The sequence below is a fragment of the Pelodiscus sinensis genome, chromosome 2, assembly GCF_049634645.1.
Source record: "Pelodiscus sinensis isolate JC-2024 chromosome 2, ASM4963464v1, whole genome shotgun sequence".
Taxonomy (NCBI): domain Eukaryota; kingdom Metazoa; phylum Chordata; order Testudines; family Trionychidae; genus Pelodiscus; species Pelodiscus sinensis.
In genome coordinates this window covers 122,968,246-123,256,603 of record NC_134712.1, presented here as the reverse complement: position 1 = coordinate 123,256,603, position 288,358 = coordinate 122,968,246, and the positions used below count along the sequence as shown (strand labels likewise).

Here is a 288,358-nt window from a genome sequence, read left to right as displayed (position 1 = left end):
GGGGTCCTGGGTCCCGGGCAGGCTGGCGGCAGGCTCCTGGCTCTCAGAGCCCTCCTCCTCCTCCTCCATCTCCAGGAGCGGGACCTCTGCCCCAGGGTCAATCACGTCCCGGGGGGGCAGGGACAGCATGAGCCCCCAGGAGGTGGTCCACGGCATGGAAGTGGGGGCAGGCCTCCAGGTCAGCCCCTGGCTGGCAGGCCCGGGAGTAGGACTGCCGCAAGTCCTTAATTTTGCACTGGACCTGCTCCCGGCTGCGCTGGTGGCCCCTGGCGGCCAGGCTGGTAGCCATGCGGCCGTAGACGGCCGCGTTCCTGTGGCTAGTGCGGAGATCGTGGACATTGGAGGCTTCCCCCCAAACCTCCATGAGGTCTATGATCTCCGCACTTGACCAAGCGGGCGCCCGCCTTTTGCGCCCCCGGGCAGGCTCCTGGGAGCCGCCAGGCTGGTCCTGGGGAGCAGTGGAGGGCTGGGTGTCGTCGGGTGGCTGGCTCATGTTGTGGCAGGTACAGGGTCTGCTGGCACGGGTGCTTGCAGCCTTGCAACTGGCACAAAGTGTGTAGCCAGCCCGTGGCCCTTTAAGGGCTCCGGGGCTGGGAGGGGGGCAATAGAGTTTCCCTGGTGTTGGTCAGAGTGGCCACCAGGGAAACCTGGGAAGCCTTAGCCTCCCACTAGTTCGAATTAAGGGTCTACACAGCCCTTAATTCGAACTAGCTAGTTCGAACTAGGCTTAATCCTCATAAAATGAGGTTTACCTAGTTCGAACTAAGTGCTCCATTAGTTCGAATTAAGTTCGAACTAACGGAGCGCTAGTGTAGCGCCTAGGAAAGTTAGTTCGAACTAACGTCCGTTAGTTCGAACTAACTTTGTAGTGTAGACATACCCCAAGAGACCTGTGTCTTAATGAAATCAAGCTATTTATTCATTTCCTGAAGTGAAAATGTCAGTCAATACCACCTGGGACAGAATGGAAGATGTACAAAACTTGCTGTCTAATGGAAAAATTTCAGAGGGGTAGCCGTTTTAGTCTATAACTGGACAAAATTTTAATAAAACAACAAATAGACTTGCAGCACCTTAGAGACTAACAAAACATGTAGATGATATCCATGAGCTTTCATGGGAACAACTGACTTCTTTAGATCAATAGAACTTAAGGGGTCCAGTTTTCAGATAAATAGCACAGAGAGGGGATGGGGAGAAGAGGAGGGAAAAAAAGGGAAAGAGTTTGTCAATTAGAACATCCATGATAAATGAAGCTGGTAAGAATACTTTAGTACCCACTTTAAGTACCTTTTGTCTGTTTGCTTTTATGTCATTAGGATGTGGAATGTACTGGGCCATCCAGCTAATGTCTTTGTTTAGAGTTCTATTGTAGGAATCAAAGTTGTAAATGAAATTAAGTTCTGTAGCTTCCCTGTCAAGTTGGCTTTTGAAATTGATTTGAAATAATAATATGGTGAGTTTGAGATCCACTAATGAGTGCCCAGGCAAGTTAAAATGTCCCCCATCAGGTTTGTGTGTGTTGCCTTTTGGATATCTGATTTGTGTCCATTAATTCTTTCTTATAGAGACTGTCCAGTTTGGCCAATATACATGGCAAAGGGGCATTGCTGGCACTTGAGGCCATAGATCCTGTTGGTGGATGTGCAGTTGTATGAGCCTTTGATGTGGTGGTTTACGTGGTTAAATCCTGTGATGATGTTGCCTGTACAGATGTGTAGACAGAGTTGGCATTGGGGCTGATTGCAGGGATGGGTTCCTGGATGAGAATAATGGAGATGTATTTAGTGGTTATTGGCAAGAATTTGTTTGAGATTAGGAGGTTGTCTGTAAGTGAGGATTGGTCTTTCCCCCACGGGTCTTTGCAACTCTGTAATCTTTGTAAAACTTTCTAACTTTTTGTAACTTTCATCTACTCTGCTTGTAACTTGCTCTAAACTGCATTCTCCCCTGAGATATGAATGTGTGAGTATGTGTAGGGTATTGTGTTTTTGGGATTAGAAACTGCAAGGCTGAGCACGTGGAGCCAGGTCATGAGTCATCAGACCAATCAAGGAGTCACTGCAGCTCTGCTAGATCAATGGAAGTCTGGGCATGCTCCCTGGTGACAAATGTTGACGAGACACAGGAGTTATATAGAGGCAATAAAAGGAGAGACCACATGGCAGACGCCTTCTTTCTGAGAAACTCCTCTTTCTGCAGCCAGAAGCTCTCTTTCTTTTCTGAACAGCTCCCTAGCCATAATCAACTGACAGACCCTCTGGAATCAACATGCCTTAGCTCCTTCTACAACCCATATGCCTGTGTAAGTGTGTGAATGTCTGATGACAGGAATGATTATGTCTGAATGAGTGAATGAATGAAGGTGTGTGTGTGTTATTTGTGTGTATGAGAAATAGTTGGTTCCCCTTTAGTTTAAACCTTTAGTGGCAGCTCTATCCTATTTAGTTTAACCATATAGTGCATATAGTAGAGTGTTAATTCCTCAATTAATAAATCCATACTAGTGTAACCCTGGGTGATCTCCATTGGAAATTTTCTGGGGTCACATTTGTATCTGCTACATTCTTAGAATTGGGAAATTTGGATCTCTTGTAAAAGACCCCACCCTTCAATTCTCAACTGGAGAAAATGAACTGTTACATTTAAGTTTAGGCCTGACAGTAATATTTTGATTATTAGTTCAAATCTAATCAAAGATTTTTTTTGCATAATTCAATGTCATGGCTATATGTGAAGTAAAAGGGGCAAGTGGCAGTTGTATCTGACATGAGGATTACCTTGAGAACAGTACCCAGAAAATGGCCTGAATGTACAGGTAAAAATGGGAAATGGAGCCCTAAATGTTTGTATTAGAAATTATACCAAAGTAACATCTTTATTGTGCAGCCCACACTATCTACTCTGCATGAATCGCATAACTTGAGCCAATCTTTCACCTGGACAATATACATTTTTGGAAGCCAGCAGCATATTGCTGCCTCACACTCAGGAATTAAAACAAAAAAGAGGGTCACTTACTCATCAGAAAGAACAGAGTCTGAAACAGTTTTCTGTCACATCCGCACAGAAGTATTTCCAGGAGTATAGAGGATGACATACTGGGTCACATCATTGTTCCACATGGTACTATCTCCTGAGTCACTCTTTGTAAAATTTTTCTACCTAAACTTTTTTGGCCAAAAATGCACATTCAGGTTGATCACAATATTCTATTACTTCCATGAAAATGTCACTTGTTTTTATTGAGGGAGGGGATACCATTTTAACACTTTTTAGCTTTTTTTTTTTTTTTTAATTCTTTCAGTTGGAATGACTGGCTTCAAAATGGTCTTCAATTCTATTTATGCATTTTTTAAAATCTAATCATTCTTAGATCAAATTAAACATTTAATTCAACTTAAAGCACTATTTCTTACTTTACTTTTTTTAAAAAAATATGCGAAGATTCATTTTCAGGTTGACCCAAAACAAAGATTTTATTTGGCTTACTAGCAATTAAAAAATTAAAAACATTAAAAATTAAATAAAGTTATTCACGCAGTTCTTATCCTGACTCTAGCAGTGGTTGACTCCAGACACTACAGCAGAAAGCAACCTTCTCTCTGAAGCACCAGTACATGACATCCAACCAATTGAGCAATGGTGCAAATATAAGAAAGGAATAAGGAAACTGTTCACTGACTGCTACAGGCAATCAGTGTATGTTCTGGAGAATAAGATTTAATTACTCTCATTCTTACCTGAATTTACATAACTGAATTTTATTCTTTTCTTACTGCTTAGCATTGTTCTTTTATGCTCATGTTGCTTCCCATCTGCCCTTCATTCAGCAGTTTTCTTTTAAGGGGAGCATTCACATACCCATTCTGTTTACTTCTTAACTCCCTCAATTCTTATTCACCTTAGACATTTTTATCTCTCTTCATCTTGTTTTCAGCCTCTTAATGCCAAAGCAATACCTCTGTTACTTGAGGGAAAAGCTTGAATTGTTACATTGTATAGCTGCAATAACTCAATGTGGACGATCCACAAGAAACTCTGGGTACTGAAGCCCTAAAGAGTGTGTTGTTTGATGTTTCACAGTCAGAGAAGTTGGCTACCAGGAGAAGTCTGAGTAGGACTTTTATACTAGTTTATTAGGCTATGTCTAGATTACATCCCTCTTTCGAAAAGAGAGATGTAAATTAGGCTGATTGAAAGTGCAAATGAAGCACGGATTTAAATATCCCACGCTTCATTTGCATATTTGCGTCCGATTGCCATTTCAAAAAAGGGTATTTCAAAAGTGAAACCACAGTCTAGATGCGGTTCTTTTGAAAAAAAAAAAAAAACCTTTTCAAAAGATCCTGTACTCATTTTTTCAGGAGTACGGGATCTTTCAAAAAAGGGTTTTTTTTTTCTGAAAGAATTGTGTCTAGACTACAGTTTCACTGTCAAAATACTCTTTTTCGAAAGACCCCTGGGACGCGATTATGCAAATGAAGCATGGGATATTTAAATCCCCACTACATTTGCACTTTCAAAGTGCTTCATTTACATCCCTCTTTCAAAAGAGGGATGTAGTCTAGACGAGCCCTTAGGTTCTGATGTACAAGAGGGTTGGGAGCAGGAGCACACATGTTCAGTACTTTGTCTAGGCTGTACTTTGTCTTTGCTGCTTTTCATGTTAAATCTCAGAAAGTTCGAGACCAAGAGTTATTTATTTTAAGGCTACAGCTGAGGCAGAATTAGTGTGGCAGGGGGGACTAGATATTGAGTTCGTTTAGGCCTACATGTCTATGATTTCCTTAGCATAAAAAAAATAGAGCCTCGTCTCAGTTCCATGCCAAATAGTCAGACCAGAAGTCCAAGATGAAGAGAGATCCTATTCAACTCTCCACCCAGTGCACATATCACTACTTAGCAACAGCTACTTACTCCAAAGATGATGAGGAAGGTTGCGTCCCACACAGATGCACACAAAGCCTCACAAGTCCTAGGCTTTGCAAGATGTGCTCTGTTAAAAAAAAAGATAACTAATAATTATTTAAAAGTATCATTGGTCAGCACATGGCATATAATATAAATAAAGATAGAGATATTTTAAAAATGTGTGTGTTGGTGGTGGTTAGGATAGTAGCCATGAGGAGGGATGAGGCCGATGCAGATTTAATTCCATTTATGCATGATTTGGTGAGTGATTTTGGACCTGTCTCTATGACTCCTTTCCCTATGTGTAAAATAGGGGAGGGCTATGTCCCTGGGATGTTATGAGGATAAATACATTAAGAGATGGTAAAGCACTTTGGAGAGCTATGGAAAAAAACCCTCCATATAAGAGCAAGATGTTGTCATTATGCTTTTAACAGGAGCATGGGCTGAACAACCACATTCTCATCAAAAAGGCCATTTAATTTGGTTTTGCGTAAGAAGGAGCAAACCTTTTCATTTGCATGGAGGAAGAGTACCTGCAAAAGTTATTGCAACAGGACCAACCCTCATTAGTAATGCTACAGCAACCATAATGATGTTTAGCTAATCATGCTTTAAAAAAAATACCCAAAAAACCAAAAACCTTGAACAAAAGGGAATGTGAAAAAAGAAATGGCAATTTCACTTTTAAGCATCTGCTTTGGATAATTATTTTGTATTCAAATGAACATAGCATTTACATTTTTGAATGCTTGCCTCAGGTGCATTGTGAGTCACAGAGCCAAAGACCTTGAGCTGAAATTGAATGCAAACGTCTTTTGTCAGGTTTTGTATTCAAATTAGGGACGAAAGCACCAGTATTCTTAATTAAAAGAACAACCAAAGTTTTCTATTGTATTTTTAAGGTGATTAGGCTTCCCATTTTTAAAGGCATAGTCCTCTGTTTAAGCTATCCTGCAGATGTCCCGACTATTTCTTTAAAACCGGCCAATTGTCATGTATTTTCTGTACTGATGGGTTCTGCTGCTGGCTGCATACCTGCTCACCAGCTGCCTTCCCACCTGCTGTGTGCAAGGGGGAGGGAAGATCTGGTGGCTGATAATGGGGGTGGCTGTACCAGGCTGCTGTCAAGAAAAAACTGCAGCACTCAGGGCCAGCCTGCTCTCCCTGCTAGTCCATCACCACAGCCTCCACCACATGCCAGATCTCTGCCAGCAGGTCCCACCCCCACATCCCATTTCCAGCCATCATTGCTGTATGCTGCAAACTGTGGTGGCTGGTGACAGCAGGCAGTCACCAGATGGTCAGTTACATGGTGCCTCTGAGACCACCTGTCAGCCCTTTATATGCTTCCCTTCTTGCTGTCCTTTCTCTGATATGCCCCTTCAGCCCCCAACCCTGCTGTTCCTTCATATTGCCCCCAAATGGGGCATATCCCACTCTGAGTGTGTGCGGAGAACCAGCCCTTTATCAGAGTGCTCATCTCACTAACAGCTTGGTCAGCAGGTTCTTTCCTGTCCCTTCTGTCCCTGGCTGGGCTCATGCCTAGTATTCTCTCTCTAAGCTGCACAGCAGCACAGATTCAAGGGTGATTAATCAGCCCCGCTAGTCAGTCAGCTCCATGCACGGAGCCCTGTGAAGCTTAGAGGGAATACTTCTGGTGCCCCAGGAAAGCCCAAGACCCTCTGGTCCAGGGTTCTCAACTCATCAACAGTCTGGCTGCCAGAATCCTTCCTTCCCCCCACTGCCTCTGGCTGGGCAAGTGCTTCAGGAGGAGCCAAGCCCCGCATACACCAAAGTGTCACACAGCGCTGGCATGGGGAAGCCTCTGTGCCCTTCAGCTAAGCTCTGGAATGGAGGGGGAAGCAATTTCGAGTCTGTTTGTGCCCCAAACATTCCGGTTCCACAGTAGACCCCCAAGCAGTGGCTTAGAACTCACTCTCTCTCCACCGCTCTCCAGGCAAATCCTAAAGTCTTCAAGATAAGAAGGTAAATCAAAAGAATCCAACTATGCAGTATTTCAGGAGACTTAATTTGAATGTTTGTACTGCCCTGTTCTGATCTATTGCCACTGAACTCACTTGAATGTGAATCATTTTACAGGTGTGTCATATTCAGTTTAGAAAAAAATATTGTCACCCTAACTTTCAAGGGCTTACTTTTTTGTATTAAATACATTTAGATAAGTTTATTTTTATTAACTTAGATCGGACTTTTGAGTGATTCCAGGAAGGCTCAATGGCTGAACATCTTTCAGAATCAAGCAGTTTCTTTGGGTGTGATCAATTTCCATAAACAAAAAGAGATTAATTCCATTGACTTTGAAGGATTTGAATTGGACCACTGAGCTGAGCCACTGCTCCTGTAATAGCGTATGCATGTGCCTAATGTGTTATAAACACTATGGAGTGCCTAAGTGCTGTAGGACCAATACAGTATTGGTTTTGGTTGGGTTTAACCTTGTTATGGGTCGAGTGTATATGCTACCTTATATTGAAGTAAATGTAAAGAAGCCATTTTAATCAGGTGGATTAAACAGTTAAGTGGTCTTGGCCCTAAACCAGGGATGGGGAATCTTATGCCCAGAGACCAGATGCAGTCCATGGCTGGTCTGGATTGGGTCTCTGGGGCTCAAGGCTCCTCTCCACCCCAGCACGGGGGAGCCTGTGCTGGCATTCCAGCCACTGATGCCCTCCACCCGACTGATTTTTCTGTGGGTCAGTGGCCTCCGACCCAAAAAAGGTTCCCCACCCCTGCTCTAAACACAGGCCGTGGCTCTTGCCCAAACAAAGGCACATCCAAAACAGCTCAGAAATATGAACTGTACTTGGGTACAAGAAAGGAGTGGGGGACTGAGAAGCAGCATTGAGAGACAGAAAGAAAGCCAAACAGCCTGCACCTGGTTATGTTGTTTGAGTCCCATCAACACTTTCCCTGCTGTACATCCCCTTATAGAAGTATACCCCAAATGTCCAATCCTAGGAGTTGCCTTAAACTCCCCTTCGAAAATATACATCTTGTATTTTAAGGGGCAACCTGAAATTTAAGGGCAAGCTTCTCTGCTGCACCAGAACTCTGCTGAGCACAGAAGAGACACAACTTGGTCAGGAAGCTGATTAAAGCTCCCTGACTGGGTGGGTGAACCCCAGTGTAACTTATCAATACTGCCAGGCAGGCAGCTCTAAATTACAGCATTGACATAGGAATTCAGTAGCCTCCCCAAGAATTGAAATGGGGGGGGGTGTTTGAATTTACAAGGGTGAGTGTCAGGGCCGATGAGGGGTGAGACCATGAGGGTGACGGTGGGCTGTATGGCACCATAGTTCACATAACGGGGGGGGGGGAGGTTGGGAAAATTCAGGGGGGGCATACACCCCCATGGGGAGGGTGTAGGGAAATCCCTGCATAGGATCCCTCCCGGTCCTTATATTAGGGAAGAAATTGCAAAACAGAGCTTAGAGGGTCTCATTCCCCAACACTGAGTCATGTGAAAGTGGCCCACAGAAGAGTTTTCCTGAGCCTAAAGAATTATTAGCTGCACATTTGTGGCCAAGCTTGCAGCCCCTTGACCTGAGTTTCATCAGGGCCTTACACTCAGAAGAGAATTTGGCCTACCATGTTTCCTCATATCCCAGCATATTTCAATAAAAACAACACAGAATTGAAGTGTGCAACCACGGACCTCAGTACTTTCCAGGATCAGCTTAAATCAGTGGAAGGACTCTGGGAAATATGAGATTATCTATTTAAATACAACTCAGTTACTTGTTCCTCCAGTGTCTCTGGGGATGCAAAAGAAAGGCCTTCTGGATATCAAGAGGGAATATGTAGACACAGAGTCTGAAACTCTGAGTCAAATGAATTGTCTAGAGGCTGAAATTGCAAGATTAAGGTGACTGTACTTGATTTTTAAACAGAGTTACTTTTTTTACACATCCTGTCTCTGAGGGAGTACTTTTAAGTAGTGTGTCTTTGTTGATTTTTGAATCCTTGCAAAAATGTCAAGGGATTTCCTGTCTATCAGTTTATATGTATATAAGGTCTTTTCTGCACATGGGAAATGCACATGCTAGAAGCTTGATCGGAAGTCAATAAAAGGTGTCTATGGAGTTTATTTCAGGTATTAGCTAACTACCAGTAAATCACAGAAAATGGCTATACACAAAGTGCTATCAAATGCACAAGATAGATAAGAGAAAGATATAGAGCAGCATTTTTCTTTGATGACTTCCAATCCCAAGTGTCCCTTGCAACTAGGATAGATGCAAAAACTTCAGACAGAAATATTTGTCACTGACAATGTCTTAGTAATATAAATAAAAGGTCCCACTCATTTCTGTGGGACTACTCTCAGGGCATGTCTGCACTAGAAAATGATTTCAAAATAATCATTTTGAAATAGCACATCCACACCACAAAGACAGCATCAAAATAGCTCAGAATTATTTCAAAATAGTGCATCCACACTGATTGCAGCCTGCATCAGATTTAAAATCTCTGGAAATACTCCGAGGAGGGCAGGCACTTCCTGTGGCTGCTTGCTGAGGGTAGCTGAGACGGGCTTTCAGGGACTCCTCTCAAAGGCTGCATCTCACACGCAACTCCTCCACTGCCAATCCCTTCATGAAATACCAAACTCACTCCATGTGCTCTGGTTGCCCTTGCAGACACCACAACACTCACATGATGTATCGGGAGCTGCTGCAAAGCACTGACAGACTCACAGACCTCAAGCTGCACCACAGGGCATAGTTCATCCAAACATGCTGCTCCAGCAGGATGATGGTCAGCCCTAACAAGAGGACCCCTGAGCCCTGGTTCTGGTGCTCCTGCTTCAGCAAATGATCCTCAATCCCCTGGATACTGTGGAATTCCACTTCTGGTGGAGGAAGATCAGTTTTGACTGGTGGGACCACATTGTCCTGCAGTAACGGGATGACCAGCAGAGGCTCCAGAACTTCCTCATGAGGAATGCCACCTTCCTTCAGCTCCGCAAGTGGCTCGCTGCTGCCCTCATGAAAGGACACCTGCATGAGACCCACCATCCCTGTACAAAAGGATATCATCATCACGATCTGGAAGCTTGCTATGTTGGGAACCACTTTGTCATGGGGAAATCCATGGTCAGGGCAATACTCCTTCAGGTAGTCAGGACCATCGACAACGTCTTGCTGTGGAGGTTTGTAACTCGGGGCAATGTTGACCCCATTGTGGGTGACTTTTCTGCCATGGCCTTCAACAACTGCAGGGAGGGGGACATCGACGGCACTCTCATACACATCTTCGCCCCCGACCACCATGTTTCAGAGTATATCAACAGGAAGGGGTACTTCTCTATGGTGCTACAGGCCCTGGTGGACCACAAGAGTGCTTCACAGATATTAACGTCAGCTGGTCAGGGAAGGAGCATGATGTTCCTACGTGTTCCAGAAGATGTATTTTTTTCCCCGACAGCACCATCAGGGTTGGGGACATGGATATGCTCATGCCCATGTGCATCCTCTTGCTCTCCTGGCTCATGAAGCCCTACATGAGCAGCCTGTACCTCACCAAGGAAAACTTCAATGCCAGGCTCAGCAGGTGCCGCATGGTTGTGGAGTGTGCCTTTGGCCTCCTAAAGGGGAGGTTCCGGAGTCTCCTCACCTGCCTGGACATGAGCAAGCTCAACATCCCCTACATGGTGGCAGCCTATTCTGCACCCCATAACCTATGTGAGACCAAGGGGGAGGCTTTCCTGTCAAGGTGGTGGGAAGGGGCAGGGCAGAGACTTATCAGCTGGCAGGTTGTTGACAGGAGAAATATGCAAATCATGGAATGTCCTCCACCCTCAGGTGTGTAGTCATATGAATGGACTTATTTCAGGTTTCTGGAACAGCAGGATATGTGCTGAGAAGAGTTCCCTATCTGATGTGCACAGTCTCAAAACTTAATGTGGTATCCAGTTCTCCTCTGTCTATGGATGTGGGGAAATGGGGTAGTGAATATGGTCCATGCTCTGATGTTTGGCTGGTTGGTTGGTCTGATATTCAGGTTTATTTAGTGCTTGTGATTAGTGATCAAGGACTGGGATTATCAGTGTTAATTAGTAGCACAGTCAACTCCTGTAGTAAATTTTGCCATCCATGTGTTAGACACATAATAGTGGTTACAAATGATCCACTGAGTACTGAACTGAAATCACTGACTCATTTCACAAGCCTTCTGAAGAGCTGTGAGATGAGGATGATTTTCAGTGCTTATTTTCCCAAATTGCATTTTTGATAGTGGCATGGAAGTGAAAGCTATTCATCCAATCAGGACCCCATTTGTTTGTTTGTTTTTAATTTCTGTTTGTGGTTATATAATACAAGAACAGTAAATCAATAGTCAATACCTTAAATTTGATTTTTGTAAAAAATCTCGATGAGTATTGTTACTAAATTGAGGAGTAGCCTAAGGACTTAACACTATTGCTGAAGATCTGATTCATGCTATTTTGTGTAGGGTGTAAAAGCAACATTATCTGCCTAAATTAATATTACTAGTTGGTTACTGTTGGTGCATCAAATTATGGTTATTACTGGAGTCAAAAGTAATAAAACAATCCTTTATGTTACCACAAAATAACATATGTGTACCCAGAGGACCTAAGGGGGAAAAACAAACAATAAAGTTGTTCAGTATACCTGTCAGTCATTAAAAAGCCAAATAACCCACAAACCACAGAGCAAGGAAACACCAAAACTGACAGTCACTCAGCTTCCATACAAATTGACTGTAGGTAAAAAAGTCTATATCCAGCTGTGTAGTTAGATATTTGCATCGCACTGCAGGAAGCCGTGGGCTCTTTTTTTTATTTTGGCTTCCAGAATAAATACATATTGACCACATTTTTATAGACATGGTACTCGGCTTTGACAAACAGATCAAAACAGCTGAAGCAAGTTGCTAGCTAAACAAAGTTAGCATCAGCAGTTGCTGGGCATGTCAGACCATGCTTTGTTTCTGTTCTGAGTGATGCTCTCATTGAATTTCAGAACTGACACCTGCTACCCGCAAAAAGAGAGATTGCTGTAAGCACAGATCATACTTCAGAAGGGAATGCAGGAGGAGCGCAAGCTCAAACACATAGGTGAAAAAAAGCCAAATATTTTCTATTTTCCCCAAATATGAGGTTTTGCAAATTTCCACTTCAAAAGTGTGGGAAGGGGGGCAATGGGAACAGCATGTCACTGTTTACATATTGGGCCAAATTTTTTGTTGGGATACGATTACCCTGAAGCATTATTTCGGTATACCGGAGGTATCCCAAAATAGCTATTCTGAGTTTTTTGAGCGCTCCCATTATTTCAAAATATAACACAATAGCTATTCCGACGTCCCTGTAAGCCTCATTCCACAAGGAGTAAGGGACATTTTGGAATAGCACTCTATTTCAAAATAAGTGCTGTTTAGGCAGTGCCAAATTTCAAAATCAGCTTTCTTGAAATTGACTCGAAATAAGCTATGCAATTTGCATAGCTCAAACTGTGTGGCTTATTTCAAGCACCAGGTGCAGTGTAAAATAAAAGTACTACCATCTGCACAGAATTTTTAAAATAATGGTTATTTCTGGGGTAAAAATGTGCCCTGTATAAGATTATACTCTATTTACTGCCTCTTGTTACGATGGACAGAGATACAAAAGAAGCAACATGAACCAATTTTGCTATAATGTAAGCCTTTAAAAGGAGCAGTGACCCCTTGAGAATCTTAGCTTACATTGTTAGATGCAGTAGGTCATTTACACTATCGGGTGTTCTTTGTATGTAGAGCAGTGGTTCCCAATCTTTTCCAGGTGGGGACTCATTTTGATAATTCAAGAAAACTTGGTGACCCATGGCAATTCAAAAATGGGGGAGGAAGGGGGAGGAGAGGAGAGAGGGCAGAGCTACCTGGGGAGACACTTGGTGACCCTTTTGAAATGTAATGGTGACCCATATTTGGGTCCCGACCCATAGGTTGGGAAACCCTGATGTAGAGTGAAGATAGGAATGGTTGGGAAGAATTTCCTATATATTTTTATCTTCTTTTTTGGACATTTTCTATGTGTGTGCTTCTTTAGGACTATGAAGGGAATAAGGTATTTTGTGTCTATTGTGTTGATTGGAGAAATAATCATTATTTCAAGGCTGGCTCTGATCTTTGTTGCCAAAGCTCTATTGATTTCTTTGGTGCTATGCCAGTTTCACCAGCTGAGCATCTGCTTCAAGATTCAGAAATGCAAATACAGTGATCACCTATAAAATAGTTCCAATTTTGCTTATGTGGGTATATAATATCACCATAGTTTTAACATTAGTTTAGAGATGATGAAGTGATATTATTTAGATATGTCCGAAATTTGAAAAATTAAGCATGATCAGTGGATGGAGAAGAGAGAATATGCGCAAACTGGATGCATAACTCACTCACAACATGGCTGTTTTGAACTGCACAAGATAAGGGCTTGCATCAAATGGTTGGTGAATAGGGCAGTGGACTTGGAATCAAATCATTTTTCCTCTCTGTGCCTGTTTCCCCTTACACTCCTTGTCTCTCTTGTCTATTTAGACTGATAAGATCACTGAAGCAAGGCCTGTTTTCCACCATCTCTATGTACAACATTGAATATGTTGAGGTCTCTAGGTGCTACTGTACCACGCAAAAGTAGTAACATTAATGTTTCCGAACTTTTCATGACTCCATGATTCTAAAGAGTAGCCCTATCTCACTTATTATGCAAACACATTCAAATTTAATCATGCCAGCTCATGGACCAGACTATGCAATAAGGGGCCCAGGAAGGGAAATCCTGGGAATCCTCCCATCCAGCTTGTGATTTGCTTGCAGCCTAGCATTTTGAAATGTGCTATTATATAGAAATATGAGATCCCATCAGTAGAGTTCATGAATATGGATAGACAAAGAGAAGCTGAAGGAAAAAAAAATCAGAATTCATATAAAAAAATCCCCAAAATGATCATAGGACATGCTTTTGACATATTTCATGGTGAACACAAACCATTAAGAAAAGGTGGTGCCAACTTTCACTTTGATTTTCAACTAAAGACTTTCAGGCCCCAAAAAAGTTTCTCGCCAAATTTGGTCAGATTTATTTCTATTTCTATGTTCAGCTCTGAAAATTACTGACGTTCATATGGCAGCAGATTTCATTAGGTTCCCATAGCTATGGATCCCACTCAATTTTTTTTCTGTTTACATAACAGCTCTGTTTGAGTTGTGACTCAAGGAGTGATTTGTAATGACATAGTTTTAAAGACTCTGCAAATATCATAAGGGGGAGGAAAAGCTGTGTTTTCTTCATGAAACACTGACACTTCTGAAAAGAATCAATTCTCACTGAGCCACATCAACATCAGACCACCTCCCCCCTGGAGCCTGCACACTTAAGGTGTGCAGAAAGCGATCTCGAAAGGTGTCACCAAATGCTACAGCCTGTAGGTGTATCATGTTTTAAATTGAATATCAAAAAAGTAGAAACAAATAAAAAAAACTTAACTCGACAGTTTTCAAGTAAATATTTCACACATGAAAAGCATTTTTTTCTTAAACACTGTTGATTCATAAACATCAGTGGCCCAAATCTGTTTTCATGCCATTTTCATTCCACAGTAACTCCATTGATTTCAATGGTCTTACACTGATTAAGTCAGAAACAAGACTCTAAAATTAAGCTCAAATAAAAATGTTTCTGTGGCTTATAATGATGGAGTACATACATATGATGGCAAATATGTAGTGATACTAAGAAAGATAGCCTTTTCTGTTTCTGCAATTTAAACTCAAGGTCTTTGGCTTTATGATTTGAAGTACACCGCAGGCAAACATATGTCTCTCTATGCCTTCATTCAGGGAGTGTGTACGCTGTCTCTGGACAGACCCATCAAGTCTTTATAATTCCATTATTTTCCGTAAAAGGTACTTAGTTGAAAACAGAAATCATTACTATGCCCCTCTGGCATACTTGTCGGTCTTAATGGTGCTAACATATATTCATTTATTCTCAAGGTTTTCTGCATCACTAGTTCTTCACAAAATGGGCACGGGTACCGGATCCCGAGTCTGTGTGCGAAGAGCGCTGAGTTTGAAAGGATACTGGGCATCTTCCTAATTCCTTGCAAACTTGTATGCAGAGCTAACCAGAACATATGTCCTGAAGGTAAGTATTAGAGAAATCAAAACACTATCAGGGGTTCTAGACAATTCAAAGACGTTATGGTAGATACTGGCTCCTTCTCTTTCTGCACCAGCTCGCATTCTGCAACCAACACTGGAGAGAGTGCAAACCACATCTCTGAAATGGAGATATGCAAAACACTTCTGAGTAAGTTCCCCTTAACTCCTTTGGAATCTTTCTCCATATAGGCAGAATAACTATAATCATGAACATGGTGTCCTTCAGTTCATACCTTAAATGGTTGTAACTTACAAAACACCAGTGCAACCCAGGTTCATTTCCCCTTTATTTTTGTTTTTAAACAATGTATTAAACTAAGATCTTGTCTATCTGAGGGAAAAGCTACATACATTGCTATATATTGAGAGCTATTCTGTTATAGCCATATCATATATATAGTAGCCCAATGTCTGTGACTCTGTAACACTGTAGCATTATGAGTTGCCTCTAGAGGGCACTGTTGCCTCCCGCCATGGCCCTCGGCTGACTTCTGCGCCGCTCAGCCAGGCCGCTGCGGGGGAGCAAGCGGCGCAAGCATCTGTTTGGGCCCGGCACTCCCCATGAAGAACAGGGGTGCTACATGGGGACCGAGAGTCCCAAATGGCCACTTGTGCCGCTTGCTCCCCTGTGGCAGCTTGGCTAAGCGGCGCAGAAGTCAGCCGAGCACCATGGCGGGAGGGAGAGGGGAGGGGAGGGGAGGTGGGGCAGTGACTTGTGGCATGACAGCGGCTCCAGGCCCTGCTCCTTGGCTGTGAATGTCACTGCCCCGCCCCCTTCACCTCCCACAGTGGCACTCTGCTGACTTCTGTGCTGCTCAGCTGGGCTGCCACGCAGGAGCAAGCAACGCAAGCAACTGATTGGGCTACATGCTCCCCATGTAGCTCCCCAAATGGCCGTTTGGGCTCCGTGGTCCCCCGACTGAGAGGCAGGAGGAGAAAGAGAAGAGAAAGAGAGAGAAGGAGAGAGAGGAAGGAGGCAGAGGAGAGCTGAGAGAAAGAGAGAGGGGGAGGCTATAGGAGGAGGAGAGAGAGAGAGACGTGGAGGAGAGACCCAAAAATACCATCTTATGACAGGCTATTAGCTAGTATCTAAATAGCTATGCTGGTATAACTCCCCCTCTGTGTTATACCAAGCTAAATTCAGAATAGCGACTTTTATGTACCACTTATTAAATATGTGATACCACTTATTATATATGTGACATAATAAATATGTCAAGAAATTTCCCCAGATATACAAACTTTTAATATTCTGTATAGACAAGAATGCTTTCGTTCATAATGCAATGGTAAAATCAAGTTATTCCAAAATAAAGTTATGCACTGTCTACACAAGAAGCCCATTATTTTGTGATAAATTTGAAATAACGGGCTTCTTAATCTGACTTCCTGTGAACCTTGTTGTATGAGGATTTCAATATAAGAGGATTTCAATTTCAAAATAAGTGCTGTGTAGACAGTGCCAAATTTTGAAATAAGGTATTTTGAAGTTAGCTACACAGTTTGCATAGCTCAAATTGCATAGCTTATTTTGAGGCATGTGCTACTTCTTAGACGTACCCTATAAGTCCTATGTATTTTCTTCAAAAATCCTCAAAGATTTTTTAAAGGTGCGGGTGAGGAGAGAAATGCTGAGAAAACTGTTCAATAGTAAATATCAAATTATTAGCTGCCTGGAAAATATGGGAAAGGATAATAACAAACCCAGGTATTTAATAAGCACAAAACTGGATTTTCATTCTTACAAAAATAAATATATTGTGGCTCAATTATTTGCATTATTAACTTCTGAGGAGTAGCTGAGTTAGTCTGTAATAGCAATAACTTAAAAAACAACAAACAACAAATATTCTAGTAGCACCTCAAAGACTAACAAAACATGGACTTCTTATACCAGGGGTGGCCAACCTGTTGGGATGTGTCTAGACTACATTGCTCTGTCGACGGAGCCATGTAAATTAGTTTATTCAGCATAGTCAAAGAAGCGGGTGTTTAAATAATCCCTGCTTCATTAACATAAACATGGCCGCTGTGCTGTGCCGACGATCAGCTGATCCGGCACAGTGTGGCAGTCTAAACATGGTACGGTTGACAAAGGAAGCCTAAGAGACCAAGAACCAAAATAGTGGTGGATAGAGCACGAAGAGCCACATACCGGGGTGGGGAGGTGCAGGAGAGTTGTTGAGATAAAAATAAATAACCCACACTGCCCCAGGAAAAAATAGGTGCCGATACACCGTCCTGGGACATGCCATCACAGAAAAAGCACTGGGAAGGGGTGAGAGGTAAAAGTTCTAGGAGGGAATTTGGGTGCAGGAGGAAGTACAGAAGAGGATGCTGACTCAGGGAGGAGGCTCCAGACAGGAGAGTGTTGGGATCAGGGGGAGGGTTGCAGTACTGAGCAAGCCACAGGCTTGTGGCTGTGAGGGTTCAGGAGTTTGGGTTGGGGTGTGTGAGGGGCTCAGGGCAGGGAGGCTGAGGGTGTGATGGGCTCAGGACAAAGATTTACCGTGTGTGGATGGTGCAGGAGTGTTGTGGCAGAAGACTGGAGATGTGGGGGTGCAGGAGCTTGGGGATGTGAGCAGCTCAGGACAAGGGGTTTTCATGCATGATAGGCTCAGGTTTGGGGTCTGGGGGGGTGAGATGTTATGATTCTGCTACCAGATGGGGGCTTGGCCCCAAATGGGGGCTTGTTAACCAGGCTTCATTTTTAAATAAAATATTATGTCAACACAAAATGTTTCAGCGTTGTCTTTATTTATGAGAGGGGCAGTGAACCTGTTTTGAGTGTCAGTCGGAGCCACACAAGTGAGATGCAAACCGCCCCCCCCAAGTGCTGGTGGAGACAAGGTGCTGGGGCAGGGTACTCGTCGGGGGGTGGGGGGGAGTCTGGCCAGCAGGAGGGGACAGAGACAGCTGGGGACAGAACCTGGGGATCCTGGGTCTCAGGAAGTATGCTGAGTATAATACAGGGGTAGCCAACCTGCAGCTTGCGAGAAGCATGAGGCTCGCTGCTCTTTCCCTCCCCTCCCCCAGGCACCCTCTGCTATAACCCAGTCCCCCTCCCCTTCTCCAGAGCTAGGCACACCCTCCCAACCCAATCCTCCTCCCCCTCCCCAGAGCTAGGAACAGCACTCCCCAACCCAATCCCGCTCCCCAACCTAATCCTCGGGTCGCAGAGCCACCACTACAGCCACATGCGTCTCCCTCCAGGGGCTGGGGCACATGCGCTGAGCGGCTGGCCTTGAGACATGGTGCCTGGGATGCCATGTGCACCCTGCCCCCCAACTCAATCCTCCTCCCTTCCCCCAGACTAGAGCCAGGCAAGCACACGCGCGCACATACACCCACACCCACACCCACACCCACTCTAAACTAACTACAGATGTGCGTCTCCCTTCAGGTGACATGTGTGCGCTGAGTGGCCGGCATGCCTTGTGCACCCCCCTCCCAACTTTATGCTTGGGTCCCGGAGCCAGAGCTGTGCCGCCACCACTGCTGCTACCGCCATGCGCATCCGGGACACCATGCACACCCCCCACCCGATGCCCCTTCTCTCCCCTCCCCTTCTCCAGAGCCAGGCATCTCCCCCTCACTCTAACTCAATTCTCCTCCCCCACTAAGCTTATGCCCAGGTCCCAGAGCCACCACTGCTGGCGCCGCCTCCGCATCTGGAGCCCCTGCTGCTGCCTGCGCTCAGTAACCAGCTGCTAGCACGTGCCCACTGGGATGCTCTGTGCGACCCGGCCTGCACATGCAGGATATGACATAGTTCACTGGGGGCTGTGAGCAGAACGGCGCAGGCTATCAGTACGCATGTGGCTCACAGTGGCTCAGCCATGAGAGTGGCTGACCTGAGCGGTTTTGGGTTCCAACCCAATTCCGTCAGGAGCCGCAATTTTTTTCTTCACGAGGCTCAGGCGTCTCGCGAGCTGCAGGTTGGCCACCCCTGTATTATACTCCAGTCGTCTGAAGAAGTGGGGTTTTCCCATGAAAGCTCACAATACTGTCTACATGTTAGTCTTTTAGGTGCTACTAGACTATTTTTTGTATTATTAAGTTCTTCTACCAGTATTGATACTCAAGGTCAAACCAGGTTTTATCTCTGTGTGTAATTAGCGGCTGCTTCTATCTGCTCTGTGGTGTCAAGATCAACGGTCCTGCCCTTATGCTAAGGGCTCTCCTTAAGGTTTTTCTTGGGTGCCTTCATTTTCTCACAGCAGTTGCTTTCCATTTGATAGATTAATGTAGAGCACTGAATCTTGGGATCAGTAGTAAATACCTCATATACATCCAAGGTTTCCTTCTAATTCTATTGGGACTTACTGATGGTTTGTAATTTATTGGATCACTTTGTAGGCACGCGGCTGCATTTAGTTTTCTACGTATAATATTTTGACATTGCTCCATCTCTCACAGTCTGGCCCAGCACTGAGATTATATTTGAACAGAAAATTCTCAGCTCTCTCTAATTTTTGCTTTGTTTTGTTTTATTTCAACTTTGATTTATGCATGTTGTTATGCTTGTTGAATGTTGTGGATACCTTCCAGCGGTGCCATTTGGGAGGTGAGTTTGTTTATAGTGCCTAACTTGCCGCTCAAAGTTGCCCCTCCCACCCAAAATCTGAAATGGCACCCCGATGCCTCTCTGGTCCTTTTTTCTTAAGGTCTCCATTGGCTAATATTGTGCTGCCCTGGTAAATGATCTGTTTGACTTTCTTGATATTTTTGCCTTCTATTATAATTATATTAGTGATATTACTGCTGAACATCTGTGTTTTAAGGATGTTTGCTCAGTATAACTTATTCTGAACTCTGTTTGATTGGCTCTTTATAGATAAAGAGGGTTTTGGGGGGTTTTTGGGTTTGTTTTTACTTGGCTTTTTCAGAGTGCTGCTCAATAGTGCAACATCAGCAAAGTCAAACACGCATTAAATAAAACCAAACCCCCAACCTATCACACCACACACAAACATAAAGTTGTTTAAAAAGAGGCAGCATAGAATGTGTAATTCAGAAAGTGAACTCAGGGAGACATTTTATAGATTAAATTCACTAGAGGCAAATTGCTATCCAGGGACATTAATACATCAAAAACTAATAGGGCGTGAATTCTTTAACAACACTGAAAATAACAAATTAAGATAACAGGCTATAAATAAGGTGTCTTATTAGGTGAGGTGTCTGTTGCCTGATTCTGTGAGAGAAGTTGTCAGTGCTGCTCATGGTTGGCCCAACATATCTGAACTATTGCAACCCACTGAATCCCAGCCAACTATGAGTCAAATAAATAAATAAATAAAATCCACATGTCCTTTTCTTTAAATATGTCCATGAGCTGTAACACAGGCTAGGTGCTCAGTGTCTGCTAGTGGCAGACACTATTACAAGAATATAGAGATTCAGAGATAGCCTTGTTAGACTGTTTTAACCAGAAGTTACCTGAAATAACAATTCCATGTCTTTAAATGTGCCCATTATTTTGAAATATATTTTGAAATAATGGGCACACTATTCTGGCATCCCTGTAATCCTCATTCCATGAAAGTTAAGGGATTTGTCAGAATAGCACTTTATTTAGAAATTTGGCCCTGTGTAGACAGTGCCAAATTTCAAAATAAGACATTTTGAAATTACTATGAAATAAGCTATGCAACTTGCATAGCTGTGTAGACGCATCCTAAAACCCAGTCTGATCCCATCAAGTTTGCATATGAATCCAAAATGTAGAGAGCTCATTAATTCATTGGTGAGCCATAAATCTCCAACATACTAAAACTATCTGTATCTATGTATGTGGGTAATGAGACCGTTATTCAGACAATTACTAGCTGCTTTAATCCTCTGAATTTAATCCCCAGTGGAAAAATCTTTCTGCCAAATTACACCTATATGCTGAAAACCACCTGACTAATACAATTCCCTCACTCTTCTGTGCTTCTAGGAATCCTCCTAATACTCTTAACCACTGTCATGTTCTTACTGATTCTTTTCCATACTAATACCACCTTTTTCTCTGATTCTTTCCCTCTCATGGTACTTCCTTTCCCTCTGGGGAAAAAAAAAGAAACATTATTGCTTCCTGTCAGCTGCCTTAAACAACATCTCTGAGTTTAGATGTCACAAGAATTCTCACATTATGCCCACCTTTTCTGCCACAAACAGATTGTATTCTCCATATGTGTTTCTGTAGTAATATATTACAAGCTTATTTTCAAAGTAACTGTTCTTTTTTTTTAAGATTTTTTTTTCTGTTCTGAATGATGATGGGACAGTAGTTCTTATGAATTTCTATTTTTATAAATGAATATAGCACTTCTGTTTCCATTCAAAAGCAAATGATTCCACTTTGGGTTGTTTTTAGTCAGATCACTCTCTTTATTTTATATAAAGATGATGAAATAGTACCAACAGAGTAGCTCCTCGGTGTTCCAAATATGCATATACCTCTGCTGAGATCATTGCAAAGGTTCTGTCACTTCTACTCCTAAATACAGCCAATTTCCAACCCCAAATAATATCCTTACTCCCCAGAACTGCAAATGATTAGAAAAAAAATGCATAGTAAAACCCATTGAATTAAAATGCATTATTTTTCAGAATCTGCAAAAGCATCAAAATATCAACAGCACAAAATAACTAAATGTAATAAAACAAAAGGAAAGGTAAAGGAAAGACATGTGGAACCTGATTAAACCCCAATACAAAACTCAGTGTATCTGCCTGAAATTTTCATCCTATAATCTGAGTTAAACCTGAATTTTCTGAGAAGTTTCAAAATATAGTTAATCATTTTGAATTGTAATGAATTAATAGTCCACAAAAATTTACGCTCTGATTTTACTTTTCTTTTTCCAAGTATGTACTGTAGAAAACTACAACTTGTTGTAAGAAAAAGAAAATGTTCACCAAGGGTGCATCTAGAGAGTGGCACTATTTCAGGATACTTTTGGTATCTCGAAATAGCTATGCTGCCTCTTTTAAACAAGCCCATTATTTCAAAATAGCTTTTGAAATAATGGTCTCACTATTCTGATGTCGCTGTAAACCTGTCAGCCGACGGTCAGGGCAGTGTGTGTGGGTATGTCTCCTAAGTCTTTAACTGCTAAGACACGAAGTCTCGTCGCAGCGGGCAGCCCAGAAGGCTGAAAGGAGCCCCGAGTGTTTAACGTCCGTGACTTTACTGCTAGGACTAAGGTCCCGTCGCAGAGGGTAGCCAAACAGGCTAACAGACGCCCCAGTGTGTAGGAAGAGCTTATTACACTTTAGATTTTAACTGCTAGAACACAAAAGTTCCTTCGCAGCGGGCAGCCTGGGAAAGGCTGGAAAGGTGCCCCAACGGATCTTGTCACCTGGGAGTGACACAGATCCAAACGCCCAAGCTCTCCCTATGTCTGTCTCTTTATGACCGGCTGAAGTTCTTTTAAATTGTGCTTGGTTCTATTACAGCAACTGAAGGAGTCAGGTTAAAAACTTAAACAGTTACAGGTTTATTAAAGGAACTTATAAATCATATGGTTACAATGGCTATTGCTCTATTTCTTAATTATTAGCAAAATATAGATCTTAAAATGGTTACAGGAAAAAGGTAAAGATAGAAAATAGAAAAATAATGGTACTAAGTGACAGCTTAATCTTTAAAGAGCTCTAACACTATGTATATATACTTAAACAAAGGACCACATCCAGGTACAATTTTTACCCCCTTCTGTGCCTCTCGACTCCAGCGTGTCAGGCCAGGGCCGGTCTCTCAATTCCTCGGAAAGACGAATACGAGGTGGGCGTCCCCTCTGGAACCTCGGGAGGTCAAACACCAAACCCGACCAGCAGATAGATGGTAGATTGACACACAAAGCAAATGTGCTGCTGGGCTCATCTTTATACCCCTGGGGGCCCGTATTCTCTTTCTTATCTTCAGAGGCCAAATTTTACTGGTCCATTTTGTGGTGCCAGTTCTTACAAGCAGGTTACAAGTTAATTTACACTTGTAAGAGAGGAAGATAACTAAATTAGGACTGCCGGATGTTCTTGTTGGGCGGGAGATTCCTTCCCCCGTGGACGGGTATGTGTTCGTATCAATATGGGTTTCAGTCAAGGGCACGATGTACAGCCTCTTGGTCAACAATTAGTTCGACCACCCTCCTATCTCTGCTTACAGTTGGTCACGGTCACTGAGCCAGCATATCTAAACCTCCTGCTCCAAGGTTTTCAAAGAATATGCTGTTTTCCAGCTCTTATGTGCCCTGCATGGTTTTAAGCAGACAAAGATGGATGTTAAAATGGGGCTTTATGTCTGGCTACAAAACCTCATTCCATGAGGAATAAGGGATGTATCAGAATACCACTCTATTTTGAAATTTGGCACTGTGTAGACAGTGCCAAATTTTGAAATAAGCTATTTCAAAATACACTCAAAATAAGCTACTCAATGTAGACACAACCATACTGAAAATATGAGTCACTTGTGGGTTTATGTAATTAATTTAACTATAAAAAAGGGGGAGGGAAAAAACTTAGGGTATGTCTACACTAGCCCCCCAGTTTGAACTAGGGAGGCTAATGTAGGCATTCGAAGTTGCAAATGAAACCCGGGATTTAAATATCCCGGGCTTCATTTGCATCTTCCCGGGCGCCGCCATTTTTAAAAGTCCCTTAGTCCGAACTCCGTGCCCGCAGCTACACGCGGCACGGAGTAGGTAGTTCGAATTAGGATCTCTACCGGTACATCTCTAATTCGAACTACCAGTACACCTTGTTCCATGAGGAGTAACGGTAGTTCGAATTAGAGATCCTAATTCGAACTACCTACTCCGTGCCGCGTGGAGCCGCAGGCACGGAGTTCGGACTACGGGACTTTTAAAAATGGCGGCGCCCGGGAAGATGCAAATGAAGCCCGGGATATTTAAATCCCGGGTTTCATTTTCAACTTCGAATGCCTATATTAGCCTCCCTAGTTCGAACTAGGGTGCTAGTGTAGACATACCCTCGCTTAGTAATTGTGTGCTTCCATGCCTTGGTTAGTCATTAGAGAACAAATTCTACATCAGGGACTTTCTGTGATGGAGTCTATAACCCCACAGAAGGGGTTCAGGAGCAGCTCTGGACTCAAGTAGTTCCACATCATTTAACCTGCAGGGCCTACTTCAACTAGAAGAGTACCTTAAAGGAGAGCAAGACAGCTCAGGAGGGGGCAGACAGGATGGGTATGTGTACACTACCCTCCTAGTTTGAACTAGGAGGGTAATATAGGCATACCGCTCTTGCAAATGAAGCTTGGGATTTGAATTTCCCGGGCTTAATTTGCATAAACTGGGCGCCGCCATTTTTAAATCCCTGCTCGTTCGAACCCCGTGCCGCGTGGCTAAACGGGGCATGAACTAGGTAGTTCGGACTAGGCTTCCTAGTCCGAACTACCGTTACTCGTCGCGGAGTAATGGCTTACAATGGCCATACTGGGTCAGACTAAAGGTCCATCTAGCCCAGTAGCCTGTCTGCCGACAGTGGCCAACTCTAGGGACCCTGGAAGGGATGGACCGAAGACAGTGACCAAGCCATTTGTCTCGTGCCATCCCTCTCCAGCCTTCCACAAACCTTGGGCAGGGACACCACTCCCACCCCCTGGCTAATACCACTCCATGGACCCAACCTCCATGACTTGATCTCACTTCTCTTTAAACTCTGTTCTAGTTCTAGCCTTCACAGTCTCCTGCAGCAAGGAGTTCCACAGGTTGACTCTTTTCTTTGGGAAGAACAACTTTCTGTTACTAGTTTGAAGCCTGCTACCCATTCCTTTCCTTTGGTGTCCTCTAGTCCTTCTCTTATGGGAACTAATGAAGAACTTTTCTTGATGCACCCTCTCCACCCCACTCATGCTTTTGTAGACCTCTATCCTGTCCCCCCTCAGTCTCCTCTTTTCTAAACTGAAAAGTCCCAGTCTCTTTAGCCTCTCTTCATATGGGACCTCTTCCAAACCCCTCATCATTTTAGTTGCCCTCCCCTCTCTCACCCTCTCACTTCCCCTCTCCCACCTCCTTTTCCCAGTCTCCCCCAGTTTTGTTCAATAAAGAGAGATTCTATTTTTGAACACACGTGTCCTTTATTTTGTACATCAGGAAGGGGGGCTAGGGAAGGGTAAGTGGAAGGAAGTGAGGGAGGAATGGGGTATGAGCCCCCGATGGGGAGGACTGGGCTGGCTCTGCAGGCTTCTGGGGGTGGAAGCTCTCCTGCAGCCTCCCAATTGCCTCCTCTCCCCAGATGGCAGCCTGCGGCAAGTGCAGCCAGTCTGATGGCCGAGTGCTTTGATGTGCCCAGTGTGGGTACTCCGGGCAATCCAAGCCAGGACTGCTTTGCAAGCGGGGCACCCCTGAGAATTATCTGTCCGGGGTGGGGGTCGAGTCCCTTTAAGCACAGCCCTCAGCTAGCCTGAGACAGCAGCTCCACGCTCTAAGTCCTCATCTGATGCCCTGCCGGCACTGCTTCCGGCCATCCTTAACCCCAGTTCAGGGTCCACTCTGTGTGGACATGCTAGTTCGAATTAGCAAAACGCTAATTCTAACTAGTTTTTTAGTCTGGATGCGTTAGTTTGAATTAGCTTAGTTCGAATTAATTAATTCGAACTAAGTTAGTTCGAATTAGCGCTGTAGTGTAGACGTACCCTTGGGGTCTCCTAAATGAGGCCCAGCTGGAATACTGAGTCCAGGGGCAGGGACTGCAAGCAGCACCTAACCTTGAAGGGACATTCTTCACGCCATCTTCTGGTGAATCATTTGCAAGGCTTTTGACCACAACTTTGACTGGGAGGGTAATTGGTATTATGTGGCTATGGAAGTAGCCTCATCAGCGTTAGTTATTTCTGCCTCTCATACTGCCCTGATTCAAAGTGTAGTGGAGAAAGAGAGCCTTGGTCTCCATACCAATATTCCTTCCCTAAATGGGGGAATTAAAAACCCTTTCCACTCTGGATCACAGGAGGACAGACACAAGGTAAGCTCTAAAGTAATGACACTTATCCCTCACTGGCCTGGACATGAGCTATGGGGACATTGGACATACATATGTTACTGGACTCTATTACCTTCCCATCTCTGGAAGTGAGCAGACTCAGGTGTTGACCCTGGCTGAGCCAATCCCTATCTACTGGAGAAGAGACCACTACAGCACTAGAGCAATCACTAGCAGGGGATGATGGAGAGAGGAGAGAATTGATTTGTAACTTCCTCTTATCCTAACTAAAAGCCAGGTCATGGTTTGGATGTGCCAAGGCAATGGGAAGTACCAGAAATGAGGCTATTTTTCATAACATGATAAGGGAGGGGGCAGACAGAGGAGGGAAAATGGAGGGGAACAGAGAGGAGTGGTGTGATACTAAGAGTGGCCACTGGGGGCAGTGAGGGCATGGGAGAGCTATATGTAGAGTCACCACTGAGGGCAGATACACTACCAAGAGGGTGGCCAGCAGAGCTAGGACTCTGTCATCTTGCCTGCTGTCATATCGGGTAAGTAGCATCCCTGTGCCAAACCCTTTCCTCCCCACAGCACTTGGCAGCAGCAATGGGGGTGGAGGGAGAAAGGGGAGAGAAGGTCCCTAGCAGTCAAAGGAGAACGGCTAAGGAGAAAGAAATTCCCTGGTGGTTGGGGTGGGGAGAGAAAAGACCCCACCTGATGGGACCTCCCATCCTGATGGGTCCTCACCTTCCAATCCTCACTCTCACATATCTCCACACTCCCAGCCTCCTGCCCTCACTCCCCAACTTGCCCAAGGCCATGCCCTGACTTCTACATCCCCCACACTACCAGCCCCCTGCTCTGAAGGACCCAGGTAATGTCAGGTAAGTTGTCTAGTAGTAAAATACGCAGCATAACATTTGTTCTGAACATGAAAACACACCTTTCTTTCTACTTAAATGTAAGGGTCTAGGGCATATTTTGATTTCAATTGAAATCGATCTCCCCTTAGTAAGTATTCTGAGGTCAACCAATGCCCAATAGTATCACAGGCAATTCATTGCACGGGCTCAGTGCTGCACAGCTAGATCTGTTAATTTAGTAGAGAGAATAAAAATCACATTTTATGCCCATATTCATTATTAGTGCCATAAATTCATTCAGTGATAGCATCTCAATACAAAACAAAACAAAACCAAAATTGCTTCTGATTCTTGGCCCATGGTGTATTCTGGACATGGTTTGATTTTTCTTCTTACTGTGGGAGACAGAAAGATAAGCAAAGAAAGAACAGCTATTAACATAGAATCTCTGCAGTATTATTATATATAAATAGGGAAGGCCAAGGTAGACCTATGTGAAACAAATTGAAATTTAAATATTCTGATGAAACTCTTGGCACCCCTTGGAAACATTCCTGCCATCTATTTCAAAGCCATCCCTTTGAAATAATCTTGTCCTTTTGCTAATTGACTCCGTTGTAGGATGAATCAACAGTTTCTTTCTTTCTTCAAACTGGTCAAAAAGCACTGAGTTAAGAAATGATTTAGTTGTGACAGTACATCATAAAGCACATTCTTTATTAGAAGTGAGTGCTTTAAGCATTCTTTAACAAAAGAGAAACTCTGAATTAACTCACTAGAGAGAAAAAAATCACCCTAGGGTCTGGTTGTGCTATACAGGGTTAAGCTTTAATAGAGATACTGCAAGACACATTGGATTATGTTAGTAAATTTATACCCATTAATGCTGCCCAAACAGCTTACCTAATAAAACTGCTGAACGACGGGTGTCAAGCATGAAAGAGTTCAAAGATCTCAAACGTGTACTGACATCAGAACCAGAGGTGCAGTTCATTGAGCGAGAAAGAGATCAAACTCTCCACAGTTTCTTCACAAGGAGAACTGGGAGCTGTATTATTACAAAGACACTGGATTGAATCACTGCCTGTAATGCTTGTATAAGAGCGATGGCAGCAAAGACAAGGAATCAAATAAGAGACAAAGGCCAGCCTTTTTATAGTACTTTATACATGGGTTGTCTTGACTCTCATGGGGGTGTCCCAAATGAAAGGCTCCCCCCAGTTAGCTGGTGTAAAACTACTGCTTCAATTTTAATTTTCCTTTGAACAAAATCCTCATACTTACAGCATGCTAAAGCCCCATAATGTTAATATCACTATTTTCTTCCTAAACAACAAACAAAACATGTCCTCATTCATCCACATGCCCACGATGTATCACTAGGTTATGAGATGAACTGAAAACAGAATCACCTAATGATTCCTAGGCAGGAATTCAAATGATGAGTAATGAATGGAGAAATCTACACTTCCCACCTTCATAATTCCAATGTAGAAAACAGTTCCAGGAGCATGCATGAAAGGTAGAAAATAGAGGTTCCCATGGTGATGGGAAAGAAAAATGTTGGTCAGTAGGTGGCAACTCAGCATTTCCCTGCTCTAAACTCATACTGCCTTTGGAGAGGAAAGGGATTTACTGTGGGACGACTCCATCACACAGACCTATTCCAACAGCTTTATTGCCACAGACAAACCCCCAAATAATTGAAAACACCAATCAAAGGAAGTATTAACTAATTCCAAGGTTTTAAGGGAACACTAACTTTATCATTAACATTCTCCATCCAACGCCCCCCACCTCAGGTGATCATTAAGACACCTCATTCTCTTTGAGCAATGATCTATTCTTACATGCAGGGTAGGATCATACGTAGCTCACACTCTGTTTTCTCACTGTTCCTCTCTTTCTTGAGCTTCAGGGGGTAGCTGAGTTAGTCTATTAGGGTATGTCTACACTACCCCACTAGTTCGAACTAGCGGGGGTAATGTAGTAATCTGCAATTGCAAATGAAGCCCGGGATTTGAATTTCCCGGGCTTCATTTGCATAAAGCCGGCTGGCGCCATTTTTAAATGCCTGCTAGTTCGAACCCCGTGCCGCGTGTAGCCGCGCGGCACGGGGTTCGAACTAGCCAGCATTTAAAAATGGAGCCGGCTGGCTTTATGCAAATGAAGCCCGGGAAATTCAAATCCCAGGCTTCATTTGCAATTGCGGATGACTACATTACCCCTGCTAGTTCGAACTAGCGGGGTAGTGTAGACATACCCTTACAGAAAAAAAAAACAGCAAGCAAATGGTCTGGTAGCACTTTATAGACTAACAAAACATGTAGATGGTATCATGAGCTTTCGTGGGCACAGCCCACTTCTTCAGATGACTGAAGTTATTATTAGAGGATAAGGAAACTCAAAATAAATACGGAAAGGGGGCGGGGAGAAAGATTTTCTGTCACCCACCCCCCTACCTCTACACATATTAGGAGAAAGGGTGCTAAAACTAACTAGATAAAGATGAAAGTCAGTGGATCAAGATCAAAGATCAAAGGAAGGAAGGATATCATTCAGAAAGTAGTTAGCAGCTTCATTGATATAGGTACCACCACCCCATATCTTGATTAAGTCCACAATTAATTGAATTGAATTTTCATATGTATTGTAATTCCAAGCTTTCCCTGTGGATTTGGCTTAAGGAACTGGCCTGTGACAAAACTGTCACCTTCAGATCTGTGAGATTATGGTTAGGTAAACAGAAATGTTCTGCCACTGGCTTCTGAGTATTTTCTTTACGTATTTCCAATTTGTGTCCATTGATTCTTTCATGTAAAGAATGTCCAGTTTGACCAATATATATAGTAGAGGGGAACTGTTGGCATTTGATGGTGTAGATCAAATTACTAGATAAACAATTAAATGACCCTTTGATTTTGTGGTTACTGTTGTTTGCTCCAATGATGAATTCGTCAGTGTAGATATGTGGGCAGAGTTGGCATTTTTTCTGGTTGCAGGGCTGGGTTCCTAGAGGCTTATTATGTGGTTGTGTGGCATGGTTATCAGAAAAAATACGTTACAGGTAAGGGGATTGTCTTTAAGCAAGGATACGTTTTTCTCTCAGGGCCTTTCTTGAGTTCAGTTTCTGCGTGGACCTCCTGTTTGCTCACAATAGCAACATTTAACGAGGCCATGTGTTTTCCCAAGGAGATGAACCAGAAGGGAAAATCACATTTTTAGCCAACAAAAGCTCTGGGAATTGGTAGATAGAGAGATTTTTTTTCTGTTCTTTTCTGCCCATGCTCTAAAGCCTTGGGGTTTTCAAACGTTTTTCTTATGACCCAATTGAAGAAAATTGTTGATCCCATCACCTAGCATAATTTTACTAGAGTGTGGGCTCCAGGGTGAGGATGAGGATGAAAGCTTTGGGGTGTAGGATTCCAGCTTTGGGGCAGGTGGGGGGCAGGGCTGGGGCTTACCTTGAGCAGCACTTACTCAGCAGTGCAGTGAGAACACTAAGGCCAACTTCCTGTCTCTCCTGGCTCTGCAGGCTATGCTGCACCCCAGAAGTGTCGGAGTGTGGAGCTCATGCTCAGGGCAGGAACAGTGCATGGATCCCTTCCCCCCCAACTATGAACCGGGCCTGCTGTGCAGTCTGCTGCAGAAGTCTCACTGATCACCAGACCCCCTGCAGCAATGAGACCTTATGCCTAACATCTCTGGGGGTAGGGGTTCCTTTGTCATATTGCAAATATGTGAAGTTGTGGGGGGGGTTCCATAGAACAAATACATATAGAAGGTAACTTAAAATGCTTTAATTGTAAAGAAGAGATGGAGAAACAGTATTTTTGTCATAAACAGCAATGTTGATGAAATAGTGAGGAGGCCCGAAGGACAGAGATGCACAATGTTGTTGTTAATAACAATACCAATTATGCCATACAATAAAAATAAAAATGGATTTGTTTGCACTGGTTAAATATGATCACTTGAACATAATGCACTTGTTTAATAATTTTTTTACAATGGGAGATGTTTGAAGACACCACCGTTTTCACTGACTTCATGGTATGTTAAAGCTATGTTAGAACTTAATCATATCCTAGGATAGTAATAACATCTAATGAACTCATAGCTCAGAATTCCTGTATTTTTCTAAAGCTTATGTATGTCAGCACAAGATATAGTCTCACATACTCAAAAACATATTGGTTTGCAGAGTGCTGAGTACACTTAGTAGCTGCTCAAACCAAACACAATCATTACAGGGTCACACTACACCCCATATTCTACTTAGAAATATTATTATATGATTTTAGCATAACTAAAATGTGTTTTATGCAAGATGGATCTGTGATGTTTCATTGAAAAGGGTATTATTTACTTAAAATGATTATCCTATTTGTGTGTATTTTTTTTCATTTTTGTATCTAGATTTAAGAATCTTCACTATATGTCTGTATTGAAAAAATGTTTGCCCCTTGGGAACAACACACCAGACAAAATGCAATTAGTCAGTCTAGCCAGCTGAGGACAAATTCAATGGACCATTAGAGAGAACAATAGGTCTTTGAAGATGCTAATCTTCCAAAGAAGCTTTCCTGAGGTGCTACCAATGAGTAGCTCATAGCTGACTCATAGCTGCTTTGACACAGCAGAATCATGGGTTTAAGTCACCCTGGTACTTGATTCCATGATGGAATAAGTATTTTTCCACTGAGGGAGTAGGGGGAATATCACTAGAAAACAAAGAAATATATTTAACGGATAGAGGGGAAATAATCAGAGTTCATTCTTCACTGAATCTCTGCCTAGGATGATTACTGAGAACATCTAAGGCCTTATTTACAATGGCATGTTTTGGTGGTGACAAAACAGAGAGAGCATTTACACTACAATTTGACCTTTGTTGGGAAAAAAAACCTAGGTTTGGCAACAAAAAAACTTCTACCCCTGCAAGAATTTTTTTTCTTTTCTCCTTCCTTTATTGTCAACAAAGCGCCAGTGTGACCCTGTTGTCTGTTTTGTCCAGAGAACTGCCTTCCACCAGTATTCCACAATGCCTGCCTTGATGGTTGTGCTCAGTATTTTGTGATTTCTGCTGCCCTGCAGACATGCATCTCTCCCCTTTCAGTGCTCTGGGACTCATCTGACATCTGTGTGAGCTGCTCCATTTGGGGGAATGCTTCTGTTCTGCTCTGCTAGAAAAAAAGCGGCAAGCAGACTGTGCTGCAGAGGAAAGGCTGGAGGAACTTCTGTGCTACTTGGACATTCCTCAGCACACAGAGCTCACTGAGCTACTCATGATTCTCTTCCCAGCAGTTGAGAATGCTGTGGGAGAACTCAGAGGGAATCCCAAGAAGCACAGGAATCAGCTCTGCCTTCCCAGAATACTGCCCTGTGGTATGCTTACCCACATTGCTTTGTTCTGTCTGTTGACAGAATGCTAACAATGTGGCCATGATAAGTTGACAATGCAAGGCACAAAACTGGTTTGACCATTTTTCCCTTTTGGCAACTTTTGCATGTTGACAGCACTTTTGTTGTTGCCAAAAATTCACAGTGTAGACTTAGGATGTATCTACTCAGCAGAGCTTAACTCGAAATAAGCTACACAAAATGGGCTACATCAATTGCGTTGCTTATTTTGAAATAGTTTATTTCGAAATTGGGAGCATCTATACAGCACTTATTTCAAAATAGAGCACACTTCCTACAACTTCCCCTACTCCCCGTACAATGAGGGTTACAGGAGTCAGACTAAGAAATCCTGCAGCATGATAGGATTATGACACTATTTTGAAATAACTGCCTGCTGTGTAGATGCGGACTAAGTTATTTCAAAATAATGTTGCTGTGTAGACATACCCCTAACCTCAGAAACAATGATAAAGGGGTGGAAGTGCAGGGGGGGAGGGAGGTTGAGTTCAGGCCAGTATTTGGCCTGTGAAAGAAATACCTGGCATTTTAAGTTACAAGTGAGAGCAGCTTCCTTTCAAGAAACTGCAATCTGCTAAACTTTTAGGTTAGGTCTACACTAGTAGTTTTCTCGGCAAAAAATATGCTAACACGGGACTCATTTGCATGAGTCATGATCTCATTTGCATATTTTCTGCAGATCCGTTTTTCTGCTAGGGTTTTTGCACAAAAACAAGCAGTGTGAACATTTTCTTTTTGCACAAAACCCCCTTTTTTCACAAGATTGGTATGCCTCCTTTTTTAGGGCATAAGGATCTTGCAGAAAAAAGGGTTTTTTTGGTGCAAAAACTTCTTGTTTTTGGGAAAAAACCCTAGTGCAAAAATGGATGGTCAGAAAATATGCAAATGAGATTGCAACCCATGCAAATGAGTCCCTCATTAGCATATTTTTGGCCCAGAAAACTTGTAGTATAGACGTAGCCTTAGGGTATGTCTAAACTACATCTCTCTGTTGAAAGAGGGATATAAATTAGGCAAATCGAAAGTGCAAATGAAGTGCAGGATTTAAATATCCTTTTCTTCATTTGCATAATCGTGTCACAACGGTCTTTCAAAAAAGGGTATTTCGAAAGTGAAAGTGCTATCCAGATGTGGTTCTTTTGAAAAAAAATCCTCTTTTTTGAAAGATCTCATACTCCTCAAAAAATGAGGGGTGGCCGCTCACTGACCCCAAGGGGGAAGAACCCCTCTCTGAGCTTGAGTGGGATGAGCTGAGTCCTGCCCCTTTAACTCCATGGAGGTCAAGGGGCAGTACAGGGAGCATAAAAGCCGAACCCAGGATCGCACTAGGGTCTCAGCCACCGGAGGAAGCAGAAGCCTGCCCTGAGCTGTCAAGCCAGCAGGGCCCTGAGGTTCTTAGAGAGGCTGAGGACTGGCCCAGACCACTGGGCCCTTGCTCCAAAGAGGAAACCTTCTATACCCTTCCCAAGGGTTCAGACTACCTTGACTCTGAGGACCAACAGCTAACATGGTACCAAATAGAATCTGAGTGGGAGTTAGGCAGTGGCCCAGGGGAAGCCAATGACCATCAGGCTGATCTCATGACATTCTAGAGTGTGTCAGCGTGTTGCGGACTGGATCCCTGCTGACCCAAGTGGCAGCCAGGGCCTGCGTTCCCCTGCCACCCGACATACCAGGTGGCCGTCTCCCTCTCCGCACTAGTGCCTGAAGAACTGTGTGTGTATTTGCTGACCTACCCTGGACCAGAGCCTGGGCCTTAATCACTGGAATTGTGTGTGTTTGCTGACCCACCCTGGACCAGGGCTGGGCCTTACTGACTGTAGAACTGTGTTTTCTTTGCTGATCTACCCTGAACTAGGGCCTGGGCCTTACTAACTGTGGGACTGTGTTTACTTTGCTGCCACATCCTGCACCAGAACCCATGGCCTTATTGACTGGGGGCACTGCATTTGCATTGCTTCCTGCCCTCAGGTCCCATGGTTTGAAAGGAGCCGCTGGACCATTACTTACAGGCCTGAGACAGCTCAAGGATCCCAGGACTTAGCCAGCAGGCTTACATGTCCATATTGCATTATTAGATATGAGACATAGCCCAACAGGAAACAAATAACTGTGAGCCTGAAGCAATTGTTAGACAACTCACAACAGTTTAAAAAGACTTCAAGAACAAATGGTTTGATCATTTTTGGGCTGTGAAAAAGACTCAATAAACTGTTGAAGACATGGATACGATCAGACATTTTACTTTACAGTAGAACAGGAAGATTGTTGAAAAGTCCATAAATACCAATTGGGATGTGTTTATGTTCAATTTATGTATTTGTTACAGTTCTTCAATTGTAAATTTACGACAAATAATTTTTTAAAAGAAAAGATTTATTAAACTTTGTCAGGAAATTAAAGTTTTTCACTTGTCCTCCAGGATACTCAGCAATGCTGCATATTCTACTGACTTTCATAAACTATTCCAGGCACTGGGAACTTGCTGTAGTAACGAAGACCCATAATTCAGCTGGACTAGACTACAACAGAAACAGTAGTAGTATTTGTTCTTAATAATTTATTTTATTTCTGACTGGGGAGGCTAAATCTGTCTTTTTTAAAATAATTTCCCATTTTGAACGTGTGTAACTGATTATTTCTTCCCAAGTGGAGTACTTTGCATTTGTCTCTGTTGATTTTCATCCTATTTACTTCAGACTATTTCTACTGATTGTCCTGATCATTTTGAATTATAATTCTGTCCTCCAAAGCACTTGCAACCTCTCCCAGCTTGGTATGATTTGTAAATGTTACAAGTGTACTCTCTGTGCCATTATCTTAATAACTGATATATTTAATGCAGATCTAGAACTGATCCCTGTGGAACCCCACTCATTATATCCTTTCAGCATGACTGTGAACCACTGATAACTACTCTTTTGGAATGGATATCTAACAGCTTATGCACCCACTTTATAGTAGCCCTATCTAGGTTTTATTTCCTTAATTTGATAATTGGAAAGTCATGTGAGAATATATCAGGATCCTGACTAAATTCAAGATATATCACATCCACTACTTCCCTGCTATCCATTAGGCCTGCCTGTTAAAGTAAGCTATCAGCTTGGTTTGACATGATTTTCTTAAGAAATCCATGCTATTACTTTTCACTTCAAGATGTTTGCAAATGGATTTCTTAATTATTTGCTCCATTATCTTGTCTGGTGTAGAGGTTAAGAAGACTAGTGTATAATTCTTTGGTGAGTATTAAACTTCTTTCCATTCTTATAAATATACTCTGTGTGTACCCTTCTCCAGTCTTCTGGAATCTCTCTTTTATTCCATTACTTTTCCAAGGTAATAGCTAATGGCTCAGACATTTTCTCGGTCAGCTTTTTGAATATTCTGTGGTGCATTTCATTAGGCCCCCGGTGACTTGACAACATCCAACATATCTTAGAAATTTTTAACATATTATTTCCCTATTAACTTCTGAATCTACCCTATTTTCACAGGCATTCACTACATTAAGCATCCAATTACCACTTACCTTCTGGGTGAAAATCTAGAGAAAGAAGTCATTAAGCACTTCTACAGTTTCCACATTTTCTGTTATTGTTTTTCCCTCTTCATTGAGTAATGGAGCTACGCTGTCCTTGGTCTTCCTCTTGCTTCTAATATATTTGTAAAATATTTTCTTTTTACCTTTTATGACTCTAGTGAGTTTGATATCATTTTATGACTTGGCCTTTCTAATTTTGCTCCTGCATACTCACGTTATTTGTTTATATTTGTACTTTGTAATTTCACGTAGTTTCCAGTTTTTGTAGGATTCCTTTTTTGTTTTCAGATCACTCAATATTACCTGGTTAATCCAGGGTGGTCTCTTGATATATTTCCTGTCTTTTCTATTCAGTGGATTAATTTGCTCCTCTGTCCTTAGTAATGTATCTTTGAAAAACTGTCTTCCATACTATTTCCTCTTTGATTTGCTTTCCATGAGATTTTACCTACCAACTCCCTGAGCTGGCTAACATCTTTCTTCTTGAAATCCCTTGTCTTTATTTTGCTATTGTCCCTCCTACCATTCCTTACAACTATGGATTGTGTTATTTCATGATCACTTTCACCTAAGCTACCATCCACTTTCAAATTCTCAAACCAGTTCCTCTCCCCATTTGTCAAAATCAATCTAGAGCAACTTTTCCCCTCAAAGCTTTCTCCATCTTCTGGAATAATAATAAAAAAACCCAGTATCTTTCAAGAACTTATGAATAATTAAGCTATATCACACGGCAGGAAATTTTAAAAAAGCGCATTCCAAGATGGTCACAGTGACATACTTAGAGCAACCCTTTAAATGAGTTCATGTTCACATGAATATTCATGAGCATTTTAGGAGCAAAGAAAATCACTCACATGAATGTTCATGGCAAATGCAAGCTTTTATTTGAGAGAATAGTCTCGGTGGGCTTTTTTGGAGTATTTGTCCAGGTCCACTAACTTCTGTGAACACAAACCACTTCATATTTCTGTAGGAAATCACTTTTATTATAGACATTTATTTCCTTTTTCTTAATCCTTATTATAAAGCATTTTTGCTGTGATATCTTTACAATAAAAGTAACTAATGTGTATTGGTCTAAAAGTCATATAAAATGGTGTGTACTAACTGTAACCTGCCCCCAGTCTTAAGTAGACCATATTTTCAATGGATTTGTTATAGCAATAATATGAGTAATCACAGGTCTGATATTTGCTTAGAATATGATTTTATGATATAAAGTATGTTTTAGAAATAGTGGCAACTGAAGGGGAGAAGCTAAATAGAAATTTAATAATTAAAGTGTGTATAAGAATTCACTCCCAGAAGGAAGATATGAATCATACTTTAGAATAACAGCAGTAAAATGCTGTCTAGCACACACAGATAAAAGACCCGTGTCAAAAAGCCTGCAGCAAAAGGCCACAACATTAGAGTAATTCATGATCAAGGGAACTTTTATTAACCAAGAGCATTAGCTTAACACTTTTTTTGTTGGAGAGAGGTCAATATTTGGTTTTGTATTTGTTCCAGCTGCTTTTCCTTATCTTGAGTGACAAAATACCATAGAGAAAGTTCTAGTGGCCATGAAGTTCATATAGAATTGGTTTACTTTTTGCCTCAGTGACCTAGAATATGATGTGGTATATTTTTGGTTTGCATGCTGTCCTGTGTGGGATAGCTTATATTTTGTAATCTTGTAATCACTTGATCAGTGTCAGCATACTATAGAAATCATAGTTTCGGATGCTTTTTATTATACACAAATTCGCATCTCATTCTATTAAGAATATCCCTGAAAAATGCTCATGCAGCATCAGCCAGGGGCTAAATTTTGACAGTGTGGATAATGTAACTTTGGCCAGGCAAAATCCTCCGTCATACTGACCCATCACGGGGAATTGAGTGTTATTAGAACTAATAATTCCAATCCTGCATTGGTCCCAACCTTACCTGGCTCGCTTAAATATGGAATTAGAATATCTCACTATGATTTCAGGTATCTTGTATGGATAGATAATGGGGCTCAAAAATGGCCAGAATTTTAGATTTCACTTGAGCACAACCGCTAAGACAGAATGGCATCTAACCATAAGTAACTCTTGACAGGGCTGTGGTGCTCCTTGCAATAAAGTGTTCATCCTTGGGAAAGGACTTGGCAAAGGAGAAGGGGAAACAGCCTCTCAGAGATGTACCAATCATCACTCACTTGATTTAGTGTAAAGATTTGCAGCAGGGAACTGGCTCTTTAAAAAGCCTGACCAGAAAGTCCCAGGGTATAGACTCAGTTAAGCATAAAACAGGAATACTGTTGTTATCAGCTGTAGTTATCAGAGCCCTGGTCTACACTAGGGAGTTATTATTTCAAAATAACTCCCCTTAGGTCGAATTGATAAGCAGTGCGTTCACATTATGAAACCCATTATTTCAAAGTAATGAGCTGGTTATTTCAAAATCTGTACTCTTGCTTTCCTCAGGGAATAATGCTAATTTTGAAATAGTTATTCTGAAATAGCATTAGTATGGACAGTTGAATTAGTGCTGCTAATTTGAAATAATTGGCTTCCAAAGGCCTCTTACAGCTGCATTTCTGACCACTCTGGCCATACCTGGCATCTCCACTACTCCCCTGGTCCTATGGAGCTTAAAACTCCAGATTGCAGGAGAAGGCGAGTTACGACAACTCCATGTGACAGAGTAGCAAGCAAGGGAGTCAGGACTGAATCCAATGCTCCAGCAGATCCTCCCATGGCTGCCAGTGCTCCTGCTGCTCCCTTGGTTGCCACGGGCCAGGGAGGCAGGAGAGTTCTGGCCTGCACTGGTGCAGAGATCCTGGACCTCATTGAGGTCTGTGGGGAGGAGTCCAACCTCCAAGATCTCTGCACCAGGAAAAGGAATGGAGAAGTCTATGGCCAGATCACCACCAGCCTGGCCACCAAAGGCCACACCAGACACTCAACCATGGTCCAGATAAAGATCAAAGTGCCATGGAACTTTGATGGCCTACCACAAGGCCATGGAACAGAGATAATGCTCCAGAATGGCACTGCACACCTGCTGCTACTTTAGGATGCTGGTTGCCATTCTGAGAGGAGAGTCAAACACCTCTTCCCTGTTGTCATCGAGTCCAGCCAGGACACGCCCAGTGTCAGTCTCCATGAGGGCAGGATTTTGTATGAGGAGGTGGCCATGCCCACCAATCAGGACCTGCTTCTCACTCTGGAGCCAGTACCCCCTCCCAGGATGTCTCCTAGGCTTTAGACAACCCCAGGAAGGCACTTCAGGTAAATTCTATAACTTGCCTTTTCTATATGCAGGGAAGGAGATGGGCTGAGAGGGGCTGAGTGCTCCTTGCTCAGCCTGTTGAGCCTAGGGCTCTCACAACAACTTGGACGTGTGGATGCACATGGAGCGCCAGTCTGGAGCACTCAGCTCCAGGACACTCTCACCAGGAACCTCTCAGTCCTTCTCCCCCACCTCTCATGCCATGTGCATGACTCCTCGGGATCCACAGGTGGAAAAGAACCTGCAAGGACCTGATGTGAGAGCAGATGGCCTCCCTACAGTCCCGCATCCAGGGGGCTCAAGGAGGAGCATCATGAGCAGGCCACTGACTAGGAGAAGCACTGGGCACGAGGAGCACTGGGAGCAGAGGAAGGCCACCAGGGACCAGCTGTTACACCCTCACAAGGCCATGTTCTCTTCCCTCACCTGGGTGAAGGAATACATGGTTTTGTGCATGGAGCGGGCCATTAGCCACCTCCCCCTGGCCCCATGGCTTCCTCACCTAGCTTCCCAAGGGGTGACTGGGGCCCCAGCACACAAGGTGATGGGACTTCTTGGGCAGCTGAAGCCTCCCAACCAACCAGAGGCAGGTGCCACTTCCATCCCAATTCTTGAGCTCCCTCCCCCATTCCAGTTTCTTTCCCCAGTCCCTCCCCTGTTGTATATCCCTCAAAAAACAGTCCTATTGTTTCAAAAAAGAAAGCTTTTTTATTTGCTCTGCAGGAGATGGGGGAAGGAGGGAAAAGAGGGCAGGGGAAGGGAGGCATGGTGGAGGAGAGGCATAGAGAGGGAATGCAGGGGCCCCTCTCTGCGAGGAATCTCACACCAGGCTTTGGATGAAACTCTCTCTCAGGTCTCTGATGAGCAGAGTCTCTTGATGTGCTTGCCTGATGGCATTGGTATCTGGTGCTTGAATGCCCTGGCCAGCTATTCAACACCCTGGCAGAAAAATCACCCCCTTGCTCTCACACAGGTTGTGGAGCACACAGCAGGCCACCACCATGAAGGGGATATTGTGCCCACTGAGGTGCAAGCAGCGAGGAGGTGAGGAGACTCCTGAACCTCCCCTTTAAATGGACAAATGCACATTCAACCACCTTGTGGCTCCTGCTGAGCCTAGCACTTGGTGGGGTCCAGGCTACCCCAGTAGGGCTTCTTGAGCCAGGGGAGCAAGGGATGGGTTGCTTCACCCAAGATCACAAAGGTCATGTCCACCTTCCTGACTCTGATGGTGTGGTTGGGAAAAATAGTGCCTGCATGAATCTTTCAGAACAGATGCATACTCCTCTGTAAGATGCAGGCATCATGCACCTTTCCCAATCATCCAACATTGATGTCAGTGAATCATCCCTTATCATCCATGAGGGCCTGCAGAACCATGGAGAAATATCCCTTCTTCTTCTTGTAGTCTGAGGCATGGTCATTGGGGGCCAGGATTGGGATGTGCATGCAGTCTATGCCCACCCACACACAGCTGGGAAAGCCCCTGGTGGCAAACTGGCAATGATGGGGTCCATGTTCCCCAGAGTGACAACCCTCCAGAGCTGCACCTGGTTCATGGCCTTCACTACCTGCAGGAGCACGGCCCTGACTGTGGATTTCCCCACACAGAACTGGTTCCCCATAGAGCGGTAGCTGTCTGGCATATCGAGCTTCCACGGGGTGTTTCTGCACGGGGATGGCAGGTCTCCTGTTTTGTGAGGGCAGGGGTGAGCTACTTTAATAGCTCCAGGAATGTGGTCTTCCATATGTAGAAGTTCTGCAGGCTCTGCTGATTTTCCCATAGCTGCAGGATGATGTGGTCCCACCAGTCCAAACTGGTCTCCCACCTCCAGAAGTGGCATTCCATAGTGTCCAGAGGATTGAGGGGCATGCATAGAACCAGGACCTGGGTGATCGGGGCCTAGAGCAGCCTGGAGACAGTCTGAATGAACTGCGCCATGAGGCACAGCAAGAGGCCTGTGAGCTTGGCACTGCTTTACAGCAGCTCCATGTTTTGAGTGCTATGGTATCTGGAAGGGCAACCAGAGCACAGTGCATCCCTTTTGTGTCCCACGAGAAGGAAGGCAGTGGAGAAGTGGCATCTGAGACACAGCCATAGAGAAGAGCCCCTGAAAGCACGCATTGCAGCTTGCCACAAGAAGCATCCACTCTCTTAGTACCCTTCCCAGAGTGCTTCCGGGGGCTCTAAGGCTATGTCTAGACTATACTGATCTATTGGAAAAAGGTACACAAATTGCACTCTGCATTTGCTTTTCTGAAGAAAAAAAAAAAAAAAAACAGTGGAAGAGCAGCCATGTTTCCTGGGCATGACAGAGTTTTTCTGGGATACTCCCGTAGTGTAGACATAGTCTAAATCTCAGGCAGGCGCCGATCAGTGTGGATGCACTAATTTAAAATAATTCTGACTAATTTCAGTGCTTCCTCATGATGGGGACACACTTTCCATTTTGTTATATTGGGAGTTATTATGTTGAATTTAGTTTCTGTGAAATAATTTCCTAGTGTAGACATGATCAAAGCAACCATGGGGCAGAACACTAATCTTCTTTATGAGGCTCACTTTGGGAGGTTCAGGAGGAGATAGAAGATTGCTGAAATCCCTTTGAGAAGCTGGCCTAACACAAAAGACACACTGGCTCCAAGCAACCATTCTTTACTCTCTGTGCATTACACATGGACTTCTCTAGGGCCCATGTGACTTTCATCCCTTAATAGCAATGTTCCCAGAAACTTCCTTCTCTTATTACAAGATCCAAACAAGACAATATTCATTAGATCGTCAAATGCTGTGGTCTGAGGCTGTCCGAGGTCCGATGAGGTTATGATCAGCTCCTACCTAAATGCAAGGTGGTGAGTTGAAGTGGGATTTTCTTCCTTCCTCCTTCCCTCTTCCTGAAGTCCCAGCTGTCATTGACTAAACGAAGCAGTTTTCTGTAAGATTTGAATTAGTACCTACATTTACTTTTTCTTCAGTTGCTTCTGTAGTCCGTTTCAAGGCTTCATCCTTGTTCCTGTATCCAGTTTGTTCACAGTTCTACTCCAGATTGCTCTGTCCAAGTATCTGTCACTGACTCAAAATTCTCACCCTTTGTGGGATATTATTTATAGGGAGACCTAGATCTCCTCTCCTTTCCCACACCATTACTGTTGGATGAGAGCAAGTCATAAATCTGGTACCAGGACAGTTGTAGATCTGCCCAGAATGCTAACCCTCATCAAATCAGACTACCAGCAGAGAGAGAAAGAGACTGGGGTATAGCCACACACTTGTTGCTGGAAAGTTAAGTGACACCAAACAACCATATTTAGTTTCTTATATTGCCCTCATATTACAGTAATACCCTCTGCCAATTTCCTTTATTTGAAAGTAATTACAAAATATGTCCCCAAATGATTGGGCCTGACACACCATTTCAGTAGTTTTAGAAACCTGCCATTATAACAGCATTCTGTGAATGAATGTTGTTGGGTGCTGCATGTAATTGAGTTTTAAAAAGTCTTTCGGAATTGGGCTAATAAAATATTATGTGGTCACTCTTGCCCCCCTGCAGAAGCTTGACAGCCCAAGAGCAAAGACAACCTCCTCATTTTTCTCCAAGATGCTATGCTGACGGTCATTCCTTTTAGCAGATTGCTAGGTGTGTTTGCTCTCAAAAACTGGTGATAGTTCTCAAAGCTTCCTCTTCTGGCACTGCTGAGGCATAGCACAAGTATATGTTAGCAAACAGTATATTCTATTCTTCATTCAGCTTTACTAAGAAATGGGCTATAATGCTGAGTGACAAAGAGAGTCTTTGTTGAAGACGAAGGTGTGGATGATGGTGTATGACCTCCTTGGCTACGTCTAGACTGGCATGAATTTCCGAAAATGCTTTTAACGGAAAAGTTTTCCATTAAAAGCATTTTCGGAAAAGTACGTCTAGATTGGCAGGATGCTTTTCCGCAAAAGCACTTTGTGCAGAAAAGCGTCCGTGGCCAATCTAGACGCGCTTTTCCGCACAAAAAGCCCCGATCGCCATTTTTGCGATCGGGGCTTTTTTGCGGAAAACAGTACTGTGCTGTCTACACTGGCCCTTTTGGGCAAAAATCTTTCGGAAAAAGACTTTTGCCGAAATGGGAGCAACATAGTATTTCCGGAAGATCACTGGCGATCCTACATGAGATCGTCAGTGCTTTTCTGGAAATTCAAATGGCCAGTGTAGACAGCTGGCAAGTTTTTCCACAAAATCATTTGATTTTGCGGAAAAACTTGCCAGTCTAGACACAGCCCTTGTGTGTCACTATGTTGGACTTTACCAGGGCCATGTCACAATTACCAGTTATTTTCCCTGTAAACTAGATTGTCCTAGATGTACTCCGTTTTCTCTGATAACTGGTAAGAGTGCTTTTTGCAGAGGGAGGTATTCAGACCTGGGATAGATCAGATAGAGTAGTTGAAGGTTTAGTATTTTTCATTTCCATATACAGTAAACTTCCGATAATCTGGCACCTTTAGGACCCAGGGGGTGCCGGATTATCAGATATGCCGGACTATCAGAAGGGGGGGCTCTGAGGGGTCTGGAGTGGGGTGGGAGGGGATGCCACCCCAGACCCCTCATAGCCCCCCCTTACGATAGTCTGGCTCTGCCCCAGGCGTCCCTGATTCAGCCGCTGCTGGTCAGTTTCAGCAGCAGCTGAATCGGGGATGCCTGCAATAGAGCAGCTGGGGTGCTGCTGGGTTGGTCCCGCAGTGCCGAGGGGCGGCGCTACGGCACCAACCCAGCAGCACTCCAGCTGCTCTTGGGGACGCCTGGGACAGAGCAGCTGGGGTACTGCCCGGTTGGTCCCGTAGTGCCAAAGGACGGCACTGCGGGACCAACCCAGGAGGACCCCAGCTGCTCTGCCCCAGGGGTCCCCGATTCAGCCGCTGCTGAAACAGATCAGCGACTGATTCCAGGAAGCCCGGGGCAGACCTGCTCTGCCCGGGGCTTCCTGGAATCAGCTGCTGATCTGTTTCAGCAGTGGCTGACTTGGGGACCCCTGGGGCAGAGCAGCTGGGGTCCTGCGGGGTTGGTCCCACAGCGCCGAGGGGCGGCGCTACAAGACCAACCCGGCAGCACCCCAGCTGCTCTGCTCCTGGCTTCCCCGATTCAGCTGCTGGTCAGTTTCAGCAGCAGCTGAATGGGGGAAGCCTGTCCGGCTGCCCCAGCACTTCCGGGTTTCTGATGGTGCCGGACCATCAGGAGTCCCGGAGCATTGGATGCCGGTCTAATGGAGTTTTACTGTAGAAGGAAATATTTTGTTCTCCTTCACATAAGATCACGTAAACTCTTTGCACCAATTGTTCCAATGTCAGCTCTCCTGTCTTTCCTTTTGTTTCACCTGAGAACCACAGTCATATGTGCAGTATTCAGGCAAGTGGCACTCAGGAACTACAGTATTAATACTTCTAAAGAGTATGAGTGGTAGTTACCAGAACAACAAACCTGGTGTATGCTCATTGGAACTCAGCCAAAACTTGGTAACAGAAATCTATTGCCTGGTTCCAAGTTTCTTTGTGAAAACTTTCACACAGCTCCAGTATTGAGTTAAAAGGAAATCCATGCACTCATATTCCACACAGGTGAATAGATACTGCTCAGAATTCCAATTCTTACTGTCCATTACCTTGTCTATTCATGGTGGAGGATACAAATCACCCTCCCCTAGTTCTGAAAAACCTATACATCATTATGTTTGATGATAGTATACTGAGGCTTACTAAATTAAATAAGTCCATCCTTAACACAAGCGTAAACAAATACATTCTGAATCAATTTTAATTAGACTAATAAAGACTAATTAGATCTTAACATTTAACTGGAGTCAGTTAAAGTAGATGCTATGAAGTTTAGCATGCATCTACAATATCCTTTCCTGTGCATATGGTTGTGAGCAAAGTAGCAGGATATTATTTAATTCCTTATTACAAAATTGAAAAGGTTCTGAAACTATTTACTTTCTCTTAAGGTGGATTTTTTAGTACAGCAGCATATTTCTCATGAATACAGATAAATCCAATGGCTCACATTTTGTTTGTAGTTAATAAAAATCCTTCATTGGGTACAACTTCCTTGTTTATACAACTCTGAGGACTAATACGCTAACGGCCTGAGGCTCAAAGGTGCCAAGCACCTGGAATTCCAAATAAGAAATGCCATACAATTAACCTTTTTTACAACAGCAGACAGTGCCAAATTCATCACATGAAATAAACAGAACAGGACAAATATCAAATGATCCATTTCCTGTCATCCACTCTAGCTTCTGACAATCAGAGGTTTATTGACAACCATATGGGGTTGCATCTCTGATTATCTTGGCTAATAGTCATTGATGGACCTATCCTTCATGTAGTTTCAAAGGGGTAGCTGTTAGTCTGTAAATTTAAAAACAATGTGACACCTAGTAAAGGTATAGGATCGTGAGCTTCCATGGGTAAAACCCACTTCAGCAGAGGAGTTGGAGTGGAAACTCAGAATTCAAGATATATATAACAGCAAAAAACAGTTGCCTGTCAATTGTAGGACCATTGTTAATGAAGCTAATTAAGTAGTCTGGATGTATCCCATTCATAGTTACTCATGTGAAATATGAATGTCAAAGGAATGGGTAATGATAGAAATGTTTCAGGTTGGGGGATTGTCTGTAGGTGAGAATTTGCCTGTCTCCCAAGGCCTGTGAGAGTGAGGGATCGTTTTCCAGGATAGGCTGTAGATTGGCAATGATGTGCTGGAGGGGTTTAAACTGAGGGTCTATAGGTGATGACCAGTGGTGTACTTTTATTTTCCTTTATGGGCCTGTCTTGAAGTAGGTGACTTTTGGTACTTATCTGGCTCTGTCAATCTGTTTTCTTGCTTCCCCAGTGAGTATTTAAGTTTTAAGAATACCTGATAATAATCTTGTAGGTGTTTGTGTCTGTGGGATTGGAGCAGATCTGGTTGTATCTTAAGGTTTGGCTGTTGACAGTTGATCATGAATTGATCCTTCATCAATTTATCTAATTCTTTTTTGAAGCAGTTATGGTTTGGCTTTACAAATGAGATACAGAGGTTACCTGTGTGTTTTGGAAAGTAATACTTAAAAAACATGTTTTAAACCTGCTGTTTAATAATTTCATTTGATACCACCAAGTTCCTGTGACGTGAAATAGTAAATAATACTTCTTCATTCATGTTCTCCACATCATTCATTATTTTATAGACTTGTATAATACCACACTTTGGTCATCTCTTTTCTTATGTGAATAGTCCCAGACTTTTAAATCTCTTCTTACGTGGAAATTGTTCCATACCCCTAATAATTTTTGTTGTCCTTCTCTACATCTCTGGCATATTTTTTTAGGCTGGTGATGTGACAGAGTCAACTCATTCTCACAGAACCTTCTGCTGGTCATTAGCTCTGACCGCCCTCCTCTAGCCAGTATCTCTCCTTATCACTCTTTGTTCTACGCGTTGTCTCCACTCTCTGTCTCTGAACCGGTGTTGTTCCCTGAATCTCACCATCCTCTTCAAGACACGGCCGTCTGGAAGAGCCTGATAGTCTGGTCTGGTCATGCTTCCTAGTGGCAAGGTGTGATGTAATGGGGATGTGAGGTACCCAGACCTGCCCACTACTCTGGGTCCTACTCTGCTAGCAGCCTTATCCTGCCCTCCCACACTCCCCCTTCACAGCTCTTACTTTTCTCTTGGCCACTTCCTTGTGACCCTTGCACCCTTCTGGACCTTGTATCAAGGCCTACAGCCTGGATGGTAACAGGATTGAGTCTACCCATATGTTCCTGGTTACCTATCACTGTTCATTTATGAATGAAGATAAAACACTATTGCATCTCTGTGAATTGGCTCCTAAGTCAGCCTTGATACAATCATATTCCCAAGCACATGGAGAAATCTCTATAGCTCTTTCAACTTAAAAGCCAATTTATGAGACTCCCTACACTGTTGTGCCAAGATGGAGAGAGTGCAGAAAGACTTGTGCACTTCCCTCTCCATTGCACTATTGTGCAGAGACTACCCAGATGCCTTTCTCAGAGACATTATAGTTCCAACACTGCTGCTGAGATTACCTTTTTGTCTTGTCATTCTCACCACTTCAACTTTCTTTGAGTTTTTTCCACTAGCTCTCCACTCACCTTCATATTAAATGCAGACTTGTTGGGTAAAATCCTGCCTTTGTTAAAGTCAATGGCTGTGTCTACACTGGCCACTTATTCTGGAAAATCAGCTGCTTTTCCGGAATAACTTGCCAGCTGTCTACACTGGCCACTTGAATTTCCAGAAAAGCACTGATGAGCTACTGTAAAATCATCAGTGCTTTTCTGGAAAAACTATGCTGCTCCCGTTCGGGCAAAAGTCCTTTTCCGGAAAACTGTTCCAGAAAAGGGCCAGTGTAGACAGCACTGATTTATTTTCCGCAAAAAAGCCCCGATTGCGAAAATGACGATCGGGGCTTTTTTGTGGAAAAGCGTGTCTCACTGGCACGGACGCTTTTCCGGAAAAAGTGCTTTTCCAGAAAAGCATCCTGCCAATGTAGGCGTGCTTTTCCAGAAATACTTTTAACGGAAAAACTGTTCCCTTTTAAGCATTTCCAGAAAAGGGTGCCAGTGTAGACGTAGCCATGGGAAAACCCCCATTAACTTTAACATAGCCAGGATTTCTCTCCTTGTCTTTACATTTTAGATGCTTCATGACTTCCCTATGCCCATCAAACTGTTCCCAGAGTTTAGCATATTCCAATCAGCTTTCAAGCACCCTCGCACTTTACCCATGCTGCCTCTTATGAATATAAAAATCCCTAAAGTCACTAACTTACAGCCACTAAATATCGCTCCTTAAGATTCTCCTCTGCTGTATTGCCTCTAAAGTAAGGTCTATTTCTCAGATGGCCATGTGATATTTGCTCATCTCACAGACACAATCAGTTCTTCATCTGTTTATTGCATACATTCATTTCATAGCTCTTTGGAGAGGGTGCAATCCCTTTTTATTTAGTGTCTGAGCATCACAATGGGACCCTGGGTAATAATTAGGTTTTCTAAACACTACAATAAAACAATGATAATCATTAATAGTTAATTGAGCCTGAGCTCATTTGATTTTCACCTTGATTCTCATAATGCAAAGGTTTGCTGCTAAATATTTAGATACTTATTGGAATTAAACTTGTGAATATTTGAAATTCAATAAAAATAATAATTAATTTCTTGTTAAAAGCAACAACAAATAAAGCAAAATGCCATCCCTCAACTCAAAACAAAATCTGTTTTGCCAGGTTGCAAAGCTCTTCTCTTGTAATTGAGAACAGTAATCCTAAACCCATACCCTAAAAATCAAATCACTTTGAATAATGTTTGTGTATTGATTACTTGACAGTGAGGATTAATGAGGTTTAAAACCATAATAGGAAGGAAATTGAATTTCTGTCCTAGTCCTCAGTCTTTAGCCCATAGAGCCTTGTTGTACATCAGTATTACAGGGGCCTCCAAACTATTGGGTGCAGTTGTAATACTCCATGGGATAAAGACTTTAAAAAAAGCAGTTTCCACTATAATGCCTCCAACTGCTGATACTTCCAGTTTGGGAGGGATGTGCCAAAAATGTACTTGCTCCTTTGGTCAGAGAAAATGATGTAAATCATGTATACTATGCCTTTACATTTAATTCTCCCACCCCACACCGGGATTAAATATGGACCTATTCACATAAATCTCTGCTCCTGCCTGTAATTATTCTAAAGTGCCAAGACGAACTATAGACATGATTTTGTGAGACAGAGCTATTGGTAACAGAATCTAAGCTTTCCCTAGATCTGTAAATTATACAAAACTACTAACTTCTACTGGAAGAACAGAGATGGGGTCTTCACAATATTTCTTTCTTGTGGATATTCTGATAATCCTTACTATAGAATGAGTTATAAAAGAAAGTCCTCCTGTGAAGTCAGGAGGAGCTATCTTAGGCCACGTCTAGACTGTACTCTAAAATCGAAATAAGATACACAATTTGTGCTGCGCGAATTGCTTATCTCATTTTGATTTTATTTCAAAATAGGCTATTTTGAAATTTGGTGCATCTACATGGAGCCAAATTTCCACATAAAGCACTATTTTGAGACATCCTTTATTCCTCATTAAATGAGGGTTACAGGGATGCCAAAATAGAGCATCCGTTATTTAGAAAATTACTTTGAAATAGCAGACGTGTCATGTGGACACGGGGTAGCTATTTTGGGATACCTCCAGTATCCCAAAATAGCCTTGCAATCTAAATGATGGCTTCAAGGACAAGATTAAACTCTGACTCACTAGGCTATTTACCCTGAAACAACAAGCCCCTCAAACCCACTTCTTAATCATCACCAGGCCCCATTCTGTGCACCTGAGCATGAAAGTGCCAAATATGGTTAAACCTTACACTAAGAAGTTAAAATAACAGGTTGTTAAGGGGTGCTGGTGCAATTCTCACTATTCCGCTAGAATTAACGAGGAACTTCCCTATGTTCTCAGGTGCAACCCAGCTGCCATGAGATTGAATCTGGTGCAGAATGGTGACTTCTCCATAAAATTCTATTATTATTACCATACCACCCAATTTGAACTTTTCACACTCCCAGACAGTATTTTACTCTAGCATTGCTTCTTCCCCTTTCTTTGCCCACCAAAATGTGTTTCATTGGGTTAAATTAATCACTGGAGTCAGTAGGACTTACAAGGACTGCATCTGGTTCACTGAGATTCAGGCATTTTATTCTCTCCTTCCCCACCCCAGTGAAAAAAATCTTGCATATATTTTTGAAGCAAAAGAACAGAGACCTTAAAAGTGACAGGAGAAAAGGACCCCCTGCTTACTACACTTCCATCGTTCAATCATTAGATCAAAGAGAAGGGCAATACGAACACTACATATATGGAATGCTAATAGCATTTCATTTTTTCTGCTGAAAGCCAGAGACCAAATTTCTTCCTGACTTATAGGCTTTGCAAAATACAGCTTTAGCTGTATATTTTAGGAAGCCACAGTTTGACTTGTTAAGGTTCTCAGAGGAAAACAAGATCAATAACTCGTCACAGCAAGAGATACTTTAGTGTCTGCAGGTTGCTGGAATACAGCACTGTGGTGGGGGGAGAAAACAATTCTCAGCTTGTCTTGTGCAATTGAGCAGCTTGCTATTAAGCAAGCTGATCAACTTTCTTTTCAGTAATTTAATACCCAGATCATTAGGCATGAGTGTCAGTTTGTAGTTACATTTTCATGTTTAAGGCTACTTTTTAAACCAGTTATGTAAAATCTGCCATGGGCTTTGATTTGTCTAAAGCAGTTCATTGGTGCATTGCATTATATATATATATAGGCAATTTGTTTATAATTTAAAATATGAAGAATCTGTTGTGACCCTAAATGGAAGGATAACAAAAACAGTAAGAACATGAAGTTTTTAGTATTGCATTTTTCAGTTTTCCATAACTGACTACAATCCTCACCTTCATTTTTTCCCCTTTTCAGATTTAATTGTGGGAAACTGATGAGTAATACTAGCAACATACTGACCCTGTTTTTGTATAATTTAATTAAGGGACTTGGCAATTAATTGTTTTCACTTTTTGTTTGGAAAATTACATTCAGATTACTAGACATGTCAAGTTTAATTGCACAGTCTGTTTAGATACATTGAAAGCAATTTTCCTCACATTCTTAATTTCATCACTTGTATCTCATGAGGTTTTTATTAGCTTATTTTTACTCAGCCACATTAACATTTGTCTGAAATATCATCAAAGATGAAGCACCAATTAGATTTTTATTCAGTGCAAGCATGTGTTCCTGTCTTACATCTTGAAAATATAATGGGAGTATTTACATTGTACTTCAAACATTCTAGCGCCAACCCTCAAACTTTATATAATCTACAGGAAGGAAATTGATTCCACCAAAAGAGAATGATAACCAGGAGAATATACAACATGTGGCAGGGAAAACGATGTTGAAAATGATGCTATTAGGTTCTGAAAATGATCATCATTCCAGGAAACCACTTTAAAGTAAACAAACATATCTTCCTGTAGTAGAATAGCAAGGAAGTATCAGTAGGTTAGTAAGAACAAGTAGAATAAATCTCAAAGATTCTAGAACTTCTTTGTTACTTTGTTTATTAATCAGGCTCACAGTCTGGGGGGAGGATCTAATTAATTCCTTATTAAATTACTCCAGAATGTACACATAATAGGTGATGATACAGCAATATTTACTCTCAGATGTGGACCTCTCTGCAGGCATCCAGGTTTTTATCACACTGAGATTAAACCACTGTATTAATGACATCTTCATTGAGCTACCCCAAAGAGGGTATGTCTACACTACAAAGTTAGTTCGAACTAACGGACGTTAGTTCGAACTAACTTTAATAGGTGCTACACTAGCGCTCCGCTAGTTCGAATTTGAATCGAACTAGCGGAGCGCTTAGTTCGAACTAGGTAAACCTCATTTTACGAGGACTAACGCCTAGTTCGAACTAGCTAGTTCGAACTAAGGGCTGTGTAGCCCTTTAGTTCGAACTAGTGGGAGGCTAGCCCTCCCCAGGTTTCCCTGGTGGCCACTCTGGCCAACACCAGGGAAACTCTATGCCCCCCTCCCGGCCCCGGATCCCTTAAAGGGGCACGGGCTGGCTACGGTGCCTGTGCCAGGTGCAAGCCTGCCAGCACCCAGCTAGCAGACCCTGCACCTGGCACGGCACAGAGCCACCCACCCGATGCCCCCCAGCCCACCCCCTCTTGCCGGGACCAGGCTGGCGGCTCCCGGGAGCTTGCCCTGGACCGCAAGAGGCGGGCACCTTCCTGGGCTAGTGCGGACATCGTGGACCTCGTCCACGATCTCCGCACTAGGCACAGGAAAGTGGCCGTCTAGGGCAGGAGAGCTGCCAGCCTGGCCACCCAGGACCAGGTGTGCATGAAAATCAAGGGGGTCCACTGAGACCCCCGACACTGAGCCCTGAGCTTACAATGGCCGTCCTGGGTCAGACCAAAGGTCCATCTAGCCCAGTAGCCTGTCTGCCGACAGCGGCCAACCCTAGGGACCCTGGAGGGGATGGACCGAAGACAGTGACCAAGCCATTTGTCTCGTGCCATCCCTCTCCAGCCTTCCACAAACTTTGGGCAGGGACACCACTCCTACCCTCTGGCTAATAGGACTCCATGGCCCCAACCTCCATGACTTTATCTCACTTCCCTTTAAACTCTGTTCTAGTTCTAGCCTTCACAGCCTCCTGCAGCAAGGAGTTCCACAGGTTAACTATTTGCTTTGTCAAGAACAACAACTTTCTCTTACTAGTTTCAAGCCTGCTACCCATTCCTTTCCTTTGGTGTCCTCTAGTCCTTCTTTATGGGAACTCAGGAAGAACTTTTCTGAATGCACCCTCTCCACCCAACCCCTGCTTTTAGAGACCTCTATCCTGTCCCCTCTCCGTCTCCTCTTTTCTAAGCTGAACAGTCCCAGTCTCTGTAGCCTTTCTTCATCTGGGACCTGTTCCCAACCCCTGATCATGTTAGTTGCCCTCCCCTCTCCCAGCCTCTCTCTTCCCCTCTCCCACCTCCTTTTCCCAGTCTCCCCCAGTTTTTTTCAATAAAGACAGAGTCAATGTTGGAAGAAACGTTATCTTTATTTTGTACATCAATAAGAAGGGGGGCTAGGGAAGGGTAAGTGGAAGGAGGTGAGGGAGGAATGGGGTACGAGCCCCCGATGGGGAGGACTGGGCTGGCTCTGCGGGCTTCTGGGGGTGGAAGCTCTCCTGCAGCCCCCCAATTACTCCCTCTCCCCAGATGGCAGCCTGCGGCAAGTGCAGCCGGGCTGATGGCCGAGTGGTGTGATGTGCCCAGTGTGGGCACTCCGGGCACTCCAAGCCAGAACTTCTTTGCAAGCGGGGCACCCCTTAGAACTGTGTGTCCGGGGTGGGGGTCGGGACCCTTTAAGCGCAGCCCTCGGCTAGCCTGAGACAGCATCTCCATGCTCTAAGTCCTCCTTTTATGCCCTGCCGGCACTGCTTCCGGCCATCCTTAAGCCCTGTTCAGAGTCCACTCAATGTGGACTTACTAGTTCGAACTAGCAAAACGCTAGTTCGAACTAGTTTTTAGTTCTAGATGCGTTAGTTCGAACTAGCTTAGTTCGAATTAACTAATTCGAACTAAGTTAGTTCGAACTAGCGCTGTAGTGTAGACGTACCCTGACTTATAAATAACTTCAATTTATCTAGAAAGCAGCTGGCTGCATGTTCAGTTGTGTTCCATACTGAAAGTACATATTGCCAGTCTTTTGAAACTTGCATAAGTGGTGGAGAAATTTCTGAGTGGAATTTATGTTGCTGTTGTTCATCTTTCTTTAAATCTCTGACCGGTTTGGGGATTGGCTTCCGGAGAGTCAGATGTAGTACTAAGGCCCCACTATTACTCTTTTGAAATATTAAGGGGACTTAATAGAACTGAAAATCCATCTCTGGTAGTACTATATACACAAGGGGATGTTCCAGCTAGTAGAGAGCTATTGTAAAGTTGACCTGAGCAGGAAACAGGGTTTTGTTGTTGTTATTGTTGCTCAAGAATTTTCAAGATTTTGATTTTTCCCCCATCAGAAAATGGGTTAAAATCAAACTAAAACATGTTTATGAATCAAAAATATGTCAGAAAAATCCAACCTGAGTCACTGGAAATATTTTGTAAGGATTTTGACTTTTAAAAATCCCATTGAGTTTAAATTAACCAAACTTACAAAGTAAAACAGTCATTTAGAATCAAATTAAAACTTATTTATTTTAAATGTCAGTGGGACTTTCTGACAATTTCAAACCTTTTGCTCTCTCTCTCTCTCTCTCTCTCTCTCTCTCTCTCTTTCAGAATTAGGAGATTCATTCCAATTGACACATTCTCATGAACAGTTTTGTGTTTTTTTCCCCACCTTTTTAAATAACTAGCCCACTCTAGTGTCAAGGCTCCGTTTCCATTCTGGTGCAGGATGTGAATTAAGAGTGGAAGAAGGTACATCAACAAGATATTGAACTAGCACTCCCCTTCCTTTCCCAGGGACCATAAGGAGTCATGGGAAGCAGAAAATAAATTAGAACCACCACGTAAGTTCTTGAAAGAGTAGTGGGTTGTCTTGAATTGAGGACCATAGCCAAAGTCATTGCTCCTTTTATTGTTTTGTGATGTATGTTATGCTGATTGGCTGTTGTCTACAAGAGATGGTTAATGCCAGCTCTTCAGAATTATACTTACCAATCAGGAACTTTTGAAAACCATGTGATCCTCAGGATACCTCTGAAACATCTAGCTTACAGCTATAAAGCATTTGGGTATTTTTTTAGCTGAAACTATGTCTGGGTATGTCTACACTACAGAGTTAGTTCGAACTAATGAAGGTTAGTTCGAACTAACTTTGATAGGTGCTACACTAGCGCTCCACTAGTTCGAACTTAATTTGAACTAGCGGAACGCTTAGTTCGAACTAGGTAAACCTCATTCCACGAGGATTAAGCCTAGTTCGAACTAGCTAGTTCGAATTAAGGGCTGTGTAGCCCCTTAATTCGAACTAGTGGGAGGCTAGCCCTCCCCAGGTTTCCCTGGTGGCCACTCTGGCCAACACCAGGAAAACTCGTCTGCCCCCCTCCCGGCCCCGGAGCCCTTAAAGGGGCACGGGCTGGCTACGGTGCCCGTGCCAGGTGCAAGCCTGCCAGCACCCAGCCAGCAGACCCTGCACCTGGCACGGATCGAGCCAGCCACCCGATGCCCCCCAGCCCTCCCCCTCTTCCCGGGACCAGGCTGGCGGCTCCCGGGAGCTTGCCCGGGACCGCAAGAGGCGGGCACCCGCCTGGGCTAGTGTGGACATCGTCGACCTCGTCCACGATCTCCGCACTAGGCACAGGAAAGTGGCCTGCTTGGGCAGGAGAGCTGCCAGCCTGGCCACCCAGGAGCAGGTGTGCATGAAAATCAAGGGGGTCCACTGAGACCCCCGACCCTGAGCCCTGAGCTTACAATGGCCGTCCTGGGTCAGACCAAAGGTCCATCTAGCCCAGTAGCCTGTCTGCCGACAGCGGCCAACCCTAGGGACCCTGGAGGGGATGGACCAAAGACAGTGACCAAGCCATTTGTCTCGTGCCATCCCTCTCCAGCCTTCCACAAACCTTGGGCAGGGACACCACTCCTACCCCCTGGCTAATACCACTCCATGGACCCAACCTCCATGACTTGATCTCACGTCCCTTTATACTCTGTTCTAGTTCTAGCCTTCACAGCATCCTGCAGCAAGGAGTTCCACAGGTTGACTCTTTGCTTTGTGAAGAACAACTTTCTGTTACTAGTTTGAAGCCTGCTACCCATTCCTTTCCTTTGGTGTCCTCTAGTCCTTCTTTATGGGAACTAATGAAGAACTTTTCTGTATGCACCCTCTCCACCCAACTCCTGCTTTTAGAGACCTCTATCCTGTCCCCCCTCCATCTCCTCTTTTCTAAGCTGAGAAGTCCCAGTCTCTTTAGCCTCTCTTCATATGGGACCTGTTCCCAACCCCTGATCATTTTAGTTGCCCTCCCCTCTCCCAGCCTCTCTCTTCCCCTCTCCCACCTCCTTTTCCCAGTCTCCCCCAGTTTTGTTCAATAAAGACAGATTCCATTTTTGACCACAATTGTCCTTTATTTTGTACATCAAAAAAAGGGGCTAGGGAAGGGTAAGTGGAAGGAGGTGAGGGAGGAATGGGGTACGAGCCCCCGATGGGGAGGACTGGGCTGGCTCTGCGGGCTTCTGGGGGTGGAAGCTCTCCTGCAGCTTCCCAATTGCTCCCTCTTCCCAGATGGCAGCCTGCGGCAAGTGCAGCCAGGCTGATGGCCGAGTGGTGTGATGTGCCCAGTGTGGGCACTCAGGGCACTCCAAGCCAGGACTGGTTTTCAAGCGGGGCACCCCTGAGAACTGTCTGTCCGGGGTGGGGGTCGGGTCCCTTTAAGCGCAGCCTTCGGCTAGCCTGAGACAGCATCTCCACGCTCTAAGTCCTCCTCTGATGCCCTGCCGGCACTGCTTCCGGCCAGCCTTAAGCCCTGTTCAGGGTCCACTTAATGTGGACTTGCTAGTTCGAATTAGCAAAACGCTAATTCGAACTAGTTTTTAGTTCTAGACGCATTAGTTCGAATTAGCTTAGTTCGAATTAACTAATTCGAACTAAGTTAGTTCGAACTAACTCTGTAGTGTAGACATACCCTCTCTGTGTGTGAGAGAGAAAATTCCTATGCACAACATGATCACATGACAGTGAGCTTCATAAAAACAAGCAGAGTAATATACAGTTCAATGAGAATGTAGTTTGCTCAACAAAAAACACCACTGACCCATGTACAGTGACCTTGCTTCTGTTCTAGTGAGTGTCAATGTCTGTCAATTTCTACAATGCTTTTGCCAGGAGCCCTGATTGAATTTAAGATTTATTTGTGCATAGATAGTATTCCGTGTATGTGTACTTAACAAGCACCTGGACAGAAAATAATTTGCTGGATGATTTCTTTCTGCTTAAGAGGGAACACAAGGGTGATACTGCAAAATCCTCAGATAGGATGAATAGAAACAAAATGAGAGTGAGTTCCTAAGCTGGTGCTAATAGTTACCTGTTGAACAGTGGCTTTGTATTTGGATAAATGAAAAAGAGAGAGAGGTCAAAGAGCTTCAGATTTGTCTGGGGTCGAGCCTATATACGAGTTACATTTAGGTGGCCTCAGTGAAATAAATAATGCTGTAGGAAAATCGACGGAGACACAAACTCGGTAGCAGAATGGTGTTAGGTACAATGGGGATGTGCACTGTTTAGATAGTTCATATGGAATATATGTGTTTAGTTACTAATGATATTAAGCAGACTGGGGCCCAATTGCACACATTTCAAACAGACTGCTAGTTCTAAATCAATCTACTGACTACATAAAATTCATGTTGGTAGTTTTAGGAAAAAACTCTGTGCATGGCAAAAAAGCTAAATATTATTTCACAGAGAAATGCCTGAGGCCTGGGTGTTGGTAACCTGCTAACGCTGTACACAATAACATAGGGTACATCTACACTATAGTGCTATTTTGAATTAACTTAATTCAAAATAGTTAATTCGAATTAAGCTAATTCGAAATAATGCATCTAGACAAAATCTAATTCGAAATAATGTTTTGTTATTTCGAAATAGAGTTTCCACACTGATCGGACACTGGATCGCATTTAAGGGCAGCTGAAACCGTTTCCAGCAGGGCATCAGGTCAGTAGTTGCTTTCTGTGGCTGCTGTCTGAGGCTATCTGAGGCTCGTGCTTAAAGGAACCCCTCTGGACAGCCAGTTCTCACCTTTCCCGCTTGCTTGCCTACCTCGCTGAGGCGTTTTCCTGTCTGTCTGCTTTGGCCGGTCTCATTTGGGACACCACAGCACTTGGCACCATGGAGCCAGAGCCGCCCCTGGGCACTCTTGTGCTCATGTTGAATGTCTTGCTGCAAGCCTGGCAGTAATTGCTGGAGGCTGCCTGGCACCTTCTGCTGCAGGCCAGCCCCCTGACCCTCCTCCTGACCACCCTGGGGGCCGTGGAGGAGCGGCGCTCAGATGCCAGCGTGCCCCGCCACATCTAGCATCTGGACACCGGCAGTGACTGGAGGGACCACATCGTCCTGGAGCGCTGGGGAGACCAACAGTGGACCCAGAACTTCAGGATGAAGAAGGACACCTTCCTTGAGCTCTGTGAGTGGCTTGCCCCTGCTCTGCGGCAATGGGACATGCACATGAGGCCCGCCATTCCCCTCCACTAGCGGGTGGCCATCGCCTTATGGAAGCTCTCCACGCTGGATAGCTACTGATCAGTCGGCAACCAGTTCGGCGTGGGGAGATCCACCGTCGGAGCGGTGCTCATGCAGGTACGGCATTCACTGGCCACTGGGCTTAGGAGGGGCGGCTGCAAAGAGGAGATGGGATGCCCCAGGGAAAATGGGGGGCTGGTGGTATAAGTGCCCTCCCCACAAAGGTTCAGTCTGTCCCAGCCGTGCTACAGACCGCCCTCAGTGGCTAGGATTGCAGCGGGGGTTGCTCCTGGGAGTGGGGCATGGGACAGTGGCGGGGAATGAACACTCCCAGCCACCCGAGCACCCCAGTGACCCTCGGTTTTGTGTGTCTCTCTGCATGTGGTCAAGGCCATCAACAGGGTGCTGCTTTGCAAAGTCATCCGCCTCACCGACCTGGACGCAGTCATCCAGGGGTTCAGCTCCATTGGCTTCCCCAACGGGGGGGGGGCAATCAATGGGATGCACATCCCCATCTGTGCCCCGGACCGCCACGCCTCCCTCTACATCAACAGGAAGGGGTACTCCGTGAACCTGCAGGCTGTGTCTGACCACTGGGTCCAGTTCACGGACATAACGCGTGGGTGTACCACAACTTCTCCATGTGCCAGAGGCTGCACGCCAGGATTTTCTTCCCCGACTGCCACATCAGGGTCGGGGACATAGACATGCCAGTGTGCCTGGTGGGGGATGTGGCCTACCCCCTACAGTCCTGGCTGATGAAGCCCTACATGGGACACCTCAACCCCTCCTGGCAGGCCTTCAATGCCAGGCTCAGAAGGGCCCACATTGTGGTCGAGGGGACCTTCAGCCGACTGAAAGTCTGATTTAGATGCCTCCTCACCCGCCTCGATCTCTCCCAGCATGTGGTGGCAGCGTGCTGTGTGCTCCATAATTTATGTGAGAGGAAGGGGGAGGCTTTCCTGCCAGCCTGGATGGCAGAGGCTGACCACCTGGATGGCCAGTATGCACAGCTCCGCATGGCTGCCAGCTGGGAGGCTCAACGGGGGCAGGGGTGGGGCCGGCTGTTTGCATCCAGGAAGCCCTGCGGGAGAGCTTCCAGGTGGACAAGGACTGAAGTCCCCCTGGCGTGCCCCACTGGGGTCTTGTGCCTTACATTCCACCTTCACCTCCTTCCCCTTTCCCCTCCCTAACCTCCCTTCCTGATGTACATTAAAAACACCTGTGTTGCCACAAAAAACTCTCTTTATTTAACATAACTGGAGTTGGGGGAGGAGGGGAACGAGAGTGGAAGAGGGGAGGGGAGGAACCTAGGAGGAGGGAGCTAGAAAGGGGAGGCAAGGGGAGGAAGGGGGAAGGGAAGCTTGCTGGACCTTCCATCTCACAGCACTGCGGGTGCGGGAGCCTCGGCATTCCCGGGGGAGTGGGTATGGAGGGACGGGGGCAGAAGAAGCGAGAGGGGAGCAGGGGTGGGAGGAGGAGCGATAGCTGGGACGGCAGCAGGGGCTGGAGCAGCAGGAGTCAGCAATCGGTCCACCAGGGCCTGCAAGTGCTCGCGGAGAGCACGGCCTTGCTCCTGCAAGCTCTCCCTCCGCAGCTGCAGGTCTTCTTGCACCCACTGCTCTTGCTGCTGCCTGGTTGCAGGTGCGCCTGCTGGCCTGGGTATGGGTGGACATTCCAGGCGGGGTGGCGCACCCTGCACTCGCAGCAGCTGCAGCTGTGGTGAAACAAGAGCAGTGGTCAGTTCTCCCTGGGGACACAGTGGGTGAAACCCATCCCGCCACTGCAAGGCGAGGACGGCAGGTCTCCACACTATCATGTCCTGCTATCCCTAGGAGTGTGAGCTGGCCCAGGACTGCACCCCAGCCCCCGTGCTGCCTATAAAGTGGTGTGTGTGTGTGGGGAAGGGGAGATGTGCCCTGCCTCTGTGTAGAGGGGGCGTCTGGAGGGAGGGCAGTGTGCAGTGTCTCTCCCCAGGGTCAGGAGCCTGTCATGTGCCTTCACGCGTAGACTTGTGTGGGGAAAATGCCAGGGTCCTGCATGGCACCCAGCTGGGACCGCATGTCCTGGCTGGCATGGCAGATGCACAGGTTGCCGCCTGCTCCATGGTCGGCAAGGCCCATGCGCATGGTCCCTGGGCTCCCCTTTCACCTCCCCCCCACTTCGTCCTGCATAAGGGGACCATGATGGCACTCATATGTGGAGGCTTCCCCGGCCTCAGATGAGGCTGCTGATGGGCTCTCTGGTACGGCTCGGGGGTCCTGGCTGCCATCCATGCAGGCTCCTGGCTGCCATCCTCCTCCTCCTCCTTCTCTTCCCCTCTGTTGGGGCAGCACCCTCTGTCTCGAGGTCAATGACGACCAGGGGGGCACGGACCATTTGACCCCCCAGGATGCGGTCCAGGGCCTCGTTCTGCAGGAAGGCCTCCAGGTCAGCCCCTGGTTGGGAGGCCCTGGCATAGGCCTGCCGCAGTTCTTTTATTTTGCTCCGCAGCTGCACATATGGCCTCTGGTGGCCAAGCTGGCAGCCATGTGGCTGTAGACAACCCCATTCCTGCGCCTAGTGCAGAGATCGTGGGCATTGGAGGCCTCCCCCCAAACCTCAATGAGATCCACGATCTCCATACTAGACCAGGAAGGTGCTCGCCTTTTGCGGCCCCTGGCAGGCTCCTGGGAGCCACCAGCCTGGTCCTGGGGAGCAGTGGAGGGCTGGGTGGCAGTGGGTTGCTGGCTCATGCTGTACCAGGTGAACGGTCTGCTGGTTGTGTGCTGGCAGGCTTGCAACTGGCACAGTTACTGTGGCCAGAGTCTGGCCCTTTAAGGGCTCTGGGGCTGGGGGGGAGCAGACGAGTTTTCCTGGTTGTGCCCAGAGTGGCCACCAGGGCTCCCTGGGAAGGGCTGGAGGCCCCCTAATTCGAAATAAGTGTCTACACAGAACTTATTTCAAATTAGCTATTTCAAATTTGATGTTATTTCTTGTAGAATGAGGTTTCCCAAATTCGAAATAAGTGCTCCATTATTTTGAATTTAAAAACGGCTGTTTTTTCAAATTACTTTTGTAGTGTAGACATACCCATACAGAAATCCAGATCACAAGGGAGCAGTATCAGGAAATAGGAAACCATATGATAGAGGCTAGGTATCAGTTCTAGTGAGTTAAGGGAAAAAATAATGCTAGCTGCTATGATGATGGATAAAAATAAAAGTGGAGTGTACAGAGTGTTGTTGGATTTTTTTTTACTTTTTTTTCTTTTTTTCTCATAGCAAGAGGCAATTAGCAATTGTACTGCATGTAGCCTCAAGTGGCTAAGAGAAAGTTATAAAGGAATTAGAGTTAGAGAGCCGAGGGTCTCTCTTTGATCAAGCAATGCTCAAACACATTCAGATTTCTCCTTTTGGTTCTAGTCCAAAGCAACATCTTGGGGGAATTTAGTCAGATACATCGTTTACCATATCTGAAGGGCAAGTCAGTAAATGATTAAATTGATCTGATGCTGTGTAGGGTTTCTTATGCATCATTGGATCAAACTGTCAAGATTGCTAGATTGTGATGGAGGGGGGAATCCAGTGGCATAAAGGCAGAAGGAGACACTGACATTTCAGTTTTTACTTTTTACTGATGCACAAACAGTTTTCATTTAGGCTAAACTACCAGGTTATTTCAAAATAAATTATTTTGAAATAGTAACTCCTAGACTAACTATTTCAAAATAAGTATATTCCTCTTTACAATCAAGAGTTGTTATTTCAAAATGGCAGGTTTGGTAGTGTGGACGCTCACCTTGTTATTTCAAAATAACTTCCCACTGTAGACATGCCCGGAGGCTACATCTTGACTGGCAAGATTTAGTGCAAATACTCTAAAAGCAAGAGTTTTTGCATTAGAGTATTTGTGCAAGAGAGCGTCTATACTGGCATGTGCCTTTGTGCAAAAGATTTACTTCTGCACAAAAGTATCCGTGCCAGTGTAGATGTTCTCTTGTGCAAGAAAGCTCCGATGGCCATTTCAGTCATCGGGCTTTCTTGCGCAAGAAATTGATGTTACCTGTCTACACTGGCCTCTTGCACAAGAACACTTGCGCAAGAGGACTTATCCCTGAGCGGTAGCGTCAGAGTATTTGCGCAAGAACCACTGATTTCATACAGTAGAACGTCAAAGTTCTTGCGCAAATACTCGCAGCCAGTGTAGACACAGCCTTAAAGTTTAAGATAAAGAGACTATAACTTGCTTATTTTCCTACTTGATCTCGTTTTACATAATGTTTCATACCAACAGAAATAATACAGCTCTAAATGCAATTCATTTATTTAAGAACATAGGAATGGCTAAACTGGGTCAGATCACAGGTTCATCCAGCTCCATGTCCTGTCTCCTGACAGTGGCCAGTGCTAGGTGCCTTAGAAGGAATGGTCAAAACATGTAATCATCAAGTGATTCTTCTCCTGTCGCCTTTTCCCAGTTTCTGACAAACAGAGGCTAGGAACAACATCTCTGCCCTAATAGCCATTGACAGACCTATCCTCCATGAATTTATCTAGCTCTTTTTGAACCCTATTATAGTTCTGAGCTTCACAATATCCTTTGGCAAGGAGTTCCACAGGTTGACTGTCCATTGTGTGAAGAAATACTTCCTTTTGTTTATTTTAAATCTGCTACCTATTAATTTCATTTGGTGACCCCTAGTTCTTGTGTTATGGGAGAAAATAAATATCTTTTTCTTACTTACTATCTCCACACTGGCCATGATTTTATAGACCTCTATCATATCCTCCCCTCAACTTTGGCTCCTCATATGGCAGCTCTTCTAACCAACTTATAACTTTTGTTGCTCTTTTCTGAACTTTTCTCCAATGCTAAGTTATCTTTTGTGGGAAGAGGTGACCACAGCTGCAAGCAGTATTCAAGATATGGGCATACCATGGATTTATACAGAAGTAATAAAATAGTGTTTGTCTTATTCTCTATCCCTTTTTGAAAAATTATTCCTACTATTCTGTTTTCTTTTTTGACTACTGCTGCACATTGACTGGATGATTTCAATGATGCCAAGATTTATCTTTTGAGTGGTAATAGCTAATTTAGTCCCCATTACTTTATACATATAGTTAGGATTATATTTGTATTCATTACTTTGCAGTTTTCAAAATTAAAATTAATTTGCCATTTTGTTGCCCAGTCACCTAGTTTAGTAAGATCCTTTTGAAGAGCTTCATATCTGCTTTGGACTTTACTATTTTGAGCAGTTTAGTACCATCTGCAAATTCTACCACTTCACTCTTTATCCCATTCTTCCGATCATTTTGTAACATGTTGAGTAGGACTGGTCCCTACAGACCCCTGATTGACTCCACTAGTTATCTCTATTTTTAAAATTGGACATTTATTTCTTCCCTTTGTTTCCTATCTTTTACCAGTTATCAAGCCGTGAAAGGACTTTTCCTCTTATCTCATGGCAACTTACGTTGCTTAAGAGCCTTTGAGAGAACTTGTCAAAGGTTTCTAGAAATCTAAGGACATTATATCCACTGGATGCCCCTTGTCTACATGCTTGTAGACCCCTTCAAAGAATTCTAGTATATTAGTGAGGAACATTTCCTTTTACAGAAACGATGTCGACTTTCTGCCAAAAAATTATGTTTTTGATATATCTGACAATTCTGTTCTTTACTATATTTTCAATCAGTTTGCCCAATACTGAAGTTAAATTTACCAGTCTGTAATTGCCAGGATCATCTCTAGGGCCCTTTTTGAAAATTGGTGTCACATTAGCTATCTTCCATTCATTAGGTACAGAAGCTGATTGAAAGAATAGGTTACAAACCAGTGTTAGTCATGCTGCAATTTCACATTTGAGTTCTTTGAGGACTCTTGAATGAATGCCATTTGGTCCTGGTGACTTGTTACTCTTTAGTTTATCAATCTCTTCCAAAACCTCCTCTAATGACACCTCAAACTGGAACAATTTCGTAGATTTGTCACCTAAAACAATGGCTCAGGTTTGGGAATCTCCCTAACATCCGCAGTCATGAAGACCAATTAATTTAGTTTCTCTGTAATTACCTCATTGTCTTTGAGTGCTCCTTTAGCAGCTTGATTTGACAATGGTGCCATTGGTTTTTTAGCAGGATTCCTGCATCTGTTGTCATTAAAAAATTGCTATTACTTTTTTGAACTTTAGTCTAGCTGCTCTTAAAATTCCTTTTTGGACTTCCTGATTATATTTTCACAATTCATTTGACAGAGTTCATGCTCCTTTTTTATTTTCCTCACTAGGATTTAACTGTACCTAGAATTTCATTGTACCTTATTATTACAGAACATAGTAAGAGAAATTATAGTCGAGTACCCTTGTGGCCTAATTCAGAGGTAATGTGTAAAGGTAGATAGTGTTATGTTTTTAAGTGGCATTGAAATCTAAGTCTTTGTCTATGCTGACTCACAGTTTAAACTGTGAATAGAGTGAGTACCAATATGCTACACTATATCTCTCCGGCAGTGTCTATATTGGCAAGATTTTGTGCAAAAGCAGCTGCTTTTGCACAAAATCTTGTCACCTGTCTAAACTGGCTGCGAGTATTTGTGCAAGAACACTGACTTTGTCATGTACAATATCAGTGGATCTTACGCAAATACTCTGACGCTACCACTCAGGGATAAGCCCTTTTGTGCAAATATTCTTGCACAAGAGGGCCAGTGTAGACAGCAACATTAATTTCTTGCGCAAGAAAGCCCGATGGTTAAAATGACCATCGGAGCTTTTTTGTGCAAGAAAGAGTCTACACTGACACGGATGCTTTGGCGCCAAAGCACATCTCTTGCGCAAAGGCACATGCCAGTGTAGATGCTCTTTTGTGGAAGAGTTTTTGCAGAAGAACTCTTCCGCAAAAGAGTTTTTGTGTAAGAATGCGCCAGTGTAGACATAAGCTGTGTCTAGACTGCAGGCTTCTTTCGAAAGAGCCTCTTTCGAAAGCATCTTTCGAAAGAGGCTCTTTCGAAAGAGCGCGTCTAGACTACAATGCGCGGATCGAAAGATCGATCCGCTATTTCAAAAAAGAGCGTCCAGACTGCCGGACGCTCTTTCGAAATTGAAAGCCACCCGGAACTGCTTCTGCCAGGGCATGGGGGCAGCATTTCCTTCCGGGTGCTGCCTGCCTGCCCTTTGCAGAGACGCGTGGCGAGAGGGACACTCCTGAACACCCGTTGCTCTGCTCCTGCAGCTGCCTTTGCTGTCCCTTGAGGAATTTTGCAAGGCATTGCAGTGCTGCTTTGGAGTGCTCAGCTTCCTGGGACACCCCAGCAGCTTTTTTCTTGTGAGGTTTTTCTGCTTGCAGACCCTTATTTTTGGCATGGAGCCAGAGCTGCCCCTGGGCAGGCGATGGCCCCACACCACCATACTGCAGCTGTTGCTGCATCTTCATGAGACAATCATGAGGCTCCTTCCCGAGCTGGACCCAGACCAGAGGGACAAGGGGTTCCTCCGTCCGGCAGCCACACTGCCCTTGCCTCCGAACTTTTTCATGGACAGGCGTGTTTGGAGGTTTGACACCAGCTCTGAATGGTGGGACCGGCTCGTGATGGAGATCTGGGATGACCAAGACTGGCTACGGAACTTCCGCATGAGAAAGACCACTTTCCAGGAGCTGTGTACCTGGCTCGCCCCTGCTCTGCAACGGCAAGACACCCACCTGCGGCCCGCCATCCCCCTGGAAAAGAGGGTCGCCATTGCCCTCTGGAAGCTGGCAACCCCCGACAGCTACCGCTCCGTGGGACACCAATTTGGCGTGGGGAGATCTACTGTCGGGGCCGTCTTGATGGAGGTAAGTCATTGTCTGGGGACAGTCACAGTTTGGGGTGGGGGGAAGGGAGACTGTCAGGAAGGGCCAAGTGGAGTGGGAGTGGGAGTGGGAGTGGGAGTGGGAGGGAGCTCCTCCACTCACCCTGAATTGTGTGGGGGGGGGGGTTCTGAGGAGGGGATTCCCGGGGTGGTTGAGAGGGAAGGTGGGCAGTGGGTTCTCCTCCTAAGAGATAAGGCACCCCTTCTAACACTTTGTTGTCTGTCTCGTTCTGCAGGTGGTGAGGGCCATCAATTCGGAGCTGCTCAACAGGCTCATCTGTCTACCGGATCTGGACAGCGTCATGGCCGGCTTTGCTGCCCTCGGCTTCCCCAATTGCGGAGGAGCGCTCGATGGGACACACATTGCCATCCGTGCACCGCCCCATCGAGCAGCCCAATTCATCAATCGAAAGGGCTACTTTTCTATGGTCCTCCAGGCCCTGGTCGACCATCGTGGACAGTTTTCGGACATTTGTGTTGGGTGGTCAGGGCGGGCACACGATGCCCGCATCTTCAGGAACTCGTACCTGTACCGGAGGCTTCAGGCAGGAACATTTTTCCCCCATCGCCAGTTTGCGGTTGGGGATGTGCACATGCCGGTGTGCATAGTGGCTGATGCCGCCTATCCCCTGATGCCGTGGCTGATGAAGCCCTACACCGGCCAGCTGGATGCGAGCAAGGAGCAGTTTAATGCTCGCCTTAACCGGGCTCGCAACCAGGTGGAATGTGCGTTTGGCCGTTTAAAGGGCAGATTCCGGTGCTTGCTCACACGCCTCGACATGGGGGAGACCAACATCCCCGAGGTGGTGGCCGCGTGTTGCGTCCTCCATAACCTCGTGGAGAGGAAAGGGGAGGCCTTCCTACCAGGGTGGGGGAGAGCTGCTGATGCCCAGGAGAGGCTCTTTGCCCAGCCCCGGACAGCTGCCATCCGCCAGGCTCACCGGTCTGCAGTTGGCATCCGGGAGGCCCTCCGGGAGCAATTCTCCAGTGGAGGCCACTGAGTGCACTGAGGGGCTTCTGCCTGGGGACTGGGCCCTGGCCCCCAACAGAAGCTTCCCTCCACAACCCATCTCCTGACCCAGTTTGGACACATCACTTACACCAGGGTGTGTTTCAAAATAAAATGTTCTCTTTACTTATTTATAATTTTGTACATATTATCAAACAATGTGGCAAAATAACAAAAAATTTTTTCATTTTTGTTGTTCCCAAACTATATACAATAAACAAACAGTTCCTTTAACCCTTTGTTTGTGCTTAATAAGTGGGGTGATGGGGGTGATTGAAACCTGGAGGGGGGAAGGGGACTGGAAACCTGGAGGGGGGAAGGGGACTGGAATCCTGGAGGGGGGAAGGGGATCAGGTTGAATGGGGCTTGGCAGATTTCCCTTTCCTGCCTGGGCCTCGTGTTTGGGGTGCTCCCCGGCTACGGGATCGGGTGATGCACCTGTCGGTTGGCTGGCTGCTGGGGGGCTCTTGGGACGTGGAAGCCTGGGGGAGAGGAGGGCCAGGGGGAGAGAGGGGCTGGGGAGCTGGGGGGGGCTGGGGGAGAGAGAGGTCCAAGGGGGGAAAGGGATGCTGTTGTGGAAGGGGGGTTTGGTGGGGTGGGGTCATGGGGTGCTGGAGGAGCAGGACCAGGCACAGCAGCAGGCAAGCCGCTGACCTCCCTCAGGGTGGCGTACAGCACCGTGCGCTGCAGGACCAGCTCATTCATGAGCCGATCACGCCACCGCTCCTCTCTCTCCGCCCTCTGTAGCAGGATGGTGTTCTGCTCCTGCACAGCCTCGACGTGCTGCCGGAGGATGTCGGCGTAGACACGCCTGTGTCTGCGGCTCCCATGTCTCCGAGGTGGAGATGGAGATGGAGGTGGGGCTGGGGTGCTGCGGCCCTCTTCCACGGCTGGTCCGGCTGTGGAGGAAAAGAAGAAGACACAATCAGTCCTATAAACTGGACTCTGTAGCACTTACAATACTAACAGGATGGTTTATTAGGGGATGAGCTTTCCTGGGCCAGACCCACTTCCTCAGATCAGAGTAACATGGCTACATTTCTATCACAATCAGTCATGTGTGCAACAGCTGTCCAAAAGGGCATGCCCTCTCCCTTGAGACAGGAGAAGCAGACATTGTGAAGGTCACACTGTGTGTGTGTGTGTGTGTGTGTGTGTGTGTGTGTGTGTGTGTGACCTGGGCATCAGCCTGAGCATGACAGGTTTCCCTTGTGCATCACCCACTGTGCACCCACCCACCTACCTCCCCCCCCCCCTCCGGGTGTGACACAAACTCACTGTACTCACCTGCTGCTTCCTCTCCCGCGCCAGATGACGCCTGGGAGGCCTCAGAGGTCTGGGTGACTGGCTCCACGGTGGTGAGGGTCGCCGTCTCCTCGCTGTCCTCCTCCTCCTCTGGGACCATGTCCCCATCTCCTGCTGTAGCTCCCGCTCTGGAGCGTCCACCACCGGGTCTGCCAGTCCGGACTGCACGAACCTCCGTGGTGTGCGTGCTTCTGCACTGCCACCCAGGATCTGGTCCAGCTCGGGGTTGTAGGGGCAGTAGTGGGGGGCTGCCCCAGACCGGGAGCTCTCCTCCCTGGCTTTGGCGTAGCCCTGCCGCAGCTCCTTTACCTTGGAGCGCACCTGGTCCTGGGTGCGGGGGTAGTGGCCCTTCTGGGCCAGGGCTTCAGCCATGCGGCCATAAATGTCGGCGTTTCGCCGCCGGCTTTTGAGGGCCTGTAAGGCCTCCTCCTCTCCCCACAGCTCCAGCAGGCTCTTGATCTCTGCGCCGGACCAGGATGGTGCCCGGCGCTTGGAGCCCTTGGCTGGGTCCCCAGAAGGCTCGGAGGAAGGGCCAGGATGCTCTTGGGGCTGTGACATGCTGCAGCAAGGTCGCCGTGTGCTCTGGCTCCTTGTCTGCAACAAGTGGCTGTGAGGGTGCCTGTCCCTTTAAGGAATGGCTGCAGCCAGGAAGCACAGACGTGCAACCCATGGCCCAGATTGTCCACCAGGGCTTGTTCCTGGAGGCCAATAATTTCGAAAGAAAGGGCTCCCCCCGTCCAGACTCACGTTCTTTCGACGGATCTCCCTCGAAAAAGGCGTTCTTCCTCGTGAAACGAGGTTTACCGCCGTCGAAAGAAAAGCCGCGTTCTTTCGATTTACTTTCGAAAGAACGCGGCTTGAGTGTGGACGCAGGGGAAGTTCTTTCGAAAAAAGGGTACTTTTTTCGAAAGAACCCCTGAGTGTGGACACGGCCCTAGTGTCCTTTGTGGACACTACAGGCACACACATAAAGCATAGACAAAGACTTAGTTTTCAATGTCACTTAAAAACATTTCCGCTGTGTAGGAAAGATAGAAAATATGGCGAAAGACCAGCTTGGCTTAACAAGGAGATCTTGCATGATCTCAAAATAAAAAAGGAGTCATATAAAAATGGAAACTAGGACAAATAAGAAAGGATGAATATAGGCAAGCAACACAGGAATGCAGGGGCAAGATTAGAAAGGCAAAGGCACAAAATGAGATCAAACTAGCTACAGGCATAAAGGGAAACAAGAAGACCTTTTATAAATACATTAAAAGCAAGAGGAAGACCAAGGACAGGGTAGGCCCACTGGTTAGTGAGGAGGGAGAAGCAGTAACAGGAAACTTGGAAATGGCGGAGATGCTCAATGACTTCTTTGTTTCAGTCTTCACCGAGAAGTCTGGAGGTGTGCCTAACGTAGTGAATACAAGCAGAGAGAGGGTAAGTTTAGAAGATAGGATACACAAAGAACAAGTTAAAAATCACTTAGGAAAGTTAGATGTCAGCAAGTCACCAGGTCCTGATGAAATGCATCCCAGGATACTCAAGGAGCTGATAGAGGAGGTATCTGAGCCTTTAGCTATGATCTTTGAAAAATCATGGCAGACAGGGGAGATTCCAGAAGACTGGAAAAGGGCAAATATTGTGCCCATCTATAAAAAGGGGAATAAGAACAACCCAGGAAACTATAGACCGGTCAGTTTAACATCTGTCCCAGGGAAGATAATGGAGCAGGTAATTAAGGAAATCATATGCAAACACTTGGAAGGTAATAAAGTGATAGGGAATAGCCAGCATGGGTTTGTGAAGAACAAGTCATGCCAAACTAATCTGATAGCTTTCTTTGATAGGATAACGAGCCTTGTGGATAAGGGAGAAGCGGTGGATGTCATATACCTAGACTTTAGTAAGGCATTTGATACGGTCTCGCATGATATTCTTATGGATAAACTAGGCAAATATAACTTAGATAGGGCCATGATAAGGGGGGGGTGCATAATTGGCTGGATAACCATAGTCAGAGAGTTGTTGTTAATGGTGCTAAATCCTGCTGGAAAGGGATAACAAGTGGAATTCCGCAAGGGTCTGTTTTGGGACCCGTACTGTTCAATATCTTCATCAATGATGTAGATATTGGGATAGAGAGTACGCTTATTAAGTTTACAGATGATACCAAACTGGGTGGGGTTGCAACTTCTTTGGAGGATAGGGACATAATTCAAAATGACCTTAGCAAGTTAGAGAAATGGTCAGAGGTAAACAGGATGAGGTTTAATAAAGAGAAATGCAAAGTGCTCCACTTAGGAAGGAACAATCAGTTCCATACATACAAGATGGGAAGCGACTGTCTAGGAAGGAGCATGGCGGAAAGGGATCTAGGGGTCATAGTGGACCACAAGTTGAATATGAGTCAACAGTGTGATACTGTTGCAAAAAAAGCAAATATGATTCTAGGTTGTATCAACAGGTGTGTTGTAAGCAAAACTCATGAAGTCATTCTGCCGCTCTACTCTGCACTAGTTAGGCCTCAGCTGGAGTACTGTGTCCAGTTCTGGGCACCACATTTCAAGAAAGATGTGGAGAAATTGGAAAGGGTACAGAGAAGAGCAACAAGAATGATTAAAGGTTTAGAGAACATGACCTATGAAGCCAGGCTTCATGAACTGGGCTTGTTTAGATTGGAAAAAAGAAGATTAAGGGGGAACATGATAGCGGTTTTCAAATATCTAAAAGGGTGTCACAAGGAGGAAGGAGAAAATTTGTTCCTCTTGGTTTCTGAGGACAGGACAAGGAGTAATGGGCTTAAAGTGCAGCAGGGGAGGTTTAGATTGGACATTAGGAAAAAATTTCTAACTGTCAGGGTGGTCAAATATTGAAATAAATTGCCAAGGGAGGTGGTGGAATCTCCTTCTCTGGAGATATTTAAGAACAGGTTAGATAGACATCTGTCAGGGATGGTGTAGACGGAGCTTGGTCCTGCCTTGAGGGCGGGGGGCTGGACTCGATGACCTCTCGAGGTCCCTTCCAGTCCTATGATTCTATGATTCTATGATAAAGGTTCCGAGTTGGCATTAATGTAAACCTGCTTTAATAGGACAATGTTAATGTGCAATATAAACATTTCTATATATGTCCACTAAGTCCACATAAAGGATTTACTGGGCAGTGCTTTGGTGTGCACAGCTATTCAAATCCCTGTAGAGAAAATGGCAGGGTAGACAAGCCATAAAGTGAGTCAAAAGGGCAAATACATTCAAAGAGGACTAAGGTCCTTTGCATATTTAGGAATGTTCTTAATATAGACAGGGCCTAAGTATGTCAAATAGAATTTAGGTGGTGTTTAAAATGCTATACTATGTAAGTTTGGGATGTGGGAAGGGTGCAAGAAGATGTAGGTTACACTAACCTGAGCGAAAAAAGAAAATGGTAAATATATTGCATTGCCATATTAATTATTTTCAACTCTAGATAAATCTGAGAAGTGAAAAGTTCTCAGAATCTTAGTTCATGTCCATAACTGTGGTATCTGAACAGGGGCAGACTGGCAATCACAATAGGCCTGGGAAATGGGTTGAGAACAGCCCACTTTTTCAGATCAAAGAATTTTTTAAAAATTTACTCTGACCCCCCATTAGCTACACCCCTGATCCCTGTTAACCACGCCTCTGACCCCCATTATCCAGGCCTCTGGAGGTAACACTCTAGGGGCAAGATGGACACATGACCAGAAGTAAAAGGTGTCATGTGACCCCTGCTTAAGGACTTTTCCCACCATCCTCCTACCAATAGGGATTAGTTTAGCCCCCACCAAACCCCCCTCATACAACTCTCCTGCAATTGCATTAACCCAATGGCTACGTCTACACTGGCCCCTTTTCCGAAAGGAGCATGCTAATTTTAAACTTTGTAATAGGGAAATCCGCGAGGGATTTAAATATCCCCCGCGGGATTTAAATAAAGATGTCCGCCGCTTTTTTCCGGCTTGTAGAAAATCTGGAAAAAAGCGTCTAGACTGGCCCAATCCTCCAGAATAAAGCCCTATTCCGGAGGATCTCGAGGTGTACCGGTAGTTCAGAATAGGAAACCTAGTCCAAACTACCTAGTTCGAGCCCCGTGTAGCCGCGCTGCACGGGGTTCGAACCAGCGGGGTTTTAAAAATGGCGGCTCCCCGCTTATGCAAATGAAATCCCGGGCTTCATTTGCAAGTGCGGTATGCCTACATTACCCTCCTAGTTCGAACTAGGAGGGTAGTGTAGACATACCCCAAGTTATTAATAAATATCTTATAAACCTCTACCTTTTCCCTGTGCTGCCATGTCTCCTCCCCTTACTCCATCAGCCCTCCTGAGACCTGCCCCCCTCCACCAGCCCTTCTCTCCCCCCTGTGCCCACTCCTCCAGTAGCTCCACTCTGATCATGTGAGCTACCCCTCCTCATCACCTCTTCTAATATCTCCCTCTACACACCTGCCCTGCCTCTCTCCTCTAGTGCTGGTCCCTCCCCTACAGGTATCTGCCCTTTTGCTTTATCCCCAGAATCCCCTGCCACGTGCACCTTCTCTTACCCTTGCACCCTCCTAGTGCCCAAGCCCACTTTGCCCTCTTTTTCCCTGATGCCCACCCCCTCACCACCCTCTGCCCCCGTTCCCCTCATGCCCCTGTGCCCTCACACATGACTTGCTCCATCCTGGCCTTCCTCATGCCCACCCCTTCTTTCAAGCCTTCTCCCATCACCTCTCCCTCCCCCCTCTAGCTCCAAATGCCCTTACCCTCTCCTTTCCCAACATAACCCTGTTCCCCCTCTCACTGATACCTCCCCTCCTGCCCTTTTTCTCATTGTCTCCACTTGGCCCCCTGGCATTTGTCTCTCCTCCACCCTGTCACTTGGTGCCTTCCCCTTTCTTCTCCTGACCTGCCCCCCTCCCCTCAGCACAAGCCCCTTTCTCTTTTACCTCTTCCCCTTATTTTTCCCTCTTCCCCTCCACTCCCCCACCTTCTGCCTTCCAGTTTGCGGCGCTGGAGTCTGTGATTGGGCCCCAGAAGTCCCTGCAGCTCTGGCCCCAGCTGCTTCCAGGGCTCCAGACCACTTGCTGGGCCTGGAGCTGGGTCGCACGGTGTAACTCTGAGCCGGGCAGTTTTAAAGTCCCAGGCCATGACGTCACGCCACGCCCGGGTGTCTCCCCTCTCAGCTGTTGCGCGGCGTTTGAGCACGCCGCACATGCACTCCCTCGGCCCCACCATGCCCTGTATGTGGCTGGCGCTGGGGAATTTAAAGTGCGGGGCTGTGGTGCCCTGTCACAATCCCCCTCCTCCTCCAGCTTCGGCCGGCCCTTCGGAGGACGGTCCACCGGGAAATTCCCAGTATCCTGCCGGGCCAGTCCACCCCTGTATCTGAATACCTTCCAGCAATTCAATAAGCAACATGACTAGTGTTTGTTATCTATGTATATATCTTGTTTCTCTTCCTTCACCCAGATCCAAAATTGCCAATATGTGAATGTGTGTCTGTTTTTTAAATGTGTGGTACTTTGTTTGTGTTAGCAAGGCTGAAGTCTAAGAGAGTCACCGTACACTTAGAAAAGAAAGTGATGAAGTTTCTGGGAGCTCTAAGAGCATGTCCAGGAAACTTAGTCTGAATTAACTAAATATGTGAACTTGATGAGAATTAGATAAACCACATTAAATCTCTGTGTGCATACTCTTATTCATATACATGTACTACTTAGATTTGAATTCTGAGGTTTTTTTTTCTTCTGGAAAGACTTGCTTGAAGAGACTGAGTTCTGTCTACTACCATTTCAAATTAGATTTCCTTCTCATAGATGCACTTTATTCTTGGGACTTTATTCTGCGATATTTGGTTCAGCCATTCTTAGTTTTCCAATATGGCTACCTCTAATCATCACCTGGGGGGATGCTTCTTTAAGGCATTGTATCCCAGCACAAGGTAATGTAGTTTTTACTCCCATCACTATTACATTTTGTTATAGAGTTGGATTAAATTAATGTATCCATGTAATCTCCAATTTAACAGCATTGCAGTGACATTGCCACAAGGTCCCCATAGTAATCTCCCAGAGTAATAGGATCTCTAGTGTGCACAATGGTATCATGTTTGTAACTCATACTAAAGGTACCATTCTACATTAAAATCTTCAAAATGAATGCCCATTGTTTTTGCAAGCCATATTGTAAGGGAGAGCCTGGCAAAAACCACATCTGGAAAAACTACAAAATAGTATTTGTTTTTTGGGAATTTTGTCTCTAAAATATAAAACCAGCAGACTCCTCTGAGTTACTAATATTTATTAAAAGAATCTTTAAATCTGGGCAGACGTTTTGTCTGCTATGAATGCGAGAGAACCTTAAGTTTGTGGTGCTCTAAATAAATAAAATAAAAGCAAGCACTTATGAATCACACTCTTCTGTAGTTTCTGAGCTCAGATAAACAGCTGCTCATGTCAGACTCATGTGAGTGAATGAAGTATTGAGCTTTTAGTATAAAGTGTTCTCCTAGTCAGACCTATATCTATATAGCTCATGATGCTCTAATTCAGATCAATTCCAACTAATCCACAATGGAATTTAAGAATGAGGCAGTCATTGGGTACATCTACACAGCAACATTATTTTGAAATAACTAGTCCATATCTACGCAGCAGGCAGTTATTTTGAAATAATATCCAAATACTGTCAAGCTGGAGGAATTTTTTTCTCTGACGCCTGTAACCCTTTTTGTATGAGGAATAAGGGAAGTCAGAGGAAGAGTTCTCTATTTCAAAATAAGTGTTGTGTAGACGCTCCCAATTTCAAAGTAAGCTCTTTTGAAAAAAGCTACACAATTGATGTAGCTCAATTTGCATAGCTTGTTTTGACTTAAGCCCTGTTGTGTATATGCACACTTATAGGGCAGAGGTCTTCAGTCTAAATAACTGATATTGATTCAGATATGTTTTAGTTCATTATGTCTACGTCTACACTGGCGTATTTTGCACACATACTTTTAATGCAAGAGTTTTTGCGTTAAAAGTATTTGCTCAAGAGAACGTCTATATTGGTCCAGGACTCATCGTAAGAACGATACGCTTTTGCACGTCTACATTGGCAGGACACTTTTGCGCAAAAGCAGAAGCCCGGAACCTTTTTGAAGAGGGCAAAAGGGCACCAGCCCTCTCTGTGGGCGGGGGCTGGAGCTCCTTTGAGACATGTGCTTAAAGGGATCTCCCCGGACAGTCGTTTCTCTCCTGCTGCGTGCTATAGCACCTCTTGCAGGGACTGACAGCCGTAGCAGTTCTATTTGTGGTTGCCCTCTGCCTTTTTGGACACCACTGCCTTGTACCTTTTAGTGCCTTTGGCTGATTTTTGTAGCTCGCCTTGTTTCTTGTGCCATGGAGCCAGGGGTGGCCTTGTGCCTGCTCTGGCCCCTTCCGTCCATTTTGGAGTGCCTGCAGCTGCTGCTTCAGGCTGCTGCACTCCTCGTCCATGACCTTGAGGAGCAGGTCTCTCTGGACTCCCTCACCAGGGAGGCCATGGCGTCCCTGTGCCATCCTCACCCCAGCGTGGAGAGGCTATTGTGGAGACTGGACACCAGTGCCGACTGGTGGGACTGGCTGGTCCTGGGGCAATGTGACGACCAGCAATGGCTCTGGAACTTTCACATGCGAAAGTGGACGTTCCTGGAGCTATGTGACTGGCTCGCCCCTGCGCTCCAGAGAGCCACCACCTGTCTGCGGGCTCCCATCCCAGTGGACAAGAGGGTCACCATCACAGTCTGGAAGCTGGCCACCCTGGACCAGCTATCGATTGGTGGCACACCAGTTCGGGGTGGGCAGATCAACCGTCCGTGCAGTCATCATGCAGAGGGAGTGTGGGGGGAGAGGAGGGAGGGTGCTGCACTACATGCCCAGGGGCAGGCAAGACTCCAGGCTGGGTCACCCAGGGGTTTGGGTCATCCCTCCCTTGCACAGGCCTGCTGGTAGGGGGGGCGCCGTGGGGCGAGGGGGCCCTGGTGCGTGTGTGTGTGTGTGTGAGGACAGAGGGCATCATGGGGGGGACCCCCCCAAGGGAGCATGCACTCACCCCTGCCTTATGTGATGTGTTCCTCTGTGTTTCTCTGCACACTTCTGCAGATCGTCCATGCCATCAATGACATCCTGCTCCCTAGAGTCATCCGCCTATGCGACATGGAGGCTATGGTGGCCGGCTTTTCTGCCCTCAGGTTCCCCAACTGTGGGGGAGCCCTGGATGCAACCCACATCCCCATCTATGCCCCAGAGCATCGCGTGGCCCATTTTATAAACAGAAAGGGGTACTTCTCAATTGTACTCCAGGCCCTCGTGGACCACTGTGGCTGCTTCCTGGATGTTTATGCGGGCTGGTCCAGCAGGGCACATGACACCCGCATCCTACACAACTCCAGCCTGTTTGGCAGGCTGGAGGCAGGCACTTACTTCCCCCAGTGGGAATTTACTGTCGGGGACGTGCCCATTCCCACATGTGTTGTGGGGGATGCGGCCTACCCTCTGCTGCCCTGGCTAATGCAGCCCTACATGGGGCGGCTGGACCACAACCGGGACCGGTTCAACGACCACGTCAACCAGGCCCACAACCAAGTGGAGTGCACCTTAGGGTGACTGAAAGCCCGATTCCGTTGTTTGCTCACCCATCTGGAGATGGGTGAGCAGAATGTCCTGAAGGTAGTGGCCGCGTGCTGTGTGCTCCACAATATCATGGAACGGAGTGGGGAGGCCTTCCTCTCGGTATGGATGGCAGGCGAGGTCCAGGCCTTCGAACAGCCCCACACAGCTGCCATCCGCCAGGTGCACCATGATGGGGTGCACATCCGGGAGGCCCTGATGGAGATGTTCTCCTAGGCCCCATAGTAGGGTCACCTCTGTCTCCCTTGACATCTCCCTCCCATCCTCAACCCTTCCCTCCTCCCCTCTCCTTACCTCCCAATAAACAACAACACAGTTATTTTTGAAACACAACATTTGAACTTTTTATTTACAATGGGGAGGGAGGAGATGTAGGGTGGCAGGGGGAGGATACCTTCCACTGGGAGGGGGAGGAGCTACTCCTGGGAGGGGTGGCCCCTGCGACTGCTTCTGCGGAGGTGAACCTGCACATGGGGGTGAGGCTGTGTCGGGGCAGGCAGCACGGGGAGGTGGGCAGGAGGGGTAGGAGCAGGAGGGGCCATTGTGGGAGCAGGAGGGGCAGGAACAGAAGGGGCAGGAGCAGGAGGGGTAATTGCGGGACCAGGAAGGGCAGGAGCAAGAGGGGGCATGGGCATTGCTATGGGAGGGATGGCGGGTGCATGGGGCAAGGCCATGCCATAATATATGGCATGGCCAATGTGCGTGGTGAGGGTGGAAATTACACTGGCCTGGAAGGCACCCGTTCGATGGCCTGCAAATGCCACTGAAGGAGCTGGTCCCACTGTCGGACCCGCCGCCTTGGTGGTTGGGCGGCTGGAAGGTCCCCTGCTTCTGCTTGGTCCCGCTGCAGGGAACAGAGGAAAGGATGGGTCTGTCAGGCAGCCTGGCCACTGTCCCCACACCTCATGCCCTCCACCCCTGAGCCCAGGTGACACCACAGTAGTGTGGCTTGGGCCCACTCGGTTACTGCCCTCCCCCAGTGTTGTATGTTTGCAAGGAGGACCGCCCCTGGAGTAGGGTCCTCTTCCATGTATTGTAACCACCGGTCTGTGTCCTGGCCTCTTGCAGGGTGGGAGGGTGCTTGTGTTGTGTTAACCTGTGGAATTCCCTGCTGGTGGAGGCCGTCAGGCTTTGGGATAATCACTGGTGTATGACAGGGAGCGAGATGAATCCCCACACAGTGCCTGGGAGCACATATGGCAGACATGGTCTGGGCTCAGGGGTGGAGGGCATGAGGTGGGGTGTCTCCTGGATGGGACCAGGAGAGTGACTGGGAAGTGTACCATCTTTGCACAAAACTCAAGTGGCCCTAGGGCCGGCCCGAGCGCTTCCTCCCTCCCCCTCCCGTTGGCCCTCACACACGTAGCCCAGGGACATGTGTGGCCGCAGTGGGGACTTCCCTCAGGAGGCCAGCCAAGGTACCGGGAGCAGGCGAGGGGTTCATTGGGAGTCACGTTCACAAGGCTGTGATGCTGCAGTTTTCCCAGGAGCAGCTGGCTGTGCCTCACTGCCAGGCATGGAACAGTGTGCTGTTCTGCGTGCTGCACCCTTGCAGAGATGTGGGCTCTGGCCTGAGCCCCTGGGGCCCTGGCTGGTTCCAGCCAGCATCCACCCTTCCCCCCTGGTCTCACCGGATGTGTGTGAGCAGCATGGTCCCAGGCGTGCCCTGCAGCTGCCTGCCACAGCCACATGCTGCTCGGTCACCAGGCTGCACGTGGTTGCATGTGCTGCATACTGCTAATGCTACACAGCATGCAGCTCACGTGGCCTGAGTGACACACTCTCCCCCGCCCCCCTCTGGGCGCCTGGCTCTCCCCCGCGCTTGTGAGTGCAAAGTGCAACACTCACCGGTGGATCCTTCCCTGCCTCCGCCTGGAGGGTTGCAGTGCTGCCATCATCCTCTGACCCGCTGGCTGGCTCATCTTCCTCTGACCCGCTGCTGGTAGTGGGGGCAGCTGTCGGCTCCTGCCCCCTGGCCCTCGCTGGCCCGGACATAGCCCAGGCGCAGCTCTTTCACCTTAGCCCAGACCAGCTTGAGGGGCCGGGCTGGATGTCCCTGGTGAGAGAGCGCCTGGGCCATGCGGTCGAAGATCTCCACATTGTGGCGATGGGAGTGGGTGTTGTGAAGGGCTTCCTCCTCCTCCCACAGGTCCAGTAGGGCCTCCAGCTCTCTCGCGGACCAGGATGGGGTCCTTCATTTTCGGCCCCTTGGGGCCTCCTACACTGGGGGTACAGGTTGCTGTTCCCCCCCTGGAGCTGCCATCCTGCTCTGGTGGCTCTTGGGGACAGCAGGAGCCGCATGGCAGAGCTCTGGGCAGAGGCAGCAAAAAAGACTTCTGTCTCATGGCCTCTGCAGGCTGCGTCTGCCTTTAAGGGGGCTCGGGTTACCAGAAAGTCCGGAGCTGCCTGCAGGTACGGAGCGTCCAAGTGGCCACTAGGGCTTTTTTCTGTTTAGACTGCTTTTGCACAAAATGTCTTGGCTGCCTGTCTACACTGGCCTCTTGCGCAAGAACACTTGTACAAGAGCACTTATTCCTGAGTGGGAGTGTCAGAGTATTTGCGCAAGAAACACTGATTTCTTACATTAGAACATCAGTGTTCTCGCGCAAAAACTCACGGCCAGTGTAGACACAGCCTGTAAGTATAATTGTATTGATTTCATAAAGTTGAAGAACAGAAAATACAAAACATCAAATAGTCTGATAGCACTTTGTAGACTAACAAAACAAGTAGGTGGTTTAAAGTGTATGCTGTTCAGATGATAAAATACAACTCTTAAGAATCAGCTATTTAAAAGAAAATTTAGGCAACTGCTAGACAATGTATGAAATTAGAATACACCAGGGTTACAGTAATTTGATGTTGATAGTTAAATATACTTGTTTAAGAATAACAGTGTTATTTCTGAACCCTAATCCATATATTTTAGTTTTTTTTAATCACCCTTGGATTTCCAGTTTACTTAAACTTTTATAACATGTTTTTTTCCCCCTATGGTGAAATCTATTATTCAACTTTGATGCTGCAACTAAAATTGGACACCATAATTTCCCACCATGTAATGAAGTGCTATCATACTATTAATAACATACTCTGAATGGTCCAGGTGTTGGTTCTTTATTTCTTCAAACACAAATAAATAAATAAATAAAATCTGGCAATAAAAGTTGAAGTTACTCTTGTGTTGATTGTAATCGCATGTTCTGTTTATATATATATATATATATATATATATATATATATATATATATATATAATTGACATTCATCTCTTATGGGCTGGTTCTAATTAGATTCCATGTTACTCAATAAAACTGTAAACTTAATTCAAATGAAATGAAAATCCTACTAGTTTTTGGATGTAAAACTTGTATGAACAGATGTGCGGAGTAGGTTTTTAATTTTTTTAAAGGCAAGCAAAACATCCATTATGAAACAAACTCATCTATATGATATAAAGCCACTATGGTTTATAGTTGATTTCACACAAATGAATACATTTATTCTTTTTGTTTGTTTGGGTTTTTTGTTCTAGTTTGCAAATGTTTCAGAACATGTACTTTCATTTTCAAACATTTAAGTGGTTATGCAAAGGAGAAATGTATGTTCAGTGTGTGGAGGGTTTCGTTGCTTTGCAAATGTATAATATTGTGACTTGTGAAATGAGTAGGAGCAAATTATTGTTTACAATCTAGAACATATAATAGAATTTGTGTCTAAACTGATTGGGAGAACTTCAGGGCAAACTTAGCATCCATCTGTCACAAACACCAGAACCAGATTGCCTACAAATAATTTAACACTAGGTTTCCTATGATCTTGCTGTGTGGTAGAATGAGGTTTTATCTCCTTTACATATACCAGTTGTGAACAGAACCAGCTCATTCCATACAAGTTAGTTTACTTATACCAATCTGAAAGACATGCAAATATCTCTAAGTCATTACATTTAGGGACAGATTGTAAATTAGATACACCTGGGAAAACCACAGATAGAAAATAAAATTAAATTTGTGTTTCTTCATTTTGTACCTAATATCATGACTGTTAGCACTTTTGAATACTTGCAAATTTTGATGTGTCCTATATCATACACATATGTGTGGGGCTTCTGTCACATGGGACATCAAATCCTGTGTAATATATGCATATTTATCACCAGGGCTCACCAGCCACGCTATCCAGCGTTCTGCGCATGCGCAGATTGCCGGAACCCAGCTCTTCTGGGTTGTAATCTACTTGCCACAGGTGAGTAGATTACAAAGATTGTCGAGCCCTGTTTATCACTAGATTTCTAGACCTAATTAGGGCTACGTCTAGACTGCAAGCCTCTTTTGAAAGATTCTTTCGAAAAATCCTCTTTTGAAAAAGAATGTCTAGAATACAACCAGTACTTTCAAAAAAGCAAGTCACTTTTTCAAAAGAGATCACCCATGAAGTCTGGATGCTCTCTTTCGAAAAAGCACGGTTTGCATAACATAGTGCCTTTTTTCGAAAGAGCACTTTTGAAAAAAGGCATTATTCCTTGTAAAATTAGGTTTTCCATGGTCGAAAAAACTGCTGTGTTCTTTCAATTTACTTTCGAAAGCACGCAGCAGCAGTCCAGATGCAAGGGAAGTTTTTTTTTTAAAAAAGGCTATTTAAAAAAAAAACAAAAAAAAACCCTGTAGTCTAGACACACTCTAGGAAACCTGTTTATTGGGTTGTCTATAACAAAGGCATACCCAAATTTGGGATGAAATTATTTATTCTTATTCACGGTGAATGTTTTTTTTTAAGAATCTAAGCATGAAACAACTATTTAAAAAAGTAGTAGTATGGGCCTGTCATGAGCTAGGAGAAATAGTTTAACTACTGTGTTCTTTTGTTTGAATTTTCTGTTTATCTTTTATCAGTGCCTTTTCTTGCTGCTGGTAGCTTCATCCATATTTTTTCAACAAGGTTAAATAGCTCTTGGTTTTCTTCTCATTTTTTTTTCTTCTACTTTTTTCATTTTCTTCTTTTCCACACAAAGTGGGACATCTTAGCTCCACTGCAACCAAAGGGATTTCTGCCATTTATGTCATTGGATCCAGGATTTCATCCAAAGAGCCAAACATGCAGTTTTTCTGGATAATGTCTATTTTAAGGGAATGTAACAGCAAAGAAAGAATAAATATTAAAACTGAGAATGTTTTAAGTTGCATGAGAGAGTTCAATACCTGATTCATAGAAGACAGTAAATGAAATTAGATAAGGAGGAGAGCTTTGGGTGCTTTAAAGGTCATCTGCAAAATGTATTTGTGGCCCTTTTTGTTTTCTTATATTTTACTAGAAGATTTACTCAGTGTTTCTCAGGTCCTTCACTCAAATAATTTTTGTTTTTCATTGTTTATTTAAATCATGTTTCTGGTGCGGGGTTCAGTATGTAGGCTGACCAGAATCCCATCTCTCTCACCACAGCAGCTTGGGGCTAGGTGACAAGCACATGTCCATGACTGCTGCAGCTCCAGTGGGCACAGCCAGAGGAGGAGTTTATGTTCCCCAGATGAGGGCAGATAGACAAACAGATAAACTTATTGAAATAAATAGTAGACAGCTGTCCCTTTCTCTATCCCTACAGCTGCTGGCCCAATGGAGTTATAGGTGTCCCCATCTCTGGCCCCTTGCTCTCCTTGTGGTCATTCTGAAGTATAACTCCCTCCTTCCAGATCTCTCCCTTTCCATTTTATGAAAAACAATTGAATTCCAGGCACATTCCATTATCCTGACCATGCTTTAAATTATGTTAAAAGGAAGCAGCATACCAAATTTGATGGTCCTAGCTCTTGCCATTTAGACAGAATTCTTGAACAAACAAACTCTTAAACAGGTAGTTAGACAGACAGACACACATTCCTAAAATATATTTATTAATGTGGAAAAAGACAACTTCAATAAATGTTTCTGTTTCCTTAGGAATGTCAAGAATACCAAGTATTGTTTTTCCCCTCCCCTGCATACAGCTTTGAAATCACTGCACACACTGCCATGATGCAGAGAGAACAAAGCTTGATTGTCACTCTGTAAGGCTTTAAATCTTCTATTTCTTCTGTTCTGTCCCTCCTGGCAGGCAAGCAGACAAATTTGTAACATTAAAGGTGAAACATACAGAAAATGAAATCCTAGTTATGCACACCTAGCTCTTAATCTTTCCTTGTCTGTCTCTAAAACTGTGACTGTTTGTAATGTGTATTGCTTTACTGTGTATAAATGGTACTGCTCATTATTTTATATTTTTTATGCATTTCCTTATTTATTGCCAATATTTAATAGGTCAACATCATTGTGACCAGTCATCATTACTATGATACATCTGTTACTTCTGAATGTTCTTATCAATGATGGAAAACATAAAATTATTATTTATTAATATTTAAGTGCAAATACAGATTCACAAATCATGGGTTAATTTTAGAGATTTTATTTATATGAATAGTAATTTTATCGACTTCACTGGGATTACTCCTGTAATAGGTTTGTTTGGTGGAACTCAAAACTTATTTCCTCTTCAAGTATGAAGATAACATTCAAGTCTAACACTAATGTTGTCATAAATATTATTTTTCCTTAAAATTAATAATAAAAGCACAGGTGAATTTCCCTTAAATTCTATTTCACTTTTTGCAATTAACATGGAACTAAATGTTTGCTGGTCTTACTAGAAAGTTTATATTTTACATTGATTTCATCTATATCTTGAAGTTATAGGACACGATTTACCAGTGCATGTGCTTGAATGGTTTGCTGAATAGGGATGGAGTCAAGTGTTGAAGATAAACCTCAATATTTATGCAACATTGGTTATTAAATTATTATTTAAAAATAGGTTTTACACATTTTCCTTTGCTTTATAGCAGTTTAAGAGACATTGAAAATAACTTTCATGCACGTGGGGTTTATAGGATAATAGCTTATATGCTGCTTTTGGTTCCTAATTTTACTATATGAAATATTGAATCTTATTAAACTCCAAGGAAATTTCTCTTTTTCAGTTATGAAAATCTTCAAAGATAATACCTTTTCCTTTTATATATGTTTTCACCACCTCATGTCCAATTTAACAGACACTGTAATGCAGCTTTCTAAATTGCTGTTTTAATATTCTATAATGTTTTATTGTATATTAGGTTACAAAGAGATGTCTATCTAACCAAGCCAAAAATGAGGCTGCAGCCTTCTTCCTTCTCACCTCAAAGGTATGAAGTTTGGATTCATGTATAAAGATGCCTAGTGCCTCCCACCAAGGAAACCCCTTCTAGTTCAGGGGACATAGAGTAAAATACGCTGCGCCATGCTCAATCTCATACAGAGGAGTGTCAAACAGAGCAGGAAATAAAATATCTATCACAGTTCTCAAGGTAATAAAGCAACATCCTGACATAAAGCTTTATTGGGTGTTAGGAGCTCAGGATAGGGACCAATGGGATAATAGATCAAAGTAATGAGACAAAATTAACAGTTCATACACTTTACTCCTCCAACATTTATAGCAATAACATACTATCTTCCCTATGTTCTGAAATGTGATTTGTCCTTTTCATATGTGTTCATTTTTTTTAATTGTATCCTTTGGTATATATGGTTGTGACTATTTTCTTCCACTATTTGATCTGAGGAAGTAGGTCTGGCCCACGAAAGCTCATCATCTAATAAACCATCTTGTTAGTCTTTTAAAGTGCTACATAGTCCTGTATTTTGTTTCAGCTACACCAGACTAACACGGCTACATTTCTATCACTATACTATCTTCCCCTCTTCTTGCACCTGCTTAGAAAAATATGAGTTTAGGCTCAGGATTTAGGTGAGCAGAATTGATCTGTGGCTATCTTAAAATACAATAGTACAATACAAACATGTTCTTATGAAGTATCTAGAACAGGATAAGATGATCCTTGTGGCTTTCTACTTTGGATTCAAATGTACTCTAAGATGATTTCTTTGTAATGTGATGTTACTCTCTTCTCAGGCTTCTGTGTTTCTGTATCTGCTAAGATAACACTGTTATATGTCCCAGAAATCTCTGATGGGCCCTTAGGTATGGATATGGACAGTAGAAAGGTCCTTCTTGAATGTGATGCTTCTCCCTCTCTCCTGCACTCCAAAATATAACCAAACCCTTGTCTGAGCTCTGGCTTGTTTTACCTCTGCCCTGGACTTTAGGCAACATGAGAAACAGAAGTCTGAACTACCATAGCTATTGCTTCTATAGTCCAGAGCGAGTGCCCTGGAGGTTCAGTCTGATGTTTCAGGAGCACTCTTTCTGAAGAAGTTGCATATAAATGTTGTGACTTGCACTTTGCATAAGTAACTAAAATAAAATGTTAAGGCTCTGACTGATCCAAAAATTTCCTGACACAACAATATAACTGTGATATTGAAGATTTACAAACCTGCTGCATGTGCATTGCTAGTATTTTCAGCTCATGACTATTTAATCTCTTAAAGCTATTCCATAAAGGTGATGCACAAACTGAAAAGATGTATGTGGCTAATATTTAGATCCTGCCATGCTTCTGAAATAATGTAATAATATAATTATTATAATAATTTCAATGATATTGTGCAAAGAGAAAAATAAAATCTCTCTGAAATGAGATACCAATTTAGCATTTTCACCTCATGACTACACTCTAATTTTTTTCAGCTTGTTCATCACAACTCATCAAAGCAAATTAACAGTAGCAAAAGACCCAGAAGAAAGACACCACAACAACGTGTCAAGAAGAAACAACTTTCAATTCCAGCATTGCTTTTGCAACATTTTGACAGTTGCAGGAACGCAGCATAATTGTTTAGATGTTTGAAAAAACATTGCAAAGTCATTAGATTTCAGCTGTTGTTGGGAAAATATGAACAGGATATTTAAATGCTATTGTGATTTAAGATATTACCAACTTCTATAAAATAGCAATTTGTTCAGACTGATATGCCTGCAGAGTAAACATGAGCTAATCTTAGTAAACCCAGAGAATGAATTGAATTAACTTTGAACATAAGAATCTTAGCTTTCATTACTTTGCCTGTCTAATGTCCACTCTCATAGACTCATAGACTTTAAGGTCAGAAGGGACCATTATGATCATCTAGTCTGACCCCCTGCACAGTGCAGGCCACAGAATCTCACCCACCCCTCTTAGAATAATCCTCTCACCTATATCTCAGATATTGAAACCTTCAAATACTTTGAAGGCCCCAAGATGCAGAGAATCCTCCAGCTGTGATCTGTGCCCCATGCTACAGAGGAAGGCGAAAAACCTCCAGGGCCTCTGCCAATCTACCCTGGAGGAAAATTCCTTCCTGACCCCAAATATGGCTATCAGCTAAACCCTGAGCATGTGGGCAAAACTCACCAGCCAGACACCCAGAAAGTTCCTTCTAAATGTTTGGTTAGTTTATAAGAAGTGTTCAACTGAAAAAATCTTGAATGCCTTCCTTCTTCAATTTTATAAGAATTAGTTAAGAAAACTTACCACTGCCCATTTGTTGTCTTCACAATACACCAAACAGCAGCACAAACACTCAATTCAAGTTCGAGCGACGAGGAGTCCTGTGGCACCTTATAGACTAACTGAAGTGTAGGAGCATAAGCTTTCGTGGGCAAAGACCCACTTCGTCAGATGCATGAGACATGCATCTGACGAAGTGGGTCTTTGCCCACGAAAGCTTATGCTCCTACACTTCAGTTAGTCTATAAGGTGCCACAGGACTCCTCGTCGCTTTTGCAGATTCAGACTAACACGGATACCCCTCTGATATTCAATTCAAGTTCTTTTACTCGTCTATAAATTGTTTTGTTATGATACATTTAGGGCAGGATTCCTGTGTGAAGCTCTTCTTGAGGATGATATTGTTCTACTTAGTTGCAGTGAAATTGAGCTACAGCCAAGTCTTTAAAGAAATTTACCTTGGATATACAAATAGTCACCAAATCTGATGAAACGCAATTCAAATATTAATATAATTTAGTCTAAATATAATTAACATACTAAAATATGTTCTGCTTTACCTAATTGAAATTGAAATGTACATTTTGTAGGAAACAGAGAGCTTAAAATTTGTTCAGAACAAAGACAAATACTTTCAAAATTTCCACCAAATGAAACACTTTTTTCTTTAGGAATATCTTCTGTGAAGTTTTTTTTATTTGTATAATTTGACAAATTTTACCTATTTTGTAACATTTTATGACACATCAGAAGGAATGCATAATATTCATCAATGTCAAAACAGTAATGGCTTAATGACCTTAAAATGAAGATAAAATATAAAATATTTAAATACTATTATGACATACCAGAAGCAATAATACATATTATGTAGAACTTCTGTAATGTCATGTAAAACATAAAACAACATCCCTGAAATAAATTTTTAAATTAATTTTCAGAATTCAGTAATACATTTTCCAAATTTCTGAAATGATTCTTTTAAAAATATTTTCCATAGGAATTTGTCAAACTGACACATTTTCTTCTTTTTATTTTGACAAAGGTTTTTTTCATAACTCCTCCCTGCCGCCACATACATACACACACATTTTGATTAAAATTTTTCAAACATCTTTTGGCTTTTTGCTTCACACAAATTCAAGATTAACCATCAGGATACATTTAAATGCTTTTCTGAGCTGAGTCCATAAAGCAAAAATATACATTGTTAGATAATAGGATCAAAATACCCGGTTAATAAAAATTAGAATATTACTGTATATTTCTGCTTGTACTTTACTTTCAAATGAAGTTATTCCAAAGTGATGCAAGTAAAAAGTCCACCCGTGCTTTGTCTAAAAGTGGCAACAATGGCTAAACTATCTTGTGCAGTATCACTTTAGCTAACCTGGATGTTTTTATTGATTATAGGTGAAAATCCATAAATCTGCCTGCTTTGATTATGTCTGCCTGTCTCCACTGACTGACAGACTATGGGGCTGAGAAAAATAAAAGGACCCTGAAACACTTTCAACTTTAGAGGAATTTTACTCCTGCTGAGCTATTGAATTTCCCTTGAAGCTTTGGATTCTGTTCATCAGCAATGCTACCCATGAGGTCTCTGTGGGTGTCCAAGGCTCAGCTCCTGTGGAGCCCAAGTGTGAATAAAGAGCTTAAAGTTTTGCCACACAACTCCTGTGTAACTTAGACTACAGCTGCTCCCTGGCCCTGACTTGAGGCTGAGGAAACGGTCATGTTCATAAGATCACCCATAGGGATAATATCTTTCTATCTTCACCAAGCATGCATTGAAAGAGTATTTTCATTAACAAGCACATATCAGGGGGCTATTATTACATGTCATTTCTGGTTCTCTGCTAATTAGCACAAATCTGCACATTTCAGGGAAACCTCTAATGAAATTGTTATCATGAATGTATTTTTACACATGGACTAATTAAATCTAAGAGATTAAACTGACTAAATCTGATTTTAACAACCATCTTTGCCCTCCATGAACAGGGAGATAAAATCCTTATCAGTCTTTAACTATGCCGTATTTATTCTGCTCTTGGCTAGCTGACTGTTAGTTAGGCCTATAAATGGTAGCGTTTAACTGAGAATATTCCCTGTAATCATTAGTTGATGTTTACCATAATAATAATTATAAGGTCTCATGATAGCTATTACATTGTGTGTGAACAATTGAGAGAATAATATTGTGAGATGTTTTGTACCAGGAATACATTAGGCAGTTATGATCCCATTCCTGCATTAATGACATTCTCTATCTTTATATTTATTTATGTATTTATTTATTGCTCTTGTTTTGGACAAATCTCTGTTAACCCATGACAAATCTCTGGTTAGAAAATAAATAGAATCATAGTGTGAATGAGGAAAATATTTTTGAGTAATTTTTATTTCTTTTCGTAAATTAACAGATAATGAAAATGTAAAAATAAAACCAAAGAAACTTAGCTACATCTTCTATATGTTTTCATATATCACAAGCTTCTCCAAAAGGGTCAAGGAACTTACACAATTTTACAACTTGTCAGAGCTACAAGACCAGACAATACAAAATCAGACAACACTACATAGACATAAAATCTTTAAATGGGAGTTCTAGAAGAAAAATCTGATGTGCTATTGAAACATTTCAAAATTAAATTTGCATTTAAATAAAGAATAATGGTACATGTCAATAGGAAATCTACATACTGTAGACTCTGATGTAAAATTTCTGCAACAGCCACCCTCTTGTGTGCCCTCATTTATGTTTAATGTAATAGTCTGACTTCTAGAAAATAACTTGAAATATAATAGTTATGGTGACAGACCTATGTTAATTTGTGAAATCATGAGAAATATAGAGATGAGTAAAGCTAAAAGGGAACATGTAAATTCTTTCTCCTTTAAGGCAGGCAAAGAATTGGATTCAGGTTGACAACATCAGCTAGGACAAAGATTAAGATGAAAAATCATGGTAATTAGTCTAGAACAAAGACCAGTGGACCAGGGAAAATGGTTGTTTATTTGAGAAAAAGGACACATTGAGCTAAAACAACTACTACTTCAGATTTGGAGACAAGTTATATCTTCAAGTCAGCGGCATAGCCATGGGCACCCACATGGCACCACAATATGCCAACGTCTTTATGGCTGACCTTGAACAATGTTTCTTCAGCTCTCGATCCCTAGGACTCTTACTCTACTTATGCTACATTGATGACATCTTCATCATATGAACCTACAGGAAAGAAACCCTTGAAGAATTTCACAGGGATTTCAACAACTTTCACCTCACCATCAACCACAGCCTGGATCAGTCCACACAAGACACTACAGTACAACTGACAAGACTGCAATTACATGATGGACACATTTCCATCACCTTATACCAGAAACCTACAGAACGTTACACTTACCTTCATGCCTCCAGCTTTCATCCCAGACACATTTCTCAATCTATTGTTTACAGCCAAGCCCTAAGATACAAATGGATTTGCTCCAATCCCACAGACAGAGACAAACACCTACAGGATCTAGAGCATTCTTAAAACTGAAATACCCACCCAGAGAAATTAAAAAAAACAGATTAACAAAGCCAAAAGAGAATCCAGACATGAACTACTTCAAGATAGGCCAAGAAGAGAAAACAATAGAATTCCACTTGTCATCACTTATAGCCCACAACTTAAACCCCTTCAACGAATTATCAACAATCTACAACCAACCTATCATAGAAAATGACCCCTCACTCTCACAGGCCTTAGGAGAAAGACCAATCCTCACCTACAGACAACCCCCTAATAAATTCTTTCCACTATCCACGCAGCACATGTCCATAATAATCATCCAGGAACGCACCTTTGCAATCAGCCCGAGTGCCAAGTCTGAACACACATCTACACAAGCGATTTCATCACTGGACCAAACCACATCAGCCACTACATCAGAGGATCATTTAACTGCACATCCACTAATGTGATCTATGACATCAAATGCCAGCAATGCCGCACTGCCATGTATATTGGCCAAACTGGACAGTCTCTATGGGAAAGAATTAATGGACACAAATCAGATATCCAAAAAGGCAACACACAGAAACATGTTGGAGAACACTTTAACCTGCCTGGACACTCACTAATAGATCTCAAAGTCACCATGTTGTTTCAGGCCAATTCCATGAGCCAAATACACAGGGAAGGGTTGGAACTTAATTTCAATTACAAGTTTGATTCCTATTAAAGAGGAATGAATAATGATATTGGCTGGCTCACACGCCATCTTCCACATCCTAATGATTTAACCAACCAACCAAATATGGCTACTTATAGAGGTGCAAATTGTTCTTATCAGCCTCATGTAACTCGAATAATCTAATTAGCTGTTTTTTCTCTTTTTTTTCCCCTTTCCACCCCCAGACCTCGCCTTCCCTTATTTATTCTTAGATCTAGACTTTTCATACTCCAGTCATCTGAAGAAGTGGGTAGTGCCCACGAAAGCTCATGATACCATCTACATGTTTTGTTAGTCTTTAAGGTGCTGCTAGACTATTAATTGTTTTTAAAGTTTTTCCAGTTAAAGACTAACTCATCTACCCTTCTGAAGCTTTAGAACAACTACTGTTTGTCTGCATCTTCATAGGAAATTATGAACAGAATGAAGGAACTATAAGCAGCTTATAACAGCAAGCAAGCAAACAAAAAAACAAAACCAGCACTGCATACAATCCTGAATGAAACTGGGAAACATTAAATAACAATTTCATGGAAGACTCTGATATTGATTTGAAGAGGGCTTCTATCTAAACATTTTTTATAGAATTTTTGGACTTCATTGAACATTTGTTAGTGTCACAAACTGTAGCTGGGATGGTGATATAAGACACTTGGAAGCAAGAAGGGAAATTATATCTCCCTTGAGAATTGAGATGTTTCTGATGACTAACTAGCCAAATGGTCATAAACATACAGTAATTCTCCAAAAGGGTGTCAGCCGACGGTCAGGGCAGTGAGTCCCTTATGACCGGCTGAAGTTCTTTTAAATTGTGCTTGGTTCTGTTACAGCAACTGAAGGAGTCAGGTTAAAGCTTAAACAGTTACTATTTATTGTTACAGGGTAAACTTAGTTGTTAAATGCTACTACTGTGTTACAGATAACACAGACACTACAAAGGACAGGACAGAAATTACACTAATAAGTCACTTACAGGTACCGTGAAACCCTTTTGGTTCTCTGAGCTCTTATTAAATGCATGCAAAATAGACACCTAGCAGGTACATATTCTCACCCCTGCGTTCCAGACTTGGCGTGGCCAGCGTCTTTCTCTCAATCCCTCGGGAAGAAGTAGGGCGAGGTTGGGCGTCCCACAGACCTCGGGAGACAATCAATACCTGCCAGCAGGTATAGATGATTGGAGCTCAAATGGGGTGGGCTGCTGAACCTCTTTTTATACCCCTTGGGTCATGTAGGCTTCTTCCTGGTCTCAAGTGGCCAATTAGGAAAAATGGCTTTGAATGCCAAGTTTCCCACGAAGGGTGCAAAGCATAATTTACACCTGGGAAAATGCAGACAATGGGCACCTCTGGTATGTGATGGGCGAAGATTCCTCTCCTGGGACAGTGCAGGCGTGTCAATTACTGGTACTAGCCATCAGGGCGACGGGAGGCCCCGGGTCGTCAGCTGGCCCATTTACTGTCTGGTTTCTGTTTATGGTAGAGTCAGGGACAGGCAGCACACCTGCGTTCCCAGGGCATCAAAGGCTGACTGCCTTTCTCTTGCTCTCTGGGGGGGCAGGGGGAACAAGATGGGGTTTGTGGAAAAACAAGATGGGGTTTGTGTCTGGCTAGAAAGGGCCATTTTTTAAAGTGAAGTGTATTCACCCTACATACACTCATATTGTATATCATTTGAATGCATAACTTTATTGGTTTTAGACAAGATATGATGTGAGGCTTTCAAGTAATACCATAAGTTTATTGGTGTGGTGAGTCAATGATACCTAAAATCGGAAATGTTCTGGAAAATAAATGTTTAGTTCAGTGATATTTTTGCATATGTCAATATTAGTGTTACACATACACAGGGCTTCATTTGGGGCTTCAGTCTAAGCTCTCATTGATAAAGATGGCAATTTTGATATTAACATGTAAATCTAATTTGTCACAAGTATGACAAAATGAAAAGTGGTCATGGTAGTAATGCTTCACAAATTTTATCCCTAGAGAGAAGTCATAGTATATGAAGGCATGGAGTCTGCAAGCCCCTTAAAGGTTACATTATAGAGAAAAAAGACTCTCCACAAGCCTCTATAGTGTCAGAAATATCAAAAGAATGCCAAACTGTCAAAAGCCACCAATACTGGACAGAATTCTGTGATGCTGTCAGGAATGATGAATTTGTGTTTTGTGGCTACTGGATGAGTTTCTTGATTAGGTGATCTGCTACCAATACTCAGGTGGTCCTTTGAGAAATACAAAGGCAAGTGGAATTTCACACATGTCAGATTTAGACTGAACCCAGGGAAGAAAACAGTCTCTGAATCTTATCAGACAGTCTCACGTTAACCTGATTCTATAACTACCAGAGCAAGCATGCCCTCCTGCAATTGGTCCCATTGCACTATTTGCTGTGAAAACACACAAAGAACAAACTTCATAAATGAAAAAATTTGAGAATGCAAATAGTCCAACGGAAACTGTACTTAAAACGGAGAGTATGATGTGTTCAGCAGAATATCTAAAGAAGACTCGATTGCTGAGGATATCGTTTTTCACTCAACATGCCTTTTGTCCTATTTGAGTAAAACAAATCTCAAAGCAAGACCATCCAAGTTACACTGACACAATACAATAATTTTATTACACTGTATTTTACCAGGTAATTGAAGAGTTGGAAAATTATCTTGCATACAACAAGAAGGCTCTTCTCCTGGTCAAACACTGCTAGAAAACTAAAAATCCCTATTTTCCTCAGATGTAGAATCTACAGGTTGCACCTTTCTAGTCCTGTACACTCAAGACCTGACTGCTGTTGAACCATAGAATTTGCTAGACCATGGGAGGTCAATACTATCTAGCAGCATTACCAACACTTCCACTGCTTACTGGGCCATTAGAAGACATTTAGGGGCAAATCTGAGCTACATAACAGCACAGAACTCTGAGAGCAAGGTGGCTGAAAACAAAATTTATGGGAGTGGTAAAATGGGCCACACCTATAAGTGGACACCCAGTTAACTAAAATCATGACAAACCACGGATGTTTCCAGACCAAAGAGTTGGCATTAGAGAGATTCAACCTGTATATGATATCCCAGTAGGAAATTTACAGGCAAGAGTAGCAAAAGACTACATTTGTTTGATTTCATTTTATGTGCAGTACAAGCAAGATTCTGAAAGAACCAAAATGAAAGCATCAGAATTATATCCAAATCCAATTTATTGTGGAGATGGACACACCTAGGCAGAAGAGGTAGATGAGGCTTTTTTTAAACAAATAACAAAATTATCAAACGTACAGGATTTAGAGGTTACGGGGGACTTCAGCTACCCAGACATCTGTTCGGAAACTCAGGGAGCTTCTACACTGTACCATTATTTTGAGATAATTAGCTTTATTTCAGAATAACAATGTGAGCGTCCACACAGCCATTCCATTATTATAGCATTATTTTGAAATAATGGATGGCTTATTCCAAAATCTGTAAACCTCATTCTATGAAGAATAGCACCTATTCCAAAATAGCTATTTTGAAATAAGGTGTGTGTAGATGCTCCACTGCTGCTATTTTGAAATAGCCCCTCACTGGGGCCATTCTAAGTTATTTGTCCCCAGTGTCTCCTGAGGCTCTAAATCAAGATAGCACATTTATATTAGGGAGCCTGCCTCAGACTAATTTTGAGTCTTCTCTGTAGTGTAGACATGCTATTTCAATATAAGCTATTCCAGAATAAGTATTCTGGAATAGCTTATTTCAAAATAAGCTTGTAGTGTAGAGGTACCCTAACACATCAGGACACAGATTACCCAATAAGTTCTTGGACTGCATTGGAGGAAATTTCAGAAGGTTGAGAAAGCCACCAGGGGGAAGCTGTTCTAGATTTGATTATAACAAATAGGGAGGAACTGGTTGAAAATTGGAAAGTGGATGGCAGCTTGGGTGAAAGTGAACATGAAATCATTTTCCACTTTTTTATACAACTCCTTTTTGATTTTTAGATCATGTAAGATATCCTGGTTAAGCCAAAGTGGTCTCTTACCATACTTTCTATCTTTCCTAGGAAGTGGAATACTTTGCTTTTAGGCCCTTAATAATGTCCCTTTAAAAAACTGCCAGCTCTCTTCAGTTGTTATTCCTCTGTCTTGCTTCCCATGGGACCTTACCTACCAGCTCTCTGAGTTTACTAACATCTTCCTTCCTGAAATCCATTATCTCTATTTGCTATTCTCCCTTCTACCATTCCTTAGAATCATGAACCCGGGGTACGTCTAGACTACATGCCTCTGGTAACAGAGGCATGTAGATTAGACTACCCGGCATAGGAAAATGAAGCGGCGATTTGAATAATCGCCGCTTCATTTAAATTTACATGGCTGCCGCGCTGAGCCGATCAGCTGTTTGTCGGCTCAGCGCGGTAGTCTGGACACTCCGCGGTCGACATCAAAGGCATTTGTCGACCTCCCAGGTATGCGTCATCCAAGGAGGCATACCTGGGAGGTCAACAAATGCCTTTGATGTCGACCGCGGAACGTCCAGACTACCGCGCTGAGCTGACAAACAGCTGACCGGCTCAGCGCGGCAGCCATGTAAATTTATTATTCAAATCGCCACTTCATTTTCCTATGCCGGGTAGTCTAATCTACATGCCTCTGTCACCAGAGGCATGTAGTCTAGACGTACCCCATGTTCATGATTCTAAGGAATGGTAGAAGGGAGAATAGCAAATAGAGATAATGGATTTCAGGAAGGAAGATTTTAGTAAACTCAGAGAGCTGGTAGGTAAGGTCCCATGGGAAGCAAGACAGAGGAATAACAACTGAAGAGAGCTGGCAGTTTTTTAAAGGGACATTATTAAGGGCCTAAAAGCAAAGTATTCCACTTCCTAGGAAAGATAGAAAGTATGGTAAGAGACCACTTTGGCTTAACCAGGATATCTTACATGATCTAAAAATCAAAAAGGAGTTGTATAAAAAAGTGGAAAATAGATCAAAGGATGAATATAAACAAACAATGCAAGTATGCAGGGGCAATAATAGAAAGGTGAAGGCACAACACAAACTCAATCTAGCTAGAGACAGAAAGGATAACAAGAAGGTATTCTACAAATATATTAGAAACAAGAGAAAGACCAAGGACAGGGTAGGCCCATTGCTCAGTGAAGGAGGAACAATAACAGGAAACATGGAAATGGCAGATGTATTAACAACTTCTTTGTTTTGGTTTTTGTCAAGAAGATTGATGGTGACAGGATGCCTAGCTTAGTGAATGCTAGTTCAATAGGGTAGGTTTAGAAGTTAAAATGAAAAAAAAAGAACAAGTTAAAAGTTACTTAGAAAAGTTAGATGTCTTCAAGTCACCAGGACCTGATGACATGCATTCTAGAATACTCAAGGAACTGATGGAGGTATCTGAGCCTTTAGCTATCATCTTTGAAAAGTCATGGAAGTTGGAGATACCAGAAGATTAGAAAAGGACACATATAGTGTCCATCTATAAAAAAGGAAATAAGAACAACCCAGGAAACTATAGACCAGTCAGTTTAACTTCTGTGCCAGGGAAGATAAAGGAGCAAAGAATTAAGGAATTCATCTGCAAACATCTGGAAGAAAATAAGATGACAGGTAACAGCCAGAATGGATTTGTAAAGAACAAATCATGTCAAACCAATCTGATACTTTTCATTGATAGGATAACAAGCCCTGTGAATAAGGGAGAAGTGGTGGGTGTGGTTAACCTAGAATTTAGTAAAGCATTCAATATGGTCTCACATGACCACCTTATAAATAAAGTAGAGAAATAAAACCTAGATGGTGCTACTATAAGATGGGAGCATAACTGGCTGGATAACCATTTTCAGGGTATGTCTACACTAGCCCCCTAGTTCGAACTAGGGAGTCTAAGGAGGGTGACCAAATTTGCAAATAAACCTCATTCCAGGAGGAATAACAGCTAATTCGAGTTAGGGCTTTACTTCAAACTCCAGTTTCACTGCCACGTGTAGACGTGAGCAATTCCGGGCTAGTCAATTTCCAAAATGGCGACCACCCGGGAACATGCTAATGAAGTGCAGGATATTTAAATCCCACGCTTCATTTGCAATTTCGGTCACCCTCATTAGTCTCCCTAGTTCGAACATACCCTCAGAGAGTAGTTATTAACAGTTCACAATCATGCTGGAAGAGCTTAACAATTGGGGTTCCGCAGGGGGTCTGTTTTGGGACCGGTTCTGTTCAATATCTTCATCAACTATTTAGATGATGGCATAGAAAGTTCACGTATTAAGTATGAAGATGATACCAAGTGGGGAGGGGTTGCAAGTACTTTGGAGGATAGGATCATAAAGCAAAATGATCTGATCAAACAAGAGAAATGGTCTGATGTAAATAGGATGTAGTTTAATAAGGACAAATGCAAAGTACTCCAGTTATTCAGGAACAATCAGTTTCACACATACTGAATGGGAAGTGATTGTCTGGGAAGGAGTACTGCAGAAGGGGATCTAGGGGCCGTAGTGGACCACAAGATAAACATGAGTCAACAGCATGACATTGTGGCAAAAAATACAGACATGATTCTGGGATGCATTAACAGGCCAGTTGGGTGCAAGACACGAGAAGTCATTCTTCCACTCTACTCTGTGCTGCTTATATCTCAGTTGAAGTATTGTGACCAGTTCTGGCACCACATATTAAGAAAGATGCAGAGATATTGGAGAAAGTCCAGAGAAGAGCAACAAAAATGATTAAAGGCCTAGAAAACATGAGCTATGGGGGAAGATTGAAAGAACTGGGCTTGTGTAGTTTAAAAAAAGAGAAGACTGAGAGGGGACAGGATAGCAGCTTTGAAGTATCTAAAAGGATGATACATGTAGGAGGGAGAAAAATATTTCTCCTCGGACTCTGATGACAAGACAAGAAGCAATGGGCTTAAATGGCAGCAAGGGAGGTTTAGGTTGGACAACTTTCTAACTGTCAGGGTGGTGAAACACTGGAATAAATTTCTATGGAAGTCGTGAAATCTCCATTACTGGAGATATTTAAGAGCAAGTTGAATAGACATCCATCAGAGATGATCTAGATCAACAGTTCCCATCCTTTTCCAGATGAGGACCCATTTTGACAATTCAGGAAGACTCAGGGACCCAGAGCAATTCAAAAAATGAGTGAATGGGTCCTTAAGAGCCAACTGGGGAGACACCTGGCGACTCTTTTGAAATATAATGGTGCCCCATATTTGGGTCCTGACCCATAGCCTGGGAAACCCTGATCTAGATGGTGCTTGGTCCTGCTGTGAGGGCAGGGGACAGGACTTGATGACCTTTTAAGGTCCCTTTCATTTCTAGTGTTCCATGATTCTATGATTGTGGATTACAGAGGTCAGCTTCTTTTTGTGTCCCTTTAAGTTCAAACGTTTTATCCTTTGGTTTCCTGGGATGATATAGAGGCAAGTAATTCATCATACGATGAGACATTAAAAAAGGCACTTCTCAATTGCAGAGTGCATAATATTTAACAGCTCCAGAATTATCACACCCACTGCACATAAGCCTTGCTGCACAGCTACACCAAGAGTTTGGCTCTCATAATTTAATTGATATACTGCATCTTTATGGATTCTGCATCAATTATAATGAGCTGAGGCAATTCATCATCAGTCCTGCAAAATGAGAAGTAGAACAGATCCAGGAAGGTGTGCACTTGCCAAATGGAATTTTACCACTTTATGCTAGTAGAAGATCTCATCCAAGAAGACGATAATATAGATGTCAACATACAGCTAATTCATTGGAAGAATACCTTCCATTCTATGGCTATAGTGGTATTTCAAGAACAGTCTGCAGATAGTCCAGCATCACAGGATATATCACTGAAGCCTGAGAAAGAAATATCACTTATTTTTTCCAGGCTTATTATTCTTATATAATGTGCAGCATTTGAAAAACCTAGAACACATCCAGAACCAAGTCACAATAAAAAAATACCTGAGAAAAAATACTTGTCAACTGACTGTAGTCAGTACAATCTTCCCTGAGCAAGATTAGGTACATGTCAGTGCAATGAAAACTGTGGTAGCTTACATACTCTTGACAAAGATTATAATGATGAACAAGATTGTGATGACTAGAAATGTCTCCAGAGCTCTTAACTTTCAATGATACCAATAAAAATATTTTATTAGATTGTTGTTGTGATTCTTTGTCTTGAAATAAAACTTACTCAGAAAACTGATAGCAATAAAAATAAACATTGCAAGGTTGTCATTATAATGTGTTGAAGTTGTCATTGTTTATCTCAGTTTCTATGGTAAGAGCACTACCTGACCGCTCCACAGCATATCTCATCTTAAAGTAGACATAATAAGCTTTCAAACTGCATTTATGTGTAGGTGTAAAGAAGGTCTATGAAACTGACCAAATAAGTCATGTCTGCTGCTTCCCTATCAGAGGAAAAATACTCAGGAAAGAATACAGAGCATGAAGGAAAGGTCTAGATCTCATGCCATGTAATGATATGAATGGCTTAGTTCTAGATCACCTTTGGTTTAATTTCAAACTAAATACACTATACAGGCTATATCTATTGTAATCTGATTGCTCTCACCATAGACTTAACTGTTTTTTAAAGGGAGAGTATTTGAATTTTTCATTGTTCCTTTGGAAGTAAAGTCATCGTGATACACTCTCAAAGTGCATCTACACAGCAGGGCTTAATACAAAATAAGCTATGCAAATTGAGATATGTCCACTGCGTAGCTTATTTCAAAATAGCTTATTTTGAGTTTTGGTGCTGTCTACATAACACTTATTTTGAAATTGAGCACTCTTCCCCCGACTTGACTTAAAATAAAATGAGAGTTACAGGACTTGGAGTAAGAAGTCCTCCAACTTAACAGTATTTCAACATTATCTTGAAATACCTGTTGGCTGTGTAGACATAGACTATGTTATTTCAAAATAATGTTGCTGTGTAGACATAGCATCAAAGAAAAAAACAGGCATCTGAACTCTTAGGAGAGGTATACAGGGAGAAAAATGATATTTGCCTGGAAGCATTTGACTAAAGCAGCATCCTGAGAAGGATTATAAAGTCCTTTGTTATGCTTAGTGAAGAGCTGGTTGAACATAAGGAATGGTAGGAGAGCTTACAGGCATTTATTTTGCTCTCCATTAGTATAGTGTGCCCATATGTGTATTGTGACGAAGTGGGGATTGGGTTCACTCTGTTTGCTTTGTTTTGTTGTGGGTGATTTCTACTGTCCTGGGGTGGCCCAGTGTGTGTGCCTCTCATTCTAGAGGGTGATGGAAATGGCAGGTGTGACTCAGTGAGAGAGAATGCAGGCCATCAGGCTGAGACTGAGATGAAGTGAGACTAGGTGACACCTTTCGCCTGGGAAGCCAGACAAAGAGGGAGGAAAGGATATCTGCAGACAGGGGACAGGCTGCTGAGACTGTGCGATTTTTTTCGTAGGGAGCTTTGAGCAGAATGGGGAAACAGGGCCCAGGGCCCCTTCTCCCCAAGATGGGTTGACTGACTGCTCCTGGTTCCTGTATCAACAACAAGTCTGTTCTATGCTGTGTCCCTGTGAACCAATAAACCTTTCATTCTACCTGCCAGCTAAGAGTCACATCTTGCTGCGGATAGGGGTGTATGGCCGAGTGACTTCCCACACCTCGGTGACATGTATTACTTTTTCATGTTAAGCTGCACATTTTACATTTAACTGTGCTTCTTTTCTTTAATTCTTCTTTTGGTCTGATTGATGCAAATCATAAGTGCACTATGCAGAACATCTCTTTGTGGCAAGCATGGGTGGTGTATGTCCCTGATTACTCAGGCACCTCCCCTGATCTCAGTGCAATGAGAACATGTGGATGGTGGAAAAAAGGAGCAGGTGCTGAAGAATCTTTGCTCATACTTTGTTTGACTCATGCTCATTTTAAAACAGAAATAGCAATGTGGACAAGGAAGTCTTTTACAGTGCATATGTGTATATCTTTCATTAGCTCTGTAAATATTTAGTCTTGAAGGATAAAGGAGCAGTGCTGAGAAGGAGGACGTTCCGGTGAAAGGCCCTCCACACTGGACACATTCGAGGCCGCACAGGAATTGATCGAATTGACCATGGACTTGCCCTCGCCTCAGGAGCTCCGGGACTGGCCTTGAGCCTGTGCCTCATCCACGGCATCGGACCCAAGTAGACCTGCATCATCCTCCACACCAGCCCCCCATCTGGTGCTGCACTCCGTGGGGCTGATGTCTATGCCAGTATTGGCGGGTCCTTCAGTATTGGTGGCCTCATTCTCTCAGGGGTCTAGAGAGAGCTTGGCATCCAGTGCTCTCATCCCGGCAGCCCAGTCCACAGAACCGAAGCACCTGATGCCACCGGTATGGCACAGGGGCAAGCTGACACCTATGGCTTGGCATGCAGAGAGGCACTGTTCCCCAGGCCCGACCTCAGCTCCACCTTGGTTGGAGTCTGACTATTCGTCGGAGTCTGATGTGGAGTTGGTGCTGTCTAGGACACCACTCTCCTGCTCCCACTCCCCTTCCGACACCGTTTGGACGCTTGGCACCAATCCAGATCTCGACGCAGTTCCAGGTCCAGGCGCCATTCTATGTTTCGGCACCAGTTCAGGTCCTGGTGCAGCTCTCACTCCCAGCACCACGAGTACCATGACACTGTCTTGGGCCTTTTCCGGAGTTGGCCTCTGCAGTGACAGGCCCAGGTGAGTGCTCCCTCCACAGCAGGTTCCTTGCACTTCGGTATCTGGTCCCCACCCTCAGCAATGTCACTGCATTGTGCCCTGGCACCACAAGCCGTGGCAGTGCGGAGCAAATCCTCCCAGCCCCCATTGGTTGGGGGAGGGGACCAAACGCTGTCAGGGCAGTCTGCCACCCAAGCCTGAGTGGAAAGCTGGGATGGCTGCTAAGTGCACTCGCATGGAGGAAGGAACAGACTCTGATGCATGAGCCCCAGAAAGTAATTCAAAATATCCAGCACAGAGGCCTCCATAGAGGGAACCCCTTGCAATCTGACCAGAGGATGAAATGTTTCCACTTTGCCAAGTAAAAGGACCAGGTGGAAGGATTTCAGCTCCCCAAGAACACTGCCTTGATCTGCTGAACACGGCATTTCAAAGGGGTAGCGCCGCACAGAACCCAGGGTCAGTTGGGGACTCCCTAGCTGACTCTGGGCTCCCTGCAGCATTTTTGCAGAAACTGGAGTCAGCTGGGGCATTTCCACACGGCATTTTCACTCCCAAGCTGATACCGGGCTCTGTTTGACATTTCAAAGTGCACAGAGCCTCGTTTCTGGATGAACTTCACATGGAACCTGGGATCAGCAGGGGGGGGGGTCCCCAGCTGATCCTGGGCTCCGGGGAAATGCTGCGCAGAGCCCCGGATCAGCTGGGGAGTTCCCGGCTCTGCATGACATTTCAAAGTGGCAGTGCCACATGGAGCCTGGAATCAGTGGGAGACTCTGAGTCCCACACTGACCCCAGGCTCCATGCGGGTGCTTCCACTTTGAAATTCACAAAAGTACCCGCTGGGGACTCTTGTAGATTTCAAAGCTGGCATTCCCGTGCAGCCTGGGACCAGTGAGAAGTCCTGCTGAGTCCGGACTCCACGTGTGTGCTTCCACTGTGAAATGCACAAGAGCCGTTAGGCTTTTGTGCATTTCAAAGAGGAAGTGCCCTCATGGAGCTTGGAGTCATCTGGACTTCCCGCTGGCCCCGGGTTGCAAATGGAGTTCCAATTTTGAAATGCACACTTGGGCCCTTGTAGATCTCAAAAGAGAAATGCGGAAGTTCCTATCAACTTGTTGAGCAGACAATGGAAATTTCATTGACTAGTAAATTAATCATTATCCTTAGCACATACAAGGCTGGAGGTAAAGCAAAGTTGCAGTGCATGAAGACAGCTGCTCCCCCATGCTGGTCCATGAGCACAACACCTGCTGCATGCCAGCTCTTGGAGTACGTCTAAACTACATGGCTCCGTCGATGGAGCCATGTAGATTTGTTGTTTTGGCAAAGGCAAATGAAGCCGCGATTTAAATGATCGCGGCTTCATTTAAATTTACATGGCTGCCGCGCTGAGCCGACAAACAGCTGCGACAAAGAGGAATAACGGGGCTGCCGACAAAGGGCTTTGATGTCGGCAGGGGAGCGTCCAGACTAACGCGCTGAGTGGACAAACAGCTGATCAGCTGTTTGTCAGCTCAGCGCGGCAGCCATGTAAATTTAAATGAAGCCACGATCATTTAAATCGCGGCTTCATTTGCCTTTGCCTATGTGTCTAATCTACATGCCTCTGTCGTCAGAGGCATGTAGTCTAGACACAGCCTTGGACAGCAGTATCCCATCTTCCATCCTGTTTCCAGGCAGCACTGGTTCCATGCTTTGAGCTCTGATGGCTGGTGAGTGTGTGGGCAGGTGCCAGGTGGTGGCCATTTATCTGTCACTTATGCTGCCCACCCATTGGCCCTTCATATGCTCCCCCTCCTTCCTCTCCTTGCTTTGCCCTTTCACCCCTCCACCCCTCTGTTCTTTCACATCTCAGCTCCAGCACCCCATTCCCAGAGCTGTGTGCAGAACAAGCCCCTGATTGTAATGCTTAGCTCATTAACAGCCTGGCTGGTAGCCCTATTCCTTTCCCCACTCCTTTGGGCTCCACCATCATCCTGGATTCTCCAGCTTGGGGCCCTGCCCAAAAGCAACTGAGCCCCACGGAATCCTCTCCACCCCTCAGTTAAGCTCTGGAGTACCAGGAAAAGTAATTTCCAACTGTTTGTGCCCCAGCCCTGCAGGGTCCACAGCACCTTCTTCACTCACCCACCCACTGCCCAACATGGGTCCTGCCTCCAGGGTGCACAAAGGTGCTCCATTCCCTACACACCCTCCTGCGCTGAGCCATATTCTGGCTGAGGCTGCTGAAGCCTCTGATGTCAGGTTTCCTGGGCCCTGGTGCATAATGAATCCTTGGGACTTAACCTCTTCCTGCCTGCACTGTTGCAGGGGGACAGGAGTTGGCTGGGTTATGTTGGTGGCCAGTAGCAACCTGGAGGCTTAAGCTGCCTTTTGACACTGTTTGGGCAGGAAGGAATGTGAGCTGCTTCTCTCCAATGACCTCTGCAAAAACACAGGCCAAGACATTCCTCCCCACCAACACACACACACACATCTCCTTCCCTATGACTGGAAGCAGGTCCCTTCCCTTCCCTCCCACACAGTATCAAAAGGCTGCTGTTGGCCACATTTGGATGTAAGCTCTGTTAGAAAGTCAGAGGAGCATGTGATGTGATCCTCTTTACCCCACCATGTGTTGCCTTGGGAAGAGGTGCCATCAGGTACCAGGAAAGTTGGGTTAGTCCCAGGGGACCAGCCAGGCTTGGAGGGCACATAGTGCTGAGCAGGAATGGTCAGATTGGTCTGTTTCCGCACCCCTCATGTGAGAGAGAGATATGGGATTGTGTCTGTGTGGGACCTCTCCCTGTGTATGGAGCGGGTAGCAGTGTGGACTTAAAGCTAAGTCAGGAAATAAAAAAAATACAACTGTTTCTTTTTAACAGGGTCTCGGTTAACTTGGTGCTAATTTAAACATTTGTGCTGTTTAGTTCTGATTGATTGCCATTGAACTCATTTCAATATGAATAATTTTACCAGGTATCCTGAATTTAGCATTAGGAAATACTTTAAAGTTAAGCATCCTCACACTTTATCTCTGAGTTTGGCTGCAGGAGTTAGTATTTGATGACACCAAGCCTTAAAATGTTAGTGTATGTGTTTACTTTTATTTATTTTAAGTTCCTATTATATCTTTGTATTCTTCCCACTCTTGACCTGAAGATTTCTAATGTTCTCCTGTCATTTTTCAAATTGGTACTATCTACGCAATTTTTACCTAGATACCTATTCTTTATGTTTCCAGTTAGATTCACATAACATCCTTTAAGAATTCAGAGCTGCTTCTTAATGGATTTTTTTTTTACTCAATAGTGAAAATTAATGTTTGAACATTCATTTCAGCCTTCAGTGGTCAGTAGCTGTGACTTCAACTATTATTATACATAAAGAGGGGCATAAAACATATTGCCGAATGCAAAGACAATATTTTGTACTCTTTTCCTTACTGGAAAGGCCATTAATTTGACATTGTATATGAAAAATGTATGCAAAATCTGCCAGAAAGGAGATAGAACATGAATACTTGCAATAGTGGAGAAAAGATTAATTACATGTAAGATAGCTGTAATGTTGTTCATTCATAAAACATGCAAACTGACAGAAGTTTTGCTCTCTGGAACATGAGCCAAAGTTAGTATAATCATAAAGGCAACAGCTATCGACAAAATACTTGACAACTTTTCCATTCTGCTCCTTAAATATACTTCCCAGGACCTAAATTAAAAGTACCATGTTGACAGTGAATTTATTTTCATGGATTTAGAAGCTCCAGTTGTCTTCCTTTGACAGTAAATATAGATGTTTCATCCAACTTACTGAATTCAAGCTTGTTTTTATGTCACTAATGACATTACTGTTTCAAGATGAAAGACAAATTGATTTTTTTGTATTAACCAAGACAGAGCATATCTAAGCTACTTAGTGAGAAAGATATTTAAAGTTAAAAAACATTAGAAATATCTTACTTAAAAAACTACAGTACAATGTATATGAATGCAATTTCTGTAGGCTTCATCTGAAACTAACAGGTGTCTAACTGCAAAAATTGCATTCAAAGTCTGAGTTAAGTATACAATGCAAAGACATTCAGAGTTTAGCTTGAGAAACCCAATCTTTGATTGAAATCTGATGAACTAGTAACCATTACATCAACATGAGGTAAATAAACTCAAACTCAAACTCAAAAATTCAGTGGTGTTAAATCAAGAGTAAATTTGTTCTTTGATTTTTTTTTAATAACTTGTGGTGGTCCCAAGTTTGGTCTAAAATCGGAGGGTATGTCTACACTACCCCACTAGTTCGAACTAGCGGGGTAATGTAGGCATACCGCACTTGCAAATGAAGCCCGGGATTTGAATTTCCCGGGCTTCATTTGCATGAAGCCGGCCGGCGCCATTTTTAAATGCCGTACTCCTCAGCTAGGAGTACTAGCTGTACTCCTCATTCCGTGAGGAGTACAGGTATTTCGGATTAGGAAGCATAATCCGAACTAGCTACTCTGTGCCGCGTGTAGCCGCGCGGACGGGGTTCAAACTAGCCGGGATTTAAAAATGGCGGCGCCCGGTTTATGCAAATGAAGCCCGGGAAATTCAAATCCCGAGCTTCATTTGCAAGTGCGGTATGCCTACATTACCCTCCTAGTTCGAATTAGGAGGGTAGTGTAGACATACCCAGAAAGATTATCATTGCAAGTGGTTTTAATAGAAAAATAATCTGATTAACCATGGCTTTTGGACAATTAACAGAAAGTTGGTGTGGGTGGGGGCTGGGGGCTGGGGACTGGGAGCTGGGGGCTGGGGTGGGGGTTTGAATAACTCACTATTCAGTTTTGTTCATTCTCTGGAGCAAATGTAATTTACAGCACACAATAAAGGATTTTAAGGAAGAGATGAGAAAAGGAAGTGGAAAGTCAACAGAATTTGTTGAAATTTGTTTTTATAGTTTGATTCCTATACATATAACATATGGAAAAACCCAACTGAGTGAGGATAAATCAATAGTGAAATTACACCACAATGATGAAATGGAGTAATGTAGTTTTAAGAGAAAGACAGTAATGACTGATAGAAAATATGTTTAATTTTGCAGTTTGTGTAGAAGTTTTCAGCAACTATTTCAAAATAAGTGCTGTGTAGATGCTTATTTCAAAATAGAGGGCTTTCAGTCCTTCCCAGGGTGCCCTGGTGGCTACTCTGGACACAACCAAGAAAACTCCTCTCCCCCCCCGGAGCGTTACAGGGGTAGACTCTGGCCACAGTGCCTGTGCCAGCTCCAAGCCTGGCATCCCAGAGCCAGCAGTCGCTACACTTGACCCAGTGGCCCCAGCATGAGCCAGGCAGCCAGAGCCAGCCAGCCCTTCACTGCTCCCCAGGAGCAGTCTGCCAGCTCCCAGGAGCCTGCCAGCAGCTGAAAAAGGTGGGCGCCTGACTGGTCCAGTGCAGAGATCAGGGACCTAATTCATGTTTGAGGTGATGCCTCCAACGTCCTTGATCTCCACACTAAATGGAGGAATGCAACCGTCTATGGTAGGATAGCTGCCAGCATGGCCACCAAAGGCCACATGCGAACCCAGGAGCAGGTTCGCATGAAAATAAAGGAGGTTTTGTTGCAATGAACATGTGTCTTTTATTGTACAAAAAGAAGGGGGGTTAGGGAGGGGTAAGTGGAAGGACATGAGGGAGGAATGAGGTACAAGCCCCCAGTGGGGCACACCAGGGAGACTGTTACTGCCTGCAGAACATGCTGCCAGGCTTGCAGCAACATGTCCAGGAGAAGCACCAGGGTGCCTAGGGGCGGCTTCAGCTCCATGCTGCAGAGTGCAGTAGTGTCCTGAGTGAGGGCAACCAGATCATGCAGAGAAAATATTGGTACATGTTATATTTAGCCACATAAAAGCAACCAAGCATAGAATTCTTATTTTTAAAATTGGAGAGACTCTGTTTGCCATGGTCATGCATGCCTGTAAGCCTAGGTATCTGGGAGGTTGATGTTGCAGATTGCTCAGGTATTCTGGGCTGCAATGCATTATGCCAATCAGTGTCCGATGTCACTGAGAGCCTGATCAATGGATGTCTGAAGGATTGGCTAGAACAATTCAAAAGGAGTGTTGCGATTGACACACTCTCTCTGAGGGCTGATAGGCCAATTGTTCAAGGTGGAAGGGCCCTTACCTGTTTTATTCTGTCAATTCTGTATCCTCCGTACCACAGCAATGCATCCACTTAAGGTGAAATCTTTCAGGATACATACAAATCCTTCATAGCAGTGAAACTTAAGGATGGCCCATGTTTATCATGATAATGCCTCAGGATCAGTCAAGAGTCCCAGTTTCCCACGGAGTGTACAAACAGAGTAACAGAGGCCATGTCTAGACTGAAAACCTCTTTCAAAAGAGGCTTTAGAAAAAGCCTCTTTCGAAAAAGAGTGTCTAGACTACAACCAGCACTGTCGAAAAAGCAAACTGCTTTTTCGAAAGCGACCACCCAAGCAGTCTGGATATTCTCTTTCAAAAAAGCACAGTTTGCATTACATAGCACCTTTTTTTGAAAGAGCACTTTCGAAAAAAGGCATTCTTCCTCCTAAAAAGAGGTTTTCTGTGGTCGAAAAAACTGCCACATTCTTTCGATTTACTTTCGAAAGAATGCAGCAGCAGTCTAGAAGCACGGGGAAGTTTTTTCAAAAAAAAGGACACTTTTTATTGAAAAAACTGTAGTCTAGATACACCCAGATAGTCCTTGGTTTGAATACCTTACAGTGTAAGAAGACTGACAGATACAGGAGGAGAGAAGGAAAACAGACCAAAAGAATGAACAATGAGATGGCAGTAAGTATGTCACTAACATTTTTTTAAATCTTAGCGTGGTGCTGCTGTGCTTAAATAGAACATATGGGATCTTTTTCAGGGGGATAAGGCAAAACGCTGCATGCATTGATAATGCAATATATATTCAACATATGCATCTATCTCACACACACATACACACACACACACACAGAGTTGATATTATAATGATCAGTCTGTTACTCACATGAACTTAGTGTCAAGTTAGGCTGAGTGGCTACGTCTACACTATGGCTACGTCTACACTGGCCCCTTTTCCGGAAGGGGCATGTAAATTTCACTAGTCGTCGTAGGGAAATCCGCGGGGGATTTAAATATCCCCCGCGGCATTTAAATAAAAATGTCCGCCGCTTTTTTCCGGCTTTTAAAAAAGCCGGAAAAGAGCGTCTAGACTGGCCCCGATCCTCCGGAAAAAGTGCCCTTTTCCGGAGGCTCTTATTCTTACTTTGAAGTAAGAAAAAGAGCCTCCGGAAAAGGGCACTTTTTCCGGAGGATCGGGGCCAGTCTAGACGCTCTTTTCCGGCTTTTTTAAAAGCCGGAAAAAAGCGACGGACATTTTTATTTAAATGCCGCGGGGGATATTTAAATCCCCCGCGGATTTCCCTACGACGACTAGTGAAATTTACATGCCCCTTCCGGAAAAGGGGCCAGTGTAGACGTAGCCTATGAGTTTTCTCGGCAAAACATATGCAAATGAGAGACTCATCTGCATGATTAGTAATCTCATTTGCATATTTTCTGCAGATCCATTTTTGTGCTGGGGTTTTTGTGCAAAATCAAGCAATGTGGCTGTTTTCTGTTTGCACAAAACACCCTTTTTACGCAAGATCCGTGGAGCATAAGGATTTGTGGAAAAAGGAGGTTTTGCGCAAAAAGAAATTGCAGAGAAAATTCATAGTGTAGACGTAGCCAAAATAAGCTAGACTCTGTTGGTCTGGACCGATGCTCCAGATTTTGGCAGGATGAAACCTGAAGAATTATGCAAGACATCCCATCCTTTATAAGACTTTCCTTCCATTCATATGCATTTCACACCATAATCAGTCATTTGTAACATACGCTTTTTTGAAGGTTGTTTTCATTGTTATTTTATATTAGCTGATACCTCTTTCCATGCATTGTCCTGTCTGGCTTCAGTGAAATTTACTATCTTCTTTTGTTGGGAGTGCTTGCTTTTAGCTCCAGGGTAATCCGTCTGCTTTGCACTGGTCTCCATATACAATGGGTCCATATGAAGGCTGGAGGGCCCCTATTTCAAAATAAGTGTCTACACAGCACTTATTTCTAAATAGCAATTTTGAAATTGGCATTATTCCTCGTGGAATGAGGTTTACCAATTTCAAAATAAGCCCTCCACTATTTCGATTTAATTTCAAAATAACAGAATGGCTCCATCAATGGAGCCATGTAGATTAGGCTGATTGGCAAGGGAAATTAAGCTGCGATTTAAATAATCGCGGCTTCATTTAAATTTAAATGGCTGCCGCGCTGAGCTCACAAACATCTGATCAGCTGATCAGCTGTTTGTTGGCTCAGTGTGCTAGTCTGGACGCTCCCGCGCCAACCTGAAAACCCTTTATCGACCTCCCCATTATGCCTCGTAGGATGAGGTTTACCGGGGAGGTTGATAAAGGGCTTTCATGTCGGCAGGGGAGCATCCAGACTAGCGCACTGAGCCAACAAACAGCTGATCAGCTGTTTGTCAGCTCAGCGCGGCAGCCATTTAAATTTAAATGAAGCTGCGATTATTTAAATCACAGCTTCATTTCCTTTTGCCGAACAAACAAATCTACATGGCTCCGTCGATGGAGCCATACAGTTTAGACATACCCTAGGATAGTTATTTCGAAATAATGGCTGCTATTCAAAAATAACTTTGCTGTGTAGACATACCCTAAGTAAATGGCACAGCCAAATATTAAATGTAAAGCCCCTTCTTTATTCTGTGTATGGAATAGACAGGGACTTTCTATTTCCTGCATCATTTCCATCTTTCTGCAGTGATAGGTATTTTTGATTTAATTTTAGCCAAAAGACAAGAGGAAGTAAAATTGTCAGTATCTTTGGAAAAAGAAAAGGTCTATACTTCCTGGAAGACATCCTGCCCCCATTGAAGTCTATGCCAGCTTTTCTTTTGACTTCAGGGAGACTAAAATATCATGCCCTTGCTAAATATAGCTCCAAGCTCTCTGCTGATCCACATTCAAAGGTGTTTTGGAGGTGAAGTTTTGGTACAAGCCCTTTTCAGAAATATATACAATGCATGTTACATTGGCTTATAAGCAGTTGAAATCAGTGGCTTAGCACCTCTGTATGCCAGTAATGAATCTGATACACAGTGTAGGAACGGAGAGTCCTGTGAGTTCAAATACATTCAAATGATTGATGTGAACTTTGTGACTCCGTACATTGCTAGAGGTCTCACAAAACATAACTGTAATTTCTGTGCTACAGAAAAACGCAGCGCAGTCTCATCTTCACAGCTCACTGCTGTAGACTAATAGACTGTAAGTAACAGAGTTCAGTCAAACCTAATGAATAAGGAAAAAAATCACAAAAGAAAAAATTGGTTTCACGGGTTCTTCTGGTTCATCAGTCCAATTGGAATTAAAGAAGATTGCTAGCATGTGTGGCACTGCTTGCCATTCTTATTACTGTCACTGGGGATCCAGAACACTTCCTGGGGAAAAACAGAATAGTGTGAATGAATGTCTAGTTAGTGACCTTAAAAAAAGCATTCATGGTACAGAACAGTACCTACACCCAGCATACAATTTGTCATTTTCACCAAATACAAGTTTCATAGAAAATGATTGCTTAAATTCTCCCAGGTACATGTTCAGTAGCATTCATGCGTTTCCATCCCAAATTATCTGCCAACCAGTAGTAGCAAAGGAAAGATAATTTGCTAATAATTCTGACCTTGGGTGAGGTTCTGGGATGGGAGTAATGGCTGATTTATTTTCAAGTAATATGTTGTACAAAAATATTTCCACTGAATTAATACACATGAACGTGAAAAATTTTCTCAGCTGAAACAATTTGGAGTGATTCCTGTTCCTACCTCGTATATTAAGAGCTTCCATCTAAAATACTCTTACACTAAATGAGCATAGTTTACATTGATTAACTTCTAATCAATCATCAGAACATATCAGATACTTACAAAATACCCTTTCTTATATTTCCAGAATAAATCACTATAATACATCCAGCATTTTTTTTTAAATTTTCTGAACACAAACATTTGGCATCTGCCTCATTTCCTTATGCAAATGAAGCTTTTGCATTCCCTTTTTTCATGTGAAAAAAATAAACATTTGTTTATATAGAAACTGAGATGTAAAAAACGTGTGGTAACATTTTTAGGTCCTGGGTTTATGCCTCTGCACATTTAGCTCTTAGAACCTAGTGATCCTTGTCATGAAAAGTCCTTACTACAGTAAAAGAATGGCAGCATACTGTGCAGTTATTTTTAGGTTTTTTTGTTGTTTTTTGCTATTTTCTACTTTCCTTTGATTGCTAAATTATGTTCCCATGGGGTTTTTTCTTTAATTTTGTACCACTAAAGTTGATGAAATTTTGATAGATGCAATTAAATGCAGTAATAACCATTTCTTCATCTCTTATTGTGTTATAGTGTAGCTTCATTAATTTTCATGTATCTGTAAATGTTGAAATGTTGACTAATCAAAGTTTTCTACCTCACCTTAATTTTCTGCAAAAATATTTATAGGATATTGCATTGTTGTTGCTTTGAAAATATATTGCACTACATTTTCCATTCCATTTTGTTTATTCTCTTCTTGTACAGAAGCTGCAATTTTTCTTTTCTGATATAATCATCACCACAGTTACTCATATCACCTCCAGAGTGGATTATTGCAATATACTTTACAGGACACTAAAACAAAGACTGCTTGCAAATTTAGCTGTGAGAGGGATACTACCCATGTAGTTATATATCCTGATTCTGCAACTATTACACAGAATCAGGATCTATAACTACATGGGTAGAATATTTATTCCCTTAAATCCTGGATCACTGAGTCTTCTCCCATGGGTAAGTAATATTCAACATGAGTAAGAATCGCAGAATTTAACTCTTAGTAGATTTCCATATGAAATATTCTAGACTTTGTATTTTGTTCTAGTTTCTTACATATTATAGTGCTTAAATCCACTGAAGTTCTTGAGCAAACAGTCCTCATGTACAAACCTCTGGAGATTGGAGGACAGACATTGCCAGTTATTGAACTTTCTTCCCATGTTGGCCTAAGTGTGATGGACCGGGCCGGGTCTGGGCACCACTAAGGGCATCTGCTCAGGGCGAATTGCTCAAATTCGAGGTTCTCTATAGACCCCAAACTGGAGACCCTCCCAAATAGGCCACACATCACTTCCACAGAGCGCTTCAGCTGCCTGCTCGGCCAGCCAGAAGCCTCACAAGCAAAGCCTCTCTGACACCCCAGTAATATCCATCCATGCCTCTGATGACCCCAAGCCTCATACACAGGTGAGAGGTTTTAGAGCTCAATCTCACCTTCCATGAACAAGTTCGGTCCGGTTCCAAGAAACCAGCCACAGATCCCAGGACAATATATACTCTGGATATTACCTACATATCACACTGAGCCAACCCTTTAGAATCTAAACTCTAAAGGTTTATTACTACAAGGAAGAAAAGCATGAGAGTAAGATTGTTAAAGTATCATACATTACCGGTACATGCATGGAATCTCCCAGTTCTCGATGCAGGCTTGCAGCAGTTGATATGATTGCTCCTAAACGCCCTCTTCAGACCAGTTGAGCCAAGTTTACTCCCTGGTTTTCTAGGGACCTGATGGCAGCAAAACAGTTTGTGCTGTCTGTACTGGCTGCTTGATTTTGCGCAAAAGCACTGACGTTCTACTGTCCGAAATCAGTGCTTCTTGCGCAAATGCTTTGACGTTCCCGTTCGGGAAAAAGCCCTTTTCCGGAAATGTTTTTGTGCAAGAGAGCCAGTGTAGACAGCTAAAAACTGTTTTGTGCAAAAAAGCCCCGATGGCGAAAATGGCTATCGGGGCTTTCTTGCGCAAAACCGCATCTAGATTGGCACGGATGCTTTTCCGCAAAAAGTGCTTTTGTGGAAAAGCGTCTGTGCCAATCTAGATGCTCTTTTCTGCAAATTCTTTTAATGGAAAAACTTTTCCATTAAAAGCATTTGCAGAAAATCATGCCAGTCTAGACGTAGCCTATATGTTTTTAGCTGGTTATGTCCCCCTGCAGTCTCATATTTTAAATTCTCATATTTTAAATTTTTATATATATTTGTATTTTTTTTTGTTCTTTAAGTTGCCTTGAATATTTTAAATAGAAAGATGGTGTAAAATTATTTAAATAAATAAAAAATAAAATAAATATTGTCCCAAGAGTCTTGCTAATTAACATGTCCATAGGCTGAGCCCATTGCTCAATCACTTACAGAGAAACTTCCAGTCTCCATACAGAGTACATATTCATAACTCCACACACAGACATTATACAGATATATGAAGAGCACATTCAGAATCAGTAGAAAATAAGCTTTTGTTTGACACCACACAGGACTCCTTTTGTACCACTTTTGGGGCCAACACCCTCCCCCCCTCCATGTGTGCAGCAGTGATATGGCTGCTCCCTTCAAAATCCAGTAACATGACACTAAGAAAAACTGAATTTGTAGGTTGTAAGCTTGTGTTACCAGGACAGTATGCTTACTTTGAATCTCTCTGAGGAAGCAAAAAGGATGGTGCTGTTGAGGTACTTTTTAGATGGATTACATTGAATCCCTTAAACTGATGGTGATATTTATTGCAGAACAGGTATGTCTTTCATGTGCCTTGAGATCAAGACTTGTATATTCTAAATAAACACATGACCATTTCCTAAATATGTATATATTGAAATAATATAAATAACTAAACACTTGTCCAAATAAATGAACAGAGTATGTCTTGTTTATGTAGTTTTCTTAATATTTGTTGCTTACTTATTTATAAAACATGATTACCTTGATGAATTTTCCAGTACTTACTGTAAGCTAAGAGGAGTCCAGTGTGCTTTATTTATCATACTGTGAATAAATTAACCTCAGTGTAAGCAAAACTATCTGTCCATACACCATTGTTATTTGTTTATGGTAATATTCACAGTGCACTGGGTCATTAGCTCACACTCTTCCCATTATTGCCTGTTCTATGGATTGTATATTAATTATATTAATTAATTCAGAATTCCCAACTAACACTTTGATCACAAGATCAGGTTCAGTATTAATTTAACCCTGACTTGAATGGTTGAAATACTCATACTTAGGAAAAAAATCTGTAATTGTGATAGCTTTATCAACACAGCAGAGTTGCAAACACTCCAAACCAAAGTGTCTAGAGATAACACAAAATGGGCATCCATACACTCTCAAACTACCTTAGGCTATGTCTAGATTACATCCCTTTTTCGGAAAAGGGATTCAAATTAGACATATCGCAATTGCTAATGAAGCGGGGATTTAAATCTCCCCCACTTCATTGGCATAAAAATGGCTGCTGCTTTTTTTCGGCATGGAGCTTTGCCGGAAAAAAGCACCAGTCTAGACGTGGATCTTTCGGAAAATAAAGCCTTTTCCGAAAGATCCCTTATCCCTTATTTTACTAGGGTGGCTAATGTTGGCATTCGAAGTTTCAAATGAAGCCCGGGATTTAAATATCCCGAGCTTCATTTGCATCTTGCCGGGCGCCGCCATTTTTAAATCCCCCTTAGTGCGGACTCCATGTCTGCGGCTACACGCAGCACAGAGTAGGTAGTTCAAGTTAGGCTCTCTAATTTGAAGTACCGGTACACCTCATTCCACGAGATTTAAAATCCACAGGGATTTAAAAATGGCGGCATCCGGCAAGATGTCAATGAAGCCCGGGATATTTAAATCCCGGGTTTCATTTGCAACTTCAAATGCCTACATTAGCCACCCTAGTTCGAACTAGGGTGGCAGTGTAGACATACCCTAGAGTATTCTATCTTTGATATCTCAAGATCTAGGGTTACTCTTGTTTTGCTGCTCGTGCTAATGCTTTAATTTCTTTAGCTAAACTATTGTTATACAATCTTTGAGGCTTGTAGGCTCATTGCATTACTATATTAACTAATACCTGTTTTTCATGTAGTAAATACCTATAGCTATATACTACACCAGCTCCATAATACCTGAAGCATGTTAAACTGGCAAATCTCATCTAAAATCAATGGAGGTGTATTTGCTTACTCCAGTAGTAAATTTGATCCACGGTACATGGGCTGATCCAAAGACCATTGTAAACAAAAAGAATCTTGTCTATGACATACACAGTCCGATGCACAGCAAATATACTGAGGAGAAAAAAAGTATCACAAAATCATTATAAACCTGTGAATTCTGAGGAAAATAATGTTGTTTTTATAAAAGAATATATTTATACAGATTGTCCTAAGAAATCTGTTTCAATACAATCACTTTCAAGAGAAAAAAAAGAATTATTGAATTCAGATGTTCACTGCTGAAATGTAACATGTCATATTGAATCAGACATGACATATAATGTGGAGTTACATGAAGAATATACCCATGGATATATGCAGGGTTTGACAATCTATGTAATCTACTCACCCGTGGCAAGTAGATTACATCCTGGAAGAGCCAGGTTCGGACATCTGCGTATGCGCAGAATGCCAGACAGCGCGGCTGGTGAGCGGGGCTCACCGCGGCTTGGCGAGCCCTGGATATATGAGAGAAGAATCTACCACATTCTGATACTAGTTATTCAGAACTTTTACAATTTGCACTATTTTAAGACACTTTATTGAAGCAATTTTTGATGTAGTCTAAAATAGTCTGCTAATGTTGAGATTTGATGTTTAAAAAAATGTTAAATCTTCATCTCTTTTTGTTGCATAGTTACAGCAGTCATTCTGTTTTTCTCTTAATTCAGGTTAGCAGAAAACCGTCTCCAGTCAGGCAATATTAGTTGGAAAAGTAGAAATTTTCATTTTTTTCATTTCAAGAAGGTATGAATTTCGGGCATTTGTAAAGCCTAATTAGGGCAGTTTGTAAATACTAACATTAAGCATGAGAAGGTTTTTTTTTCTCTTTAACATTTTTTCTATATTAATTCAGCATTAAAGTTGTAAACTTAAAATCAGTAATTGAACTGTGTTGCACAAATGCAATATATTTCATGCCTATTTTCTGATGGAATGCTTAACTACTATATATATTCCAAAATACACAAGTTATGCATGTAACAAGAAGTGCTATAGTGAGACAATACTGAGAGTACCAATTCAAGGCAAATTGCTTAGAGACTGGGCTGCCATAACCCCAGACTTGTGTTAGTTCACTACAAGGCACTCCAAATCAAACAAAAAGAGAAGTTATCTTCTGTTTACTACACTGGCTGACAAGAACTCATGCAAGCAATTCCCTCAGGTTATGTCTACATTACAGCGCTAATTCGAACTAACTTAGTTCGAATTAGTTAATTCGAACTAAGCTAATTCGAACTAGCGTGTCCACACTGATTGGATGCAGGGGCGCATTTAAGGGCACCTGAAACCGGTTCTGGCAGGGCATCAGGTCAGTAGTTGCTTTGTGTGGCTGCTGTCTGAGGCTATCTGAGGCTCGTGCTTAAAGGGACCCCCCTGGACAGCCAGTTCTCAGCTTTTCCTGCTTGCTTGCCTACCTCGCTGAGGGACAGCAAAGCGTTAGTCTCTGTGCCCGTCTGTGTCGGTGCTTCCCTTCAGGGATGCTGCCACAGGTGGCAACATGGAGCCAGAGCTCGCCCTGCACCTTCTGGTGCATTTTCTGGACTTGCTGCTGCAAGCCTGCCAGCAATGGCTCGAGGCTGCCTGGCACCATCTGGTGCACGTCAGCCCCCTGCCTCTCTGCCTGGCCACCCTGGGGGCTATGGAGGAGCCGCGGCAGCGCCCGGATGCCAGCATGCCCCACCGCATCTGGCGTCTGGACACCGGCAGCGACTGGTGGGACTACATCGTCCTGGAGTGCTGGGAAGACCAACAGTGGACCCAGAATTTCAGGATGAAGAGGGACACCTTCCTGGTTCGAATGCCGGCAGTTCGAACCCCGTGCCGCGCGGCTACACGCGGCACGGAGTAGCTAGTTCGGATTAGGCTTCCTAATCCGAACTAGCTGTACTCCTCATTCCATATTTTGGTTTATCAATTCTTGATCTGTGCATGTTGATATACAGTTGTGACTGCGGCAGCTGGAATCACATTGTATCTGAGCGCTGCCCATTTTGCTTAAGTCCCAGTGTTTTTCATCCTCTTCTACTTCTGGCAGTGCCTTATGTGCCCTTATGTCGATAAATGACCTGAATTTCAAGCTAATTGTGATCTGATTTTTTTCCACTCTGCTGAGTTCCACATTTCTTTGTGTATATCTTTGTTAGTGAATAATGTACATCTAAGAAATAAGCTGGACACATGCACAAACTCATGAGTCTCTCCTCATTTTGGTTGATATTTCTCAACCTATGCTTCCCTGTTGTTCTTTCTATTCCTGGGTTGTCACATCCTAAGTTAGCATTAAAGTTGTCCATCACAAAAAGTAAGTCATATTTAAGTATGCTAGCAAACACAATTGCAGGCAATTGCAAAAATCATCTTTATCTTCATTAATATGTTCATCTACTGAAGGACAATACTGTACAATTGACATCTTTAGGAATCTGGTTTGGAGTCAAAATACGTTTTTGTTGTCATTATGGCCTGAACGAATGAGTGTTTCTTCTCTTGCTTAAAGCACTTCTTATCTACATCTTCCAGGCATCTGAACTATATCCAGGATTTCAAGTCTAATGCTGTTCATCTTGCTCATGATGACCGTGATCTGGTCGTGGCAACAAACAAAAATGATAAGTGTAAATTTATTGCAATATTTGCTACCATTTCTGAAATCCAACAGAACCACTAGTGAAATTTGGAAATCTACACTTTCTTTAGTACTTCAGTGGTCGCACTGAATTCAATGAATATAAGGATTACGATTACTAATTTGAGAGAGGATATCACAGTCTCGTCCTAAATTTGGATGTAGTTGTTCGTTGTTTAAACAAGTTTTCTTTGTTCACCATGTTGTAGATTTGATCCAATTGACACTCCTTTAGCTAATTCGTGGGTACTAGATTATGTTATTCAAAAATTCTGGAATTGTATTACATGTGCCAAATTCTTTTCTGGTGTAAAATGGTAAAGCCACTGAGATTGTAATTTGCCAAGCACTATATCAACAACTATTTAAATTCTCCATTTGTTCTCATCATGCTGTTAGTGCTCTGTTACTGTTATTATACTATTTCCTTTGAGTTTACATAAGATACAGGGAGTCTCTCTCACTGTCTCTTTGATTTCAAACTAGCTCATTGCTTGGCAGGTAATTAACTTTTAAACAAGGTTAGTTTCTGTAAACTGTGCTCAAATTTCCTAATTTAATTTGCTTCTCTGCCATTTTTTACACACTTGTGTTGCTCCTTGAATTGTCTCCCTTTGATTGCTTGTTTTTATTTTTTTCAGGTTAGAAACAATCTTCATCAAAATGCTGCATTTAAAGTTCTGACTGATGACTGATGATCCCAGGAATACTCCAGGGCTTATTTGCAGAATTCAAAGCAGTCAGCTCTTGTAATTCTCATATTTTTCTCGTACTTTATTGTATGATTCATTCTTAAATTTTGTTTTACCACATGCCTTTTAGATTTATCCGATAAAACCATTTTATTACATCCACTGATAATTTATGAATGATATAAATGTAATCAGCGTCTGAATCAATGTTTCCATTACAACCAGCTGGAATGGGAAAGAAATCCTTGATGTGTTTATGTAAATACAGTTTGCCCCTGCTTCACTTAGATGTGTTGATATTCAATTGTTAAAATGGTGCTTTGTTCACCAGTTTGGCTGGTGTTGGGTCACAAATTGTGTTAATACTAATTGCAATGTCTGTAATTATTGGGGGAATGCAAAAAAAAAAGTCTGTGCTTAATCTTGCACAAAGTCTCAGTTTAAATAATTAGATGCTGGGTGTATGCATGTGCATACAGTTCATTCACTTTGCTTAGGCCTGCTTGGTATTCAATGAGTGTTTTGCCAATTGTAACCAATTTGGCAGTTGTGGGGTCACAAACTGTGGTAACACTAAATGGAGGAAATGTGAGATATGATCACCAGTGCTTGCAGTTATCGTGGGAATGCAGAAAAGTCAGACTGTGTTTAACTCAGTTACAAGGAGAGACCCAGTCAGTGTAAACATAAAGGCACATAAGGCACTGCCAGAAGTAGAATAGGATGAAAAACACTGTGCTCTATCTTACTGTGCTTGCGAGTGTGGTGTTGTGCTTGCCAGGGGTGTTGTGTGAATTTCCAAGGTTACTGGGTGGGGGCTCAAGCCATTTCTGTGTTGGATTGATAGAACCCCTAGATATTGAATCCTGCCCTGGATGCTGCTGGCACTGCATGGCAGAAAGGTAACATTAAAGTGCTTTCCCCTCTGACATTCAGTGGAATTGAAGTTTGAAAAGGGGATTTGCCAATAAAGATTGAGGATTTTAACAAATTGAAATGCTTTTTTATGGGTTATTAGTAAGGATAGGTTATTCTGATTGTATAAAATACCAATTCTAACATCCAAATCTTCCACATTTCAAGTGAAGTTCAACACAAAATATTGTTTTAAAACAGTTTGGTTAACATGTTTTTCTCAATATTTTGGATTCTCATGCCTTTGCACTTTCAAACTCCAAGCAGACCCAGAAATGGAGGCTTCAAAATACTGCAGTAAAGGACAATTTTTTAAATTTATGACTAGAACTGATGCAAGAAATGCTGGCATTTTCATGAAAGAGTCTGCATTTGTTAGTACAACCCCTGGATCCATTAAAACTAATTGACCCACTTCTGTCAACAGTCTCAGTGGGAATGAAGGGCATAGCAAAATGAAGGGCATAGCAATGAAGGGCATAGAGACCATTCACTACTTACCCTCTCACTATTTAAGGTGACAAGTATCAGAGGGGTAGCCGTGTTAGTCTGAATCTGCAAAAGCGGCGAGGAGTCCTGTGGCACCTTATAGACTAACTGAAGTGTAGGAGCATAAGCTTTCGTGAATACATCTGATGAAGTGGGTCTTTGCCCACGAAAGCTTATGCTCCTGCACTTCAGTTAGTCTATGAGGGTATGTCTACACTACCACCCTAGTTCGAACTAGGGTGGTTAATGTAGGCAACCGGAGTTGCAAATGAAGCCCGGGATTTGAATTTCCCGGGCTTCATTTGCATATTGCCAGGCGCCGCCATTTTTAAATGCTTGCTAGTTCGGACTCCATGCCTGCAGCTACATGCAGCATGAACTAGGTAGTTCGGATTAGGCTTCCTATTCCGAACTACCGTTACTCCTCGTGGAACGAGGTGTACCGGTAGTTCGAAATAGGAAGCCTAATCCGAACTACCTAGTTCGTGCCACGTGTAGCCGCGGGCACGGAGTCCGAACTAGCGGACATTTAAAAATGGCGGCACCCGGAAACATGCAAATGAAGCCCGGGAAATTCAAATCCCGGGCTTCATTTGCAACTCTGGTTGCCTACATTAACCACCCTAGTTCAAACTAGGGTGGTAGTGTAGACATACCCTAAGGCGCCACAGAACTCCTCGCTGCTTTTTTTTAAGGTGATTCATTCAGGTGAAAGTTGAAAACAGGAGGCATGACTGTGAGGTATTTTATACAACTTCTGCTTCTATATATTCTGTGAGTAAACCAAGCTCTTTTCTCACTAGGGCTATCAATATATGTATTTTATGAAATCTGATGATGTACTGGTTTAGGTGTCAAAAGCTTCAGGGGCTAGCTGAGTTTGTCTGTACAGGATAAACTTAAAGAACAACAAATAGTCTGGTAGCACTTTAAAGGCTAACATGTACCATAGACATGTTTTGTTAGTCTTTAAAGTGCTACCAGACTATTTGTTGTTTTTGGTTTATGTGTCTATGTGTGTGTGTGTGTGTAACTGATCTCACTAGTTGTAGATATGTCATTGTCTTCCATTGTAATTTTTCCTTAGCTGAATAAGCAGCACTATGCAGTACTATAGCATTTTTCTCTAATTTACATCTGTTTTATTTCATCTATGCTTTATAGATTTCCAAAATAACCAACTGCTTCCTAGCTTCTGCTTTTTCCTCCTCCCTCTAAATGAGAACAGTCCATGACACTTCCTTGTCTCTTCCATTTTCTCCTGCTGTTTTGTCTCTCTACAATAACTTTTCCTCAGCTACTCCAGTTAAGTGATTCTTTATTAGAATAGCCAGCTCCAATCAATGAAGGCAAATTAAGACTGACAGGAAACACTAAAGAGCAGATGAATAAGCAATTTGCAATTAAACAAGATTTTTAAAAGGGGAGAGACCAGAAGGTCCCACCCCAATTTAAGTACAACCTTTTTATGCTGGAGGATTAAGTGTAATAAAGGAATGCTAATTAAATTCAGAGAAAAAATATTTACCTGATTGCTGGAAGATGAAAACTTTAACCATACTAATTATAAAGAGGAAATATAATTGAGGGAAAAGGATGTCAGCATATTCTGCAGTTTGGCATATGGGTTACATGATACAAGATACTCCAGGGCTAGCCAAAAACCTCAAAAGGTAATAACAACATATTTTAAAGTACATAAGAAGCAGGATGCCTGCTGAACAACCAGTGGACAATCTAGATGCTAAAGGAGCACTCAAAGATGATAAAGTAAAGTAAATCGAAAGAACGCAGCAGTTTTTTCAACCGCGGAAAACCTCATTTTACAAGGAATAACACCTTATTTCAAAAGTGCTCTGTCAAAAAAGGCGCTATGTAATGCAAACCATGCTTTAAAAAAAAAAGAGAGCATCCAGACCGCAGGGGTGCTCCCTCTCGAAAAAGCGGCTTGCTTTTTCGAAAGTACTGGTTGTCGTCTAGATGCTCTTTTTCGAAAGAGGCTTTTTCTAAAGTATCTTTCAAAAAAGCCTCTTTCAAAAGAGTTTTGCAGTCTAGACATAGCCTCAGTGTACAATGACAGTCAAAAAAGCAAATGGATAAAGACTAAGACAGAGAATATCTTATTGTCTCTATATAAAACCCTGGTACACTCAAATCTTGAGTACTGCGTGCAGATGTGGTTACCTTATCTCAAAAAATATATATTGTCATTGCAAAAGGTTCAGAAAAGGGCAACAAAAATGATTGGGGGTTGGAAGGAGACACATATGAAGAGAGATTAAAAAGACTTGGACTTTTCATCTTAGAAAAGAGGAGACTAAGGGGGGACATGATAGAGGTCTATAAAATCTTGACTGATATAGAAAAAGTGAATAAGGAAAGTTATTTACTTATTCCCACAATATAAGAACTAGGGGTCACCAAATGACATTAATAGGCAGCAGATTTAAAACAAACAAAAGAAAGTTTTTCTTCACTCAGCACACAGTCAACCTGTGGAACTCCTTGCCAAAGGATGTGGTGAAGACTGGGATTTTAACAGGGTTCAAAAAAGAGCTAGATAGATTCATGGAGGTTAGGTCCACCAATGGCTATTAGCCAGAATGTGTAGGAATGGTGTCCCTAGCCTCTGTTTGCCTTGAAATGGATGACAGGAGAGGGATAATATGATGATTACCTGTTGTGTTCCCTCCCTTTGGGGCATCTGGTATAGGGCACTGTCAGCAGACAGGATACTGGGCTAGATGGACCCAGTTTGGCTGTTCCTATGTTCTTATTTACAGGGCTCTTAAGACTATTTTTTAAGGACTGCCACTACAATTGGGCACGAGTGTTTAGATCTTACCTCTGATTCTGAAGCTTTAGGGTTTGTGCTGCTCCAGCTGCTCAAAAATGTTGTTGGATGAATAAGATTTCCCCTTCTTCACCTCTCACTTCTACTGCCAAAAGCTTTTTCATAGAAGGCTCCAAGAGGATCCTTGTTCTTTTCATTGCCCCCTTTTATACTTCCTTGTGTTCCCTAGTCTGATTGCATTATGAAATACTTGAGAGGGCAAGGGACAAAGGAGAAAAATAATATGCATTTTTGTTAGACTTATCTTCTATACCAGCCTTTCTCAAACTGTTCAGGATACCATTCCTGCAAATTGACCATGTAACTCCTGAACCAATGAAAGCTGGTCTGATCTTTCCAAAATAGCTATCACACACTGCATATTTTTTCTGCTGGAACTTGGCTCAGAGAAAAAAAGGGATGGAAAGCTTTAAAAGTTTGCTCAGCATGCTCTGTTGGATATACACAATACACTATTTAATTGCTACCACTGCACATTCTGTTGTGAACTTGCTCCTTTCACCTCCTCAACTCCATCTTTTCTCAGGTCATGATTTTCTTTTATGTTTGTGGATGAGAAGTGGCTACCATAGGGAAAAGCAAAAACTGGAGAAGAAATGCACAGTAAAGAATAATGGTGTTTTGTTAAGCCAAATAAGGAAAATATATTCATTTTTATTATAAGAATGCTTTCCTCCACAGCTTCCTGACAGCTCCTATGTGGTACTGACAGTCCTGTAGAAGACCAAACCTTTGTGAAATAAAAAGCTTTCAGAAGTGCTTCATTATTTTATTTGTGCCTTCACCCTCTTTACTGTCAATCTGCCTTTTTTTCTGAATTCTGGAGGGCTTGATATAGTTTTCTTTTAAAGATCTGACTGAACACTTATCAACCAAGTGGGGCTTCCAGAATAGATCCTTGTCTGGGGTAATACATAAATCTCTGCACAGAGCAACCCTAGTGTGATGGAATGCAGTCACAGAAGAGCCATGGGGCTATTCCCGGTGTGCTCATTATGCCACTAACACTCACCTTCTTGCTCTTTGGAGCTTCCCATCACCCTGTGCTGCTGGGCCAATGCACAAAACTGGGGTAACCACCCCCTCCCTCAGAGAGCAATGCAGACACTGAACCACTTCAGATCTGAGAGAATGCAGTTCTAGGGCACAGCACCCAAGAAACTAACCTCCCAAATGGGATCACAACCCCAAGGCGATGTCTTCACTGCAAGTTTTTCTAGTAGAAAATATGCTAATGAGGAACTCATTAGCATGTCACAACATCATTAGCATATTTTCTGCCGTTTCTTTTTTCGCATGGGGTTTTTGCACATAAACAAACAGTGTAGCTGCTTCCGTTTTGCGCAACCCCCTGTTTTGCACAAGATCCTTGTGCCTGTCCTGAGAGGCATAAGGATCTTGCATAAAAAGGGTTTTTTGCACAAAACAGAAGCAGCTACACTGCTTCTTTTTGCACAAAAACCCCAGGCGCAAAAAGAAATGGCAGAAAATATGCTAATGATGTTGCGACTTATGCTAATGAGTCACTCATTAGCATATTTTCTGCTGGAAAAACTCACAGTGAAGATGTAGCACACATAAATCCATCTTTCTCTGGGTAAGAATTTTACACAATGACAGCACATTCAGGTAAGACCCCTTTATCAATGAAAGGGGATGTGCTCACTGATTATTCAGTTAGTAGCAATTAGTTACACCAGGCATGATAGTAGACAAAAGTATTTTTATTAAGTATAAACAGTAGGATTAAAGTGACTGCAAGTGAAAACAAACAGTTCAAAGTAGTTACAGAATTAAAATACGAAGAAAATGCATAGATAATGCTAATACTCTAAAACTTATTTCAAATTTACCATAAAAACTGTTCTTATTTCAGGAAAGCCTTCAAGTCAAAGATGAATTTTACTTTGACTTTATTCTCCAGGGCTGCATCTACACTGCAGAGTTTTTGTGCAAAATCAGACATTTTTGCACAAAAACTTGTGGAACGTCCACACTACAAACAAGTTCTTGTGCAAGAAAAAGTACAGTTAATTTTAAGAACACAGGGCTTTTTGCACAAGAGTTATTCCTCTTTCTGCGAAGAATAAGCCTTTTTTGTGCAAGAGCTCTTGCACAAAAAGGCATGTGTGGCTGCGTAACAGTGGTTTCTTGCACAAGAAATCTCTCTGGCTAAAATAGCCATCAGAGTTTTCTTGTGTAAGAGAGCATCCACACTGCCATGGATGCTCTTGTGCAAAAGCACATGGCAGTGTGAACGCACTCTTGCACAAGAACTTTTGGCGCAAGAACTCTTGCGCAAGAAGTTCTTGCACAAGAAGCCTACAGTGTAAACATAGCCGAATTGTCCTTGTTCCTCAGCCAGCCAGAAACAAACGGATTCCTAACTTTCATTGTTTAAATAGACTTTTCCTTGGGCTGGAATCTTTCATTCTACATCCCCCCCTTCCATGGAAAATTACCTGGTCAAACTGGCTTCCCAGTTCTAAGTGGTGTGATCACATGTCTTCATAGGACCAATTAATGCTTAGACTTAGAGGACAAACAATGCTGTTTCCAAGTTGTTAAGTTGATCACCCTAGTCTTCAAGCACTATTGATGGCCCTCATTTGCACATTTACAACCATGAACAATCCCATACTTCATATTTCTAAATTTACATAAAAGAGTGATATATGCCCAAAATAAGATATACAGATCCAACAGATTGCAACATTAAAATTGATAGGTTACATGAAGTATTGTGTCCAAAGCATCTTCAAGCTGTGCATATTTATATTCATAAGCCAACTGTATAACGCATGGTGGGATCCTTCACACCAAGATTATTATTAGCTAAGATATTATCAAGACAATCCGATAATCCTAAAGAACAGCCATAGAACACAATGTCTCCGATTTTAGGAGGGGTTGAGTTATTGCTCTCCAAAGAGTTAATACCATTAATAAAAGCCCTTGCTCTCTTTATGATTATGAGCCCATTTCTTTAAAAAATAAATGCTTTGTGTCAATGTTTGAACTGTGAATGACAGAATTTCTTAAAACTGATAACCAGAAAAACCCTCTATCTTTGTCCACCCCAATTCAGCAGTCAGTAAAGCAAAGAAAAGGCTTGTGCATTTTATATTAGAAAGCATGAAAATGGCAGCCACAGTCCACAGATGGTTGTTACTGTGTTGTTGTTATTTTTTAAGTCTTTGCCAGCAAAGAGGAGAAGAGCTGCACCTTCATTTTCTGGGCCCTCCCCTATCCATGACTCTTTGTAATCACTCATACTTACGCTGTGGAAGACCTTTGTATTCTTCTCTTCTGTACTGTGAATCCAGGATGCTGAAATACTGTATCATACTGGTAGTAGTTTTTAATGTGCTTGAGTCCCAGATCCGTGGTTGTGGGTAACCTTCCATTTTATGTTATACAATGATCAGTGGGTTAGAGCTTTGTGACATGTTAGAACTGGGCAGCTAATGGGGAAATATTGGCCACAAGTTTATTCTGACTTTTTTTATGCAATGCAACCAATACAAAAGAGAGCAATTGATTTAAAATAACTGGATATTGAAACAAATACTTGTAATGTATTATGAAACAAATTGAAGTAGATATTTAACAACTGTTATCTGATCAGCTCTTATAATGTGGTCCCCGTTGGAGCCAGCTGAGATCACTCAAATAGGGTGAACTGCAATAAACAAACAAACAAATAAATAAATAAATAGATAAATAAATGATGAGGCAGACAACCCCCCAAAAGCTGATGAATATTCCAATATTTAGATTTACTAAGCCAGCAGAAAATGGGCTTCTGTACAGCTTCTCCCCATTATGCAGGAGTCCAGACAATGCAGTTCCTTTAAAGTACCCAGCCTTAGGCCTCCAACTAGGTACCCAGGTCAAATAGAATGACAGTTACAAAAAAATTTATTTCGTCATGTAAAAGAAAAAGTTCTTCCAGTCCCAAAAGAACAGGAACACCCCAGGTCAATATCTAACTTAGACCTTACCCAAAGTACAAGCTTATAACCAATTCTTATTAACTAAACTAACATTTATTTAGAAAAGAAAGCGTATTGGTTAAAAGATTAATAAACATACAGACATGAGTTCAATTCTTAGGGTTCAGTCACACAGAGTTGTTGAGCTTGGTAGTTGCAGATGGATCTTTTCAGATCAGTCCAGAATTATTAAGTCAATGTCCATTATAGGGAACTCCTGGGATCTCATCCTTTAGAGCTTGCAGCTTTCCCCATGAGCATCCAAGCAGATAAGAAATGAAAAAAAGGATCTTGTCTAAAGGGACTTTATATCTTTGCAGCCTGGGAGAAAACAATAGGCTTTTGATGGAACCTTCTTTCAAACACTGTGGCAATTAGCACAGGTAATTTATTAATTAAACAGTTCTCCCATAATTCACCACAACCTTTAAAGAGTCCCCAAAACAATAATAATACTTCAGTCAAGTTTCATCATAAATGTTAGTACTGCCTTCGGATCTTGAATCAAAACTGTAGTAGCAGACTAGGATTGTTTGCTCACATCACAACATCTGAGAAAACACCTACTATTCCATTGCTCTAACCTAATGTATTTCAAAGTTATACTCTAACCTAATGTAACAACACAACCAGCATGTACACCTCTTCCTAACAAGACTTTTAAGGTTGACCCTGGGTCATTCAGACAATGAGCTAATTAACCCCTTCTCGTCATGTACCACATTTTAATCAGATGTCTAAAATTTCAATCTAATAACATCACAGCTCTATCAGGAATGGCGCAACCAACTGACAAAAGGAGTTTTCACTAAGATGACATTGTGGTGAGGGGAAACAGAAGAACGAGTGCAAAACTGAAGAGGCTACTTATTGCTATCAACAGTTTATAGTATTTTATGTGGATCATCTGCAGAGGTGTGAGCCAAATTTAGCCCCAATATTAGCAGGTGGAATATCTATATTGCTCATAGAATTAAAAAAATATATATATATTCCCTCTGCAGTTTGTGTTAAATACATGTACTAATGCTGTTAGAATTTTCCATATTGAACTAGACTAATGTTTCAGCTAGTCCAGTATCTTGTCTCCATCGGTGGTCCATGATAGATACTTCAGAAGAAGGCAGACATCTAAATGGATAAAATGTTGACTGTCAGTCGCTACAAGACAATTGAAATGGGTGTTGACAATCAAAAGCAATCAGAGAGAGGAGAGATGAAACAGAATGGAGGCTCTGAAGTCCTTTTTTGTTATTTAAGTTTTTCAAATGAAAATTCACATAGATCTTAACCAGCTGACCATCAGAGGTGGTAGCTGAAAGGCCATCAGTAAATTACAAAGCTAACATATGGCATGGGAAAAACAAATGAGACAGCTTCTTAGGTCACAGAACTCTGCCATGCTTTACTCAAAACTCAGAGACATACTGGGTGAAATCCTGACACCAGTGAATTGAAAGGGTCATTTACCATTGACTTCAGTGAGAATTTTGCCTTTGTCTTTAGTGGGGCCAATATTTAATGGTATAGTTCAAAATCATACATTTTGGGGAAAAAATGTATGATTCTTTTAGAGGACATCCTATATTTACATAATATGGTAAACAGAACATTAGACATCAAATCTCTTAAAGTATGGGTTGGGAGTACTTTAGGTGTACTTTATGCTATGGGAGTACTTTAGGCTATGTCTACACTACCAGGTTTTTGCACAAAAACCCGTGGAGTGTCCACACCTCAAGTGAATTTTTGTGCAAGAAAATCTACAGTACAGAGGGCTTTTTGCAGTATAGGTAAACCTTCTGTGAGATATAACTTCTTTTTGCACAAGAATTCTTGCGCATAAAGATGTGTGTGGATGCTTCACAGGAGTTTCTTGCGCAAAAAGAGCCTATTAGAAAAAGCACAGGTGCTCTGATGGTCATGCTGTGAATGGCAATCAGAACATTCTTGCACAAGAATGTCTATGCAGTGTGGACACTCTCTTGTGCAAAAGCACATTGCTTTTGTGATGTGCTTTTGTGGCGTGGATGCGCTTTTGCGCTAGAAGTTTTTGCGGAAGATGTCTTACACAAAAAGCTTCCTGTGCAAAAACCCTGCAGTATAGACAAAGCCATAGTGTATGGAGGTGGGTATAATGCTTTATTTCTGATTTACTCTGCCTAGCCACCATGCAGGCTCCTTTGTGTCACTCAGAAGGACCTGGAATCTGGCCCTAACCAGAGAGATGAGCATGCCCACAGTGAGAGAGAATTCTCAGCTTGTGTAAACCTGGTATACCTGGCTCTTACACCAACCAACTCTTCCAGTTTTAGGGAGAATGATAAGCGGAAGAAAGACTTAAGGATGGAATAAAGCTGGGCTCTTCCAATTCCCCTCTGGAATTTGGTTCCTAATATCCAAGTATCTGAAGAAAGAGAAGCTCTGGACTGCACCAAATTACAATGGGGCTATGCTTCCATTTGGTCTCCTCTCATTTTCTTCTACCAACCATATCTCTGTGTTATGAGTGAAACTGGCCCTTTTTGTTTGCTATGTTTGGGATTTATAAATTGTGCCAAATCCATGTTAGGAGCATTTAAAATATCTATTAACCCCCCACCCACCAATTTACTACTTTCAGAAAGAAAAGGAAAGAAAGGACACTTGCCAAAACAAAACATAATCAATCTCCCCTCCACTTTAGCTTTCCTGGAACAAATTAACCAAGAAATGATCTGCATTTCCTCAAAAAGCCCCAAAACTGGGACCAGTTGTAGCAGTGATAAAGTATACCAGAATCAAAAGCAAAATTTCCTAGTTAATTATATCTATGGAATGATTGCTGATCCCATTTTTATTAGGGCTACATAGTCACTCTCTCAATCTCTTAAGTAGCCAGAACTGAGGATGCATAGGAAAAGGTTTATGTACTCAGCCAAAAGCTGGACCTAAATTCTGTGTTGCAACTTTATTTATTTTAAAAATAGTTTTTTACTGAATACAATATGAAAAGAATACAAAAATACAGTATTTCCTACACTTACACTGCTATTGAATTTATTTTATGCTGTTTCGGTTTGAATCGTCATTACAGGCAGTCCCTGACTTACGCGGATCCAACTTATGTCGGATCCGCACTTACAAACGGGGCTTTTCTCGCCCCGGAGCTCACGGGCGGCAGGTCACCACCCGTGTCTTCCGGGGCGAGAAAAGCTTCTCCCGGTCTCCCTGGTCTGCTGGGGAGAGTCCAGCAAAGCCACTGGAACCCCCCTGCAGACCAGGGACACCCGAGCAAAGCCGCCGCCTGGGCGGCTTTGCTCCCGGGCAAACAAGCGGCTTTTCTGGACCTCCCCCCACCCCCCAGCAGACCAGAGGGACAGGAGCAAAGCCGCAGAGCACACCTGCAGCGGGACAGCCCGGGCGCGCCTGGGCTGTCCCACTGCGGGCGTGCTCCAAGGCTTTGCTCCCCGTCTCCCTGCAAACCAGGGAGACGGGGAGCAAAGCCGTGGCGCACGCCCTCAGCGGGACAGCCCGGGCGCGCTTGAGCTGTACCCCTGCGGGTGTGCTCCGTGGCTTTGCTCCCCATCTCCCGATCAGCAGACCAGGGAGATGGGGAGCAAAGCCTCAGAGCACGCCCGCAGTGGGACAGCCGCGGCGCGCCTGGGCTGTCCCGCTGCGGGCGTGCTCCAAGGCTTTGCTACCCGTCTCTCTGCAGTCCAGGGAGATGGGGAGCAAAGCCTTGGAGCACGCCTGCAGGGGGACAGCCGCGGCGCGCCTGGACTGTCCCGCTGCCCACGTGTTCTGCGGCTTTGCTCCGCATCTCCCAGGTCAGCAGACCAGGGAGACGGAGCAAAGACATGGAGGACTTGGGCGGTCCCGCCACCCCCGTTTCCCTGGTCTGCTGGGAGGGGGGGTGCAGCTAGTGCCCCCCCCAGCAGACCAGGCTTTTCTTGCCTACCCCTGGGGTAGATCAGCTGGGGGCTGCCAGGTTGGTCCCGCAGCGCCGCTCCGGACCAACCCAGCAGCACCCCAGCTGCTCTGTCCCAGGCGTCCTGATTCAGCCGCTGCTGGTCAGTTTCAGCAGCGGCTGAATCAGGATGCCTGGGGCAGAGCAGCTGGAGTGCTGCTGGTTTGCTCCAGTAGCGCCGAGGAGCTGCGCTACTGGAGCAACCCTGTAGCACCCCAGCTGCTCTGCCCCAGGTGTCCCCAAGTCAGCCGCTGCTGAAATTGACCAGTGGCTGACTACAGGATGCCCGAGGCAGAGTTGCTCTGCCCCAGGCTTCCTGGAATCAGCCGCTGATCAGTTTCAGCAGCAGCTGACTTTGGGACGCCTGGGTTTCTTAAGTTGAATCTGTATGTAAGTGGGAACTGGTGTCCAGATTCAGCCGCTGTTGAAACTGATCAGTTTCAGCAGCGGCTGACGCCAGTTCCGACTTACATACAGATTCAACTTAAGAACAAACCTACAGTCCCTATCTTATACGTAACCCGGGGACTGCCTGAATAATGAAGGGCTTTTTTGTTGTTTGTGTGTTCTTTTTTAATTCCAAGTTAACAGCCTATTCATAAGAATGAGAGGGTCACCTTTTCAGAACTATTGTTTTAGACTGTCTGCGAGCTTAGAGAGATCCCACTGCATCAGTTATTCTTGGCTTGGGTTTGGGGGCTTTTGTTTGTTTGTTTTCTGCAGCTACAAGGGCTACAAGGAAAAAAATAGATTTAAAAGGGAATGAAGTTCAAAGAAATGTGTGCATTAAAATGAAATCAGAAGCCAGTTACATAGTCAAGGAACTGCAGAATACCCAAGGCTCTGCATATAGGCAGATTGTATATTCTGAGAGACTTCTCAAAATCAGTTCAGATTATTGAATGAAGTACAATCTAGGCCCTAATGAAAGCAATAAATGTGTTGCCTTTGACATCAACAGAATCAGGATTTCATCCAGAACCTTCTCCTGAAAGAATGTGTTGGAGGTAAAATTTTCAAAAGTGCCCAAATGATTTAGGCTCCTGAATTCCATTTTCCAAAGTGTCTTAATAACATAGGAGCCTGAGTCTCACTAAAGTTCAACAGGATTTATTAGTTAAGGACACTTTACTCAATTCTGAAAATATTATCCTAGATGTAGTAATTGCATGTAAATTTATACCTGTTTTAGTTAGTTTTACCTGGACAGCTTGATTTTTAGTTTTATTCTCATTCCTGTGAAACCTGAACACATAGATTTTGCTTTTACACAGTGATTCTGTATTCACAGCACACAAGGTGATATTTTAACTGCTTGGTTTTCTATCTATATTAACAGGACTTTTAGGAACATTGTCTTGCTATAAGAGAATCTTAACTGTAAACCCTGTAGGTCAATATATTTATTGGATTCCTTAGAATCAATTTCAATTTTAAAAAGCAATCACAGAATAAAGTAATAGACAATGTAACAATATAATGTTTTGTTTGTATTGTAGAGACCTAGTCAATATACAAAAATTTGTTTCAGAAATCTATTTTTTCTTTTTAAACATATATATTTGCTCTGCGCATGTGTGAAATGGATACACATAATCAGTGAAAAGAATAACTCTTTTTGATCTCTTGGATCTACTGTAAGACTTACCATGATAGAAGTGGAGAAAGAATTTTTTGAGGGGGAGAATCACACTTTCAAAAATAAAATATTGTTAAGCAATGATTGTTTTGCACTTATCCAGTTCTAATTCACCAAAATACAAGTAGCATGTTTTTTTACTCAAAAACCTTGTAGTGTACATGTAGCCTGAATGAGACTGTTTCCACTTCACCAAATGAACAGTAAAAGGCAGCCCAATTGTTAATAGTTGTTCCAATAAGTAGCATTCTTTTCTTTTCTTTTCTCCTTAATTTTGGAATAGAGCAGCAATGCAGTGAGAGGAGGTGTATCAATTATTCAGATTGAACACCATATGGTTGAAAAAAGGTTTTGTTTCACACACCTCAGTCTGTTCACATGTCCCATAAGACATGAACTATGAAGACCCTATATGCGGGAGAGAGGGTCTGGGCCATAAACGGAGAGAGAAATCAATTCTTTTAATTGTAATGTATTTAGAAGGGCATCATTCACATATTGATCCATTATGTGTACTGATTGTGAAAGGGTGCTGAGTGAGAAGCCTTCAATCAATCCCTGCCATTCCATCCCCAATCAAGGGAAATTGATTGGGGCTGGTTGCTTAACACTTTACCTACCTGGTAATGGCTAGCACCTGCCAGCCCCATTAGCATGGGATATAAAGGCTGAAAGAGAGCGATGAAGAGGAGGGGGGAGGAGCAAGCCTTGCCTTGATGTATGTACATACTTACAGAAGGAGGTGAGAGCCTCCTGCTCTTTTGCTTGCCAGGCCTGCTCTTGACAAAATTGGTTGTGAAACCTATACGTAGCTTGAAAGTGGTGTTTATTTGAAACAACTGCAAATAAAGACCACTGGTGTTGCATGAAGTTGAAGAAAAGACACTTACGTGGTTAATCTCTCAAACTATTGTTAATTCAAAGGTAAAGAAAAGATAGAAATGTTTCCACTTGGGCTGCTGCTCTGTAGTAGTTGCATGCAATCTACATCCATGTGGAAACCCTGAGAATCTTGACAAGGTGCAGTTTTGTGTGGGATAGAACATACATGGCTTGTTGGAAGAGATTCTCTCCACCTCTATTGCAACTTGCCTTTTTCATGAAGGTCACCGTCATGGTTTTGGGTACTATTATCCTATAGATAATAATAGAAAATGATAATTCTATCCTAGATAATACTAGCTATTTTGACTGAAAGCAGTATACAAGAAACCCTTGCCATTTGCGGTGGATACATTCCTGGCACTGCCAATGGCAAAATGCTTAAATATTGGGGGCCTCGTCTCTGGCCCCCTGTGATGAGCTCTCTGCAGTTGCAGGGTCTAAGAACCTCTGGGAACTTATTATGGGGGCCGGGAGCCATAGGAAAGTCACTGTAGCTCCCAATCTCCACCACTTCCCCAGGCCAGGCCAGAAGACATCCACAAATATGAGGAATTGTGAAAAGTGATTACATAACTCACAAATAGCAATTCTGTGAATCACAAGTGTCTTCTGTATATATATCCAGAGCAGTTTTATTTCCTGCCCAGTTAGTTGGGCCTGACCTTCAGTTCGTTCACTGACCATGCTAAATCTGATATTATTAGCAATTGGTGTGCAGGAATTTTTGTAAAATTTTCCTTTTAAATCAGGTGGACAGACCTATGTTTATATAGCTGCTGATCTGATGAATGTTCACTAAGTAAGAGGAGAGTATGAGTTAGGTGTACTTTGTCATGTTTTATGTAGTTTTAATTATTTGACAAAACATTTTCACTTGAGTTAATGAGGGTCTTTGCATGGATTCCTGTGTTGGGGGATGTGGTGAATATAAGCCCCGGTGCCCTGGTGGCCACTCCGTCCATAGCAATCACAGATTACATGTGAGATAGCATCCATTCAATATGGATGCTATCCATCCAAAAAGCAGATTGCTTTCTCGATGCACTTTTGCAGTATGGATGCTCTCTTTCAGAAGAAGATTTTTTGGAAGATCTCTTCTGGAAAAGCTTCTTCCGAAAGAAGCCTGCAGTCTAGACATAGCCCAAGTCTAATGAGTGTAAAAGGATATTGCACATTGTATGATAGGGAGGATTTCATTATTAGGATGGTTATCTGTGCTCTTACCTCAGTTTGACTAAACTAGGATTCCCATGTATGGAAAAGCTATTGATGCACATGGATAATTAACAATGGTGTTTAGTTTGGCAGCACAATTTTCTGTGAAAGAATGAAATCTAGGATACCACCAAAATAGCATCTGCACAATGCTCTCTTTTCCTGTTATGTCCCCTGGTGTAAGTTATCAGAGCCCCATTGAAATCAGTGGTGTTAGAATGATTCATAGCAGCTGAAGAGCTGACTCATGAGGGAATACAGACTATAATGAGGCCTCTGGATAACTTTGCAGAAGCAAAAGGGCCAATTCCAGAGGTGATGTTCAGTCACACTTGACAAACTATGTTTAATTAGATTCCATATATTTGCAGTGTGGTAGCTTCAGTATCATGGAACTTGATGTGACTATCTTCCATGTTTGGAAACTCTCTAATCCTACCTTCAGCTGGGGAAATAAGAATTAATTCCAGATTGAGGTACCTTTTTAATGAGTAACTTCCATTCCTCCCCTTTCACCTCTTGTTCTTCTCCTGCTGTTGAAAATGTTAATCCAAACTTATTTTTCCTTTGTTTTAGTTTCTCAATTTTTTTCTTTTCAAACCATTTTCTGCTCTTACATACACTCACTAGTTCTTTCTTTATCCAAATGTAATTGAATAATCTGCAGGATTCTTTATATCTTTGTTGCCAATGTTGTATCCCAGCACAGGCCATTGGGAGCTCCCTGAACTAAAGTACTGAGGCTTGATATGAAGGTACATAATTATTATTTTTATTGCACATACAAGCTAGATACACTGCCGTGACTTATTTTCTGAGCTCCTGTCCCAATATTCATAGAATCATAGAATCATAGCACTGGAAGGGACCTCGAGAGGTCATCGAGTCCAGCCCCCCGCCCTCAAGGCAGGACCAAGCTCCGTCTACACCATCCCTGACAGATGTCTATCTAACCTGTTCTTAAATATCTCCAGAGAGGGAGATTTCACCACCTCCCTTGGCAATTTATTCCAATATTTGACCACCCTGAAAGTTAGGAATTTTTTCCTAATGTCCAATCAAAACCTCCCCTGCTGCACTTTAAGCCCATTACTCCTTGTCCTGTCCTCAGAAACCAGGAGGAACAATTTTTCTCCTTCCTCCTTGTGACACCCTTTTAGATATTTGAAAACCGCTATCATGTCCCCCCTTAATCTTCTTTTTTCCAAACTAAACAAGCCCAGTTCATGAAGACTGGCTTCATAGGTCATGTTCTCTAAACCTTTAATCATTCTTGTCACTCTTCTTTGTACCCTTGCCAATTTCTCCACATCTTTATTAAAATGTGGTGCCCAGAACTGGACACAGTACTCCAGCTGAGGCCTAACTAGTGCAGAGTAGAGCGGCAGAATGACTTCACGAGTTTTGCTTACAACACACCTGTTGATACAACCTAGAATCATATTTGCTTTTTTTGCCACAGCATCACACTGTTGACTCATATTCAACTTGTGGTCCACTATGACCCCTAGATCCCTTTCCGCCATGCTCCTTCCTAGACAGTCGCTTCCTATCTTGTATGTATGGAACTGATTGTTCCTTCCTAAGTGGAGCACTTTGCATTTCTCTTTATTAAACCTCATCCTGTTTACCTCTGACCATTTCTCTAACTTGCTAAGGTCATTTTGAATTATGTCCCTATCCTCCAAAGAAGTTGCAACCCCACCCAGTTTGGTATCATCTGCAAACTTAATAAGCTTACTCTCTATCCCAATATCTACATCATTGATGAAGATATTGAACAGTCCGGGTCCCAAAACAGACCCTTGAGGAACTCCACTTGTTATCCCTTTTCAGCAGGATTTAGAACCGTTAACAACAACTCTCTGACTATGGTTATCCAGCCAATTATGCACTCACCTTATCGTGGCCCTATCTAAGTTATATTTGCCTAGTTTATCAATAAGAATATCATGCGAGACCGTATCAAATGCCTTACTAAAGTCTAGGTATATGACATCCACCGCTTCTCCCTTATCCACAAGGCTCGTTATCCTATCAAAGAAAGCTATCAGATTAATTTGGCATGACTTGTTCTTCACAAACCCATGCTGGCTATTCCCTATCACTTTATTACCTTCCAAGTGTTTGCATATGATTTCCTTAATTACCTGCTCCATTATCTTCCCTGGGACAGACGTTAAACTGACCGGTCTGTAGTTTCCTGGGTTGTTTTTATTCCCCTTTTTATAGATGGGCACAATATTTGCCCTTTTCCAGTCTTCTGGAATCTCCCCTGTCTGCCATGATTTTTCAAAGATCATAGCTAAAGGCTCAGATACCTCCTCTATCAGCTCCTTGAGTATCCTGGGATGCATTTCATCAGGACCTGGTGACTTGCTGACATCTGACTTTCCTAAGTGATTTTTAACTTGCTCTTTGTGTATCCTATCTTCTAAACTTACCCTCTCTCTGCTTGTATTCACTACATTAGGCACACCTCTAGACTTCTCGGTGAGACCGAAACAAAGAAGTCATTGAGCATGTCTGCCATTTCCAAGTTTCCTGTTACTGCTTCTCCCTCCTCACTAAGCAGTGGGCCTACCCTGTCCTTGGTCTTCCTCTTGCTTTTAATGTATTTATAAAAGGTCTTCTTGTTTCCCTTTATGCCTGTAGCTAGTTTGATCTCATTTTGTGCCTTTGCCTTTCTAATCTTGCCCCTGCATTCCCATGTTGCTTGCCTATATTCATCCTTTGTTATTTGTCCTAGTTTCCATTTTTTATATGACTCCTTTTTTATTTTGAGATCATGCAAGATCTCCTTGTTAAGCCAAGCTGGTCTTTTGCCATATTTTCTATCTTTCCTACACAGCGGAATTGTTTGCTTTTGGGCCCTTAACAACGTCCCTTTGAAATACTTCCAACTCTCCTCAGTTGTTTTTCCCTTCAGTCTTGCTTCCCATGGGACCTTACCTACAAGTTCTCTGAGCTTATCAAAATCTGCCTTCCTGAAATCCATTACCTCAATTGTGCTGGTCTCCCTTCTACCTTTCCTTAAGATCATGAACTCTATTATTTCATGATCACTGTCCCCTATACTGTCTTCCACTTCCATGTTCTCAACTAGTTCCTCCCTATTTGTTAAAACCAAATCCAGAACAGCTTCTCCTCTGGTAGCTTTTTCAACCTTCTGAAACAGAAAGTTGTCTCCAATGGAGTCCAGAAACTTATTGGATAGCCTGTGCCCCGCTGTGTTAGTTTCCCAACATATGTCTGGATAGTTGAAGTCCCCCATCACCACCAAATCTTGGGCTTTGGATAGTTTTGTTAATTGTTTAAAAAAGGCCTCATCCACCTCTTCCACCTGGCTAGGTGGCCTATAGTAGACTCCTAGCATGATATCACCCTCGTTTTTTACCCCTTTTAGCTTAACCCAGAGACTCTCTACACAGCTATCTCCTACGTTCATCTCCACTTCAGTCCAAGTGTGTACATTTTTAATATACAAGGCAACCCCTCCTCCCTTTTTTCCCTGTCTGTCCTTCCTGAGCAAGCCGTACCCTTCCATACCAACATTCCAATTGTGTGTCCCATCCCACCAGGTTTCTGTAATACCAATGATATCATAGTTGTATTTATTGGTTAGCAATTCCAGTTCTTCCTGCTTATTACCCATACTTCTCGCATTTGTATATAGGCATCTAAGATACTGATTTGATCTTGCCTCCCTGTTGTGCCCTGACCCTCCTTTCTCCTTGCCATTATAGGCCGTAGTCCCCCCCATTTCCAACCCATCTCCCAGTCCTGCACATTCAGCACTTACCTGTGGGCTTTGCTCACCTGTCCCCGTCAAACCTAGTTTAAAGCCCTCCTCACAAGGTTAGCCAGTCTGTGTCCAAACAAGGCCTTCCTGCTCCTGGAAAGGTGAACTCCATCTCCACCAAGCAGTCCTTCCTGGAAGAGCACCCTGTGATCAAGGAAGCCGAATCCCTCCTGACGACACCATCTTCGCAGCCAGGCATTCACCTCCAGGATGCACCTCTCTCTGCCCGGGACCCTACCTTTGACAGGAAGGTTCGAAGAGAATACCACTAGACTCAGCATAAAACTGTATTTCTATGGTCACCATTCATATAATATCTGAGCCCTCATAGTTGTTAATGCATTTCTCCTCACAATACCCCTTTGAGATAGGGAATGTTGTTATCTCTACGGGTATGTCTACACTACCCCGCTAGTTCGAACTAGCGGGGTAATGTAGGCATACCGCACTTGCAAATGAAGCCTGGGATTTGAATTTCCTGGGCTTCATTTGCATAAGCGGGGAGCCGCCATTTTAAAAACCCCGCTGGTTCAAACCCAGTGCAGCGCGGCTACACGGGGCTCGAACTAGGTGTACCGGTAGTTTGGAATAGGAAGCCTAGTCTGAACTACCTAGTTCGAGCCCCGTGTAGCCACGCTGCACGGGGTTCAAACCAGCGGGGTTTTAAAAATGGCGGCTCCCCGCTTATGCAAATGAAGCCCGGGAAATTCAAATCCTGGGCTTCATTTGCAAGTGCTGTATGCCTACATTACCCTCCTAGTTCGAACTAGGAGGGTAGTGTAGACATACCCTACTTACAGATGGGTAACTGAGGCACAGAGACTCATTTGTCCACACACACACAGGAACCCTGTGGTGAAGCAGGAACTTGAATCTAGATCTCCCAGCTATCACCAGTCTAACTAATGGGCTGTTTTCTCCTTCATATTAGCAATACCTATTCCAGGGACACATCATTATTTTCCAACAAAAATATACAACATTTAGGTTGTTTCAGTTCCAAGGCAGATAACATTTATATCTAAATGTTCCATAACTATTTGTGATACTATATCCCTGGATAAGTTTAGTGTTTGGCAAATCCTTACTTCTCTGGTTGTCTAGAGAATAAGTACCTGGCCAGAATCTTAAAATAAGTGCTTGAAACAACTGTGGGATATCTCATGAAGATTCACTGTCACTCCACAGCATTTCTTCTCCCTGATCTTAACTTCACAGTATCTTGGCTTTACAATCCCATCTGCAGGCAGTTAGTAGCTGCTTAAGAAAAGCTGACTACAGTTTCCCACTTGGTGATCGTGATCTTTGAAGGTTGTCCCAGGACTGGACTTAGCAAGGTAAGTAAACTGGGGATGAAGTGTTAAATGACTCATCACAATGCAATTTAGTCCTCAAATGCCATCTGCTAGAGAGGACTGATCACACCCTCTTCCCATTAAAATCTGGAGAAGATACAGGCACTAAAACAGGAAAATTTGTGAGGATTTCCTATGAATCTTTCCATGGGAGGGATGTGGTTTGTTTCACTGGAGACTGACCAATATTTCAAGAACTGGATCTCATTGATCCTTGGCATGACTCTGAAGCATATTTCCACAGACAATAGGAATGGCAGTGCCCTAAGAATTCTATGTAAGGTCTCTTTCCAGATGGTTAGGTAATCATATTAAATTAATGAAGCCTGAAACTGCTAAGTTTTTACCAGCTCTTCTCTGGATCTTGACATAGATTATAAAGCAGTGATGCTAACTTTTATGTACACTGATCATGTGTACATTTGCTGTGGTTCTTATAGGCTTAAATAGGATTGAGAACTACAATCCCTGAGCTAGATGCCTTTGGCTATTCAACAGCATCAGCATAAAACTGTCGCTTCTGTCTATCATTAAAGGAGTTACACAGCTAAGGAGAATATATGTTGGGTTAAAAAGAGACCCAACAGTTGCTAGCAATGACTCTTCTCTCTTCAGTACTCAGCAAGGGTATGTCTACACTACCCTCCTAGTTCGAACTAGGAGGGTAATGTAGGCATACCGCACTTGCAAATGAAGCCTGGGATTTGAATTTCCCGGGCTTCATTTGCATAAGCGGGGAGCCGCCATTTTTAAAACCCCACTGGTTCGAACCCCGTGCAGCGCGGCTACACGGGGCACGAACTAGGTAGTTTGAACTAGGAGTAACGGGGTAGTAAGGTAGTTCACGAGGAGTAACGGTAGTTCGAATTAGGAAGCCTAGTTCGAACTACCTAGTTCATGCCTCGTGTAGCCGCGCTGCACGGGGTTCGAACCAGCGGGGTTTTAAAAATGGCGGCTCCCCGCTTATGCAAATGAAGCCCGGGAAATTCAAATCCCGGGCTTCATTTGCAAGTGCGGTATGCCTACATTACCCCGCTAATTCGAACTAGTGGGGTAGTGTAGACATACCCCAAGGGTGTAAAAATTTTCATTTAAACAGTGTTCAACTCAATGAAGAGCAATTACCACTGTAAATAGCAACCATTTGGATGTTTGTGGTGTTTTGACAGCAGTTTCCCTATGGCTACTCTTGGGTAATTTGTATCTTGGAAATATCACTCCTTTTCCTATTTTCCCTTGTGCTTTACACAGCTGTGTAGAGAAATTTTTGAAAGTAAACATTATCCACTTACCTTTCTTGTGTCAAGAAAAAATTGGGAATGTGTATGTGTGTAATTGGAATATGAACATTCCCACTTCGGTAAAAGAACAATTCCAGAAAGTGTCCACAGCATCTATTTCAAAGTCTTCCTAAAAAGTATTCTCTGGTCACTTACTTGTTTGCTCATATACTAATTTGATAGGCCCAAAAGTGTAAACTACTCCTCATTTCATAGAATACAGATCAAGGAAGAAAAAAATAAATGAATCTGAGCTTTGGAAACTAAGTCTGCTTTAAACCAATGTTTTATCTGGATTTGGAGAGTATCTATTGAGGCGTTCACATGTAGAAGGTCACTTCTTGTGAAAGTTTTTATTCCTGATTATGAAGTAAATGGGGGGGGGGGGGGAGTCAGTAGAGTTCATCAAGTCAGACATGGGCCAGTGATCAGAAAGCTGATTTTAATGTGAATAAGGGAGTTTAAGCATAATTTTACAGCCAAATGGCTCCAGTACGTGTATAAAACCACAAAGAAAAAGATCTAGTCATGGAACAATACACATTGTTTACTGTTAAAAAAGAATATAGCAATCAACATACTCTAATGTGCATATCTGAGTGAATATTTGCTGTAAGCTTAACCTCAGGAACTCTGCCCTTGTTCTGTCAAGTTAGACAATTTTGCCAATATATTTCATGCAATTTAAAAAAGAGCAATAGGATTATACGGGCAAAAACATGCACACTGATGATGTTCATATTGATTAAACGTATTTATTATTGACATCCTGTGTGTAATAGCTGTACTTAGAATATGTTGGGGAATAGGACACACAATCTATGCTAAGTAAGATGAGCAAAAGAACATAAGGAGTGATTCTGTTCATTGGCATGGAAAGGGAAACTGGGAGGAGATGGTGTATTTTAATATATCTAGGTTTCCAACAGGCCAAAGGAGGACAGATTTTTGATAAAGAAATGAAGCACTGCATTTGCTATTTTCTGTTCTAGGACTTCCCACCACTCTTTGACTTGCTGCTCCTCCATTTGGTGCTTATACTTATTTTGTAGCTCAGAACATATACAGTAGAGGGACTGGTAGGATGTCACCATTTGCTCTAATTAGGACTGGGAATGTTAGCACAGGTAAAGCATGGGATGTTAATGTTTTATGAGGATGACCTTGCGCTAATCAAACAACTTTATTTTCAGGGTTCTTCATCCTGAACTAAAATTTCCATAGTGAGAAAAATTTTGTGAGCAGGAATGTTAGGCAATGGCTAAAACATATTATCAGAATATGACTGTGCCCTTGATGACTTGTTCTAGCATAATCCAACATTTCTTCTTCATTTATGTGCATTCTATGCTACCATCCCAACACAGAATGTGACAGATTGTCTACTTACAATTATCTGGCATTTTCCAGTGATCATTCAGGATGTCTCTGCTGTTGTGCCATCCCTACACTCAGTAATATAGATACCTATACAATGTGCTTTTATGTTAAATTATTGTGGATTTTTATTATGGCAAATGCCTAAAGGCCCCAACCAAGGACTGCTTAATTTTCAGCCTCGGTATATCCCTCTTGATTTCAATAGGCCTATTCATACTAGGTGCATCCATGTTTGCAAAATTGAGGCTATGACATTAGGACTAAGGTGCTTTCTCAGCATTTTCTTTATCTTTAATCCAACAAAACTATCTCTGGGCCATTTCCTCATTAATATAGGATTGCACAAAATCAGGACGTTAATGAAAAAAGAGATTACTGGCCCTGACAACCATTCTGTCAAAACTGGGGGTCCATGAACATTTGAAGAACAGCTTGAGTGAGCAGTAAACATTTTCTATGGATAGGAAAGACCAAATGGACCATCACAGTAAACCCAGCAGCTGGTAAGGTTGCAAGGAATTGCACTTTCCTTGAGGGGTAAATTAATCTTTGAACTTAAGTCTTTTACTTCTCCTTTTCTATTTATAATAATCTAAAAACCAGGCAAGTATCTCATTTTCACGTAAACTGGGAATATTTCAAGATTAAAATGGTTTATTTTATGAAAACAGCACACCTTTCCCCCTACAATTTTGCTACCCACTCAAAGATAGAAATAATTTCATTTGCACTGAAAACATTGTTTTAATTTTTTACAGCAGCTCTAATTAGTACATTTCTAGGTGAAGATTTAAATCTTTCATAATATTTATAAATTGCATGCATTGACCTCCTGAACTTATGTGCTAGGTTAATTTAATCCAGTATAATAGAACAGAGATTAATATCTAACTGCTGCATGATTAGGTTTTACTAATTCTAGGCCTATGGAAACTACTTCTTGCTGCTTTCCAGGAAGTGGTTAAAACCATTAATAAAAAAAAAAAGGAATATATTAGAACGATCAAAATCTGCATTTTCCCTGCTAAAAGGTACTCCACTGAGCAGCCACACTCTTGGAGGTCAAAGCATGGAACTGATCCAACTTAAATTATTTTCTGTTTAATTATATGTAACCAAAGATTGTGAAGGTCTATTTGTTCATGTTAACAGGAGTGGACGTTTTATAGACAAGTAAATTTCATGGAGGGTTGGATATACTTTCAGATGGAGAATTCCAGTCATCCATGAAATTAAAGAGAAAAAGGGTTCCTTTATAAAGGAAAGTTTTATAACCACCCTTCCTCATACATTTTTCTATACAAATTTTTTACCACTTAATATATTGTATGAATTCCTTCTATTATCAACAGAACTAGTTGTGGCAAGATTTCCATATGAACCTCTTCTTGATATATATTAAGGGTTTATTTTCTTTGTAATTTTACTCTGGGCTGAAACTCAGCATACATTTATATATAAACCTACTATCAGAGAAGGTTTTAACTGTGTAACTGCTATTAAATTAGCAGGTTTTTCATAGCTAAAATTCCGTGCACTTCTTTGAAAATGTACCCTACAAGGTCTTTTAACTCATTTTACAGGACAATGTTCAGTAACTTTAGATGCTTTATTTAAGAAAATGGGACATTATTACTCAGGTTAAAATGTTAAAATATCTGAATTTAGCCATCTATATAACTAGTCTTCTTTTCATAGGTACTCAGGTCCCACACCTTCCATAACTAAGGACTTAGTTCGAGTTAATGTTTGACTGCTGCGTGTAGCCGTGGACAGTTAGTTCAGATTAAGGGGATTAAAAAATGGCAACTTCAAATGCCTACATTAGCCTCCCTAGTTCAAACTAGGGGGCTAGTGTAGACATACCTGGAATATCTTCAAGACTCTTTGTTCCATAGTAGAAAGATTATGTGGGAAAGCCACATACTCACAGAACATTTTTAAGAAGGCTTCAGGATACATCTTAGAATGCTGGAACATAGCAAAACTTCCCCCTTCTGAGGGCATCACATCCATATGAGTGTAAATTGCCTCCTTGGTACTCTTATCAGGGAATCAGACGAATGAGCTGAAGGCTGGCCCTGTATAGCCATATGGAAGGCAATACCATAAATATCTTTGCTGCCAGTTTTTTCACACTTTCTTCTACCCTAAACAATTGCTTGGCACTTACCCACATGTGTAATACACATAAGGAACATCATTTGAAGAGGAGGAGATTGCTTACTGTAATTGGAAGGGTTTTTAAGATTTGCTGTCTCTATATGTATCCCACTACCTGCCCCCCTTCCCGTCTGCTTTGGAGTTGTTTTGATTATGACAAGAAGGGAACTAGAGAGGCATAGACTTACATTGCCTCTTATCCATTAGTAAGGAAAATGAGGGAAACTGCTGCACAAATGCAGGTCAATAGACACTGGTTTGAAAAATCTCCAGACTCAGGCACATGATGTGTGAATGGCTATATATGGAATACAGATAGTGACCACATGTATCAAATAACATCCAGTTATAGAGAGTAAACTCCATTTTCATGATGATTCAGAACTTATCTCTGTAATATTAGATGGGATAAATGGACATTTCATTCAAAATGTGAGATCCTCATTCCTTCTTCTGTTCCTTTATTCCAAGTAAAATGAGTGTAAAAGGAGCTGTAAAATCCCCATAACTGGTCAGAGAGAGTCCCCGAGTATGGACACCATGGAAGATGTCTGCAAGGACTCCTCAGAAGCCTTGGTATAAGTGTATGTGAGAGTTGGGGGTGAGAGGAACTTATTGGGGCAGGGAGCTACACTTTAGACAAACGTTTTGCATTTGCTTAATAAAACTACCAAATACCAAAATTTGGAAAACATATGGCCAGATCCTGAGAAGGTGAAAATCAGGGACAATTTACACCTGCTAATTGATTTACACTTTCTGAAGATTCAGAGGGGTAGCCAAGTTAGTTTGTAATTGAAAAACTTAAAAAACTAATAGTATCTTAGCACCTTAAAGACTAACAAAACATGTAGATGGTATCATGAGTGTTCGTGAGCAAAACCCACTTCTTCAGAGTTGGCATTCATAGGTTTGAATTAACTTACGTATGCCAGAATGTCCATTATAAATCTTGTATAAAAATATTCAATGTATCTTACTAAAACTTGGAGTCAAGGTCAAGGGGATAGACACCTGCCTCCTTCATTTACATACATAAATGCACTCTCCCCATAGGGACTTTTGCTTTCAAAATACATAGTACTCTTTTAGGCTACATCTACACTGAGGTGCTATTTCAGGATAATGGAAGTAGTCCGAATAGCTATTCTGTGTCTTTTGAATGTGCCTGTAATTTCAAAATAGATTTCAAAATAACAGGCCAGCTATTCTGGCGTCCTTGTACCCCACATTCCATGAGGGTTAAGGGAGATTTTGGAATAGCACTTTATTTTGAAATTATGCAGAATAAGCTACGCAATTTATGTAGCACAAATTGCGTAGCTTATTCTGTGGTGAGGGTGCAGCATAGACACAACCATACACACCATCCCTCTGAGAAAAGCAATGACATTTGATTCTCCCTGGTCATCTATCAAGAATATGTTGGCCATGCCCTTGTCTTTTCAAAAAGACAAAGGTTGGATTAAATTAACTGATTAAACACTCTGACTTTGGGATAATTGAAGCTCTAAACAGTTGCCTTGACTGATTGAAGATGGAAGTAAAAACTTGCAGGCGGGGCCGGCCCGAGCCCTTTGGGAGCCCTGGGCCCGGGTACGTGGCGCCGCCCCCGGGCGCAGGGCGCTTGTGTGGGCCCGCCCCCCAGGGCTCATGGCGCAAGCGCACGCCAGCCACAGCTGTTGGTGCACAGCCTGGGGCCTGCCCCCGGGGCGCTCGGCGCATGCGCGAGCTGGTCACGGCAGCTGGCGCACAGCCCGGGACCAGCCCCCATGGCGCACGGCACATGCACTGCCCAGCCTGACTCAGCCAGAGCTGCTGGCGCGTGCGCCGGGCCGTGCAGGGCCCTGCAGCTGTGGGTGGAAGGGTACTGCTGGCCGGCGCCGTGGGAGCCGGGCGTGCGCGTCCTAATGGCAGCTGTAAGGGATGCCGTATGCCCCTTACAGCTGCCATCAGGCGCCCCTCATTGGTTGGCGCCCTGGGCAGCTGCCCAGCTCACTCATGCCTGCGTCCGGCCCTGCATGGAGGTATTTGGTCCATCCAGAAAGTAATTTTATTGCAAGTATGGAAAAAGTATTAAAAATTATTCCTGTTATTACACAAAAAAATCGTAAGTTGGAAAAATAAAAAGAAACCATTTTTCTTACATTGTGATATTGCAAGGAGTGTGTTTGCTGTCTTCTCTGGACTTTGGTAGATATGTAAGTACACTGTAGCTTCTAAACTGAGTCAATCTCATAATCGAGTGAAACATCATAGGCTTTACTCTTCACTCAAATCAGTCAATTTCATAAGGACACTATCTTTGTGAGTGTGTATGGTTTTGGGCTTCTTTTTTTGGTTGCTTTTAGCCCTTATTTTTCAGTTCATACTGCTACATTCACACTTTTATTTTCTGGAGCTCAGACATGTTTTTAAACTGATGAGCATTAAAAACAGAGTAACACTTTGAGAGGGGAATTTTTCAAATGAGTAAATGATCAAAGTAGCAGTAAAGAGATGAACCTTCAAAATGGGTACGGGGTCACAAATAAGTAAATGAAAAGCAAAATACCAATCCCTACTCATGTGATCATTTGCAAACAAATAAACAAAAATCAGCCTCACAACATCCCTATGAGGCACACATGCATTCTTATTCCTCTTTAACAATTTGGGAAACTGAGATATAGAAAGCATAAGTTGTTTGCCCAAGGTCATAAACCAAATGTGACTCTGAGTCAAAAATAGATCACTAATCTTTTGATTTGTAGTCCTGTATTTTAAACACTCAACCATACTTCATCTCTAGTTGTACCTGTAAAATGTTATCTGTATGTAAAAATACCAATTTGCATGTACAAGTACATATTTTGAACATGCAGCTGCACGTTTCATGCAATGATTTGTTTGGGCATATGTTAAATCACAACTTAAGTGCTTTTGGGGAGACAGGAAGCTTTCAGAAGCTTTTTCTTTTATTTCTGAACAGATGGAACAAAAGGAGGATATGCTCAGTAGCTGCAGTTTCGTATGCATACGCTGCTTGTGAGGGATGATGTTTTATTTTTCTCAGCTGCCACTGGGTAGATTTTTTTTTCATAATTGCCTTTTTCTAACAAATCAAACAAACCCATAAATAGTTGAGAAGTTTTCAGCTCCTATACTTAGTTCAATGGTAGCTTTTTTATCTTTGTGTCTCTCATGTCTTATCAAATTAAATTTATTTGTATCTACTCTTTATGCTGTAGACACAACTTAATGTTTTCCTAATCAAGGGCAAACTTTTTTTTACACCAATTAATGCAATTATAATAAAGTGCAGTTTCTTTCTTAATGCTTCTATTGGTGCTGTAGATCTTTTTGATTTTCACATAGTACTGAACATAGAAATCAAATAAATGTGGTTCAAATACATTCTTGTTGCTTACACTGTTTGAGGCTCAGCAAGATGTCACATGTTACTTAATGATATTTTGGAGAAGAATAAGTGAGAAACATGCTGAAATCATAAAGTAAGAATCCCTAAGGGTGTCCCTTTTTGCCACAGTTTGTTTTCTTTATAGATGTTAATTAGTAAAACTTCTGAGACTCTCTGCTACTCTAAGTTCTCTTAGATCCTAGCTCCATTTAGGACATCTTAAGCCTAATAATATTTTATTACTATCCTTTCCACTGTGATGGAATTCAATTAAACTGAACCTTGTGTGATGCTATAAATAGAATCCTTTTCAACAACCTGTTTACTCATTTACTATATCTATAGCTTTCCATAGGGTGAGGTGCTCCCTACAGACTGAGGATGGGCCAGCCAGATGGGAAAAAAAACAAACCAAAACAAAACAAAAAACAAACAAAATAAAAAAAGCTGCAAACTGTGGAATGCTCTGTTAAAAGTAGTAAACTATAGGTTGCCTTCAAGACAAAAACAGGGCAGTAGCATGAGGAGCTCTCAGGAATGAGTTCTGTGCATGACGTACTGGATACATCTACACAAAGCACTGTGGAATCCAAAACCATGAGTATTACTCAGGACTGTACAATGAAATTAGATTAATAGAACAAGTAAATCTCAAGGACACTAATTAAGTTGGGCATCATTATCATGGACCAATAGAGAAGGTTTTTTAAGGAATTCGCTCTAACACAGCAACTGTGGGTTCTTTTTTATGCAGATTTCTAAATATACTTGATGCTGTAACCTAAGTGGATAAAGATGGGGAACAAATAGGAGAAAAGTTGTGTCTACAGTTATCAATCATAATAGAAGAGTGACATGGCTGTTTGGGTGTAACCACACAGACACAATATGAAAGGTCACAATCTAGCACAGGAGTGGGCAAAATATGGCCCACAGGCCGAATCTGGCCTGCCAAGCCATTTGATATAGCCCGCGGCCTGAGCTGCCACTCCCCCGCCCCCAATCCAATCGAGACGCGATGTCATTCACTGTTCAAAGGCTGCTTCCTTCCCCACCAGGGTGCCCAGAGGGAGCCTCCAGCCATTTTGAGCAATGAATGACTTCACACTCTCTCCTGCCCCCATGTCACAACTAGCCTGGCAGTGGGGGAGCATGTGATGTCTCTATCCCCTGCCAGAAGCAAGCTACATAGGGTATGTCTACACTACCCCGCTAGTTCGAACTACCGGGGTAATGTATGCATACCGAACTTGCTAATGAAGCCTGGGATTTGAATTTCCCGGGCTTCATTAGCATAAAGCCGGCGCCGCCATTTTTAAAAGCCGGCTAGTGAGAACCCCGTGCCGCGCGGCTACACGCGGCACGGGCTAGATAGTTCGAACTAGCTAGCTATTCCGAACTATCTGTACACCTCGTTCCATGAGGAACTAGCTAGGAATAGCTAGCTAGTTCGAACTATCTAGCCCGTGCCGCGTGTAGCCGCGCGGCACGGGGTTCGCACTAGCCGGCTTTTAAAAATGGCGGCGCTGGCTTTATGCTAATGAAGCCCGGGAAATTCAAATCCCGGGCTTCATTAGCAAGTTTGGTATGCATACATTACCCCCGCTAGTTCGAACTAGCGGGGTAGTGTAGACATACCCATACAGAGGTAATGGCCCCTTTCTGCCCGAGACTTCAGCCTTTCTGCCTGAAGCCCCACCTCTTCCAGCGGATCAAAAGGGCTGGCCCACAACCACTGCCAAAATTCCTGAAGTGCCCCCCTGCAAAAATTATTGCCAACCCCTAATCTAGCAGCAATTATGCTCTCACCGCACACATAGTTAAAATGTTCAGAAGTCAATGTCTGTTGGGCATACTTTGGCTGAGATTTTTAAAGCCATCTCTGGAGTTTAGATGCCCTGTTTTCTTTAATTTTTTTTAGTGAAATGTGTATTCAGGTCTCCTAGGTAGCTTTGCAAATCTCAGCCCTTCTAAGCAGAGATGTATATCCATAGTCCCAGGGAACACATATGGGAATAAAGCAATAGAACATTTTTTCCCTTTGTGTTACAAGGCCAATTATGTTGCATAACCAGATGGATGAGAGAATGTGATCTAATGTAGAAATAATGCAGTTCCTGCACTACTAGAGATAGATTAGCACTAGCATGATCAGTAAGGACAATATCAGCAAGACTGTGAAATGTAGGCTTATTTATCAAAGTTCTTAAACACATCAGGAGATCAGTTCTGTCTCGTCTAGATCATGGTATAATACATTCAATACATTATAGATTTTAAGTCAGGTTTAGTATTGTAATCCATTGTGTTTAGTAGGAATACAAGGAGCCTAAGTGCCAAGCCTATAAGCCATTAGCTTAAGTAAACTAGCTAGCAGTGACCTAAGTCACAAGATAACAGAACATAATATTTTTCTTATTTGGCTGCAAGTAATTTTGCTGAGACTTTTCATAAAATCATAGAATCATAGAACACTAGAACTGGAAGGGACCTTAAGAGGTCATCGAGTCCAGTCCCCTGACCTCACTGCAGGACCAAGCACCATCTAGATCATCCCTGGTAAATGTCTATCTAACCCGCTCTTAAATATTTCCAGTGATGGAGATTCCATAACCTCCCTAGGCAATTATTTCCAGTGTCTAACCACCCTGACAGTTAGGAAGGTTTTCCTAATGTCCAACCTAAACCTCCCTTTCTGCAATTTAACCCCATTGCTGCTTCTCCTATTATCAGAGGCCAAGGAGAACAATTTTTCTCCCTCTTCCTTGTAACACATTTTTAGATACTTGAAAACAGCTGTCATGTCTCCTCTCAGTCTTCTCTTTTCTAAACTAAACAAGCCAAATTCTTTCATTCTTCCTTCATAGGTCATGTTTTTTAGACCTTTAATTGTTCTTTTCTGGACTTTCTCCAATTTCATCACATCTTTCTTGAAATGTGGTGCCCAGAAATGGACACAATACTCCAACTGAGGCCTGATCAGTGCAGAGTAGAGCGGAAGAATGACTTCTCGTGTCTTGTTCACAACTCTCCTGTTAATGCCTCCCAGAAACATGCTTGCTTCTTTTGCAACAGTGTCACACTGTTAAATCATATTTAGCTTTTGGTCCACTAAGACTTCTAGATCCCTTTCTGTTGTACTCCTTCCTAGACAGTCACTTCCCATTCTGAATGTGTGAAAATGCTCAGATACAAATTTGTGATATGGAAACATCAGCAAATTCATAACTGCAAGATTTTCATAGTAACCAGTTGACATATATGCTAATGTTTTGGGGGAAACTAATATACTAACCTACAAAATAAGGACATCCCAAAGTTATTAGGGTTAGCGAGTCAGTTATGGAGAAAGGAGGGAGAACACGCTCTAGAAAATGTTCATTGCAGCCATCAAAGTCTGTATTAGGCCCAACCACAATCTAGGCTGTCAAATGTGAGACTGACCTGTCATGCCAGAGACATGATAGGAGACACCCCTCTGCTCCCATAGTGGACCATCACCTGACTTCTCACGTCTACGTCTCCATAAGAATTGCATGAGGCTGAAGATGCTATAACATGGGATGGCAAATTAATATTGCACTACTGTTACATTCATGTTTAGATTAGAGTGTTTATACTTTTCCTAAGAGTTAATAACATTGCAAGTGTTTCTTCCTCATATGTGAGTGATAAGACCTTTCACATCGGGGTTGTATTGGCTAATTCCAATACTATTGGCTCTGATTCTGTGACTTTAATCTATCAAATCTCAGATGTTTAATTTGTTAATTATGGATACATGAGCAATCAATATAGATAATACAACCAAGGTGCAATCAATAGATCAGTTAGCAATGGAGCACTGAAGAAAAGCAGCGAAGGTACACTGTTTAATATGAAGGGAAAGAAAAGACACACATTATGCCCCTGACAGCAAATACTGCATCCTATTCACAATCTAAGTAGCTCAACAGCATGAGTGAAACAGTACACTGACTGTGTGTACTATGCTTACCATATTGCAATGTGGATGATAATAAGAACCTTGCAATGCCATGGATACCATTTTCAAGCAAATACATGGAAAGACCACTATACACACACATGTAAGGCCTGGACGACCAGTCCGTGTACCTACCCTTATAGTGATGGATGTACTTATATTGATACTCAAAATAGGGTATATTTGTGAGTTTGCTTGCACAGAGGCAAGTGCTGCTGGGGGATACATTACTGCTAAGAGTCTAAGAAGATGGATGGTTACATATAGTATGAGCATAAGGCACATAGGGGGGACGAACACTAAACATCTTCTTCAAGATGTCAAATGTTTTCATGTAGAGCTTTGTCAGAGTAAAGATGTCAGGATTTGGTTCTGTGCTAAAACACCAAAATCTAGGGGTTTTGTAGTTATGGGAAATGTATTTAGTTTTAATTTAGGAGAAATAATTTTGAAACACTTTAGATTTTTTAATAAAACACTTTCAAGAAAAATGCTGTATGATGTTTAAAGAGAACAAATGAAAACCATTACTTTTATAGAGCTACCAAGGTTTTATTTAGGAGAAAAATACATAATTACCAAGAAAGGCAGTTAGTTAATCAGCATTTTGGTTTCATTTAAAAATTGAAAGGAACTATTCCAACAGACTGTAACCTTTCCAGACTATAAGAGTTTCTATATATTGATCTATTTTATTTAATTTCTGCAGAATACTTATCTGTACCAAATCCATAGTCTGTTAATGCAATTTTGAAAAAAGCTAGTTTACCACAAACCTATTAAACTACTATTGAGAACTTGCAGTAATTTCCCTCAGAGTGGACAGATGAACCCATACATATGATCTAATTTAAAAAAAAATCAATTAAGTTTGATTTGTTTTTCAGACATATTACCCAGATCTGCCATTACTGGCAGCTGTAATGTTGAAATGAAACTAAGAAATTGTTTGAATAGCATTCGGAAGTGCTCATGAACATTTACTATGACAACTGTCCCCATTTTATTAAAACTACATTATTAAAATTTCGTTTCTTAATCCCGCTGCCTAAAAAGTCCACAATTACAGTTTGAGGTGAATTCCTATTAAGATGATTTCTATTAGTAATCTTCATAACAAGAAAGGGGAAATTCTGCTTAGATACTATTTCTAAAAAGTGTTTACTTAAAACAGAAAAAATATTACAATTTTGAGAAATTATTTGCTGTTTCTTATACTGGAAAAAAGAAATGAAATAATTTTATTGTTAGATACAGACACACCTTATGAAGTTAAAGTTTTGATTCAGAGAAATATCCAGAAATCCAGATGACCTTCTCCACCTCCAGGTTGAATCTTGATTCTGGTATAACTCCAAAGCTGAAAGTAGGTCAGCATGCCCTGGTACGTGGCATCAGTAGAATAGTGCTAGAGACTATCCACCACAGGGTGAGGCATGTGCTCCCAGCTGGGTACCGGCTGGTTCCCGTTCGGGCTCCCAGCCTGTCATGGTGGCCTCTCACCATGCCTGCTGGAAGCAGTAATCACATGCTTGCCATTAGAGCAGCCAGCAGGGGGCACTGGAGACTGAGGCTTGCCATGCTGGCAGTACATAGCGCAGGATATGTTGTCCCTGTGGCATGCGGCCCTAGGGGGAAAAGGGAAGGGAGCATAGTGGAACTTCATACATGGCCCCTGTAGTCTGAATGTAGCACCCCCCTCCACCCACAGCTCCCTTTGGCTGGGAACAGGAGCGTCATGGTGTATCTCTAAAGCCCTGCCCTGAGCTCCCCAAGGGACGGGGGCGTGATACAACAGTAAAATAGCATTATATTATTATGACCTTGAACGTAAATAATATCAGAATCCACACCTGTAAATCTTCAAAATTTTAACACAAACTCAGAAATCTCAGTTTTGTTTCTGATCTCATTTGTATTTAACACAAAAAAGTCTCTCTCAGTGAAAAGGAAGGAAATGGTCTTCTTTCGCATGGCAACTTGAAAAGCTTGATGTCCAGATTTGTCATCTACTTCATGGCTTTCAGTGATATGGAGTGGAATCAGAGTATGTCTACACTGCATTCCTCTTTCAAGAGAGGAATGCAAATGCAGAGGAATGAATTCACAAACGAAGCACAGATTTGAATTTCCCATGCTTCATTTGCATAATCGTGTCTGGGCGCTATTTTGAAATACCCTATTTCGAAAAAAGAAATGCCGTCTAGACGCTGTTATTTAAAAAAAAAAAAAACTTCTTTCGAAATTACCCTTACTCCTTCTAAGGAGTCTAGACAGTGTTTCTTTTTTCAAAATAGGGTATTTTGAAAAAGAGACCGGACATGATTATGCAAATAAAGTGCGGGAAATTCAAATCCGCACTTCATTTGCAATTTCGCTCAGCTGCATTTGCATTCCTCACTCAAAAGAGGAATGCAGTGTAAATATATTCTCAAGACTGTCTCTCCAGAGAAAGATCTTAGCTACATCTAGTTGTTCAGGCTAGTTCTACGCTACAGACTTAGTATAAAAACTCGCGGAGCGTTCACACCTCCAGCGCATTTTTGCGCAAGTAAAACAAAAGACCGGAAGGGTTTTTCTGGTGTAGGTATTCCTCCTCCTATGAGGAAAAACTCCTTTTTGTACAAGAGCTCTTGTGCAAAAAGGTGTGAGAGAGTGGGGAACAGGGTTTTTTTCTGCAAAAAAGAGGCAATCGAAAAAAGCACAGGTGCCCTGGTGGCCATTCTGTAAATAGCAATCAGAGTTTCCTTTTAAGAGAGCATCCATGCAGTCTGCATGCTCTCTTGCGCAAAAGCACATCACTGTTTTGATGTGCTTTTGCATTGTGGACACACTCTTGCGCAAGAAGTTTTGCGGAAGATCTCTTCCACAAAACGCTTCTTGCACAAGAAGCCTGTAGTGTAGACATAGCCCTATAGATGACCCATGTGAGCTGACATGAACTAATGGGGACTTGACATCTGCACTGTAATTTTATTGCCCAGTGGCCAAAGCCCCATGAATCCACATCAGCTGACATGGGTGAGCTGCTGTTCTTTAATAGCAGTGTCAAGACACTCTTGCCAAGCATCAATTCACTAGATGTTCTGTAGTTTAAGTGTGTTCTTCATATTTGCTTATCAGGCTGCCCTTCATTTACATTTGTGTAATTGGTAAATTGTAATTGTGTGGTTGTGGTGTGGTTCACTGTGCTACATATTTTACAGAGCATGATGAAACCAAGTATTTGACTGTATGAAAAGGAAGGAAAAAGATGGAAGAAAAACAGACCTGTCCTTATCAAAACCTCAAGGAAGATTTATGTCTATAAATAAGAAAATATGGAATCCAAAAAATGTTGGCATCCATTTTCCCCCTCCTATGCTGTCTATTCATCCATGATTTCCTTTTAAGTACCCGTCTGATTGTAGAGTCTTTACTCAAGCAAAACTTGAATTGACTTCAATTGAGTTCTTCATGTTGGGCTTGCAGGACTGAACACATTAAGAACAGTCTCCATTCCCTCATCATTCTTGTAAGTGTGCAAGATAGAGGCTATGTCTAGACTACAGGCTTCTTTCAGAAGAAGCTTTTTTTGGAAGAGAGCTTCCGAAAAATCTTCTTCGGAAAGAAAGCATCCACACAGAAAAAGTGCATCAAAAAAGCGATCTGCTTTTTCAAAAGAAAGTGTCCAGACTGAATGGATGCTCTCTCGCATGTAAGCTGTGATTGCTATGGCCACCAGGGCACCTGTGTTTTTTCCTCTTTCCTCTTCTTCTGAAAGAACTCCCTCCTTCCCGTCCACCCACACCTTTTTGCAAAAGAGCTCTTTCACAAAGAGGCTTCTTCCTCATAAAAGGATGATTACCAATGCTGGAAAAAACCCTTTGTTCTTTCAATTTTCTTGTGGAAAAATGCAATTGCAGTGTGGACATTCCTCAAGTTTTGCTGGAAAAACAGCCGCTTTTCCTACAAAGCTCTGTTATGTAGAATAGTGATAGAAATGTAGCCGTGTTAGTCTGGGGTAGTTGAAGCAAAATGCAGGACAATGTAGCACTTTAAAGACTAACAAGATGGTTTATTAGATGATGAGCTTTCGTGGGCCAGACCCACTTCCTCAGAAAAAATAGTGGAAGAAAGTAGTCACAACCATATATACCAAAGGATACAATTAAAAAAAATGAACAAATATGAAAAGGAGAAAGATGATGTCTGTCTGTATCTGTGCGAGTTTCTTCATATGGTTGATGGATTTCCATTCCAAACGGCTAAATGTAGTGCCTTGCATGTAGAATAGTGATAGAAATGTAGCCGTGTTAGTCTGGGGTAGTTGAAGCAAAATGCAGGACAATGTAGCACTTTAAAGACTAACAAGATGGTTTATTACTACCCCAGACTAACACGGCTACATTTCTATCACTATTCTACATGCAAGGCACTACATTTAGCCGTTTGGAATGGAAATCCATCAACCATATGAAGAAACTCGCACAGATACAGACAGACATCATCTTTCTCCTTTTCATATTTGTTCATTTTTTTTAATTGTATCCTTTGGTATATATGGTTGTGACTACTTTCTTCCACTATTTGATCTGAGGAAGTGGGTCTGGCCCACGAAAGCTCATCATCTAATAAACCGTCTTGTTAGTCTTTAAAGTGCTACATTGTCCTGTTATGTAGACATACCCATAGTAACATAAAGACACACTTGAGAATGGACCCTCCCCCCTCCTCACTGTCTTTCACAGAGCTCATTTGAATCTTTTAAATTTCTACCACATTTCTGGTTTATAGGTTTGTCAAATCTTTTGAAAATTCAACATTTTCACCAAAGCTATTTCTGAAACAATTCACTTTTTTGTATTTTTCTGCAGTTTATGAGCAGGTAAATCTCTAATTATTGGTTCAGTTATTTCCTGTCTGTTTTCTTTGGCCTGGTTTTACTTACTTTGTTCACTCATCATCAGAACTAACTGAAATTTGGAATTTTTGTGAGAAAAAATATTGGATTTGGAAGAGCTGAAACATTTTGCTTCAACTTTTTCAATCAAAACACATTGATAATCTTGGACTGAATTTTCTCATTTCAGTTTGTTGAACTGAACCAAAACATTTCTTTTGAGTTAATTCAGTACTGTGTCTTCATGTGTTGTGATATTTCCTGATAAGGAATTGTAATAGAAGAAGCCTAATGCTCCTTCTCTCCGCTAAGGGCTAGAATGTCTGGCCAGAAATAATAAAATAAAATAAAATAATTAATAAATGCCAATAAATGAAAAATTCAGAAAAGGAAATTGAAGAAAGTTATGTTTGTCAAAACTGTATTTCCATCAAAACCACTTTTATAGAGAATTCCCAAAATGCTCTGATCATCACACATTTTTCCTCTTTTGCCCATTACTCGTTTCCTCATCTGACTTCCTATTCAGTTCACCCTACTATTTCTTCCCCTTCCTCATTCTGTTAGTTTTACTCCTGCTGTGCCCTCTTTGCTTCCCCTTTGTTCTTCTCCCTTTCCTATATATCTATTCCAGTTTCATTGCATGCCAGTACTATTGTCACCTATGCAATGGGCTTGAAACTCATTTGCCTTGCAAATTGTGTCATTAATTTTCACCAAAGGTGAAACCCATTTGAAACAGTAAGAGATGGTACTCAAATTTAGGCAGGTCATTGTTAAGTTGTTCTATATTTTAAAAAATGCAAATCTATTAGCTAATCACTTTGAAATATGAATTCATAAATGTAGGCCTACAAAATAGCCATCAGTTATTTTTCCTTTAAGAGTTCAGATGAGAAACAATGGTAATCTGGGTGTCTTTGTACCACAAACACTCTCTTTCATTTGTTTTTTTGTTCTATTTTTACTCTTTGTACAATTTTTGAGAAAGTGACAGAGAAGAACGGGAAGTCTTCCTTTATACAATTAGTAATTCCTCAGTAGAGCAACTTTGAAATTGTTGTAGTGCAAAGGAGCCTCTTTTTTTAAAATTCTTCTAACAGTCTACCTGAATTAACGAACAGTTGGCTTTGCACTTTGTTTCACAGGTTATATTAGACAACAATATACTAGACAACAACATTTTTACAACAATGCTCCTTTTTGTGTCAGAGTTGCTTTCCTGATGCTATTATTGTTTTTCAATGAGGTGTTTGACTTTGGTTCTTTTTAAAACATATTTTTTGAATGAACAATCATTTGTCCTATGATTGTATGTCTCTCGGTAGAGTTTTGGTGGGGTTAGCTCATAGCTCTGGTAGTTGTTTTTTTAAATTTGTTCTTTTATAGTGCCATGTTAGGTGTCTTTTATTCATATATATTTGTAAAATGAAATAATAGTAGTAGGGAGATGATGACAAGCAGAGACCTGTAATAATTTAGCAGGCATCAATTAGTAGGCTTTTTTTTGTGTGTGTACTCTAATACCCTTATTAACTTAAAAGGACTTACATAAAACACTGTTTATTAAATTAGGAGTGAAATATAGTTTTATTATTTATTATTATTACTAATATTAATGTTATTATTAATATTATTAACCCTAAAACCACTTCCTCATTCTGTTTCCTAAAGAAGAGTAGAGAGGAGAATGTTAAATTTAAATGACTGGAGTAACGGTAGAAAGCTCTAGTTTATTTTTAACAATGAAATATTTCCTATGTAGAATAGTTTGTGAACAATTCATTGCAAATATGTAGTATTGACATTTTGTTTGTACCATGTTTGTTTCATTAGTTGTTGTGGTTGTGATCAAAATGCACATTTATATTAACGTAGCACTCAGAGACCCTGGTGAAGATTAGTGATGATCCATGCACAAATACAGAAAAAGAGAGAGTTCCTGGAATGGGGAACAAAATAGAAGCAAACACACACAGTGATGAATAGCACCATTTGTTGATTATATAATTTGTTGCTTTTGGTAGAGCAGAGTGAAAATTGGAATTTACAACCCATGGGAAATTCCAATATTTCAGTATTTGATATTGTCCTGCATGATGGTACACTTAGATATTTACTGAAAGCAAATACATATGTACACTGAACAAAGTCAAATAGAAATTTGTTTTCAACTACAAACCAATATTCCTAGGTGGAAGGGGAAATGTACAAAATCAGTGCTTCTTGCACAAATACGTTCACGCTCCCGCTCGGGAAAAAGCCCTCTTGCACAAGAATACTTGCTCAAGAGGGCCAGTGTAGACAGGGAAGAACTGTTTTGCGCAAAAAAGCCCCGATGGCTAAAATGGGCCTTTCTTGCGCAAAATTGCGTCTAGACTGGCCACAGTCAGCATTCCTAACACTGCCAGCCAATAGTATCTGAAATACAGTACACATATAAAAAGAAATAACCATGATAATTGTGCAGTAATTAAAGCTGAGTGAGTGGTTGCATTTCATTTCATTTCCCATTTCCTCTTCCACCTTTGTACATTACAAAGTCAGTGCTCTTGCGCAAATTCAAGCAGCCAGTGTGGACAGCTGGCAAGTTTTTGCGCAAAAGCAGCTGCTTTTCTGCAAAATGTTGCCAGTCTAGACTCACCCTAAGGGGAAAATGCAATTGGAAAAATGAAACACAATCATAAATCACTGGCGCAAAGGAACAAATGAAGCTACAGCCATGGTGGTATGCGATGCAAGGATGCATAAATAGCACGTCGAATGGCTATGTCTGATAAACTGGAAGGTCGGATAAACGAAGATTGGATAATCCAGACTCTACTGTATGTATGTTTAAAAGCGGTGTATCAAGCTATATACTATTGACTTTTATAGTGCAAGAATGACTTGTCACTAGGCTGACAATTACAGACATACCAGCCACTGTTCTTTAGTTACTGAAGGAACAATTTTCAGTCAATACTGTGGGTAATACTGGACAGATGTTGTTATACATTCTGAAACAGCTGCAGGTGACAGACAGACTGGCATCCCTACTAACAGAAAATTAAAATAATCAGGCTTTCTGGTCACAGAGGCATCAGCCTTTGAACCACTTCCAGTACATGGTTTGCCACAGAAAAATCACATTAATTTCACTCTTTGTTTCTATCAAATCTCCTGGAGAAAACTAGGTGGAATTTCCTACCCACAAGCAAGACTTAAGATTTCCTGTTGTTTTGGATATGGGTGATCCAATCCAGGTGATATTATCATCCAAGCATTCTTTCAGATCAGAGTTTGAACTTGCAGGATACGTAAGCACAGTGCTCGATAACTATGCACTATTGACATATTAAAAACTCTGCTTACACCATGTTGCCAAACAAATAGCATGAAAGGCAAGGTTTGTCAAGGAGGGAACTCACATTTAAAATTTCTCCATCATGACTTCCAGTTGCTCCATCAAACAGACAGATTTCTATGTTTAGGAATAATGAATAATCTAGATGACAATAACAGTTATGACAAGAACTTCTGTTGGTTGTGAAAGAGACATGTTTTAGTCAGTTCTATCCAAAACTGCTTAGATTTCCTTTTTTCTCTCTAAAAAGAAAAGAAAAGACCAATAGCCATTATCCAGCAGTTCTCCTTTGACAGCCTGCAAACAAACACAGGAGGAAAGAAAGGTACTTTGCCCTGCAGTTTAAAGGTCAATATATATAGACTGTGCCTGACTATCAAAGGCAGAGAAGTCAGAATCAGAGGCCCTCAACTGAGACTGCCTGATGACTAGTCCTCAGGTATTTAAAAGTAAGGACAGTTGTCCCACATTCCTCAGCTGCCCTGAACTGCCATGGCTAACACTGAGGGCACAGGCAGTTTTTCAGTTAGTCATCATGTCAACCACAGAAAGCAAACTCATGACCTACAATTAGGGATGTAAATAGGTAACCAGTTAACTGGTTACCAGTAAGCATTGTCTTTAATAAATGATGTTTACCAGGTAATAGTTAATTATTACCCAGGAGCAGCCCTCCTGCCCAAACCGCTGGAGATGGAAAACTGCTCCAGCCCCATGGGGCTGCTGCCTCTTAGCCCACATGGGCTGGGAGTTGGCAGCCTCATGTGGGGCTGGAAGTGTCAGCCTCTCCCTCAGCCACTTGGGCTGGCATGCCCCACTCCTCTTTTTAATTGGTTAACCAGTTAAACTTAACATTTAACAAGTTAACTAATTAAACAGGATTTTACATCCCTACCTACAACTTCTCAGAAACAAATAGGGTGCCTGGTGAACATTTGGAATAATATTTCTGTTCCCCCATATCACTTTACAAACAGGCAACTGCCCTCTGGATCGGAGGAAGCTTCTCAGTAATCTTGAGATGTGGTATGGTCTAAGCAGAAGAGAATGTAGTTACCCAGGTTAAGAGTCACATTTATTGATGTGGCATCAGGACATGAAAGAAACAGCCCCAAATGCATATTAAAAATTTTTTTGACCACCAAAGCTAACTTGGATTCCAAACAAACTAGGACTCCAAAGTTCAAAACCAAATTCTATTGAGTGAAAAATCAATAAACCAGATAAAGAAGGGTATGTCTACACTGCAGTGTTATTTCAAAGTAACTAATGTTATTCTGAAATAACATAATCCGCATCTACACTACAAGCAGTTATTTCAACATAATGTCAAAATAATGTTGAGCTGGAGGACTTCTTATTCCAACACCTGTAACCCTCATTTTATGAGGAAGAAGGGAAGTGAGAGGAAAAGTGCTCTCTCTTGAACTTCCTGTTGTGCAGACAGTGCCAAGAGCTGAAATAAGCTATTTCGACTTAAGATATGCAATTGAAGTAGCTCAAGTTGCATAGCTTATTTCAGCTTTAGCCCTGCTGTGTAGATGTGCCCAAAATGAGGAAAAAAAATTCCTGACAAATCCTCATTATACTTCAATAATTCACTAGAATCATCTCCATATTGTTCAGCTTGAGCTTCAACCAATACACTTAAAATGCACTCTCCTCTGCCCTTCCTCACATTTTTAACCTCTCTCCCTCTGTTTTGCATACCTCCCACCTTTTGCCATTGTCTTCTCTGTTCCCTTTCCCCTTCCTTTAATTCCCTTTCTTTCTTCTTTTGCCCCTAATTTCTTCCCAACAAACCTTCACTCTCAAAATTATAACAAAAATAAATGGTGGCATTAACATGAAGGCTGCAGACCAACTTTCTGTTCCCTCATGTTTTATCCTCCCTCCCAAGGCTTTTTCTAACTTATCTATTCTGGTGGCAGAAACTGGGTTTTTTTTTTTTCTAAATTTGTTCAGGGCCCAGTCCAACAGGGTGCCCATTTTAACTGGTAAACCTAGGCACTATTTTAATACAAATACAATTGACACAAATAATAAAACACAGATGCTGCAAATTAAAGCAGGACATACATTTAATGGCATACTTACAATATATCCATTTCATCTTACAATCTCTGACAGGGCCCTTACATAGACACTGAGAAATGTGGCTAACAACATAGAGCCAAGTGCCCAAAGCCATTCTTTGCAAGTCAGACGAAAGAAAGTAATACTATCCGAAATATCAGAAGCTGCTAACAGATCTACGAGATTAAACTTACATGTCTGCTGATTGTCCACTGATTGGCTGTGTCTACATTGGCAAGATTTAGTGCAAAAGTGGCTGCTTTTGCGCAAAATCTTGTCTCCTGTCTACACTGGCCGTGAGTATTTGCGCAAGAACACTGACATTCTACTGTATGACATGAGTGCTTCTTGCGCAAATACTCTGACGCTCCCACTCAGGGATAAGTCCTCTTGCGCAAGTGGCCAGTGTAGACAGGTAACATCAATTTCTTGTGCAAGAAAGCCCGATGGCTAAAATGGCCATCGGAGCTTTCTTGCGCAAGAGAGCGTCTACACTGGCACGGATGCTTTTGCGCAAAAGCAAATCTTTTACGCAAAGGCACATGCCAGTATAGACGCGCTCTTACTCAAATACTCTAACGCAAAAACTCTTGTATTTAGAGTATTTGTGCTAAATCTTGCCAATCTAGACGTAACTATAGTGAATAGCTCCAGGCAATAAAATCAATGCTGTCATTACTATATCCGGCTCCAAACCAAGGGTGAAACAGTTATGGGGCTATTTGCTTTTTTATGTTTCTGATCTCTTTGGGTGCCTCATTTCAAGTGTTGGGCAACATTCTGCCATTGTCATCGGATGCATCTTACCATTCTTAAATTGATTCAGAACTTGCATTCACTGCGGTTTTTATACCAATAGTTTATTATGCTGAAAGTCCATTTGGGTTTTGGGCACCTGCATTTCCACCTTTGAAAAACCTTTGACTACTGAGATTAATCAATGGCCTTCTTAAAACAAAGTAATCTTGTTTAGCAATTGTAACAAAGCATCAGATAAAAATGGATTTAAACCAAACAACCCATCTTGTCTAACGTTATATCACACTGTAATTGCATCCAAAACTGCCTTAGGGTATGTCTACATTAGCCCCCTAGTTCGAACTAGGGAGGCTAATGTGGGCGACCGAAATTGCAAATGAAGCGCGGGATTTATATCTCCCACGCTTCATTAGCATGTTCCCAGGTGGTCGCCATTTTGGAAATTGACTAGCCTGGAAGACCTTCCCATGTCTACAGGCGGCAGAGAAGGGCGATTCTGAAATAAACTCCTTACTTCGAATTACCAGTTAAACCAGTTCCATGAGGTTTAACTGGTAATTCGAAGTAAGGGGTTTATTTCGGAATCACCCTTCTCTGCCGCCTGTAGACATGGGCAGTTCTTCCAGGCTAGTCAATTTCCAAAATGGCGACCACCCGGGAATATGCTAATGAAGCGCGGGAGATATAAATCCCGTGCTTTGTTTGCAATTTCGGTCACCCACATTAGTCTCCCTAGTTCGAACTGGGGGCTAGTGTAGACATACCCTTATTGTCTTTGGCTAGCCCAGCAGGCTCCTGTCTCTGAGCATCTTTCAGTCCGGTTGTTCCAACTCCATTGAGAATGTCTTTTTAATCCTGCCAGTGTCTGTTGCTCTCTGAGGGTATGGCTAGACTGTGGGGGGAGGGGGAGGCGGGTTGGGGATATCTCTGGTATCTCAAAAAAACTCCACTATGTTCAGGGAATGTGTTTGCTTTTCTGCTCTTTTTTGAGGAAGAGTAAAAACACTCTTTCAAAAGCCCCTGTATTCCTCTTTCTATGAGGAAGAAGGAAGCTTTTGAAAGAGGGTTTTGTTTTCCGACTTTGGCCCAGTCTAAACAGGCCAAATGTTGGAAAAGACTCTTCCAACAGTAGTATCAGAAAAAGCTACACAAAATGCAGAGTGCATTTTGTGTAGATTTTTCCAACAAAGAGATGTAGTCTAGATGTTCCTTGAGAGACTTCTCCAAGTACTAGCAGGATTTGGGGGCTATTGGTCAAACAAATTACATAGACTGTCCAGGAGACCAACCCATAGTTGTTAGAGCCTATAGTTCTGGCAGTGTCCATTTCTCAACTCTTTCTCAAGTCTTTAAGTGGGGGGAACTTTTGCATGACTATATTGAGACAATCCCAGATGATGTACTGGCAAACAATCAAAAATATTTTTACAGGAAACACCATGTGAGTTTCAGGCTGAGGTATAGTTTTAGTTATTAAAGAGCACCTGATAACTGTCACAAAAATGATTAAGGAAATCTAAGGATACCAGATGACACCAGAGCTGGCTGGCTAGAAACTTCTTTCTAATATTCCCAATAAGAAAAAAATGGGGACAGGGCAACAAGTGCTGCGGTTATTAGTGGTTTATCAGTTCTTGTTCCATGGTAGCTAGCACTACAAAGCGATGTTTACACATGTCTTACGGAATGATGAAGTCAAAGAAGACAACAATCCATGAAGAATCCAACAGCAGTGCTGACAAGCTTTGAGTATTCAGCTACAGACGCCCTCATCATAACATGGTGATTGACATGCCAGGCGAATCATGAACTTAAATCTTGCCACAGGGACATAGAAAATAGCCAGATGCTGCAATCAACTTGTCTTTTCAGATGTCTCCTATATATACTGCCAGCAAGATGATGAAGGGAAAGACACACACTTTCTGCCTCTTCTCTCTTTTGTAGAATACTTGTAGTGTATCTGGCTAAAAGTATTCAAGCTTGCATCATGATCCATCCAGATCTAAGTGAGATATGCAAGGTAACACCCCACACACCAGAAAAGTGAAGTATCAGCCTTATTTACAAGAGATTTGGCATTATATATGTACCTAAATACTCCCAGAATACTCCCATATCACTCAAGACACTTGAACATTTCTCTGTGGGAATCAAAGGGATTTACCGAAAGAGCCTAAAATTGAAAAAGCCTAGCCTCAGTAGAGAAACTGATCTTATAAATGATTGTTCCTTCTTACTTTCTTTCCTTCAAATAACTATTCTTGTGGAAATTTCTTCAATCCAACCATTGAGCAAAGCACAACCTCTTACTGTATATTCTCCTCTTAGCCATCGTTCTTAAGAGTAAGGCTGTTTTACCTACCCACTCTTAGTCTTTTTCCTAATGTGGTCACTGAATTTCATCTAAATCAGTTTATTTTCATGCCAGTATTTCTTGCTAGGTCTCATAACTCCCCAGGAGCTGTCATTCTGAAGATGGATGTTAAATGAACTCTCTGCTTTTACCTTGAAAGAACTGGAGAGTTTTGTAAATCTTCACATCTCTAATAATATGCAGAGACTGCAAGGGGGAAAACTATCCCTGTCCAAATTTTATTGAAATGGATAGTACAGTATTTCAAGTGCTGCCATACAGAAGCAAAGATCCCAGTCTCAGAAGATCTAAAGGCAAGTGTTGTTGGAACTGCTGTGTCTTTGATGGTTTACGTTGGCAATTTTCCCAATATCGCTACAAAGCAGTTACTTGGAGTTCAGTAAACACTATTATGTAGCTTTACTGTTTAGATGCAGAGGGGAGATCAGGGATCCGCTTTCTGAAAATGTTTCTGAAGGCTATATTTAGTTAATTGATTCCTCAGCCCTGTGAAAGAGGAGTTCACTGATTGGTAGTCTCCAGGAGTGGGAGGCAATTTCATAAAGGAGAAATCTAGATTAATAGTAGCTGTAGTTCTTTAAACTATATCTCCACAGATCCACAATCTAAGTCTCTCTGGCTCTTCTCTTTGGAATTTGTCTTCTGAAGTATGAACTGAAAACATGGTGAGGGAGAGTATAAGACCAAATTTTGTTCTCAGATATACTAATAATTTTGTTCTCTTCTAATTTATAATGGTATAACTGAGAACAGAGCTTCCCTATGCCTCAGCACTGATGGAGCTGCAATTAACCAGCAGTGTGTATTAGAATTCTGTTAGAAATCAGCCTAAACTGTCATCCACGGGCTGCTCCCTTTGTTCATCTTTCTATCCCTCACGCAATTGCTGAGACTGTACTTCTGCTTTCTCCCCTCTGCAGGTTTGGACCATAACATGGCCCTTCTTGTTACTTTACAATACAAGGGGCAATGTACAGCCTCCTGGTTTCAGGGCCAGCTTCTACTCTCTTATGTACATGTTGGTGTAATTCTGGAATAATACCATGAAGACCATTAGTGAGAGCAGAATGTGGCCTTTTAAATTTGATGATACTTCAGTTGTCTTTTAGCTCAGAAAAAATGCTTCTCTCTGAAGATACTTTGACATGACAGATTACTGCTGACATGTTCAGAGGAACCCCCATCAGCAATGGACATTACACCTTATTTGTCTTTTGACTTCTGAATTTGAAATGCATGAATAATGTGGAAACTAAATTAAGTACACGACTTTACTAATACCCTAGTCCTGCAAACACAAATTCAACATATCCAGTACCGTGAAGCAGTACACAGAAGAAAGTTTTACACATTTTCTCCCTTTCCTTCACTATCAACCTAACAACATTATTTTCCTAATTGCTTTGCTCACTCTTGATATCTTCCTCATCTTTCCCTATGCAATTGCTTCTGTTTTCAGCAGCACATCAACACATTGTTCTGCGTCTAAGTAACACTACTTATATCCTAGTGCTGATTTTTTCCATTTTTGACAGGTTCTAAAACAGAAATTCCTATGGTTTCATTTAGAATGTGTTCATTGGAATTTCTTGCACAATATATTTAACCAGGCAGGGGGTAAGGTACAATTATGATGAACATCCAGAAATCCTTTACACTAATGTACAATCTTTATAGCATCACACAGTCACTTGCCATTACATTCTTGTGTCATTTTCATAGTGGTATGTCAATTTAGACATTTTATTACTCATAGTTAAATAGCTATTAACGGCCTTTAGATGCTATCTAAATTCTCTCAGGGTTATCTATGGTTTTCATTAGGTATTTACGGGCATATCCAATAAGCAATATTGAGTAAATTCTGGGAAATGTCACTGTATATTAGAATAATATTATCATGAAAAAATTAAATTGATGACTAGAGGTGACAGTCCAGTAGCCACAAAAGGCTCATGTGATCCTTTTTTCTCAGTTGCTAGTGTGCCAATAGTTGATAAAACAAAAGAAAAAACTATGTAGCACCTTAAAGTCTAACAAGATGGTTAATAGGTAATAAGCTTTTGTGGGCCAGACCCACTTCCTTAGATCATATTCTAGAAGAGAATTGGCATTACCATATATACCAAAGGAATACAATGGAAAAAGTGAACACATTATTAAACTGACAAATCAGATTTAGTTCAGAAGCTGGGGTGAGGGAGAGGGAGGGAGAGAATAGCTATTTATGAGTCAATGAATGGCTAATCAGGGGTGATAAGTAGGGAAGCTATCTTTGTAATGGTTAAGGTAATTAGCATCTTTGTTAAGACCCATTGGCAAAGTGTCAAATTTAAGCATGAATGGAAGCTCTGAAACAAAAAACAGGACTATGTAGCACTTAAAAGACTAACAAGATGGTTTATTAGGTGATGAGCTTTCATGGGCCAGACCCACTTCCTCAGATCAAATAGTGGAAGAAAATTGGCACAACCATATGTACCAAAGGATACAATCAAAAAAATGAACACATATGAAAAGGACAAATCAAATTTCAGAACAGAAGGAGGATGAGGGGGAAGGTAAATTTCTGTGAGCTAATGATATTAGAGGTGATAATTGGTGAATTTCTGAAGTTTCCCTCTGTAATCTGCTGTTAAAGTCTCTTTAAAGTAAGATGCATGTAGTAAAGTCATTAAGACTATGTCCAGATAGGTTGAAATGAAAAGAAACTGTTTTTTTTCTTTTGAAGATGTCTGATGTCTGATTTGTGGGCATTAATTCTTTGGTGACGTGTCTTATTGCAGGGGTTAAGAGCAGTAGTGCTAATTATTTTAGCTTTCCTGACTCACACCCAGAAATAGCAATCCAAAAATGTAACACACGTACTGTATGGCTACGTCTACACTGGCATGAATTTCCGAAAATGCTTTTAACAGAAAAGTTTTCCGTTGAAAGCATTTTCGGAAAAGTGCATCTAGATTGGCAGGATGCTTTTCCGCAAAAGCACTTTTTGCAAAAAAGCGTCCCTGGCCAATCTAGAAGCACTTTTCCGCAAAAAAGCCCCGATCGCCATTTTCGCGATCGGGGCTTTTTTGCGGAAAACACGACTATGCTGTCTACACTGGCCCTTTTGCACAAAAGTCTTTCGGAAAAAAACTTTTGCCTGAACGGGAGCTGCATAGTATTTCCGGAAAAGCACTGATGATTTTACAGTAGATAGTCAGTGCTTTTCTGGAAATTCAAGTGGCCAGTGTAGACAGCTGGCAAGTTTTTCCGGAAAAGCGGCTGATTTTCTGGAAAAACTTGCCAGTCTAGACACAGCCTATATGTTTATTAGTATATATAGTACCACCAGTGTGGAATGGTTGGCTACAATATACTGAGACCTCTGTATGGTAACAGAATTGTTGGGACAATGCTACCCAAACCTAAACTGTCCCTCTGATTTCAGTTTGAATTATGCTAAAGATTTGCTATTAAGCTTATATGTGGTTTACAAATTCTCCTCATTTGTAAACTTTCATCAGATAATTTAATCAATATCATAGTGACTTATGTAGGACCATGTCAGGCTTCCAGTTATACTAGATCTGCCTCTTTAACAGATCTGTATTTCCATTAAATAAGCTGCAGTACAAGGATTCTGTGGCCCATAAAATATGCAAGTATAAACCCCTCAGTCTCAGTTAAACTTCATTTCATCATTGAGAAATCATCCTCTTATCTGACAAGGTCTTTGTAAAGGATATATTTATTTATAAGTTTCATTACTGCAGGCGTGTGTGAGTAAGAATGCACTGGGAGAGCTTAATTTATTATCAAAAGTTACATTCAAAAGAGAGTTATAAATCTTTCAGTCACTTCTCATGTGAGAACAAAATATTTATCATTATTTAATTAAGTGATAAGTCTGATTAATTTTAAATTTAAAAATAGCCATCTAATCACTTTTCTGTGTCTCATAGGGATACAGCAACCCTAAACTGGAGTTGTTTTTTGTTATATTTTCCCAAATTTTTTTGCTGCCAGTTAAATCTTTCAGGAATATTTACTTGCTGACATCTAGTGGCATTAAATTCCACATGAATATTCCTCAATAGACAGTGGAAATATTCTGCCATATGCCCAGTTTGCTTCCTGGAAGTGGCATTGTGAATTTGAATTAGGTGACATCCTTTTCCGTTGTATGGAAATGTATTTACAACTGCTTGGCTCACAGTACTTACTGTGAATCCACTCATACCTATGTAACTCTTTTCAGTCCCTTTAGCTTCACAACAGGAGACATCCTTTTAGAGGTTATTTTGCACCAGGGAGCCTCCTTCTGTAATGGCAGTAATGCATTTATGTCTTCAGTCTCCAACTTCCAACTAAATCTGATGCAAACTCTTGAAATGCCCTTCATGACTGACAGTAAAAAAGGTCACTCCTTGGCATGGGCGTTCTCCCCCATACTCACAGAACATGGAGTATACCAATACTACAACACACCTGTTCTAGCAGGCAGAACAGTAAGATTTACATAAGACAAAGTGAATGAAGTCTACTCTCCTTTCTGTTTTCACTCTCCTCCTATATAACATTACTAATTTTCTGGAATGACCTTCACACCAAGACAAGCATGTGGAAAGCATGTATATTCTGAGCTTAAAAATGATATATGGCAGAGAAAACAGTGACAAACTTGCAGCTTGATATATGACATCCTTAGCTACAGCCAGATAAATACTGCATTCTGTTGATGTGTAAGTTAAATTGACAGTTTCAGTGAGTCTAAGTGTCTTTGGATAACACATTCTAATGAAAGTCTCTGGGATTTTTGCTTCTAAGTCACTTACATGCTGTTGAAAATCCCATCCCATCCTTAAACTTCAAAGACACCTGATTCTCATTTACTCCAGCACTAAATTCATATGTATTCACAATTGATTTACCATATTTAAAAGCAGAAATAGGAGTTAGTTGGTAACACAGTTACACATGGATCCTGATAGTCAAGTTCAGGCATCTCACTTTTTATTTATTCCATTGGATTCATGTTCCCATTTGTCCAAGGCAGAATGTTGATTAGGGAGACAATTACCACTGCATAAATTGGGTGGCTTATATATATTTGACTTCATCTTATAGGCTTTTTTACATATGTACAGCCATTAGGCATAATCCTTCAAAATTTACTCATGCCCATATTTGCATTGAATTTAAAAGGGTGGCTAATATGGTAGCTATTTTATTTATATTTATAGCTGGGTATTCAAATTAAGCCCGCATTAGAACTAAGACTTCTGTATCGACAATCTGTATTCATCATGGACCAAATCCTGCTTGCCTTACTTTTTGTGAATAAATCACTACAACAGTTATCAATAACTGAATATAATAATAGGTGCTAATGTTTCTGCACCTGTTACCAAGAGCAAAAATTAGAAGTTAAATTCCTTCTTCAAAATAAAATAATATTTTTGTTCGTGTTAGGAAAAATTAAGTACATTCAAAGTCATGGCTTAGTCCTGGAGAAAAATCTAGTTTAGTTGACTGAATTTCCCAGAGGGAATGTTTCAAACAGTTCAAGGAAATTTAGGTCTTGATCGAAATCTTGTTGAAATCACTAGAAACAATTTCAGTGACATTATGAGCTTTGAATCAAACCTTTAGTGAACATTTTCTTCTACTTCTTGTACAAGTGTACAAGATGGAACAAAGAAATCAATGAAATAAAGTACAGAAGCTTTCTTATGATGAAGAATGTCTCTAGAATATAAACTGTCTCAATTATCAAATAGGCATTCTGAAGGGTAATAAATTAGAGAGAAAAAAGCAGAGAAAAAGAATGCATTGTAAATATGTGTATATATACACACAACATAAAAAAAAAGCCATTTCCTGCAGGACAGCAGAGTGACATAATCATGTCATCTTTATCCACATGCCGCCACCTCCTTCTGTTCCATCTACAGCTGTTAGCTGTGGCCAGGAATGGGCTGCTCCAGGTCCTACTCCATGCCCTGAGGGGCTGTGCCACTGGGGAGGGGCTGCGGGGTCCCCTTCACCATCCAAGCACAACCTCCACCCTGGGCCATGCCAGGTCCCCTCTACCATCTGAGCCTGACCCCCCCCCCCCCGGGTTGTGCTGGATCCCCTCTACCATCCGAGCCTGACCCTCCACCCTCTCGGGCCATGCCAAGTCCGTTCCCCACTGGCCAGACATTTACCCCCAACCTGCTCCTGCCCCCTCCCTCCAGGCCAGACACCTACCCCCAGAGAGAGTATGGCTGGCAAGTTCAGTGAGCAGAGAGGTGCAACCCCCTAGCTTGCACACCTGTATAGAAAAGTAGCAGATGTGTTTGTTTTATATCGCATGATACATTAAAGAAAACTAAACCAGATAATAGTGTAATTAGAAGATGAGCTCTATTATGTCACAGTCAGTGTTGTTTTAATTTAAAAGTAAAAAATCATTACTAGCCAAACAGAGAATAGATAATGAAGCAAATTAATAGACTAACGAACATACAGTTTTAATAAGAACTTTTAAAAACCTTTACAGTGGTTTTTGTTTTCCTTATTTGTTTGAATTACAGGCAGTGGTAAGAGATTATACAATATGTAACATGGTTGTGTTTATTGCATTTAACAAAGCAATGTAAAAGTAGGTTCTTTTCTACTTTACAATGTTTATGTGATTTTTGTATACAAGGTGAAAATTCACTATTTCCAAGTATAACCATAGTTTTGTCAGTGATGAGAAATTTCTCGAGTAGATCTCTGAAGAAGCACACCACGAATTATGACTTTTAAATCATTTACATTGTGCTCTGGAGAAACAGGCACAAATCAAAAGTATAAGAGTTACCTTCACAGCATGATAACTGGTGAAGAAGTTAGTCCAAGATGAGTCCAAAGTGATGGGATCAGAAGATTTGGGGTGCAGATAGACCCTCATCAGTGAAAACACTAATTGAGATCCATAGGATGCAGCCACCACAATTTACAGTGCTGAATCTCACTGAAATGCTTCAGCTGGAAGTGGTGATGTGTCTCTTACCCAGTGGGCTAAAGCTAAGTCTGGAAGTACTTTGGCTAAGTCTTAAAAGGTGCAGGAGAAGGACATGTCTGAGTAGGATGACCACCTCTCCAAGGCTGGAAAAGGAACTAGATCCATAGAGCTGGCTGACTCAGGAGTGTGAGAGTACTTGGAGTGAGGGGACTTTACAATCTGCAGAAAGGCTCCTGAGAGACCAATAATCTCAGTACCACTTTAATATGGAAAGCTTGATCCAAACGGGACATTTCATAGCAAAGGAGAAGGGATATCCCTCCTAGTGCCATACAGAAACTAAAATAATAGTTATGCTTGGGGAGCTGAAATAGGATTGACTCTAGCATTGGTATACCATTACGAGAGCCAACAGGTTTAGGCTTGATTTCTGATACTTTGGCTCTTTTGGGGGGAGCTTCTTTGGCTTCTACATTCAGTTCCATGTATGGGTCACCTGGAGAGAGAATTACTTACTAGTTTTAGGGTACGTCTACACTACAGGACAAAGTCAAATTAAGATATGCAACTTCAGTGATGTTAATTGTGCAAATGAAGTTGAAGTAGCTTAACTCGCCTTTTGGTGCTGCCTACACTGCAGGAAGACGAAGGAAGAACACTCTTTCTTCGACTTCCCTTCTTCCTCATGAAAGCAGGGTTACCGGCACTGACTAGAGCACCCTCTCACTTCAAATTAGCTGTCTTAACTAGACCCGCTAATTTGAACTCTGGAAGATTGACTGCAGTAGCTTTGATCATCCTTTGTAGTGTAGACGTACCCTTAGTGTTCATGTATATGCAAAGAAGTAAGAGATTACTGCATACATTACTGAATGGAATATCAGTTGGCAAGATCTAAGGGTACTTCAAGGATCTGACAGTAGACACACAGGCTAGGTCCACACTAGGGAGTTATTTTGAAATAAGTTATTTCAAAATAATGACTCCCCAAATAACTATTTCAAAATAAGCTATTCCTCTTCAGAAACAAGAGTTACTATTTTGAAATAACGGGCTTGGTAGTGTGAATAATTGTCTTGTTATTTTGAAATAAGGGGAGTTATTTTGAAACAATTCCCCAGCGTAAACATGCCCTCAGAGAGGACAAGAATAGATTTGAGAGGACCACTGGAAGAAATCATGAACAGGCACCAATATATATTGTTAAAGAATTATGTAACATGGTACCCTGAGGACATTCTGCTTCACACAATCAACATAGTGCTCACAGCAACAGAATTCCTAATCTTAGGGTTGGATCCTCAAGAAAATAATAGTGGACCAAGAAATAAACCTCATATCACAACTGTTGAAGATGTGTGAACTACTGAAAATCAAGTATCTGAGAATATTTCTTTACTACTGCAAAATGTAAGAACACTTCAATGGGACTTTGAAGAGAATTCTGAGAAAAAAGTTTATAGTTGAAGAGCAAGCTTTTCTCTGGAAACACTTTGCTTAGTTTTCATGTTGAAGTTATGCTGATAACAAATTAATGCTGTCACTATTTACCCATTCATTACTACTAAATGATCAGGATAACACACCAGATAGATAAGAGTGTTTTTCTTATAATAAAAGAATTAAATGTGGATATACTTCTGTACCATCTCTCTTTTTTTTTATTGGGGACAGTGTAGAAGAAAAGGTAACACAGGATCTCTCTATGCAGGTAGCAAGTTGATAGTCTGCCAATTGGGCACTAAAGGAAGCAACAAAGTAGAACAAAATAGCAAGTTATTTTGAAATTTGGCGCTGTGTAGACAGGATAGTTCAGGCAACAGTCTGAGCTAGACACTCAAATATGTATCCTCCTGAACCCCTGGTTACACATTCAAGGGCTAGCCAGAGTCATTGCTCACACTACTGCTTTTAGCCCACTAGGTAAAGCAGAGGTAGCACAGGTACCTCGCTATTAAGGAAGGATTTGCACCTCCCAGCTCAAATGTACACATAGGCTACGTCTACACTGGCCCCTTTTCCGGAAGGGGCATGTTAATTTCAGCTATCGTAGTAGGGAAATCCGCGGGGGATTTAAATATCCCCCGCGGCATTTAAATAAAAATGTCCGCCGCTTTTTTCCGGCTTTTAGAAAAGCTGGAAAAAAGCGGCGGACATTTTTATTTAAATGCCGCGGGGGATATTTAAATCCCCCGCGGATTTCCCTACTACGATAGCTGAAATTAACATGCCCCTTCCGGAAAAGGGGCCAGTGTAGACGAGCCCATAGAGTGTGAGTGAAAGCAACAAAGTAGGGTTACCATTGCCAGATATCCCAAAGGGGACATCCAGCTTCCATATCAGATAACAGCCTGGCACCAGGGAAAGTGAGGTGTAGAATCAGACTCTCCGCATAATCCCTTTGCATATACAGCAGTCTTATCTTGCTCGCTGTTGGGTCACCTTCCTACCCTACATTGTTGTCTGCCTCATCCAGTCCAGTCCTGCTTTCTCTTCAGTCTCTTCCTGTATCCTGCTTTTCCAGCTCTATTTGAGATGTCCTAGGGTATGTCTACACAGCAAAGTTATTTCGAAATAACAGCCATTATTTCAAAATAACTTTCCTAGCATCTACACAGCTAAACCGCTATTTCGAAATTAAATCGAAATAGCGGAGCGCTTATTTTGAATTTGATAAACCTCATTCCATAAGAAATAATGCCAAATTTGAAATAGCTAAATTGTAGATGCTTGCTTTGAAATAGGGGGCCTCCAGCCCTTCCCAGGTTGTCCTGGTGGCCACTCTGGGCACAACCAGGAAAACTCTTCTGATCCCCTCCTAGCCCCGGAGTCCTTAAAGGGGTAGACTCTGGCCACAGTGCCCGTGCCAGCTGCAAGCCTGCCAGCACAGAGCCAGCAATCCATGCACCTGGCCCAGCATGAGCCAGTAACCCAGTGGAACCCAGCCCTCCACTGTACCTAGGAGCAGGCTGGCAGCTCCCAGGAGCCTGCCAGAGGCCACAAAACGCGGGTGCCTTCCTGGTCTAGCGCAGAGATCGTGGACATCATTGAGGCTTGGGGAGAGTCCTCCAATGTCCACAATCTCTGCACTAGACACAGGAATTCGGCCGTCTACAGGTGGATGGCTGACAGCCTGGCCACCAAAGGCCACATGCGCACCCAGGAGCAGGTGTGCATGAAAATCAAAGAGCTGCAGCAGGCCTATGCCAGGGCCTCAAGTGGAAGCTCCCAACCAGGGGCTGACCCAGACCCCTGCCCCTATTACGATTCCCTTGCCCGTATTCTGGGGGAGTCAGATGGTCTGTGCCCCCCAGGTGGTCTTCGACCCTGGGGCAGAGGGTCCTGCCCATGACACCGAGGAGAAGGAGGAGGAGGACTGCCAGGAGCCGCAGGAGCCTGGAGGAAGCATGTCCTGCACTCAGGACCCCAGAGCCGTCCCAGCAAGTCTATCACCGGTGTCATCTGAAGCCAGGGAGGCCTCGACATGTGAGTGCCATCACTGTCCCCTTATGCGGGGCGGGAGGGGGGGAGGAGGGAGAGGGAGACCAGGGACCGTGCCAGTGGGCCTTGCTGACCATGGAGCACGCAGCAACCTGCGCATGTGCCGTGGCATCCTGGGCATGTGGCCCTGGCTGGCTGCCACACAGGGGCCCTGGCCTATTACCCACACACATGTATGTATGAAGGCACATGACATGCTCCTGACCCCGGGGAGGGACACTGCACAATTCCCTCCCTTCACAAGCCCCCTCTACACAGAGGCAGGGAACATCTCCCCTCCCCCCCTCCCACACACTATATACAGCACAGGGGCCAGCTCACACTCCAGGGATAGCAGGACATGATGGTGCAGAGACCTGCCGTCCTCGCCTTGAAGAGGAGGGCTGGGCTTCACCCACCGTGTCCCCAGGGAGAACTGACCACTTCTCATGTTTCTCCACAGCCGCAGAAGCTGCAAGTGCAGGGTACACCACCCCGCCCAGGACATCCTCCCGCACTCAGGCCCTCAGCAGGCTGCCAGGAGAAGTACCAGCGGCAGCACCAGGGACTCCTGCAAAGGCACGTCCTCTTCCAGGAGCACTGGGTGCAGGAAGACCTGCAGCTGAGGTGGGAGAGCTTGCAGGAGCTTCTTGACCAGGGGTGTGCCATCTGCAACCACCTGCAGACCCTGGTGCAGAGATTGCTGCCACTCCAGCCCCTGCGACCCCCCTCAGCTTTCGCTCCTCCTCCCACTCATGCTCCCTCTTCCGCTTCTTCCTCTCCCCCCTTCCCACCCACCCCACCCTCCATACCCGCTCTCCCCCCGGGGACGCCGAGGCCCCCACACCCGCAGTGCTGGGAGACAGGTGGACCAGCAAGGCCCCCAACCTGAGCTTCTCCTCCCCCTTCCTCTCCTTACCTCCCCCTTCCAGCTCCCTCCTCCCAGGTTTCGCTCTCCCACCCGCATTCCTCCCTCACCCTAGTTATGGTCAACAAAGAGAGTTTGCTTTTGGCAATACACATCTCTCTATGTTCGCTGCAGCTGCAGCAGGCACAGCCAGGGAGGAGTGCATGTCCAGACTGACAGACATAAAAACTCTCAAAAATATATAGTAGATAGCTGTCCCTATTCCCTGCTGTCCAATGAGGTCATAGCTGTCCTAGTTTGCATCACTGGCCCTTGACGTCCTCCCTTTCTGTTTTATGAAAAACAATCCCATTCCAGACACATCTCATTTTCCAGGCACAACTAAACCCTGACCTTGCTTTCAGTTATGATAAGAGGAAGCTGTATAATGAATGTGATGGTCCTTTCTCTTAACACTTAGGAGGAGTTTTTGAACAAAGAGACAGACACAGATAAATAAACTCTCTCAAATATCTAGTAGATAAATAGTTCAGGTATATGGTTGCCAACATTCTAATCAAACAAAACTGAACACACTTGTCCTTCAAGGCCCTAACCTGCTCCCTCCATCTCCTCTCCATTTCTGGCTCTCCCGCCACCCTTATTTGTTCACTCTTTTTCATCAGGCTGGGAGGATCTCTAGCCAACCTACAATGGTATAGTTTCATTGACTTCACTGGAATTATAATAATTTATAGCAGTTGAAGGTCTGACACATACATACTTGCATTCCTGAAGCACTCGATAATGATATATGTATTTAGGTAACTTAATTGTTTTCACGGCACTAACTTCTTGGGACTTATCTGAAGAAGTTTTACGACTGCCATTGTCTATAGCAGTTATTTTGAAATTCACCAGGGAAAAAGTCCCCATATTAGTCGAATGCCTTTTCTTTGTCACAATGAAATTCCATTCATGTTTCACAAAACTACAACTAACCGTTTTTTAATATTTTGCACCTCTTGCTTGCCTTTATCCCCAGGCTGCCAAGATAATAACCGAACATGATCGTTCTAAAGTGCTGTGGTCATGCTGCTGCCATAGCAACAGTGGCAGCACATGCTGTGTTGGGAAGACCTGGAGCTGCTAAAGTAGGGGGGAAGATGGTGGAGCTTGGCTCAGCTCTCTAATCTATCTTCCTACGTATACCAGGTGCTCTTCTTCCTTCCACTAATGGGGACACCACAAGACAGGATCTCACCATCTCCACAGAGCCGGGAATGAAAAGCCTCTCTGGGCTCACCTGAACACAGCATATGCTATAGTCAGGATATATGGGCATGTCCAATTTTTGAGTGGTTCACTTTACAGTTTAAATAATGTTATATTATGCTGTTAATGTTGTGTTTGTTTGTGTGTATGCATATACATATTTGAATTTTAGTTCTTTTGTTTCCTTGGGCGCGCCACTCTTCTGCCATCCGAAGAATCTGTGGCCAGCAGCAAAATCACACTATGCCATTGTTTCTCCATCTTCCAACAGTAGCAGCAGCCAAGGTTGCAGGGTGAGGAAATTTAATGACCTATGTTTTTTAAATCTTGGACAAAGATGCTTATCTAAAACAAATCCATTTGTAGCCCACCCATTACTAATCCTTTTAGATACTTTTTTTCCCTATGCACACATCAAAAACATGATATATTTTAGGACCCTGGGTTATGCTGAAGTCTTTGGTGTATTTTTTTTCAAATGCCCACAGGTGTCAATTCTTCAGCTCTCCATCTGTTAAAAGAAAATTTTGTTTTGTTGGTTTTTTTTTAATATAGCCCCAGCAGCTGTGCTTTCAGAGAGCTCAAATCTGCTAATCAAGTTTACTGTGAAATATTAAGAATCCATAACTCCTTTTAGATATTTCTTAAATGTTAATTACTCACCCATGGCTTTGATTCCTAAGCACTGGGATTTGATATTGACCCAGCTCTTGCAGCTGAGCACTTAAAATGGAAGTGGTGACTCAGGTGGTAGGGAGCATAAAATGTTTCCACAGGAGATAGACCTATGTCATATCTTCTGCATAAGAGAATTTCCGATTTCCTAGAAAAAACAAACAAACAAACAAAACCTAAACCCCTGACTTATAGCAATTGCCATGTTTCCTGCTTTTGGGAAAGCCTTTTTTAAAGGGTCGGTTAGATGTGTCTCTATGGAACTGATGTCTTGGGGGCTTTGATCCTATAAAAAATAAACAGCAAGCATAAATAAGATGACTCCCTATGAACTTTATGCAGCAGGCTGGTTGTACATTACCAGGCTACTAGTAGTTATTTTACACTTTGGTAATGGGTTATGCATGACCTGGTATCTCATTACTTAATTTCAATGAAGCCCCTTGCATTCTGAAAATTAGTGCAGAGGGCAAACTACAAGTATACTGCTTTACAAGTTTGATATGTAAAATGCTTACATCTCAGCTTTGTGTGTGGATTTTTGTCATCTTCCAATTAAGAATAACTGTCCTTATTCAGTTACTTCTGCCAGGGTTACAAAGTCAGGATTGATCTGCATAGTTCCTGTATTCTTTTTTCTGTATATATATGCAAGTGCCCATCTACTATGGACTTAGCAGCTTCCCCAATGCCCTGCATCAAAGATTTTTTCTGATTTTTTTTTGTTTAGTTTTATTTTAGCACACACTGGATGGGTGTGTCTAAACTACACCCCTCTGCCAAGAGAGGGATGTAGATTAGGCACTTGGAAAGTGCAAATGAGCTCAGGATTTAAATATCCCTGGCTTCATTTGCATACTCACGTTCGGGCGCTGTGCTGATCACACGCCCTTTCGAAAGTGAAAGTAAAGTCTAGCCTTGGCTCTGCTGACAATGGGGAGCTTTTTTGGCAGATCCTGTACTCCTCAGGAGTACAGGATCTGCCGAAAAGCTCCCCGCTGTCGGCAGAGCTGCGTCTAGAGTTTACTTTCACTTTTGAAAGGGCGCGTGATTGGCAAAGCACCCGAATGTGAGTATGCAAATGAAGCCCAGGATATTTAAATCCCGGGCTCATTTGCACTTTCCAAGTGCCTAATCTGCATTCCTCTGTCAGCAGAGGGATGCAGTCTGGAGGTAGCCGACATCAATACAGTGAACCCTGGCCTGGGTACCATATCAAACAGATGATGAGTTATTTAGTTACTTCCTCTCTCAATTCCAGTAAATTAATTTCACAGTAGCATTTTAGGAGAAATTAAGGAGGAGAATTAAGCACAGAATGTAACTTAAAATAGAAGGCTAATGAACCGTTGGGTTTCATTAATGTCTTTCACATTAGCACAGGAACAGTTTTTTCGCTAAATGATAATACTCAAACACAGGTGGGCTAACCCCTCCACTGAGTCCTGCCTTTTTGGCTCAGCTGTCTGACAGCTCCTCAGTACTATGTCCTAGATAGCACCACATTTCTGACACCCCAGATACCATGTCATTTGGCTCTTGAGTGTTAGTAAGAGTGTTAGTTTGGCTCGTGGGTGTTAGTCAGGGGATTTGTCTTGTACAGTGTCTATTACCATTGAGCCCCTGTCCCAGTTTTTCCACATTTGCCTTCTTATCACCTTAAAGTGGACTGGCCAGACAATCTCCAAAAAAAAAGCAAAGATTAGTTCTCATTCCAGTATAGGACTAGCTGTAATAGTGATAGGCCCAATAATGAGTCTGAGATCACTGTGTAAGAAGCATGGGCTAAATATGTGCCACTTCCCATAAAAAAAAAAGCCCAATGGCTTGAGAAAGAAAGCTTAGTAGCTGTATCAGAAAAGTTTTCAGTGGTGAGCATCACGTTTGATAATGAAAGCCTGAGAATCAAAAGGAGATGAATCATGTGACTGACATTTTGGTGTTGCAACATTGCTCACAATTACATGAAGAGGGATAGGGACTAGAAGCCATTGCATTTTATTATGGTTTTAATGTATTGCTCAGGTGTCCACCCCCCCCCCCCCAAAAAACCCCCATAATTCACTTTGCTGTATACAAGTGTTAAAAAGGGAAATCTACTCATAATTATAGGGGAGCAATTCTATTGATTTCAGTGAGGGCAAGTATGTTTGAGGGGAAGGATAGAGACTATGATCCTATAGACAGTAATGAGTTTCCTAATCATGCTTAAGACATTCAGCTGCCCCTGTAGGATGTGGAAAGAAAGAAGAGAAAAGTAAGCAAGATGGCACCGGGATAGTGTCTACGATGCAAGTCTGACTACTCCTTTGTCTCTAAGGTTATCAAAAAATAAGAAGAAAAATTTTGGGACATGTATTAAGAATGAAGCTAGTGAATCTTTCATAGAAAATGTGTCAGGAGGCAACTGGAGCACAGTGAGGAGAGGCTGACCAAAAGAATCTCTCTCTCACACAGTACTTAGAGATGGAAGCCTTATGGGATTTAGTACCACTAAAAGCATGCAAAATGAATCCCATATAGAAAGAGTTAGTGGAGATGGTTTTGTGGCCTTAGTGGAATCTCATAGCATGGAAAGATTCTGTTTCAGATACTGTAGGTATCACAAAATGATTTTGTGGCATTGTCTATGTTATACTTGGCAGTTTAAAACTTAGAAGAGTTCTCCGTGGATAAGATTAACATGAATAACTTGTTGTCCTTGCAAAAAAATGTAGTACTTTTAAAAAATGTAGATTAACTGTTGAACATTTGTAAAACCTACATTTTGGATTAAGAGGTTTGTAAATAGTTGTGTTGTTTTATGAGTTGGCATTCATACAGAAATGGTAGAAATGCTTGAGGCCTTAATTATGAGGCACAGAGAATACAACTCAATTAGCAGTAAACTATATACATGTCAAGATATATAATCCCTGTGCAAGGCAGCTCAGTCACTCTGTAAAACTCAATCACGCAATAAAGTACATTAGTTAAAAAGGGAGTTTGGAGAATTATGTTGTGTCCAATAATATTGGAAGGCAAATTCTTAAAGCATGACACCATGTATCATCAAACTCTTTCAGTAACCCTTCCCAATTGCTCGACAGATTCCCATGTGTTCTTTTTTTGATCAGCAGGCACCCTGTACAGCAGTGTTCTCAAACTTTTTGGCTCACAGCTCACCTTGCACAACACGGATCACCCATCAGGAGGGGGTGGGCGTGTGGAGTCTGGCTGGGAAGCAGAGTGTGGGAATGGGCTCAGAATGGGGAGGGTCTCGGTGGGGAGAGTGGGTGCAGGAGCAGGATGGGCATGGAGGGGGTCTTTATGGAATGGAGGGAGTGTGCAGGAAGAAGGAAGACGTTGCATAAGGGGATAGAGATGTGGGTTCTGGGAATGAGGAATATGGGGGGCACTTACCTGCCTCCTGCTGCTCCCATTGTCCTAGGCACCTAAGTTTCTGCTTCTAGATACTCACATTGTAGCTTCACCATAGGTATTCAAACTTGTGGTGGCAGTTCACTTATAGCCCAGTGGTTAGAGTGCTCAGATAGAATGTAGGAGAGCTGGGATTAATCTCATCTCCTTCCTGATAGGGAGAAAAGACTTGAATAATTTTCTTCTTACGTGACCCCAGGAGAATATTTAACAACTGGGATATCAATCCTGTTGTTGAAAGTGCTCCTCTTTAGATAAATACTGAAGTAGCCATTGGAGCAGAAGGTCTGGCCACAGGAGGCTTCTCATCTTTCAGGTGGGTACATTAACTACCAGGCTAAAGGGTAATTCTCAATTGCTGACCTAATGACTATTTAAATAATTATCCAAAGTGAGACTGAGGGAGCCCCAGATCAGAATAGCCCATAACGTACTGGTTAAAGACCCACCCCCCAAGAGGGGAAGACCTCTGTTCACATCTTTTTTCTACATCAGGCAGCAGAGGGAAATTGGATTTACCTCAGTGGTACTCAATCAGAGATCTTCCAAGGAATACATCAATTCATCTAGATATTTGAATAGTTTAACAATAGGCTACATAAAAAGCATTAGCAAAGTCAGTACAAACTAACATTCTTTAGGCTATGATCTGCCATATTACTCTACATACGATTCATTGAAATGTAAGTACAATATTTATGTTCCAATGGCTTTGAATTTAAGAATGATATGGTAAAAGTGAGAAAGTAAGCAATTTTTCAGTAGTGTGCTGTGACACTTTTTCATTTTTATGTCTGATTTTGTATGTTCTTTTAAGTGAGGTGAAACTTGGGGGTACACAAAACAAATTGGACTCTTGAAAAGGCTATAATAGTCTGGAAAGTGTAGGAACCACTAAACTAGCTCCTCCACATCCTGGGCAACAACAAACAAGATGAAAGCCTACTTTTGTACAAAAAAATAAAATAGGTCACCTAATAGGGATGTAAATGACTAGTTGACTAGTGGACTATCCAATAAGCATAAGCTTATTGGATAGACGAGTAGTGACTCAAGTAATCACTTCCCCCACCCCCACTTGTTGCCTCTATCAGAGGCAGCCAAGGGGGGGGGGGGGAGGACAGAAGCCAGTGCCAGGAGGAACCAGCTTAAAAGCCAGTTTCCCCCAGCACTGTCTCCATGGGGAACAGGGGAGGCAAAGGCAAAGCAGGGAAATGATGCAAGCAGAGATTGAAGCAGTCACCTCTTGCACTGGTTCCCACTGTGGCACTTCACCCTTTGAAATGTAACAAGAGTCCCACGTAAGCTGAAGTGTCACAATGGGAACACGGGGTGAGTGGGGCAAGGAATGACACCAGCCCTCCATGCATCTGACAAAGTGGGTCTTTGCCCACGAAAGCTTACGCTCCAACACTTCAGTTAGTCTATAAGGTGCCACAGGACTCCTCGTCGCTTTTGCAGCCCTCCATGGTGTCCCATTTTTCCTTCTGGAAATATGGTCACCCTACATCACTACAGCTTCTTAAATTTCACACTGGATTATTTTGAATAAGAGAAAATGATACACATACTAAAGATAGGTTCTACTTACAAATTTCAGAACCAGATCTCAATGTTGTTGATAGAATAAGAAATATTATATCCAGAAGTTTTGTTTGTCATTATTTCTAGCAAATAGTATTTTCAGGATTCAAAGGCTCTCCTCAGTTAATACAGATATTCATTATGAAGGCTGCCAAAACTGCAATTGAATCATTGTGTTGGTCCATCTTCCGATACTCTTCTTTTCTCCTTAAAATTCATAGAAAACTTCTGAAATATTTGTTCTGTTTTCTTGGATACCGTCCATATCTCTGATGTTCAGATCACATATCAGTTTGTTTCATAGTTAATGTATGCTCTGGATATCCACTGTGCTCATGACTTGAAATAAAGAACTAACATATTTATAGATAACTAACAGTATGACTTGTCAACCACAAGACTCCCACCCATTTATTTATTTATTTTTATTTGGGGACTTGTGCATTAAATGCACCCTCATAGTATTCTTTGATTTTTAATTTTCACTTCTCAAAGTAGTTTTCACTGACAGTATTGATCACAGTGTTAGAATTTGGTTTAGATTATTGATTCATGAAACATCAGATAACTCAGTTCAATTGCTTTGCCGAACATGGAAAAATCAAAAGATCAGCACAGAGGATCATGCATTACTTCTCTCTGGGTACCAGTATCACAACAATCACAGTTTACATTAACTGTGCCTCTTCCAAAGTATCATATATATAGTAGCCCAATGTCTGTGACTCTGTAACACTGAAACGCTGGCTGTTCCCTCTGGGCGGCAATGTTGCTTCCCACCGTGGCACTCGGATGACTTCTGCACTGCCCAGCCGGGCCATCACATGGGAGTAATTGGCGCAAGTGGCTGTTTGGGGTCCGTGCTGCATGGGGAGCGCAGACCCCAAACAGCCACTTGTGCCGCTTGCTCCCGCGTGACGGCCTGGCTGAGCGGTGCAGAAGTCAGCCGAGTGCCACCCCAGGAGGCAACAGTGCTGCCCAGAGGGAACAGCCAGTGGGCGGGGCCTGGATGAGTGTACATTTCTGACATCAGGAAAGGGCGCCAGATTCAAAAGGAGGAAAGTGGAGCAGACACAGAAGACACAGAGGAGACAGAGGAGAACAGAGGAAGTGGAGAGGAGGCGGAGGACAGTGAGAGAGACGCAGCAGGAGAAAGAGAAGAGAAACACAGAGTGAGAGGTGGGAGGGGGAGAAGAGAAAGAGAGAGAGAAGGAGAGGGAGGCATGAGGTGGACGAGAGCTGAGAGAGAGAGAGAGGGTGAGGCAGTAGGAGGAGAAGAGAGATAGTGGCCACTTGTGTTGCTTGCTCCCACGCGGCAGCCCAGCTGAGTGGCGCAAAAGTCAGCAGAGAGCCTTTGTCGACTGGTGCAGGTATGCCTCGTGAAACCAGGTTTACCTGCGCCTTTCGACAAAGGCTTCCTTGTCGACCGCGGCATGTCCAGACTGCCCCGATCTGCTGACAAGCAGCTGATCATCAGCTGGTCGGCAGTGTGTGGCAGCCATTTAAATTTGGGATAGCTGTTGCTAGTCCATTGTTGATGGTAAAGACTCTATGAAGATATCCATATCCCCCACTCACAAGGGACGTGTACCACTGAAGTCAATGTGAGATTTGCGTTGTCTTGAAAGGGCTCATGCACAGGCCTTCAGCTATCAGAAAGCTTATTTTCAAGTTTACCACCATCAATAAGGATATCATGTGTGCAAGTCATAGCTCGGTCTCTAAGCTTCTCTTATTAAACAGGGTTTATTGAGAAGTTGGTGATGTCCCATACCAACATTTGGCTATCAATTAAATAATTATCTGTATTTGAGCAAGATCTTTTCAACAACACTTAATTTGTGAGATAACCAGATCCCCGTTAGCAAAATATGCTGCTGATGTCTGCAGAAGAGTAACACTGCTTTCTTCCTTTTGTTTAGAGAACAATAGCATATTGTACCTGCCTTTCCAAGAGTGAGATGCACAGCATACTTCATTCTCTCTCTTCTCAATAATAAGTAAAGTGCACGTGGCAAAATAGAAAGACAAAAGAAACATGTGTATGTCGTGTTGCAAAAGCCCATCAAGCCTAATTATTGTGAGGTTTATCCAACACATCTGGAAAACTATAATCTGCCCACACATACACTATTGCCCTGATTCAGCAGAGATAGATAGATAGATGCTTAATCAGGGCAATGCTTAGTAACATTTTGTGATAAGTGTATACAAATTCTCTAAATTTATATCATATGGGGAAGGCTAAGTCTCTTCAACTTGTATTTTACAATGGACTCTACTATATTAAAAACACTAGTCTGGACATCTAAACATATCATCGGGGACACTTTACAATATTATAAACAGGAGAGGTATAACAGAGCTTGAGGTACAGTAGTACTGAAAAAATAATACCAGAGAGACTTGCAGTAATGATACAGGGAAACTTTTGTTAGACATAACACACAAATCTGAATTTACTAAAGGGTTTTAACCTCCCCTACAGCCTTAAAATATTCTATGCAGTATTTTTTAGAGTGAGCTGAACCAATCAAGAAAATCCATAGTTTAAAAAATGTATAAATTAAAAGTTGACAGTAATTTTGTGAAGCACTCAGGTGCGTTGCCCTTGTATATTTCTTTCTATCATTAATTATGAATTCTGGCTAACTAGAAAGCCTAACGGTGACAATGGAGCTCCAGCATCAGTAAGATGTTGTCATTTCACACTCAGAAAATGTTTGCTGTACCTAGCTGGGTTTTTCAAGTTTAAACAATATCATTGACTGCCAAAGATTTTACTGAGATATACTTTGAAAATATAGGCTTAGTGGACAAGATGTTAATCACTAATATCTAGAAATGGGTCAAATACTTGCAGTGCTTGTTGGCCTTTGCGTAATGTGGGTCTTCAGATTTAGCTATGTCTCCTTGCTATAATTCCCCAGCATACATAGATTTAGACAGTAAAGTCAGTGTCCTGTTTTCCAAAGGCACACTGCTTGGCTGAATGAAAAGAGAGAACAGGTGTTCTGAGAGATTTGACATGGATCCTGTTGCTAGGGAAACTGCTTCCTTTGATTTAGTAAGGCTGGTTTAGATGGGCCATGGCTGTCAAATTGGTATTAACAAATGAGGGAAGAGATAAAAACATATTCACCCACATACCCCCAACAATATTGAGTAACAACATCAAACATTCAACTTTGGAAAATCTAACATAAATAATTCCATTTGTTTCTGTTTTTTGAAAGTGGAAGTGGCTTACCTGCAGCCAAGAGCTTGACTGATAAGGTCAACCCACAAAACACAAAGAAAATGTGCTCTCAAGAGGCTTGTTCTTCAAGGTGCTCATGTTGGTCCCCATCCAGCAAGACGTTTAACCAGATGTTGAATGTTCAATGTACTTGGCATTCCACTGAGGCCAACTCAAAGCTTAAACTTAAATATGTGTTTATTTATTGGGGGCAGAGTGATGATTACTTCTAGGATTGAGCCCTAATTTCTAAATTGGGGTCCAAATTGTGCCTTCATTCATATTAGTATTAGCCAGGTATTCTGGCATAAAAGTCAAACCCCATGATATTGCACAATTGTGTTATAGTTTAACAGATAAAATTCAATCCAATTATCTCAAGCTAAGGTTTTTTCAGTACAAAGGAAGAGGGCAAAATTAGATCTTTTCTTAGAAAATACAAATGTTACTGGGATGAAGGGGTGCATTAGGAGAACACTGATTGAAGAAGGGGGAATGTCTGAATTAGGATGAATAGGTGAGAAGGTGCTAAATGATGGTGGTAATATCAAGCAACCAAATACCATATATGTGGAGATGAGATGTCCCTTTCAGGCCTGAAATATGATTTCATCAAACCAGGGCCTAGAGTTAGCTGGGAAACTAAGAAAGATCACCTTCCCTTGGAAAAGGGAACACTCTGTCAACACTATTGTGGTCAGAAAATGTGGGGGCGGGTTAGTAATGAGAATATTCTACAGAAAACATGGATGTGAAAAAAAAATCTGCCATTATTTTTTCTTTCAGGTGAATGTTTCTAATGTGCATTTTTCGACTGAGGAGAGTAAAGATACATTGAGAATTTTCAAATGAATAGGAAAGGGCAGGGAGAACAACTTCCTGTGCCTTCTATTCCACTTAGTAGTCCAATGTTTGGAATCTAGACTTGTCCCTCAAACTTCTAAATAAGGCTGTTCATGGTATAGGGCTAACTGCACTGCTGTCCCCCTTCAAGCCTCTCTCTCTTGGTACGTCTACATAGCAGCACAAAACTTTGGCTAGGTCAATTGCATAGCTTAAGTCAAAATAGCTTAATTCAGCTTTTGGCATTGTCCACACTGCAGGAAGTTGAAGGAAGAACTCTTCTTTTGACTTACTTTACTCCTTGACAAATTAGGGTCACAGGAGTCAGAGTAAGATGTCCTCTAGCTTGCCATTATTTTGAAATAATTGCTTGCTGTGTAGACTGACCGGACCTTAGGATTGAACGTAATCTAGCTTGTAGTTCTGTGTTAGTAGGCCTACCCCCCCCCCAAAAAAAAACAACCTTTAGTGAATGCAAATAACAGAATATAGATCTCTAGTTCTCAGAGCCCATATTTTCCAGAATTGCACATGAATTTTCAAACAGAAAAGTGTATGCAAATGATTTTTGCACACATCTACCATTTTGCACTTACAGTTATAAACCTGCATGCTCAGAAGTTGAAAATATGAACTCTGTCATTTGCACTTGCAATTCTCTGCTCCCACAAATATTGATAGGAATAAAGCTTTAACTAAAGAAAGAAAAAGAGCAAATTTTTGAAATTTTGCAAAGTAAATCATAAGAAAAATGAGTCCTTGTTTAACTGTTTTCTTCATGTTCAATTTAACACAAGCAAATCAGTAGGTGGCTGATAAATACTTTGGAAACTCATGATCCAAAACTGAACGTCAGCAAATCATTTACACTCCCTCTAAAATTGTTTCTTCCCCTCCCACTGAAATCAATGAGAATTTGGTATACTCAGCTCCCAATTCAAGGTGCTCAGGGTACGTCTACACTACAGCACTAGTTCGAACTAACTTAGTTCGAATTAGTTAATTCGAACTAAGCTAGTTCGAACTAACGCATCTAGAACTAAAAACTAGTTTGAATTAGCGTTTTGCTAATTCGAACTAGCATGTCCACATTGAGTGGACTCTGAACAGGGCTTAAGGATGGCCGGAAGCAGTGCCGGCAGGGCATAAAAGGAGGACTTAGAGCATGGAGATGCTGTCTCAGGCTAGCCGAGGGCTGCGCTTAAAGGGTCCCGACCCCCACCCCGGACACACAGTTCTAAGGGGTGCCCCGCTTGCAAAGAAGTTCTGGCTTGGAGTGCCCTGAGTGCCCACACTGGGCACATCACAGCACTCGGCCATCAGCCCGACTGCACTTGCCGCAGGCTGCCATCTGGGGAGAGGGAGTAATTGGGGGGCTGCAGGAGAGCTTCCACCCCCAGAAGCCCGCAGAGCCAGCCCAGTCCTCCCCATTGGGGGCTCGTACCCCATTCCTCCCTCACCTCCTTCCACTTACCCTTCCTTAGCCCCCTTCTTATTGATGTACAAAATAAAGATAACGTTTCTTCCAACATTGACTCTGTATTGAAAAAAAACTGGGGGAGACTGGGAAAAGGAGATGGGAGAGGGGAAGAGAAAGGCTGGGAGAGGGGAGGGCAACTAACATGATCAGGGGTTGGGAACAGGTCCCAGATGAAGAAAGGCTACAGAGACTGGGACTGTTCAGCTTAAAAAAGAGGAGACGGAGGGGGGACAGGATAGAGGTCTCTAAAAGCAGGGGTTGGGTGGAGAGGGTGCATTCAGAAAAGTTCTTCCTGAGTTCCCATAAAGAAGGACTAGAGGACACCAAAGGAAAGGAATGGGTAGCAGGCTTGAAACTAGTAAGAGAAAGTTGTTCTTCTTGACAAAGCAAATAGTTAACCTGTGGAACTCCTTGCTGCAGGAGGCTGTGAAGGCTACAACTAGAAAAGAGTTTAAAGGGAAGTGAGATAAAGTGATGGAGGTTGGGTCCATGGAGTCCTATTAGCCAGAGGGTAGGAGTGGTGTCCCTGCCCAAAGTTTGTGGAAGGCTGGAGAGGGATGGCACGAGACAAATGGCTTGGTCATTGTCTTCGGTCCATCCCCTCCAGGGTCCCTAGGGTTGTCCGCTGTTGGCAGACAGGCTACTGGGCTAGATGGACCTTTGGTCTGACCCAGGCCGGCCATTGTAAGCTCAGGGCTCAGTGTCGGGGGTCTCAGTGGACCCCCTTGATTTTCATGCACACCTGGTCCTGGGTGGCCAGGCTGGCAGCTCTCCTGCCCTAGATGGCCACTTTCCTGTGCCTAGTGCGGAGATCGTGGACGAGGTCCACGATGTCCGCACTAGCCCAGGAAGGTGCCCGCCTCTTGCGGTCCAGGGCAAGCTCCCGGGAGCCGCCAGCCTGGTCCCGGCAAGAGGGGGTGGGCTGGGGGGCATCGGGTGGGTGGCTCTGTGCCGTGCCAGGTGCAGGGTCTGCTAGCTGGGTGCTGGCAGGCTTGCACCTGGCACGGGCACCGTAGCCAGCCCGTGCCCCTTTAAGGGGCCCGGGGCCGGGAGGGGGGCATAGAGTTTCCCTGGTGTTGGCCAGAGTGGCCACCAGGGAAACCTGGGGAGGGCTAGCCTCCCACTAGTTCGAACTAAAGGGCTACACAGCCCTTAGTTCGAACTAGCTAGTTCGAACTAGGCGTTAGTCCTCGTAAAATGAGGTTTACCTAGTTCGAACTAAGCGCTCCGCTAGTTCGATTCAAATTCGAACTAGCGGAGCGCTAGTGTAGCACCTATTAAAGTTAGTTCGAACTAACGTCCGTTAGTTCGAACTAACTTTGTAGTGTAGACATACCCTCAGAACTTTGCAGGATCACTTACATCACCTACATTTTCAGAGTAGGGCTCAGCCTCATGTGAAGATATTTGTGGGGATTCCGAAATACTGGATTAAAAGTGGGCCTTTATATCAATATGATAATCTGAAGACCCATATCTCATACTTTATGGCAGGAGCATAGTTTCTGTAGTTCTGTCAGTTTTTGAAAACTAATAGTGCAAAGAGCACATTAGTGGCTCTCAGGATGGTGATCACAAAACACTGCCCACAACCTTGGAGAGCAAGGAAATCAGATCAAAGTTAATATTGATTCTTGAAGGGAAGCACCAAGCAGTTGGCAAGACAATGAATTACAACTGCAGGGTAGTTCTAATTGAACAGAGTTGCAACATGCTCAGACTTGGGAGTATTGATTAAATTAATTATCTTCAACCAGTATATCATGGGGGTTTGCTGGTAAGCATTTACCAGACACCAAGGATCCAGGAAATACAACTTCCCAAAAGAGCAGCAAGAAACTTTTCATGTGTAGGGGAATAAAATGGGTGGTCGATGAAGCTGTGTTGGGGTTACAGAGAGCAAGATTTGTTACTTTTCAGAATAGTAAATACAGGGAATAAAATTGTTTGTGTTTGATGCTACAGAGAATCACATTATTATAATCAGAGATATGAGAGAGGGACAAATAGCTTTGGAAGAAAATAAACTCCCCTAATTTTATGCATTGTTAGACTCTAACTTGAATTAACTGTATTTATCCTTGATTTAAAACAAAGGAAAGGTATTCTGGGAAATAGGTGTCCAGGTGATTGTCTGGGGGGCTAAACCCCTCAATGGAAAAGTCAGCTAGTGGAAGCAAAGGATGCTTAGTGTATTTTAGGATGGTTCACAGACCTTACTGTAAATTCCTCTTGATGATCAAAAGCACAGTTATCAAATCTCCTGAGTAGAGCTATTTTCAGAGGGCACACAAGCTTCAAATAAATATTCACACTAGTGTATTTGCATAGTTGTAATTCAGGACAGAGTGTGTCCTAGTTTGCACAGAGAGCACTGATAACAGCTCATAGCCTTCTTTATGCTTTTATAGCTCCACTTTGTGCTGATAACATGTCTTCATTACACATTACTTCAGTATAACATGTGGGGGAGCTTACACAAGTGACAGAAACACCCTAGAAACTTCAGAATCTGCACACAAAGCCTCTTCATAGTGTCAGCTATGACACTTCACTTCCTGCTGTGTGTATTGATACCAGAGCAATTCAGCCAAGGGGCACTGGAACAGGGTGGGAACCAGGGTCCTATCCTTTTAAGAGTGAGAAAATTCTGATTTCCCACTTTTTCCTGACATAAGGATGGGTGATGGAAGGGGAGGAGGTGGAACAGGGTGCGGCATGGTCTTGGAGGAAGAGGGCAATTAGGACGGGGGACTCACAGTGGATCAGTCGTGGGGTTATGGTCTCGTTGCGAGTTCCCTCTCCTACTTCTAAGGGACTTCCAGCAGTCATGCTCCAAAGGGGCAGGCCATGGTCCTCCAAAGGGAGGAACTAACTTTTTTTCTTGTGCTTTAAGCGGAGCGGGGGGAGTTTTGCCTCCCCAAGCACCTTATACACACTGTCCAGGAAACCAACCACCCACAACTTTTCTCTTTGCATAAATCTGGGATTTAAGGCTTCAGGTTGCATAATGTTTGACTTTTTTCATTTTGCCAATATTAAGGCCTCTCTCCAAATGGTGGAAAGCTGAAATCACAGAGTCACAACATGACATCCTTCCATTTTGTGTATAAATCCATAAAAACTTCTGAGTTTTGAGTTCCAAGGTAATTGACAGGGAATGTTTGGATCAGCCACATTCTTTCCTTCTGATAGCCTTGCACTTTTTTAGCGAGACTGAGGTTATTTTCAAAGGCAACTGAGTGATTTAGCAGCACAAATACAAATGAAAGTCAATGATGCTTGTGCTCCTAATTCACTTATATCCCATACTCCATCTACCGAAGTTTGTGTTTCCCCTGTATATGATGGATATCTTTTTAAGGAGAAAGATGGGGGATTCAGCAGTGTTGACAAGCAGGAGATATATTGTCAAAGGGCTGCTGAAATAGGTGAGGAAATGGCAGCACGAGACCAAGTTCAAATGATGGATGCCTCCAGCAGATTTTCTCAGTTCAGTACATTCACAGAGGAAATCAAGCTAAGAGTAAAAGCTCTCTAGTTGATAGTTTTAATGCCATTTTAGCTGAACTGTTGTTGAAACCAGTTTGATTTTTTTGTATTCTCCCAATCGGGACATAGCCAAAAGTTCGAATTCCAATCTCCACTTCACTTCAGATTTGAGTAATTGCTTGTAAGAAATTGTCAGTCTGTGTTTAGATGAAAAAGGCACGTTAAAAGTGTATCTTTAAAAATATAACTTCTTGGGACATACACTATGCAGAATCATTTAAAGCTCCTAGGAAAGGAATAGGAAACCTTGTGAATGAGCCATGTTGCAGCTCACCAGAATAATTCCAATCATAACACAGCTGAGTTTAGCAGACAATGTGGCAAAACAATGATGTTTACTGAGGAATAAAGGGAGCAATGAATTTATTGAAGGAGAGAATTTGGGTTTGAAAATCCATCCCCCAAAGAGAAGGAGCAGTCCATTCTTTCCACTTTGACTGACCCCAGTGCTCACTCTGTGGCCCCCTTGGCTGCCAGCACTCCCGCAGCACCCTCTGATGCCCTTGCTCAGGGGTGAAAGAGGGCACCGACCTGGACTGGTGTGGAGATCATTGAGGTCTGAGGGGAGGAGACCAACATTCAGGATCTCTGCATCAACAGGAGGGATGCCAATATATACAGCTGGATGGCTGTCAGCCTGGTGGCGAACAGATACATGTGGAACCTCAACCAGGTCTGCACACAAATCAAAGAATTCCTGCAGTCCTACATAAAGGCCAGGAAGCAAAGTTCTTGCTCTGGGTGTCACTTCACACCTGCTGATTCTATGAACAGTTGGATGCCATCCTGGGAGAGGGTTGGTCACTTCTCCCCCCGTCGTTATCGACAGCAGCCAGGACATACCCAGTGTCAGCCTCCAAGAAGGTGGGGTGGTGCAGGAGAAGGAAGAGAGGCAAGCCAGCCAGGATACCATGTCCTTCACCTAGGAGCTGATCCGCAGTGCGGGGCTAGTCCTACTCTCCCAGGATGTCTCCCAGGGAAGACACTTCAGGTGAGTTCCATCACTTTCCCTATACAGGTGGTGGGCTGCAAGAGGCTGGGTGCTCCTTGCTTGGCCTTCTTGGCCTGGGGCTTGCACAACTGCCTGTGCATGTGGATGCACATGGAGCACTGGTCTGGAGCACTCAGTTCCATAACACTCTCACACAGGAACCCTTTGCTCCTTCTCACAAGGTTCCTGCACAGGCCTGCCTTACTCCTGACTCCGTGGTGGGACACCTTCCCCCACAAGCCACCACTAAGGAGTTTGGGGGCATGGAACCACACAATAGTGCCACACACACAACAGGGTCATGACTGCACTTGACAGCATCCACTCCCAGTCAAGCGTGCGATGTAGAGGAGACAGATCCCCTGTATGGGAGCCTGCCGGGGGTAAGGAACAGGAGGGGACCCCAGTAGCACATTCTCTGCCACTCACACAAACCTCCCTCAATAACCCTCTTCCCTCCTTCAGTGGGCAGGGTTGGAAGTTCTCTCTGTCCGGGATGCTGCCAGTGCTGCAGGCTCCTGGCCTGACTGGCACTTTCCCATCCCTGCTTGTCCCTGGGACATGAGGGTAGCTATACTCCCTTGGAATGCGTGTGCTCCTGCAGGAAAGTGCCACTGTCTAGGCAACAGATGGACTTGCTTGAAGCACATTACCATCATCTGAACTGAGACCTTTGGTGTTTGCTCAGAGATTAGGGCTAGGCTTCATCCTGGTATAACTGCCCTTGTTACTTTTCTTCACAGCTGGGCCAGCTGCAAAGGTGGTGCATCCACTACCTCTGATGCCATCTTCCCGACTCTGCAAGATGCACCACAAGGGAAGATTTGCTGTGGGACCAGATGGTCTGGCTCCATTCCTTCATCTGGGGGTTCAATGACAAATGCCGGGAGTGTACTGACAACTGTGAAGAGCACTAGGCTGACTGGGAGTAGTGGAAGGACATGTGGGAGCAGCTGTCATGGCAGCACAAGGCCTGGAGCACACGGCTGTGTGTGTGGAGTGAGCCACCAGCCACCCTCCTGTTCCCTAACCCCCTGACAACTCCTCACCACTGTCCCCCCCACAACTCCCCACCCCTGCCAACTCCCCACCCTCCCAACTCCCTACCCACCCTCAACTCCCTGTCTCCACTCATTCCCCACAGGCTTCTCCTCCTAGCTCCTCCCCCCCAACCTCCAGGGGCTGCTGGGCCCTCCAAACATGTGGCAGTATGACCTCTTGAGCAGCCAAAACCCCCTGAGGCAGTCTCCACTCCCAGCCCCATCCCTCAACCTCCCCTTCTCTCCCACATTCCATGTTCTTTCCCAAGTCCCTCCCCTGTTGTATATCTCCCAAAATAAAAATAAAAAATCAGTGTTGTTTGGTCTAACAAAAATACTTTATTATTTGGTCTGCTGGGGAGTGGGAAGGTGAGAAGTGAGGGCAGGGGAATGTAGTGCTGGGGGAGGAAAGGCACACAGGGGAAATACAGGGACCCCTTGTGCAGAGGCCTAGGAGAGAGTCTTACAAGTGGCCTTGTCTGAAACTTTCCATCCAAACCTCCCAGATGAGCAAAGACCCCTGACGTGCTTTCCTGATGGCACTGGTGTTATAAGCCCTGGGCAGCCAATTAGCCTCTGCCTCCAAACCTGGCAGGAAAGTTTCCTTCTTGCTATCACATATGTTGTGGAACACAAAGAAGGCCGCCACCATGTAGAGCATGTTTAATTCACTGGGGTCCAGGCAGGTAAGGAGACTTCTGAACCTCCCCTTTAGGTGGCCGAAGGCACACTTGACAACCATGCAGCACTTGCTTAGCATGGCACAGAAGTACTCTTTAGTGGGGTTCAGGCTGCCTGTGTAGGGCATCATCAGTAAGGGGAGCAAGGGGTAGGCTGCATCACCCAGGATGCACATAGACATGTCCACACCCCCAACTCTGATGGTGCGGTCAGAGAAAAAAGTGCCAGTGTGCATCCTCTGGAACACTAGACTATGCGGGCATTGTGCACCTTCCCCAGCCAGCCAATGTAAATGTCCATGAACCATCCCTTGTGGTCCACCAGGGCTTGCAGCACCATTGAGAAGTACTCCTTCTGGTTAAAAAATTCTGAGGCATGGAGGCCAGGATGGGGATGTGGGTGCTGTATATGGTCCTCCTCCAGTTGAGATAGCCCATGGCAGCAAAGCCATCGATGATGGGATCAACATTCCGCAGTATGATGATGCTTTGCAGCAATATGGTGCTGATGGCCTTGACTACCTACATGAGTATAGCTTCGACCATGGATTTCCCCATGCCAAACTGGTTCCCCATGGAGTGGTAGCTGTCTGGTGATGGCAATGTACTTTTGGAGAAGGATGGCAGGTCTCATGTGAGTGTTCCCTCGTTTTAGGGAAGAGGCAAGCGATTCATTGAGCTTTAAGAAGATGGCCTTCTGCATGCAGAAGTTCTGGAGCCACTGCTGGTCATCCCTTTGCTATGCATCTGCAAAGGCAACCAGAGCACACAGCATAGGTTTGGTGTCCCATGAGAGATTAGGCAGTGAAGAAGTGACATGTGAGCTGCAGTTATAGAGAGCAGCCCCTTTAAGCCCATGTCTCAGCCTCAGCAAGCAACTACAGGAAGCGTCCACCCTCCTGGTGCCCTTCCCAGAGTGCTTCCATGGATTTTACATGTGATGCAGGCTTCAATCATTGCGGACATGCTATTTCAAAAGCTGTATCAGGAGTTATTATTTCAAAATAAATTATTTCAAATAATTTCCCAGTGTAGACATGTCCCTTGACAGCTGTCAAACCCTCTACTCCCATGGAACTCAGTGAGATCTGAAAGTGTTCAACACAAGAGTCCAAGGTTGTCTTCTAAGACTGGAGTCTAATTTAAAATGCCTCTTGATCTCACTGGATTGTACACTGAGACACTTTGCACCAGTGTGTTATACAGTAAATATAATTTATCATCTTACTAATTCTTGTGGCACATTCATAGCTGTTATTTGTCCTAAGCAATAAAGTATTTCCTACTCTATACAGAATATGATGCACAATGTATGTTGTGGTGTTTTAATGAATACTTGAGTTTTAAAATGAGGAGAGAGAGAGAATTGCCCCTTTTGACCCAAGCAATTAAAAATCCAGCTAGCAGATTATTCTATGTAGGAGAAATTGGTAATAATTGGATATTTTTTGTTGTAGTATTGCTTATTTACAAAGAATGTACAAAGCCTCGTGTCTCTGAGCACAGAGACCACTTCTTTTGTCTCTTATGTCACACCAAGAGCATTCTTTTCAGCTTGAACCCTTGACCCAAAATCCTCTTTCCAGGTTTCTTCCAAGGGCAGCTCATGAGAAATATCTGCTCAGTTAAGCTCTCTCTCTTCCCCTGGTTATATTTTTTTCTGTTCTACCTACCCTCACAACAATATTCAAAATAACACTCAGCAAGAGCTTGGGTGGGTTCATGGACTCATTTTGTATTAAGTGAGGATTATGCTTACAGTTATGTTGAATGAATGGTGTGAATTCAACTGTTAATCTCAATGGGTATGTCTACACTACAACGTTAATTCGAACTAAGCTAATTCGAACTAACAGATCCAGACTAAAAAACTAGTTCGAATTAGCGTTTTGCTAATTTGAACTAGCATGTCCACATTAAGGATGGCCGGAAGCAGTGCCGGCAGGGCATCAGAGGAGGACTTAGAGCGTGGAGATGCTGTCTCAGGCTAGCCGAGAGCTGTGCTTAAAGGGACCCGACCCGCACCCCAGACAGACAGTTCTCAGGGGTGCCCCGCTTGCAAAGCAGTCCTGGCTTGGAGTGCCCTGAGTGCCCCCACACGGCACATCACAGCACTCGGCCATCAGCCCGGCTGCACTTGCTGCAGGCTGCCATCTGGGGAGAGGAGGCAATTGGGGGGCTGCAGAAGACCTTCCACCCCCAGAAGCCCGCAGAGCCAGCCCAGTCCTCCCCATCGGGGGCTCGTGCCCCATTCCTCCCTCACCTCCTTCCACTTACCCTTCCCTAGCCCCTCGTCTTGATGTACAAAATAAAGATAACATGTCTTCCAAAATGGAATCTGTCTTTATTGAACAAAACTGGGGGAGACTGGGAAAAGGAGGTGGGAGAGGGGAAGAGAGAGGCTGAGAGAGGGGAGGGCAACTAAAATGATCAGGGGTTGGGAACAGGTCCCATATGAAGAGAGGCTAAAGAGACTGGGACTTTTCAGCTTAGAAAAGAGGAGATGGAGGGGGAACAGGATAGAGGTCTTTAAAAGCAGGTGTTGGGTGGATAGGGTGCATACAGAAAAGTTCTTCATTAGTTCCCATAAAGAAGGACTAGAGGACACCAAAGGAAAGGAATGGGTAGCAGGCTTCAAACTAGTAACAGAAAGTTGTTCTTCCCAAAGCAAAGAGTCAACCTGTGGAACTCCTTGCTGCAGGAGGCTGTGAAGGCTAGAACTAGAACAGAGTTTAAAGGGACGTGAGATCAAGTCATGGAGGTTGGGTCCATGGAGTACTATTAGCCAGGGGGTAGGAGTGGTGTCCCTGCCCAAGGTTTGTGGAAGGCTGGAGAGGGATGGAACGAGACAAGTGGCTTGGTCACTGTCTTCGATCCATCCCCTCCAGGGTCCCTAGGGTTGGCCGCTGTCGGCAGACAGGCTACTTTGCTAGATGGACCTTTGGTCTGACCCAGGACGGCCATTGTAAGCTCAGGGCTCAGGGTCGAGGGTCTCAGTGGACCCCCTTGATTCTCTTGCACACCTGCTCCTGGGTGGCCAGGCTGGCAGCTCTCCTGCCCTAGACGGCCACTTTCCTGTGCCTAGTGCGGAGATCGTGGACGAAGTCCACGATGTCTGCACTAGCCCAGGCGGGTGCCCGCCTCTTGTGGTCCCGGGCAAGCTCCCGGGAACTGCCAGCCTGGTCCCGGGAAGAAGGGGAGGGCTGGGGGGCATTGGGTGGGTGGCTCGATCCGTGCCAGGTGCAGGGTCTGCTGGCTGGGTGCTGGTAGGCTTGCACCTGGCACGGGCACCGTAGCCAGCCCGTGCCCCTTTAAGGGATCCAGGTGCCTGGAGGGGGGCAGACGAGTTTCCCTGGTGTTGGCCAGAGCGGCCACCAGGGAAACCTGGGGAGGGCTAGCCTCCCAATAGTTCGAATTAAGGGGCTACACACCCCTCAATTCGAACTAGTTAGTTCGAACTAGGCTTAATCCTTGTAAAAGGAGGTTTTCCTAGTTCGAACTAAGCGCTCCGTTAGTTCGAATTAAATTCGTACTAACGGAGCGCTAGTGTAGCGCCTATGAAAGTTAGTTCGAACTAACGTCTGTTAGTTCGAATTAACTTTGTAGTGTAGACATACCCAATGAGATTGTACTCACCCCCTAAAAAGTTTTCACCTAGCTCAGATACCTTCCTTATCAAATAATTTATTTTGCATTGTGGTGTATGGTATAATCACGGTATTCTATCCTCTGTAATGCATTACCTTTTCAGAACACTCAAGGATCAAGATATTTATATCTCATTAAGAATTAATATGGTAACTGTATATTTAAATAATTCTTAACGTAAGATATTAAACATGCACCACTTTGCATTTTGCTTATAATTTTACATAATTTATCTAAATATAGTTAATTACAGAGCAGATTTATTTTTGTTACAGATGACATTTTCAAAAATATGTTGCTCAAATTATTTCATATTATTATCTTCCACATGTCTATTTTGGTACATCTCATATAACTGTACCTTTCTGGTTTCTTGGTGCCTAAGCGTTTCCATATCCATGACACCTATAGCTGTATGCTGGGAACATACATAGCATGCTTGCTTCAGTGATCATGACCAGCCACTTCCAGATGCCTGAAGATCACTATTCTTCCCTCTGCTTTGACCATACAACTTGGTATCTGCAGGAGTTCTTCCCTTTTCCCCCCTCATTATACTTCCATGACTTTCCACCCTAGGGTGAATTTACACAGCACCCTAAACTTGAAATAAGATATGCAATTTACGTGGTGCAAATTGTGTATCTTATTTTGAAACTATTTCAAAATAGTTTATTTTGAAATGTGGTGTGCCTACATGGTGCCAAATTGTGAAATAACGCAATATTTGGGGCCATCCTCTTATCCCTCGTGCAGTGTGGATTACCAGGATGGTGAAATAGCACATCTGTTGTTTTGAAAAATATTTTTAAATACTTGGCTGCTTGTGTAAATGCAGGGTAGCTATTTCAGGATACCTCACTGTGCAGTGTAGACATACCCCCAAAACTTGGTTCAGTAAAGCATTGAAATATATCCTTAGGTTTCATTAGGTGTTTATTTTTTTTTCTGAACTGAGATGGACTTTGAGCACATACTTAAAGTCAAACAGTGCTTTGCTTAATGAGGGTCCTTGTGAAAGGGAGTCTGCCCTGCACTGGCCCTTTAAGGGCAAACCCCAGCCCTGGACAAGGTCTGAGAGCAAAGCCCCAGCTGAGGCACTTCTGCTAATGAGGGCCCAGCTAGGGACCATATAAAGAAGGATTTCTGGTGGGAGAGAGAATTGACTGTTGCTCTGTAGGGAGAGCAGAAGGGACCTGACTGCTAGGGAATCAGGAGGCTTTCTGGAGAGAGAGCCGTGCTGGGGAAGGAAGGCAGAGCTTGGGAGGCTCTGGCTAAGCAAGCTACCAGGCTGCAGGGCCTGAAGCAAGGCCTGAGGCTACTAGGGCTGTAGAGAGGCAGCCATGGTAGGCAGGGGCAGCAGGTCCATACCCCTTTGCTAGTGATGAGTGGCCATTTCAGACTGCAGTTTGCCCCTGAGGCAGGGGCTAGATGAAGACTGTCAGTGGGTCACTGAGGCAAGGTGGGTACAGGGGAAGTGGGAATTCCCTGGGAGAACTGGGGGGTCCCTGGAGAGGGGAGGACCCTTGAGTGTGCCATGGAGGAAACATCCCCCCTCCACCCCAGAAGGGGACGCAGAGAGACTGGAGGTGGCACTGCTGGAGGGCAATGTCCGGAAGAAGACACTGTGGTAAAAAAGGAACATGGGGAGACTCCAGCTAGAGGGAAGCATCCAGTGAGACAACAGGCTAATTCTCAGAGCAACCAGCTGGAGGCTCTATGCTGGTGAGTCTGCCCATGGCAGCCCTATGTAAAATGACTATGGAAAGTTTGTACTTTGTAATGGAACTTTGAATGCAAAGACAATACAGGTTTGCAAAACCAGTTCTGATTCAGAGAGGAAAAAAATAAGTTTAATTTATTTTGCTGCATTTGAGTATTACTAGAATAAAAATTGGAAAATAATCAAGAGATTATACTATATAGCCAGTGTCGCAAAAATAGATTAAAGGGCATGTTCTTCTCTCACTCTTTATTTAACTTCAGTTACTGTTAATGAGTGCTGCATATCCTTTTTGGAGAAAAATGAATCTTATAGTGCTGTAATTTAGACCTCTTTCATTTGTATGGTACATAATACCTGAATTTACCATGCTCTATAATATTAATTAACATTTGAAGACAATGAACAAAATTCTAAACTATTTTAAAATAAGATGTTAATAGTTGCACTTCTGCAGCTTCTACATGATTAGAACTCTGGCTATGTCTAGACTTGTGGGTTCTTGTACAAGTATGGCCATTCTTGTGCAAGAATCTGCAGAGTCCACACTGCCCGCCCGCTCTTGCGCAAGGAAACTTACAGTACAGCGTGATAAGAGGGCTTCTTGTGCAAGAGCTATCCTCTATTTTTTTTTTTTTAACAAGTGTAAGCCCTCTTGTGCAGGAGCTCTTGCGCAAGCAGGCAGTGTGGACACTCGGCAGGGATTTCTTGCGCAAGAAAGCCCTATGGCTAAAATGGCCACCAGAGCTTTCTTGCGCAAGAGAGTCCACATTGCCATAGGCGCTCTTGCGCAAAAGCACAGCTCACACATGGCAATGTGGATGTTTCCTTGCACAAGAACTCTTGCACAAGATGTCCTTGCACTAGAAGCTGCGAGTGTAGACTTAGCCTTACTGATTTAAATAAGAATCCAACCCAAACAATAGCTTTAGGATCAGGACCAATATTTTGACCAGATCCTGCAAGATCAGTAATTTCAACCCAAGCTTATTGGCTCTTGAAGGATCAGACACTCTGGTTCTTGTAGTCATCTCTAGTCTTGCATTTTAATAGTCTATAATTCTTAGACAGTGGACTGTGGGTTTGTCTAGACTACAGGGTTTTGTCAACAAAAGTGGCCTTTTGTCAAAAAAACTATACCTGCATCTACACTACCTCTGCATTCTGTCGACAGTAAGTCGACTGAATGTGGCAGTTTTGTCGACAGCGGTAAACCTCCTTTTATGAGGAAGAACATCTTTGTCGACAGATCTGTCGACAAAAGGTGTGTGTGTGTGGATGCAGGGAGCCAGTTCTCTCGACAAAAAAAGGCCTCCAGGAAGAAACCCTGGTGGACAGTCTAGCCTTTACAGATACAGCACCTCTGTGGTTCCTGGCCGCAGTCTCTTAAAGGCACAAGCACCCAGACAGGCATTACTGTCCTGGCAGCTAGCCAGAGTGCCTGTGACAGCCATGTCCCAGCCTCAAGGCCCCTCTGGCCCTTCTTGAAACAGACGAGGACCCACCCAGGGGCACGAAAAGGTGGGCACCAATCTGGTCAGGGTCAGAAATAAAAAACCTGCTGGAGCTCTAGTCCTAGGAAGAAGCCCTGCAGACCCTGCAAACGCACCACAGGAATGTGGACATTTATGAGCACCTGGCCCGTGGACTGGCCACCGAAGGGCATCAACCCTGTACCATGGCACAAGTGAGAGCCAAAGGAAAGGTGCTGTGGCAGGGATATGCCAGGGCCTGGGACCAGAACTCCTGCTCTGGGGCAGCCCCCAAGACCTGCCCTTACTACGAGGAGTTGGAGCAGATCCTGGGCAGTGGGGAAGCCCAGACTCCACTGCATGTAGTGGAGTCTGGATTACTCCACCACATCGTGGACTGAGTCCTCCTGAGGGAGGAAGATCTGGCGGGAGAGATGCCCCAGGAGGAGGAAGAGGAGGCAGATGGGACTCAGACTACAGAGGCTTCCCAGGTATCCGTGGACATTGGGAAGGAAACATCAGGTGAGTGCTTTGAGGGGTCACCACACACGGGCGGGTGGGCAGAGTGGGGGCCCAGCTAGCCCCATTGCCACTGAGGCCCCTGTGAGCCTTTGAGGCCTCTACCCAACTCAAACGCGGTGTCATGTGTAACAGCCCTGAGTCTCCTGTCCAATGGAGAGCCCCTGACAGCCACTGCATGCCCTCGAAGACAGCAGGGGAGCACACACAGGGTGTGTCTAGACTACATGCCTCCTTCGACGGAGGCATGTAGATTAGCCAGATCGGAAGAGGGAAATGAAGCCGCGATTAAAATAATCGCGGCTTCATTTAAATTTAAATGGCTGCCCCGATCTGACGATCAGCTGTTTGTCGGCAGATCGGGGGAGTCTGGACGCGATGCCCCAACAAAGAAGCCTTTCTTCATCGACACAGGTAAGCCTGGTTTCACGAGGCTTACCTGTGTCGATGAAGAAAGGCTTCTTTGTCGGGGCATCGCGTCCAGACTCCCCCGATCTGCCGACAAACAGCTGATCGGCAGATCGGGGCAGCCATTTAAATTTAAATGAAGCCGCGATTATTTTAATCACGGCTTCATTTCCCTCTTCCGATCTGGCTAATCTACATGCCTCCGTCGAAGGAGGCATGTAGTCTAGACACACCCACAGTGATTGTCATCTCCTCTTTTCTTCCACAGCCAGACCGTCTATCCAGAAAAGAAGCAACACACCTGCCCCACCACCATCCCGGACCCATGGCACCAGCAGGCTTTGGTGTGTGTACACGGATCTGCTGAGGGAGCACATTGTGGCCCTGCAGGACCTCAATGGGACCCTCCAGCAGAGGACGCAGGTAGAATCTGAGTGGTGCAGCAGGCTGCTGGATGAGCTGGTCCAGCAGCGCACTGACATCTGTGCCACAATGAGGGAGCTCTTCGCCTTGCCTGCCCCTGTCACAGGCCTGTTCCTCCTGCATGCCAGGCCCCTACTCCACCTTCCCCTCAGCCCCCACTTCCCTCCCAGCTCCTCCTGCTCCCAAGCCCTTAAATGCTCAACAGCTGCCACCCCACCCTTCCTGCCCAGGCCAGGACTGGCTCTCACCACCCAAACTCAAGGCCATGGTGATGCCAGGACACAGGAAGGTGGCTACTTGAGCCCACCTCCAGGTTTTCAGTCCCCTACCACCGCAGTTAAAGGACATTTCAGTTATGTTACACAATCTTTATTTTTGACAGACAGATTATCCTTTGTGGATAAACATGTAAACAGTAAAAAGAGAAAGTTTTGTTAAACAGTTCACACATTTTCCTTACTGATAGTATTTCTAATAAAGCAAACTTCTGTTTAAGAACACATAAGACCCACTTTTTTGTAATGGGAAGAGAGTGAGGGTAGTGGAGGGATAAGTAGGGGTTGGCCAAGCCAGAAACCACCCCTCCCCTGCACCATGGAGGAGGCCCTGGGGAGAGTCAGTGGACTCCTTCTGAGAATCTCTCCCTCAGGGCCTCTCGGATTTGGACACCTGCTTGGTGAGCCTGGCAGATAGCAGCCATGCGGGGCTGCTGAAATTGCCTCACCTTTATGCCTCGTGAAACAAGGTTTACAGGATCTGCCGACGAAGGGTTCTGGGGTCAGCAGATCCCTGTCTAGACTGCTGTGCTGAGCCGACAAACATCTGATCAGGGAATCTTCAAATAATCCCTTTGTTTTCACCTATAAACAGGGTTGTGTTTACCTCTTCTTGTTAATTTCTTCCCCTGAATCCTTACTATTGATTCATTAACATTTGATTTAACAAGCAAAGAAATTTCTACTGTAAAATACAGAATGGTCAATGATGGAGACAAATGTCTCCTATCTCTTGTATGATAAAATACATCTAAACTAAAAGCATGATGCATCTGAGTGATCTGTCTTAAAAAAGAATCTTCTTACACATTGCCTGGGAAGCAGGAAGCTTCCTGGAGGTAAAGCAGTGCTCGGGAAGGACGTCAGGCCTGAAGCTACTGGGGCTGCAAAGGGCAACCATGGCAGGCAAAGGCAGCAAGTCCTCACCCCTTTGCCACTGATGAGTGGCCATTACAGACTGTAGTTTGCCCCCAAGGCAGGGGCTAGAAGAAGACTGGCAGTGAGTCACTGAGGCAAGGTGGGTACAGGGGAACTGGGTGTTCCCTGGGAGAAGGTCTGGGTGCCCCTGGGGATGGGAGGACCCTGGAGTGTGCAGTTGGGTAAACAACACCCCCTGGAAGGGGGCTCAGAGTCTGGAGTGGGCACTGCCAGAGGACAGTATTCTGAAAAGGACACCATGGTCAAAGAGGAACATGGGGAGACACCAATTAGAGGGAGGTGTCCAGAGAGTCAAGAAGCTAATTCCCAGAGCAACCAGCTGGAGTTGCCATGGTGGTGAATCTGCCCATGACATGTAGACATGTACCCAGAAAGTTTTCAGTTTTGGCACTGTGATGAGGGTTATGTGGACATTAGTGCAGTCTGACTTGTGTGTGGATTTTATGGATTGTGCGTGTCCCTAGAGTGCTGGGGAGGGAGACTTCCTAACTCTATATTAATAACTATTTTATAGGTGGGCAAGTTGAAATAAAGAAATTGCCCAAATTGTTCAGTAAACTAGTGACAGAGCTTGGGACTGGACCTCTGTAGTCTTGTCACGAGCCCTCCACTATAACTATTAAACACATACCCCCTTCTAAGCACAAGTCTTTATAATTTCCTTTGCAGAAAAAAAAACATTTCAGCAATGTATTGGTATGATGGAAACCTATTTGCAGACTAAAGGCACAATCAGAGCTTTAGAAGAACCCTGCTGTTCTCTTGCAGAATAGAATTGTGCTGGGCAAAGTATAATTGAAAATGGAATTGAATCTGTAAAAGTAAACTATTAAAAGATATCAAAGAGATATAAATGTCCCTGTCTATTAGCCCTATTTAAGGCATTCCTCAGCATCACTGCAGCTCAGTGGACAAATGAGTATTAGAATTTATGAGGCAGGCACATTTCCTTTATTCTCTCATTTAAAGGTTAGAACATATACAAATGCACACATTAATACTTGAGTATTGTTAGGTTAAAAATTACTGTTCTAACAATTGTGATATCTCCAGATCTGAAAATATTTAAAAAATGATCACAAGAAAGGAACCTTAATAAAGGACAAAGTCTGCAAGCTTGGGCAGTGGGCGTAGAGGTGAGGGAAAGCAATGCCTTCCCAAACTTTGAGGCATGTCTCCACCCACACTCTGCCTCCAGCTTCAGCATGACTCCCAGGCTTCAGCCACACTAAGGCTAGGGAGGCTGGGACAGTGCACCCACCCTATGTTCTGGGCTAAGGAAACTGGGCTGTCTGCTCCCCACCCTCCTCAGGCTCTGGATACAGTGAGGCTTAGGCCATGTGCCCCTTGCCCTCCCCATTCTCCAGGACTGGAGAGGCTGGGACTGCATGCCACCGACCTTCCCCATGCTCTGGGGCTGGAGAGGGTTGAGCCATGCACTATCCATCCTCCCCCTGTTCTGGAGCTAGGAAGATTTGGACTATACACCACACGTAACTGGATCAGGGGGCTTGTGGTGAGTCCATGTGATGGTGAGTGGGTTTGACTCTGAGGGTGGGGTGCGAGGCCTCAGGCAGAAAAGGCAGGCCTGGGGACTTGCCTTCTCCAGCCCTACATTCACCCACCACTCATGTCCACAAGTATTAAAAAGATGAGTTGCAGCATGCCTAGTTCCCTGCAAAATCAATATGTTTTGTTTCTGGCCTGGGTCTAGCGGATCCGGGAGACAATTACTTGTGTACTTATGAGACAAAAATGTCTTATATTGTACTCAACAGTAATACAGGAGCTGACTACAGTTAAGACAGTTCCTTTTGTGTGGCATACAAGGGATGACTTATATGTACTAATTCATATTAGTTGTTTCAAAATTTGTATTGTAATAGCAGCAATTGGTCAAGAAATAGTTGGTGATGCAAAAATTCATTAGTGGGTATGGCCTTTATACCAAGGAATTTATCATCTAAGTTATTGGATTCTACTTTCTATGCAAAGACCAGACACAATTAGGCCCTACACTTTTATCAGTGTTTATTTACAAAAGACCAGGGCAAGGATGACATTCTTCTATTTTTTTATCACTTGGAGCCCTTTTTCCTCAAATCCTCACATGATCTGTTTTAGGCACCATCCCCCCATATATTTATAAATTTGACCTTTGCAAACACAGTTTAAAGTTAATCTTTTCCCGGTTTTCCAACAGAGTGGTATAATAATCTACAAACACCTTTAGAACTTTGTGACTTAGGCACATTCTGTTTTACCAACTTCTTGAGCAGGTTTCCAAATTGCAGAAAGTTCTCTGGCTTGAACATGGAGGTTTTTCTGCCTACATTTTCTTTTTTAAGATGTTTTAAGAGCTCCTAACATTTTAACAATCAACACATGCCACATAGCAAGGAAGAGATTTCATAGAAGAATATTTAATACATCTATTTTATAACACTCTCATACAAAGGAAGTAGGCTTTAAGTAGTATATACTCTTTCCCCTGTTACATGAGCTTCCCATGCCAGACATTAAATGGATTGCTGTATTAGACCCAAACCTTATGTCCCACCTCTCTCGACACTGTAGCCCTACAGTCCAATTGACAAAATTCTGAAACTAGTACCAATTTTCCAATGCCTTTACAGGAGCTATTGCACACTCCCAAAAGTCTACCAATCCTGTGGTCCTAATGGTTAACCAGATAATCTTCACATACCTATTCTAAACAAACACATTATACTCATGGGCTATGTGTACACTTCATCTCTCTCTTGCTCAAAAGCCTATGAAATGAAGCATGGATTAGCATATTGCCATGCTTCATTTGCATAATTATTTAAGGGCCATTTTTGCACAAGAGGCTTTTGTGCGAAAAGGAGCCATTTACAGAGCTCCTTTTTGTGCAAAAAAACCCCTCTTGAGTAAGAGTCTTTCCTCATTTTTTAAAAAATGTCCCGTAATTAATTATGCAAATGATGTGCAGCAATATGCTAATCTGCACCTCATTTGCATAGGCTTTTGCACAAGAAGGATGCAGTGTAGACTTAGCCATGGAGTGGACGCAAGAGACTAATAGACCTGTGCAAAAAATAATGAGCATCTGCCTGCAGAAACCCTCCTTTCAATGATCTCATTGCTCCAAGAGCCTTTTGTGTTTTGGTCTGTCCCTTCAGGATCTCAGGACCTTCCATCCCATTTTTTCCAGTATTGCCTTTCTTGTCCTGATGTTGACAGTGATAACAAGAGAAGACCTGAACAGGAAGGGAAGACTGTCCTGATCAACCTCAAAGTCCACTTCTGAAGAAAAAATGTCTTCTACCAGGAGCCCAAGTCCTATTGGCTTTCAATAAGGCTTAGATTCCTAAGCACCACACTTTCAAAACTATTTGCGTGCTTGACATGTAAATAAGTTGTTGCTCTTGTTGCTTCAGTTCCTAACTGGTTTAGGTACTTAAAGTTAGGACCTGAAGCAACAAGTTAGCCACCTTTGAAAATCCCATTAGTTACCTTTCTGCATCTTTAAGTCATGAGGTGTAACAGTTAACTTGATCTAAGGACTTAGTTCGAGTTAACATTTGACTGCCGCGTGTAGCCGCAGGCAGTTAGTTTGGGCTAAGGGGATTTAAAAATGGCGCCCGGACGGGAAGATGCAAATAAAGCCTTGGATATTTAAATCCCGGGCTTCATTTGCAACTTCAGAGGGGTAGCCGTATTAGTCTGAATCTGCAAAAAGTGGCAAGGAGCCCTGTGGCACCTTATAGACTAACTGAAGTGTTGGAGCATAAGGTTTCGTGGGCAAAGATCCATTTCGTCAGATGCATGTAGTGGAAATTTCCAGAGGCAGGTATAAATATGCAGGCCAGGATCAGGCTGGAGATGATGAGGTGGATCCAATCAGGGAGGATGAGGCCCACTTCTAGTAGCTGATCTGGAGGTGTGAATTCCAAGAGAGTAGAAGCTGCTTTTGTAGTTAGCGAGCCATTCACAGTCTTTGTTTAATCCTGAGTGGATTGTGTCAAACTTGAAGGTGAACTGTAGCTCAGCAGTTTCCCTTTGAATCTGGCCCTGAAGGTTTTTTGCTGCAGGATGGCTACCTTTAGATCTGCAATTGTGTCTCCAGGGAGATTGAAGTGTTCCCCTACAGGTTTTTGTATGTTGCCATTCCTAATATCTGATTTGTGTCCATTGATTCTTTTACGTAGGGACGGTCCAGTTTGGCCGATGTATATAGCAGTGGGGCATTGTTGGCACATGATGACATATATAAAGTTAGTAGATGTGCAGGAGAATGAACTAGTGACAGTATGGCTGATCTGGTTACTAGAAGTGGGCCTCATCCTCCCTGATTTGATCTACCTTGTCATCTCCAGCCTGATTCTGGCCTGCATATTTATACCTGCCTCTGGAAATTTCCACTACATGAATCTGACAAAGTGGGTCTTTGCCCACGAAAGCTTATGGTCCAACACTTCAGTTAGTCTATAAGGTGCCACAGGGCTCCTTGCCACTTTTGCAACTTCGAATGCCTACATTAGCCTCCCTAGTTCGAACTAGGGGGCTAGTGTAGACATACCCTCACTTAGGAGCTCTTAAAAAAATTGCCCTCACTTTTTTGAGAAAGAGCTAGAGAGAAAGAGAGAGAAAGAAAGAGAGATATTCAAATCACTGAGCTGAGTATAACTATTTTTAATGTAATTAGATTTGCCAGTAAACGTGAATTAGTGAACAGCAGGTCATGTTTAATTGAATAGGTTAAAAATACACATACTTTATTTTACTGACAATTGTTATGGTATTTCACAGTTAGCATTTTCATTATGAACCATGTTTTGGGGGCAGGGAGTTTAATTAAACAGTACTTTAACTGTTCTAAACCTTATTGGGCTGAGAGCTGACATATGGATTGGGCATAACATATTTCACATAATCATTTTCCTTAAGCAATCACTGCTTGCAGCAGACAGAATAATTTCACCCACATTCTCAGAAGACACTTGTGAAGATGAAAATCAAAAGACGCAAAAAGTGAATAGTGATAGAGCTTTAAGGTGACCTACTAAAAAAGTGGTATTTAAAATTAGGTTATGAAATGGTCCGTATGGTTTTAAGTGTGACTGTATTGTAATGAGGAAGCTGAGGTCTTTTTCCACTGGATTTTCAAGACAGCAGTATTTTAAAGCAGTCTCAAATATCTATCCAACACTCTATAGACATGTTCAGTCAAGCTATACAATTTATAAACAAGTCACATAGTCTATCAGATGTCCATATAAGCCTTTCTGCCATTCAGGAAATTCTGCAATCAGTGGCCAATTACTGATGTAGGCACAACAGCTCAAACTCCTAAGATACACAAAAGAAGCCCAGTGGAGCTTACCCAGGCTTAAAACAAGAGTAATCTTCATTGGTGTAAATTGCACTTACCTTATTACACTTCTGGTTGGTCTGATATTTGCATTTCTACTGTATCTGTGTAGAATTAGGAGATGGAGCAGCTCTCAGTGCATACCAAGTCTAAGTGATAAATGTATAACACAAGGGTTCAGTTTCTCTGTCTGTAATTTGTGGGCAAGGGCGATATGCAGAGGGATAAATTACTAGGCAATACAGCCATGCATGCTTAAGAGCACGATTGGATTTTTAAAATGAGGAAATAAGGCACTACACTGCTGCTTGACATGCATGTGACACGTGCATGACAAACGCCCTTCCAGTGCTGCTCAACGTACCAATGTGCTGTAATATTCCATTGAGGTTCCAAAGGAACGCTGGAACACTTATGAATGCGGGAGCACAGCTGTTTCAGCAGCACAGATGCTAGAGGATCAGCATTGAATCCGCTAAGATTAAACAGAGAATTAAGGGGAATTATTTCAAACATATGGAGCAAGCTGCCAAACAAGGACACTGAAGCAAATGGTATAAATGAGTCCCAAAGACAGATAGAGATGTTGATAAAATGTGAACCAAATGATCCTGATAAAAGAGATGTAGACTTCAGGTAGTCTTAAAAGGAATAGCTGTAATTGAAGATTTCATTGAAGAAAAAAAGTTGCTTGTAAAAGGAGGATACAAACTGAGTGGCTGGCAGGGAATAAAAGGGAAGTGTGTGTGTGTGTGTGTGTGTGTGTGTGTGTGTGTGTGTGTGTGTGTGTGTGTGTGTATGTGTGTCCCTGTTCTCCTCCCCCCCCCCCCGCCCCCCACCGAGGTAAAAGGAGATAGAAGAACTCAAGAGTGAAGAAAATATTTTTAAGCACTAAGAGCATAAGAACATAATAGCCATACTGGATCAGACCAAAGTATCCTGTCTTCCAACTGTGGCCAATGCTAGGTGCCTCACAAGGAATAAACAGAACAAGTAATCATCAAGCGATCCCACCCCATCTCCCATTCCCAGCATCTGACAAGCAGAAGCTAGGGACATCATTCCTATCCATCCTGGATAATAGCCATTGATGGACCTATCCTCCATGAATTTATCTAGCACTATTTTGAAATTTGTCGAAGTCCTGGCTTTCAAGCATCCTCTGGCAAGGTGTTCCACAGGTTAATTGTGAATTGCATGAAGCCAACGTGAGTCAGGTTTGAATGAAACCTATAACTAGATATGGCTTAATTGTTCACCATGAAGAAATTACCCAAACCTAACTTCTTTTATGACTTTCAGGAACAAATGTTTACTATTCGCTTATTGTTCATAGTAGGGGACTGGTCACCTAACACATAAAATTGCTTCTTTCCTGACTGCATGAGTGAAAAATTTTAAACAGAAGAATTATTTATTAAAAGATGAATATATACTAATAAAATACACATTATCTATATGACATTTTGGACAAATAATCGTATGTTTGAAAGTTCATGAGCCTTTCAGTATTTGTTAATTTTTCAACAGCAGTTGCCTGAATATTATCAAACAAATAATCCAACAAACAACAGTACAGAATTGCCATAATTTTTGAGAGAAAATTCAGGAGACATTTCTTGCATTATTCAACTGACCCTTCATGTGATCTGGAGGGGGAAAGCCTTCTTATTTCAAATACAATCCCCTAAACCATTCATTGTCATCCATTATACAATTTGCAGTATCTTTTAATACTACTATCTGTTGGCCAGTAATGGGTTATTGGAAAATAAGATATGAAAGAGAGAAGAGAGATTCTGAATGCTTACTCTTTTTATAAAGAATATCAAAGTCAATAGTATGAACGATGTTAAATTTAGGTTCTCTTTTCTCTTCAGCCTCCCAGCAATGGGGAGAAAAAAGCCTCACATCTGTTTACACTGTGACTGCTTCATTTACAATTCAATTAGAATGACTGGCACTTGGAGGCAAATTATTGTGAACAATATTTCTGGATTCATTTATGAAGATGTCTACCAGACAGTGAAGATTCAGTTACCAGGAATTAGACTCCTACAGAACACTAGGAAGTCTAGTGGTGTTATAGTCCCTTTTAATCAGTAAAATATATTCAAGAAGTACTTCTAGCTATTTTACACATCACTCCTGAAGTGCTTGAAAAAAGCTTCAAGGCTGACTTCAATAAGATGAGCAAAAGGCAAAACAAGTTTTCTCTATAATATATAGAGGGTCCTGTTTTAAAATGAGAACTAAAAGCACTTCACAAAGCAATGCGTTTGTTACTTGTGCAAACATGGTGACTTTGTACATTACCTTGGGAGCCAGCAGATCACGTTCAGAGTCTGAGATATTAGAACTTACTTCAGTAATAGATAATTTTTGGTAGGACCAAGGGTTTTAGTCTTTCCTGTTCTTCCCAGGTAGCAAATAATCCTACTTTGCACTTGGGAAGCCCTCATAAACTAGCAGACTGCAGCTATGTTCAGTGTCCTATTCAAAAGTAAGTGTGTGTGTGTGTGTGTGTGTATGTATGTGTATGGTATTTAATTTTGAGATTCTTAGATTTTGTGTCTTACAAAATTATTACTTAACTAAATATTCTTCAGATTCAAATTTGCAAACTTTAATCCTTAAATACATGAGTAATTTGCATTTATTATTACAATGTTCAAAGTGTACTGTACACTTTATAGAACAAATTAAAAACATTTTCTCTACCCTATAGAGCTTACAAACGAATTGTATATATGACAAAACAAGGGAGGATGTAGAGTGGCAAATAGGAAAGTAAGAGGACAGGTGAGAGGTGTCATGTTTACCTGGTAAATTCAGTGCATTATATTGATGGTTCCACTGCTTAATTTTATTTTTATGTTAGAGTGGGCATACTAGAGGAAGCAGGACAAAAGAATGGCAGAAAATATTCATAATTTATGATTGCTGGTGGGAGACATGATTACGATAATCTAGTTTGACTTTGTATATGGCAAGGGCCATAGAATTTCTTATAGACTGCACCAAACACACAGATTCTGGCTAAAAGTAGATCATCTCTTTAGAAAGACTTAAATTTTCTATTTAAAGACTTCAAGTGATGGAGAGTATATTACATCCCTAAGTATGGAGTTCCAATAGTTAACTTCCTTCACTGTTAAATGTGAAAGGAAGCACTGACAGCAATGGGAGGAACAGAGTGGGAACATACTGTGGGCCGAGGTTAGGCTAGATATGAACAGCTGCTCAGAGAAGACATTGAGTGGGCCTCATCGTCTCACTGAATGTAATTTTACTAAAATTTACTAAAATTACTTACAAAATTAAAGACTACTCATAGGTGAAACACTACATCCTCTGATTGAAAAGTGATCAATTGGCTTTCATAAAATGCAGGGCTCCATAACAAGACCATTTTCATTCAAATTATACCTACATAAAGTTGTATTGGAATCTTTTTGTTGTACTGTTTACTTTTAACTCTAGAAAATGCTTAAAGTGTCCATCAGGGAATTGTACTGATGTACAATACTGCAACTGCTTTCTCTGAAAAACACGGGAAAAGATTGACAATGAGGTACAAGTCACAAAATATTTCTTCTTCTCTTTTCTCTTTTCAATTGCATTTTAGATCTCTATAAAGTGAAATTAGACTATCTTGAGAACATCTTCATTTAAAAAAAAATTAGAGTCCAAATGGGAAAATCTCTAACAATTTTAAATTGTAGCATACCAGACTACAGCTCTGAGCACCTTTAAATGAAGTGCTCATGAAAATTTAAAGTTCTCTAGAAATTCTAACCAGTGTGTGCCATGATGCCTCAAACCTTGATCACTTTCAGATTTCATTTCCAATACATTTAAATTGCTTTGTGCAGAACAGAGTGGTTCAAAATTACTGGTATGCTTTAAATTCCACACTGAAGTGTCTATAAAATGTGAAGTCCTTAAATAATTATAAATTACTGTACATGCTGTAATTTAAACCTGTTTGAAAGCTTGAAATTTTATATTCAATACTTTAATTTGTAAGGGTGACAAGCAACAATCCAAAATGGCAGTTAAGGATACACAGAAATTATGTTACTTTCCTGAGTCTGAACTGAAATAAAATTATCCAAAGATAATTAGAGAGCAGTCAAAGAAGAGAGCCAGGTTTCTTTTTAATGTGATAGGATAATTGTGCCATTTTGAAGGCTAAGGCAGATGCTCGACTATTATAATGTACTGATAGATCAGGTACCGAAGGGACTATGTTGCCAGGGAGGAGAAAGTGTGTTAGGTTGACACTATTCAATAATGGTAATAGTCCTAACTACAAATACTATAGCTGAAACTGGATGAAATCCTACAGCTGAAACCAGGAGATGGGCAGCATGGAGGTATAGAGGATGAATCAAATAATTTAATCATAGTGGCTGGAGAATGAAAGTATAACTCATCCAGATGCCAGAGCAGATGAATTTTTTATTAAACAGAATTCTGCTCCTAATTATGCCAATGTAAATCCAATAGAACACTCTCTACTTCAAGAATTTGGGCTAAATCAGTAAACTTTACTTATGATCGTACCAGCATGATATCAGTATGACCAAGGTATGTAGAGTATTTCCTTTCTTGCTATGTAGATCACAGCTCGGCATTCATCTTTTAGATGAAACAGATAACAAATGTAATAGCAATCAACAACACGGCAGTACCCTGAGTAAAAATATTTGGGTTAAAATAGTATGTAACTGTGGACACAATTCCCAAGTGCCTTTGTTCTTACTAGCAGCGAGGAGTCTTTGCTCACGAAAGCTTATGCTCCAACACTTCTGTTAGTCTATAAAGTGCCACAGGACTCCTCGCCGCTTTTGCAGATTCAGACTAACACGGCTACCCCTCTGATCTTTGTCCTTACTGTAACTATACACCTAGTGCAGTTAGTGGGTGTGTTACCTCTGATGGCAGTAAAAACAGTGTTTCTGTTTTGCACTGCTTTGACATCAAAACAGATGAAAACTTAGTATATGCATTCATATGAACCAGAATCATGAAGTAAAAGCCATGGAGTGCTAAAAGGCCCCATGAAATGAAACCGAAGGGAATTTTTACCCATCCCCTCAGCAAAATTGTTAACTTTCACAAAACTCTAAATGGAACCCATTGATGAAACTGTTGCTGTGACACATCAAATAAAATGTTATTCTCTATAGTATAGTTTGTATTCTCATGCAGCATATATCCTCTTTTTGTCATAGGCAGCATACGCTAGGAATAACATTTTATGTTTATATTGTAGCCGTAATCCCAGAGGCTCCACTAGCATTTTACAAACTTACAGGAATCATTTCACCTGCTGCTGAAATTAAAGACTTTGATGGCATACAACAGCTGTTTCACAGCCCTACCCACCAGGGTTGAAGAAGAATACAGGACACAGATGAAACTGCAGAACATATTTAGAATATAAATACCTAAAACAGAATTAGATCAAGGAACTAGGTGAATGCTCTTATTCTCATGAAAGTGTCTTAGGCCCTAGACACAAGATCAAGAGCCTGGTTTTGCACTTTGTCTGAAATGCAAAATGTAGGACTTGATATTTCATAGCCTTGCACATTGTGCAGTCATTTACATTTGTGCAATATGATATGGCAAATCAGGCCACTATAGACGCCTTATGCGACACTCAGGGATTTGTTTCACTTTCCTTTCAAGTAAGGATTCTGCATTTATTTTTACCAATGCCTTAAGAGGCCTCTCATTTACATGTTAATCCAACTTGGCCACCCAGATACCCAAAGAAAACCTGCTTCAATATAGAACTGAAACCCCATCCAACTGCACACCCCTAGTTTTCATCTGTCACTTCACACTTACAGGATGTCAACAAACTACAACCTACACTTGATAGGGACACCATCCTAAATGAAATATTTCCTGATGCTTCCTTTCAGCCCTTTCAACAACCTGTAACCTATCAACATCATCGTAATCAGAAGCAAGCTCCCCTCTGACCAGATGCGTCAACACGAAGTGTCACCAGACTCTGCCAGAACAAGAGCTGTAAAACCTGCAGACATTTATCCACTGGTACATTGATCAACTTGCTTTCAAAATCCATGAGTCTACACTTGTCTATCATGACATGTGCTGTATCTCCTGCAGTGCACTAAATGCCCCCAATAACATCCATGAGCATGTCTACGCTGCAATATAAGCCTGTGTTCATGGGCGGCCGGTATGCTAGGCTGAGGAAGGCACTGCCTTTTCAAACTGCCAGCATGGCACCACCCACACTCTACCCCCAGATTGCCTCCTGTAGTAGGACCCACCCTCCCTGTGCTCCGGCTATGTGGGTAAAACCAAATAATCAATGTTCTTGAATGAGCTTTGACAGAAAAGTGATGAAAGGCAAAACACCATCTCACAAAATATCACTCTATTTCTCAGTCACCTCTATATCTCTAACTGATGCTAAACTATATGTTCAAACTGGCTCTGACAATCTGAGAGCTCGTTTACGCTTAAAATTAGTTTGACTGATAGCCACCTTAGCAATTAAGTCACAATTTTGCTGTGAAAATTGAGCAGACGGAGATGCTAGCAGTAAACTCAGTGCCTGACTGACAGCTCGGACTATCAGTACCAGGGTTGGGGAGGACCCAACACTGTGTATGGATACTGTATTGTCCTAACCACATAGACTGAAGTACTACACCTCTCACAGAAGTGGAGTTAAGTCAGTGTAGTCAGTGATTTTTATCAGTGGAAGCCCCACTATTGTGTAAACAGTAGCAGAGTTAGGCAAACTCTGTAAACTACCTTGAACTCTAAAGGCTTGCCTCTCTCACCAACAATTTGGTCCAATAAAAGACTCTTAACCACTTTGTCTCCTAATATTCTGGAACTGACATAGCTACAACAATAATGCACAAAGGCCCACTTAGTGTTATTTACAATTAGCTTTGAAATCTGAGTGCACTGTGGCTGCAGGCGCTAGGGCCATGTCTACACTAGGAAACTATTTTGAAATAACTAAATTTGATCTAACTCTCGAATTTACAACATCAACATTGCATATCCCCACTATGGGGAAGCCTTGAAATTAGTCCAAGGCAGGCTCTGTTAGAGCTCCAGGAAGCATGGGGGAGTAGTTAGTTTGAATTACTCTGGGGAGTAGTTATTTCAAAATAGTGTCACAGGATCGTCCAAGCTAACACTATTTTGAAATAACTAGTCTGAAATAAGCATTATTCCCCAAGAAAAGCAGACCTACAGATTTCAAAATATGGGGCCCGTTATTTTGAAATAACAAGGTTGGTAGTATGGAAGCTCCACTTATCAGTTCAATCTAAGGAGAGTTATTTCAAAATAAAGCCCTACTATAGACCAGGGCTAGATATTTACTTTCAAAATGCTTAAAAGCAAAATGCATATTGGGAAAATTAGCAAATAATAAAACCTATTAAGAGAATAAAGATCACTAAATCCAGTAAGGCTCATTAGTATTCGGTATTCTGTTGTCCCCAGAAGCATATGCAATCACAGCTTGAATGTTCTGTGGGTTTGGTTTTTTCTTTAATTGTTTTGTTCTGCTGTCTCAGCCACTTTGGGAAGGATCCCGTGTTTATTATTCCCTAAACATAAAAATGTTTCCTAATATTTATGCTCATTTTAAAAAAAATATATACCTTTGTCCTATTTGAGCTTTTGTGAATGCTATAGTCACTTTATTTGTACCATTTAAGGTTTCATATGTCTCAATTACATTGACAGTTAATCATATCTATCTGCTTTATAGACTTTTTCTTCTTTACTTTAACTCTCCCGTTAACTCCTTTTAACATGTGCCTATTTACTTTTTCTTGTGCAGTATCTGTATTAAAAAAAAATGGGGTGAAGAACAAATGTTAGGATATATAGGGAATGTGATAGAGAGTCATACTAAAAATATTATAATGTCTTTATAAATCGCTTGTATGCCTAAATAAAAAATGCTGAGTTTAGTTCTGCTCAGGAAGCCTCAAAAAATAGAAGTAAAAAATAGAATAGAAGTAGAGATGTAGTGGTGAATGGCAGTAATTACTGGATCAGGGAAAGACTTCCAGATGAAGAGAGATTGAAAAGTGGAAATGTTTACTTGATGTGGACACAGAAACAAGCTCGCATAATGTGTTCACTTCAACGGCTCCTACTTTAACACCTAACACCAACTGGGATAACCACCTAAATTACCTTGCAGGTTTGTTCCAGTGTAGAGCACAACTGGTGCTATTGGCACAATCCATTTGACAGTGAAGGCCATGCCACTCTGTACTTTCACATCTGCAAAGAGACTTTGACTGGAGGGCAGACTCTTGACCGGCTTCCCTTCTTCACACTAGTGGTAGAGGAGTTGTGATGGAGCCACAATCTGTACCAGACATAGAGGCATCTATAGCATGGGATGTGAGTGATTAGGAATAATGTCTGAGTAGCCCATTGAGTTCAGGGAACTCTTATTTAGACATTTTCTAACAAACAGGTTGCACTGGAGCACACTACAGCTGACAACTGTAACATGTCACCTCTCCCCAAATCAGACATCCTGATGTGGAGTGGGAAAGGGAACCAAAATCACCACGCATAATCAGCTTCTTGCTAATTTCACCATATGCGAAAAATCCCTTTTACACTGCAAAACTAGTGATCTACTGAGTTCTTTGAATCAGATGAGATCTATCAACTAGCCGAGAGGTGGAGCTGAAATAGGATGGTAGCAATGGCTACTGTGCCTGGAAACAAAATGTAAATGTATCAACACTTCACATCCCACACCAGGTAGGAACCATTCTCCCATCTCCACCATACACAGTGAGAACACTAATAGGCAGAACAAGACCCAGAGCAGTAATATGGTTGGAGCCTATGAACTGCCACTCCCCCTTCTCAGCTTTGCCAAGAAGCCACGTGAAGGAGGCAGGCAGGGGGAAAGAAAAGAGGTAGAAGAGTGAAGCAGCAACTTCTACACACACTGGAGGATAAGGAGGAGAAACATGGCACCTCAAATGTCCTTGGTTAAGATGTTCCCCTGCCAATGATGTTTCCCTGCTCTTCACTTAAGCCTCAACTCAGACATCAGAGTGAATAGGTCGAGAAAAACTGAGGAGGAAAATGCACAACATTTTACCAAATACTGAATGCTGTAGGAAAAAATAAACCGGGCACTTCTGTTCCATCTTTCACATAAAACAAAAAATGGGGGACAATAAAGGAACTTGAAAGGCAGTCAGTTTAAAACTAGTAAAATAACATATTTTTCACATGTTGCATTCTTAGCCTGTTGAACTCATTGCCATAACATTGCATCAAGGCCAAAAGATTAGTGTGATTTTTAAGAAGAGCTGGGCATGCATAGGGTTCATCCATCAAGAGTCACCGAAAAGATTTAAAAAAAAAATCAGCAGTAACAAAAATAAACAAACCTGAGAAATTTTGAAAGAGAGAAAACCTTTGAGCTTCAGGGCATATGCCAATCTTTAGTTATTGGAGGTGAGGAAGTAACCTTCCTTTTGGGATAGGAATTTTATTATTGTTTATCATAGGGTTTCTTGTATTTTTATTTGAAGCACCTGGTGCTGGATACTGTCAAAGGGAGGATATTGAACTAGATGTACCACCAGTCTGATCCTTTATAGCAATTTATATGTGCTTTGTACAGTGTCATTTTAAAATGCTTTAATAACTTTACATTCTCCACAGAGTTAATCACAACAGGACACATTTTATTATAACTGACAGATACTAGAAGATGTACAGCTTGTAAAACTACCATGTCAGCTGAGAATCAAGCATTTTGAAATCTCTTGCTTTTCTTTCTATCCTCTCTGGATACTCCTCTGCACTGTTAAGCCCTAGATCTATTTTCTTCCCAATTTTCCTGTTTTCATATTCTAATAACATGATTTTCTCCTTGGGCTTTACTACTGAAGTCATTTTATTTTATTTATCATAAGCCATTTTTACATTTTGTGACACATTGAACTGTTTATACAAGTTTTTCTAACTATCCTTGATATTCACCACTCCTAGCTTCATGTCATTAGTAACTGTAACTGTCTAGGCTATTTATGCACAGTAAAAACTATTATCTCCTTAATAACTTTCACAGCCAAGCTAGAGTCCCCCTCCCAGCAGTGCTTTCCTTCTGCCTTTCAGTTAGTTTTTTATACATTACCATGTTATACCCTGGATCTGTGTAGTTTAGGGCTTTCACAACAGCCTGCCATGTGCAATTCTATAAAAAAACATTTTAAAATACATATATATACCCTAATAAATAAAATCTCAGGGACATAATGGCAGCCATTGCTACACTGCTCTTAAGAAGCTCTAAGCTCACAGATCAAAAAGAGGAGCTCCAAATCACATCATCCAATCCCTTTAAGTCAGTATTTTGTGTAATGGCCCTCTTTTAATCTAGTCCAGTCCATGCAATTACCACAAGTAGGTAAATTCCTTTGGAGCTGTTTATCGCTAATCCTCCCTCCTCCCCAGTGCACCAATTTTTAGCTCCTGGGGGAAGTTTTGTATCCCTGCCCCATGGGGATAGAATACAATCCCCAGTTCACAAAGGTATAGATATCCATAGATATTAAAGTTTATGAATAATCCCTGGGTTTATAGCTTCTAGATTAGAACATTTCAGTATAGTCGTTGTTTAAACATCCTATATTTCCAAGGTCACACATCTGTCTCTTCTGCTCAACCTCTGCCACAGCCCTGTGGTGGGAGAAGCTATCTGCCCCTGCTGCACTTCACTCACTGCCAATCCCACTCCCGCCCTCTCCCCCCCCCCCCCCCCACACTGCCTTTTGCAATGCTTCTGTTTTACTCTAACGAACCCTTGGCTTTATCAAACTAGTGGTTTGGATTCTTCAGCCATTGGAATCTATGGCAAAACTGCCATTGGATTTTTTTTATTTTTTTTTGCAGGAGCAGGATTTGGCCTGTATTGTACTGAACAGTTCATTGAATTCTTTAAATATTCTGACATTCTTTATAATTCCATTTACAGTTCTCTGCTTTCATCCTGGTGCAGTGTTACACAGAGTGATATAACATAATAAGACAACTAGACTTTAACAGTGGCTAGTGCTTCCTTCTAAGCAAATTCTAGCCACTTAGAATTATTCTGAAACTTGACATTTTAGTGAACTATACTGAAAAAGAAATTCTCTCTCTTGCTGGCCAAAAATAATTCAGTTGCTTGAGCCACACCAGACAGTTCTTTTGGCTTGTTCAATGTATGTATTGCTAGAAAAGATAATACTGTGTTTGTTCGTTTAAGGCACCAACAAATGTCACAAGTGTTCTTCACAGACTTTGTTTCTATATATCAATTTGCTGTAATAATTAGTTTACTATTACAAATCTTTAATATAAATTACATAGAAGTGCTGTATAGGAACAGCTATAACAGCCCCAACAGAGCCGATGGATAGTTTTCTACAATATTTTCCAGTGCTTTCCTAAGGAAGGCATAATGAGCCAGGTTGTCAGAGGGATATCAACTAGAACTATTTAAAATAATGTGTGCAAAAATGTATATATTTTTTAATTTTCCTTGAAATTTAATATTTTGTAATTACCAGACCAGCTGTAAAAGCTTTTTCTCACAGAAAAAAAAAACACCCTTCTCCACAAATGTCAAGAAACTTGTTTCTACATTTTTTTAATTAGGTCACTTACTTTTATGTTCCTAAATATGAACTTTATTCATGAAGTCATTGTGAAAATCTTAAACTTGGGCTATGTCTAGGCAGCTGGGCTATTTGAGGATACCCGAAATAGCAACTCTGCATCTTTAAACATAAATTTGTGCATAGCACGAATTGCGTAGCTTATTTCAAGGTAAGGGTGCAGTGTACCAAGTCACATTATGAACAAGTCTTCCCAAACTCCTGCTAATGGTGTAGATATTACTAGTTACCCCTTTGTTTATTCTGGAATATCACTCATGTTTCTGAGGAAGTTATGGTAATCTTTCTTCATTCAGCTTCTGAGGACCCATTCTCTGTAGATCTGAATCTCATTTCTGAAAAGCTGCCAGCTAAGCGAGAATTCAGGAATTGTTTTCTCCTACTGCATGAATTTTTTCAGCACAAAACGATCCAAACCAAGATACTGTACATTGACTGCTTTACAACTCAATAGCTACATTATGTGCAAGGACATACAGAACTGTCTACTCTTCAATTACTGTGCAAATATGGAAAAAAGAGACCAGATTAAGAACAAAGATGAAGGAAAACAATGAACCCTGAATAAGAAGAGATGGCACATTTATCATTTCTTTTCAAACACACACATTACATTTTTTGTATCTTTTAATATAGTGTAAGGAATCTGAATGAACAGCACGAAGCACCCCTTTCCGAAATAACTAGGAGTTGAAGGTTGTGACACATGGCATCTGAAAGTTAATTGTTCATTGATTTTGTAATAAAGATCTTGTATTTAATGGATGACTCTGATGTCACAATAATCTAGGAATACTCAATATCCCTATTCCTCAAACAGGTACCTCCACTACTAATTTAGGACATAAATTCACTTCCGTAATTCATTAGAATAATCCTTATTCTCATGAGTGACTCCACTGAAATCAGTGCATATTTACTTCTTTTCTTCTTCCATCTGGCCATTTGTTAGCAGCCCAAAAGTCGGTCATGTAACGCAGTTAGTCCCTTTCCCATGTCGGAATTTGAAACTGGACACTTTTTGAATGAGTTTTCATTATGAAGGAATTGCACTGCTCTCAAGTTAACTTTAAAATCTTTTGGAGTCCATTGTAATTAGATTTTTTGGCACAAGTACAGACAGTGTTATTTTTTGTCCTTTTTAATAATAACAGTCTTTGAAATAAGAATGAGGCAAGCTGCCCAGTGAAGAGAAAAGAAAATTAGATGTAATTTATTCTTGTGGCAAAGAAATTAACAAGTTGTGGTGATCAATACAGTCTTAGTACATCAGCAGAATGAAAATGTCATAGTTACTCAAAATAACTATGATAATAAAATATTAGGGATAATGTAGCAGTACCTCATTATGAACCAACTAGAGAGACAATAAAGGAATTGCGCAGTGCTGGTCTTGTTTTGACAATCAGAGTGAATCCTAAATAGGAACAAAGGATTGCTCAACTAGAGCTGACTATGGTGACTCCCCACATATCCTTTTTCTGGTCTTCACCTTTACCCCAGCACATGCCCTCTGAACAGGTGAAAAAAGGCTGCAGAAGAGTTTTAGCTAGCTCTGTGCAGACTTTCAATTAGACAATATATAAATATATAATGGTTGGGTAATCAATAATGCAAGGATGAGTCCAGTGGACTGAGTGCTGCTATATATCTTTAGAGACTGAGGGTGTGTCCAGATGACTGAGTTTTTTTGAAAAAAGTGGCCTTTTTTCTAAACAACTTCACCTACATCTAGACTACTGTTGCATTCTTTTGAAATTAAATTGAAAGAAAGTGGTGGGTTTTTCGAAATTGGTAAACCTACTTTTACCAGGAAGAATGTCTTTTTTCGAAATAGCTCTTTCGAAAAAAGGCATTCTTGAATGCAAACAGGGCTTCTTCTAAAGAGAGTGTGCAGATTGCCTGGGTGCTCTCTTTTGAAAAAGCAGATCACTTTTTTGAAACCCTTGTGATTGTCTAGACAATCTCTTTTGAAAGAGTCTTGTAGTCTAGAGGTATTCTGAGGTCCTCTCAATTCCTTGTTCTGCCACAGAATTCCTGTGAGACATTGTGTAGAAGAATGGGATGAAACCCTTGTTTACTGTTAAAACACTACAAAGTTAACTCTTATTGGTGGTTTCAGGTCAGGTTTCCCATATCTTACTCCCAGGTTATTGACTATTATTAATAATCTATATAACCTTTTACAGTAAAACCTGTGTTATCCGGCATGCTTGGGGGTTAGGGCATTCCAGTTATCTAAAAATTCCAGTTACCTGAAGGTCCCATCAACCTAGGAAAAAACAATGGACCATAAAAGTAAAACTCAAGTTTTTAATATTGGTTGTTTTGTAGTGTGAGGCAGTTGTTCTCACATTTCTATTTTAAGTTAAAATTAGTACTTCTTAAATAAAAAAATTGTTAAGCCAATCATGGTAAACCACACCAGGCCTGTGTGCCTGAAGATGTGACAGTAATGTGTCTGGGGGTAATGCCGGTTAACAAAGTTTTCTGGTTAATAGAGTGCTGGTTAACAAAGGTTTCACTGTATTAAAAATACTCACAAAAAAGAATAGTTAAAGTGATTGAAATGCCAAATATTAAGTATGGCTTTCATTTTAACAGTATCCCCTGTGCCTTTTCCCATTAGCTATATAGCATTTTGTTTTCTTCTAGGGAGAAATCTGTTTGACAGTCTTTCATAGCTTCACTCTATAGATCAAATAGAATGTGGTTAACCAACTGAAATACATTTTAGTGAGTTCAGCTATGAAGATGTCCTCCCTTTTCTAGACCTTTAGTTGATTGTCATGCCAGCCTGTAAGTTTCCTAGCAGTCTTGAAGTTCTTTTAACCTAACTAATCCAGTTTGTACCCATCTGTTTGACTTCATCTTTTACTGACTTTCATAAGCAATTTTACGTAACAATCAGAACTGAATTTCTATTACTTTGTACAATTTAAAGAACAGAACAAGAGATTTAGTCATTCAACGTGAAATACTAAGAAGCTCTCAAGAGCCTAAATAGCATTTCCAAAAATGATTTAGACACTTAGGAACCCCTTAGTCACTTTTAAATTGGATTTAGGCACTTAAATCAGTTCAGGTACTTTTGTTCTTCAGTTCTCCATCTATAAAATGGGGATAATTTCTGTTCTTCAGTTCTCCATCTATAAAATGTGGATAATAGCACTTCCCTTTCTCATATGAGTTCAATAAGGATATATACATTGACTATAATGAAGCATTCCAATACTATTGTAGCTGGGGGCATACACATCGAAGATAGCAGATCCTTTATTTCTTCACCTTAACAACATGGAGTCTCATGGCCAACTTCTCCTTTAAGTCAATGGGAAACACATTCAAATTTAAGCCCATTAGTTTAGGTTTCTCAGAAATCTGACATACAATATACAATCCAAATGGCAAGGCAGCACAAGGAAGATTTAGATTACTAATTTCATTGTATGAACAACTGAAAAGTTACTAGCAATTGGCAGCATGCAGTGCTTCCCTGATGTCTCTTAACTGTACCCTTGGAAATTATTTAACGTACAATATAAAACATTCTTTGAAATGTATATTATGCAGGGTATAATGCTATAAAATTATCAATATTAGAATACCAACAGAATCACATTAAGTCAGCCTATTAAGGACCTGCAAGTAGTACTGTATATCAATGCTAATGTACAAATCCATAGTTATATTATTATCTTATTAGAACAGAGAAATCCTAGACTCAAAATCTCTTCATCTGAGATACAGTTTGCCATTTCTATTCAATTTTAAACACTGATTGATGGGAATGTTGGTTACTTTTATTGCTTTTTCAAAACTAATAGAACCTGTGAGAGAGCCAATAAAAATTATGGAATGTAAATGTTAAACACAGATGTTTAGATCTTTATAAATTGTATTTCAGTGTAGATATGTGCCTAATAGTTTACTGAGCATTCCCTTATATACAGAGTAATATCATTACAAAAAGTATTTTAGAAATGATTAGTGGAGTTAGAAAATTAAACCTGCTAGCTACATTTGCAAGTGCTTCTAACTTTATCAGAAATTGATTTAAAATTGACCAGCCTAAGGCATATATTCTTCTCTTAATTAATGGTCCTGCATATAAATATGATTTCACTCCTTCCTGATTTTACACATGCCTTAAATGCACACTCATTATTGGTCAAATGCTCCTCTCCTCAGTGTACGCATGTTAGATCCTAAGTGCCAGGGGTGAGTCACTATTGTGCTGCACAGGCAGAGGCAGGCTGAGAGGGGCCACAAGGATTATACCTGAATTCCAATGTACAGTGGAGTCCTGATTAACATTTAGGAGTGTGACTGGGCAGATGCCCCACATTGATGGACAAAGAGTTGCAAAGCCTTTGGAGAAGGCTATGGCAGCAGTCAATGAGAGGAAGGTATGAGGCAGCTTTGGAGGAAGAGTGCACCAAACTGTTCTACAAGAACCTTGCACCAAGAAATTCTGGGGAAGGTCAGGGGAGCACTGGCCTAACTAACTCCCAGACTGAGGTCCTAAGAAAGAGGCCCAACGAAGTACTAGGGCAGCTAATCCCAAGGAATGGCCAGCAGACGGTGCTGTGCAGTGAGTCAAACTTGCCTCAAGGAGCTACATCTCTGAATGCATTACAATAACCTTGAAAGGAATTGCATCACAGCTGACAAGCAGTATCAGTCTATGATCCAAGTACAGTAAAACTCCGATAGTCTGGCATCCAACTGTTCGGCACTCCTGATACTCCGGCATCAAAATGCCAAGCACTCCTGCTGATTAAAAAGCCTGCCACTTAGCACACATGCTGGCTGTAACCAGACGGAGCATAAGGTTAGGGGAAGTGAGGAGGGGGATCGTGTTACAGTATGGAGAAGAGCATTTTGCTTCAGGAAAGGGGAAAGGGGAGGGGAGGGGAAGGAGGATCAGATTACAGCACAGAGGAGACATGAAGAGGAAGGAGGAGGGGAGAGGGAGGGAGATTGTGTCCTGGCCAGCTGTTAAGCTGTGCAGCTGTACCGGACCTCCTGATTCTCGGCAAATCTGATAATCCGGCACCACCTAGGTCCAAAAGGTGCCGGATTATCGGAAGTCTACTGTATATCGCCCCTAAAACCTGTTCTACTTAAATTTCTCAGGCCTACTCTACATTAACCCATGCTGTTGATCTAATCTATGTCAACTTCAGTTATGCAAATAGCGTGGCTGAAATCAACATGCTTACTGCAATGTCTTGCATTCAGTAAGGTCAATGGGAGCTGCTCTCCTGTTGATGCTGGCTACTTGGTGGAGTACTGGCATTGACAGGAGAGCACTTGGAGATTGATTTATTGCTTCTGAGCAGACATGATAAATTAATGGCCAGTGGATCATTCACTGCAGCATCAATCCCCAGCAGAGTGGAAACAAGCCCGAAGGGTATGCCCACACTACAGAGACTATTCTGGCATAACTCCAGCATAGGTACATTCTATAGTGACAGAAGGAGTGATAGAAACACTACCTCCCAAAATTAAGAGACTGTCTATACTGCAATTAAACACCTGTGGCTGGCCTGTGTTAGCTGACTTAGATTTGCAGGACTGGGGTTGCCATGGTGTAAAATAGAAATTCAGGCTAGGACTGGAGCCTGAGATGGAGGACCCCACAAGTTGAGAGAGGTCCCAGAGCCCAGGTTCTAGTCCAAGAACAAACATATGTTTGGACAACCCTGAAGCCTAAGACCCACAAGTCCTAATAATTGATATAGGCCAGCCATGAGTGTTTACACTGTAGGGCTGTGTCTAGACTGGCAAGTTTTTCCGCAAAATCAGCTGCTTTTGCGGAAAAACTTGCCAGCTGTCTACACTGGCCATTTGAATTTCCGCAAGAACATTGTAAGATCATCAGTGTTCTTGCGGAAATATTGTGCTGCTCCAGTTCAGGCAAAAGCCCTCTTGCGCAAATGATTTGCGCAAGAGGGTCAGTGTAAACAGCACAGTACCGTTTTCCGCAAAAAAGCCCCGATCGCAAAAATGGAGATCGGGGCTTTTTTGCGGAAAACCGCATCTAGATTGTCCACGGACACTTCCGCAAAAAGTGCTTTTGTAGAAAAGCGTCCTGCCAATCTAGATGCGCTTTTCCAAAAATGCTTTTAACAGAAAGCTTTTCCGTTAAAAGCATTTCCAGAAAATCATGGCAGTGTAGACGTAGCCTCGATGTTCTCTGTGTTGACTGAAGACCTCTTCTGTCAACACACCTCTGTCTACACTAGACAGTTTTGTTGGCATAGCAGTCAGACAAGTCAGACAATGTTTTATTTTTTTCCTATCCCTGACCAACATAACTCTGCAACATATCAACATAACTCTGCTGATAACTCTGCTGATATGACTCTTTATTGTAGACAATGGCTTACTAAGAATCATTCCTTAATGACGCTGCTATGCATGCCTCACATCTACACTATTAAACCATTACCTGGAACCAAATCAATATGGTTCCTTAACAAATGAACAAACTACCTTACATAATGTTTATCATTTTCTGTTAAATGTTAGAAAATGTCTATGTGGACATACATCCTTTACCACATGTTGATTTACTTATTATGGTTTATTCTTGAGCCTCTCTCATAGGTTTCTTTAATTTTAAAAAAGAGCTGAATATATAAATGAGTTCACCACATTGGAATGTTTGAAAGCTTTACCAAAACATTAATTAACATAGAAATATAGTACCATTCAGATAAAACTAAGGCTGCCAGCCACATTATAAATAAGAATGCATATTCTGTAAACTTTAAAAGAGTTGCCTTTTCACCCAGCCACAAATCTTTGTTCAGAACCTGACTGGCAGTTTAATTAAGCATAGTGCATTAAAAAATAATGTCGACAGTTCGTCTTGATACATTACAACATTTTCCCCCTCCAAATCATTATCTAATGCTTCAGACCATTTTTAAACATACAAAACTAAAACCACATTATTATACAAAACTAATAATTGAATGAGTTAGACAAAATCATAGAAAAAAATTGTCATAAATGCAGCAGAACTTTTCTTTCATTATTTTTGCAATTTAACAAAAAAAACCTCTTTGCTCAGTGCAGTTATGCGACTTTTGTCATAATTAAAAAACATTTTCACTACACAATATCTTTCATTTACTGTGAATGAAAGGGAGGTGATACATATGCCCACAGACTCATACCTAGACATTAGGGTGACAGTGATATAGGAAATGCCATTCTCAATCAGACTGCTATCTTATGTCTCTCAATTTGGTATTGCTTCAGAGGGAGATAGTTATAAACCGGCCCAAACTAAATTTTCTCCTAGCTCCTAACAGAGGGTATGCCTAGACTATATTGTTTTTTTTAAAGAAGCTTTTTCAAAAGAGCGCTTTCGTAAAAGGCGTTCTTCCTCGTAAAATGAGGTTTGCCAATGTCAACAAAACCCCTGCATTCTTTCAATGTAATTTTGAAAGAACGCAATTGCAGTCCAGAGGCAGGTGAAGATTTAACGAAAAAAGGCCAGTTTTTTTAAAAAAACAATGTAATCAGACATACCCTGCGTTTGGTTTATTCCCTACAGTATAAACGTTTGATCTCCTGTATTGCAGTGTTTCTTAAACATTTTAAAACTGAGGAACAGCAAACAATAATTTTTTTATGAGGAACACCAAGGATTTTTTGTTGACCAAAACAAAAAGGGGTGGGGAGGACCATGGGGACAGTTATTGAGGGGAAAAAAGAATCAGGGGAAATTTATTGAGAAAAAAAAAGGTAAAAAGGTTGCCTGCCCCTTTAAGGGTGGCCATTTTGAATTCTGTTCTCCCCAGCACACCTCCGACTGCCAGTGTGCCACGGAACATAGTTGAAGAAACACTGCTATATTGGGTATTCTACTTTAAAGATAGAATTAAAGAGTTGATGATGAAATAATGGGCTACTTTAAAGGCTTGGAATAGCTATTTCAGAATACTTCCGGTATCCTGAAATAGCTCTGCAGTGTAGACGTAGCTTCAGTGAGCAAAAGAGTACATCAGAGTGGAATGATTTGCAGGACTAGAGTTATCTTTGAATTACGGTATTTCTTTTAAAAACAGAAGTTACTGATTTTATACTAATATTATTGCTGAGGCTCTGAAGCCTGGGTTAAATAAGAGCTCAGTCTAAATTATCACAGTGACCTTAAAGTCTACAGATTCCACATTTGTTATATACATATAATTCCCATTGAAGTCAATGAGTTTAGCAGATGTAACAGGTGTGAGCGGAGGCCCATAATCTAAAGTAGAATTCAAAGCTACAGGAAATAGGTAAGAAAAATGCAATTTTGAAAACCCCTGACACTATAAGGAAAAATTTGGTGAATCTGACTATTGTATTTGGCTAAGCAAAAATTCAGGAATCAATTAGTGTACATAAAAACAGTTCTAGTTGATTGCAGCGAGGCTAGTTTGATTTACATCAGTTTAGATTCTGACCCATGTTTCTATTATTACTCATATATATTTTTGTGTGATTACTATTGTAGAGATTACAGAGATAAAGCACAATATGACTAGGATAACTGCAAGATTGTCTTTATTTTGTCTTTATTTCCTGTTTACACAGACTCTTATCTCCTTGCTTGATACAGCCTATTGATGATTACAAATTCACAGCCAACACCACATCCTCCTTTTTTGAAAAGGGAAGCATGATAAAAGCTTGATCCAAATTATATATTAAACAATAATATATAACAGGAATAAAATATCACCACATAACAACAATTTTATGAATTTCAAGGTAGATTGCCTGAATGTTCAAGGATAAGAATACGCAGCGCTTGTTGAAAATGTGAAGGCATACAACATTTTCAGATAGCATCTGTTTGCAAGAGATCCTGGATTTTGTGGGATCTGTCATCACTATTATTTTAATTGGTTGTCATGGATTGTACAGAGAATGGTATGGATATTTCCATATTTTAATTGTTTTAATATGAAATTAATAAATACCAAAATACACCCCAAACAGTAACATTCATTCAACATCATTAGATCACAAAGCAAGTAGTCAAAAGGAGAGAGAAAGGACTTTTCATCCTATAATCCAGTTCTAAATTAATTTTATTTAATTAATCACATAGTTTAACCCTTTTCAGCATGGGGTGTGGATCTCTTGCTGGTGTAAACTATTGGTAGATTCTCTATCACCTGAAGTCATGTAACCATGATTTGGGGATTTTAGTAACTAAGTTAGAGGGTAGTCGGTCTATTAAAGGTCTGGGTAGGTGAAGTTCAGTGGCCTGTAATATACAAGAAGACAGACTAAATGATCATTATGGTCCCTTGTGACTCTAATGTTAAAAAGTCTATCAATCATGTACTGTCATATCTCCCACCATAACTCCTCATTTTTTGAGGAGTAACGTTAGTTTGAACCAAGGAATTTGGTTCAAACTAACACATCCCAGCACGCACTTTCACTTTCGAAACAGCTGTTGATCGGAGTAATGCACCGGCGAGATCATGCTAATGAAGCACGGAATATTTAAATCCCCGCTTCACCGACTATTTTGAATGCCTACATTTGCATCCCTCCATATTTGCATGAACTAGGGTGCAAGTATAGACATACCCTCAGTTTTCATATATTTCTTAATAAAAATAATCATTACATTCACTCGGAGTTTGACCTGAAAAAGGACTGGAAGATTTAGCCCAACAAAAAAAGATTAAATAGTATCTCATATGTATAGCCTGTTCCTGAGAGATCCCCTTTCTTCAGTAATATATTACTTGCAGATTTAGAAATAAGCACAACATTTATCTCCAGCCCTGTTGGGGAGGAGGATGAATTGTATCAGCATTACTTTTATCAGGATCTCTTAGCAAGTGTAATTTATGTTGACTGTGTAAATCCCCTCAGGTGGTGGACTGTGGGAGGCTGGCAAATTATAAAATATGTAAATCAGAGGCTACAGGATGAAGTAATGAGGAAGTTGACTACCTTGGGATATTGATGAGCAAAAAAAGTTTAAAAATTACTCTTAAGTAAAACATGCTCAAGTTTCAAGATGGTAAAGGGAAAACAGTAGGGAGGAGCACACGTAGAAAAGTGTCCTGTAATAAAGGTTTAGGCTCAGATAGTAAATATTTTGTAACCCAGAGGCACTGAGACCATAATGAAAGGGAGAGTGACATCTGAGTGTCAGATGGCCTTTAGCTCATGCAGTAGAGGCACATATCTTTAGCTCCTAATGTTGAATCCTACTTGCAGATAATCAGGGTCCATCAGCTGTATATTTCTATTAACTTGATTCCTACTCAAATGTAATGCTAATGATAACCATGTATTTTAAACTGTTATGTTGAATCATTCAAAACTCCTGGAATTTTATGCTGTTCAGCTTTCTAAAACTTAATTATGATATTTTTTCTCTGTGAACATTTTTGTGAAATACAAATCTGGCAACGATTAGTACTAATATCTATATTCCTTGGCAAGTTGAGCTCCATTCCTTTGCAGTGTCCTCTACCTGTCTCTGGTTACTGACCACAGCAGTAGCAGGAGGGAAAGTAGTTTGCAATCTGCAGTGCACAGTTAGAGAGGATGTTAAGGCTTTTTGAGAGAGAGTGTCTGTAAAATATGGCTTCCAAATTAAAAGTGGCAATTACACTATGGATCATCAGACTTCCATTTATCAATTATCGTTGTTAATAATGTTGTGGGATTGCTCTGGTAACTTTGCCCTAATGCTTTAATAGTTTATAATAAGCAAAAAGTAACAAGCTAGTTCACTATGGTATCTGGAAATGCAAATTGTCAGATTTCATGCCCACATTTTGTTTTTTGCAGGTGGAATTTGTGGTCATATTTCAATGAGGAGTAAAAATGTAAGCAAAAAAATATGCATGTCAAGTGCACTCACAAAAAAAAGATCACTTTGTGCATTGTAGGCATAATTAAGAGGTTCAGAGAGTTAATATATATCCTACTTAAAGTATTCAAACTTTTAGATGCATAATCCAGATCAAATTACTGAAATGTCTGAGGCTTCTATACTTATCTCTAGTCCAAGCCATATATTATAAGAATATGTGCAACACACATGCATAAATTTAATTATGCTTAATTTAATTAATTTAATTTAATTATGTACTATTTATTAGATTGTATTCTTTCTAAATCCTGTAAAAAGCTGAATAGCAAATTAGTACCTTTTTCAAATCTTTAATAAGTGGGAATAATTTGCTTCATACCAACTGTGAATTTTATAAGAAAACCAGAAGACATTTGGTGTTACTTGGGTCCTTCAGGGCAGGAGGTAAAGGGTGTCAGGGCAGATAGTGGGGGCTGCAGGAATGAGTAACTGGGGTTAGTCATACACCCAGGGCAGGAGTAGGAGAGCAGGAGTCAGGGCAGGGAGTTGGGGGGCTCAGAGTGGGGGCCTGGGAGGTTTGATGGTCTCAGGGCAGGGGGGCTCACAGGGGCAAGGGTGGCACTACAGCTGCTGTTCCCACTGGCTCCTCCAGTAATGCCCAACCCTAGCCACTGGCGCCCGGAGAGATGGATTTGTGCGGCCTGGTCTTGGCCCTGGCCCTGGCCCAGCCTCAAAGGAGGGGTCAGGGCTGCATAGCCCGGCTCTGGCACTGGTAGCTGCTGCAGCTGTGGCAAGCACTGTGAAGGTGTGGGGGAGAGTTGTGTGGCTTGGCTGTGGCCCCAGTAGCTCCATGGTGTGAAGTCAGGGCTGTGCTGATTGACCCTGGTGGTGTTCTCAGGGGTGGCGAGGAGAGCCACTGGGCAGTGGGGCTGCTGGATGGTGGGATCCTCCTTCATTCAGTGCTAGTGTTGAGGGCCCGGAGGGTGAGTTTTGGGGCAAGCAGACCACTTATCTGTGGCCAGTGGCCATCAATATGAAAAGCTGTGACACAACAAGTCACTCTCTTCCTGGTGCTGTCACATCCTCTTGTGATCACTCTGTGCTTGCTTCCCCCAGTGTTCATTGTGGAGCATAGGTGTCCCTGCTCTCAGCCCCTTCTCTTTTTGTGTTATTGAAAACAATTGGATTTAGGCACATCCCATTTTCCTGGCACTTGGGATTTGTAATTAAGAAAAGAGGAAGCCGCACACCAAATTTGGTGTTCCTAGCTCTTACCGTTTAGGAGGAGTTCTTGAACAAATGGCCTTACAGGCAGATGGACAGTGTCATGCACAGACAGACACACAAACTCTTTAAAATAGATGTAGATTAAAGCTGGCTTTATATTTTGATCGTTGATAGATGATCTATTTTAGAACAATCACTTTTTCATGTGTACAGCATGAATGAGAAAAAAGAGGTTTTCTGTAACAGCATTTTGCAAAAACTAGAAAACTATCGTGTTTAAATATTATGGCAGTATTACTGAATTGTCAAGCAATTCTGCCACTAAACTATTCATCAAGTTTATTACTGTTGCGTGTTTCAGATCTATCTAAAACTTCATGTCATTTGCACAGAGTATGCAATTTCAAACAATGCCTTGATCCAGGGCTGCAAGAATATTACAGTTGACAATTCACTGGAATCTTGAAAAGCAAACCTTCTCTGAAATTTTGTGAAGAAGTAAAATGCATATACACTGAGTTATTTAACAAATATAAAGCTATAACACTTTATTTTTAAGAGGAAAGCTAAGAATGAATTTCCAAAATATTTGGATGGGGTGTGAACTTGAAAGCCTCCTCATACCTGAATGTTCAATATCATTAAAAAATATCTGTTTTAACATCTGCAATAAATATAGCCGATATGACACTATTTATATCATAGGAAAGGCACAAATTCTGTTTAATGAAGACTGTACCATGTGTATCATTCATAAAAAAGCCATTGTAAACACATTTTGGAGAAGTCTTGGAGGGGTGGCTATGTTAGTCTGTAGCTTTAAAAACAATGCGTAGTCCTGTGGCACCTTTAGTTCTGGTCTACATTTGGGAGTTAATTCAAACTCCCTTTTATTTTGAAATAATAATCAGAGCTCCCACACTATAAGCCTGTTGTTTCAAAATAAGGAGCCAGTTATTTTGAAATCCGTACTCCTGCTTTCCTTGATAAATACGGTTATTTCGAAATAATTATTTTGGGAGATATTATTTTGAAATAATTTCCTAGAGTAGACATGACCTTAGAGTTAAAAAAATAAGTGGGCTTTGCTCACAAAAGCTCAGGATACTATCTATTTTTGTCTTCCTAGGTGCCACAGGACTACTTGATATTTTTGAGAATGAATTATTTTATCAGCTGGTATGCAATGTAAGTTTAGGAACCTAAAGAGTCTAATAGGTGCCCCATAGGATTTTCAGAAACACCCGAGAAAGTCAGGTCTGGGTGAAATTTGATAGAAAAGGAAAATTTTGGAAATGAACTGTTTTGATATTTGGGATGTTTTGATTTTTCATGCTAGATTACAAAAGGATTTCAGAACCATTTACAAAAGGCAAGTGGTGCTATTTCCACCATATAATTAATCTCAGTGGTTAGGGCACTTAAACAGGATTGGGAGACCCATGTTTGAAGCCCTGATCTAGAGCCAGAGACTTGAACCCACGTGTCCTACATCACATGTGAACACCTTACTCCGAGGCTATTTGGTATGCTGGCTATGTGTTATAATTGAATAGTCTTTCAGTACAATTTAATAATTTCATGTGAGATTACATGCCCTCTGTAAACAACTATAACCCATCTCTTAGGTGTGGCAGCAACATTCTCCCTTTTCCCTTCAGGGGATCTGGGTCCTAGTGCCTGATCTTCCACCCCAGGAATCCTTTTCTAGTGAAAGGAACAGAGGGCCTATTCCTTGGGGAAATATATAAGGTCCAATTACATATAAAGAAGTGCCAGTGAAAGCACATCAAATAAAATAGTTATAATTCCCAGAGTTATAAAACAATCATTGGGGCTTTACTAGGTCTTGGGCGCTCAGGATAGGAAACAGTGGGAAAAGAGATTAGGATAATAAAAGACAACAGTCCATAAATTCTTCCCCTGTCATTGTTCATGCTCAGTACAAGCCACTCTATTCCCTTCTGATACCTGCCTAGGCAACTAGGCTGTTCTCAGGTTAGACTCAGGCTCAGGCTACGTCTACATTTAAGCTGCTAAAGCAGCATTGCTGTAGCAGCACTTCAATGTAGATAACCTGTCACTGTAGTTCAGAAGATAGCAAGAGGCAGCTAGCAGGCTGGATCCAGCCCGCCAAGCTGCTGGATCTGGCCCATGGACACCTCACTGGTACCCTTACTTCAGAGCAGCTTACACTGTTTTAAACAGCTGGCTGCTAATTGCTCTGCAAGCTGGGGAGGGATGGGAGAATTTGTGAGCTGTCCTCACCCCCGGCAAAATCCCTCAGCTCCCATTGGTCAGTTTTCAACAAATAGGAGCTGAGAAATTTTTCTGGAGGCAGGGGCATAGTGAAGCTTCCCTCTCCCCTCCTCCCAGTGCTGGAGCAGAGCCATGTGGAGCAGCTTGCCCAGCAACAGGCATGAGACCTGTCTCAGGTTCTGCAGAGCTGCTGGCTGAGATATGCCTAGGTAAGTACCTCACAGCCAGAGCCTACTTCTTCTCCCCAAATACCCTTTCTTCTCCCCAAATACCTGCCCCAGGCCACCACCCTAGCCCTCTGTATTCCCTCTCTCCTCCTTCTCCAAGTCACAACTCTCTCCCTCCTGCACTCCCTTTTACCCTATTCCAAGCCAGAATCCTCTCCTGCACCCATATCCCCCTCCCGGACTCCCCCTACTCCAGATCATAACCCCCTCCTTCACCCAACTCCCTCTCAGACTCTATACCCTCTCCTGAACCCTAGTCCTCTACCTCAAGCTCCCTTCTGCACCACCCATCATCCCGGACCCCACACCTCCTCCATAGAAATGCAGCCCTTGACCACTTAGAAAAATCTTGGAGTGCCCTCCCCCTAAAAATGATAGCACATCCCTGCTGTAGTTAATCACCTCCCCAAGGCTGATGGAAAAATTTGTGTTGTCAGCCTAATGCTAGTCTTCCCTTGGGTAGGAATATGGATGGTAGAAAAGTTCTTCCCAGCTGTGCTGCTTCTCTCCTGGCTCCACTCCAGCCCTAACACCACCAACCTTGTCAATCAGAATGCTCTGTCTCAGAGTTCTGACTTACAATTGACTCTGGTAGTGCTGCTAGCTGGTTTTCTCTACACCCTGGATCCCAGGAAATCTGGAAATTAAGCCCAGAGCCAGGGCTGGCCTTACCATGAGGTGAACTGAGGCAGCTGCCTCAGGTGCCACACTGTGTGTGGGGGCGCCACTAGGACCCAGAGTGTAGAAAATTGTGTCAGCTGCTGGTGCATATGTATCTCTCTGCTCTAGATGCACAGAGATGGTGGAGTGCTGTGCTGGAGGAAGGAGGGCACAAGAGACGTAATAGGCAGGCAGGAGAAAAGGGAGTATGGGGGAGTCATTAGAGCTCCCTGCCTCAGGTGCCAAAATGTTGTGGGTCGGCCCTGCTCAGAGCCTTTGTAGACATTGCTCTGTCAGTGAGAGGTGAGGCCCCTAGAGACTCAATATGGTAGTCAGGAGCACCCACTGAAAAGGGGTTACATATTTTATCATGTGGCAAACTCCATTTTGAAACACAGCTTTTGTCTCATGTTGTTCTTTCACTTCCATGTTTGACTGAAATTCTACAGGGTAGTGACGCAGGTCTGACAATATGGCATCATTCATTTTGGAAGCTCTTTGTTAGTCAATTGTCTGGCTCCCTCTGGTTGGATAACAAGGGCTGGTTTGCCAAGGGAGAGATTATCTGCCAATGAACACACCTGACAGGTATTTGATTACCTTTGGATGCTGATCCAGGAGTTACCTCACCAAGAAACTAAAAGGTGATTACTATGGGGAAGAAGGAGAAAATGGGGTTGTATGCAGTCTCTGTTTTTTTGGTAAAGAGGGTTCTAGAGGGGCACACACAAGCCTTGGCATGGGGATGAGAATTCAGGACAATTCTTTGGGGTGCAGTAGAAAAATGAGGGGCATAGAGCAGCCCAATCATGGACGGAAGTGAAAATTAGAAGACCCACAGAGCTCCTGGCATAGGAAACTAGAAAGAATGGTGGGACATATAGAGGTAATAACATACAGAGCTTCTGACAGGGCAGAGAAAAAAAAGCTTTTGACAGGAGTCCCTGAAATAAAGATGGATGGGAGGATGGCACATAGGGAGTTTGTGGGAGAAATGAAGGGATACAAGGAGTCCCTGGTTTGTGCAATGAGTTTAGCCTAAAAAGGGCATCGCCCCCTAATTCTGCATAAATAAGAAATGATTTACAAAAATATTCACTCTCATGCCAAGCCCGTGACAAAGCCAGAAACAGAATGCAGAAATCCTGCATCGTGTCCCTCCTAACTGCAAAAAAATGACTCCTCTCCCCTATTAGTCTAGTGTGGTCCTTGAAGATGACAAATTCATTTGTTTAAGCACTGGGCAGTATTATTTCATTGCATTTGGCCTTAATTCATGTGAAACTGATTGTTTCTGGTGCCTAAAAGCAAAAATCCTGTAGACAAAATGAGAACACTCATACTTCTACCATTTTAAATGAAGTAATCCTTTAATAGATTACACACAGAATGGAACTAAAGGAAAATTGTCCCCTTCACACTACAATCCAGTTTTTCGCTGACAATTAGATATTAGCTTGAAAAGACCTTTTTAAAACAAAGTTACCAGGCAACAAAAAGGTCCTTAAGCTTAATGCAGCTTGTCATGTGCTCCAAAACATTTCAGTCAGTTATCTCTAGCTAGCAGCATTTCTTTATCAAAAAGGTTTTGATTCTATAGCTTGTCTCAGCATGGATATATGGGTTTCAAAACTATCATTAGGGTAAACCAGTGACTCATACATATTACTTATCCAGTCCACTCTCTCTGAAACAAACAAACAGAAATTTCAAGTATTTTTTCCCTGATCATCTTTACATCAGTTACCAAGGAAATGTACATGCTCTGAAAGAGGCCTGTCATGTTTAAACCCAGTTATATTTCAAAGCAGATGGGGGGAGCAGAAGGCTGTAGTAGCTTCCAAGAGGCTTTGATAATCACATCAAGCTGTAACACAAATTTGAGCATATAGACACAAGTAAGGAAAGCTCAGAATATTTTGTCTTTTTTTCTTCTCTCTTCTTGAGAGAAGACTTTATTGGATGTTGGCTTGTAAGCTGTCATTAAAAAAATTCATTCAGACATTTATTGAAACAAGGGTGAGCAATAAGCAGCCTGTGGCCCAGATGCAGTTCTCTGGAATTAGCCCCTGGCAGGCTGTTGATGATATATTTACCTGCACATCTGCAGGTTTGGCCACTCGCGTCTCCAATTGGCCACGGATCACTGTACCCAGCCAATGGCAGCTGCTGGAAACAATGTCCCAGTCCACACAGCTTTTGACAGCTCCTATTGGCTAGGAATGGTGATCCAGGAATAACAGGAGCTGTAAGCAGCGTACTTGTGGATAACTAGGTAAATATAGTGCCAGAGTACTCCCTGGAAAAACAAATGAGCTGCAGGCCACTTTTTGCCCATTCCTGATCTACATGGTTGTCCAATGTGTGTGATGTCTACAAGAACACTAACATGTTTCACATTAATTATACTGTATAAACCCTGCTGGAAAGTTTGTGTGTACCAGCAGGGTCCATAAAGACCAATTTGTGCACAACATCTTAGCATGCTCAAGAAATCAAACCACCATAATTTTTTCTCCTACATGCAACAATGCCTTGAGCTAAGAGTTGCTTAACGTGCATTGAATACATGCACTGGAAAGAAATATAATTTAGAAAGGTCCATTTTGCAACATTGAAAATAGAGTTTCCAAAGTTTCCTCATCAGTGTGACTCTTGCTACCTCCCCTCCACATTTAAATGTATTGGAAATCTCCCTGATGATAGTTTATGGAAAAAGCAAAAAACACTCCCACTACTTTCTGGACTCTTTCGCCTGGTCTACACTGGAGCAGAAGGTCAACCTAAGATATGTAACTTTAGCTATATTAATTGCGTAGCTAGAGTCGATGTATCTTAAATTGCATTTTTGTGCCATCTACACAGCAGGAAGTTGGCTCCCACTGGCTTCTCTTACTCCTTGTGAGGAGTAGGAGTAGTGGTGCTCTGAGTTTGATTTAGAATGCCTTTAATAGACCCATTAAATTGAACCTCGGAACATCAACTGCAGCAGCAGCGTTAATATTCTCCATAGTGTAGACCTCCCCTTGGAGGACATTTAGGGTGTGTCGATGGAGCCATGTAGATTAGGCTGACCGGCAAAGGGAAATGAAGCCGCAATTTAAATAATCGCGGCTTCATTTAAATTTAAATGGCTGCCGCGCTGAGACAACAAACAGCTGATCAGCTGTTTGTTGGCTCAGCGCGCTAGTCTGGACACTCTCACGCTGACCTGAAAGCCCTTTATCGACCTCCCCATTATGCCTCATAGGATGAGGTTTACCGGGGAGGTCGATAAAGAGCTTTCATGTTGACAGGGGAGCATCCAGACTGCCCCGGTCTGCCGACAAACAGCTGATCGGCAGAGGGGGGCAGCCATTTAAATTTAAATGAAACCACAATTATTTAAATCGTGGCTTCATTTCCCTTTGCTGAACAAACAAATCTACATGGCTCCGTCGACAGAGCCATGTAGTCTAGACGTACCCTTAGAGTTCTATTAAAGCTAAATAACAGCACAGAACATGAAGGGTATGCCTACACAGCAACATTGTTTCAAAATAACTAGCGTTATTTCAAAACAACATAGTCCACGTCCACACAGCAGGCAGTTATTTCAAAATAATGTCAAAATACTGTCAAGCTGGAGGATTTCTTACTCCGACTCCTGTAACCCTCATTGTATGAGGAGTAAGAGAAGTCTGAGGAACAGTGTTCTGTTTCGAAATAACTGCCGTATAGATGCTCGCAATTTCAAAATAAGCTATTTTGAAATAAGCTTCCCAATTGATGTAGCTCAATTTGCATAGCTTATTTCAAGTTAAGTCCTTCTGTGTAGATGCACCCCAAGAGTCAGGACGAGTGTTAGTAATCAAACTTTGAGACCACTGAAAACGTAGCCACACTCATTATCAGGGCTTGCTGAGCGATGACGAGCCCTACTTGCCAGCCGCGCTGTCCGGCGATCTGCGCATGTGCAAATTGCCCGAACCCAGCTCTTCTGGGTTGTAATCTACTCGCCACGGGCAAGTAGATTACATAGATTGTCGAGCCATGCTCATTATAAGTGGACATCTGGCTAACTAAAATCATTCTGGACCATAAATGTTGCTGGACCACAGAATGCCAGATTAGGGAGGTTCAACCTGTGGATTTTATTCTGTATGTAATAGGAAATTATGTGGTTTTTATGTGTGCTGTGACTTTAAAATTTTAGTGAAATCTTCTTATAAACAGAGTTCATAAGCCATTTTATAGGAATTTTTATATCTTACACTGTCTCATGGATACTATTCCTTCTGTTCTATTTTGTTATTTTTCCTTAATCTAAACTGATGTTTAAAACTGATAATCCATGGGAACTGCAATTTGTGTACCTTTTTCCACTTTTTTCTGAAAGAGGCTTTTCCAACATTTGGCCAGCTACATGGAGCCAAATGTTGGAAAAAACCTTATTTCGCAACATCCCTTCTTCCCTGTAAAAAGAAGTTTACAGGGATGCTGACAAATCACGTCTGCTTTTCTTAATTTTTTTTCTTAACAGCAGACAAGTTCCCGGGACAAAGCAGAGCTTTTCCAGGATTCAGGGGAAAGCTCTGTAGTCTAGACATACCCTGAGTAACACTATGAATCTTACAGCATATTTATTCTAAACACAGTCAGTGTTGTTTGTACTCTTTCCTCTGGTAGGTCATGCCACAGTCAAGGTTTCTCTTGTGAGAATGGCTCATTTTGAATGTTTGAGAATTTTACCTTGGACGTTAGTTGAAGAGGTATTTCTTAACATTGCTGTTACATGTGTATACACGATTAAAGAGAACTCCATTATCCACAATTTTAAGGGAAGAAGGTTTAGGAGGGAAAAGACTTTCTTTCCAACCCTGGCCTATTATCAATTTATGCTATGAAATATGGGCATTTGGGAACTGTTACCATTGTTGCCCTGGATAGTACAACTGAAGAAGCTATTATTATTATATGTTGGATTCTTTTCTTGTGACATGAGTGTCATTTTTAAGAATCTTCACTATAATTTGTTTTTCCTGGGGACAGTTATGGCTCTGTATGGGTTGGCCTACCTCACAGTGGTATACACTTGAGACGAAAAGGATTTCCAGGTCATAAACAATGCTTTTTATTGTGATTGCACAGTCAGGCAGAAGATAAAAGAAATAGAGTGTTTCTCTGTCCTTTGGAGTACAAAATAAATGAAGTCACAAGAAACCAAATCTGTTTTGATTCTAAAGGAAGTTTGGATACATTCTGGTGGTTCAACTCCCTCCAAATAAACTTACTTTCACTTATGCTATCTTTGACTTTAGTACCCAACTTTCTCCCCCAAATGCTTCCAAATCTGCACTGGAGAGAATTCTCTTACAAAGTTTAACTGGATTTTACAAGTCTAAAATGTTTTGTTTTTGTCATCAGAGAACTTTCTGCCCCCCCCCCCAATGTTCATCCATGCCTCCATCTTCTCTGCAGCTAGATAACTTGCTCAAGAACCAATATGCTAATAGCTTGTGAAGTAGGGATACAACAACTTTTCCTTGTATGTGTGCAAAGAAACATACCTGCCATTTCACTTGACTGCATGTTCTTTTAAATACTACTCCAAATTTCTTTCTGATTTTACTTGAGCCCTTTACATGTGCCATCATCCACCAATCCTACTGCCAGTTGAACTCTATATGTGCCTGTCCTATATGTGTTTAACATATATTAATAAGTGTTTCAACTGTAAACATCCCTATCAAACATACTTATCAAAAGAGGTTTGAATGTCAGATTCCTTACATTCAGATTCCTAATTCATGTATTAAAAGACATAAAAGGAAGAAAGAAAAATCTTTCAGCTTCCCTGGGTCTACTGGAATGTTAGTGCCATCACCAATGTGCCATTGTCCCAACACAGTCTCCAGACTGAAGGGATCATTACTTTCATCTTGACCCATTCAGGCAAGGGTTTATTTTGCTGTGAAGATGAATCTTTGAAAAACTTCTATGAACAGTATGATATAATTTTTTTAAAGCTACATGTATGTATGGTAAACTGTCACAGGATGGGACTCACCACTGTAGCACCTCCTTGTGACAGGGCAGGCAGCAAGGCAGCGTTGCCCCGCACTAGAAGCGGCCTCGGACCGGGGGCTGGGAAGCGAGAGGGAGGTCCATACGGTGGCAGGCAAGCGGCGGATAGCCGCAGAGCTGAAAGGGCCGCTCCAGAAGCAGCCGGCGGCGCCGCAGCCACGGGCCGCCAGGGCAAATGGAATAAAATCAGGAATAAGGGATCTTCTGGAAAAGGCTTTATTTTCCGAAAGATCCCGTCTAGACTGGCGCTTTTCTCCGGCAAAGCCCCGAGCCGGAAAAAAGCAGTAGCCATGTTCATGCAAATGCCGCGGGGGATATTTAAATCCCCCGTGGCATTTGCAATTCCGACTTGTCTCATTAGCATCCCTTTTCCGGAAAAGGGTGCCAATGTAGACACAGCCATAGAGACAGGGAGAAATCCCAGATGATTGGAAAAAGGCAAATGTAGTGCCCATCTTTAAAAAAGGGAAGGAGGACAATCCAGGGAATTATAGACCAGTCACCCTTACCGCAGTCCCCAGAAAAATCATGGAGGGGATCCTCAAGGAATCCATTTTGAAGCATTTGGAAGAGGGGAAAGTGATTAGGAATAGTCAACATTAATGAAGGGCAAGTTGTTCCTGACCAGTCTGATTAGCATCTGTGATGAAGTAACTGGCTCTGTGGATATGGGAAAGTCAGTGGATATGATATACCTTGACTTCAGCAAAGCTTTTGATTCGGTCTCCCACACTATTCTTGCCAGCAAATTAAAGGAGTATGGATTGGAGAAATGGACTATAAGATGGATAGAAAGCTGGCTAGACTGTCAGGCCCAGTGGGTAATGATCAATGGCTTGATGTCAGGTTGGTGGTTGGTTTCTAACGAAGTGTCCCAAGGTTCGGTTCTAGGGCCGGTTTTGTTCAACATTTTTATTAATGACCTAGATGAGGGGATGGATTGCACCCTTAGCAAGTTTGCAGATGACACTAAACTAGGGGGAGAGATAGATACACTGGAAGGCTGGGACTGGGTCCAGTGTAACCTAGACAGATTAGAGGATTGGGCCAAAAGAAATCTGATGAGGTTCAACAAGGATAAGTGCACTTGGGATGGAAGAATCCCATGCATTGGTACAGGCTGGGGATCGAATGGCTAAGTAGTAGTTCTGCAGAAAAGGACCTGGTGATTACAGTGAATGAGAAGCTGGATATGAGTCGACAGTGTGCCCTTGTATCCAAGAAGGCTAACGGCATATTAGGTTGTATTAGGAGGAGCATTGCCATCAGATCTAGAGAAGTGATTATTCCCCTTTATTCGGCTCTGGTGAGGCCACACCTGGAGTATTGTGTCTAGTTCTGGGCCCCCCACTATAGAAAGGATGTGGATGCATTGGAGAGGGTCCAGCGGAGAGCGACCAAAATGATTAGGGGGCTGGAACACATGATCTATGAGGAAAGACTGAGGGATTTGGGTTTGTTTAGTCTGCAGAAGAGAAGAGTGAAGAGGGATTTGATAGCAGCCTTCAACTTCCTGAAGGGATGTTCCAAAGAGGATGGAGAGAGGCTGTTCACAGTAGTGACAGATGGAAGAACAAGGAACAATGGTCTAAAGTTACAATAGGTTGGATATTAGGAAAAATTATTTCACTAGGAGGATGGTGAAGTACTGGAATAGGTTACCTAGGGAGGTGGTGAAATCTCCATTCCTGGATGTTTTTACGTCTCGGCTTGACAGGGCCCTGGCTGGGTTAATTTAGTTGAGATTGGTCCTGCTTTGGGCAGGGGGCTGGACTTGATGACCTCCTGAAATCTAGTCCAGCTCTATGATTCTATGATTCTCCCTGATTTGCTCTGTGCAGTCTTCCTCCTGCCTGCTTTAACCCATCCTGGCCCCGGTCTCACTTTCACAGACGCCTACAGATATGATATAGAAAATTAATTGCTTGTAACTAGGTAATTTAAAATGCGTACTTAATGAATGAACACTGCCTTCACAAATCATATTAAATCAAGTGGTCATGCAAGGCTGTAAACTACCTTTTAACTCAGTGATTTTCTTTTAAGTTTAAATGCCTGAAATGTGTTCAAGAATGGGAAAAAATGGAAGGTTCTCATGTTTAATACGAAGCTTTTATTGCTTGCCTGTGGAGTTCATGTTTAAGATTACAGGGTTTTATCAACAAAAGTGGCCTTTTGTCGTGAAAACTATACCTGCTTCTACACTATCGGCGAGTTCAGTCAACATAACGTCGACAGAACTCGGCAGTTTTGTCGATGGCGGTAAACCTCATTCTATGAGGAATAATGCTTTTTGTCGACAGAGTTCTGTTGACAGACGGCGTTAGTGCATCTACGCTGTTCTTTGCATCTACATTCTCATGTCGACAAAGTGGCTTGTTTTGTCAAAAGAACTGGCTGTAGTCTAGATGCTCTTTGTCAACAGAGGCTTTGTCGATAGTATCTGTCGACAAAGCCTCTGTTGACAAAAGCCTGTAGTCTAGACGTACCCTATTGGAAGAATATGTGTGTGTGTACGTGTGTTGCATATATGTCATGTTTAATTACACAAACAAGAACAAATTTGGAATCTGAGGCTTCATGTTAATTTAGTTTCATTATATGATTTTGATTTACCTGAAAAGATAATGTTAATCTCTAACCATTTCTCAGCCTGAAATGGAGGTAACATATATGTTTAATATCTTTATAGCTTGCCCAAAATACATTAAGAAATATGAGAAGAAAAAATCATTTAGGTGCAGATATAGTGCAAGGAAACCTATTACATCACTAAGCTCAGGGCTAATCCTCCAAATCCATCTTTAACAGGGTTTATTTAAAACTTAAGCAGCATAGAAACCTATATCTCCTGGGTTGCTTTCCCAACTGAAGTTAATTTAGATCCCATGGTTTCTTATACAGAGTTAAAAAAGCATGATGAACTGCACAAATGGAATTGAATTGATACTTCTTGCCATGTTAGATGTATCACCCTCAAAAAAGTGTCAGAACAATAAGAGAATATTTAGCTTTTATCCCTCTTCTAGGGGTTTAATTAGCAGCCCTGAGTGTCCACTGCCATTGTTGCCAATTGTAGCCTCCAGACTTAGCCCCTTATCTCAGGGCCAAGCTGCAGTTTTATGGTATTCCGGAAAATTCCATCTCGTTCCGAGAACACGTTTGCTCTTTTACTTTATTTTGCCAAAGAGCAACACACTCTTTCAGGGAGCCCTTTGTACCTCATTCCATGAGGTCTAGATGGGGCCAAATTGCAGAAAAGCCTCTTCTGGAAAAGCTATTGAAAAAAGCTATGCAAATTATGGAGTGCAATTTGCATAGCTTTTTCTGACAAAGGACTGTAGTCTAGACCTAGCCTGTGATAATTATATACTTTATGTAAGTCCAATAGTAACAATAGCTGTTCCCCATTCTTTAAACTGTGCAAATAAACAAAATAAGCCTTTACATTGATTGCAATATGACAACAATAAAGAGGAGTAATATTTACCTTGCCAAGGAAATGGTTAACTATGAATGTGTGTTCATAATTGTTTCTTTAAATGTTGGACTGAATTTTCAGTCACATCCACCTCAAAGTCCCTTTATGCACTCTGGTGTGAAGTATACTGTCAGAGCAGTATAATGGGGCTTTAGTATATCACAATCAAGCTCTTTGTCTTCAAAACCCAGAGGGGCAGACACTGAATTGAATGGAGTTGTCATAGCTCCATAATTTTCGCCACCTTGGGCTATTCGCCTCTGGTTTTCAAAGACACGAGAAACTAGGGGAAGCAGGAAAGTAGAGCATTTTGGAGGAAGATATTTTGCATATTCAGATAGCCTAATCTCATTATTTATGCTCCTTGTGATACACAGTGCTGCTATAGTTTTATGTCAGAAATGCTATATGCAGTGGAGTGGCCTTACTAATGCATAGGAGAAAATCTAAAAAGGAAAATTAAAGCTCACACGGTTTCGAGAAATGTTTGGTGAAATCAGGAGGGGTTTCAAAGCTACTACATAGTACATGTAAATATAATGCAACATGAAAACGAACTAATAATGTATCCCTCTGAAATGACCCAAGACTATGTCTACACTGCCCTCTCTTGTGCAACAAAATATACAAATGAGGTGACGAAGTGAATATCGTTGTGCCTCATTTACATACTTAATGAGCCGCCATTTTGAGCAAGGGGGTTTGCGCAAAAAGGAGCCATCTACACGGCTCCTTTTTGCACAAAAACCCCCTCTTGTACAAGAGCCATTCTTCTTGAAGAAAGCAGCAGAACGGCTGTTGTGCAAGGGGGGAGGGGTGGCGCAAAAAGGAGCCGTATAGACAGCTCCTTTTTGCACAAAAGCCCCTTGCACAAAATGGTGGCTCATGAAGTATGCAAATTAGGTGTGGTGATATTCACCGCATTGCCTCCTTTGTATATTTTCTTGCGTAAGAGAGGGCAGTGTAGACGTAGCCCAAATGTATTCATTTTACCAATCACATGGCAAAAGGAAGCTTTAAATGTACTTTATCTCTCTCCCACCTCTAATTTTGGTCGTGTGTAGAAAGGAATTAAAAACTGTTTGGGATAGTTTCTTAATTTATAGTAGACATTTCTTAACAAAATAATGATATATAATGTTTGCCTGTATTTTTGTCACGTTTCATACACAGTTCTGTTGAATATCTTGTGTAGAGATGGACCCAGCTTAAAAATCTGGATTCTAACTTAGATGGCTGGTTTAGATTGATGACAGTAATCTCAAACTGAATTTTGCAGTGTGATTTTTTTGCTAAAATGAACCAAACAGTCTTTAAGATAGATATGATGATGGGAGTAGTTCAAAGTCAAGCTAATGGTTTACAAATTTTGTTATTTTTCTTATTTGTTGGTATTATCGTTGTGCCTAAGAGTCCTACTCTCAGACCACGATCTCGTGTGCTAGGTGCTGTACAAACTCAGCAAAAGAAAAGTTCCTGCTGCAACAAGCCAACAATATACATTCTGTTATCCTTTTTAGTTGTGTGGTATGTATGAATGTAGAAATAAAATTCAATACAACTTCTTGAGTTAAGAAGAAAAAAAGAGGAGGGGGCAGAGGGAGCTAGATGCTTTGATATTAACTGCCAGTAACACTCTCATGTAACTCCTCACTTTAACATAATTCTTGGACCCTCAAAAAACATCAAATAAATCATTTTAGCTGATTATGTATTTTGACCAAATTCCAGTGTGTTACATATAGTTTTACAAATGATACTGTCTGAAATCAGTCATCTTTCTGGAATAGTATGTCCATTCTTTGGCTTGCAACTACTTTAAAGTTATAACACCAGCACGGCATGATACCTAGTAATTTATCTCCGTGTAATGGAAAGCTGGCATGCAGAGAGAGCTGGTATCTTTTTTCAAATGAAATATTTACCTATGGTCCATCCTAGGGAGATAAGTTGTGAATTATGCTGTGCTGATTTGGTAGCCGATGGCTCAATGACTTTTAGGATTAGAGTCTTGCTGGCAGACGTTTGTAGCAAAAACTGACAAAGCACATTTTAAAGAGTTTTTAAATTCTTATGTTAAGGTTGTGCATAAGGCAAGGAACACGTTCTTTTTCTCTACCATATGGTCCACAGTTCTGACTTGTTTCAAGAAATGGGCAGCACGGCTTTTCTAAGCTACCATCACTCGAAACTAACTCAAATCTCTTCTGTTGGGCTAGATTAGGGAGTATCAAGAACCCTGAGTTTCAAGCAATGCATTGTCCTCTTATCCCAAGAGCAGACTTGGTTCTTCCCTCTCTCTAGTGGTAAAATGAGTTACGCCATCTGGCTAGTACATTAAGGATTTGGGGAGGCAGTGCCAAAGCTTCAGCCATTCCTAGTCCATCTGTGCAACCCTGCAAGGGATGTCTGTTTGGCCCATTGTGAGGGTGTTTTTTTATCTCTTTGTGGTGGAAAAAAGATTGTGTGGATTTTGACTGATATGTCTGCATTGGATTCAGAGAAGTATCTAAACGGGAAAATTAAGTTTCTTTGCTTGAAGTTAGACCAATGAAGCCATCTGTAGAGATGAAGGAGCCTTTTGCTCTGCAGCATCTCTTGTTTAAATATAATTTCAGTTAGCAAACTTCCTTGAAACGAAATCAAGATTGAGAACTGTACTGGCAACCTTTTAGGGGAGGCAAACAAGCAAGCAAACAAAAATAATTTACAAAACAGTAGAAAAGCTCCATGTGTAACTTACTCTCCTCTGTGCCTGATAGAAAGTGACAACACTTCAAGCAGTTGCAAATCTTTGGCAAAAAGTAAAACTTCAAAACAACTAATTTTTTTTGCATTTTCGAAACAAATCATTTTGATTTTTCTATTTGAAACAAATTTTCATTCTGAAGTGTATTTCAAAATCTTGATTTAAAAATAACTTTAAAGATCACAGGTATAAAACAAAAGAGTTTTTGCTTTGGGTTGAATAAAATGCGTTTCTTTGACCACAAAAAAATTATTTTTTGAATGTCCAAGTGAACTGCAGCATTCAGTCTTTCATTTCAAGGGGTAGGAGTTTTTACACCTTTTTATCACAGAAGGTGTTCTCTTCAGCATATGGTGTTGACCAAAAAGGTTGTGATTACACATGCTGCCATGTAAAAAGATGAAGCAAGTGCAGCACTGAACAAATTACTTTAGAACAATTATCACATGTTTCAACTGAGGAAAATAAAGAATGAGTGTAACTTTTTGAACTGAATAGAAACGGTCACAGTTAAATCAGAGATTAACACAATTAACTTCTAGAAAACCACAAGTAAATCTAAAATTGCACTAACTAAAGAAAATGTAACATCAGACAGTGGAGAGAAATAAGTAAGAGTTGGGAGTGTGGCATGTGTTGATCATAAGAGGCTGAAGGACCAGAATGCCCTCAGAAAATATAAGAGTGATGTTGACAAAGTATATTTACTGACCTCTTTATACTTGGCAAGCAAGGACAATTTAGTAGTGGTTGACTCATATATTTTGGCTGCTTTTAGATGCATATTGGACAAGAGACCTTAAATGAAATAATGATTTGCTGTAAGGAATACTTCACAAATCATGAAATTTGTCAGGCATGGAGGGAAGATAGCACTGGGCAGAAGGTTTGAATGGGTCAGTCACACACACAATCTTGTACATCTCTCTCACATAGGAGTGTGTGTGAGACTGATCCACCCCAAACTTCTTCTCAGTACTTTCATTCCTCCATGTATGACTGGACCCCCAGGATGCACCCACCTCTCCTGGTAAGTGGTGCCATGTCATCCCAAGCCAAAATGTGGTCACATTCGCTCTCCAGCACCAATTTCTGCCAGGGCTCACACTAAAAAGTGTCAAACAACGGCATTGTGGCACTCTGTGGCATGGAAGGGACAGTAGTTACTTCCAGCCACAGCGCAGAAGGAGGTGGGGGGAAAGGTTCTTTTGGCCAGTGTCTTTGCAAAGGTTATATCCCTTCCTCATCCACCCTGTGGCTGGAAGCAGCTGCCATACTTTCCTGCCCACACAACATCAAAGGATATATAACATCTCCAGGCTGCTGTTGATTACCTTCACCTGGGTCGTGGAGGGTGCTGAGTTCTAGCCCCAGCCTCCGTTCCACCCACCTTGGGAGCCATAGACCACCAACACAGGATATAAGGGATGTTCTGAAGGTAGGGAGGTGGGGTGGGTTCTGGTGTGGCTTAGGGATTCTAGCCTGGGCTCTCTCCACCCTATCTGGGAGCCATGAGCAGCCTATACAGGATAAGGGTGTAAAAGGCTGGGTCTGGGCACCACTGAGGGCATGCACTGAGGTTGAATTGCTCAAAACTAGGGCTACATATAGTCCTAGACTTGAGACCTGTCACAAACCAGTCACACAGAGAGCTTCAGCTGCCACTCCAGTCTCACAAGCAAAACCCCTCAATCACCTCTTGTCCCCTGGCTACAGTACAGGCAAAAGGGTTAATGCATAAAGATGTATTTTGCACCAGGGCCAGGGGACCTGATGGCAGGGTCTTCTGTGAACCTGTCCAGAGAGGTGGCTCAGCAGGGAAGCATGCCTAGGGAATGGAACACCCCTGTGCTACTTGGTCGCAGAACCTGGGGTGTGGAGTGGGTGATTGAAGAAGCTGCTGTCAATCCTGCAGAATTGGAGCCCAAACAAACTGGAAATCCTCTCATCCATGCCACTCCAGAGCTTAGCTGAAGGGTGGAGAAGCTTTCCCATGCCAGAATTGTGGAGGACTTTGGCCCATGCAGGGCTTAACTGCTTCTGGCCAGTGCCCTAGAATGGAGTGTCTTGGGCTTTCCTTAAGTACCAGTCCACCCAGAGGCAGGGAGGGAAGGAAGAAGCCTGCCAGCCAAGTAATTAATAAGAAAAGCCTTCCAATCAGGGGCTGCTTCCGCACACCGCATCAGGAATGGGACAAACCCTGCCAGAGAGGGAATATGGAGGGGCAGAGTGGTGACAGTGCAATGCAGGGAGAGGACAGAAAGAGGAGGAGCATGTAAAGAGCTGATGAGTGGGCAGCAGAGTGCTCACACTCACCAGCCACTGCAGCTCACAGTGTGCAGCTGTGCTTGCCAGAAATGGGATGGGGGATAGGACCCTTAGTCCAAGAACTGGCACATACTGATGGACCAGTGGGAGAGCGACCAGCTTCATGTGCTGCGAATTTGCCCCATCTCCAGCCTTGCAGCCACACTCACTGCTGATTGGGTAGTGAGCAGAGATCTAGTACTAGTACTAACTGGGGAAGAAATAGAATAAGCGAGTCAATTTGCATGTTTTTAAGAAAAAGTCTGGACACTAGCAGAAAGGCTTAAAAAATATGATTGGTGATGCTAGGCACCTTTAAAAAAATATGATTGGTGATGCTAGGCATGCACACTGCTAAGACAAGCAACACTCTGGGACTTCCAATATGCTGTAACAGTATCTACTCAGGATGTTAGTGCATGGGAAGCTGCTATGCTATGGAGTCAGGCCTTGGCTTGCCACCCAGTAACTTACAAAGTAGAAAGCCTTCAATTCTACATGACTTATCCAAGGGTGTTGTAGAACTGTATGTGAAACAACATTTCTGTGAACTACCTAGCTGTCTCCTTACGTCTAAGCAGACAATTTGTTCCCACTGTTGCACAGCACCCTTTGTCATTCCTACCTGAGACTTGCTTCAACTTGTCAAGTCTGTGGTAAACATTTTGTCACCATGCTCTGTACTGTTTCCTTGTCTCGAGTCTGAGATTCATCAGGACAGAAGGTAGAAATTAAATAAGAAAATTAAAGCTGGCCACTACTACCTACTCAATGTAACACAACAATACAGGCAGTCCCCGGGTTACGTACAAGATAGGGACTGTAGGTTTGTTCTTAAGTTGAATCTGTATGTAAGTCGGAACTGGTACATATTGTAGGGGAAACTCTAGCCAAACATTTCTCCAGAGCTCAGTTTTATTCTCCCACACCTCACTTCCCTCAGTCCTTTATTCTCAAGCTGAGGTATCTGCTGAGAAAAGCCACTCTGCGTCTCCCTGGTCTCCTGGGGGCGGAGCGCTAGCTTCGCGTCTCCCTGGTCTGCTGGGGAGTAGCAGCTAGTGCGGGGTTGCCTCACCCCGTTTGTAAGTAGGGATCCGATGTAAGTTGGATCCATGTAACCCGGGGACTGCCTGTACCATAAAAGCAGCAAACTGACCAGCAAGACAAGGCATTATGATGAAATGTAAGGCCAAATGACCCTCTCTCTTACCAGTTGCTTCAGTAGTGTGACCGGTAAAACCAGTTAGACCACTGGACAGGGAACCCCTGGAACTCATTCCAGAGCATGTTGTGAAGGCCAAAAGTATATTTGCCTTAACAAAAAACACTAAATAAGTTCAATGGAGGATCAATCCATTAATGGCTGTTAGCCAAGCTGGTCAGGGACACAGCTCCATCCTTTACGTGTATCTAACCTCTTACTGCTAGAAACTGGGTCTGAATGACAGGGAACGGGTCACTTGATAACTGCTCATGTCTGTTCATTCCCTCTGAAGTATCTCAAACTGGACATTGTGAAAAGAAATGATACTGGGATGGATGAACCATTGGTCATACCCAGTATGGTCATTCTTATGTTCTTACTCTGGATAACTGACTCAGAAATCTTGGTCTCCATTCTTGGCTCAGTATTGTGACCATGAGTCACTTCACTGACTGGGTGCTGTGGTTAAAGCACTGGATTGGGACTCAGGAGATCTGGATCCATGTAGCCATTTTTGCCAGATTTCCTGTAAGTGATCTTAGGTAAGCCACTTTGTCTTTATATGCTTCAGTTCTCCTTCAAAGTGGGGATATTAATAATTCTTTCTCCTATGCTTTGTATTATCCATTTTGAGTGTAAGCTTTTGGGGCAGGTACCTGCTCTTATATGTGTAGCTACAGTGCTTAGCCCATTGGTATCCTGAAAAGTAGCTACAATCTCTAAGTGCTACTGTAGTACTACTATAGGTAATCATATTAACAAATCACAACTTACAAAGAGAAAATAGAGTAGAATATTCTAGACAGACAGGAAATGTAATCTTCACTGTGTCTCCCTGGTACCAGAAAGATGGGCTTACATATAGGATGTCTGGGAGAGCATTCTGGATGGATATTTGGGGCATCATGAGGTGCATAATCCATGAAAGTATGCAATCCCATTGACTGTCAAACTGGCTTTTTTTTCCTAGTGAGAGAGAGCCAGAAGATAAGGCACTAACTCAAGACACCTGGGTTCATTCCCTGGTCCACTACAGGTTTCCTTTGTGATGAGAAAAAATATAAAAAAATAATACAATATGACACAGACAAATAAAACCCATAGAAATCATACAGAGGAACTATAAATGTGGAAAGATTTGAAAAGTCAGCACATAAAGGAAAAGAGAGAAAATTTTAGAAAGTAAAAGAAACATTGGAAAAAGGAATATTCTATTACATCATGCAAATCTGCTCCAGCAAAATGTAAAGTAGAAGAAATGCGGCAATGAAATCACCTTGAAGATATAAAGTAAATTGTATACAAGTACAATAAATACATAAATGATAGCTTGCTTAAATAAGCTGCCAAAACCATAACCCAGCTCTGTTCACCTTTATCCTATCATATATTTATACTTTGTGCCTTTTAACTAACCTTTCTTTTCTGCCTCACAGAATTGAATGCATCTTAATGGAAAATATGTTAAATTTAAATAAAGTGCAGTAAAACTAGTGGCTTTCTTAAAATAAAGTATTTGACCTGATGTCAAAGAGGTTTCGTTTCTGAAACTGTGCCCAACCCATGGCAATAGCAGACCCCTGTGTAAGGTGCTCTCTTGAAATATTTATTACCATTCTGAAAAGTATTATCTTGAAGGCAGTGAAGAAGACTCTACCCTCAAAGTCTGAGAGCAATGCAGTTCCCACCCCAATGCTGTCTCTTGCACCAGTAACTCCAGAAATAGGATTTCCTGGATCTTAGTTCAGATTATCAGGAATGAAAGGCTCCAATCTCTTCTTCTTTTTGTTTGAATGTTCTAGAGTAAGTATTTCTCTATAGAACAGGGGCAGGCAAATTATGGCCCGTGGTCTGCATGCAGTCCAGCATTGTCCTGACGCTCAGTGGATGCCTCAGGAAGATTCCCTGTTGTTCACCCTTGTATGCTGCTCAGAAGGCCTGGATGTGGGAGCCATGTGCTTTCTGTGTGCCTTTGGGGGTGAGGGGCTCCATGCACTGCCTCTGCCATTAGCTAATACCTGACCAATGGGAGCTATGAGATTGTGCTGAGAGTGGGGACAGTTTGTGAAGCCCCTCTTCGCGAGTGTGCGGTGTGCAGAGACCACATGCAGCATGCATGTAGAGCACACCAGACAGGGAGTCGGGGGGTGGGAGGGAAAGGAGGACTTCATACGCTGCTCCCATCCTCCACACCATTTCACAGATCCCGTTGCCTGGAAACTAGCCAATCAGAGCTGCTTGGGGCATACTTGTAGTGCAGGAAGCACAAGGAAACCCCACTCACACACACAAGTTCAAAGTGTGCAGAGAGCACATGGCCCTTGCAGCCAGGCGCTTTGTGCAAAGTGTGGGGGCATAGCAGGCAGGAAGCCTTCCTGAGGGTCCCGCTGAGCTACTGGATGGGATGCACCTAATCTAAGCTCTTCCGAGCCAGAGCCTGCACCTGCACTCCACATGTTCATGCACCACAACCTTTTAACCCTTTGCCCCCCTCTCCCACCTTCACTCCAGGTCACAACCCAAACCCTTTGCACCCCAGAGCCTTTATCCATACACCTTTCCAGACCCTGCACCCTAATCCCCTGCCAGAGGTCACAGCCCAAATCCCTGCACCTCTTCCTGTACCTCTGCGCCAGGTCACATCCTGCTGCATCCCCTCCCATGACCCTCCTCCAGGTCAGAATCCTCTCCTGAAACCATACCCCATCCTGGGACCCTCCATCCCTTCTCAGACTCCAATACTCTATTCCAGGATACAGCCTCCTCCCAGACTTTGCATCCCCTCCTACATCATTCCTCCATTTCAGAATGCTCTCTTGCACCCATACCTCCACCCAAACCTTGCATCCCAATCCTCTGCCCCAAGTCACACACCCCTTCCTCACTCAAACTCTCTCCCAGACCGCACACACCTTCCAGCACTCCAGTTCCCTACCTTGAGTTCCCTTGTACCCCCAACTTCCATCAAAGACTCTTCACCATCTCCATTAATATGTTGGAAAAGTGTGGCCTTTGACCACTTACCAAATTCTTGAAGTGGCCCCCCCATCTAAAGCTATTGCCCACCCTGTAGAGGCTGCCCATTGATATCACACCCCGGCACCTCAACTTTCTAGAGGTGATGCAGTTTCTGATCTACTGCCCCATTTTAAAAGATTAAGTTAATTAATTTCCAGCTCTTTCCGAGGTGCAGGGTGGCAGGGCTAATCAGCCTGCCACAACATTCCAGATCTGTGATTCCAGAAGACTGATGTCCTTAAAAATACAGAATATGAATACCCTTTGCCTGCCTTACATCTCCTTTAGATATACATCTGAATCTGGCCCATTATGACTTAAGTTGAAAAAATATGTAGGGATTCATCTCATCTCATTGTCAAGTTTGTTATTTAATAATTTTTAAATAAGCTCCCATTCAATATCCCACATGGCCCCCTTCTATATCATTGTTGGGGCCAGCACCCCCACCTATGGGTGCAGCCACGATCCGGCTGCTTCCCTCAAATTCCAGTAACGTGACACCCTGCCCTCAGTAGAGTAGCTAATTTTAGCTTAATCCACCATTCCTATATAGCCACCCAGTATTTGTCATGAAACAAAAGAAAGTTTATTTAAGAAAGAATATTCCATTAGAAAAAGAGGAAGGGATGGAAAAATGGCTATATTACAAAATAAAATTATAAAGCATGAACCTGGATCTACATTTATAAATAGTTAATTTTCATATGTAATTAAATAAATTTTCCCTAAAATTCCAGTCTGTTACAAAGTATATTGGTTTCACAGGAACCAGGATTCATTTTTTCCCCTTGTGAACCTGATCCCAAGATATCTCCTCAGTGAACAGATTCCAGAGTGTTTAGTGTTATACCGAGACAGTTTATTATCTTTATTCAGAGGCATGGTGAATTGCTGTCCATTGTAATGTTCCCTTTTTAAAATTTCTGAAGCTACGGCTACACTGCTGGGTTTTTTTGGAAGAAGAAAATGCAAATCACACTGGGTTTCATGGCTTACACCCCAGGTAGCCATCTATGACACCCAATAGGCCCCATGGGTTTAGCATCTACTTTTTTTCTCCCTCTTCCTTCTTATTCTGAGGGTCCCCATTTTTTTTTCTCCACTCAAGTTCATCTCATCTTCAGAAGTGGATTTTGCATATGAAAGCTCATGATACTATATATATATTTTATATATTTGTAAGTCTCTAAGGGTATATCTACACTGGATGCTTATTTCAAAATAAGCTATTCTGGAATAGTTATTCCAAAATAGCTCATTTTGAACTAGCACATTTTCACTGCAGGGACCCTCAAAATTAGTCCAAGGCAGGCTTCCCTAACGTAGGCTTGCTATTTTGATTTAGAGCCCCAGGAGACACTGGGGAGGAATAACCTAGAATGGCGCTGGTGAGGGGCTACTTCAAAATAGCAGCAGTGGAGCATCTACACACGCTTTATTTTGAAATAGCTATTTCGGAATAGGCATTATTTCTCATAGAATGAGGTTTACAGATTTCAGAATAAGCTGTCCGTTATTTCAAAAATATTTCGAAATAATGGAATGGCTGTGTAGAGGCTCACATTGTTATTTTGAAATAATGCTAGTTACCTCAAAATAATGGTGCTGTGCAGATGCACCCCATGGTGCCACAAAACTACTCATTCTTCAGAACAACACATAATTTATTTAAAAATGCTTTAAAACAACAGACACATGCTCATGCTGTCTTACCTTTGTCTGGCATTCCCATCTTTGCTCCTGCCCTTAGGAAGACATGAGTTGGTCTTTGCTTCCCTTCCCACCACCCACCCCCAGTGACTTCTGAACCAATTTATAGACCCCCTGACTCTGTCAACTTCTAGCAACTGACAACTTCCCCTCTCCCTTCCTGCAGGGTAGATATTTAATAGACCTTTTTATCTTTCTATTCTCAGTCTTTGCAAATCAACAGTGTTATTGAGATTGGAGCTGAGGTGTCACCTTTTTACTACTATAAACATGTTTATTGGGTTTGAGAGCTTGGTGGGATGCTCCTTACTTAAGCCACTCTTTTACACTGTCTCTGCTTGGTTTTGTTAAAACATCTCTTTTGCTTTAGCTTCATAGCAAGGAAGCCATCATAAACAAATAGATAGAAACATGCACAAAATTAATAAAAGGACACTGATATTTCCCACTTCTGCATATTAGCGCTAAGCATTACTGAATGATGGGATAGTCTAGCCACAGCACAGTTTCAGCTGGCCTAGTATTTATGTATTACTAAATCCATGAGGCAACAATCAAAAGATCAGGATATCTAACATAATAGCATCCCACCATACAAAATGTGTGTCTACAGGACACCGACTTAGTAATTAAGTTGATTTATGTAAACTGGTTGCATTTCCCATATAATCTGCAGAAAGGAAAGTTTCATTACTATTAACATTTAAGAGGGTTCATGAGGTTTGAAGAGCTTTATGATATTTAAAATATCATTCATGTTATGACGAGGAAGTCATCGATTTCATTGTAAGGCATACGCTAAAATATATTAATTGTCTAAAATAATTAAAATATTGCCAGTTGAATATGGAATGCATCAGATATAAAAAGTATAGATTGCTCTAATCCTTTAAATAATTAGCCAATAGAATTATATATATAAAAACCTATAAACCTTTAGGAGTCCAAAGCACAGGAGATATTTATCAAACAATATAATCTCATACTTAAGCACCTAAGAACAATTTAAAAATAATGAGGAATATTGCAGCTGTTACAGAGATTAAAACCTAGAACTCTGTTGCTCAGGAAAGCGACAAGCTAGGAAAAGTGGAGGCATAATAAATGAGTGGATGCTCCGAAACAGTAATAAATTGCTGTTTAGTCAGTTATTTTGCTGGTAAAGAAGAAATCAGTGAATAACACTAGTCTGTGAAGTCTCTATTTTTTTTAGTTAAATTGGGAAACTTTTTACATTTTACTTTTTAAAAAAATGTTTCATGTACATTGATTGCTGATGAAAGGTGCAAAATGACAGTTCTAGGGTCTGACATCTCTCCATCCAACAAGTGTAGTACAGGCACTAGCAATGTCTTTCCATACATTGAGCCCTGGCGGAAGTCTGTGGAGTTATGGTAGTTTACATCATCAGAGATTCATCCTCCTGGGGAGTTTCTGTATGTTTTCATTCCCTGGTCTTTTCGGCAGTTGAGCACCAATGTGTATTTTAATGATATATGCTACAGGTATGTCTTCGCACTGCAAAGAAAATGCCCAGAGCACTGAGTCTGAGAGCCCACGTCAATTGACTTCAGTCTCTCACCCTCTGGAATGTAGAGCCTCAGCGCCAACCAAACCCAAACCTCTACAGTGCTGTTTTTAGCTCCAGATCCTGAGCCTTGCAAGCCCAGTCGGTTGACCCAAGCTCTGAGAATCAGTGAGACGGGTTTTTTTTTTTTTTTGCAATGTAGGCATAGATATTTCAGTGTTTGTTCTTGCATGGAAGTGACAATTAGTCCCTCAGGTAGGCTTTGAACTATTTTTACTGGAAATGTGCTTATTTTATTTTTTATTAAAAATAATTGTACCAGAGATCACAACATAGATTTCTCTTGATCCATTTAAATTAACAGATGTTTTAACTCCTCTCTAAGGGTGTGTCTAGACTACAGGGTTTTGTCGACAAAAGTGGACTTTTGTCGACAAAACTATATCTGCGTCCACACTGCCGCTGAGTTTTGTCTCAACAGCTTTGTCAACGGCGGTAAGCCTCATTCTACGAGAATAATGCCTTTTGTCGACAGAGTTCTGTCGACAGAAGGAGTTATTGCATCTACACCGTCCTTTGTTTCTACACTCTCATGTCAACAAAGCGGCTTGCTTTGTCGACAGAACTGGCTGTAGTCTAGACGCTCTTTGTCGACAGAAGCTTTGTCGACAGTATCTGTCGACAAAGCTTCTGTTGACAAAAGCCTTTAGTCTAGACGCACTCTAATAGTCTTTTGTGAGACTGTCCCTCAGTCTTACTATGTGTGTCAAATTTAGATGTCGTTTAATCCAATATTATAGAACATTGTCATTTTAGCTTTAAATGTCATTACTAAATGTTAATTTAATAAAAAAATCCTTATAGAATCTAACTCAGTTGGTTTTACAAGTGATCAGAACAACTTAAACATTGTGGCTACGTCTACACTGCAGGCTTCTTGCGCAAGAACTGTTTTGCGCAAGAGTTCTTGCGCAAAAGGTCTTGTGCAAGAGTGCGTCCACACTGCCGTGTGCTTTTGCGCAAGAGATGTGCTTTTGTGCAAGAGCATCCACGTTAATGTGGACGCTCTCTTGCGCAAGAAAGCTCTGATGGCCATTTTAGCCATAGGGGTTTCTTACGCAAAACATCATGTTGCTTGTCTACACTACCTTCTTATGGAAGAGCTCTTGCACAAGAGGGCTTATTCTTCATGGGGAAAGGAATAACTCTTCCAGAAGAAGCCCTGTTTTCCGACGTTGTACTGTAAATTTACTTGCACAAGAACACGTGTGCAATGTAGATACCCAGCAAGTTTTTGAGCAAGAACAACTGATCTTGCACAGAAAGCCTGCAGTGTAGACGTAGCCTGTCAGTATTTGTGTATGGGTGTGTGTGGGGACTTTGGCAAGAAAGCTTTAGGTACGGTCAGGGCTGTTGTAAAGTCCTCAGGTGACATTTTGGTCTCATTAAAGTGGCAAAACTCCCGTAGGCTTCATTAGAGCTAGGATTTCACCTCTCCTATTGAACATGACTTTCATCTGATGCGAAAAGAAAAAAAAGATGTTTATGTTGGATCAGCTGAATGAGAATTAGCTTCCTGTGATTTGCATTTGATTGCAACTACACATTCCTTCATGATCAGCCTTGTACCAGACAAGATTTAATTGCATGTAATTTGGCTTTAACTGTGCCAGATTGCCAGCAACAATTGGCAGTCTGCACACAAACACCCTCTGTCTCCTTGGAGAAGGGATAAAGCTTCAGTGCTCATGTGGTAATATCTGGACTAGTCAACTTGTTAATCTTAATCATCTCAGGAGTTGCAGCTGGACTGATTACTTATGCTTTAAACTGCTGATATGTGGAAAGCAAAGTCAAATCTATACAGTGACTGAGTAACTGGGTAAGCGACTGTGTCTCATCAGTAAATGTATTGCTGTGCCTTTGCAAGATGTGGGTCTTCCCCACTCTGCTTGATTTTTACTAGCAGGCTAGACTATCTTTGAACACTGAACTGTGAAGCAAAGTTGTCTTTGTCTAGCATTATGGAAATCTTCCCGTCTGAAAACAAGTATAGTGGTCCGCTGAAATGTACTTATTGCCAATCCTTGATTCTGATAATAGTTCTTACATGTAGTCTGAAATCAATAGGGTTATTCACATGAGTAAGGACTAGTACTGCATTTTCCAGTGTGAAAAGTCCTGATGCCATGCTTCACTATGGGTAAGGTGACATGTTGTGATGAATCATGGGCTTCATGGAATTTGACATGGAATGCTTAAGGCAAAAGAGATGTTTTAAAACTTCATTACTGTATACATTTGACACCTGAATGCTGTCCCTTGTATTTCACTTCAAAAGAAAATAGATTAGTATTTTGCTCCTATTATAACATAAATCAGCCAACCAAGAAGGATGATTTTTAAATGGATCTCTATATTCAATTTGAATGAGTCTCTGAGCTAAATGTCTAAGAACAGTTTTCAAAAAATTGTAAGACATATTTAGCAAGCTATTCTTCCGTAACATTAGGGACCAATACTGCTCTTCTTTACGCAGCAAAATGTGCCTTTGTAAACAATTTTCTGAGTAAGGAGTGCAAGGCTGTCACCTAAATACCTTACTGAAAAAGAGGTTTGTTTGGTTTTTAAAAAAACATGTTGGGATGGTAATTACTTTCTGATAATATGAATACGTTCATATTGAGCCCAGCCCCCTTACTCTACAGTGTCCTGAAGGTAATGGGAATTAGTATTATCACTACAAAATTGGCCAGGACTATCCTGAGGTGTTTGAGAAAACTTTTTAATAAAGAAAAAAGATACGATTTGGGAAATATCTGTTTACTTTGAACTCTTGGTTTCTCTACATCTTGGGGAGAATTCAGAAAACTGTGACACCTTGTGGGAGAAGGTGAGTCAGGCACTCAGAACTGACTTTTTAAGGCTGTCATGGAAATGCAGCAATTACCAATGAGAAGTAACGACTTACAAGAGAATAAAAACTAAGTAACAAAAATAGAAATATATGGCCATACTGGAGTGTAGAAAAAGATTGATAAATTTCGTGTTGTGAGCTGCTTCAGGATGGAATTTTGTGCTTGTAGAGAGCACCATTTAAATAAGTCACAAGCTGTTATGCTGCACTAAGTTAGTGACCATGAAGGATCATTAAAACAGACTTGTGCTTTTTCCACACTGCATGTATTCCCACCTGCCCGGGGGTTCTTTGCTACTTTTGCTCCTCAACTTGTCTTCAGCCTGCCACTTGTTTCACCTTTCCCACTACCCTCCATTCTCTATTACTTAGCTTCCTCTAGATCAGCCCTTCCCTAATGCTCAGCAACTGTCCCTGCCTGCTTGCTTCCCAGCTACTGCTATTTACTCAATTTCCCCCTCTTCTAGAATATAGAAATTGGGTAGTATCTCTTTAAATAGCTTGTGTGCCTTCTAGTAGTCACCACTCTCGTCTATATTTCAGAACAAAAACTAGAGCTCTGCCAGCAATGTATTTATGTAGTTAGGCCTTGCATGTTGTACATTGGTCATGCATATGATTATTTGAACAGCTGTGTATGTGTGGTTCTTTTGTATCAGTTTGGATCTGTAAAAAGCAGAGGGGCAATTTCTTCCATCCCCCCTTCAAAACCTGTCAAAATATAATTCAGGAGAGATGAGGTTAAGCAGCTCTTTTTTTCTTTTTCTTTTTCCTTTTTGTTTTTGTTTTTGTTTTACTAAAAGCATAGATTCTGTTCACGCTCTTAGATATTGTATACTTTCTCAGTGTTGATCAAATTACAGATAAGAATCTTCTCTAAGTTCTCCTGTCATTTCTACCTGGTTTGGTATGCTGTTTTCCTTGATAAAATATATTTATTTTTGCCTCTCTCTAATCCTTAAGCAACATAATTTTTGTTTGTTTTTCAATGGAAACTATAGGAGTTGGTTTGGAATAGGAAGCCTGATTTGTTGATAATTTGAGTCTGTTTTCTTTTTATTATGAAACCCTCTTGTGCTGTAGATAGCATTTTATGGTTGCAAAAATGTGTCATAATGCTGGGAAGGTAGGATTATTTAGCAATAATTTATTTGGATTAGTTTACTGATAAAATTCTGTAAATATAGCACTTTATTAACTAATTTAAAAGGCTGAGGAAAAAAGATCCTGAATTTTCAAGATAAAAAATAGGCCTGCAGTTCAGAGAGTTTACTGTTGATTTTAGGAGCTTACTATGTTTCTAATTTAGGAGCTTACTATGTTTCTAATTTTGCACATGTGTGTGCACCCATGCATATAGGAGTGTGTGTTTGTCACACATATGCATGCATAAAGACCTTCTAAAGCATCTGAAGTAGGTAATTTCAGCAAAATTTCTTGAAAATTAGTTTCAAAGTGTCCTGCTTGCAGTAGAGAATTAATAAGGAAGTTGTGGTATACAAAAAAAATCAAAATCAATGAGAAGGAAGGTAAGAATTAATTAATAAGGATCTTGTGTTAAATAAAAATGCCACAATGTATGAGAAGGAATGTAAGAATACAACAAATTTCGGAGAAGGAGTAAATATTAACAATAACCAATCAATTGTGATTTCTAGTGATAGGATGAAATTTCAAATTGATCATTCAGATAAACACCAAATAATCTACTAAAAGTTTTCTTCATTCCAAACACAAATTTAAGTACTAGTATATGGAAGGCAATATGCTCAGCTAGTGTAAGTTGGAATAACTGTGTTGACTACAGTTGGTTCCAGGAAACACCAGATGAGGAACAGACACTTCAAAGAGTGAGAGTAGTCCATTTGCAAAGAAGGAAAGGGAGAGAATAGCAATAGGAAAAATAAATGCAGCATCAAGGATGGACTGAGGAAGGTAACTGGACAATGAGTGGCAGATGGATAACATCACCTGGTGGACTGGCCAGTAGAAAAGGGGACTGCCTCATGCACATGAGGTTGAGGGAGAGGGAAGCCAGCAATAGGCAGTAGGAAAAATTCATATAAAAATGAATGTAAGAACTCAGAAAGGAAGTGGGATAACATGAACTTTGCCTTTAGGAAAATTGATACAATAACTCCATCAATGTCAATATAATGCATTATTGTTGTCTCATAAAAGCAAAACAGAGAGCCAACCAAAGGTACCTGTAGTAATTGAGCCAAAGTTGAGAGTTTTAAATGGCCAGAGGAAGGGGGATATGAAAAATAAATGCTGTTTTCATATTGGAAATATGGTAATATTCATATTTAATTGTAGTCTCACCACCCTGTCCTGCTGGATCAGATTTCCTGGTCTCCCTTAGCCAAGGCATAGTGCTGAGATCACTGCCCCCTGAAGAGAAATGCAGACAGACACTGAATCCCTTTAGGTCTGTGGAGAATGAAGTTTCAGGCACAGCATCCAGGTGACCAATCCCCAACTAGGATCAGAACCCCAAAGAAACCTTTCAGGCAAGCCCCCTTTAACAATGAAAGGTAGATGTACACACTGTTTGCTCCCTAGGAAACAATTATTTACACTGGGCTTGATAGTAAGTAAAAGTGTTTTTATGAAGTATAGACAAGAGGATTTAAGTGGTTGCAAGTAAAAACAGACAGAGCAAAGTAAATAGCATAGTTAGTTCTAACACATTAAAGCTTATTGCAAACTTACTCTAAAACTATTCTTATTTTAGCTAAACCTCAAAGGCAAGGAAGATCTTTTTCTCCCTGGAATCTCTGGCTCCTTTTGGGTGTCTCATATCAGCTAAAGACAAAGGGATAGCTAGCTTCACAGTGTTTTATAGATTCCACTTTGGGCAGGAACTTGTTATTCTCCTTGGGTATGTCTACACTACCCCGCTAGTTCGAACTAGCGGGGTAATGTATGCATACCACACTTGCTAATGAAGCCCGGGATTTGAATTTCCCGGGCTTCATTAGCATAAGCGGGGAGCCGCCATTTTTAAATCCCCGCTGCTTCGAACCCCGTGTAGCGCGGCTACACGGGGCTCGAACTAGGTAGTTCGGACTAGGGTCCTATTCCGAACTACCGGTACTCCTCGTGAAACGAGGTGTACCGGTAGTTCGGAATAGGCACCCTAGTCCGAACTACCTAGTTCGAGCCCCGTGTAGCCGCGCTACACGGGGTTCGAAGCAGCGGGGATTTAAAAATGGCGGCTCCCCGCTTATGCTAATGAAGCCCGGGAAATTCAAATCCCGGGCTTCATTAACAAGTGCGGTATGCATACATTACCCCGCTAGTTCGAACTAGCGGGGTAGTGTAGACATACCCTTTCTCACCTTCTATGGAAAATTACCTGGTCAGACCTTACTAAGTGGTGTAGTCACATGTTTTCCTCATACCAACCACTGATTAGAGTTAGAGGACAAACAAGGCTGTTCTGAAGTCACTAAGTTGATCATGTAGTCATTAAGGCTTCTGGGATCACCAGTGAAGGCTTACATTTGCACATTTAAAACCATAAATCATGTTATACCTCATATAGCTAACTTTTCATCTAAGAATGATGCATGCACCCAAATAAGATATACAGATCTAGCAGATCATGACATTAAAATTAATAGGTTATATGAGGTATTTTGTCCAAAGCATTTTCAAGTTATCCATAAGTCAATTTCATACAGCATGGGTAGAACTAAACCTTCACAATACTGTTCAAGGTTAGGCTGCACACGTTACATGTGGTCTATCCCATAAGACAGTGGTTCCCAAAATTTTCGGCATCATGCCCCCTTTTTGATTTTTGAAAAACCCTCACACCCAGGGCTGGCTTTAGGCTGATTTGGCCGATTCCCCAGAATGGGGCCTCATGCTTAAGGGGGCCCCACTCCCAGGGGTGCGCAGCGCATGCGCAGTGCCGCCCCGGGCGCATGACGCATGTGCAGTGCCGTCCGGGTGCGTGGCACATACGCAGTGACGGCTAAGGCGCACGGTGTATGCGTGGTCCCGCACCCGGAATCGGGCCCTGCCCTTGTTAAAGCCGGCCCTGCTCACACCCTTCCCCTCCCCCCAAAATAGCAGCAAAACTTGTTGAGGAAAAAAAAGGTACTGACTGGGGCTGAAAAACAGTCGCATCCCCTTTAATTCCTGGGACCGGTGTAAAAGAAAGGTGTCGGTACTGCAGGAGAAAAGTTGACACCCCCCCCCCTTAAAAAAGGTTGCCCTTTTAAAAGCAGAGCAGGCATTGCCCTTTTAAGGTGGCCATTTTGAAGTCTGCCCAGGATGCTCCATCCTCCCCCTGCCCCAGCTCGTCTGAGCTGCGCGTGTTCTGGCGGATGCCCGACCCAGGAAAAACAGAAAATACTGGACATGTAACATTGCACATGTCCGCTATTTTCTGATTTTTTTTACTGGATAGACTGCGCTCTTCCTTGGGGGGGATTGATAGGAGATCGCCCCCCTGTAATTTCCTCATGCCCCCCCAGGGAGGCGCGCCCCCCAGTTTGGGAACCTATGTCATAAGAAGTTGTAGTGCAGAGCATCTTTCCCAGGCAAGCACTGGGGGCATTTTATCTGAGAAACAGCAAGCCTGTTGGAGCTTGTTAGTGCATGGGTATGAAGTACAAATAGTCCTGCTCAGCAGCCCACAGAATATTTCTCCTGTCCCACTCTGCCTAGTCTCCTACAAACTCCAAGCAGAAAAATTGGGGATAACCTACTCTTAAGAGTTGAAATTTGATCCATGTTTACACAAACAGCAAAGAAAGGGAAATCTTCCCTAACACTGAACACCTGAATAAGGGTTAGGTAGTATGGAGCCCATAACAAACAATTATACATTCTCAAGAGCATTCATACTGGAAGTGCTTCAGCAGTCATTTTGAAAAGTTTTTCTGAGAGTCACACAATGGATTCTTTGAGCAGTTAATGGAACAACCCCATATAAAGATGGAGAATTTGAGGAAGTGAAAACAAAATCATGTTATATGGGTTACTGTTATTATTCATTGTTGTTCTGATTTATTAAACTGTGCTCACCCACTACTCTAGCTGACTTTGACATTATAAAAAATAACTGATCCTACCCAATAAATTAATAATGTAGCAACCAAATATTGGGAACAAATATCAAATAACGAATAGGAAATACTCTTTAAAAATCGGTGAAGACCATAATCTTAAATTTTGTAATGTCTATTACATACTGCAGAGGAACAAAGGCATCTATAAACATCATGTCTTGTTTGTGGATAGTAAAAAGAAGAAAATGGTTCAGTTATTCAAATCTATTCTTTTCTGATAAATATTTTGACTGACTCTATGATAAACTCTAGTGTCATTTCCATTAGCAAGCGTGTTTCATTTGTTCATTGTGCAGTTGCCACAAATGCTTATTTGATACACACTCTGGTGATGTCAATGATCATTTTCACAGTGAAGCTGTGCTACCATAACAATATGTATGAGCAATGTGATTTTTACTAAGACCACTATTAACAAAAGCTATGCTGTGATTAGTTCACATATGCAAATAATTAAATTTGGGGAGGAACCACAGGAGAGAGGACTCATAATAGGCTCAGGTTTTAATTCATATTGTCTCCAAGTTTACTGCAGGGATTGCATCCAAATTGACATGCCAACTAGACACAAAAAAAATCTTCATGCAGTTTTAGAAACATCAAATTTCTGTATTCAGAAAGCACAAAATATACACGACAGCTCCTATGTTTCCTCAAAGCTTTAGTTTCTGCTCAGTGCAACCTTTTGTTCTTCTCCCCTTTGGGAGTAACATGCCTTTCTTTTCAGATATTGAGATTAAATCGGTTCAGCTTCACCTAGTTATCTGACAGATGATAATGCTTCTCTGAGAGGACTCTGAACCCTGGCATCGAAGACTTTTTTGTGTCTCAGTGAGTATAACTGGGGTGGCTGTGATAGACTTTCAGGGTGCCCTTCCCAGCAGTGCCAAAATCTGGGCATCCCATCGCAGATCAATTTCTGCAACTAATATTCACACAGGTAGCCTTTACCCAGACAAGCAGTCCCAATGGTCGCTACCTGTGTGCATAAGGTTTATGAGACAAAATAAAACTTGCCATCTGTTAGTTTTGTGCACTGAGTTTTTCTTCCTTCACATAATCAAAGCAAGCAGCTTCCAGAACACTGTTAGCAGCGGTACAATCAGAACGACAATGAAATGTATGCAACATGAGAGAATGTTGCTGTGAATAATAATCAGGGCACATTGAGGCATTTGATACTGATAAAACATTGTCCCCAATGTCTTGCAATTAAAGAATAATGACTGTAGTGCATTTTATTGGAAGGCAACAAATTCAATCTTTCACAAATACCAAGTGATTTTCAAAAGTCTTCATAAGGTCATGTTACATTGGATCTTATTAAATAAAGCAGCTCCCAAAAATAAACTGTACATCTAATATTTGTTTTTTATAAAGAGACACAAATGCAATGGCTGATTTGATAGTAAAATTGCCACACTATACATGCTTAGAACACTAGGGATCTCAATCTAATCTAGAAGTCTACTATTTTCACTACATTTTCACCGGTTGATTTCTGTGTTGTGACATTAGCATTAAACTATGGGGCTGTGTCTACATTGGCCCCTATTCCGTAATAGGGATGCAAATTTAGCACTTTGGAATAGGCAAATCCGCAGGGGATTTAAATATCCCCGCGGCACTTGCATTAACATGGCTGCCGCTTTTTTCCGGCTTGTAGATAAGCCGGAGAAAAGCGCCAGTCTGGACGCGATCCTCTGGAAAATAAGCTCTTTTCCAGAGGATCTCTTATTCCTACTTTCAAGAGCTTATTTTCCGGAGGATCGCGTCCAGACTGGCGCTTTTCTCCGGCTTATCTACAAGCCGGAAAAAAGCGGCAGCCATGTTAATGCAAATGCCGCGGGGATATTTAAATCCCCCGCGGATTTGCCTATTCCAAAGTGCTACATTTGCATCCCTATTACGGAATAGGGGCCTGTAAACTAGTTTGTCACAGAGAGTCAACTGTAAACTAGTCTGTTACAGAGAGTCAACCATAATGAGCCACCACCACGGCCAATGGCCCTTTATTGCGCGAGCTCGTGCCTCCAACCGAGCTGGATCCGTCAGTCAGCGGAGTAGGGGGGTTCGGGCCTGCCCCTTCTCTGAACCCCGGCCCAGGGCCCTAAAGGCAGGGACCCACGGTCCCTCCCTAGCGGATGGGGGAAATGCCCCAAAACGCACCCGCTCATGGGCTCCACGACCCTGCCCTGGGCCGCTTCCTACTCCACCAGGCCTCCTGGCCCGCCCCTCCCGTGATATCCCATCTCACCTCTCCCTCCTTCTTCCTTCCTACTGCTCCGTTCACCTCCTCCCTCTTCACCATGCCGGCCCCAGGTTTAAATCCCCCGCCGGCTCCGCTCCCCCTGTCCGTCGCTTCCTCTGCGACACTCTCCGGCCACCCTTCCCCTGTGACCTCATCAGCCCGCGCCTCACAGGCCCCTCCCTCCTGGGCCCTGCCGGTCGGCGCCCTTTGCCTCCCGGTGCTCCCCGCGCCGACTTCCGGTGCGTCCGCGCAGCCTGACGTGTCGGGCCTGTCCGGGCTCCCCACCCCCCGGTGTACCCGCCCGGCGTCCCCCCGAGCGCTCTGAGTGTGGGGCGGGAGCGCCCCGTCACAGGGCCAATGTAGACACAGCCTGGGAGTGTAAATGGTGTTGAAACCCTTGCATAAGAAATGAAATTAGAAATTCAGTTTAATTAGCAGGACCAAACATGTAATTCACTGCATTTCATAAACAATCAGGCCAGGTTCTCACTGGATTTTAAAGATGAGAATTCTGATAAAAACCAGTTTCATTATAACCTTGTTTGTGCATTATTATTTTCATATATTCTAACAGTTGTATAAAGGATATACACTAGGGCTACGTCTACACTGGCCCCTTTTCTGAAAGGGGCATGGCAATTTCAGAGATCATAACAGGGAAATCCGCGGGGGATTTAAATATCCCCCGCGGCATTTAAATAAAAATGTCCGCCGCTTTTTTCCGGCTTTTAGAAAAGCCGGAAAAGAGCGTCTACACTGGCCCCGATCCTCCGGAAAAAGCGCCCTTTTCCGGAGGATCTTATTCTTCAAAGTAGGAATAAGATCCTCCGGAAAAGGGTGCTTTTTCCGGAGGATCGGGGCCAGTGTAGACGCTCTTTTCCAGCTTTTCTAAAAGCCGGAAAAAAGCGGAGGACATTATTATTTAAATGCCGCGGGAGATATTTAAATCCCCCGCGGATTTCCCTGTTACGATCTCTGAAATTACCATGCCCCTTTCGGAAAAGGGGCCAATGTAGACGAGCCCTAGGTGGAAGACTTATAACCAAATTTCAACTTGCAACACTTATTTTGAGCCTTGTTTCTGTATAAAACTTGGAATATTGGTATATAATGAATAGTCATACAAATGTGAGCTATAGCAGAAAAAAATATCATGCTACCATACCATCTCACAAATTCAGCAATATATCTTCTTTGTATTATTTCAGGGTTATGGCATTTTTTAATTTCAGTTGAATAGACTGGCATTTTATCATTATGTTATAAAACTAATGGTCCTGTTTCCAATATCAAAATATTTTTTTCCTCAAAGGGTTCTTTTCTAATAAAAGCTGAATTAGAACATTAGTTCAGCTTTTTGGATGTAGGCAATTATCATCCTAGTTATAATAATTATAAAGCTTCACGTGTTCTGGAATGCACTCCAAGAGTATTGGAAATTCTAAGAAAGTCTTCCTCTGAGAACTAAAGTAGCTAATTTGTTTCACATTATTCTCAGTTGTTGTTTTTTTTCTCTTTTTGAGATTAAGAAAGTTCGAGTTACTAGTAATATTAATCAATTGCCTTTTCTTCAGCAAACAGAGAAATTTATTCCCATTCATCTGAAGAAAAAGCTCATGATGTAGTTGCATGAACCAAAGAATAATGGAAAGTGAAGATCTGTTTTCTGCTGATGATAATTACCAGAACCTGCTTTAGGCTGAGGTTTGCTTTGTCCACAGAGTGAAATTCACCACTGTTCAGAAAGCCAAAAGAAGTCTTATACAAATTTTATACTATATTTTGAATGCTTGAATGGTGTTTCTACTCAGGTTGGCCCTCTCCACAAGGCTGAAGACAGCTAAAAACTCTTCAAATTAAGGACACCCCAGAAACATACTTTACAAAAGTTAAAGTGTTTTATCAATGCACACTTTTACATGAGCTTTGGGGAAAACAGCATACAATGTTGACAGTCAAACGTCAATTCAGGTTGTAAAAATGTTCCAAGAGAAGCTCCTGTATGAGGCTATTGCCTTGATTATGCAAGTACCCCATAAGGAAGCCTTTCTCCAACTGTGGGTCACAACCTCCAGGGGGGTCATGAGCAACTTAGAGGGGGTCGCACCTGGATTTGGTTTTTCACTTGTGACCCCTCTCCCCCGGGCCATAAAGAGTGGCAGGGCGGTGGAAGGCAGCCGTTGCCAAGCCACGCAGTGTGATCAGGGCTGCGGGACTCCAGGAGCACGGTTCAACTGCAGAAGGAGGCAAGGCGGTGGGAGAATGAGGCCAGCGCAGGAGCGGATGCGTGAGGGGCCAGCGGGACACAGTTGCCGGATGACCGAACGCTTCCCCAGCTGGGAGACAGTGGGGTCCCTCAGGCAGCAGGCTGGGGGATTGGGTCAGGGAAGAGGACCCGGAGGTAAATAAGGGCACGTGGGGTCAGAGGAGGAGGCAGAGGAGACACGGGAGAGGAGTGGAAGACAGAGGAGAGGAGAGAGAGAGAAGGAACCAAAGGGACGTGGAGCAGAAAAGAGGCACAGAGAAGAAAGAGACAAGGGGAAGAAGCCTGCAGGGGGGAAGGGCATTGAGGACCGCAAATGCCTTGAAGGAATCCCAGTAGGGCAAGGAGTCTGGTGAGAATTGGGGAGGAAGCGACCCAGGGCATTGAGGGTGGGGGGTTACACAAATTCATTTAGCATTTTAAGGGATCATGGTATCACACAGTTTGAGAACCCCTGCCATAAGGTAAGATGAATCAAGCCTGCTAAATGGCTAGAGCAAGGCAAACTGCTTACAGAGAACACTTCATGAATGAAGCTTTTTTTCCCTGTTCATCTGTTGTGCAGGAGTAGATCCTAGTGCACAAGATGTTGTTTCTCATTGTTCAGCTAGGTCTAGAGTGTGGGGTTTTTGTGGAAAAAGCTACACAAAATGCACACCACATTTTGCGTGGCTTTTTCTGCTTTTTTTTTTTCAGGAGTGGCTTTTTGGCCATTTGGTCCCATCTAGATGGGGCCAAATGGCGGAAAAGCCCTCCTCCTTAGGCAGAGCCCTTGTCTCTCATGAAACGAGGTATAAAGGGCTTCCCAAAAGAGTGTGTTTGCTCTTCTGCGGAAAAAAAAGCGTAGCCTCAGGTCAAGATTCTACCTTGTAGTAACCCAGATGTGACATAGGGGGAATAAAAAGAAGGAAATGTGTTGTTCCTCCTGCAATAGCATTTCTACTAGACATGGTCACACTCTAAGAATCTGCCTGGAGACATGGAGGAGGAATGGCCATAGCCACATATACAAGCACCTTATGCAATGCAAAGCAGAGAACAGGCTGCTCTCCTTACCATGCCATTGGTTTTAAGCTGTACCTCTCTAACACAATCTAACTGCTAGTGCTTTATCTAGCATATTTCACCCTCTGAATTTCTTGCAACAACTATTTTGTGGGTGAGTACTGCTTCAGGAACTCAATATCTGCAATTGAAAAAAATTAAGTAGTATGACTGGACATGTCTGCCCAAATTTTTGTCAGTGACTTGTGATCTTGTATACCTCAATTATTGAGTATCCCATATGAGGCACTTTTAAAAGAGACTGATTTTCTGAGGTTGTGTGCTTTGTACTTTTTGAATATCAAGACTTTTTAAGATATCTTAAATTGGGCACCTATGAATTGAGGCCCCAAATAGCACTAGTTATTTTGGATAATTTTAGCCATAGATCTTATGCTGTGTTTCTGCTGTCTGATTGAATGAATTTAAGTCTCAGCATTAGATTGTCTTTGTGAATTCACATAATTTCAAATTTTGCTTTCCAAGAGGATTCAGCAGTAACCATTTAAAATGCAATATTTTAGTCTGCTATCATTTACTACTGAACAGAAATTGTTTTTCACAATGATGAGATGTGTGGGTAATAACAGTTCAACTCAAACACAGTTTTCCCCCTCCAATGAAACACACACAATAAATTATTTGTCTAAAGCTTTCGTTGTTATGTTTTCATATTCTAGCCTTAATGTATGCTATTTATTTTGTTACCTTTGAAAGTAAGTCTCCTAGTCTTATGATTTGTAAACTGCAAACTTTAGTTTAAGTTTTCCTGCAGTTATAGCTCAGAAATAAGTTTCTCTCATAAAATCTGACAGGATTTTTATTATGCTATTGTTATTTCTTATTTGTTCACCTTACTTTTTACCCATTTACTTTTGCTAAGAATACATGTCATTTGTAACTCTCTTGCCAGAAAATTTTAATACAATAGACTTCCGATAATCCAGAACCTTTGGGACCTAGGTGGTGCCGGATTTTCGGATATGCCGGACTATCAGGAGGTACTATAAGATGGTTTTATATATATACTATATATAAAGTGTTTTTAATTGTAGCACAAGCACTGTCCAGCATCACACAATGCCAGTGGCAGACTGACTCGGTCCCATCCAGTTTCACTCAGTTCAGCTGCTGCTGCTGCCTTATGACTTGTTTTTTTGCCAAAGCTCTCACTAGGCTCTTGCCATTTTGATGCCAGACTATTGGGAGTGCCATACAATTGGATGCCGGATTATTGGCGTTTTACTGTAATTAGGTTTTAAGGTAGTTCATCCATGTCCAAAAGGCCAGCATCAGTCCCATGCATTACTCAAGTTCCATTTAGGATCTCCTCTCTCTTAGAAAAAGAACAGGCTGACCCAGAGGTGTATGGGGTAACAGGGCAGTCATTCTCTCTGGGATCCCTCCTACTTGGGATGCGAATGAGCAACATATTTACACAAGTACACCTTTTCATCTTAGTTAGTATGTAAATACACTTATCAATTATGGCACTCTTTAGGCCCTAATTTAGTAATGTGAACACCTATGTAAAGGGAACATACAGAAACCTGCTGGGGAGCACTTTAATCTACCTAATCACTCTTCAAAAGATCTTCAAGTGGCTGTCTTGTCACAAACCAATTCTACTAGCTAAATACACAGAGAGGCATTGGAATTACAATTCATCCACAAGTTCAATTCTCTTGCTTATGGTCTCAATCATGATGAGGGATGGTTGGGACATTATCAACCTAACATTCAATGAAGGTGCAAACAGCTCTTTGTGTAGATTCCTATGTTAGTACCCTTCCTATCAATTGCCTTTGATTCTTATCTACTTTCTTTTAACTACCCAATCTTCAGGTGCTTACTGATTCCCAGTTCTGCCTTCCTGTTTTTCCCTTTGATATTTCCATACCCTCTGCTCCTTGTTTCCTTCCCCTTCCCTACTCCCCCCCCCCCCCCGCCTTCTACCCTATTTACTTTGAGTCTGTACATCCTAAACTCAAAACTCAGGTCCTCTGGAGAAGTGGGCTGTGCCCACAAAAGCTCATGATCCCATCTACATGTTTTGTTAGTCTATAAAGTGCTACCAGAACATTGTTGTTTTTTAAGTTTAACCTATATAATGCATAATCATAACCATGTGGTGAATATAATACCCACCCCTGTTAACTGTTCACTGTTAACTGTATTTTAGCTAATGTTGGCAGGTTTCACATCATAAAACTCCTGCCATCAGCAGTTTACAAAGAGTATAGGTTATGTGACTCCGAATATATAATCCACAACAGATAAGGGAATAAGGAAGATAGCATTGTTAACAAATAGGCTATTCATTAAAAAGTTACTTGTGTATAGCTGCATTCTATCTCTCCCAAGAAAGCAGGGAAGGAGGAATCAAAACAAGTCTGCAAATGAATAGAAGCAGGGTCTGCCTGGGGCAAGCCCTATTACCATGGTTACATTTACCATGACCCCTTATTTAACCGTTACACACTGCAACACTCACATTAGGCAGCCATTGTTGTGTTATATAAACACACTTATCGCAAATTACTTAAAAACATTTAGGTGCCCCGCTCCACTTGGGGATCCAGGTCTAAATACTTTAAGAAGAATGTGGATCATATTGTCAATGGCAGTCTGCAACAGCAAACTCACCCCCCAAATAAAAACTAGCAGCCAGAAAGAATAAATGTTGCACTAGTCCACACTTGTGGTGTCACATGCCTGAATGACCATGACAAGGTTTGCAAGTAAGTGCAATGGAAGAATTTCCCTCACTTTCTAAATAAGGAAGATGCTTTCTCTACTACTGTTGCAATAAAAGCCTGGAGCAGCAGAGTCATAGCGAAGGTGATGCGGGCGGGGGGGGCAGTTACCCCCGGGTACCACTCTAGGGGGCGCCATGCTACGGTGAGAGCGAGCGCATGCTGCGCAGGCTCACCTGGCATGGGAGGCGAATTCTATGGCCGTCCCCCCTCCCCGGGCCCGGGCCGTCCCTGCCGTGCAGAGCGCTCAGTTGGCTCCCCCATTCCTGTGCACACTGCACAGCATTTACAGGTGACCGGGGAGACGCCCGGGCATGACGTGATGTGACATCATGGCCCGGGATTTTAAAAGTGTCCGGTGCCACGTGGTGCCAGCCTAGCTTCTGGTTCGGAGTCCGGGAACTTTTGGGGCCTGAGCACAGACTCCGGCCCCACAAGTGGAAGGCAGAAGGGAAGGGAAGGGGAACACTAGGGGGAAGGGGTGGCAGAGGAAAGGGCTTGTGTGGAGGGGAGGGGAGGAGAGGAGCTTGTGCGGAGAAGAGGGAAAAGACAAAAGACAGGGGCCAAGTGCAGACAATGAGGGAAAGGGCAGGAGGTGAGGTGTCAGTGGGAGGGGGTAGGGTGATGCTGGGAGAGAAGAGGAGAGGGGAAGGGCATTAGGGTCTGGAGGGGGAGGAGGAGGTGCTGGAAGAAGGCTTGAAAGGTGGGGATGGAGCAAATCATGTGTAAGGGTACAGAGAGGCATGAGGGGAATGGGGCAGAGAGTGGTGAGGGGGTAGGCATCAGGGAAAAAGAGGGCAAAGGGGACAGGGACAGTGAGACACCAGAAGGGTGCAGGGCTAAGGGAAGATGCAGGTGCCAGGGGATTCTGGGGGTGAAGCAGAAGGGCAGACACCTGCAGGGGAGGGACCAGCACAAGAGGAGAGAGGCAGGGCAGATGTGTAGAGGGAGGTGTAAGAAGAGGGGATGAGGAAGAGTAGCTCACCTGATCAGAGTGGGGCTATTGGAGGAGTGGGCACAGGGGGGAGAGATGGGCTGGTGGAGGGGGGCAGGTCGCAGGAGGGCTGAGGGTAGTGAGAAGGGCAGGAGTCAGGATAGAGGAGGAGGATGAGTAGTTGGGGGGCAGCAGGCACCAGGGGAGATGATGGAGCAAGGAGAGGAGACATGACAGCAGAAAGAAAAGGTAAAGGTTTAAAAATATTTATTAATAATTTGGTATGCTGCCCACGGCCAGTTTGTTTGCGCCCCGCGGTACAGTTTGGGTTTATGTGGGGATCAACACATGGCCGGCAAGTGGGAGCCAAAACAAAAAAGTAGCCAGTGTAATGATCTTCTGTTGATGTGTTTTAATAGTTAAATTCTTGAACTGTCTGTGCTCATGAAAAGTGCTGTCACATGGGTAGAAATTGGATAAATATTGCCTTTTATTAATATCAGCAGAGCTGACTTAAATGGGGTCTGTGTGTTCTGTAGTCTTGCCTTAATCTTTGTATTCATGCCTGTCAGTGTGAGAGAAGCTATTTGTATATATTTGCTTGCATATGCAACCACACTTAAGTTGAGGCCCTCAGCATGTTCTGTAAGTATCAGTGTGGCCCCTGGGGCTTCCAAGGTTGAGTTGCCCTAGCTCATCCCTGACAGGTGTCTGTCTAACCTGGTCTTAAATATCTCCAGTGATGGAGATTCTGCAATCTCCCTAGACAATTTATTCCAGTGTTTAACCACCCTGACAGGCAGGAAGTTTTTCCTAATGTCCAACCTAAACCTCCCTTGCTGCAATGTAAGCCCATTGCGTCTCTTCCTAACCTCAGAGGCCAAGGAGAACAATTTTTCTTCCTCCTCATTAAGATACTCTTTTAGGGTATGTCTACACTACAAAGTTAATTCGAACTAACATTTGTTAGTTCCAATTAACTTTAATAGGGGCTATACATGCAAATAGCGGAGCGCTAAATTCAAACTAGGTAAACTTCATTCTATGAGGAGTAACGCCTAGTTCGAATTAAGTAGTTTGAATTAAGGACTGGGTAGCCACTTAATTCGAACTAGCTGGAGGCTAGCCCTTCCCAGGTTACCCTGGTAGCCACTCTTGGCCAAACCAGGGAAACTCTTCTGCCCCCCTCCTGGCCCCGGAGCCCTTAAAGGGCCACGGTCTGGCTACAGTGCTTGTTCCAGCTGCAAGCCTGCCAGCACCCAGCCAGCAGACCCTGCACCTAGCACAAGATGAGCCAGCCATCTGCTGCCACCCAGCCCTCCACCGCTTCCCAGGACCAGGCTGGCAGCTCCCAGGAGCATGCCTGGGGTCACAAGAGGTGGGCACCTGCCTGGTCTAGTGAGGAGATCGTGGACCTCATCGAGGTTTGGGGGGAGGCCTCCTATGTCCACGATCTCCGCACTAGGCACAGGAACGCTGCCGACTACAGCCGCATGGCTGCCAGCCTGGTCACCAGAGGCCACATGCACAGCCAGGAGCACCTGCGGCTACTGGAGCAGCAGCTCTGCACCCAGGAGCACTGGGTCCACGAGGACCTGTGGCTGCGGCAGTGGAGCTTGCAAGCGCTGGAGAATCAGGGCTGTGCCCTCCGAGGTAACCTCCAGACCCTGGTGGACAGGTTCCTGCCTCCTCCTGCTCCAGCCCCTGCGGCCACCCCAGCTCTTCCTCCTCCTCCCACCCCTACTCCTGCTCCCACTTCCTCCACACCTCCTGTCCCTCCTGCCCCACCCTCCACACCCATTCCCCCTTGATGCCCCCGCACCCACAGTACTGTGAGATGGGAGAACCAGCAGGACCCTGAAACCTGAGCTTTCCCTTCCCTTCTTCCCCATCCTCCCCCTCCCAGCTCCCTCCTCCCAGGTTTCCCCCTCCCCTCTCCCATCCTCTCTCCTGTCCTCTCCTGCCTCCTTTCCCCCATCTCTCCACAGTTTCATTCCCCCTCCCCATTTGTGTTAAATTAAGAAAGTTGTTATTTTTGAAAATACGTGTCTTTTATTTGACATCGGGAAGGGGGGAGGGGGCTAGGGAAGGATAAGTGGAAGGATGAGAGAAAGGAATGGGGCACAAGCCCCCAGTGTGGCAGACCAGGGAGACTGTTAGTGCTTCTCAGGGTGGAAGCTCTCCAACAGGGCCCCCAGGATCCCGACATCCCCTCGATGGTCCTCCCAGATGGCAGCCTGCAGACAGTGCAGCCAGGCTGCCAGCAGTGTGTCCACAAGATGCAGCAGAGTTCCCGGGGGCAGGTCTGGTTCCATGTTGCAGAGTGCCGTGGTGTCCTGAGTGAGGGCAAGCAGAGCACACAGAGACACAAATGCTTTGCTGTCCCTCAGCAAGGTAGACCAGAAAGCAGAGAAATCTGAGAACTGTCTGTCCGAGATGGGGGGTCAGGTCCCTTTAAGCACAGCCCTCGGCTAGCCTGAGGCAGCAGCCCCACACACTAAGTCCGACCCTGATGCCCTGCTGGCACTAGTTCCGGCCAGCGTTACGTTCGATTCAGGATCCATTCAATGTGGATGTGCTATTTCAAATTAGAAAAATGCTAATTCGAATTGGTTTTTAGGTCTAGATGCACTAATTCAAATTAGCTTATTTCGATTAACTAATTCAAATTAAGTTAGTTCGAATTAACGCTGTAGTGTAGATATACCCTAAGGTACTTGAAAGCTGCTTTCATGTCCCTTTTCGGTCTTCTCTTTTCCAAGGTAAACAAGGCCAATTTCTTCAGCCTTGCCTCATATCTCATGTTCTCTAGAACGTTCATCATTTGTGTTGATTTTCTCTGGACTTTCTCCAGTTTCTCCATGTTTCCTGAAATGTGGTGCCCAGAACTGAACATGATACTCCAGCTGGGGCCTAATGGAGATGGCTCAGTCCCTGGGCAGGTTAATTTTCAATCCTCCTGTTTATTATTTTCCTAATCCAGAAGGGCACAGTAGTTTCGATGGGGGGGCTCTGCAGGATGGCAGCCCGAACTGCTCCCTTCCTGAAACCTTGTGCAGGTGTTAAACAGCTGTCCAGCCCACCCTAGAGGTGACTGCATGTCAGCATGCCTGAAGCAACACAGCACCAGCAATGTATAGGAGAATGGCTCCCAGGCATGGCTTGCTCATGACTGCTTCAGTCCCATTGAATGGGACTCAGCCTCTTTTCTTCCCCTCCCCTGCTTTGCAATGGGGCTGTAGACTCTGGGGGGAGGTGGTTGGAGGCAGGCAGAGGTGTATCCCTGCAGCAGATGTAGACATGTCTCTGTATTAATCATTCTCTCATTGACGTTTTTAGCTTTGATTTGAGTCCTTTTACATGGAAACTTTGTATTACGTCTTGGTAGAATAGTCTGTAGGACAAGTGAGGCAGAGACTGTCCCTGTGGGGTGAATGAGGTGGGAATGAGGCAGAAGGTGAGCACCTCTGAGCGGTTGAAAAGGTTGGAGAGGGGATGGAAGCCAGATCCAAGATCAATGAGCCCTGGGAAGTGGGCCCATTGAAAGGAGACTGGACTTGTAGATGCCTTGGGGGTCTGAAGTAAGGGCCTGCTTTGGGAAGCCCCCTCTTTGGAGGTGACTGTGGCACCATTGAGACACCACCCAGAAGCCAGCGCCACAGACACGAACTGCAAATTAATGGGACGGCCCTCACAGATCTTGCACGTGCATAAGATGGGGGAGAGGGAGGTAGTGGCCTAGTGAGGGGGCCAGAGGGGTCATTTGCCCCTGGGCACCATGCTAGGGAGGCTCCAATTTAATCCCATTCAGCTCACGTGCTCTTACTCCGCTTACCACCAGCAGCTGGAGCCTCGTCGCTGCTCCAAGCCTGACCCTGCTCGAAGCCCGACCATCCTCCATCTCTACTGGTGGGTTAGTGCATGCAGGAGCCTGGCTCCAAACTGTAGTGGGTAGGGGAAGGTGCAGTACACATTCCCCTCAGCTGTGCACCAGGTTTGGGGCCATGCTACATGGCGGTGGTGGGCAGAGAGGGGGGCAATTTTTTCCTTTGCCCCCAGGCACATAACACCCTCGCTACGCCTCTGTGGAGCAGGACAGATGAGTCCTGTTATGAGCTGAAATCATTAACTAAGGTTAAAAGGCAACCCAATCAATTACACCAGAGTGATGGATAATGGCCATGGTTGTCCTCTTACACTTACGTAAATCAGAAAATAAATTCATAGAAGTCAATGCATTTACAATCCTTAAAAATTAGCCTGAGAGAAGAATCAGGTCTATTGTCTTCACTACTTCTTCTGAGAACTCCCCTCTGTCAACGTGCATCTCACTTGTCTTACTCAGATTCAGCTTATGTCAACTGTCTTTCATCCAAATCAGTCTGCCCTCCAGAAATTAGGAGAGCAAGAAAACAATTATTTCACAGAGCTGAGAATCCCCAGCATATTGGTGAAACTAGATCTGATTCCACAGGGACTTAAAACAAGAAGACACCTTTGAAATGATACCACTTGAAGATGTGTTCTGCACATTGTATGCTTTTCCTTTTTCAGTGTCTCTTTCAAATCAATCTCAAAAATTGAACAGTTCTGTCAGTTCTGAAGAAACTTACAGCCAGATCCCAGCGTTCATTATTCTTCCGTGATATTCCCTTTGAAGTCAGAAACATGAGTGACAGCATCAGAATCAGGGCCTAAGTAAGTAAGGCCCACATTTTGCCAACTTTTCTTGAGTAGAGTAGAATTTTAAACTGCAAAGAGTGCCGTTTTATCTCCTTCCTGGGGATGTTTCTGTCCTTCTCCTGCAAACCTATTCTTCAGAGTTCCACAATATATGTTTGATTTCTCTGCTTCATCTGCATGTACAGTTAGAATTCTGTGTATATTTGCTGTTCTCTGTAATCTGTGTGCAGTAGAGTGCGTGAGTAAGATTTAAATGGCTGAGAGGTCAGTGTGCTAACTTGTGCTTGTTGAGCTGAAGGTGATTCAGGAAAAATAAAGAGCAGCACCCATTTGTGTGACCGAGGCTCCCCTGAATACCTTTTAAAATCCTAACGGATTGATAATTAATTTGGTCCTGTCCCTTCTCCCTCTGCCTAATAGGATTAGGGCCCTTTGAGGTCACCTACATCTTCTAAAAATGCTTTACATGCTCCAAGGACCTTCAAGCTGCTTTTAGTTACCCAATTTGTCAACCCTGCAAAAAGGGTTGGAAAAATTCACCTCATACTCATATTTTCAGAGAGATGTGCCAACAAAAATGCATAATACTTCACATTTGGCTGCATCTGGACCACAAAATTTTACCCACAGTTATATGATGAACTGCCTACAGAACTTCAAACTACAGTTTATGATCCAAGCATATTAATGCATTCCAATTACAAGGTGAGTTAGTTGTGCTGCAGGAAGGATGAAACATAGAAATGTAGGACCTTGATAGGTCATTTAGTCCAATCCCCTGTACTGAGGCAGGTCTAAGTACTATGTAGAACATTTCTAATAAGTATTTGTCTAACATGGTGGCAGGGGGGACAACCCAGGCCTATGCATGCTTCGATGTGCGGCCTGTGCACGGTTGCCAGATTCTGATGGTTTCCATCCACATTGGGTTTTTTTCTACCTGTATTAATAATGTGATGCTCACACAAAGCAAAGTCATGTGTAGTCAGATTCATGCTGATTGCATAGAACATTGACTATAAGAGCCATGTGCTTCCTCAGCATCTAATGAAAGCACTGCTACAGTTCAATAAGTACACCTCACAAATTATATGTGTGTAAGCACCGTTAGTAAAACGACCCTGTCCCAGGAGAGCATCTTGGTTACAACAATCTTGCAGACCACGGAGATAAAGGAAGGCTACTTATCTGGACCTTTCACTAGTTTAGGTTGCCCATAACTGTTTTAATCTGTTCTTAGGAGTTTCCAATACTTCACTAACCTTGCAGTTCAGAAGTTTTACCTAATGCCTAACCTAAATCTGCTAAGCTGCAATTTAAACGCATTATTACTTGTTCTGTCCTGTGGTTAAGGAGAACAATTTATCACTTTCCTATTTATAACTATCTTGTAAGTGCTTGAAGACTGTTCTCAGTCTTTGATGTACAAACTAAACAAACCCATTTTTTTCTGTCTTTCCTTATGAGTCATGTTTTCTAGACCTTTAATCATTTTTGTTGCTCAGACATTGGCTGTCCAGGTCATGCTTGAGTGTATTCAGGTCAATTCATTTGTGTATATCAAAGCAATGGTTAAATCAGGGCTGGGCAAAATATGGCCCGAGGGTCAGATCCGTCCTATGGACCCCCTGTTGGGACCCTCAGGCATGTAACTTAAAGTTCAGTCCGCATGTTTCTCCCCTCTGCAGGGAGGGAAAAGCTTTGTGCGATCTCCCCACCACCAGCCCAATTGTCAGCTTTGGTTGGCCAGAAACAACCAGCCAATAGGAACTGACCCCAGTAATCTCTCAGCTCCTATTGGCTAGAAACAACCAGCCAATAAGATCTGAGAAATTGGCCTGGAGGATGGGAGCAGCACAAATCTCTTCCCCCCTCCTGGAGCTGAGAGCCATGTGGGGTTTGCAGCTGCAGTTTTAACTGATTTGGGACTGCAGCACGCAGAGAGCCCAGCCTGCCTTGGGGGTGCTGCAGGGTTGCTGGGTTAAGTGAGCGCCTCCTAGCCAGAGCCTGCCTCTGGCACCCCAGCCCCTTCTATACCCCAAGTCCCTCCCCAGTCACCATCCAAACCCTCTGCACCCCTCTGCCCTGGGTCACAACTCCCTCCCATACCCAGTACCCCTTCCTATACCCCTTACCCAGGCCAGAATCCTCTCCTGCCCCCAAACACCCTCCCAGACCCTTACATCCCATTCCCCTGCTCCAAGTCACCTAAACCCTCTGCAGTCTGCATCCCCTTTTCCTCTTCTCCCAGGTCATAGCTTTCTCCCAGACTTTGCACCCCTCCTAATGCCCCTCTCCCAGGCCAGAACCCTCTCCTGCACCCACATCTCCTCCTTGACCCTACACCCCTATCCCCTGACCCAGGTCACAACCCCCTCCTTTGCCTAAATGCCCTCTCAGACCTCACACCATCTCCTGCACCCCAGTCCCTTACCCCATGCGCCCTTCTGTGCCCAACCTCCATCCTAGATCTTGCACCTCCTCTACAGACAAGTGAGGCCCTTGACCACTTTCCTAAATCTTGAAGTGGCCTCCTGCCAAAAATTATTGTCCACCCCTGGGTTAAATGTATAAGGGTTTATTCAGATATTTAAACTTAATTCAAGCTAATGAAATGCTACATGAATGTATTCATCTATTTAATTGTTTGTTTGTTTATTGCTTATCTTTTCCTGTCATAATGTAATAGCAAATATTTATATGGTAAATATGCTTGAAACTACCTATCAAAGAATTTTTGAGAAATTCTAATGAAAGACTGAAGAATTTTAACAGAAAATGCTAACTGTAAAGCAAGTAGCCATTATGTATATAAATGGAGGTCAAAAGTCTAAGTGCATTCCTCAGGTCTAGGTGTGTAGAGAGACTTTCTTCTTTAAGTAAAAGATATAAATAAAAATCCTTCACCTTTGCACTCTTTGGATTCTTCTAGTGCAGAACAACTAAATGAGAAGACAGATATCCCCAGAATTTTCCTGGGTAACCCTTAAAGACTTCTGTAAAAGTGGTCATTTATTATATCACTGCCCCTTTTGTTATTGCAAACTGTGATTTACCAGTTGTTATATTTTACTTTCTTTAACCTTTTTGTTTTAGGTGACATTTATCACAAAATCTAGTTTGTCTGGTTGTCAAGATATATTGGAGAGTCTAAGGGGACTGTGGTATGACTGGCACATTGATCCAGTAGTTCACATTTGTTACTGGCTTGGTGAAATATAACAATAGAACATATTACCAGTTTGGAGCATCCTCTCTTGTTTTCTGACAATCTGCTCTGAGCTAGGCACTTACAGACACAAAGGGTGTGTCTAGACTACAAGGCTCTGTTGACGGAGCCATGTAAAGTAGTTTTCCCGACATAGTCAATGAAGCGGGGAATTAAAAAATCCCCGCTTCATTAAAATAAAATAAAAATGACGATCAGCTGATCCAGCACAGAGCGGCAGTCTAGAAGTGGATCGGTCGACAAGGGAAGCCTTTGTCGACCACTCCCTTATGCCTCGTGAAATGAGGTTTACAGGAGTGGTCGACAAAGGCTCCCTTGTCAACCAATCAGCGTCTAGACTTCCGTGCTGTGCCAGATCAGCTGATTGTCAGCAAAGCGTGCTGGCCATTTTTATTTTAATGAAACAGGGTTTATTTAAATCCCCACTTCATTGACTATGTCGGGTAAACTACTTTACATGGCTCCGTCGACGGAGCCATATAGTCTAGACACACCCTAAGTGCTTCCCCTCATCCACAAAAATTGTTATTCTGCTGCAGAAGGATATTATGTTGTTTTGACATTATTTGTTCTTACTAAATCCATGTTAGCAATTACTCATTACCTTATTTTCTTCTAGGATTCTTTCAAATTGATTGTTTATTTCCTCTATTATCTTTCAGGGTATCAAAGTAAAAATGACTGGTATATAATTCCTGGGTTATCCTTATTCCCCTTTTAACAGCTAGGTGATAGATTTGAAAATTTCCAGTCCTCTGAGATCACTCCTGTCCTTCTTCAATTCTCAAAGTGTATGTCTACACTACAGTGTTATTTCGAAATACCTTATTTCAAAATAGTTAATTCGAAATAGTTTATTTCGAAATAACACATCTACACATGCATTTTGAAATAGCGTTTTGCTATTTCGAAATAGCACATCCATACTGAGCGGACACTGAATCACATTGAAAGCCATCCGGAACCAGGTCCAACAGGGCATCAGGTCAGGAGTTTATTTGTGTGGCTGCTGCCTGAAGCTATCTGAGGCTTGTGCTTAAAGGGACTCCCACCCCAGGCAGCCAGTTCTCAGCTTTCCCTGCTTGCTTGCCTAGCTTGATGAGAGACAGCAAAGCATTTGTGTCTCTGCGTGCTCTGGTTGCCCTCACTTGGCTCACCACAGCATTCTGCAACATGGAGCTGGAGCTCCCCTGGGCACTCTGGTGCTTCTCATGAATGCATTGATGCAAGCCTGGCTGCACTTTCTGCAGGCTGCCATCTGGGAGGTCCATCGGGGGCTGTCAGGATCCAGGAGATCTTGCAGGAGTGCTTCCACCCTGAGGAGCACTAAGAGCCTCCCTGGTCTGACCCACTGGGGGCTTCTACTTCATTCCTCCCCCACATCATTCCACTTACCCTCCCAGCCCCCCTTCCTGATGTCAAATAAAATACATGTATTTTAATGAACACAAACTCTCTTTATTTAACAAAACTGGGGAGGGGAGGATGAAACTGGTGAGACTGGAGAAAGGAGGTGGGAGAGGGGAGGGGAAAACCTGGGAGGAGGGAGGTGGAAGGGGGAAGTAAGGGGAAGAAGCAGGAGGGGAGCTCAGGGCTCAGGGTTGGAGGTCTTGCTGGACCAACTTGATTTTTATGCGAACCTACTCCTGGGTTCTCATTTGACCTTTGGTGGCCAGGCTGGCAGCTATCCTGCCATAGATGGTCCCATTCCTCCATCTAGTGCGGAGATCATGGATGTTGGGGGCATCCCCCCCAAACCTAAGTAAAGTCCACCCTGATATACACCCTGGACCAGGAAGGCGCCCGCCTTCTCCAGGCCCTGGCAGGCTCCTGGGAGCTGGTAGACTGCTCCTGGGGACTGGCAGAGGGCTGGCTGCCAGTGGCTTGCTGGCTCATATTTTGGGGCCACTGGGTCAGGGGCAGAGGCAGTGACTGCTGGCTCTGGGCCAGCAGGCTTGGAGCTGGCACAGGCAGTGTGGCCAGAGTCAACCCCTTTAAGGGCTCCGGAGAGGGAGGGGGGGAGAGGAGTGTTCTTGTTTGAGGCTGGAGTGGCCACCAGGGCACCCTGGGAAGGCTGGAGGTCCCCTATTTTGAAATAAGTGTCTACACAGCACTTATTTTGAATTAGCTATTTTGAATTTGGTGTTATTCCTCTTAGAATGAGGTTTACCAAATTTGAAATAAGTGCGCCACTATTTCAAATTTATTTCAAAAACGCGGTTTGGCTGTGTAGATGCTAGTAAAGTTAATTCAAAATAACGGCTGTTATTTTGAATTAACTTTGATGTGTAGATATACCCAAAGGGTATGTCTACACTACCCCGCTAGTTCGAACTAGCGGGGTAATGTATGCATACCGCACTTGCTAATGAAGCCCGGGATTTGAATTTCCCGGGCTTCATTAGCATAAGCGGGGAGCCGCCATTTTTAAATCCCCGCTGCTTCGAACCCCGTGTAGCGCGGCTACACGGGGCTCGAACTAGGTAGTTCGGACTAGGGTCCTATTCCGAACTACCGTTACTCCTCGTGAAACGAGGTGTACCGGTAGTTCGGAATAGGCACCCTAGTCCGAACTACCTAGTTCGAGCCCCGTGTAGCTGCGCTACACGGGGTTCGAAGCAGCGGGGATTTAAAAATGGCGGCTCCCCGCTTATGCTAATGAAGCCCGGGAAATTCAAATCCCGGGCTTCATTAGCAAGTGCGGTATGCATACATTACCCTCCTAGTTCGAACTAGGAGGGTAGTGTAGACATACCCAAAGATACTTCCTAATGGCTCAGAGATCTCTTCAGTTAGTTTCATCTCTCATAGCCAGTTCTAGGATGTATTGCATTAGGCCCTGCTGATAGGGAGACATTTAATTAATCTAGGATGTATTTACACTAGAAACACAACTGATATAGGTTGACTTATATACAGACATATCTACATTGCCCTCTGAGGTCAGTTTCTCATGTCCTTACCAGTGCTCCCACTGGTCTAAGAGGGATCTAAGACAGTCTCTCAGGTCCACTGACAACTCCCTAAAGGGAGCCACATTGCATCTCAGGTTCCTGGTAGGATGCTATCCCAAACATTCCTCCTCCAGCTTCTCTATTCCCCATCAGCAGGGGGGAAACTGCTCAGGGCTTCTGGCCTCCAAATCAGGCTTCAGGTGCCCCAGCATCTCAAACCTCCTCCCCAGTAGGAGCCAAGCAGTCTTGTCAAATTCACAGCCCCGAGCCATAAAACTGACAAGCGTGTCCAACGTTCCTAGCCAGGAGGGGCATGGAAATTATCTTGGCTTCTCACCCCAGCTTCCAGCCTCCTGGACATGTTGCCCCAACTCCCAACCTAGCTGCCTGGGCTTCTACCCAGACACTGTATCACCCTAAATATACTAACATAAGTCATACGCCTATCATGGAGGTAGAGTTATTTTGTCAGTGCAGTAGGGCACTTACATCAGTGGGACAAGTCTGTAATGCAGATACTGACATAATTAGGCCAGCAAAAACTGCTTTATATCAATCAAATTTTGTAGTGTAGATCAGCCATAAGTAATTCTTAACTTTTTCTTTTCATATTTTAGCCTCCGTTCCTATCCCATTAACACGTATTTTACATTGATTTTGAAAGTGAATGAAGGCTGAAGCAAGTTGGAGATCCCCCATTTTCTTGGACTTTCCCTGCTATTGGGCTCTAGGTACAGGTGAAAAATATTCAAAATTATTGAAACATCCATTTCTATCATTTTCAAAATACAACTTTCTGGGGGTTTTTGGTTTGAAATTACTTTTCATTTTGAAATTTGTTAATTCATAGTAAAAGGTCAAAACTGAAATGTAATATTTTGAGATTATCAAAATGCTGAGAATGATCAGATCCATCTGATGAGAGTTTTGGTTCATGACAATATTTGAAATTTTGACTTTTCATCCCAATTCAAGATAAAAGCTATTTTTAAAAGTCTCCAAAAATTATAGGGTAAGAAAACAGTTTG

At 42.6% G+C, this 288,358-nt stretch overlaps 1 long non-coding RNA gene across 2 annotated transcripts; it reads right to left on the bottom strand.

The window, feature by feature from the left end:
• Positions 1-124,778: 124,778 nt before the first annotated feature.
• On the bottom strand, positions 124,779-269,585 carry LOC142827201 (uncharacterized). 2 transcript variants are annotated; one of them, XR_012901735.1, is made up of 3 exons: positions 269,474-269,585; positions 138,340-138,577; positions 124,779-126,536 (listed from the first exon to the last, which is right to left on the bottom strand). It is a non-coding gene; the product is annotated as an uncharacterized LOC142827201 (long non-coding RNA). The 2 variants fall into 2 exon arrangements; XR_012901736.1 differs by lacking the exon at positions 269,474-269,585 and adding an exon at positions 264,455-264,525.
• Between the last annotated feature and the right edge of the window lie 18,773 nt (positions 269,586-288,358).